Raw genomic sequence first — 288,358 nt, 5'->3', positions numbered from 1 at the left:
GTGAATGATGAATAGAAGGCAAGCTGGGAATTTTCTAGGGCCTCTCATCTCGTCCTCAAGTCCCTGGCTTTAGACTTCAACTCATGTCTGATGGTGGCTGATGATTGCAGTGGCTGCTGTTTTTGCTTTTATTGTTAAGCAAATGTATACTTTTCTTTCTAGCATGTGTTTTGTTTTGTTATATCAAATCCTTCAAATAATGCTGAGTATGAATGACCAGACACCTATTGAGACAAGAAGGAATTTGAATTGTAGACAATTACGCAAAATCAAAAGAATGAAAATGGCTATTTACAGAAGAAAACACAGATACCAAAAATGAAATGTTGAATAAAGAGTGGAAAGTCAACAACTAGGACATGCCACCCTTTGATTTGGAGAAAAGTGCTCTTGTAATTCCTGTCAGTTGCCAATGGGCATAGGTGTTTTTTCTTGGTTTCAAGCCTTCTTTTCTGAGTAGGCTGTACTCAGATAACCTAGCTCATCAGATATAAGTTAAATCGAACATCTACCTCCCTCTCTACCTTTCGCCATCTACCTCTACCCCTTCACCTGATGGGGAAAGGAGCAAAGTAAGGAATAGAGGCTATAGCACTCGCTCTTCAAGGCCAAGCACTGCGCTGTAGAGATTCGTGGGAGGAGGGCTGTTCTCACACCACCAATCTCAGAGGTGTGTGTTATCAGCCCCATCTGCTCAGGGCAACAAGAATTCTGCCTGTGGGACTTTGGGCAGGTCACATAGCAGCATGGACCAGAGAGTGAGTCTGAGATTTCAGGATGCCCCAGGGGAGGGCTGGAGGGCTTTTCTGATGGGACTGACTAGGCATCATCATGGCATTTGTCTAGAGTGGCTAAGTTTTCTTAGGCCAGACCACAGGGGCACAAATACGCAACCAGTCCTTTCAAAAACCCAGTTTCACTCCTAATTCAACAAAATTAAACTCACTGCATTTTTAAAAATTTAATTTAATTACTTTTTTCATTGAGATATAATTGACTTATTATATTAGATTCAGGCATACAACATAATGATTTGATATTTGTATACATTGCAAAATGATCGCCACTGCACTTTAACAAACTTGAGGTATCTCTGATATCTTTTTTGGTATACTAAATAAAGCCTATAGACTCAAATTCAGAAGATAGTCTGTTGGCCAAAGGGAAAAATCCACATTGCCAGGTAGCATTTGCTTGTAGTTCTGAGGCTCCACAAGAGATTTTTTTTCCTTCTTAAGATGACTACCAATACAAAGTGTGTATACATGTGTGTCTTGTGTGCACTTGAGCACACACGTGCCTGTGTGCACACACATGTGCGGAGTCTCTTTGCCTTGTGCAGCAACATTCTGATTGTTCTAAGGTTGAATGGGCTGCCCTATGGCTTTCCCATTTTCCCACCTGTCTTAAGGGTATGTGAAGTTCATCTCCAGGAGGAGGTCGTCCTGCTGAGAGTCTCCCTTTGGTGTTAGTGCTGCAGGGGCAGCAGGCTCAGGCAGGCACCTAATCCACTTTGTCAAGCCTTCTGCTGTACTCCAACTGGGCAAACACTGCAGGGCTCTTTTCCTCTTCAGTGTCAACAGAGATTTGATCTGCAGGGACAATTTGATGGCTACTTCTTGGCCCCTGCATGATTACCTTTATACCAATAATCTGTTGATATGGGGACTTTGAGAACTTTTGTAGGCTCTTGCAAGCAGCCCTGGCTTTCATGGGCGTTCAATATGTGTTGAATGAACCAATGGATTAGTCTTGTCAGAAGTCCTTTTCTGGACTTGCTTGGGGGACCTCAGATTAGGTTGCTTTCTGTATATGGTAGGACTACATAGAATAGCTGGAAAGAGAAGCCTAGAAGACTACCTCATGCTTGACAGAGGACTAAGCCTGAGGCAGTGTCCTCTCTAGGATGGTGGCCTGGCAAAATGGTTTTTTATTAGGCAAAGTGAATAGGCTGTTATGGGGATCGCTGAGGAAATAAACTCATGCTGGTTCTCTCATGGTAGGTCATTTTTTTTGTTACTATTTGAATATCAGTTGGGGTTCAACAGAAATCATTCTAGATACTTTAAGAAGAAAAGGATTTAATACAGGAAACCAGGTGCTTACAAAATCATTAGAAGGATTGGACAAGCAGGTTCTAGGCTGGGCCTCCAGGAAAGACTCTAAAGCGTGGAAGAAGTGACCCACTGGGGGACACAGTCAGGAAGGTAGAGAAGTAAGAGGTTACCACATTTAACCTTGAGTTAAAAAAAACACGCCATGTAGCTGTAATCCTGGGATCAGGAAGTCACCTGCTCTTTAGATGTGGTAAACAGAACTCTGCTGCAGAAAAATCCCATGTCTCGAGAACCAGTAGGAACTGCCCAAAGTTGCAGGAAGACAGGGTCTACCTGACTTCTGCCTTCAAATCTCCTGTTAGGGCATCCGACTGAATTTGTCCCCAGATCTATAGCAGCAAGGGTGTCTGGGAAATGTAGTTTTTCGATTTCAAGCTTCTTCGGTTCAGGAAGGCGCACTAGAAGGAGGCTGGAATGGATACTGAGTGATGACTGTCTAGAATTCAACACATATCCGCCTGTGAGCTGGCCCCCTCAGCCTGGCAGCAGCTTGAGCTTCCCTAATGAGGTGAGAAGGTGTGAGCTCGCTGGGATGTTCCTAGGTACGTGTGCCTGAACTGGTTGTACCAGGGCAGCTTCCTTCAGGCAACCTGAACGGCTGGGACAGCAGCGAGGAGGAGGGTCGAGGCAATGACTGCCGGAACTTAGCAGCTTCCAGCTGGGTAAGAGGCCACTGACAAACCCCTTAAGGGTTGTGGGTGGTTTCAGTGACTTCTGGCACTGTTCTTGGTATCGGAAGTCCCCATCTCGTAATGTTCTTTCTGGTAGCGGCTTTGAGGGAGAAGCATGGACAAGCAGTTCAGAGAAGGGTATTTGCTGACTAGCTTTTCTGCAGAAGTTGGTGATTCCAGTCATCGTGTAGGCTTTTTCATAAGAGTTTGGGCAGAGGAGAATGGGGAGTGGGTACGGCTGGGACCTGCAGTTCCCTCGGTGGTGCTGGTGGCTTCAGGACCAGCCTCCATACAATAAGTGAGTGAGCGGTGGTGGGTGGCCTGTGGGTGGTTAGTGGAGGCTAGTGGTCCTGAGGAGCCCACTCAAAGAAGGTGAGTGTTTGTGGACTGGCTTCTCCCAGCATCATGAAGTTCCCCTCTGGCTAAGTCTTGGCCCTGGCCATGGGGCAGGAGGCCATGAAATCACACTGAGAGGGTCACTTCCTAGCTGGACCAGGGGTAGCTCTCTTCATGCAAGATCATGTCAGTGCCTAATTTAAAATCTCCCATGGCTTCCCATTTGCATGAGGTAAAAGTCCAGCTCCTTACACAGCCACCAAGGCTCTGTGTGATCTGGGCCCTGCCAACGTCTGACTTCAACTCCTTTTACTCTTCCTTGCTCGCCATGTCCTAGCCATACTCACCTTCTCCCTGTTCCTTCCATGCGCCAACTTGTGCTTACCTCAGAGCCTGCGCCCTCACCATTTGCTGTGCCCAGAGTACTCTTCCCTCAGGTCTTTGCTTGGTTAACATCCTCTCATCAACTGAGTCCCAGTGTCACCTCCTCAGAGGTTAGAGTATCTAGCTATTCCCTTCACAAGAAATGGGTGAGTCCTACGTGAGGAAAGTCACAGCATTTTAGTGGGAGATATAGTAGAAGATTTAAAAGAGATACACCATGTTTGTGGGTAGAAAGATGAAATATTGCAAGGGATATTAGGCTTCCCCAAATTAATTTGCCCAAATTAATTTCCCACTCCCAATCAAAATACCAGTGGCATGACAAAATGATTCTAAAGCTGATAGTGAAGAATAAACAAGCAATAATAGTTGATAAATTAAGAAAGGAATAAATTAAAAGTGACTTGTCCTTTGAGCTAATAAAACATATAGCTACTAAAACTGAAAAAGTTTGGTATTTGCAAAAGAAGTGACGGGACAGTGGACAAGATTAGAGAGCCCTAAAACCCATCCGTACATAAATAGGGGTTTAATGTAGGATAAAGAAAAAATCCCAAATCAGTGGGAAAGAGATTATGAAACAAAAATATTGGAGTCTCACTCATAGGTATATGGGCAAGAGAATTAAAAACATATGTCCACCCGGAAACTTGTACATGAAAGTTTATAGCAGCATTATTCATAATAGTCAAAAAGTAGAAAGAACCCAAATGTCCATCAACTGATGAATGGGTAAAATGTGGTATATTGATACAATGGAATATTACTCCGCCAAAAAAGATATGAAGTACTGATATATCCTACAACATGGATGAATCTTGAAAACATTATGCTAAGTGAAAGAAGCCAGACACAGAAGCCACATATTGTATGATTCCATTAATATGAAATGTCCAGAATAGACAGAAAGTAGCTTAGTGGTTGCCAGGTGCTGGAGGGATGGTGGAATGGTGAGTGATTCTTAATAGGCATAGGGTTTCATTTTGGGGTGACGAAAATAATTTGGAACCAGATAGTTGTGATGGTTGCACAACTTTGTAAATATACTAAAAACTACTGAATTGTACACTTTAAAATGGTGAATATTATGTTATGTGAATTATATCTCAATAAAAAAAGTATTGGAGAAATTGGTATGCAGATAATATCAAGTTAGATCCATACCTCAAAATAAATCCTAGATCAACTAAATCATTACACGAAATATACCTGAATACTTAACTGCTCTAAGGATTATGAAGTTTCTACACGTAAAAGTAAAAGGTGAAACCTCAAAGGAAAGTATCAGTAAATTTCACTACATGAAAAACTTTTGTATCTCAAAACGCATCATAAAATCAAAAAGTAATAATCTGGAATGATATTTTTCATAAATACGGCAGTAATAAGATTAATAGTAATCTCAATAATAGTTATAAGAGAAATTCTAAGACCCTAGCAGAAAAAAAAAAAAAAAAACCAACACAGGCAATTCATAAAGAAAGAACTATGAATCACCAATAACAGTGAAAAGTGAGAGGTAAATTTAAACCATGAGGTGCTCTTTTCTTCTCCCAGATTAATGGTGCCTCCGTTTCACAGATACAGCGATATTTTTTTCAACCACAGCATTGGAAGCAAAATGTGAGTCAAAATTTACAACTAAGTTGTGAAACAGGAGATCAACCTGCGTGGATGCCTTGTGGATATGCACCATGCTGTTTATTTTTTAAAAATTCCAATATGCCTGTTTGTTACCTTTTAGATTTAATTATTAAAATTTAACTTGATAGAAACTTGAGTTTTATTTTTTAAAACTCTAATGTATTATTAGTTTTTCGTAAAATTTAATATATATTAACAAGGGTTTAACATAATTTAATTGATTATAATAATTATATATTTTTTTCTCACAAAATCAGCAGAAAATATCACCTATAAGAAATGTTAAAACTTGACAGTGCTCTCAACATTATTAGGATTCCTATGTTTTTTTCTTTCTTGTTTATGTTGGCAATAGGCTGTCTATACTAGACTTTTCTGTTCTTTTTTTTTTTTGATGAAGAAGATTGGCCCTGAGCTAACATCTATGCCAATCTTCCTTTATTTTGTATATGGGTTGTTGCCACAGGGTGGCTTGATGAGTGGTGTAGGTCCGCGCCTGGGATCTGAACCTGTGACTCCCAGGCCACTGAAGTGAGGCATGCTGAACTTAACCACCATGCCCCTGGGCTGGTCCCTAGACAGATTTCTTTTTTCAATTATTTTATTGAGGTCATAATGGTTTATTAGACATATTGTGTGTGTGTGTGTGTGTGTCTGAGCTAACATCTGTTGCCAATCCTTCTCTTTTTGCTGAGGAAGATTGGCCCTGGCTAACATCCATGCCCATCTTCCTCTACTTTATACGGGATGCCGCCACAGCATGGCTTGACAAGTGGTGCGTTGGTCCGTGCCTGGGATCCGAACCTGCGAACCCTGGGCCACTGAAGCAGAGCATGCTAACTTAACCACTACACCACTGGGCTGGCCCCTAGACATATTTTTAACAGAGACAATAAAGAGGCAGTCCAACAAAAGTCTCCTTTCCCCAGCCATCTTCAGGCTCATAGAAGTGGAGGAGTAATGTTGGAATTAGTAATGTAGAATTACAAGCTAATAAAGATGAGCTGCACTGCGCCCTCCCCACTCCTCTCTCTTTGTTAGATTTGCCTCCATTCATGTCTGCTGTGACTCAGACAAGCTCACCTCACACCGAGGAAAATTTGGGGATAGTTCTATACTGTCTTAAAAGTGACTCGGGAAAATACAATTCCTTTCATTACATAGGGGACATTAAATTATGCATAAACATTTTATTATTTGCTTTGAACATTGTCTCACCATGAATGGTCTGCGTTTTATTGTAAAAGCAACTATTCTCTGCTACAAACAAACTTCCAGAATGTGGCCTAACCTGCCTAAATCTGAGAAAGTAATTCCAGAAGATGTGTAAACATGGCGGATGTGGACTTCAGCACAAAGTTTGGGAAAAGCAAGGAGCAGCCTTTTGTCTTCTACTTGTCCTTGCTGTCTAGCTAAGGCTGCATCAGGATAATAAGACTGTTCCATCAGAAAACTGCACTAATTAGTTGCAATTTCTCAATATCTTTGGACTGCTTCTGAAAACTAATTACTGGGAACCAGAGAGTGTAAGAGAATACACACCCTGCGGATATGTAGTTAACACACACACCTCTCACAGGTGCTGGTGGGATAGGCTACTTAATTTCCCCAAAGAGGATGCACTGGGTTTTCCCCTCCCCATCTTTTAAGTTTTTCTTTTTTAACAGCTTTGTTAATTTAGGTTAAGTGGTTTGGTTGTCACGGAAACCAGTATTCCTCTCAGGCTGATTATGTCAAAGGCATCATTAATCTGTTTTCTCAACTGCCTCTTCCTCATCCATCTAATTGCAGCCCCCCTCCTTTGGATGACATCATTTTGGACATTTTTAGGACACCATATGTGAGATTCAGCACAATTTATTTTCTAGTCAAATTCCATATCACTATGTTAATTGTCGTATTCCCACCTCAAGGGAGGAAGATGGCTCCGCTACGTGGGAGACATAACACCTCCAAAGGTGGGGTTGAAAGCCACTTAATTTAATACACCTCAGGTGCAATTTTGCATCCCAAATAAAGGAGGCTTTGAATGCCTTGCCTCTCCCTCCTTTTCATCTCCTTGGTTCTCTTTTTAGGATACTAACTAACTGTTTTTGATGCTGCTTGGAACCATGATCTTTTGAAGAGTAAAGAAACTGTACTGTTGGGTTAGGGAAGAGGGAGATGACTCGGGTAACAGCATGGCCACCATCCAGTTGAGATGGCCTTGAACCTGGTGAGAGAATATGGAGCCCACTATATTGTCGGCTCCTCTCAGAAAATGCTCTGGGTGCAAATGCTGTGTCGTTTGTGTCCTTCTGCTGTGGTGTCCGTTTTGATACAAACCTGCCCAACAGGGCAAATACAGTGGGACAGTGGCCATTTGCCCCCTATAGCTCTGGTCCATGGAAAAGTTCTCACCTGACGTCTTCTGTTCCACCTTGGTCAGTGGGCAAGATTTTTCCTACACAACTCCATCTCTACACAAGGTATCAAGATTCTATGCCCATTATTAGGATCAGCATATGAGCATTGAGGACGTTTGGCTGTGGGTGGGGCGCAGGTCAGTGGGGTACCACTTGAGGACAGTTCAGCTCATGGTCCACCCGCTCTGCTGCCTGGTCCTGTTGATGGAAGGATTTTGAGAATTTTTGGCCTCACCACCTTCCTCTTGAGAAAGCCCAATCTCATCTTTTCCTTATTTTGCTACTATATTTATGGAGTGGTGCCAAAAAGCTGGGAAATAATGTTTATTTACATTTTATATGCAGTCACATCACTTATACATAAATCATGTATTAGAATATTTTTTCCTTCTTATTTCTTAACAGCAGACACAAATTATATTCCTAACACTTTTTGTGATATCTATTTGATCCCAAAGACCCACATCCTTTTCTCATCTCTATTCCTTAGGCAGAATTCATTGTTTCTTCCTCTGCTACCTGGTATTTTTCATCCAAACATTTATTATAGCATGCATACCCTTTTTTTTTTTTTTTTTTTACCCAGAAATAATGTTTAATCCGGGCACCCCATTTCCCAGTCAAGTTGACATATGAAATTAACCATAGTAAATATCCTTAATTATAAAGAGCATGCATACCCTTTAATTGTAGTTAATTTGAAAGTATGTGTCTTCAAAACATGAGTTATTTGAATCACATTTTTGATCTTTATGCCCAGCAGAGTGCCTGACGCATATTATTTAGTCAAATTATTTGGATAAATAAATGTTGACTTAAGACCAATTTTTATTTATAGCTACATCAGTTTACAATAGGAAAAGATGCCCATTGGTCTTGATGATCAACAACAGTGGTAAACTGATTAGATTTGATGTGTAAACTCTCTAAGAAGCCTTTCTATTTTAGGCCAAAGGAATGAAGCAATGTGTAAGAAAACTGCACAAAGCCAGTTGGTGGCTGTCTTAGTCCTTTGGACAGCTATAACAGAATATCATAAACAAGAGAAATTCATTTCTCACAATTCTGGAGGCTGGGAAGTCAAGGATCAAGGTGCTGGCAAGTTTTGTGTATGGTGACTGCCTGCTTCCTGGTTCACAGATGGTGTCTTCTTGCTGTGTCCTCATGTGGCAGAAGGGGCAAGAGAGCTCTCTGGGGTCTCTTTGATAAGGGCACTAATCCTATTCATGAGAGCTCCACTCTCGTGACCTAAGCATCTCCCAATGGTCTCACCTCCAAATACCATTACACTGGGAGTTAGGTTTCAGCACATGAATTTTTGGGAAGACACAAAACATTCTTTCTGTAGAGGTGGCTAAGATTTATGCTTCTGCAAGTCTAAGTTAAGCAGATTTGGTGACACCAGATTGGATATGGGCCTTGAGAGAGGACCTAGAATGACCCCTAGCTTTCTGGCTTAGGTTCCTGGGAGGATTTGGCAGTACAGAGGAGTGCAGGTTTGTCTGGGTGGGACGGGGAAGATGGCTGAGCGGGCTTGAACGTTTTCTGTTTGACTCTAAACAATCACTGGTGCAGAATGAATTGGACCTTTCTGAGTAAGAGACAAAGGAAGCCTTAGGTTATATTTTTCTCAGATGGCTGAGTCTTTAATGCAAGTATGTGGAAGCAACGTGTCCAAATCTCATAGTTCCAAACAAGAAGGCTTCTCTATCTGGGCTGTTGAGCACTGGAGAGAAATAAGGAAAATAGGCAACAAGAGGACCTAGGAATTAGTGCAGTATGAGAAGCAATTCAGATTTGTAAGAAAGACTTGATATTTTAATTAAGAGAAATCGAGACTCTTTTTGTGCCTAGGAAATCACTCAAATTATCCTGTGACATTTTTAAAAATGAAAGAACAATTAGGCCCAAAGAAGGGCAGAAACCAAGGGTAGTCACCTCTGTCCACTTCCTTCTCCATCCATTTCTCTATCTTTCCTTCATGCTTTGTGGCCTCTCTTGAGTGTTGATTCCATTCTTCTCCCTCCTGGCCAGCACTGTCTGTGTCTTCACAGACTCTGATTCCTCAAAACTTTATCAAGTACAGGGCCCACTTCGGCTACCCCTCTACCTCATGGGATACTTCCACCTTCAACTCTCCAGATAAATGACATTACTTTTTATTCTCCTAGTTCCAGGATTCTCAGGAGAGAATGCTTATTGTCCATTTCATTTTTAAAGTTGTGGTGCAGGGCGTATGGGCAGGGTTACCTGGCTACCAGGCATGTATCAGGTGTTTAGGTGGAGGGTGCCGCAGAGCAGACCGTGGGAAACAAATCTCACGTAAAACATCACTTGGAGACATGCTGTCCCCCTTGCAGTAAAAATAATTGGTTATTTCCCTAGCTACTTCCCTTGTAGAAGCAAAGACTTATATCACAAGAGTTCTTTTGTCATAATTTTTAATATAGTGAGCAACATAAGCTGTGAGCAGAGGTTGTTAAATCTTAACATTTCTGGGGTCGTTTTCCAGAACTCATGTAATACCTTTATGTTGTCACCAAATATTTATTGCTTAAAATCAAGGCCTTATTTCCTGCGGTAAGGAGTTGCACTAGGACTTAGAAGCCACTAGATGTCACTATTGCAGATAGCATCCTCAATTCCCCAGCTTGTGTCTGATATTGTCCCTGCAAATATTTTAGTAACAGTTAACCGGCTCCAAGAAGTCATCTAGACTGTCCCTCCTGCCGGGAAGCCACAGTGAACAGGTGAGTTGGTGGTTTGCCTTTAATGATCTTCAGATAAAGAACAATGTTTATAAAAGCACCCATCTCTGGGATCCACTTGCAGGATAGTCAACAAAACAAGTTTGCCCCCACGCTCCTTAAACGCTGAACGTTTATGAATCTGAGAGTCTAATGCCATATAGCCGTGGTCTCTGCCTGCCACTCAATCTTTGTGTGCTTTTGTCTTCTTCAAGATTAAATCATTTTAGTAAATGTTATACTATACATTCAAAATAGCATAATCCCTAATAGTGAGAAATATTAGGACTACATCACAGTGATGGCAGAGGTTTGTTGTGTATTTAGATGACTTCCCTTGGCCAAGAAGGCTAAAGCCAAGAGGCTGAGGACTCAGGGAAAAGGCTACTCTTCAGGCCACTGGTCAGCTGCTCCTGCAGGAATACCACCTCTCTGATGGCTTAATCTCAACCCTGAGATTCTTGTGTTAATGTGGAAGGTGGCTGTTAATTGTTTGTGCTTTCACATATATAGTCCCACCATATATTCATTCTTACGTTGTCTTTTCATTTTTCTGTTTTCTTCCTCTTCTCCTGCATCCTCCTCCTCTTTTCCCTAGCCTTAATTATCCTTTCATCTTTGCCCATAGTTCCCAGTGGATCCAAAGGCATTTCTTAGCTCCCTCAGTAGCAGTTGGTGCTTGAGAAGTTACGATTCTGAAACCTGGTTTCTTGTCTCTTCTCCTCTACTCCTAATGTTCTAGACCACAAACAGAAGAGTCCCAGCTCCTAAAAATGGATGGTCAGCTAGGAAAGTGGAACCTAAAGAATTCCACTGGAGACATAGGTGGAGAGCCATGTCTGACCTAGGTCAGTATTTCCCAAAGTGGATTCAGTAGAACATTAGTCCTCAAGATGTATCATGAAAAAGCAGGGCTATGCACAATGAATTTGAGAAATGCCACAGCCTATATCCTCTTTTGGGAGGTTTACAATGTACAGAGGGTGGTAAATATTCCAATAGGTATTCCAGCAAAGAAACTAATTTACCTTTTCCTAGCCCAGCATAACCCACTCTAATTTGGCCACAGAACCCATTTTATGCCATTGCTGATTATGCACACCTCCTACTGGTGACTGTAGAGCTGGTGTTCTGCAGATTGTACTTTGGGGACTATTCTCATTGCAGGAAGGTTTTATAAACCCACTCTTAGCAAGGAAGTAGAACTGGATGCCTCTTCTAGAACAGGCTACGTCTTGGATTTTTGTATTCTGAGATATCATAATACTTAAAGCCAATAGAATGATATAGAGAGGGGGCCGGCCCTGTGGCTTAGCGGTTAAGTGCGCGCGCTCCGCTACTGGTGACCCCGGTTCGGATCTCGCCTGGGCGAGCACCGACGCACCGCTTGTCCGGCCATGCTGAGGCCGCGTCCCACATGCAGCAACTAGAAGGATGTGCAACTATGACATACAGCTATCTACTGGGGCTTTGGGGGAAAAAAAGGAGGAGGATTGGCAATAGATGTTAGCGCAGAGCCGGTCTTCCTCAGCAAAAAGAGGAGGATAGCCTGGATGTTAGCTCAGGGCTGATCTTCCTCACCAAAAAAAAACCAAATATATAGAGGGGGTATTACTTTTCTATGATGTCATTTACATTACGAAAAATAAATACTGAATTATTGACAAAATTGTAAGACTTTCTTCTCTTTGGATTAGTTTTCACTGCTTGAATTAGTTATAGCTCTAGATCATTTACTTTACTATTTAATTTAATATTATTTAAAATAAATATTTAATATTTATTTAATATTTGTTGAGTGCCCACTTTATGCCCAGTACTGTCTTGAAAATGAAAAGACAAATAGGGCATAGTTGTTGTTCCAAAGAAAATCTAGGGTGAATCTTATAGTCTCATACTACGTAACTCTATACTCTACTAGTTCTGGTATTTGGTAAATGGGATGTTACTTATGACATGCTTACCACTGTGCCTAGGATAGGGTAAGCCTGAAGTAAATAATGGAAGGCATTATTAGCTATTTAGTGAAATGCTTTAAGTTGAAGAGAACACTATAGATAATTTAGACCCTTCAAACTTCTTTTCCTTGTTGATTAAGAAAACTAAAAACAAACCTCAAATAGGTGACTTCCAATCTCGTGGTCAAAGTTCCCTCTAGAATGTGCAACACTGTACCCTTGAGCTATAGGATGCAGCCCTTCACACCCCGCCCCTGCATCTGCCCTAAACTCAGGCAATGGGGATCACTATGGTCACTTCATTTGCCAGGCATCAAGGCTAAGTGGACGTTTGTTTTTATTGTCAGGGATGTGGACAGCGGAGCGCCCCAAGCAGCTCACAGACTTTCCCTCACTCTGTCACCTGGGCCCACCACCTCTCACAGGTAATCAGTGCTATTTTCTCAGGTTTTGCCTGAGTTCAATATCCAGATTATGCCATTTCACAAACATACTGCCCTTTTGCATTCACAGTGGATATGGGGTTCCCCTCACTTGAACTTATACGGATATTAAAGATAATATCACCTCCTTGCCTCTCTTGTGTCTGTGCCCTCAAGTCTCAGATGCAGAAGAGTGAGGGAGTGAGGGTCGTCAAAGACCATCTCTAGGGGCCTGTGCCAAGGCTCGCACAGTAGTCACTCTGGTAATGAACCACAGCACACACCTGGCAGCTATGGCTCAGGAGTCCTGGTCTTCCCAGGGGATAGCCCTCCATCTTAGGCTTGTTGGAACCAAAGGCAATCATTATTTCCTTGCTACTATTAGGTCAAAAGTCAGCGAAAGCCTGATAAATGCTATGGAATTGACCTATTCATGTTGCCCCTTGAAATGTCGTGAGTAACTCCTTAGAAACAGTCTCTTCTTGGAGAAGAAATTTTTGTAGGATGTCGGCAACTTCTTCGTAGATGGATCTGTGATTCTAAAAAGGCATATTCCCACTCAGGATAAAAGCCAACTTCAATGTCAGTTAAAGTTTAGCTCATGCATAGAATGAACAAATTCTAAACAGAATTTAGGAAAAGTCCTTTTCAAAGCTTCTCCTTGATTTGTGGACCTTATAAATATGACCCTTGGAAGATAGCATGTAGGATTATGGGATTTATTTTGTGTGTTTGCCATGAGGATGAAATAGAGTTTTGGAATTATAGAGGCCAGACGCAAAGGGAAATTAAATAAGCTTTGTGGATGAAAAGAAATTTTTAAAAAGTGCCCTGTAAGACGTATCAGGTAATAAAGCACTGGGGCCAGATGGATACACAGCTGTATTGCACAGAACATTCAGTCATAAATTACTTCCAATTTTAGGAGAGGTTTATAAACATGCTGCAGGAACCAAAGAAACTTCTCCTTGTTCCAATTTCATTGGCAAGAAAGAAGAAATGTATAGGCTATAAACTCATTTTATTCCTTAACTCTAACCCAGAAGCCATGACTGTTAGATTTATAAAGCTATTAAGCAGTATATTTGCCTTGATCAAGTGGATTTATTCTATGGAAAATTTCTGGAAAGTAATATTTACTATCTAATTAATATTACAAATATAGTACAAGATAACTGAAAAATAGATATGGCTGAGGCCTTTACCTAATGAATGGAAGAGCTGAAAAAAAGCACTCGTCTCAAAGAAATAGTCATTGAAAGTTTTTGTAGAAATTTCAAGACTAGTCTGAATCCAGGCAGAATAAATATGACTTCCTCGTTTTTAGGAATATATCCTTGGAATAATCATGGCTATATTAAACTATTTAGTATCACACGTGTTTCTTTCTTTCTTTATTTTATTTATTTATTTTTTTTGTGAGGAAGATCAGCCCTGAGCTAACATCCATGCCAATCCTCCTCTTTTTGCTGAGGAAGACCGGCTCTGAGCTAACATCTATTGGCAATCCTCCTCCTCCTTTTTCCCCAGAGCCCCAGTAGATAGCTGTATGTCATAGTTGCACATCCTTCTAGTTGCTGTATGTGGGACACAGCCTCAGCATGGCCGGAGAAGTGGTGCGTTGGTGTGTGTCCGGGATCTGAACCCGGGCTGCCAGTAGCGGAGCGCGCGCACTTAACCACTAAGCCACGGGCCGGCCCTCACACGTGTTTCTTAAAGTGTGGTTTGAAATAGCAAAAAATTGGGAAAAACCTTTATGTCCAACACCAAGTTCAATAAATTATGGTATGTTCATTCAATGGATATAATGCAGTTATTGCAAATAATATAGAATATTTAATACCAGAAAGATGGCCATCATATTTTAAGTGCTAAAAATGGGCTCCAAAGCGGTCTTTATGGTATAATTCACTTTTTGTAAAGTAATAGAAAAATGTGTGTTTGTGTATCTGCAGTGTCCACCAGGGGGTCTTGTTAGGTCAATTAAACACTGACACTCAAGACTATCAGAGGACACATTTGGCCCAGGCTGCTGTGGAGAGTGTCAGACAGAAACCACAGCTCGTTGCAGGGCAGCATCAGGCATTCCTCTTCAGTGGGAGTCCCTGCAGCATTTCAGCTCCGGTGCAAGGACAGAGAAACACAACGAGCAGGACAAGAGTCTGCCATGGCTTGGAAGCCTCATACCTCACAGTAGCTAAATATTTCTTACTACAGCTGGATACGCTTCCAGGGTTTCCAAAGGACATTCCCATCATAAGCATCACCACACTCAGGGAAACCCACAACTACCTTCTCTGATCAGGTATTTAGAGCTCATTTATAGTCTCTCCCAATCCAGATGCAATTTACCAACCCGGGGTCATCTTAATCATTAAGCAACATTGCTGAGTGCTATAGACTGAATATTGGTGTTCCCCCACCCCCCAAATTCATATGTTGAAATCCTAGCCCACAAGGTAATAGTATTAGGAGTTGGGGCCTTTTTTAAATGTTTTACTAGTTATGGTTGTTTTCGCTGGGGAGAAGGTTTGCAGAGCTCCTCACACTGCCATTCCAGAAATTTATTCCCTCTTCTTGTTTATAATTTATATGTGTCTCAAGGACCATTAGCCTGCAGTCATTTTGTTAATACTCTGCCTTTATTACAAAGACAGAAAAGATATACAACAATCTATTAATGGTAATCTCTGGATGAGGAATTATGTTGATTTAAATATTCTTATTTTGCTTACCTGTATTTTTTGCCTCAAACATTTTTTTTTGAAACAAGAAAAAAAGCTTTTAATACAAGAAGCAAATAAAAAGCTGGGAAGGAAAGAGATAGCACTAGGCCTGCAATCCATTCTCTCTCTTTTACTGAGAGTCTTGCTGGGAAGAAATATGACACGATCAAATCTCCTTATAAACATGTTAATGACAGATCTCTTGGCAAACACACTAACGGCATTCACTGATGGAAGAGTCCTTAATTGTGGAATATTTTTAGCATAGCAGGATGTACCTGGTCTGTCTAGAACTGATCATAGCAAACAGACCTGGAATCTGTGGATTTATGGGGCATGGCTCCCTGGGAAAAGTCACATAAGCTATTGTTGGGGGAGGTCATTGAGAGGACATGACCACTGGTTGACCCTTCAACCAGATTGGGGCAAGTGGGAAATCAAAGCCTCCTTACCTCCTCCCCATCCTTGGAATGTACATTCCGCCCAACGTTCCCACAGCCGGAGCCGTTTCAAGGATGCAGCCTCGAGAGAGTAAGGTATTGTTGAGACTGCCTGGACTATATACATGACTGAAGCCCATTAAGGCCTCTACATAAACTTTAAAACTTTTGGCAGGTGGGTGCAAAGATCTACTTGTCTTGCGGCCACCCAAGACAAGCCTCATATGTAAGTTCCCCCGCTTTTTAAACCTGCCACCCACCGATGTGGGGTGATCTGCCTCTTTCTTGGGTCTCTTTCTGCCCTTGGTGCATGGGAGGCCAGTTTGCAAACCAACAGCTATGTAACTATAGGAATATAAAAGGAGATGTTTTATGACAGAACTAACTTTCTCTTGTGAAAGTGATTATTGCATATGTTAAATATTGCTGAATGGTGCAGGGAGGGACCTGGGAAGCCGGGTTGAAGGCCCTGGACCTCTCCCTGACTGTTCCATAAAGCCTAATACAGGGTGCAATCTCTGATTCTGGCGAGTCTGATTTGAGAATCCAATCCTTTATATTGTTTCAGGGTCAAAATAAGAAAAAGAGCTACTTTCTTAGAAGCCCTTGTGAGTTGAAACACTTTACTGAAATGGTGTTAGAAATCACTGAACTCTTTTCTGGTAACTAGTAAGTAGTTAAATTCAGGAGCAGCAGGGAGATGAAGCTGTGTCTACTCACTGCCTACACTGCTATTTATAACATAAATTCAGTATATTTTATCAAACACTTGGGCAATGCAGCTTTGGGTTCCCCTCCCCCTGAAATCCAATTTGCCCTAAGTCAATTTGGCAATTCACTGAAATAGTTTTCTGGGAATTGATTTTTAGTGAATTGGACTGCTTCCAGGCAATACAATTAAAAAATAAAAATATTTACCCCAGTTCCTCTGGCATTTCCACAGTGCCTGAGTATAAAGAGGAATTATTGAGAGCTGTGGGAAGTAAATAAGCTTTTCCTCAACTATGAGAAGTTTCATGTTTTTGTTCAGTTATACGCATTTTTTTTTTGCTCCCTGTAGAAAAAGTTTTTCCTCTTCACGTTAAACTTATACACCCATCGAAGAAAATATGAAAAATAGAGAAAAAATTAAAAACAGAAAACCAGCCAGTTTTTATACATTTTCAATACATTTTCCTCCAATCTTTTCTTTGTATGCATAGATTTTTCTCACATTTGTAAATCATTCTGAACAGAGTTAAAACGTTTTAATACCCCAGACTTCATTTTACGTGTACCATGTTCTAGTCATTGTGCTAAGCACTTTCTGTGTGTTTTATCATTTAATTCCCACTACGTTTCCCATTTTCTCAGGAGCAAACTGAGACTAAGAATTAAAGCGACTTGTCCAGAGAAATAGAGCTGTTAAAAGGTGGAACCAGGTCTGAGGTCTCCAAACCCTGTGCTCCTGCCTGCCCCCTTGTGGCAGCACTGCTTCTAAAGGACAGTGTACTGCATCAATCAAATGCTGTTTCCTCAGTAAGAATCTCCTTCCACACCTCCCTCCATCCTCAGAGGTGCTCAGTTATCCCTAGTTAGGCTCTCACAGCCTTGAATGTAGAGTTCTCATCACTTTTATACTAGCATTTGTGTAGTTATTTAATTAATGTCTTCCTGCTCTGCAAGACGGTAAGAACCACGAGGGAAGGGCCCATAGCTGTCTTTGTTCGCAAACTGCTAATGCCAGGAACATAGCTAGGGCTTAGTTAATATATTTAGAACAAATGAATGAAGTGGAAATGTGGGAGGATTGCTTTTATGGGGGCAGAGAAAGAGGAGCATGTGGGGGGAGAATTGGGGCTTCAGTGTCTTGGGGGCAGGGTTGGGCTCTAGTATTGGCGGATCTTGGGGGTAGGAGCCACAGGTGCTGTAGCTCCTGGTGCTGGTGGAGGATGGTGGCCCAGGATGGTGTTAGGATCACTGTTTTATCTGTCAGATCGTTATGTCAATCTTTAGTCTGAATATTTTCCTTTGAGACAATTTCCAAAGAGTCAAGAGGTTTTCCATCTGTGCAGTGATTTCTCTCTGAGCTGTTCCCCTAATCCACTGGTTCTTTTAAAAATTTTTGTTATTTATTTGCTTATTTTTAATTTTCCCCTGCTTTATTGAGGTATAACTGACTAACAACAGTGTGTAAATTTAAGTTGTACAATGTGATGATTTGACCTATGTATATATTGTGAAATGATTACCACAGTGTTCTTAATTGCGAGTCATTTACCGAGGCCTTGGTGAACCTACAGGGGTTTCTTTTTGCCTTTGGGGATAAGTCGTAATGCATTAACCCAAGGCCCTCAGTATCGAATCTTGTTTCCTGTAGGCTCCCACTGCCAACACTCTTCCACAGCCAGTCTCCTCTGCTGGCTGGCCCCTGTCCTTATCCTGGCTTTTTTCACCTCTGTGTCTATCTCCAAACTCCTCCTTCCACTTTACATAGTCCCCTCACCCCTTTGCTAAACCTAACGACCCCTTAAGGCCCAGTGAGTATCAGCTCCACACCAGGCCTTCCAGCCTGACCCCTCCCGTACCCATAGTGGTGTCCTACCAAGTCAGTGCCATACCCCCTTCTTGCCTTCTTTTGGCATAGAAATCTCACCCCATCACAGGATTATCAACTACCTTTTCCTATTCCCCCCTTGTTTTTCCCCGCTTGAAGCCGGCTGTAGTGCTGCATGTTCTTCAGTAGGTGGCAACCTTCACAAACAGAATTCAGGCAATTTTGCTGCTTTGCTCAACAGGATAGTGTCCCTAATGAGAGGCACAGATGCCCCGAGCAGCTACCTCAGCTGATCTTGCTCACTAATTAGAAACATTTGCTTCCTTGGAGTTGCAAAAATGTTCCCACTATTATTCTATTTTGTGAGGGGAAATAATCTGAGTTGTTATTTAAGTGGTTCCATTTTCCAGCCCTCGTGTGCTTAGAAGATCAGAAGATAGCAAAACAAAGCTCTTCTTTATTATTTTTTTTCCGAAGAATGAGGGAGAAATCAGGATTCTTTTTTCAGTTTTGGTACGGAATTTTTCTTTTCACAAGATGATGATAATGTTAAAATTTTGTATAGGGATCTTTATCATTGAAAACTATGGGAAGGAGAGAATGTTTTGAAAAACACAAGGATAGACTGCTAATTAAAAAAAAAGACATTAAAAAACGGGTTCAGAATTCTTTCTCTCTTTAATAAGAATATTTGAGTGCTGATTGCTTTACGAAATGGAGAAGTTGGTACATAATATTTGGTACCTGGACTTTTCTGGAATAATAACACAGACATTGCACTTACTTAAGACCACTCTTTCTCTGAGTTTATACCTCAATTCTTTGTTGCTACCCACTACAGCATCTTACTTGGAAAATAAATGCACTTCCTTTTCTTGTGTCCCTCCAGACTTTGGTTCACCAGTGTAAATTTACTTCCCATGGGATGTTTCCCTTGGATCATCCAATCCCTAACGTCACTTTCCCCTTAAACTATCTTCACTTATGTGTACAAAACAAATGTAGTATAAGGAAACGAGACTGAATTTTAGCAAGCAAATTGAAATGTGTACTTCTAAACATCCATTGTGCTCTTCAAAGAAACCACTGTGGAAAGCCATGTATTTATTTTAATGATGATTTGGTGACTTAAAACATTTAAAACTCCTCTTTTGGTCTTATTTCAGAGACTATTGTAATGGGATAAAGTCTGTTCTGAGGCCGTTCCGTGGATCCTTAGTTCTTAGTCCTGAGTTCTGTGCACACCCCTTGCATTCTTGTGCTTTTCAGATGGTATTTATCTCATGAGGATTGCATCACTGTAGGAGTAACAAGCGCACTAATATCCCTTCTCTAATTTCTCAGGACTCGTCTCTAGTATTCTCTTATTTGCACCTGCCATATAGAAGACTTTACTCCTGAGAGTATTGGTGTCTGACCTGAAAAATGAGTAATTCCGGTGGTCTCTACACCAGTAGGGTGTGGAGTAGCTGTTCTCCAATTTCTGTTGGGCTCACCCATCTCTGAGGTCAGACATCTGCAGGACTGGAAACATATTTTCTAACTTACATAAGAATATAATATCTTGTCATCCCTGTAATCTCTCCCCATTTTTAATTTTATCATCTTTTATAATGGCCTGTAACATTTTAGTGGAGAGTTTTTGACTAAAATATAATTTATCATATAGTTTTTAGGTTAATCCAATCTTTTCACAATTTTCCATATCCTGAAACTATTTTAGTCACTCTCAACACCTCTTATGTTAATTAAACTTCATCTATACCTATTGCTTAAAGCAGATCAATTCAATTAAATCAACTGTTTGAACATCAGTTTGTAAGGAATGGCATCACCTCACAGAAATATATCCTTTGCAAATACATTCACTCATTAATCAATAATTGATTAACAGATTCATTCATTCATACAACCACCATTGATTGAGGATATACTTAGGGCAGCCATTTGTTTACTACGTTAGTGATAATAACAGGAAACAAGACATATGATCTGACTCAGTCTCAGGGGAGCTTATTGTCTAGTAGGTTTTGCCACTTTGTAAGGGAATCACAAGAAAAATACTGTTCAGGGATCACTCACTGAAACACCCAGTGAAAGTGTCAGCTACTTTCACTGATGGAATTTCATTTAATCCTCACAACAATTTTTCAGGTTGGGCATCACTAGGGTAATTTCTATTCTATTCCAATTTCAAAGATGGGGGAGTTGGGATTTGAACCCAGAGGTGCAGCCTACCTGGCCACCCCGTTGTGGACATGACTGTCTTGGCCTCAAAGTTTGGTTGCCTCCACCAGACTGAGTTCCCTTTCACTAACAATCCTGCCATTTTTTAGCTTAGACTTTATGATAACAAAAATATAAATGGAGACTAGTAGCAATAGTCAGTCCTTATGTAGTAATTAATCTGTGCCAGGCACTGTTCTAAGTGTGATACATTTATTTACTCATTTAATCTTCACAAAACCCTATGAAGGAGTTATCATTCTCATTCTCATTTTATGGATGAAGAAACAGAAGCACAGAGATGTCAAGTAGGTGGCTGAGCTGGGATTTGAACCCAGGTAGACTGAGTGCCAGGGCCTGTGGCGTGAATCACAATGTCATACTGTCACCCAAGAGTTGAACCCACATTATGTAAACAACCATGTAACAGCGACCTCCTTCCACAATACTTAACCAGATACGGCTAAACAATGCACGTCCATGTGTCCACATATGTGTGTGTACCCTCAGAGCAGCTGCACACAATGTACAGGTTCATTAGGATTGCCCTGGAGTCCTTCACCAGTACCTCTGCACGGGCACCCGGCCAGAAGAGACTGACATGGGGGCTCAGGGCCACGGCCATACCTAAGTCACTGGGTCTCTTCATGGTGAACAGGCCTTGATAATGCCTATCTCAAAATGTTCTTTCTTTGAAACTGTGGGAGGATGGGTTTTAGAAGCCTCCTTGGTTTTAGGTTAAAAAAAAAAAAAGAAATGTGTAGAAGTCTCCCATTTTATTTAGAAATAGCTCCATCTGTGTCTACAAGCTTACCACTATTTTCTCTCTAGCCAGGGTTTGCTGGAGACTTCGTTTGGCTCACATGCTGGGTTCGCCATTTAATTCTTTAATCCCCACTGCCTCTGGGTTACACAAGCAACTCTGAACATAATTTGATTTTTTAAAAATGTGCATTATTTTGAAACGAAGTGTTTTTTTAAAGTCAAAGTTTATTTTATGGACTATTGGATGGCAGACCCTCAAGCCTGGGGGAGCGCTGTTGCAACAACGAAGATGCGTTTATGAAGATGTAGCTATATAGCAATAACATATGCAGCCTTAGCATTAAGAAGTCTCCAACGCAGCTAGTTCCTTTTAAAGCAATTTTGTGGTAGGGTTAATTGCTTTTGTAGTCAGTTTTGGCATTATCACAATTTGTTGTTCCAAGTCATGCTACGGACTAGAGCATTCTGTGCCTTTTGCTCAGCTCACACAATGCAATTTACACTTCATTGTTCTAGTTAAGATGAAAGTGGATATTCAATTAAAAAGTTGTGCAACAACCAGAAAAAGAAGGGAGGGAGAGAAGAGCAGCAAATGCTGGGTAAATGAAGCCAGAAGACAATGGTTAAAAAAAATTCCCTCCCGAGAACACACTGTGGGGTGTGTGTGTGTGTGTGTGTGTGTGTGTGTGTGTGCTGTGTTTGAATGGTTAAAACAAAAAGTCAATTAATATTAGCATTCTGTCAGAGGAACTCTTTCCTTGAACTTGCTCCTTAGTTCCAGCCAGTACAGATTTTTATCTATGACGAACCCTATACCTGAAGGGTTCTTGACCCCAGGACTTGCTGAGGGTGACGAGCACATTTGTTGAGAATGTTTACACCTACACTGTGGAAGAGAACCATAAACACATTTCCACACGGTAAAAACTCGATGTGCAAAAAATTCAAAACATTATATGGTTTTTTTTTTTTTGGTGAGGGAGATTGGCCCTGAGCTAACATCTGTGCCCATCTTCCTCTATTTTGTATATGGGATGCTGCCACAGCATGGCTTGATGAGCGGTGTGTAGGTCCACGCCCAGGATCTGAACCTACAAACCCCGGGCCACTGAAGCGGAGCAAGCGAACTTAACCACTATGCCACCAGGCCAGCCCCCATTATATGGTTTTATGACTTTCCAATTTCCTTTTCACAAAGGGATTGATAAAAAACTCTGAGCCAGTGTCTCTAGAAAGTGGTCTCTCTTCTGCCACGTCTGTGTTCCTTTTTCTGTGGCTGTCCTCGTTCTGCTGGTCCCACACTGCTCTAGGTGACTGAGGGATGTCACTGTCTTGAGCCCTTATTACTATTTGGGGGAAATTCTCTTTATTTATATCTATGCTCGCTCGAACCCCTTTATTTAGTTTTACTAGTTTTTACTTTAGCATTAATTATTGTATCAAAGTAATACATGTACATGTCTAAACATAATGAAATAAGACTAAAAGCTTATAAAGGAAAATGACAGTCCCCTGACCCTTTCCTGCCACTGCCTCTCCCAGCCCTCCCTGAAAGTGATTAGATTAAACTCTTTTAGCTGTTTCTTTTAGTATTTGTTGTAATATTTCTAACTAATATGCGTATACTGGTATTTTCTATTTTTTCCCTATTTTAGACATTATTCTTTTATTGTGGATGAAGCTTTAGCCCGCTTTCTTTCTCCTCCTGTCCCCACTACTTGCTCTGCTCCTACCCCTCCCTCAAAATCTAGTTATATCCAAATTTCTGGTTAAATCAGCACTCAGCATTTACATTATTATGACCATGTGAGTTGCTCACTGCGGAAGTAATGTTTGATGATTGCATTTCCTTTGTTGTATAACTTTTTCCTCTTGATGTTAACAATTGCCTTATTTTTTCATTTGCTTAGTTTTCTATGTATGCATTGATAATTTGTTTTCCAAATGCTCCAACAGATTTGTCAAACATCTGTCAACAATTTTTTTAAACACTCAAACCAATTTTACAAAAAAAATCTTTGGGTTCCATCTCCTCTCTCCCCTCCCCCCCATCTGTCCCAGACCTCTAGCCCCTCCCCCAACCCGGAGAATTTGCTCTGTGGGCCGGCAGCACAGGAGTCACTGTGGGCCTTCTCTGGTCTTGGACCGCTGTTTCCTGGATCTCTTGCCTATCCCATTGCTTCATTTTCTGAAGCACAGCTTGCTTGAGAAGCATGTTTTTTGAGTTCTTGGACAGCAGGAAAATATCTTTATTCTACCTTGATTTGTTGATAGTGTGGCTTGGTATATAATTCTGCTCCCATCTGCCAGGATTTTGAAGGCCTTGTTTACTTTCTCTGATAATCTAGTTTTTTTTTCTTTTCTCTAGCTTTATTGAGGTATAATTGACAAATAAAATTGTAGATATTTAAAATGTACAATGTAATGACTTGATATTTGTATACATCGTGAATGGTTTCCCCCATTGAGTTAACACATCCGTCACCTCACATATGTACATATTTTTTTTTTTTTTTTGGTGAGAAAATTTCTGCACTCTTAGCAAGATCATCTAGTTTTGTTGTTAAGAAATCAGATGCCATTCCAATTCCTATTTTCTTTGGGAGTGAATTATTATTATTATTAATTAGTATTATTGCTAAATCTGTGCAATCCCTTAGAATTTTCTGTTTATCTTTAGTATTCTAAAATTTCATGGTAATATGCTTTTATGTGGGTCTTTTATAATGCATTTTATGTGTAATTGTGGGGTTTTTTTTCAGTTTGAAGACCCATGTCCTTCAGTTTTGGAAAATTCTTGGAGTTTATTTCTTTAGCAATTTCTCTTTTTCTCTTTTCTCTGTTCTCTCTGTCTGAAACTTCTGTTAATTGGATCATGGGTCTCAATTTTAATTTTGGATTAGAATTAGGAGTCAATCCTGATTTTTTTATTGGTATAGAAATACTACCATCCTTGGCTTTTTCATTCTACTCTTCTAAACTTCATATCGAATTTTTAAAATTTCAGCCAAGATATTTTCAAAGAGCTCTTTTTTTTGATTTTTGATTTTTAATACTATTTTTTTCATTCTTGTTTCATAGATACAACATCTACCTTTAACCTTAGGATATTAAGGATAGTTTTATATTGATCTTATAATCTGTTTCTGTGTTTATTCAATCATTTGTTCAGCAAATGACTTTTGAATGCCTACTAAGTGTCTGGTATTATTTTATGCTTAGAGATACAGTGTTGCCTAAAACATTGTCCCTTCTCTCATGGAATGTACATCCAAGATTTTTCTGTCCTGAGCCATTTACTGAGAATGAGAATGGTGTGGGGATTTGGAGGAGCAGGATTGGGAGTTCATTGTAGAACGTTATATTAGTTTCCTATTGTTGCTATAACATATTACCACAAACTTGGTTTAAAACAACACACATTTATTTTCTTGTAGTTCTGGAGGTCAGAAGTCTGAAATTAGTTTTACTGGGCTGAAATCAAGGTGTGGACAAGGCTGAGTACACTCCCTCCAGAGGCTCTAAGGGAGTATCTGTTTCTTTGACTTTTCCAGTTTCTAGAACAGCATTCCTTGCATTCTTTGGCTGTGGTCCTTTCCTCCATCTTCAAAGTCAGCAGCCTTGCATCTTACTTTAGTCACCATTAGTCAACATGTCATTGCTCTCTTCTTTTGTAGTCAAATCTCCCTCTACTTCTCTCTTCGAAGGACATATGTGATTACGTTTAGGGCCAATTTGGATAATCCAGGATAATCTCCCCACCACAAGATCCTTAACATCTGCATAGTTCCTTTCGCCATACAAGGTAACATTTACTGGTGCTAGAAATCAGGACCTGGATATCTTTGCAGGCCGTCAGCCTACCACAGGTGTTTTGTGTTTGCGATACCTCTAAGACATCCAAGGAGAATGTCAAGTGGTAGCTGGTTTGTGAGTCTGGAGTTCAAGAAAAGGTCTGGGATAAAGATACAGCTTTGGAAATCATCAGTTTATATGTAATACTTAAAGCCAAGGGCTGAATGGGATCCCCTAGCAAATGAGTATAGAGAAAGTAGAGAGGATTACTAAACATGGGGAAATTCCAAGTAGATATGGGAAAGATGAAAAGAAACCAGTAAAATAGACTAATGAGGTAGAGCTAGTGAGGTAGGAGGCAAATCAAGAAAGAAAGAAGGGTGTCTCCAAGCATGTCAAGAAGAAGGAAGTGAGAAACTGTATAAAATTGATAAGCTAGGAAATTTGAAGTCATTAGTGCTCTAACAGCAGCTGTGTTGGTGGTGTGGTACGGTCATAAGGCTGACTTGAAATAGGCTGTTAAGAATGGGAGGAGAGGGGCCGGCCCCGTGGCTTGGCGGTTAAGTGCGCGCGCTCCGCTGCTGGCGGCCCGGGGTTCGGATCCTGGGCGCGCACCGATGCACCGCTTCTCTGGCTATGCTGAGGCCGCGTCCCACATACAGCAACTAGAAGCATGTGCAGCTATGACATACAACTATCTACTGGGGCTTTAAGGGGAAAAAAATAAATAAATAAAATCTTAAAAAAAAAAAAAAAAGAATGGGAGGAGAGGAAATAGAGTTAGCAAGTATAGACAACTCGTTCTGAGAGTGTAGTTGTAAAGGAGCAGAGAATCAGAGCAGTAGTTGGAGGAGGAGGGGGTATCAAGAGATTTTTTTAAAAAATCAACTTTACTAAGGTATAATTTCCATGCAACGTAAGGTACCTATTGTGAAATGTACAATTTGATGAGTTTTGACAAATGTATATACCTGGGTAAGCACCAGTACAGGTCAGATTTATAAAATTTCTCCTCCCCCAAAATTTCTTCATTCTCCTTTGCTGTCAATCTGCACCCCATGCCAGGCAACCATAGATTTTCTTCGTTACTGTGGATTAGTTTTACTTGTTCTAGAATTTCATATAAATGGAATCAGACACTACGTAGTCTTTTATGTTTAGCTTTTGTTCAGCGGAACGTTTTCGAGATTCATCCATGTTGTATTTATCCCTATTTCTTTTCATTGCTGAGTAGTATATAAATATGCCACCTTTGTTTATCCATTTGTCTACGGTCATTTGGGTAATTGAGGCATTCTGGCTTGGAGCTGTTATGAACAGAGCTGTAATAAAATCCACATACAAGTTTTTGGATAGATGTATGTTTTTATTTATTTTGAGGAAATGCTTAGGAGAGCAATAGCTGGATTCTGTGGTAAGTGTATGGTTAACTTTAAAATGTGTATGGTTAACCGCCAACGGGTTGTGCCAATTTACAAGCCCAGCAGCAATGTAGGAGAGTTCAGTTGCCATTCCTTGTCTGGTTCCTTGTCGGCACTGAGTATTGTTACTTTTAAAAATTTTAGCCACTGTAGTGGTATCTCATTGAAATCTTAATTTGCAATTCCCTAATGAATAATGACAAAGTATTTTTATGTGCTTATTTGTCATTTGTGTATCTTCCTTTGTGAATTGTCTATTAAAGCATTTTGCTAATTTTAAAAAGTTGGGTTATCTTATTATTGAGGAGTAAGAGTTCTTTTCTGGATACAAGTCATTTGTATATTTTTTCCCAAATTGTGGCTGACTATTTCATTTTTTAATGTCATTCAAAAAGAGAAAATTAGAAAAATTTTACTTAAAATATCCTATGAATTTCTTTTCTTTTAAGGTTGATTTCTTTTTATGTTTTGTGTAAGAAAAATCTTTTTTTTTTTGTGAGGAAGATCAGCCCTGAGCTAACATCTGATGCCAATCCTCCTCTTTTTGTTGAGGAAGATTGGCCCTGAGCTAACATCTCTGCCCATCTTCCTGTACTTTATATGGGACGCTGCCACAGCATGGCTCGGCAAGCAGTGCATTGGTGTGTGCCCGGGATCAGAACCGGTGAACCCCGGGCCGCCGCAGCGGAGCGCACGCACTTAATTACTTGTGCCATCGGCCGGCCCCCTGTGTAAGAAAAATCTTTACCTACTTCAAAGTGGTGAGAATTTTTTCTACGTTTTCTTCTAGAAAGTTTGTGGTTTTAGCTTCTATAAGTTAATTTTGTGCATAGTATGAGATTAATTTTGTCCACATGAATATTCTATTGTTTCAGCACTGTTAGTTGATAAGACTGTTCTTTCCTCAGAGAATAACCTTGTCATGTTTGTCAAAAATCAACTGACCATGTATATTTGAGTCTGTTTCTGGTTCACTGTTCTGTACGTCTATCCTATGCGAACATTGCTGAAGCTTACCGTAGGTCTTGAAGTCATAGTGTAAGGCTACCAACTTAGCTCAAATGTTTAGGGATCCTTGTCTATATTCTCATTAAAACAATAATCACTTAAAAGCCAATTGGAAGCTAGTGGGGGAGTATGTGGGCTTTGGGCTGTGATCTGACTTTTTCATTGAGAGACTCCCTAATACCAGTACCTGTAGAGAATTTTCCCCTCACAAGCTGTTCAATTTCTTCAGACAAGAATATGTTACTATCTTTCCTGGAGGGCATATGGTTCCCAGCAGCAAGGTAAGGAGTTACTGTGAAGGCTTTCCTTAACCCCCTAGTTTGAGGTCCATGCTTTTTAGGCCAGCCCCCTACTACCTGATACTTTTGAGTCTCTCTGGACCATTTCTTCAAGAGACTAAATTTCCAGTCTTCTAAGTGATGGGAGGAAGGCCAGTGGCCTGGCTACAAGGAATTGAGAAAAGGGAAAAGGCCCTTAGTGTTAGATCACTCCCTACTTCGTACACAGATTTTCCTTCCTGGGTCCATCCCGCTTTCTGGTTCCTGGTGTGTCCACTCCTGAGTGTGTTGTTGGTGCTGCAGGTGATTTGACACTGTTTTTAAAATTATTTTTCTCTTTTAGATACTGGATTCCTCCCATTGCTAGAGTTAATACTCCCCTGTCTGCTTTCCATCTTTGAAAATCCGTTGAGATTCCTCATTGGCAGTTGTTTCCTCCCCTTTTTTCTTTGTCCTTGTGCCATTGCGCATTTTTAAATCCTTCAATTTATTTTAGTGGCATTTCAACAGGTGGTAGAAAATTGCAGTTCTTCATTCCACTCTGTTATGCCAGATGTACCCTCTTAAAGTCCTTTAAATAATAACTATTTCATGAATGCTATTCCTAAGGAGGTTTGCTATGAGAAGTATGTTTTGTAAAATGTCACTGACCACCTGTTACGTGAGAAGGACTCATTTTTCTACTTGTTGATTGTTATAGTCCTGCTCTCCAACCTGTGCATTCTGGGCTGGGTACCTTCAGGGCCCTGCCTCTGGGTTCTGTGTTCTTTGTTCTTCCAGTGTGGCACCAATGGAATTGCATGGTGATAACAGATGTTGCACAAGTGATTTCTATTTCTTTTGATGTAAAGACTACTTCTTAGCTAGAAATGACTGTCCCAAAAATATGGACTTGAGCAGTTCTGAAGGATTTTTCCTACTTTCGTGTAGCCTATGTATGAATATTCAAAATTTTAAACAATGTGTGAAACTGTCACGTTGACTGGGAGCCCTTGTTCCTTTAATGTCTAATAAGTTTACTTGAATGCCTCGAAAGCTTAGCTTATAGAAATCCATCCTCAGCAAGATTTCTGCAAATTCACAGGGAACTCACATTCTGATGGTGTTCTGTGACAACTGCACTCGTGTTTTTCTTTGGCATATACTGCCGCAGCCTATATAAGAAATGCAGACCTCTTCAAATTCCAAAAAACTACCCTCACATAAAACATCTGTAAGCAGAGTTAAATTTAGTTTAGGGAACTCACTTGAATAGAGTTACTTGAGTAGAATTTGAATTAGACTGAGTTTGAGCTGATTCAAGTACTGAATTTGTTACTGAGCCAGGTTCATTTTTACCCATTGCCCAGAAAGCCAATCACCGAGATGACAAGATTGCAGCAGAGAGCGGGTTTTAATCATAAGGCAGCCAAGTTAGGAAGCGAGAGAACCAGTCTCAAATCCACCTCCCCCAAAATGGGGATATTTATGGGGTGGTTTGAGATGTGGAGATAGATGATTGGAGGTGAGGAGAGGTGAGGTAATTGATGATCTGCGCAAACATAGCCAAACTTCGTGCCTCTTCGTAGGACGCATGTTCACAAAATTGTGGCATTAACATGACCTGAGGGTGGAGTTTTTAGCCCCATGACATCAAAGGGTCACTTATAAGGCATCTGCAAGTGCCTAGTTGATGAGTTGGTGGTCTCAACTGGCCTGAACTGGAAAAGGGGATCCTAATTCTTGAAAAACAGCTCAAACACCCATTATCATGGTGACCCAGGCACCAGGGAGATGTTATCTATAGGAACCTAGTGGGAGTCAGCATATTGGCTGAGCAGCACAGTTAACAATGGGTGGTGAACAACTAACAGCTATAATCAGTAATTGCAAAAAAGAAAAAAAACTTTAGTTACTATTTACCTAATCATCAATGGCTAGCTGTTTACCGGCTTCAAATCGAGAAGGGTTTTAACTGAGTGGAGATTGGGTTGAGAAGAATTTGATTTGAGTAGAGGTAGATTTGGGTAGAGATTGAGTTGAATAGAGGTTGAGTTGAGAAGCGGTCGAGTTGTTTAGAAATTGAGTTTCATAAAGTTCCTGTTCTGCAGAGAATGAATTGAGTAGTTGTGTAAAAGATTTGGGTGACATATGGAGTAGGGTTCACATTTCACATAGTGGAATATACAAACTAAAAGTTCACAATAAATTCCCCTAAATCCTTTATGCCCCCTCCTTTTGGGGTCATCTTTGGCTCTTTCCAGGGGAAAAGGAGGAAAAGGCTTTATCACAAGGTATTCTCCTTGCTTGGCTCTTTTTTCCCATCTTTCTCTCCTCCCCTCTCCCACTCATTCTAAAACAACAAAGAAATTCCTTTCTTTGTTCCCCTCAGAGCAGTTTCATGCTCCTCTCTGATAGCCAGATCCTTACTGTCTCAGCTTACACTCCAAGTGCTCATCAAAGTGTTTCTTAGAGACTATTCCATTCTTAGGAAGGTACGGTAAAACTGCTAAAATAATATTTTTTTCCTACCTTGTCACCTTTAATTTAACTAATAATAAATTAGAAAACGTTCTTCTCTCTCTTCTTTTTTGGAGTACATTGAATAGAATGCTAGGCGTATATTTGTGAATATTGACATGGAGAACAAACAGGAAAACTCAATGTTTGCTCATAGGAAAACCCTAAGATGTACTTATACATCAGCCCATACATTGGTATAGCACTCTGTGGTTCCAATACACAAATTGGTCAAAATGGCAATGGTAGTTTATTTAAATGGGCATGTGTCAAATTGACTATGATGGAAAGACGCTGCTATACTCTACAGTCTCAACATCACCCACCTAAATCTCTACATACAGATTTATGAAGTTACGAAATTCCATTTGGTGAGCATGCAAGTAGCCAAAATTACAGTTCCCACGTCAGATCTGAAATTTCAAAGCAAATTGAGACAACAGGCACTGAAATGATGGCTAGGTGCTCAGTGCTGTGCTGGATGGAAAAGATGCATGAGTCGTAATTCTTTCCTTCAGGGAAGTGGAGAATCTGATTAGTGGAATAAGACATAAATAAAACGAATTTTTAGATAATATGAAAGAGCATAAATTTAAGGATAATATTGTGGAGTAAAGCTCTATGTTATGGAATTTTGGAGAAGGAAAGGTTGCTATGGTTTAGTTCAACTGAAAACTTGTGCGAGGGGCCTGGAACTTCAAGTGCACCCAAGCAAGAGGGGTTGGGCATATCAAGTGAGAGGAAGGGTTTGGACAAAGCTAGAGTTACGGGAATGGGTTGAATGAGGGTAAGCGATAGTAAGGAGATGAGACCCATGGTAAGGAGTATTTCTTGGGGAGTATTAACAATTGAGGTCCGTTAGGTAAGGTGGGCATTGATTGGGTTCTAGGCTGAAGAGACTGGACTTTGTCTCACAGAGAAGAAGATGCCACCCGGATATGACCGTAACTGAAGAACAAAGAATGATGGCATTGTTTAACTGTGAATATATTTCATGGTGTTGTAGAGGTCTTCATTTGATTTCACAATGCTTACAGTTCTTCCTCAGCAGAAAGAGGGAGAGCAATGTTTTACTTTCTCAGTGAGAACAATGTGAAGGGAAAAAAAAATTTTAAGAACTTCAAATTAATTTGTGTTGTATAATGTGGATTAAAATAAAAATTGCTGTTGACTCGGTAACATTTTTGCCTGCCTGTGTCTGCTGAATTGCTGGTCCACCTTGAAGTGAAATCTGTTTAAAAACTTACTTTCTCTTCAAGAGGAGCAGGCTTATGAAGCTTTTTACATGAGGTTCATGAAGTCCCAGCGATGGTGCTGGTGCCATCAAAGACCACCATCAGTTATTCCATCCGAGTGAGGAAGCCTCTTCTGCTCACTGTATTCTTTTGTGTATACGCAAATATTTCTATAACAAAAATTTTTTTTAAAGGATTGACATGTATCTACAATTGAGTTTCAGTCTTTTCAGAGAAGTCTGGCAGACTGAGGGGGCTAGAGATAGTCTGAGGAACCAGATTACAGGGGGGAATAGCCTATTTTGACCTTCAGATGGACTGTTTTGACCTTCAGAGGCTCTCAGAGTTCTTATGTTTGGAGAACTCATCCCATATCATTCTAACAAATGAAAATGCACCCATGTTCTATGATAAATGTCCTTAATATGGAAATATTATTTGAGTTGATGTAATACTACATGCGATAAACATTTTAGTTGAATATTTATTCATTTTAATTTTGCAGGGTTTTAAAAAACATTATGGAATAAATAAATACTTTTTTTGGTCTGTGTTAGGTCTCAGCATTTTCACAGGCTATTGATTGAACAGTTGGAAGGCCGTGGGCACTGTGTCTCAAGTGCCCAGTGGATTAAAAAAAACCCTGGAGAGAGGGCCCCTGAGAGAGAGTTTCTTGTGGAAGAAGAAGGGGACTATTGTCCCAATTCAGACTCTGAAAGTGGGCTTGAGGGTTCTTGGGCAGCACTGAACTTGCCCATCTCAACTCTGCTACTCTGAATTCCCATGGGCACCCCAGGGAGAAATGACAGCTGTGTGTGTGTTACCCTAAAAACCCGTTTCACCCATCCGACCCTTTAGCCTGCTCCCACCATCAGTCCCAGTCCACTACCTGAGTTACACATGGTGGAGGGGAGCCTGCCTTTCTCTTCTCGCTTCTTAAGAGACGGTCCAGCTGCTTCCATGCAGCCGAGATGCAGAGCCTGTGCTGGGCAAAACCGCAGGGATCTGGGCCTGGACGGAGGGGCTGCTCCCAATGCTGTGGTACAGCTGCTGAGTCAGAGGTATCACGGGGGAATGAGTGTGCTTAGATTTAGCAAGGAGAAAGGCAAGTGGTAGGCGGAACTGACTTGTGAGCACATGTGAGATGCTGTCTGGAGAATTGCAGAAATAATTTGGAGGAACTTTGCAAGGGGTTGGATTCCTGCCCGTGTGGTATGAATAGGCTGGTTGCTGCTGACACTGAGGTATTAATATTAATATAATATATCCATAGGCTGGTGAGGTTAGGGCACCTACAGGTTTTTCCACCAGCCTGCTTTCCTGCCTTCTTCCCTTCTAGCATGTAGTGCTCATTCATTCATCAACCATGCTTCAAATTAGATGGTAGATACATAGATGAATAGTCCATGTGCCTTACTTGTAAGTTATTTCTGCATTCATTGAGGGAGATCTCAACGTTGAGGGAGATCTCTGCATTCGTTGAGGGAGATCTCAACGAGGAGATCGTATGTGAGACTGTGCATTGGGAGCCCTGGCAAAGTAGCTCCTAACACTGCCTGGGCAGGGGAGTGGTAGCCAAGGACAGCTTCCAAGAGAAATTTTGAGTTGAGTCTTAAGGGAAGGAGATGAGTTCAACAGGCTCGTGGGTGGTGCATCATACCCAGGAGCACAGCTTCATCTCAACAGCAGCTGCAGTAACAAGCATGTCTTGAAAGTTTAGTAGGCGCCTGGCATTTTCCTAAACACTTTCCAGACGTTATCTCATTTAATCTATCAGAATCCACAGACTAGAAGGTGCTCTGCAAGTAAATGTAGAATGGAATTGTATTTAGGTATTTGCTCTATTTTTGGACCCTTTTACATGGCTTAACTGAGGCAATACCTTTTCTGTTACCTGCCTGTAACGCGGCATTTCACACCTCTTGACACTGGCATACTTACATGTCTGTGTTCTATCAATTACCATCTTGCCCACCCTTTCGGCAATTCACCACGCTCTCTCGGCACATCCCCTGGATAATGGAATTTTTCAAGTATGTGTCTTTTCCCTCCAGTAAGACTGCAGGCTCTTTTCTTTGTTCTTCATGACCCCAACCCAGAGTCACACCAGGGTATGTAGGTTGTTTTTCTTTTTAAGACTTGTTACCAGTTTTCCAAATTTTGTCTGAAAACTGTGGAGCAAAGGAGTATGATTTTTTTTAAGGCACAGAACAAAAACTTCGCCTGTCTTACACAGCAGCCATGTGGTGTACATCAAGTGCCCAGTTTACAAACTCTAATATAGAACATATTTGAAAAGACTCCCAGCTAATCCACACTGAGAATATCTATGCGCTTTTGGGGGGATTTTGGCATGGGCGTTTCTTTTCCGGAACAGGTGGTGAAGCTAAATTTGTTTGGTGTGCTTGACATACTTGGAGCCTGGTATTAAAAGACTTCAGTGCCTGCAATAAACAGTTCTTCCCTTCTTTGTTTACAGGGAATTGGGACTTTCTCTGGGTGTTAGATTTCTGTTTCTGCCTGCAGCCAGGCTGGAAACCACTCTCAGCCGACATTCTTCCGCACGGACAAATCGCTGGCCTGATTTGGTTTGGAAGCCTCGTTGCTTGGCTGTGAGATGTGGCCCCTAGTTCTGACATTTGGGTCAGAACTGATTTTAGGATGGCTTCAGGTCCACAGAAACAGAAGAAATCCATACAGTTTCTCCAAAATCCTCACATTTATGTTATGGTGCTTCTTCACTGTGTTTTGGTGTCACAAGGCTGGGGGGAGGGGATAAGGGTGCTGGCAGGGACATAGATATAAAAACATGGGAAGAGTGCCCAATTGCTGGATTTGAACATCTTTCAAGTCTGAAAGCAGATTATTCAGTTTTTGTTTGTTTGTTTAGCGGCTAAATCAAATGACTGTCCCTGCATCAGCTTGGTGATGGAAAGTGAGGCTTTCCTGCTGAGGAGGAGGGTTGCTTACATGGGTCCTTGAAGTGAGTCAGACCTGATTCTTTCAAAGTGTAGATTTCAGATTGATTACGCTCCAGTGTCAGGCTCCAGGGTGCTCCTGGGAATTGGGCTTCAGAAACGCCTTTGGTGAGCAGGGTGAGGGGTGACCACAACCAAAGAACCTTGGTGTTGTCACAGGGGACTCCGGCTGGGAAGTGTCACTGACGTGGTATTATCTCCATAGTTGTTTACAGTGGTTGCTTCCCACAGCAAACCTGAATCCTGCCCTCATCAGCAACTGTCGGAATTGTGCTTGCATAGTCGGGGTTTGTGGACCGCCCCTCCGTCCTTCCTGCTGTTTATTGGTGTTTTCCTTCAAGATCGAGAGGCCTGAGTTGTCCCCGTGAGGTGGCACAGGCTTGTTTCAGGCATTGAAGAGCTGAAATTAGTTTGCATTTGGCACCTTCTCTGGATGCCAGCTTGACCTCCTTCTGGTATCCTTTCTCCTTTTGGTTCTTTCAGCCAGTACTGAATCGTCAGTAAGAAACTGAGCTTTAGATTCACACAGATTTGGGTACAAATAGACTCTGTTATTTATCGGTGATGTGACCTGGATAACGAATTAGTTATAATACAGATTCAGCTGTTGTAGCAAAGGACAAAGTAAAGTGGCTTCAATAGGATAGAAGCTTCTATGCTCTCACACAGAGTACATGCTTTAGGGTTGATGTGACAACTTCATGGTATCTAATTTCTTGTTGTTCTACCATCTTTGACATACAGCTTGTATTTCATGGTCCAAGGCGGTTGCTCCAGCTCCCACTGCCAGATCTACATCCCAGCAGGTGGAAAGCGAAGAAGAGAAGGCAGAGGGGCACATCCCCTTAAGGGAAAAACCTAAGAGTCACACATGTCGCTTTAATTCACAGTTCATTGCCCAGAACTTAATTGCATCGCTGTTATGGCCTGCATGTTTGTATCCCCCCAAAATTCATAGCCCTAACTCCAGATGTGATGGCATTAGGAGGTGGTGCCTTTGGGAGTTAAGTAGGTTTAGATGAGGTTCTGAAGGTGTGTCCCCATGATGGAATCAGTGCCCTTATAAGAAGAGACCAGAGAGCTTGCCCTCTCTCTCCACTCTGTGAGGATACAACAAGAAGACAGCCATCAGCAAGCTAAGAAGAGGGCTTTCACCAGGAACAGAATCTGTGAGCACCTTGATCTTGGGCTTCCCAGACTCCAAAGCCATGACAAATAAATTTCTGTTGTTTAAGTCACCCAGTCTGTGGTATTTTGTTATAGCAACCTGAGCTGACTAAGACAATGGCCATACAAAGAAGATGGAAAATGTTGTCTTTAGCCAGGTAGCTATGTGCCCGGCTAAAACTCAGGTGTTTATTACTAAGACAAGAAGAGAATAATGGACGTTAGGGCACAACTGTCCTCTTCCACAGACGAATTATTTACAGTTTCTGTGTCTCATTTCCCTCATCTGGAAAATGAGATTGATCTCATAGCATTATGAGACTTAAATGAGCTAAGGTTTATAAAGCTTTTAATATGGTGTCTGGGACAAAATAACTATTCAACTAATGAGGAATAAAAGGAAACATGAAGGTTTACTTTGATCCTTGCCTTTTGTTAGGGTAGTTTTTATTAAACATTTCGTTTTGGCTTATATGTTTATTTTAAAGCTTTATCCCAGGGAGAAGAATCAAGGTATTACAACGTCAAAGTGATGACTTCGCCTTTTGCATCACTTTAGAGCTTTATCTGGTAGCATGAAGAGTTAAGCTTGAGGTGTTTGTGAAGGATGTTGGGGACCTTGCATCCTTATGAGTCTTTGTCATTTCTCCCTCTGTCCTATCAAGACTTGCCTCATTTGTAGCCTTCGTTAGAAATGCCGTAATTGGAACTCTAGTTTCTGGAAATGAGAAGAGGGATTGATTACTTATGAATCTCAGAGTCAGAAAATGGATATTGTAGAAGCTAGAGCTTCTAAGAAGGAAGGAAGCAGCTTCTGGAACCCCCTGAAGGGTACTGTGGCCTCCAGCAACCTTTGATGGACACTGACAGTTGGTATCTGCTAAAGCTGGAAGTCTCATACTTCTGAGTTGCTCTGATTTTCAGAGCAAACTGATTAGTTGAATCTGAGACCTTGATGTGAAATCTGTGCCTATTTCCTAAGAGTTTTTATCATTTCAGTTGGTTATAAGTTGCCATCCATTCTCATTACACAAGTTTTGCACTTAACAACTAAATATTTATTCTCATTGTACTGCCTTAAGTCAGAGCTAGACTGCAACACATATAGGTTACTAACTGTTGCCTGGATCTGTGGTCTAAGGAAACAAGAGCACACCAGTGAGACCACACAGGGAGGAGGCAGCCTCTACAGACTTGCCCATGTGAGGAGGGGCAGTGGAGGGTCAAGGAAGTTCTCCCCAACCCCTGAAAGGTATGGAAGCTGATGGCCTTCAAGGCTGCCATGCAGCTGGTGGCCAATTGTGATCCTGCTCTACTGAATTATCTAAACCATATGCTGTGATATAATTTGGTGAATTGTGATAGACATTCTTAAAAATTGAATTGGAATAAAAAACACCAGAGTGCATCACAGGTAGTAAGAGAAGTATGCAATATTTATTTTAATTATATATTTCTATATATGTATGTATGTGCTGAGTCATGATGTAAATGTTTTTATTATTGTGGGCCATGGTCAAAAAAGGTTTGAAAGCTACTGCTCGAGTGTAAGATGTGCCAGTGTTGTCACTGTAGAGCTGTTTTTCTGTGGTTTGTTTTTATTTTGCCTGATCTTGATAAGACTATGGTGATGGGGAGGTAGGCATTTCTGGGTTTTGTAATCTACATCTCCCTCCTTCACAACGTGGTCTGAAATCATCGTAATGACTAGATAGCACAATCAGCTCCATTCCACAAATAATTGTTGAGCATGAAGTGTGTATGGTCACTGTGCTAGGTGGTGTGGTAGGTACCTAAACCCTTTGCTGTCCTCCAGAGATTCATAAACTGGTAGTGGTGGCAACAGATAAAGGAATACACAAATAATTCAACCACGAGACTGACCGTAATGGAGAGTATAATTAACTTTGATCCAATCATCATGAATTAACTTTCAAATTTTAATTTAGATGATTAAAATTTTAATTTAGATACTAAAAATGTTCTTATTGCCAAGATATCAATTTTTTCAATCAAATACTCTTTCAATTTTAGGAGTTTTGAAATTCCATTTGGGCAAAGGTTTGGTAAGAAGAGTGTTCATGCATTGCTGATGGGATTGTAAGTTGGTACCAGCTTTTTGGAAAGCAATTCATGGACGATAATTGGCTTAAAAATACAGTCTTTACAATAATTCCACTTCTAGGTATCTATCCTTTAAAATATCAGATCAACGTGCAAAGATGTTCATTGCAGCTTCATTTTTTAGAGTAAAAAATTAAAAACAACTAATGATTCATAGGAGGAATCTATATAAGGGGATATTACATATTGTTAAAGTCACATTTTCAAAAAATAGGTAAAGACATCGGAAAGTGTTTACGTGAATTATTAAATGAAAAAATCTGGGTCAAATACTGAATAGACAGCATGATCACAATTCTGAAAAAAACCCCTATTTATGCATCCGAAAAAACTAAAAGGAAGCCCATCAATATGTTAAGTATTTAATCTCTAAATTGAAGGATTTGGGTGATTTTTTTATCTTCCTCAAAAGTTTAATGTATTTTCTACAATATGCAATTTTTTGTTTATAATCATAAACAACAGACACTATTTTATAAAAACTATAAAAAATTACATTAATGCTTACATGCTAAGTTGAGTGCATTATTTTTAGAAGAGCCTTTCAAGGACTATAACGACATCTTGTTGGATTTAGTTTGTAGTCCTAATATTTACCTCCTTCCTTCACTTTGCCAGTGGGGGAGAGATTTGCTATGGCAACAGATATGATTAGAACAGTTGTTAATTTCCTTTTCTAAATTTAATTTTTAAGAACAATAGAGGATGAAATGTTTTCCAACTAGTTGACCCCATCGGTATATCCATTTACATATTCTGGGATCTATTGGATTTAGCTTGCTGGATTAGGGTTAACCTGAAGACCTTCACACTGTCACGGGACAAAACAAGCACTTGGACTGAATTATAGATGTATTTAATTCACCCGTGTTATTCTTAGTTGCCTTCTACCCAGGGCAATTTTGACCCAAGAGAGCCTTTGAAAGAAGAATCTGTATTTTTTTTGGTAAACTCTCTAAAGATAGAAAATAATATGGCAAGTGACTATTGAGTACTTGTTTAGTGTTGTGACCTAACAGTTCAATGTAATTTATTTGCATTATCTCATTTAATTCTAACAATAACCCCCTTATGTAGTTCCTATTATTACCCTCATTTTGTATACAAGGCACCTGATATCTGAAGAGGTTAAGTAACTTGTCTAGAGTCATATCAATAGTAGGTGGCAGAGCTGGGCCCAGGCCCACGGGAGGCCAGAGTCCAAGCTCTTAGACTCTATGCTAGTCAATATTCCTGTGTGTTCCCTCTTATGCCCATTGAGACCCACTGTGACATTTGCGTATGGGCTGGGTAATCATTTTTAAGAATTCCAATGTCAGAAGAGACTTTCCATCATGAGACTATTGCTATAATGACTAAATTATTCTGAATTGATTAGGAATGCCAGATGCCTTCAGGTTCATTCTATTAAAATTAGCTTTGCATATTTCTTCCTACACTCAGTGAAACTCGTGTTTTAATCTCTTCACAAATCCAGAAAGAAAAAAAAGCAAAATCATTTTATTGCCAGTAAAAGTCTTCTAGGTTTAGTCAAAGCAAGTTATAATTTCTGATGCTCCTTGGCTCATTAGTTCTTCCAGATGGTGCGTGTAAACGTGGCAGGAGCTGCAAATTGTGTGAAGGCCGAAATGTAAATTAAGAAATAAGTATTCATTATAATTTGTATGACAAATGGGAAAGCTATAAAGCGAAACAGTGCATTGCTCAATCAATTTCATCCCATTACTTTTGGGATCCCCCAGAGACTATTTTTGGAAATGGACTTCCCTGATTTTGTCAAGGTCAATTGTCATTACAATGTTTAGACGAGTCCTCAGTCTAACTCAGATATGTTTGGGGCATGATAGGTGTATTCTTTCTTTCTTGCTCTTGATGATGTACGGCTGATTTCAATTCTTCAAGAAGAGGGAGAGGGAGAGAGGAAAATGTTACCTTACAATTTTGAGGGTTATTTAAGAAGGAATAGAAGGCTGGTTGCAAGTGTTCCTGTGCCATAGTGGATGCTATGGTGCCCTGCCCAGATTCCCCACTCTCTAGGACAGAGGTATTCATTCCACGACACTACTGGGAGTATTGATGGCTGGTGACTCTCATCTGAGGCCCTGAGAAGATCTTCCTGGCTCAAGGCCACATGTCTGCTGAGCAGTCCACATCTATTGACTGGTCCATATGGGAGTATATGGGCCCAGGTTCTCCATCTCACTCTCCACCCCATCCTTAACTCAGGACAAATATGAACGGCCACCCCAGCTCCAGAGCGCCTCATAGAGTTGGCTAAGGCCTTTGTTGCTACTGAATCACAGGTCTACGTTCTGCTCAATTTTTAATAATAATTTAGCCCCCTAACATATAAAGCAACAACATGAGGCGGTAGAAAGGGCACCAGACCAGGAATTAGGAGACCCAGGGTCTAATACAAGCTTTGCCACTATTAAGCTCTAAGATTTTGGGCAAGTATTGTCTTCTGTCTTCCTTATTTTTCTTGTTTCAAGTGTAAAGCTTGGCCAGGATCAGCAATTCTTACCCATGAATTTCCACCACTGACTCTCTTTGACTCTCTGAAATTACATGCAAAGTCTATGCCTTTTTCTGGCAAGAGGGGTCATAACTTCCACCAGGTTCTCAAAGGGCTCCACAGAAGTTTAAGAACCAAACCACTAGGTGATTATCAAGTCATCCCTGACTCCAGCTAAAAACCAAATGCCTCTATGAATACTACAATAATTAAGATGAAAAGTATTGAGTGTTAATATTTCTGCATAGAATCTATAGTGAGGAGGCATCTTTACTAACTCTGGCTCCTAAAATGTAGGGGTAAGAAGATAGAAAAGAAATTTCAATCGAGGAGGAGTGGGAGAAGCTACAGAAATAGGCAGTTTTTCTAGCAACTCACAGGAGGAATTTCTAGAGAAAGCTGCAAAGAACTCTGGTTCATTTGGGAAGTGGGGAGTCTGAGGGGGGATCTGCTTCAGCAATCTGAGGGTATCTGGCTGCATATCACAAATTATAACTGTGCCAAGAGCAAGCTGACCTCTACTAGGGGAGGTTTGAAGAGTACCCGTTTACTTGGCAGCATATTGGAGAGAATGAATGTTTTCTACAAAAAAGTATCTACTAATTATTAGGGAAATGCAAATCAAAACTACAATGAGATATAACTTCACACCTGTCAGAATGGCTATTATTAAAAAGACAAGAAATAACAAGTGTTGGAGAGGATGTGGAGAAAAGAGAACATTTATACACTGCTGGTGGGAATGTAAACTGGTGCAGCCCCTATGGAAAACAGTATGGAGGTTCCTCAAAAAATTAAGAATGGAACTACCATATGATCCAGCTATTCCATTTCTGGGTATTTATCCAAAGAACATGAAAACACTAATTTGAAAAGATGTATGCACCCCTATGTTCATTGCAGCATTATTCACAATAGCCAAGACACAGAAACAACCTAAGTGCCCATCAACGAGTGTATGGATAAAGAAGATATGGTGTGTATACACACACACACACACACACACACACATATACATACATAAATACATACACACACATATATACATATATACACACACACATATACACACACACACACACACAATGGAATACTACTCAGCCATAAAAAGATGAAATTTTGCCATTTGCAAAAACATGGATGGACCTTGAGGGTATTATGCTAAGTGAAGTAAGTCAGACAGAGAAAGCCAAATTCCATGTGATTTCACTCACATGTGGAAGATGAAAAACAACAACAAATAAACACAAAGACACAAAGAATAGATTGGTGTTTACCAGAGGGGAAGGGGGGGAGGGCAAAAGTCATAAAAGGGCACATGTGTACAGTGATGGATGGTAATTAGATTCTGGGTGGTGAACACAATGTCAAAGTATAATGAGGTACACGTGAAGTTTGTATGTTATAAACCAATGCTACCTCAATTAAAAAAAAAAAGTAGTATCTAAGGGGGTAAAGTTTGTTCTACAAAAGGGAAAATGTCAAAGTAAGCATGAGAATATAGCATAGATGGGAGAGTTTCCTATCTTCGGAATTGTTAAGCCAAGGTGGAGAAATCACTGAGATATGGAGGGACTCCTCCCCTAGAAGGAAGGTTGAACTCAGCCGTCTTACAATGGTCTGGGTTGGGTTTTTTTTTTTTTTTTTTTTTTTTTTTTTTTTTTAAAGATTTTGTTTATTTTATTTTTCCCCCCAAAGCCCCAGTGGATAGTTGTGTGTCGTAGCTGCACATCCTTCTAGTTGCTGTATGTGGGACTCGGCCTCAGGATGAACGGAGAAGTGGTGCCTCGATGCGCACCCGGGATCCGAACCCGGGCCACCAGCATCGCAGCGCGCGCACTTAACCACCAAGCCACAGGGCCGGCCCTGGGTTGGGTTTTTATGAACTGGTGAAGGATTCTGATTCATGATCATTGTGTGTGGAAGCTAAAATCAATAAAAGAGCTGCAACATTTAGAAAGCCATGCAATGATGAAAAAAAAGATAATGAAACCAATCAAGAAATAATATCCAATTTCCTCAGATGGAAATATCTGTCTGCATGACACAAACCTGATGGATCCAGCTAAAACTCAGAGTTTCTTTGTTTGTTGGTTTTTTGTAATACATCAATACACTGTGAGCAAATTTTCAGTTTATGAGAGATTACTGTTCACATCCAGAAGGTGGCTGACAATATCTTACTGAATAACAGAGGATGCGTGGGGCAAAATAGACGAGAAGAATAACTTCTCTTGGATTTTCCTACATAAATCACATTGAACGCTCTGCGCCGATGATTGAGCACCGTGATGGAGATGTCTGGCCTTATGTTGAAGAAACGTTTCCTGCCAATGTGCACCATGTTGCAGTTTCATTATTCCCGTCAGCCTCAGGGTGACTTCTTCACTTATCTGGAACAATACAGTAAGGCGATTGAGCTTGTAGGAACTTGTTATTTAAAACTGGAGATGTGGTGTCGGCCCCGTGGCTTAGCAGTTAAGTGCGCGCGCTCCACTACTGGCGGCCCGGGTTCGGATCCCGGGCGTGCACCGAGGCACTACTTTTCCGGTCATGCTGAGGCCGTGTCCCACATACAGCAACTAGAAGGATGTGCAACTATGACATACAACTATCTACTGGGGCTTTGGGGGAAAAAAAAAGGAGGAGGATTGGCAATAGATGTTAGCTCAGAGCTGGTCTTCCTCAGCAAAAAGAGGAGGATTAGCACGGATGTTAGCTCAGGGCTGATCTTCCTCACAAAAAAAAACACAAAAAACTGGAGATGTGGTTTTCGGGGCCCCATGACTGATGTTATCTTCTTGGTGCATGGTCTTAGCTCTCTTGGGGGGTCTCTCTAAGTCATTGTATTGGACTTTCTATTTGTCAATCAAGCATAATTGCTTGTGTTTCACTGAAAAAGACTTCTTTGAACACCTCAAAAATTTAAATAGCCTATTCTCATATCAAGCAGGTCTTTTTATTTTTATAAGTTTCCAAAACTGCTCTCAATTTTCTGTTAGTAAATTCATCTAAGGACAGGCATGAATGGTCTTCTCCTTCATGTTTTTGAAGTGAGATCTACAAGAATGCCTAGATACACACAATTTATTTTTACTGAACTTGATTCTTTTATCCTTGGCCATTACTTTACAGTAGCTTAAGATAAAACTATTTTTTGAAAAGTATTCATTGGGGCTGGCCTGGTGGTGTAGTGGTTAAGTTCACATGCTTCACTTCAGTGGCCCGGGTTTTATAGGTTTGAATCCTGGGCCCAGACCTACACACCTCTCATCAAGCCATGCTGTGGTGGCATCCCACATACAAAATAGGGGAAGATGGGCACAGATGTTAGCTCAGGGCTAATCTTCCTCAGCAAAAAGAGGAGGATTGGCAAGGGATGTTAGCTCAGAGCTAGTCTTCCTCACACACGCACAAAAGTATTCAACAATATAAAAATTTTTCTCTAAATCGTGAAATCATTATTAATATCTTATTGATAGTATATAATGATATGATCTTGCTGGCAGATTTGGAAAAAAGTTTCTTACTGAAAAATTCGTTAGCTCACTTCCCATTTCACTAGTCTTTTTTTTGCAGGATACCTCAAAATGCATCCAGCAATACTGGAATAGAAAATAACTGGGAAACTGCCTACAGAACCAAAAACACCAATAATATATCTATTATAACTCAAGTTATCTTTTCCACTTACCATGAATACCAGCGTCTATGGAGACATGTTCTTTATATGTATTGACTCATTAAATCCTCACAACTTCCTTATGAGGTGTTATCTCCATTTTATATACAGTAAGCATAAGTAAGTATTTGCATAAATCCATCACTTCTTGTTTCCTTCACCATTAATCACCCCCCGAACACCACGGTGAGGCAGTTCCCTCTCTCTCATCACCTCCTCACCATACCCACTGCCTAGCTCAGGCCTTCATTATTTCACTCTTGGATTACTGTAGGAGCCTCTGAAATGGTATGCCATTCTCCACCTTGAAGCTAGCTTGATTTTTTTAAATAAAAATACAATATTGCTTCTGTATTAGTCAGGTATTTTTGTTGGCAAGTGAGTGAAACCCAACTCAAAGTGTATTAAACAAATTAGAGAGTTTATTGGCCCACATCACTGGGAAATCCAAGAGATGTGTCTGATTAAAGGCCCAGCTTGACATAGAGTTTCATATATACCCATTGCTGGGTATGTTGATCACTGGCAGCACAGGACTCAGACTCTACTAGTTGCACAACCCAGAAAAAAGAGAACATCTTCCCTCATGGTTTTGGCAGAAAGGTCCCAAGGAGGGTCACATGTCTATCTGTGAATCAGTCGCTGATGCTCCAGTCATGGGGGATTCTCTTTGGGCAGACCTGGGTTATACATCCACCCCCTGGGCTTGGAGGACAGAGTCAGCCCCACCCAAACCCCATGAATGGGTCTGGTTATGAGCTGAAGAGGGGAAGGGAGCCTTGGCAGTCAAATACCACAGATATACATGACGTTCCATGTTTAAAGTCTTGCAACAGCTCCCAAATGTCTTTGGATAATTGCCAAACTTCTTAGCATGCTGTATATGCCTTGCCTACCTGTACAGTTTTATTTCTGCCTCTCTTTTCTTTGACTGACAACTTGTCTAAGGTTCAATTTAAACAGCATGTCACAACTTCCTGCTAGCCTGTCAAATCGGGTTAGGGATTTCTTGTCTGTGATTCCATAGCACCCTAAACCTCTGGTATCCTAGCCCTGAACATACTTTTTTGTGAAATAAGTGTTTATCCACCCTGAAATTACTAGAGAATCCCCTGCTTGAGAGCTTAAAATATACCCATGCCCTTTCCCTACCCTAGCTCAAGCCCATTAGAATCTTTGGGTGGGGAACGGGGGGAGTGCCTATCTATCTATCTATCTATCTATCTATCTATCTATCTATCTATCTATCTATCATCTATCATCTTTTCTTAAGCTTCCCAGGTGACTCTGAGATACAACTAGGCTTGAGAACTGGGTTGCATCATTAACGTTCCATCCAGATCTAAAGTTCTATGATTCTAACCCAAGATTTGGCAGGAGGATAACCTTCTCTTCTTTACCTCTCTCCTCTCCTCTTTTCTCTAGTCCTCCTCTCTCCTATTTCTGGCTATTGCATTTAGAGATGTCAAAGCCATATTCCTATTAAAAATAAATACAAAATATTTTCTCTTTTATTTTATTTGCCCTTAGGTGCTTTGAAACTATCTCAGCGACACTGAGATTATATGAGTTATTCAAGAATGAGTTATTTTGTCTGTTGCCTCCTTATACTAGCTCATCCTAGTCTTTCCTAGTATGGGGCCCAGCTCTGGAGCTGTGCCTGTGGGCTCTTGATAATCACGTCTCGACAGCTCGGCCAGTCAGCCTTGCAGTGAACAGAGTCATTTGAGGCGCTTCCTGTAATGTTTCAAACTGTTGTGTTGTTGACATTCAGTGCATGTGTTTGTCATTGACACACAGACTCCCATTCCAGCTGGAAATCCTTGCCTTTCATGTAGAAGCTGTTTAAAGGAAATGTTCCTACTTATCTCAAAGCCAGAGAGAGTGGACGGGAGGGAGGAGTTTGTTTGCCCACATCTTCAAACGCGCTGCATTTTGGGGATGCCAACAGGGCTGTTTTAATTTGCTCCCCACAAAGGCAGACTTCTGCTTTTCCTGAGATCCTGACGGAAGAGTGTTTGTCTTTAATGTCATGAGACGAGATAGTGCAGCTGTGTTTATTGTGGGAGTTACCTGTAATTTATGTTGTAACTTAAACATTTAAGAATATTAGCTGTTTCCTTTCATTTAAAGACCTGAATTCTTTCTTTCTTTCTTTTTTTTTTTAAAGCTCAACTCCTACAAATTTTTTAAGTACCGGGAAGACTGTTGGAAAATCAGGACTTCCGTTCTCTGGTACAGAGTTGGAATTATTGAAATGGCAGCATTTCAGAATGTGAACATATACTTAATTTCAATTCAGAAAAGCATAAGCAAATGAGGAAAGACTAACCAAGCTTGGTAACCAAGCTAAACGAGGGCAGGACATTTCTTAAGAGGTTCCTGAGATCCAAGCTGATCGTATCATGTGCCTCCCTTCTCACTTACTATTCTGTTCCCTTACTGTTTTGTTATAGCTCAGATCATGCTAAATTCTATTATCCTGAAAAATTGACTTCCAAGGACATTGGGGAAAATGAGCTGGGTCAAAAACCATTCAGATTTTGAGATTGGGAATAGGGGTGCAGTGGTAGTAATTGCGGACTAATCAAATCTAATGGAACCCCAAGGTTTTGTTATACAAGCACCAACAGATAGATTTCTCCTCTCGCCCGGCCAATTGAATGTGGTTTGTTCTCATCTTGGAACTTGAGAAGAAAAATCTATTTGCCCTTCCTTTGCTAAAGGAAATCAGAGTTCTTTGTTCACATTTATCTTGAAGATCTTTTCTCTAAAAACTAATCTTCCATTGAAAAATTTACTAGAATCTCCAAAGAAAATTAAAACACATCTCATTTATTCATCAATTCGGCAAACACTCATTGAGTATCTGCTATATGGAGATGGTGGAAGTGACAGAAAGACGAGACTGGGTGGTACAACTACACAAACACATTTAATAAGTTATGATAAGTGCTTTAGTACGTCAATGGACAAAATTGCTACTGGTCACAGATATCAAAAAAGATATAAAATACTTTGATGAGATCTAAATTTAATCTATGATATTTTCTTATTCTATGAATCTTGGGGCCCTTTGACAAAGTCAAAGAGGTTAATCTGGCCTGACTCATTTCTGTGGGCCTATGTTGTCTCATAGTGATCTATTTTCCTTACTAAATTTTTCCAAATTCTGAGTAGCAATCAATTCTAGAATTTTCCTGGGTGTTGATTGTCAATTTCACTGGTTTGTACTTTTCAAAATCTCTACCTGAACATTGTTTGATCATTATGCTTCTCCAACTTTCATCTACAGATAGCACCATCCACAGGGGATGGAGAATCAGTATTGCTATTTTATAACCACGCCATCAGTAATATGGGGGCTCACAGCCCTACGTTAGCCTGGTCAGTCAACATGACCGTTGAGTTTCTGAGCTTGCACAGAAGTGCACCTTGTCCACATCCTCCTCACCAAAAAGTTCCAGAATTGGTTGACAAGTTTCCCTTGGCCACTTAAAAGCACCCACCTAACTGCCTTCCTAGGTTCTAAGTTCGGTCTGAATTTGTTCCAAAGTTATTATAAAGACCTCTTTGTACTGTTAAACAACTTCTTGATAAGTCTAAAATTATTTCAAAACAAAAAGTTAAAAGATAATATAACTTATTCAACTAATCACTGATTGTTGGACATTTAGATTGTTCCTAAATTTTCTTTTTTTGGGTAACTTTGCAGTGAATATCTTTGCCATAAATTTTTGTGTATATCCTTGTCTATTTCCTTATAATACATTCCTAGAAGTACAAATGTTAGGTCAAAATATATGCATATTTTTTGGTGTATATTATCATACCGTTCTGTAAGTTTCCCTAAACACTACTACTGGCTGTTGTAATTTTAAAAATAGTTTTCAATTTGATAGAGAACAATGGTATTTTATTGTTTTAATTTGCATTGCTTCTACTACTGAGGAGAAGGGCAATCTTTTTATGTTTATTACCCATTTGTACTTTTTTTTTGGTGTGTAAATTACCTGCTCGTGACTTGCACACATTTTACTTTTGGGAATGTTCCCATTTATCTTAGTGATTTGTATCAGGGCTTAAGTATAGTTCCAACTCTTGTCCTTATGTTGAGATTCTCTCTCAGTTGACAACTTTGGAGATTTTATGTTTAATTTGTTGGGAGAGTGTGAAAGTTTTGTGTGTTTTTTTCAAACAATACACATCTTTTCTCCAGGAGTTGGAAGAATAACAATATATGAGCAGCAGCATCCACATAATATCCAAAATTGACTTTCTCCACTGGTATCAAACTTTATCCTTTGATTTAGCTCAAGCACTCCAACTCTTTCAGGTCAGAAGGTGAGTTTCTGGTCAATACTGGTCTCTTGGGGAGGGGTTAGAGTATGAAAATGAAACATTTAATCCATGTTCTAACAGCTCATGTCTCCATTTGTGCAAAATCCAATGCAAGACTCTTCTCTCTCGCCAAGTCTTCCTTTCTCTCATCGTGGTTTTCTGGGAATTCAAATAAGACCTGCCATCTCGCTTCCCACCAGTCCTCCTCATGCATGAACACCTCCTATGGGTCAGGCTTCTCTTTTTCCCCACATCTTTTCTCTAACAACCTGTGTTATTGCTTCCATCTTCGCTTAGCTTGGTCAGAAAAGTTCCCTCCGTTCCCAACCCAACTTATTCACTTGGAAAGTTCCTACTCGTTCTTAGGACTTAAGTTAAAGGCTCACCCGTAAGCATGAAGAGAGGTGATCTGACCGTGATGGGAGCACACGGATTCTTTAGATACGGTCCTGGTAAGTTTAAGTTCTCATAGAAACAGAAGTGTGACTTACGGCTCACAATTTATGCAGCTGATTTTGTTACTTCTGACATTTCTATCATATTATAGTTACAATTTATTTTTTACTCTGAAGAGTTGGACGACACATCTCCTGATCCCTGGGGACTCATACTCCCATCCTCTTCAGGGTGAAGCCTTCTCTTGCTTCCTGGGCAGGTTCCCAGTCTCTACTGGGCTTTACTATCATATTGTGCACATGTCTCTCTTAAAACATTCCCTTGCTGTCTTGACAGCTTTCCCTTTACCCTTGTTTGTTTGCCTTCTATACTGTAAGCTCTGTCAGAGTTGGCTCCATGTCTTATTCATTTTTGTTTTCTTCATCCCAAATGGTGCCTGATATATAGAATGTGCTTGACAAAAGTTTAGCTTTGTTAGTCCTCTCTCTATAGATGCTATTATATTTGTAGCATGCAACAACTCAGAAATGTGAATTTTACTTTGTATCCAATAGTTCTGTTAATCACACAATACATATATATTATAGGAAAAGCAAATACTCTTAAAAAAAAGAAGAAAAGGAAAGTCGTCCAACATTATACTTCCTAGAGATTACCACTGTTAATATTTGGGCATATATTCTTCCAGAATTTCAAGATGATGATGACAATGATGATGATGAAGAAGAAGAAGAATATTTATTGAGTACTCACTTTGCACCAGGCATTGTGCTAAACACTTTACATGGATTTTCTCTCAATCCACTTGTTAATGCTATATGATAGGTCAACTATTGTTTTCTCCATTTCAGAATGGAACACACTGAGGCTTAGGAAGGTTAAATAATTTGCTCATGATCATATGACTGAAAAGTAGCTTAGCCTGGATTTGAACCCACACAGTGTGATCCCAAGCACACACGAGACAAACAGCATGTTGACCAAAGCGCACATCTCCAGAGCCAAACTTCCTAGGTTTAAATCCCAGTTCCTTCACTAACAAGCTGTGTGACTTTAGGCAAGCTAATTAATCTCTCTGTGCCTCAATCCCCATTCCTCATCCATAAAATGGGGTTAATAACGATATTAACCCCAAACTCTATACAGAGTTGTAATGAAGATAAAATGAAATAATTTATGTGAAGTACTTAGAACAGGGCCTGCCTATAGTAAAATCCCAGTAATTGTTATCTCATATTACTGTATATATATATTAAAAAAAATTATCACTCTGTAATCCTCTTTGTAACCTGTGTTCTTCAGTTACTATACTGTGAACATCATTTTAGTTAATAAATATACTTGTACCACATCATTTATAGGACCATACAGTATTACACTCTTTGAATACACCATAATTTACATGACCAATTTCTTGTTTCTCTAGGATGTGAGCTTCATGAGATGGGGACTGTTCCAAGTACTGTGATTTTTCCGTGCCTAGAACAAGGCTAGCACAAGGTAGGTGCTCAATCAATATTTGTCAAATAAATCAATATTATTGAAGTTATTTCCAATTTTTCACTATTAATCATATTTTTAAAAAATTCTTTTACTTCTAAGAGGTTGTGAAGTTTTAAAATTTCCCTGTGCAGTAATATGTAACCTTCTAGTCATTGCTTAAGAACCAAAATGTAATTCCTGCATCGATGTAAAAACACCTTGTATCTAAGGATACAGCTTAGTCCAAGAGAAAAAACACTGCAGCTAAAGTAAAGATGCATGGTTATATTTAAAATAATAACCTTAAAATGTCTCTTTCATGAAATTGTTTTCAAAGAGTGTTTTACCATGTGGGTAAGTTTTACAAAAATTGCTCAGATTAACTCCAAGGACAATGACATGCATAACACTTTGATTACACATATGAAATTCATTTAGTCAAAAGAGACTTTGACTAGGAAAAATGCAACTTTGTAAGAAAAAAAAATTCCCATTACTATAATGATAGAGTAGTTCCCCAAGCTCTAATCACATGCATGTTTAGAAGAAAGCGTTTTATATTCTCTGTAACGGCAACATCTGGTGACTTTCTATTTCAAAACAACTTCACTCTGCCTTCAAAATTCCATTTTGTGTTATACAAATCTGTAAAGTTGCCTACAGATACTTAAGGAACTTGGGAAATTTTCAGCGTAACTTGAAAAATGTGCTACTATTACTCAATCCCTTGAGCTAGGGTGGAAAATAGTAACGAATGGAAAGCCAAGATGAATGAGGCTAGTAGAGCCACTTCACCGTATTGTTACGATGTAGTAAACACCTCGGAGAATTTCTTCAAGGAGGTGTTGAGACTGACCAACAGAACTTCTTGACTAGAAGGAAGATAAATAGACTATGACTAGCTTGAGGAACAGATGTAGCAAAGGATTGCTCCAGAGAAAGAGGAAATCTAGAGTCCAGTCAAGGATCTACTTTTTCAGTTGAGAATGCTTCACGATTATATTATGCTTCTAGATAGATTTAATTTAATTTAATTTTTTGGCATTACATGGTAAACCATGTAGTCCAGTCTGCCTTCTCAGATAGGATTAAAGTCGCTTCTGACTTGAGGGTCAATTTGTCTTTTTTTTGTGAGGAAGATCAGTCCTGTGCTAACATCCCCCAATCCTCCTCTTTTTTTGATGAGGAAGACTGGCCCTGGGCTAACATCCATGCCCATCTTCCTCCACTTTATATGGGATGCTGCCACAGCATGGCTTGACAAGCGATGCGTCAGTGTGCACCGGGGATCCGAACCGGTGAACCCTGGACTGCCGCAGTGGAGCGCGCACACTTAACCGCTTGCGCCACCGGGCCGGCCCCCTGTCTTTTATTTTGATTTCGTTCAGTGTAAAAGTCCCTGGCCACCTGCGAAGAGTCTTGAACAAAAATTTTTCCAAATAGCTACTGTAGTTACATCCTTTGGAGCCAAGTCTCTGAAAACTTAATAAGAGATGTTGGAGACCTGTGAACAATGGTCAAGCATTTAACTAGGCTTTGTAAAAGGAAATAATCCATTGATAGTGGGCCTCAAGTCCACTCATAACCTAACTGAATAGCAGAGTGTGACATAAAAATAATCTTACTAGGGTTTCCTTTCCTTTATGTTTTCCTCTTTTTATTTGTTTGCTTCTCAGTTTTTCTCCTGTTTGCTCCTTCTGATTCTTTCTCTTTTCTCCTCTTCCCCCACATTTAAATGCATTTCTCCTTTTTTTCCTATATTCTCTTTACTCCCTCCTCCTCACCACTGTCCCCCTTTGCCTCTCTATTTCTCTTTTCTACCCACCCCCTCCCCCCACCAATTTTTTAACTGCCCGTGGAGCTGAAGTATTATTTTGATGGTAGTTGTTAAATAGAATTTTATTATTTGTAATTTTAAAAATAGCTTGAGGAGAATGTTTATTTTTCCAAGGAAAAACGTGTGCTTCACTTTTTCTGATCTTGGTTTTATTACCTAATATAAAGCACGTGAATAGATTCTGGCACGGAAAAAGCTCTACATTAAATCTTAGTGCTTAGTATTCCCTTGATTCAATTTTTCCCTTTGAACCAGTCACCCTTGAAAGAAAAGAGATTTTTTATGTTTTCCTTAAACAACCCAAGATGCGCTGTTACTGTTGCCCCTATAGGCACTCGAAAGATGGAGCCTCCACTATTTTCCCAGCTTCCTGGTTCAGTGGATCATTATCAAACAAACGAAGTTTGATTACCCAAACTTTCTTTCCATGGAACTAAGTTCATATTCTTTTGTTTGAGCCTTAGTAGAAAGAACAAATGGACAATGACCTCCTCGTGGTAACAGTTCAAGTCTAGAAAATGACTCTTAGGACACCTTTGGACCTTAAAGTGTAGTTCATGGGCAGAGCATGGGTTCTGGAGCCTGACACTCAGGTCCATGGGCAAAGCCTTTGTACTCTCTCAGCCTCCGTTTCCTCATCTACCAGGAAACATTCAGAGGACTGTTGTGATAGTAAGTGAATCCAAGCTGACGGAGCACTTAGCATAGTGCCTGTGTGTGGTGAGATCCTGATAGATGGCAGCATAAACCCCTACAGCCCCACTATAGGGGATTCTTCTCGTGGGAATGCTCTGATTCTCCCTTCCACCTCTACATGACCCATAAATAGTGAATGTCATCTGGAAATATTAAGATCAGAGAGACTGAAGAGCATTAGATATTGAGAGAAAGGGAGAAATAGAAAGAGAGAGCAAATCAACTTATGTACCTTGTGCCCTTGGGCACAGAGACAACCTCTTTGGTGGCTGAGTGACTAAACTTGGGAGCCTCCCAAGATGGAGCTAGGAGAAATAGTGGGCCTATCGTTTGCTGAAGTAACTTTTTTCAAAAATATTGCGTAAGAGGACCTGCCCCTGGAGTTGCCCCTCCTTCGCCCCCCACAGGCATTGCACAAGTATCTGGTTGCTGGGGGAGCCAAGCAGATGTGATAAACCATCCCTTTTTCAAGTGTAGGGGTTACACGAGACAATGTCGTGTGTGATTGTGCGTGTGTTTGTCAAAAGCTAATAGAATTAAACCCTTCTCTTAGCAATACTTGAAATGCCCTAAAGCTTTAAAAATCTCAGTTACTATTTCTTGATACTTTCTCTAAATTAACCTAAAAATGCTGGGACCAAAACTAATGCAGTCAGGTAATGTTTCCTTGGAAATTTATGTCGGTTACGCTCTGAAGGTTTCAGTAGTTCTTAATTGCAGGTCGGTGTTCACCGCTGTGCTGCCTGCCGTCAGCTGTGAGCTGAGTTGCCAACAATTTAATAGTAACGTCACTAATAGTTAAAGTGGTCAAGCTTGCAAATGGTTTACTTTATAACCAAATAGATGAGAGTGACTTCAAATTTTACTCTTGAATGACATCACTTTTACTTGCTTTCATTGGGCTTTCCTGGGTGAAGAAAAAGAGGGTGGCCTTATGGCTGGTGGGTGGGAGTTTTCCCTGACCCAAGATGTGAGCATCATCGGTCATGGCTGTTGCAAACAGTTGTATAAAGATAAACTTGGCAGAAAATGGGATGCGTTGGGCCACTATTGATTCTGAGGTAGAACCATAATGCTTTAATAATTCTATGTTTTGTTTACTGAAATTCATCTTTCTTGGGAGTGCCTATGGATGCAGTGCCTTGATAAGTGACAGAACTGAGAAAACGGATCTTTTGGGGAAATCTGTATATGGTGTAGTGTAAGATGTTTCTAGTGCTGTGGAGAGAACAAGGAGAGAGATGGAAGTTAGACACCAAAAGGGGAGCAGGTTAAAACTGTAAGCAGCTAGTCTTTAAGGAAGCCAAGAGAAGGAAGAATGGCCACCTTTCCTCCTGGGTGGTCATAAAAGAGAGTCTGTGAGATAATAACACTTGTTTTTCAGAGTCTGAAATGGTATAAGAACTTCTAAGTTTGGGGATTCTTCTCAGCTATAGACCTCAAAGATGCAATGAGCTAGGCTATGTGAAGGGTCAGAGTCCAGTCACTGGAGTTTGCTTTTCCCCACAGTTTCAGGAGAGAAAGGAGGGTTAGGTAAGAGAATAGAAGAGTGAGAGGAAATAATGGGAAAGACAGTCTTTCATAGGTATCCTGTACTCCTACACATCTTGCTGAGTGTGCCAAGAATGCAAGGCCAATGTCGCTTTATACCTGGGCCATTTCTCAGGACTGTGTTTGCAGTGAACAACCTGGAGGGATGAAGTAATATTTCTCTCTGGGACAAAGAGCAATCTTGCTTATTGCTTCCAATGAAATGGTGAGTTCCCCAAGCTCAGTGTCTCTCTCCTATAGTGCCACCCACTGTGTGCAGGCATCCATCCAGGCCTCTGTGTTACCTCTGTGGGACTTGGAGGGCAAGTGGAAGTGATGCAAACACACTAATGCTCATAGTGCTGGCTATGCCACGAGTGAAATCCTTTGTCTTGAACCCAGAGATCTCATGTCTTCTGCCACCATCCATGAAACAGCGATAGGCTAACTTATTAGTTTGTTAATACGTTGAAATCAAATCTCAGACCTAATAGGAAAGGAATAGAAAAGTTTATGGAAATGTTTTGAAAGAACTTGAGTCTTCAGCTTTTTCTCTGTACTTCATGAAGTTGCTCATGCATCCTTAAAAATCATTAATAAACTCTGAGGTTCTTGGCAATGCCGTAGAATTCTTGGACTCCGTAAATTTGACCTCTAAAGTCACTGAACTTCCTGAATTCTTCCCTAGGCACATGAAAGACACCATGAGAGCATGATGCAGTGTATTTGATACCAGACTCCTGGGGTCTTGGAGAGGTCATACAGCCGTTCTTGTCTTCAGGCTGTAGTTAAATCAGTCCAGTTTTCAAACATCCCCAGAGAGTGAATAAGTTTAGCCACATTCCCTCAGGAGTCCATTGTGACATTTCACCTTTTCCCTCTTAGGGCATTTCTCTGCTTTATAATTTAAACAGAATAAAAAAGAGAATAAAATGGCTTATTATTTAAAATTTTTCCTTTGGTGGCCTTCCCTGGGTATTTAGAAAACTGGTCATACCCTGAGAGAAAAAAAAAAATCTTGAAGTTCACTGTCACTGCTTTTTCTCAAGGTTGAATGCTGTTCCAATTTTCTTTAAAAATCTTTTGCTGTGAATCTTATTCCTATAATCATTCTTTGCTGGTTTCCTTAGGGAAAATAGGAAAAGAGTTCCATTTGTACTGTCTCAAGGTCTTCTTTCCACAGTGCTAACCCTTATGTACATTTTCTTTCTGCCAGAGACTTCCATGAGTACCATCTTCTAGGGATTGTATTAAGTGGATTCCTCAATGAGGTGGTTAGAATGATTAAGTTCTAAGACTACTTCCAACGTAAGGTTTATGAGTATATATTACTCGGGGATCATGTTTCCCTGGTTTACATACACCTGTGTAGAGTATCATCACCCTGTCTACTCCACCCTACACTGCTCTAGATAGCATGAACAATTTGTCATGATTTATCTAACAGAGCATGTGCTTCCAACGATGTACCCCATTAAGAGACACCACCATTTCCATAAGCTTCCCATATAGAAATGCCTTGTCTTGCGCTTCAATTTTTAGTAGACTTATTACTATTGATATTAACTGTTATCTTGCAATTAAGAAAAATCAATCTTTATTTATTTATTTAATTTTTATTTTTTGGTGAGGAAGATTTGCCCTGAGCTAACACCTGTTGCCAATCTTACTCTTTTTTTGCTTGAGGAAATTAGCCCTGAGCTAACATCTGAGCCAATCCTCCTCCATTTTATATGTGGGTAGCTGCTTCAGCATGGCTGATGTGTGGTGTAGGTCTACACCTGGGATCCAAACCCACGAATCTGGGTGGCTGAAGCAGAGCGTGCTGAACTTAACCACTAGCCCAAGGGGCGGGCCCCAATCAATCTTTATTTTAAAGGTCAAAATGGCGTACATACATATAGTCTCCCATGTATTAACTTTTCACCATAGTCTGATAGAGAAATACTGAAACTCTATTCTTTTTTCCCCCTTTCCCTTGAATTTTTGAAGCTGTGCAGCCAAAAGCAGGTCATGGTTTTCCTTCCTGACTTCCTTAGCCATTCACTTATCAGTTAACAAATGTTTATTCGAGACTTAGCTTGTGTAAGTAGCTGAGATTGAGTTATCTGATTGAGTATAGTAACTGAGCACGTAGCTAATTGCCATAAATTCCTTTTTTTTCTTTTAATTCCTTAGTGATCCTTCTCTGGTATAGGATTTCCTGGGTTAGGGTGGAGTTAATGTGAATAAGGGAAATTGCACAAAGGTGGCCCTTGAGAAGGCCCTGAGAGAAGACTATTAAAACTCTGTTTTATTAGGTACTTAAAAATAAAGTTTCTTTTTTTTCCCTATAAATTTTATTTCTGCTCTTGGAAGCATTACTTTGGCTGTTACTGTAATCAACAATTTTAAGTGTTGCAGCTATCAATCCACTGAACATTATAACATTATATTCTGCCTGTGAATCATATTGAGCCAAACGTTAATAGCTTAAATGGAGTCAGAAAAATGATACTGAGGAATGGCTTTTATTGATATGAAAAGATATTTACCAGTGATGATTTTCATTTTCTTCCTTTGGCTCATATCCACTTTCTAATTTTTCTATTGTTAATACCTATAAAACTGATGTGGGATCTATTGCTTAGAGTTATGGTTTTTAGCTGTTAAAGGGGGCCAATAAAACACAATAGGATCTATTGTGATCGTGTTATATTTTGAAAAACTCAGTATCATTGAAGTTAATATTGGACTATATGAACAAAACCACTATTTAGAATTTGAGGAGTAATAAATACCTGATCCTTTTTGTTTTATCGTATGAATGTATTTGTGCTTTGAAGATCTGTCTTTGATATTTTTATGTGGCCTCCAAAACAGCTTCCAGTACTTCTGCTCATTGGCGTAGCTCTTTTGGGGTCCTGGAACACTTAAGGGCCCATGGAGACTGTTTGGCCGTCATAATCTTAGAAGCTTCCCCTAATTTGAACATCTTACATAATCATGAGATAGTTCTGAACACTAGGAAATTAGCTTTGGTACAATGCTACCAGCTAAATTACAGACTTTATTTGGATGTCACCAGTCATTGCCTGACTAATGCCCTTTTTCTCTTCCAGAATACGACATTGCCTTTAGTCATCATGTCTTCCTAGTCTTCTCCGATCTATGAGAGTTTTTTGGTTTTTCCTGTCTTTCATGACCTTGACGTTTTTGAATAGTACTGATCAGGTATTTTGTAGCATGCCCGTCAGTTTGGGTTTGTCTGGTGTTTTCTCATGATTAGGTTGGAGGTAGGGATTTTGGGAAAGATACCACAGAGGTGAAGTACTCTTCCCATCACATTATGTCAGAGGATAGATGATATCACCATGACTTTTTACTGTTGATGTTAACTATGATCATTGTGTTAAGGTGGTGTCTTCCAGGTTGCTCCACTGTGAAGTCATTCTACTACCCTTCTGTACTCTATTCTTTAGAAGTAAGTCACTAAGTGCAGCCTATTCTCAAGGGGCACTTGAGGAAAGATTCTCAAAGAATTTATGAACATATGTTAAAACCATAACAGTGATTAATAAATATTTTGGATGAGATACTTTGAGGCTATGTAAATATCTCATTTCCCTATAAGATTTTTCTCATAATTTTGGCATTCATCAGTGAGTCTTGCCTGCAAAAATTATTACTGTGGTGTTCTAAGGTGATTTACTATATCCTTCATTCCTACGTTCATTACTTGGGATTCTTCTGCAAGGAAGAGCTGTCCTTTCTCCCTAATTTATTTATTTATTCAGTCATTCATGTATATCAGTATGGGCTCATAGATATCTATTTTATTCTTTGGGTTTCTAGCTGAAACTTCTTATTAACTTATCAGTCAGATATAAGTAACTTCTGGAGTCCCATTTATGCCTCCCAGTGCCTGTCTTTCCCTGATTTCACATTACTTGTTTGCCCTGTGATCTCAATTGTCAGACATGTTCAAGAAAAGTTGCGAATTTGCCATTCAGCTTTTTTCTTGTTGTAAGGGTATGTGAGGGAGGCTTTTTCCAGCTCTCTACATCTCTAAGCTGAAACCAGAAGTCTATATCATGTATTTTAATATAATATGTAATATATTTCAATGTACTATAATTCAAGATAATATAATAAACAAACCAACTATAAAAATATATTTTGGGCTTAAGTAGAGGAGACTTTAAAATGAACTAGGTATGAGGTGATATTAAGGAATTATTTTTAATTTTGTTAGGTGTGGTAATGATATTATGGTATTGTAAGATAACGTCCTTTGTTTTTAGGGTGGCTTGAGGAAGTACTTATGGATAAAATATCATGATCTTTTTGTCTTATTTTGTTTTGTTTTCACAGGGGTCTTTCAATGTGGCTATTTGATCATGGATTCCTAAAGATTTAAATTGAAAGGCAGTTCACCCAAGTCTGCTTGGTATAATTGAAAAACGTCGGGCCTAGTTTACTTCAGGACTTTGCCTGAATTGAGCCAATGATAGAAAGAATTGTGACTGTTCCTTCAGTCTTTAGACTGAGTCACTTTATAAACCCAGAGCCCTTTGAAAAGGAGGCAGGTACACTTGAGGAAGAAACTTTCAATAATATCACAAATACATATGGGGACTACTTCTCTTAACCTTCCCCAAAGGGACCTGCAGACCTTTGCCATGGTCACAGCACACTGAGAATAGGCACGCACCTCAAACTTCTTGGAATTATTGAATTATTGAACACTGATTTTGAAATAACCCCAGTACCTGGGGAGTACAATGGTACTCCTATTGTAGTGGGAGTTTGTGGGGCCCAAACTTAAGAGATAAATGGATTTTTAACGAGTCCATCTCTCGGTGGACTCAGTGGAACCCTGAGTATATCTCATGGTTAAGTTTCTAGTTTCTGTGTGGTGGTTTAAATAGCTATCCTCAGCCAATAGTGGAATCCTTACTTTGGCTTCCAGACTCTTACAATAAAGGCTATTGTGGTCTAACAGACCAAAGGAAGCACGTGGTATTTCACTTCCCCACCAAAATAATAGATCAAAAGCAATACTACATCTCTTGAGGAACCACGGTTATTAGAACCACCACCAAAGATGTGAAAGAGGCAGATGGTCTTACCACATCCCCATTTTAAATCTCCCGTTTGGCCAATGCTGAAGACAGAAGGATTTTAGAGATTAACAGTAAATTTTCTTAATCTTAATTAGGAGGTGACTTCAACTGTAGCTGCTATTCTAAATATAGTTTCCTTACCTGAAACAAATTGATTCTGTCTCGGTCACTGGATTTAACAATTGAACTGGCACGTCTCCCCATATTCCATTGGTAGAAAATCTCAGGAATCATTTGCTTTCACCTGGAAGGAATAGCAGTAAACTTTTGCTAAATTGCCTCAAGTGATGCCAACTTCATAACTTTATGCAACTCTATAGTGGCATTGGGACCTTTGCTATTCTCACTCTTCAACAGGACATTATACTGGTCCACTACATTAATGACATCATGCTGGTAAGACCTGAGGAGCAGGAAGTAGTGGGCACCCTAGATGCTTCGGTAAGACACTTATGTGCCAGTAATGAGAAACTTGTGTGTCAAAGGGTGGGAAAAAAAGTCCTAAAAAATACAAGGCATCCTTGGGGGTCAGCCCAGTGGCATGGTGGTTAAGTTTGCGTGCTCTGCTTCAGTGGCCTGGGGTTCACGGGTTCAGATCCCGGGTGCAGACCTACACACCACTCATCAAGCCATGCTGTGGTGGCATCCCATATACAAAATAGAGGAAGAGTGGCACAGATGTTAGCTCAGGGACAATCTTCCTCAAGCAAAAAGAGGAAGATTGGTGATGGATGTTAGCTCAGGGACAATTTTCCTCACCAAAAAAAGAAAAAAAAAAATACAAGGTATTCTTGTTTATACTTTATTTTTTATTTATTTATTTATTTTTGTGAGGAAGATCAGCCCTGTGCTAACATCTGCCAATCCTCCTCTTTTTTTTTTTGCTGAGGAAGACTGGCCCTGGGCTAACATCTGTGCCCATCTTCCTCCACTTTATATGGGATGCCGCCACAGCATGGCTTGCCAAGCGATGCCTCAGTGCATGCCTGGGATCCGAGCTGGCGAACCCTGGGCCGCCACAGCAGAGTGCGCGCACTTAACCGCTTGCGCCACCGGGCCAGCCCCTCTTGTTTATACTTTAAATCCTCTTGGTCTCATTGGCCACTGCTAGAATAAGATGACCAGATGTGTGTGGGCTTTGACCAGCTTCATGCAGGTACAACATGACAGCAACTCACTGTGGGCCTGTCACATGCTTCTTGCTCCCCGCCGTGGAGACTTATTGACACTGCAGCCTGGGACACCTGCAGGAACCCCTTGGCATTCATGCACATGTGATCTGTTAGGATGAGGGAGTTATTGCCCCATAGAAATGTGACCTAGGATTGGGGTAGTAGGACACTCCCGTCTAGGACTTTGACTCTTGAAGGCATGATACAGAGATGCAGGGACAGCCAGCGATTATTTACGTGGTAGTGGAGGTAAGAGTCTGGCGGTGTAACGATGAGTATCCAGTGCTGGTGTACCCAGTGGCAGAGTCCAAAACAGCTCCTGTGGAATGATCTTGGCTGTATCTCAATTGGCTACTTCCCTCGGATCCTGCCTATTTTTCAGCTTTGTTTTTCAGTCTTCACATTGGTTCTGTGAAGCTATCTGATAGCTTTCCTGTAAATAACTTTTCTGCTGAAGTAGTTTCTACTGTTGCAACCATGAACCCTGACTCTGTAAAATGAGAGTGTTAGACTAAATGACCTCTGCATGATTACCTCATCTTTTCTCCACTCTATTATTATGTTGCTTCCATTTCATCAATGTGTGTGTGCTTTTTTGAAGTTTTTTTTTCTTTAAGAAATAAAAGCAATGCTTTTTAGGCTTAAGTTTTTAGCTTTTGTTGGGGTTGTCTTTTGAGAAGATGAGTGTGGAGAGCAGGGAATTGAGTGAATATCAATATTATACTTAACTCTATTTTAATTGGTTGTTTTGAATTAATTTTATTAATTAAAATCCAACTGGGTGATTTAGTATAAAATTGATGATGTGGCTTTCTATCTCTTTATGTTGGGTTAGGTTAGTTCTAGGTGTCAGTGATCACAAAGGCAGAATGTAAAAATTTCCACATATGAGCAAGAAAACAATAAGGTTTTGTTGTTAGTATTGTGTTATTGTTATATATAAGTATTGTGTTATTGTTATATACTGTTAACTCAGTTGAACTCACGGTAACTGGAGGATCTTATGTTTCCTGGTCTTTTTCATACTTAAAGATAGTATGAAGGATCTGGTATGGACCTAAATTGCTCTGGTTAAAACAGGAGAGAGATACAGAGAGGCCCAGAGCAAAGATCCATGAGCCACGTGCTACAGCTTGAGGAGATGATGTGAAGTCTACCTGGGGAAAGGTATAAAGAGAGGTGACACTTTGGATGGTGGCTAAGGAGAAATTTTGGAGAAATGGAGGAGCTGTGTAATGGGGATTTTTGGAGAGAAATACTTTATGTGTGCTATAAACTATTTCTACCTTCCTTGAGAAATCATAAAATCCATATTCCTTACTGAAGCCTGTGGGGTGGATCGTCTCTTTATTGTAGAGGAGATGAAGGGCAGGGTGAAAACAGAGACAAGATGTAAAGGCAGTCAAGGCTTGGACTATAGAGATCATTTTTGTAATATTCCCTAAATGTCGTTTTCCACTGTCCTTGACTGGGGCTCAGTTGAACTGTAACAGGATTCATGCACAAAGGCTCTTTGCTTACGTTAGATCTATCTTTCACATAGATTTGGCCCATTTCCACCAAGCGAGAACTAGCCTTTCCTGAAGACCTACTATGCACTAGTCACTAAGCCGGCTGCATACCAAGGTGGGGGAGCATGCAGTGGGAGTTGCCTGCCCCAGGGGGAGCAGTATTTAATTACTGAGTTTGTTTTGAATTGTCCGTGAATTGTGAACACAAAAAGCAGGACAACGTTTAGTCAGTTTTATTATTGTTTAAAATTCTCTACAGATAACGCACCCCCTTTTTACCTGCCCCCGGGCTTTCGTCTCCTCTCAGTAGCCCCCTCGGTATGCCACTGCTCTAAGCTTTAATATTGTCTGTTTTATTACTTAGAATAACCCTACAAGGTGTTCTCACCCCCGTATTATAGATGATCCTCACTCAAGGACGCAGCTAGACAGGCACAGAGTCAAGATTTCAACCCAGCACCTCAGGTGTGCAAACCTGTTCTGCCCTGCCTCCTCAAGGCAGCCCGAGAAACAGATCAGGCCCCTATGCAGATTTTCTTCTATTGTAGGATTTGTAAGATTTCTGCTGCTCTCTCTTCAGCTTCTACCCTCATGGAGTCTGGTAGAGTCCCACTTGGGGCAATGGACAAGAACCCATTCTGTCCCGGGTGATGAAAACACTTTGGTTATCTCTGGTCTATAAAGCTCTTATGATGTCAGCTTTGATTGTGAAAAGATCTAAAAGCAGTGACTATATGCAGAAATAGAAGTATAATGATGTACACCTGAAATTTATACAATGTTATAAACCAATGTTACTGCAATAAACAAAAAATTAAAAACAAAAAAAAAAAAAAAGAAAAGGCAATGGAAAGTATGACCACTGCAAAGGACTGCACTTAATCTTTGTGCAAGAGATCAAATCAAGTCATGTCCAACACATAAGCACTGTGGTTACTAATTTGAAAATGGGTTCTTTGAAATATTCTCATTTTATTTTTAACATGGTTAGTATCTTTTAAGTATATCATAGATGTCTATTTCAATTAGGGACTGCAAAACTCATTTTTTCAAATTTAGAGTTCATTAAAAAAAACCAGTAAACTCTGAAATGCTTTTATCTTGTATTTTATATCAAATTTGTTTGATAAAATCTGAAATCCAAGCTTAAAAAATAAAATAAAATAAAAATAAAAGCAGTGACTAAACTCAGACCTACAGGCCAGTACAGCTGTCCTACTTCCCTAATGCATTTGGCTCGTCCTCAAGAAATAAACATAAATAGCATTGTAGCTTGTTTGTGATTTAAGGCAAGTCTCTTGCATGAAAAAGTTTATTTTTTAAAAAGTAGCTTAAAGCAATCCAACTATCATGATGAGGTTCAAAACTAATTTATTCTTGGTTACAATGTGCCCTTTTAATATGCCCAAAGTGAAAGTTTGGATGTGTGAGAGCAGTAAATTAAGAGTTCAAAGCAGTTGAGAATGCTTGCTCTGAACCGAATTAAACGTTAAGCAGCAATAGAAAAATCTTTCTTAACTGCTTCTGAATTGTAACCTTCTTTTCCTTATTTTCCCTATTTTTAGCCCCCAGTCTTCAATTCTGAATAGTTATTTTTAAGATACACTTACCAAAGGTAGGTTAATTCCTCTTTGCTGTTTTCATGGTAAAGGGTTTCTCTTGCTTATAAATTAAAACTAAAACTGTTTTTGACTCAAGTCTAAACAAGACAAACATATGGATTAGTTTTGTTTTGAAATAAACATGGCTTTAAGGCTCGTCCGTAGTAGTGGTTGCACAGGGAGAGGGAGAGAAAAATACATTTCGGGCTTTTCTAACGTCAAAACACTTAGAAAAATTTTTAGGTCAGTCTTAACCCCAGCAGCACGGCTGTCCTCATTCTTTGAACAGTCCTGCCATTCAGCCAGAATCCTACAGCTCCTGTGAGTGGGGAGCCGGTGAAAACTTTCCTGCGTGTTTTCCATTTACCTCCCACCCCCTGACCCTCCATATTTTAGGAGGGAAGTTGACTATAGATCTATCAACCTCTTAATCTAAATTTTTTACAGATGGAATTATGCTGCTGCCCTTAGTTTCGTTTTTGCCAAGTGCTTCCATAGACCACCTGCCTCAAGATGACCCGGGGTGCGTGTTAGAAATGCAGAGTCCCAGGTTCTGTGCCATTCCTGATGAATCCACATCTTCACGGGTAGAGCTCAGTGATCTGCATTTTAACAAGCTTCCCAAGCACACCAAAGTGCGAGATCCACTGTTCTAATCTCTTAGTATTAGCTAAAGGTTTAGCATGTTGCGTTGTTGGGTTATAATCCCCCGGAGCTGTATTTAGATAATGATAATTTTAGCACTACTTAAGGTTTCAATTCCACTAGTATTTATTGATCTCCTACAGGCTTTTTCATGTACGTTATTTCACATAGTAATAAATTATCCAGTGAAGTGAGCATTTTATCCCACAATTAGGATGAAGAAACTGAGGCTCCAGATATTAAGTGCCTTGCTCACCCAAGTTTACCCAACTAGTTAATGGTGGAACTAGGATTTGGGTCAGTTTCTGACTCCATAGCCCAACATCTTATATTTCTACCACAGCTGTTCTTTTGCTGAATTACATGTGTTTGTTGAGCTTCTACTGTGGGCCAAGCACTGTTCTAAATGCTGGAGATGGAGTGACAGGAGACAAGACTCCTTGCTCCCCTAAACCACCTTCTAATGGGAGAAGACAGACAATAAATAGTTCAAATGCACATAAGTACCCTGATAAAAGAAAATGCAATAAATGAACATTCTAATTCTGAAGAAATGACATTTTTTTTTTTAAGATTTTATTTATTTATTTTTTCCCCCCCAAAGCCCCAGTAGATAGTTGTATGTCATAGCTGCACATCCTTCTAGTTGCTGTATGTGGGACATGGCCTCAGCATGGCCGGAGAAGCGGTGCGTCAGTGCGCGCCCGGGATCTGAACCCGGGCCGCCAGCAGCGGAGCGCGCGCACTTAACCGCTAAGCCACGGGGCCTGCCCAGAAATGACGTTCTTATAGTCTTTACTTTCACATAAAACTAAATAAGACATTATTAATCTTAAGGGCTAATAAAGTCCTTAGTTATTATATCTAGCAGATGATGTGAGAATTGTCCATTAATAAGGATTGTAAACAAGGCAATATATAATCTGGAAATTCCCTTCCATCTCATAAAGAATCCTAGGTGTGATCAACTGGTCAGATTGGAAAGAATTTTCAAGCTGTTTAAGCACTTAACCATGTGACACATCAGGCAAACATTCTTCACCTATCACCCTGAGCATCTCAGCCCCCAGATAAATGGAAACAGTTTTGAAAAAGAACAGAAGTAACAATCTTCACTCTTGGCTTAGGTCATGGGGCCACGTGGGCCTAATGCTCCTTGTATTTTCAAACAAGCTTCAACAAATGCCTTTCTGGCGCTCACCAAAGAGCACTTTTATTTATTTAATTGCACTTGATCATGGTTCTGCTCCTCTTGAAAGCAAAATTAAGATGAGTAACTAGTGTGAAAGAGAGGCTAAGGCTTCCAGATTCCCCCATGTCTTTCCTTGAATCCGGTGAGGTTACCCAAAAACAATGCACTTCATTTTCCTTTACCTGGTTCCCCGCTGAAGTAGCTTCTTTGAGCTTCACTTCTCTAGGCTTTTGAAGGAGTCAAGGAAAGAATAATCACATGAGGACTCTTTCTGCATCCTCTCAAAGTGGCTTGTGAGACATTGCTTCTTTTGTTTTTCTGAGCTGTTCTGAGGATCAATGTGAAGAGTTATCCGAAGTTAACGCTTGGAGCAGTTTTGTTCTGACCAGCTCTGCCTGGAATGTCTTTCTCTCTGTGAATGCCTGGCTAACCTCTGTTCATTCAGCTCAGATGTGACTACTTCCAGAAAGTCTCCTCTTACTCCCTGTCCCCCTTCTAAGGAGCTAATCATTCCACCTCCGCTACCGAAGCTCTGCATCTTGAACATAGCTTCTGTGCTGAGTTGTTCATTCCGTTTCCTTGTCGTCTACTTCTGCATTGCCCCGAGTTATCATGAGGATGATAATCATGACTCAGCTATCTCTGAGACCTCAGCGTTTATCACAGTGGGAGCCACATATAATGTTTTTGGAATTCAATTCAAAGTGGTGTAAGTTTGAAATTAGGAATAGGAGTAAAGTGTATAGGACTAAGGCTTAAATACTGAAAAGAAGTTGTTCTAATAACTGAAAGTCACTAGGAAGATATAGAATCTGTCCCAGATGTCACTAAGTGATCTACTCAGTGGGAAAGGGGGCCCAACACAATCCGGGGCATCTACTGAAAGAAATTAATTCCTTTCCTATTTATACTGCTGGAAGGTTGAAACTCCTCAATAAACTGGTTGCAACTGGGATGGGTGTAAGGACTGTCTTTGCAATTGTATCCAGCATCCATCCCCCTTCTTCTGGCAACAGCTCCCTGATTTTGCTTTGGAGAATTATCTCTCTCCTGTCATATACCCCTTGTGGGATTGTCAGTTAAGGCACCAGATCTCTATTTGCCAAAAGGGGGCATGTGATGCGAGTAAGACCAGTCTCTTGTGGGAAATTTAATCTCGAGAAGAGCGACCCAAACCTGAAAATGTTGGAGCTCACTCATGTGTGAGTCCCACCCTGAAGAGGCTGCCCCTTAGTTTCTGTTCCAGATCCTGAGCAGCATTTGTTCCTGTCTCCACTGAAGCCTGATTCATTCATTCATTAGTTTGATAAATACTTGTATATTATTAGAGGTCCTGGGGATTTTGTGTTAAACAAGACAGATAAGTCCCCACTGTCATGGGGCTGACATTTGTGGTGGAGTTACCGCATATGCTTCTAATAAATCCCTTTTCTGCTTGTGTTAGCCAAGCTGGTTTCTGTTGCTTGCAACCACAACCCCAGCTGATCCACCAACCATGTCCACCCTCTTACCTTCCTGACCTGATCCAGTCCATGCTCATCTCACCACACTGGCAGACACATCCTACAGCCCACTTATACCAAATTGCAGCAGAGCCTTGGCATTTGCTGATCGTTTTCAGATTTGACTATTCGACAAGGACACAAAGGACTCCAAGTCACAGGTACAACTCAAGGTACTTCTCATACCTTTGTACATGCTGTTCTTTCATATTAGAATGCTCTTTCCTTTCTACCATTGCCTACGCAGCAAAATTCCATCCTTTAAGATTCCGTTCAAACAACACTGTTGTCTCCAACCTCTGCCTCACAAATTTATTCTGTGCCAGAGGCAAGAGCATGGGCTTTGGGGTCTGATTCATTCACTAGTTCTGTGTCCTTGGGCAGGGTACTTAAATTCTTTGAGCCTCAGTTTTCTCGTGTAAAATGGGGATAACAATACCAGCCTCACTGGGCGTTACAATGATGGAATGAGATGATATATGTAAATGCCTAGCTCAATGCTTGATGCAGAGGCACTGTTTAAAATATCTTAGTTCCCTTTTGTATCAATTTAGGTCCCAGCAAGGAACAGATGACACACTGAAATTAGGATAATTTACAAAGTTGGGCAGAATATAAGAGAACTACAAGGAGCGGTGCAGTAATCTGAGGCTAATATCAGTGGAAGAAGAGCTCATACCAGGCCTGAAGGGACAAGGGGAAGGAGAGGTTACATAGCAGAGTCTTGTAGAGAATGTGGCCTTGAAAGGACCAATGACCTATAGTGGAGGGACATAGCTAAGTGACCTTGCAGAAAGGGAAATGGGAATAAATACTGTCACTCATTCTCCTGCCATCTCCTTGCAGTGTTCCCAACAGGAAGCCGGAGGGCCAGGAGCCTGTTGATAAAGCCCATACAGGTCAGCTTCCCATGCTATAGAGCAGGGAGAGAAGATGGGAAAGGAGATTGGGAGAAGTGGACCAAAGATATCCTGTACCTTTCCTTTATGTAGAGAAATTAATCATTTAATTTCTCTATACTCACATACAAAACTATGAAATGTAGTTTAGCTAACCTCATCTTCCTTATGAACATCCACTCCATCCTTTCAGGTAGAACCATACAAAATTGCTATTTTGTAGGCCAAAAAGTGTTGAATATTGATATTTTTCATGGTCAACCCAACAGTAAACTCAGCCTGATATTAATTTAAACAGTCTTTTTACTCCTGGGTCTATAAGCTCCTACTGACACCCCAGCCAAAACCCTCTTTTTTCCTACACTATGTTGAATATTATGCATAGCTGAAGGCTAAGTTCATCTCTGGACCATGGCCCCCAATACAATGCTTAAATAAGATGAGCATCCAGCTCCAATGTTCTGGATGTTTCTGATGTCACCTCATCTTTGAGGTAGCTGGTAGAAGAGGAAGAGATACCTGGAGCTTAACCTTCTAGCTTTCCCTTAGTTTCCCTCTATATTATATCTAGTCCTTGATCTAGGAAGGGCAAATGTTTTTGTGCCTCTCCTCTCCGACCAGCTAGAACTTTGCCTCTGTCATTTCCTCTTCCTTCCCAGCCTCATGGCTTATTTAGCCTTTATGATAGAGGGGGATCAGGAAGGAAAACTAGCTTCTCCATAAAGGAACAAAATTAGGAGGCAGTTAAAAATATTTGCTATATGTGTCTCTGGTTATGTGGCAGAAGCCCCTCGAATAGATAGCATATTGAGTCATATCATTAAATTTTCACCTTAATGAGAACAAATGAACAAAATTCCTTTCTTTGAGCTGATTTTGATAGAAGGAGGGGAAAAGAAATCTTGAAGTCAAAAGTATCTATAAGCAGGAAAAGCGAAATAAGAGGTTAGGGAGATAAACTTCACCCACTTCCTATTGAAGATACTGAATGAGCCTGACCCTACTGGTAAAATTCTTGTTTTCCCTCTTAGATCCAGACATAGTTGTGGACCAGCCTTATTCATTTATTTATTTACGACAGTGCTCCATCCTGAGCTGTTTCAGGATCTGATCATGTCTTATTTTCTGGTATTTTGAGCTAAGTCAGGACTTTTTTTTCATTCCCTAACATTTCAGTGATAAGAACACTTTATTCTCCTGACACTGGTTTTTACAGACATTTCCATTCTGTGCACTGCCTGGTCTGGCTTTTGTCTAGAAAAGACAGTCCACTCAAGCCCTTGCCAAACATGAGATAACAATGGATGACTTTCTTTATGCCCTTGGGGGGGTAGCATTTTGAGAAGAACTCATGGGGGAGGTATGATGTGTGTGTGTACATGAGGTCTTTGGTTTCTCCATTCTTTAATCTCACTTTAATACTTTAGTTGGGGAGTAAATGTGGGAATTTCCTGGTTTATCCACAGGAAGGATGAGAAGGCTGGGTAAGTAGAGTCTTCATGTGTTAGGAATAAATGAAGTCCCAATAGCTCTTCATGGAATTAGTGGTAGGTTATTTTTCCTGATAGAGATATAAACTTTTCCTAATAGGGAAGTGATTCCACTATTGATGCAAATAAAAGTGTAGATAGAAGTCTGGCCTCCAATGGAATTCTGCTTTACTCCAATGGGTAAAAGCCATTATTCTCTGGGAGTGAAAAGGAATAATGAATTGCTTTGAAAAATGGTCATGGCCATTGCTTGGTAGATGAGAAAGGCGTGGTCTTTGGGTTCAGACCTGGGTTCCAATCCTGGCTCCATTACATGCTAGCTGAATGACTTTGGACAAGTTACTCACCTCCTCTGAGCTTCAGTTTCTTCATGAGTACCAAGGCAAAAATAGTACATACCTCACAGAGTTGTAAAAAAGGGGCTAGTTATAGAGCCTAGTCCCTAGAAGGGATTCAGTGAACCCCCTTTCTACTGTGGATGTTGCTTTTCTTTGCAAAGAAAGAAAGCTAACATCCAGAAAATTAGTACAGACAACCTCACAAGAGCTGATTTTCTCTTAATAATCATCACAATAAATGGCAGGTGACTATTTTCTTAGAGCACGGAGCTTCGGTCCATGAACTCCCCTCCGGAAGACTCTTAAAGTGCTCTCTCCAAAAATTTGGTGTGTCATATCTCACAGAAGCTAGTTTTAGTAAAATGCTAAAAGTTTCAGCTCACACTAAGAGAGAAGAAGACTGGGCATGTGCATAAAAATGGCATCTTAGTTCAGGCTGCTATAACAAAGTACCATAGATTGGGTGGCTTGTAAACAACAGAAATTCACTTCTCATGGTTTTGGAGGCTGGAAGTCTGAGATCAGGGTGTCAGCATGGTTGGGTTCTGTTGAGACTTCTCTTCTGGTTTCAGACTGCCCTTTTCTGTTGTATCTTCACATGGTGGAAAGAGAGTGAGAGAGCTCCCTGGGGTTCCTTTTATAAGACCACTAATCCTGTTCGTGCCGGCTCTCCCCTGATGACCTCATTACCTCCCAAAGGCCCCACCTCCTAGTACCATCACGTTGGGGGTTAGGATTACAACAGATGAATTTTGGGGAACACAAACATTCAGCCCACAACAACTGGTAATTTCTTAACAAATTTGTCCAAATACTGTAGTTTCTTCTTGGAAAGGAAACCACGAATAACAGAACATCTACTATATGCTAGATATTTTCATATACATACTCTCTCTCTAATCCACATGAAATACCTATGAGAGTTATTTTTAAACTTTTGCCTGTGACCCTTAGCAAGAAAGACATTTTAATTATGTATACACATACATACATAAAATGTATATATATATATATATAAAACATGAAATTATACATTTATATATAAAATTAAAGCAAAATTTCAGGAAACAATATTTACCCATATGACGTAAAACGCACCCTTGATATTTTCTATTCTATACCATTTCATTTTGTTAAAATGTTGATTGTAACTCAAACTGATATTATGACATGCTAATGTGTAGCAGCTTGCATTTTGAAAAACTCTGCCCTTCATTCTAGGTACTAATATCTACATTTTGTTTTTTATGGCAGAAACGGACACTCCAAGAGCGTGTGAGATGTGCCCAAGGCCACATAGCCAGGAAGTGTCAGAGTATGGATTTGAATCTAGAGTTTTGATTCTGAAGTCGTGTTGATTACACTACACTGTGCTGCCTTTTGAGGAAGTTTCCTCTCTTCTTTTTTTTTTTGTGTGTATCTGTCTCCCAAACACTCTTAGCTGTTCAGAGGCTGTGAAACCACTTGTTAAGCCAATGCTGGAAGCAATTAAAATAATTCCACTAGACATGAAAGGCACAGCCTCTAGACCTCTTCTCGCTGAGTGCACTCTACATGCAGAAAACTTGGTCTCTTTATTCAGTTTAAAAATATTTTATTTCTTTTCCAAAGGGAGGCACAAGTTGCTGCTTGAAACTGAGGAGAAAAATACCTGCTTGGTGTTTGCTTTTCCATTTTTCCTAGAGAAATTTCCATTTGGCCTAGAGAATGAACAAAAGGAAGGTACCAAAGTAAAAGAGGGCCATGTTGCACCCCTGGATTCATTTTGACGATTTTTTAGTAACACATTAAAGCAAACCAGAGAATGCGACACACTCACATTTTATAGTCTATCATGTTTTTTCAGTGACTTGTTACTTTCTGGAATTCTTAAAGATAATAAGCTTTGCAAATCCAATGCAAAAAATAGCTAGTGTGTTTATTTAAAAAAATCTTTTATTCGAAGAGTCTGGAAAGACTGTTACATGGCCTTGCCCCTACTTGCAGTTAGATGGAGGGATTTACCTTATCTGTGAGATTTTTCACTAAAGAGCTCCAAAAGTCTGACAAGCCAAAGCTGCCAATGCCTCACAGACAGCAACTGCTTCGACAACTCAGTTATATGTCCATCCCAGAGCTAAGCCTGGTTAAGTCAGGCATATATTTTGACATTCTAGTTCTAAGCCTTCTAATTTGAATTGCCAGAATGTATAAGTGATTACTGCAAAATACTCTAGTTTGTTTAAAAAAGAAATGAAATGAAGAAAGATATTGCAGGCTTTGCTATAACTCAATGACTATTAAGGATTGGACTAATGCCCAGAAGACCAGAAAAGTCTCCATTATGACAAGTCATTCATTCAATCAATCAATATGTATCAAGTATTTACTATGTGCTGGACACTATGGCAGGCTGTTTACCCTATTCTCAAGGAGTGTACTCATTGCAAAATTAATTTCTTTATACCTCTTTTTTTCCAGAAAGCATTTTGAGTGATTGGGAGCTTCCTCTGAGCCAAGTTTCTGGTTTTGAGACTTGACACAATGGCATCTCCTGAAGGTCACTGGAGGCAGAGCTGGGGTACGACAGAAGTGGAGTTGAGCAGTCTCATGTTATCTTGTTTAACGGTAGTTTTTGGGGTGTGGAAATGTGTACTTAGTTCCCTCCATGCATGAGGCTGAGAACAGGGACTATTGAAATTCACTTTGCTCTGTAGAGTAAGAGCCCTTTTCTTAGACTTTTAGAGTTCAGAGAGGTTTTAGGACTGTGGTTATAAACTAAAGGGATCCTAATTACGTATAACCTTTTGGGTCTATGTGTGTGCGTGTTTTCATTCATTCATTTATTTATCGTTTATTTTTATTTATTTTTTGGTAAGGAAGATTGGCCCTGAGCTAACATCTGTGCCAGTCTTCCTCTATTTCGTATGTGGGACGCCACATGGCTTGATGAGTGGCATGTAGGTCCACGCCCTGGATCTGAACCCCAGGCTGCCGAAGCAGAGCGTGTGAACCTAACCAGTAAACCACTGGCCCAGCCCCTCTTTATTTAAAAAAAAAAGATAAACAAAACTAAAAACCAAGACAAAACATCCCTACCCTCAAGGAACATCATTTACTTTTGACATATAGTGCCTAACCCAGGGGCCATGTTCCTTGGGAAAACTAATTGTTTCATAGGCTTCTTTACAGACTCTTGGTTTCTCTGGAATGATGGATTCCAGAAAGCCATGGGCTACGTGTAAAAGAGCCCAATAGGGCTTTTTAAAGGTCCACCGGACTAACCATTGTGTTGCAATTGAGTTTTAGGGCCAGGATCAAGAGCTCTTCCTTCAAATAAAATTTTGTTGAGCATCTGCTTTGTCTGAAAGAAACACTACAAGGACGCAGCCCCTGGAACACAATAGAAGCCCAATAAATGTATTTTGAAAAAATGGGCGGATGATTAATTCTTGGTCCCAGTCTCAATGCAGCTTAAAATCTAATGTTGTAAACAGACACTGATTTTCAGTGAATCACTTATTCAACAAATACTTGTTAAGTGTCTACTATTGACAAGCATTTTCTTGGGTTCTAGGCAACAAGATTATGGTAACAATGGGAGAAGATTGTCTTTGGGACCATTAACCAACCTTGAAATTGTAAGTTGAAATCTAGTGTCATAGTAATGATAGTAATAGATAACTATTGTTCAGTGCTTACTATGTATCAGCTACCATGCTACGTGTTTTACATAATTGTCTTATTTAATCCCCGTGACACCCCTGGGTGGTACTATTATGCTATTTTAGTTGTTATCTCTTTTTATAGTTGAGGAAACTGAGGCTTAGAGAGGGGAAGTAACTTGCCCAAAGTCATAAAGCAAGGAAGCAGTCCAGCCAGGATTTTAACCTTAGTGGGACTCTTTCATTTCTATTAGCTTTTTAACATAAAAGTTAACACTAACTCTTTGCAATTAAAAGTTAGCCTAATAGTTTTTTAGTGGAATTATTCTGTAGGTGAGGGAGCAACATTTAGTTGATGTTTGATTCTGTTCGGGCTTATTAACAATATAGGATTCCACTTCAGGCCAATACCCGCATTTAGTGACCTTAGGTAATGCTGTGTATGTTTTATTAACGACTGCTCTTTAGTTAAACCTTATGAGTCTGTGTAAATCTCATCATAAAATGCCACTGAGACTTGTTTTAAAATATTCCTTGTTTTTTCAAGTACTTAAAAGGCTTTTCCTGCCAAATCTAAGGTTTTAATTAAAAGTGCAGTGCCCTGGAAAGGAGGAATGCTCTCCCCAGCCCTGCTCAGACCCACTGTTCACCCTCTGGTTGGAGGAGAGGGAGGCTGTGCAGCTGTAAGGAGAGTGAAACGGTGGTCAGAGAGAAATGGTCTTTGTTTCCTTCATTTTCTACTCATCCGATCCTCAGGCACCCACGCCGGATGCTCTGGTGGCTACAGAGCGCTGTTGGATGTTGATGTTTACACAGATCAGGAAAGGCTGATGGAAGGAGGCTGGTCCAACAACTGTGGGGAGAGTATTTGTGACTTTCAGTAGTCCTTCTTCTTGAGAAACAGAAGGAGTGGTTTAATAATACTATTATCCTCTATGCTGGGCTGATAATTATTTCCTTGGGTTAAACTATCTGAAACCTTTTACTGTGCTTAATCTGTCTTTCCCTATCAAAGGTCAAAAAAATAGAAAGGTCCCACTGAGTTTTAATTTGGGATTGGTCAGAGTGGCACAGGTTCCTCTGGCTCCTTGTCTCCATCTTCTCTCTCTTCCTCTTGTAGTGCTTCTCTCAGTCCCTTTCCACCATTCAGTTAGAACAAACCCTTTGATGCCAAAATGTCTGGTCTGTATAAGTAACTAACTCATGCAGCTGTTATGAAGATGAAATGAAATAAAATAGTCAGTGAAAAGCTTGGTAAGAGCTTTGCAAGTGGCAGTGGCAGGACTGATTTCATGGGTGTATGACCTTGCATTTGCACAGGGAGCTGTGCTTAGAAGGGCCCCACACTTGGCTTAACACTCTGTTGTCACTGTCTTGAAATTCTTAATAATTTTTGAACAAGGATACCCACATTTTCCTTTGTGCTGGGTCCCACACATCCTGCAGCCGGTCCTGCTTGGCTGTAAAGAGGCAAGACCACGATTTCTCTAGTGCTGTCCTCCAATGCAATTATCATTGTTGACAGCAGCATGATGCTTAATATCCTAAAGATTTACCTTTGTGAACGTATGGTCGGCCACCAAACTTCGTCTCCCTCTGTTGCAACTGCAAGAGAGCTAAAAACATAGTTGCCATGTGGTACATGTAAGACATAGCTGGTTTTCACATACCACAAAGAAATCTGAGCTCCTGTAAAATCAAAGGATCAGCATTATTAGGGGATTTACAGCATTTTCAAAAAGCGTGCCCGCAGCCTCACCTGATTCTCTGATTCCCAGGGCAAAGGAAGTTCTGGAGAGAAGCAGTGAGGTCCTCTGCTCTCACATTATAAAAAGAACTCTCATGGAGTATCATCTTCGTTGAATCCGTGAATCCATATGTCCCACAAATATCTCTTGGGTGCCTTTGAAGTGCAAGGCACTCTCTTACCCACTGCAATTCCAGCTGCGAACATGACAGGCCTGGCCCCTGCCCTCTGAGAGCTCCCAGTCAGATGTTACAGGGGTGCCGTGATGAAGAGGTACTGAGTGCTGTAGGCATACATAAGGGAGCCTAAAGCAGGCGGGGAGCAAGGAAGCTTCTGGAGGAGGTAACTTCTAAGTTGATACCTAAAGGATGAAAGGACAAGAGGAATGTGATCCCTTTAGAGCTGATTTTAGTGATAGTTGGCCTGGGGTAAAAAGACCTCGCATAGAGCTACACTGAGGATGGCTTTCAGGCCAGGTTGACCTGAGTCTGAGTATCCTTGCTGTTGCTCACTAGCTGTGTGACTTCAGAAAAGCTACTTTTCTTCTCTGAGTCTCTATTTTTCCATCTGTGAAATGGGGATAAATATAGTACCTATTTCACCTGGCTGTGGTAAAGATTAAGGGGTTAGTTTCCCCGAAATCTAGCACAGTGTTTGGCAAAGGGTAAATGTCAAATAAAGATTGGCTATATTATTTCAAGTCATATGAGCTGTTTTCCAAGCATAGCAGCTGGTATTTTGATGATTAAGACACGACATTCTGAAGCAATAGTGCAGAGATTGGTTTCTTATACAACGCTTACAGTTTGGCCACATATTCACTGCTTTTTAGTGCCTTCACCATATCCGAGCAGCGTTTCTTACCGCAAGAAAGGAAGTTTTCCTTTTGTCAATGAGAGGGTCAATGAAGCCATGAGACCTGCTGTCATGGCGGAGCCAGAGTTCTGAATCCTGTCCATTGTGTTCTGCTGAGTTGCAAAGAGGAAATGATGTGGGCAGTCTCCGAGGATTAAAACCACGGATCCTTATTAATATGGATATTCAAGATGTTGAAGTCATAGCCTTGAGGAAGGAACCGGGAACCCTTCTAACCCCTTTGAAAAGCATTGGTTATATGCAATTTATTTGTGGTTATAGCAGATAGCATCTAGAGGATGCTGAAAACATAAACCTCAGTACTCACGCCTGTCACCCGGTCTAATTACTGCCATCTGTCCTCATTTCACTGAGTTCCCTGTGACAGGGTCATACCTGCTCCACGATGGCCCAACCAGTTCAGCCTGAGCAACAGCAAAAACCATGACTGTTGTTTGTGGCACTCTGCCTAACAGTCTGCTTGTCAGAGAGATGATTTCCTCCCGGAAACAGGATGCAGGGCTGTTTGGTTTTTCTGGCTTAAGGTTTAAAAAAATTCTGAACATGGTGCCAGAGGCCTTTGGCTCTGATTTGGATTGTCTACCCTGCAGAATTCGTTCTGAAAGAGATCGGTTTCTTGAAGCCCTTTAGTCTTCCTAGCCATAGCTTTCTCTGCTTATTACTCATCATTGGTAAATAATGAAAACCTATGTCCAAAGCACTCTAGAGAAAGGAGGCTCTGCCATCAAGGAGTTACAGTCTGGTTGCAGAGATGGGGCAAGCTCACATGAAAGCTAGATTTGTGTATCTGTGCCTGATATGTGGGAAATTAAATCTCTCAGGTAATAAATGGAGGATGGAATTCATGCTTGGGCTTTGATCAACATATGGAATTCTAAGATATCAATGGTCTAGAATCCAAGGGTGTAATGGAGAAGCCTGATTCACCATCTTGCTCAGTAAAACTGATTGATTTAACAACGATGATGGTGATGACAATAACATCCGGGTTATCTGCTATTTATCCAGTGCACAACTCAGATATTATACAAATAATCTTCCCAACAACACATATACTGTTATTTTCTTTTCACAGATGATGAAACCATCTCAGAGAGATTGAGTAATTTACCCAAGGCCACACAGCAAAAAAGTGGCAGAGCCAAGGTTGGAACTCATGTCTCCTAGTCAGTGATTCACGAAATTTGCCTCTTCCTCTCTGTGTGATGTTGCACAAGTTGCAAACACCTTGGATACTGCATTTTTTTTCTGTAAGAGGGGTTAAAAAGATAATTGGCTTATAGTAAGGATTAAAAGTATTAATACATCTACAAGGGCTTGGAAAACTGTGGAGTGAGATCAAAATATAACATAATATTAAAAGGAAACTTACAGATAATTTTCCAAACTCATTTTGGGCTGTTTTACACCAAAGCAGGCCTGGGCTCCCTGTATTAGAATGTGTTGGTGACACTGCTCTTCACATGTTCAGCAACTTTTGTTACATTTGCCACCAGATGACTGGGTCGTTCATTTGAGAAACATTTACTGAGCTTGTTTGTGTGTCTAGCAAAATGCTGGGTGCTAGCTATATGACAGGGAATGTGCAGTCACGACTCCTGCCTTCATGGAGCTTGTAGCTCCCTGGGGGAGATTAGAATTAAATACATAAACATAGAAAAAAATATATATATAATTGAAACTTTCGATGAGTGCTCTAAGAGGAAAAAATGCCATTATGAGAGAAAACCAAGAAGGTAGGCATAATTAAATTGGACGAGGAAGTGACTTTTGTGTAAGTGATTTGTAAGCTGAATCTTGAAGGATGAGGGAGTTACTTGGGTGCGGAGCAGGCAGAAGAACACTCCAGGTATAAGAAAGCAAATTTTAAGGCTCAGAGTAAAGAAATAGTAACAGTAATTGTAATTATAAAAGCTAATATTTAGTGAACTCTTATTATGAGCCAGCTACTATATCAGTATTATCTCATTTTATCCTCAAACACCCTCTGGGGTTTAGATGCTATTTTTGTTCCTATTCTTCAAATGAGAAAACTGAGGCTAGAGAAATTAAGTGACTTATCCAAGGTCACATAGTGCGTAAGTGCTGGAATGGGGGTTCAAATTCAGCCAGGATGATTAAAAAACCCACATTTCTAAACCACGATCTTGGTTCAGTTGAATAACTAAAAGTCAGTCAGTCCATCTGTTAGGGTTCAGTTGCAAACAGCAGAAACCACCTTAGCTAGTTTAACGAAGGAGCGATTCATCAGGTATTCAGTGGTTTATAGAATCACTGAAGGAGCTGGAAGGGAGGCCCTCGGGCTTAGAGCCTAGGCAGAGCTTCCAGAGACAACCTCCTGCTCCCAGAACCGTGTTGTTTCTTCTGTGGCTGGGAAAACTGCTGCTGCTGCGAGAAACCACCACATCTGGAAGCCAATGACTGCAGAAGCACGTTGATTCTGGCCCAGTCTGCACCTGTGAAATGATGCCTCATCTTCTGCCTCAACCTATCTTAACTGAGGCCCAAAATCAAGTCTCACACAAATGCTTGTGATTGGCAGAATTAAATCACGTGCTGGTCCCTAGCTGCAAGGAGCATCCGAGAAATGTTCTTATCTTTCCTGCCATGCAGTGCAGGGAGGCGTTCTAGATGGGTGTAGGCAGTCAGTCCATAGGCTTCAACTCACCCAGCGAGCCTGGAGTACAGGGAGTGATGGGGAGGGTAGAGAAGTAGATAGGACCGGGTCATGAAGGCCTTTTTTATATAGAATACTGTGGGAGGCAGGGGACCAGCATAGTCAGATATTTTTAAAAGATCAGCCTGGCTAATGTGTGGAAAATGGATTTGGAGGAGACAGGAATGGATCTGGTCTTCCTGGAAGACCATTTATGGGTTACAAGATGGAAAGAATTTGATTTTAAATATGTTTAAGTGTTGTGTTAAATATTGAATCAATATGATATGGTGTTGAGTTAGATGTGGGGAGATGGGAAAGAAAGGTGTCAAAGATGACTCAGGTTTCAGGCTTGAGAAACTGGGGGTGGGGATTGGGGAGCATTTACTGACAGAAAAGGCTGGGGAGCAACTTGGTTGGGTAAGTGTTGGGGGAAGAATTGGAGAATCAAGAGTTCTGTTTTGTAGATCTTAAGTTTGCAATATCTCTTAAACATACTAGTGGAAATGTTAAATGGGTAGTTGTAGATAACTCTGGAGTCCAGAGGATCAGGCCTAGAGATAGAAATTTAGGAGTCATCAGCATATTTATTTAAAATTGTGAGAGTAGATGGAATCACCTATGTGCAGAGTATAGTATAAGAAGAGATGGGGCATAGGGCTGAGCCCGTCACCAATTAGAGTTTGGGTGGAGGAGGTGGAACCAGCAAAGAAGAGTGAGAATGAAGCAGAGATGTAGGAGGAAAAACAGAAGAGAGCGCAAGAAGTGAAGGGGTGCTTCATGAAGGAGAGTGTGGTTTTTTAAGAAGATAATCATTCATTGGTCTTGACAGCATGGAGGGTTTTGGTGACTTCTGGTGATTTGGAGAGGGCTGAATAGTGAATGGGAGGTGAGGAAGTGCAGAAAAGGTTTGCAGGCGACATTTCTGAGAGCCTCAGCTGAGAAGGAGAACAGCTGATGAGGCTGTGTGCTTAGAGGACAGTGAGGTCAAGCGGGTTGTTTTGAATGTGTTTTGAACTGGCTGATACTAAAGCATGTTGAATGCTGATGGCAATGATCTGATAGAAAGGAAGGAGGAGGATTCTGCTGGATGGGGAGCAGCGAACTGAAGGAATGAAGTACCTGAGAGGAAGGGAGGAGATGGGATCCTGGCGCGCAATGTGAAGTACAACAGTTAGGGATGAACAGAGGGAGCCACAGCCACAGACAGGCTGGGGATTTGGTGGTGAAAGGATGTTGGCAGACTTGTCTGTCGGCTTCTGTTTTCCCACTGAAGCATGAGGAAGGCTGGGGTATCAGTAACCTGAGGAGAGTATCCTGGTCCATCTGTCTGAAGAGTGAGAGCTTGAGCCTGGTTCAGTCCAAATGGCTCCCTACGTCTTCTCAGCCAGGATAATACACGGCTCTCTGTTTAATGTTTGGGTAACTAATAGACAATTCTGGTGCCTGGCCCAGATAAAAGGATTTCCATTCCGACATGAGTTATCTTTTCTATCTCTAGAAACCAAAATCACCTAGCAAAACCCAAACAATCATTTCCTTGCTATAATAAAGGAATTCAAGTTTCTCTTCATCAGGCACATCAGTACACGTGTAACATGTCCATTTGCTGTGGACATTGAGTACTCCTATTTGGATGGGAGAAATAGGAATAAACAGAACAACACAATACAGAATGCGATGAGAAGTCCTGGAACGGGAGGGAGTAAATGTAGGGCATCTAGACAACAAGGAGGAAACCCGACTCATTTGTTCACAGGCATATCTTTGGCCCCCAGTTTCTATGTTCTTTCCAAAATCTCTAGCTGCATTATTCCTAACTTCCTTCTTCTTTTCTGGTAGGGAAACTCCTTCTCTGAGAGTGGTGGAGATACTCAGTAATGAGAAATATTAGAATATTAGGAGCAGAAGGAGAGCATTACAGAGGATCTCCTGGCAGTGCGCCTAATAGATGGCATGATATGTCTCGAAGAGGAGGATAAAAAATCACCTCCCCTGAGATAATTAAAACAAAATGGAGCAAGTAGCTAGACTACTCAGGGTGGAGGCACCTTATCCTGACCCCAGGCACAAAGTCCAAATGACTGTTTCCAATCGGAAGTTTCCAAGATGCTGTGATTTAGCGCCTGTTAAAAGGCCCATGTGAGTCATGATTGAATATAAAATGGGACACATGGTTGGCTTTATGATCCATCTGAAGCCCCTATAAAGGCCAAATGTTTTGGAGGATGTTTTAAGTTCTGGCAAAGGTCATAAGGCTTTAATACGCAGGAAGCTCAGGCAAACTTTATTAACATATCAGTTCTTACTCTATTCCCTGAACTAGAAGAAACCGTGGGACAAAGAATCAGAGGAGCCCAGGTAATTATATTTCATTTATCTTTTCCATTCTCTCTTCGATTTATTAGTCTTAGAAACTGCTTCTGCTATTAGGTTAGCAGTTGGCATGTTCACTTAGCAATTGATGGAAGAAAGACATCTCACCTAATGCCCTCTTACACTGGATGGTTTCATATTTTTTCCTCTCTTATCTCCCCCACAACATTTGGCATCAACTCCTTTGCTCCTTTTCAGAAGACTTGTCATTGTTTTGATTTTAGAAAACATTCTTAATTATTTTTTTTAGTCTTTTCTTCCTTCTGTCTCTTTCTCTAATTATTGTTGTCAGACTTCTCTCTGGGTTTCCTATTTCTGCATTTTCCCCCTTTACAATTCATTTTGAATATGTTTCCTTTGAGCTGAAATCCCCAGAAGCGTGAGTAGAGGAAGAAGATTACTTTCTTACTCTTCTTTACAAGGCCACTACTTTGTCCTTCGTTTAACTTGTTGTAATAGGTCCAACTTATTTCAAATACCCTGAATATTTCTCTGAAGAGTATATCAGCCACCTTTTGCCATCAATGGATTTTTTCCTTTAACACAAAGAACCGCTTTGATTATTAAGGTGTTATCTGTGCAGATATTCCTTTTTTTGAGCCAAAGAATATTCTGGAATCCTCCTAGAAGTTAATCAGGACTTTAACTTGTGACAGTGCACCTTGTAGAGTCTCCATGGGGAGGGGATTCCCTTTCTCAAGGTACCCCCTCCCCATCACCGCTACTCCAGCAGGGAGAATTCATGGTTGAGTTCAGAGTTTGTTTCAAGACAGATGCACCTGGAGGGGTACATACCTTGTTTCCAGACTTTTTCGTGTCCATCCCAGGGATCCTCATCAGCAATATCCCCCAAACCCTTCCCCACTAAAAGCACGCCCAGCTCTGTGTCCATTGGAAAGTTACTAGGTTTTCTAACATGCAAAAAGCCACTGTTGTACAAAAATGTTCTTTTCCTTAATCCTTTCAGAGACGGGTGGTCTTCTGGCAGATGGGAGGAGGGGCAAGGTGACCCAGGCCATAGGACAATTTTCATGTTTCTATCTTTGAACCCAGTTCCCTTCTAGTGTCTGGAGAGTGGCTGAGTGCTCCTTGAAGATCTATGGAGATTTCCTTGCCAAGCTGTGAATAATATGTTCCCCTTCTACTCCGAGTGTGCTCTGCCTTCCCTTTGGCCTCCTCCTGTCCCTGCCTGCTAAACGACAGATGGGGCCAGGAGTTCTACATTCCCTGCTGCTCCAGAACTTGTCACATAGAGAGAGGACAGGTGAGGTGGCAATCAGCTATACCTTTTCATTAAGGCTGAGCTAAGAATTGGGGAGCAGTGCCCATCTCCCCAGCCTCCGTCAGGAATGGAAGGGGTTCTTGGAGGCAGGTGGAAGCTATTCTCTACCAAAAGACTCAGAGTCACTGGGATTTCTCCTTACCCTTCCGAACTCAGGGCCTCACAACCTCCAAACTTCCGGCTCCATTTTTAGGGGATGTGAGGTTTCATGGAGGCTGAGTGGGTAATTCTTGGCCTTTTGATGCCTGTGTCACCCCACCCACTCCACTCCATAGCTGTGTAACATTCAAGACAAGGAGGGAGCAGGGGAGGGGCTGATTGTTCCAGGTCCTGGGACTTGGTCCTTCCTGAATTTTTTCATTGCTTATACCTCTGAATGTTTGTAAAGTAGGGTGTTTGTGCATGTGTGTATGTTTTTATAATAGCAGTATTATAATTACAAATTTTTTAAATGGGATATCTTCATAGGCACAATGAAGGAACCTAGGATGGTGGTGGGTGTACAATGCCACTGTCAAACTCCCTCCCTAAACATGGTCACCTTCGAGAAGCCAAAGCCAGCTCTCAATAAGGGCTGAAGCAGAACCCTTGTTTCTTCTTAGCCCGAGTTCCTGGAATTCCCTAAACTTTCCCCAAAACACATCACAGAATACTCCACTCTCCATTTAGAAGAAACAAATAGATTTGGGAATAAATATTGCTGGTTAGGAGAGACAGAGACCATCCTCTTCAGAGGATGTGGTAACATGAGAACTACTTCATTTTCTCTAATTGCATTTCTTTGAGAGAAATTTTGTTGGAGGTGGGCGATGGAGGAGAATTTTCTGGCTGACCGGAGGAAACACATCGCCAGAGACAGAGCCTGGGGCTCTGGTGAGCATGGTCTGATGGCCTGGGCATCTGTGGTCCAGATTGTCAAAGCCTGGCTGGGGACGTAGGCTCCTGGGGAGCATGGAAGAGGGACACCTCTAACACAGTTGGTCATGCTGGAATTGCATAGTTCTTTTGGGTTTTCTGCTTCTGTCTGTGACCTGCATATTAATGCTTAGAGCATGCAGACTCTTGGGTCCTGCTTGAAGGCTGTAGGATGTGGCCCTCAGCCCTACCTTCGCTTAGTCAAGGAAGGAGCTCTGACGTTACAGGAATTTGTATATTTGGCTCTACCGGGTCCTCCGGTTCACTCAAAGAGGAGCTCTCTTTGCTTTCATTAGCTCCATGTACAGGTGCTGCCCTCTTCCTTAGGGTCTAGTCAGTGATGGACTTGTTCTTTGTAAGCTTCAATATTCCCTTTGCCCACAGAGGCAACTCTAATATCAGTGGGCCTGGGCTCTGCACAGAGATGGCCACTGTTTAGGCTTTGAGCTATAGATCTTCCTGTCCTTCCCTCTTTTCCTGCAACAAATGCCTCCTGCTGTTTTAAAATTTACTCCTTGATGGAACCTCTGGCAGGACCTGGGCATCAGTTTGTGCTTCCTTCCTACATGCCTCTCCTTGAAGGGCTCTGCTTTCTGAGGACTGGAACTGACATGCTCCAGGAACTGACATCCTTAGCCATGGTGGCCCTGGAACCTCATGGAAAGGAGAGATGAAAGTTAACCCTGTTCGAGCTGGGGGTTAAATAACAGAACCTTACCTTTCAAAGCTCCCACTTTGTTCTTCCTGCTTCTGTACTGTTGCTGAAGGACAAGAAAAATGAGAGCCTGGGACCAATTGTTAACTCTCCTCTTTCTAAGCAAGTAGAAGACATCCATTATTAAATGAATCATGTGACATTCTTTGATGAATTATATGACTTTCTACATTAATTTAACTGTGATCCGATTCTTTCCATGCTATTCATTGTTAAAGTGGATAAAAATATTTTCTACTGATCCTTCCTGGAAAACTCAAATAAAGAAGGGTTTTCTGCATGTGGTCCTCATTGATATTTCAGACAGTGGTCCTCTACTGAGGAAGGACACAGAATCTCAGATCTTCAGGAACATCTATGTTCTATTCTATGGGATTTTGCTCCCTTTGCACAGATGGAGTAGTACCTGATCAAAGACTTTCAGGGGCTCAACATTGCTCACAGATCAGCCCTAAGAAAATGGGGAGGCTTGGCCTAGAGATACGTGAGATGGGAAGATGGCTGATGAACAATGTTGAGGACCTGTTCACTTCTGTGTCTTGAATTCTCCATGGCCAGTCCATGGCCTCTGAATCGTGGTGTTTGGGGTTACTCTGGAGCCCTCTACCACACCCAGGTAGATGGTCTGTGAGCTTTTAAAAGAAGCCCTGGTGCCCCTTCTCCCTCTTGCCCTCTCCAAGCTGTTCTCCTACACTAGATGTTCTAATCTTTCCTTAGAGTTTCCATTCCTGATGTTTCTCTGTTTCAATAATTGATTTAGAAAAATGAGAAGAAGGAAAAAGAAAAAGCAAGAGTCAATCTCTTCTGTGAACTGGACCTAGGATTTCCTTACCTAATTGGTATCACGGTCTTTTTACAATATTGGATTCCACTGAATGCAGTAATAAGACAGAAAGAAGACCCCAAACCCACACAAATAAAGGATGGAACCAAAGCCCCAGGACTCACTAAAAGGCAGAAGAAACTAGCCAACATTCTCCATCATCTGATGCACACTACTGTCTCAGGCGATGGGCACAGAGAATGCATGCTCCAGTCTAAGGTTTCAGGCCCCCATCTGAGGGTTATGGGACAGTCACAAAGGGCTCTTGAGTGCAGATGAGGGGACAAAAAGAGGAAGGTGAACCCATGCCCCCTGTCCCACCATCCAACCTAGCAGATCCCACTACCAGCTCATGGCCACTAGATCTCTCCACCCTCCCCTGGTCCTTCCTATTTTCCTCAGTATATTATATATATGTATACACTGTAGTGTAATTTTCTCTTTATCCCACCTATCACTCAGATATTAGCTGGTTTCCCTTTACTCCTTAGAGATACTGGCTTGGACCCCCCTACTTCCACAGCCTTTGGAGGTCTGAAGATCTCCCAGGAATTTTTACTAATTCCCAGGGACTAGTTTTTTAAAACCTTTTTTTTTGGAAGCATAATACAGGTATGATCTAATCATGTGTAGAATTTACAGTATATTTTATTTGGAAATAGATCCTACCATTAAATTTGGAAGGGTCTTGTATCCATCTTAATAATGGCTCTCATTAATTTTCCAATTTCTTAAGTTTTTTTCTTCTTACTATAATAGCCAACATCTCCAACACTCCTCACCTCTCCAGACTTTTCCATTCTCTGCATTTCTTTATTTAGAAAGATAAAATATTTTCTTCCAAGATAGTAAACTTCTAGAAGATTTAGATAGTATTGTCACATTTCCCTGGGTTGGGGATAAAAGTAAATATTTGCAGGTTGTGAAAAGAACTAAGAATGAATTGCTTTGTGCAGATGGAGAAATGTCAAGGATACATTAAATTCTTTCTGGAAGAAGGTGGACATGCATATGTACATACATAAATACATATTGAGTGAAGAAGTGGGGATTTCTGGCAAGTCTACATTTTCTTTTCCATATGTTTTCTAACTCAGTTAGTTCATAGGCTTTGTTTTGTAGTGAAAAGTATCCACTCAGATTCCATCAAATGCTAACAGTTCTGAGTGCCTCCAAACTCCAATTACTACATGAAATTGTATGGGATGGGAAAGGCTCTGGATATCTCTCATCCAGGTGTTCAGTTGGTGTACCTTAGTTAAGTTTTTGTTTTAGATGGTACCCTTTCTCATTGAATGACGTAACAATTAGGAGAGTATAGGCTCCTAGAATCAATGAAACCCTACGTCCTGAAGAGAACTATGAGCCAAGATCACATCCATCATCATGGGCAAGGTCTTTGATACTGTCTGTGTAATCCCTTCTGTGTAATTATGTACATGGTTTGAGTTTATGATATATGGAGATCAAATTACAATCTTTGGCTGCATGCTTAATAGAGTTTTTGTTGTCTCCATCAGAAAGAAATTTTAAAGTTTATGACTCAAGGATGACATATTTCATAAATTCCACTAGTGATTCTTTCAATTTGTTTGTGTGCAGAACTGGCTTTAACTGAATGAGCAGGTTATTTTTACTCCTCTTTATTTGTATTTGTTGAAATAGGCAATTGTTACTAACTTAACTACAAGAGGAATCATTTCATTTGTATTGCAGGAATAATATTTACTGGTTCCTAGTTTTATTACAGCATGTTTTCCAGTAAAAATTATTAAAACGTATAGAGAATTCTTGCCAGTCCTATCTCAATAAATAGAAAATAACTGTTATGATTATCTTTAATCTAGGGATCTCTTAGTTTATGGGGCAATTTTGGAGGCTGCAGTACCATACTCTCTATCACACCAGAAGCTCTCTAGCAAATCAGAGGGGTTGTAATAGACTTGTGATGTGGAAAAGAGTTTGTGCAAAATTGTGTGAGAGAATAACACATAGTGCAGGTAAAACCTCAGAAAGTCTGCAAGGCTCTGATGAACTCACAAAATTGTGTTCGCTTTTTTAGGGGTTTTTCTACTGATGGCATTAAAAAAAAAAAGAAAAGAAACATGCAAACAAAACAAACAAAGCAACAAAATAACCCCCCAAAAACCCAAAACTAATAAAAGGAAAATCATCCCACACATCCTCAACTCCAAAGGAGATGGAGCACTCCTTGGCTTGCGGCCACATAATGCCAGTCTCTGCCTCTGTAGTCACATTGCCTGCTCCTCTTCTGTGTCTAATCTTTCTTTGCCTCCCTCTTATAAGAGCATTTGTGATTGCTTTTAGGACCCACCTGGATAATTCAGATAATCTCGCTATTCCAAAATTCTTAGTTTAATCACACTTGCAAAGTCCCTGCTCCCATCTAAGGTAACGTCCATGGGTTCCAGGAATTAAGACCTAGATATCTTTGTGGGCCACTCTTCAGTGTACCACATCCCTCTATCCTTGTTCTCTTTCTTGAATGCCAGCTAGTTGGATGGACTCTCTACTTTTCTTATCTTCTCTCTCCTATTTTCCTCATCTGTCTTTGTGTTCTACCTTCTACATTTCTTCTTCTCAATTGTATTTTCTAGACCTTCTTTTGAAATTTTAATTCTCCTGTCATATATTTAATTTCCAAACATGACTTCTTGCTTTCTTAATACTCTTTAAAATATAACATTTTGTTATTATTTTATGGGTGTAATATTTCCTCAAATGTCTTGTGCTTCTTGGCTATCAATTTCATCCATATTTATGAGTGTCTTCTTTTGTTCAATGAAATGTTTTCAAAATTCATCCATGTTGTTGTGTATATCAGTTTGGAAGTTTGTTATTTTTAATAGCTGAGTAGTATTGCCTGGTGTGGATGTCCCACAATGTGTTTGTCATTTTTTCTGCTAATGGACATTTGTGTTGTTTCTACTTTGGGGCTATTATGAATAGAATTACTATGGTTGCTATGAATATTCTTGTACAAGTCTTTTTTTAAACACAGGCACTCAGTTCTCTTGGGAGTATATCTAAGAGTGGAATTGCTGTATTATAAAGTAAGTGTGGTTGGTGAAGTTGATAAATGTCAACAAAATAGTGCAATCACAATACTGAATGGGAGTGAAAATGTGCCAAGACCTGACTTGGGTAAATCTTTGAATCTCTCTGAACCCTGGTTTCATCACCTCTAAAATAAAAATAATACTTACCGTGAAGAGTTGCTGTGAAGATTAGAATATGTAAAGAGTATAATGTACCTGGCATAGGATCTGGGGCATTGTAGGATATTCGCTAAATGAGAGCTATGATTATGGTGGTGGTGGTGATGGTGATGATGATGATGATGATGATGATGTTGATAGTGGTGGTGATGATGAAGAAGAGGATAAGGGTAATATTATCTCTTTGTGTACTGATGGGTAGACTTGTTGAGTTAAAATATACAGCTGACCTCTTTTTCTTATCCTTGAAAGAAAGTCTGACAGCTTTCAACATGTTCCCTCTTGTACATTGGCTAGACCAGGATTCCAGCATCCCACCCCCGAGATTCTGATTTAATTTTCTGAAGATGGGGCCCAGGCATCTGTTTGCTTTAAACCTTCCTCTGGTGGCGTTAATCTGCTGTGAGGCTGAGAACCACTGCTTAGCTAAAGCTCACCTCCTTAGACTTGGCCATTCTTCAGTCCTCTGAGGTAGCAGATTGGTTGCATTACTTTTGCGTTCTTCTCTGTGCTGAAAACTTCACCCTAGTCATGTCTGAGAGCCTGAAACAGTCTCTGAGATTTATGTCCTATTGATGAGCTTCCTCTCCTCCTTTCCTCTTATTTCCCTTATGGATCCCAACCCATTGATTTTAGAGGGTATACTGAGTGTTCCGATTTGCTGCTTGGTTTCAATATGCAGTCTCAGTCTTCTCAGATGTCACCTTATCAATATTTTCTTCTTATTTCTCCCTCTGTTTTTACTGTTTCACTTAAAATAAACACAAATATGGCAAACTCCTACAGCCCCTGGCAGCTGGCAGCCTACACGCTTGGCTGCTCCCACCTTCGAGGTGCAGATGATACTGGCAGACTGTTGAAAGTTGTTGTGACTTAAGGAGCAGCTGGTTTTTCTTTTCTTTCTTTCTTTCTTTCTTTTTTTTCCCAAAAAAACCTTTAGTTCATTTTCTGTCTTAATTATCAAAGTAATATAGGTTTACTGCGGCAGAAAATTTGGAGAGTTAAGTCTAAAGATCCAAAAACAACAACCAAAATTTTTTGTGCAATTTTTCTCCTTGTATAGTCAGTATCCAATTTCAGCTCCAGCAAGGCCTGGTTATGACCCTGACTTACTCTTTCCTGAGTCTGTTGCCTCATAGGTTAAAGAGGGATGATAACAAAAAGCTGATAGAAAAATGGGCAAAAGACATAAAGGATAACTCACCAAAAAAAGATAAAAATGGCCACTAAACATATGAAAATATATTCAATTTCACTCATAAGAAAAATGTAAATTAATGGGAAAAATTTTAAAGCTTGACAGCACACTTTGTCAGTGAGGCGGGGGAAAAACAGGCACTCTCATGCATTGCTAATGAAAGTGCCAAATGGCACACCCTTATGGAGGGGAATTTGGCAAAACCTGGACAGACTACATATATATTTACATTTTGATCCAGTAATCTCACTGCAAGGAATTTACTCTGAAGATGTATCTCAACAATGTGAAAATATATATACAAAAGATTACTCATTACAGTATTCATAATTGCAAAATATTGGGAATAATCTAAACCTCCAAATACAGGAAATTTTTATTGAATAAACTATGGAACATTCATATCAAGAAGAACTATGCAACCATAAGAAAGAAGGAAAAATAGCTCCATAAACTGAAATAAAGTAATTTTCTGTGAAAAAAGCAAAGGACAAAGGAATGTATGGTTAGGGTTCTTCAGAGAAACAGAACCAATAGAATTTGTATATAATATAAAGATTTGTATATTTATTACAAGGAGTTTATTTATTATAAGGAACTGGCTCATGTGATTATGAAGGCTGGCAAGTCCCCAGATCTGCAGGGTGAGTCAGCAAGCTGGAGATCCAGGAGAGCTGATGGAGTAGTTCCAGGCTGAGTCTGAAGGCTTGAGAACTAGGAGAGCTGATGATGTAGTTCTAGTCCAAAGGCCAGCAGGCTCGAGACCCAGGAAGAGCCAATGTTTCAGTCCAAATCCAAAGTCAGGAAGAAGCTGATGTCCCAGTTTGAAGGCCATCAGGCAGGTATAATTCTCCATACTGGGGGAGGGTTAGCATTTTTGTCTTACTCAGGTCTTCAACTAATTGAATGTGGCACACTCACACTATGGAGGGCAATCTGCTTTACTCAGTCTACTGATTTAAATGTTAATCTCATCTAAAAACACCCCCACAGAAACACTCAGAATAATGTTTAACCAAATATGTGGGCACCCTGTGGCCCAGTCAAGTTGACATGTAAAATTAACCATCATAGGACCTATGAAAAAAAGAAAATAAATAATGATAGCAATGGATTATAACTTACCGAATAAAATAGGAACTGTGAGTCCATAGTGACAATAATAAAGAAGCAAATAAGTAAGTCAGTAAGTAAAAGAAAAAGGAAATCTCTTCCCTAAAGGAGAAAGCCAGGAATGATAGAGGAGCTCACCATTCTATGACCCTTATCGTAATAGCTGATTCAGACAAACATCTGTAAATATTACAAGAGTAGGTGAAAGTTTGTTGAAGTGATGCATATATACACACTCTCAAAGAATCCAAAAAAAAAGGAAAGGTAACTTTACAGTAGAGAAACCTGGCTGACGCTACCTGATGGCCTCAGTCATATTGAGCATCACTAATAATGTGATAAACAGACATCCTGTACCTCCTGATGTGATGCACTGAGAAGGACACAATATCACATATATTGTGTTCTTGCCAAAAATGAAGACAAACACAAACTGAGGAGAATTCTACAAAATGCATGGCCCATACACTTAAAAAGTGTCAATATCATGAAAAACAAAAGCTGAGGAACTGTTTCAGATTAAAGGAGACTAAAGTGACATAACATCTGAATGCAACGAGTGATCCTGATTAGATCTTGGATCTGGAAAAAATTGCTATGCAGGACATTACTGAGACCACATAGTGTTTAAATTTTATTGTGTAAGTGTGACATTTCCTGATTTGATCATTATGCTGTGGTTATATAACAGAATGCCCTTGTTCTACAGAAACACATAGTGAAGTATTTAGGAGTAAAGGGGTGTGATGGATGAAACTTAACCAGGTAGTTCAGAAAATGTACGTGTGTGTGTGGAGAGAGAGACAGAGAGACAGAAAGAGAAAGATAAAGCAAATATGGCAAAACGTTAACTGGTAAATCCAAGTAAAGGGTATAGAAGAATTCTTGGTAGTATTCTTGCAAGTCTTGTATAAATGAAAAGTTATTTCAAAATAGCTTTTAAATTTAAAATAAAGAAACAATAAGAGCAGTTATAGTATTGTTGTAAGAACTAAATTAAATAATCCGTAAAAAGATTTTAGCACAAGGCCTGGCCTAGAGGGAAAAATTCAATTAATAGTTAGATATTATTAAACCAATATGAATATAATATCACCATATTAATATTTGATTAGTATATCAATTGATAATGACTATCAATGTATTAATATCAACATAGACGTCAAAAGATTTGATATCAATAATATATTATTTGATCAATATATTTACTATATTGATAATAACACTGATACATTAATATTACTAATATCAATAGTATTATGAATATACTTATACTGTTGCAGTAAATAATTTTATTAAAATAATAATATTACATAATTATTATACTGTGGCTTGCTTTTTTCACTTAAATTATATAAGTAATTTGATTTTTTTTTTCATAGGCTATCTATTTTCCCCCTATGTATTTATTTATTAAATCATTTATTTATATCAGTATGGACTCATGGTTATTAATTTTTTTTTATTGATGTTTTAATGGTTTCTAACATTGTGAAATTTTGGGTTGTACATTTTTGTTTGTCCATCACCACATATATGACTCCCTTCACCCCTTGTGCCCACCCCCCACCCCCACTGCCCTGGTAACCTCAGTCCAGTTTTCTCTGTCCATGTGTTGGTTTATATTCCACATATGAGTGAGATCATACAGTGTTTGTCTTTCTCTTTCTGGCTTATTTCACTTAACATAATATGCTCCAGGCCCATCCATGTTGTTGCAAATGGGACGATTTTGTCTTTTTTTATGGCTGAGTAGTATTCCATTGTATATATATACCACATTTTCTTAATCCAATCGTCAGTCGAGGGACACTTAGGTTGCTTCCACTTCTTGGCTATGGTGAATAATGCTGCAATGAACATAGGGGTGCATAAGCCTCTTTGGATTGTTGATTTCAGGTGCGTTGGATAGATTCCCAGTAGTGGGATGGCTGGATCATAGGACATCTCTATTTTTAATTCTTTGAGGAATCTCCATACCGTTTTCCATAGAGGCTGCACCAATTTGCATTCCCACCAGCTGTGTATGAGGGTTCCTGTTTCTCCACACCCTCTCCAACATTTGTTGTTTTTTGTCTTGGTGATTATAGCCATTCTAACAGGCGTGAGGTGGTATCTTAGTGTTGTTTTGATTTGCATTTCCCTGATGATTAGTGATGTTGAGCATCTTTTCATGTGCCTATTGGCCATCTGTATATCTTCCTTGGAGAAGTGTCTGTTCATTTCCTCTGCCCATTTTTTGATCGGGTTGTTTGTTTTTTTGTTGTTCAATTGTGTGAGTTCTTTATATATTATGGAGATCAACCCATTGTCAGATGTATGTTTTGCAAATATTCTCTCCCAGCTGGTTGGTTGTTTGTTCATCTTGATTCTGGTTTCATTTGTCTTATAAAAGCTCTTTAATCTGATAAAGTCCCACTTGTTTATTTTTTCTTTAGTTTCCCTAGTCTGGGTAGGCATGTCATCCGAAAAGATTCCTTTAAAACCAATGTCAAATAGTGTGTTGCCCATATTTTCTTCTATGAGTTTTATAGTTTCAGGTCTCACTTTCAGGTCTTTGATCCATTTTGAGTTAATTTTTGTGAATGGCGATAGCACATGGTCCACTTTCATTCTTTTGCATGTGGCTGTCCAGTTTTCCCAACACCATTTGTTGAAGAGACTTTCCTTTCTCCATTGCATGTTCTTAGCACCTTTGTCGAAAATTAGCTGTCCGTATATGTGTGGTTTTATTTCTGGGCTTTCAATTCTGTTCCATTGATCTGTGTGTCTGTTTTTGTACCAGTACCATGCTGTTTTGATTACTATTGCTTTGTAGTATGTTTTGAAGTCAGGAATTGTGATGCCTCCTGCTTTGTTCTTTTTCTTTAGGATTTCTTTAGCTATTCGGGGTCTTTTGTTGCCCCATATAAATTTTAGTATTCTTTTTTCTATTTCTGTGAAGAATGTCATTGGGATTCTGCTTGGGATTGCATTGAATCTGTAGATTGCTTTAGGTAATATAGACATTTTAACTATGTTTATTCTTCCAATCCACGTGCATGGGATATCTTTCCATTTCTTTATGTCATCATGGATTTCCCTCAATAATGTCTTGTAGTTCTCATTGTATAGGTCCTTCACCTCCTTGGTAAGATTTATTCCTAGGTATTTTATTCTTTTTGATGCAATTGTAAATGGTATTATCTTTTTGAGCTCTCTTTCTGTTAGTTCATTATTAGCATATAGAAATGCAACTGATTTTTGTAGATTGATTTTGTACCCTGCAACTTTGCTGTAGTTGTTGATTGTTTCTAATAGTTTTCCAACAGATTCTTTTGGGTTTTCTATATATACAATCATGTCATCTGCAAATAGTGAGAGTTCCACTTCTTCGTTACCTATTTGGATTCCTTTTATTCCTTTTTCTTGCCTAATTGCTCTGGCCAAAACCTCCAGTACTATGTTGAACAGGAGTGGTGAGAGTGGGCAGCCCTGCCTCGTTCCTGTTCTCAGAGGAATGGCTTTCAGTCTTTCCCCGTTGAGTATGATGTTAGCTGTGGGTTTGTCATATATGGCCTTTATTATGTTGAGGTACTTTCCTTCTATTCCCATTGTATTGAGAGTTTTTATCATAAATGGGTGTTGTATCTTGTCAAATGCCTTCTCTGCGTCTATTGAGATGATCATGTGGTTTTTATTCTTTGTTTTGTTGATGTGATGTATCACGTTGATTGATTTGCGGATGTTGAACCATCCCTGCATCTCTGGTATAAATCCCACTTGATCATGGTGTATGATCTTTTTAATGTATTGTTGTATTCGGTTTGCCAATATTTCGTTGAGGATTTTTGCATCAATGTTCATCAGCGATATTGGCCTGTAATTTTCTTTCTTTGTATTGTCTTTGTCTGGTTTTGGTATCAGGGTGATGTTGGCCTCATAGAATGATTTAGGAAGTGTTCCATCTTCCTCTATTTTTGGAATAGTTTGAGGAGGATGGGTATTAAATCTTCTTTGAATGTTTGGTAAAATTCACTGGAGAAGCCATCTGGTCCTGGACTTTTATTTTTTGGGAGGTTTTTGATTACTATTTCAATCTCTTTACTTGTTATTGGTCTATTCAGATTCTCCATTTCTTCTTGGTTCAATTTTGGGAGGTTGTATAAGTCTAAGAATTTATCCATTTCTTCTAGATTGTCCAATTTGTTGGCATATAATTTCTCATAGTATTCTCTTATAATCCTCTGTATTTCCATGGTATCCGTTGTAATTTCTCCTCTTTCATTTCTAATTTTATTTACTTGAGGCTTTTTAATGTGTGATATTTTATTGTTTGTATATATGACAGTTTAAAAATTTTTCTAATTTTGATCATTTATGTTGTTTCTATTTTCCTTTTTCTATTTTTTTATAAATAACATCTTGTTTATAAATTTTTAAAATAATTTATAAAAATTATAAATTTCTGTCCCTTTTCCTGATTGTATAGGACAGGGTCCTTGTAGAGATATTGCAAATCAAAGGGACATTTTAAAAACTCTTTCATTAGCTGCCAGTGGCTTTCCAGAAAGATTTCCCCCATTTTCTCTTGCATTTGCAGGATATGAGTGTGTCTGTTTTATCTCTCCTCACCAACATTGCATATTACCAATTATTTTACTCTTTAGAAGGAACTGATCTTCAGGAATTAAATTGTTTCTGAGTGGTAGAATTTTGTTAGTTTTTAAAACTTTCTACTTTATACTTTTGTCTGTTGCTTGACATTTTCCTAAGAAGAAGTACAAAGAAAAACAATGAAATAATTCTTAAAAAAAAAAGAAAAGATGAACTTAGTTGCCCAAAGTAATAAAGTAACCAATGTATGTTGTGTGGTTTCCGTATCCACAAGGAAAATCATGCTGTCACCCAGGAAAATTAGTTTCATCGGGCGACTAGACCTGAGGTAGATTTCCCATGGGTACTGGTTTTTGGCATCAGATAGACTTGGGTTCAAGTCCTGATTCTTTCATTTGACTAGCTTCTGACCTTGGGCAAGTTATTGGATCTTTCTAAGCCTTTGTTTCCTACCGGAAAATGAGAATAAAAGAGCCTTCCTCATGGCGTTGTTGGGAGGTTTAAATGAGGTGACGTGGGAAAAGTGCTTGGTAACTTACGAAGTGCTTTATAAATATTAGTTTAAAAAAATTCATTATGCAATTAACAACATTTTCAGCTACCATCTTATAATAAATAAAATAGTGGGTGTTGGATGCTTATACACAGTGTCCCTTAATCTAAGTCAGGAGGAGAATATTGCCAAAGTGCAACCCACAAGAGTAGGTTATCTGGGAGGTTATCCTAGAATTAGGATCCATGACTCCACTGACTGTAGCTTAATAATGAACTGGACCAAAGGTCTGCGTGCCAGATGACTGCTTCCTAAATACTTGATTACATTCCTACACTTGCCCTGGAGACTACCAAAAAACAGCTTCCTGCTAATTAGATGCTGAGCTAAGACTTTTAGATAGAAGAATCTTTATTTGGTTTGATTCTGAAAGTAACGAAACCAACAGTTTTGTTTGTATATAAAAATTCTGTAAAATGGTGTTTAGATTACTTAGGAATCAGCCATTTTTGAAAAGATGTGGCCATCTCAAGTTTCTTTAAATCAGTTTGCCTTCAGGGTAGATTGGAAAGATTTGTATTATATCCCACCACCAAAAGACCTCTTAACAGGGTGACTGTCTACTTTTCAGTGGCTGTAAAGAAAATACATTTCCCCCAGCTCTTGGTTATCATTGTAAAACGAGATCATTAGTTGTAAAAGTGCTGTTAATTTAAGGTTTAAAGGAATGGATGTTGAAAAATTAAGTTTTTTTTTTTCTATTTATCTCTCCAGGAAACAGTCATCATAAAATTCATTCTGCTGCCTCTTGATCGTTAACAGATGCTCCTACACCCCACAAAACAGAACCCAAGAAGCCTTAGCCTATGGGGCAGAATCTGACATAAATGTCTGAAGATATTTACTTGGCCAAGATTTACGTCACACATTGAAATTAAGTCTAATCTTAAATGAAATAATTCATTTAATTAATATTTTTCGTACTCATAAATAATTTGAAAGCATATGTTACAAAATTTCTAACATAGAGTGGTAAGACAATGTGCCAAAAATATGTATTAATGCATAGAAATAGAAATAGAGCTTGATTTGAAGAAAGAAGAAATTTCAACCCTCTTTGCCTCTTCTAAATTCCCATTTTAATCTGTGGATTAGAGGGCCATTAATTTACATTGAGAACAAAGAAGTTATCACTTCTTTTTAATGTCGAGATAAACGCAGTGATGCCTGAAAATACCAAGGTGAAGGGTCTTTCTTTGCAGGACTCTATGGAAAGAGATGGGGAATTTCATGAGCTGCTCTAGGGAAATTGCCTCCCCCGCTCTCTAACTGTCCAGGAGCGCTTTATAGTGGCAGTATTTTGGGGAGTGTGCAAAAGCACCGAAGGTCAGATTTTTCAAAGCTTGCTTTATCTTCAAATTCTCTGATGATGCAATGGCCCAACCTGTGGCTGTGCTGGTTCACATTTTTTTTTTTATAATTTTATTTATTTATTTATTTTTTCCCCCAAAGCCTCAGTACATAGTTGTATGTCATAGCTGCACATCCTTCTAGTTGCTGTATGTGGGACGCGGCCTCAGCATGGCCAGAGAAGTGGTGCGTAGGTGCACGCCCGGGCTCCGAACCCGGGCCGCCAGCAGCGGAGGGCGCGCACTTAACCGCTAAGCCACGGGGCCGGTTCACATTTTGAGAAAGGAAATTTATGATTATTTTTGGTAAAGCTAAATTGCTGCTGCAATGTGGTGACTTGCTTGGGAGAAAGTACAACTTGGTGTTGATTTTCCATTCTCTTGAAACTTAAGGGCACTTCAGTTAGAGATTGGGGAATTTCTCCCCTTCCACTCTCTTGTTTTGTTCTTGGCAAGTATAGTGTCTCATCATTCTGTTGTAAAAACAACTCCAAAGCACCCAAATTTGGCAAATTTGTGATCTTCCATTTTAATCATGATGGGGATGGCTTGGGATCCTCCAGTCAAATTTAACAAGGTGGTTTCAAGAGAAAAAGTCTTACCTCACTCTCCATTCCAGCCCTCAAACCCTGCTCCTTCTGCCTAATTCCACGTAGTTTTAATTAGAACAAAATGACTAATACTGCCTGAGTTTTTTCAAATATAAAAGTCGAAAATTCACACTTCAAATGTTTGACATTTGTTTGGAGGAGTGAAAAAAGCTCCCTGTTAGACCAAGGCATTAACATATTTTCAAAGTGATTGATTACTCATTAATAAATATTAAAATTCTTTAATATTGAGAAATATTTGAAGCCTTCCTAACAACCATGCTATTTACCTATGTTAAAGATGCTCTTGGCTCTGATTACCTGGGTCAATCAGTTCAATTTATTGGTATTCTTGTGAATATGGAGATAACAGAACTTGTCTTCATGATTTGAATCTCTCATTTAGGTACTCCCAAATTAAAACTAAGATCCTTGTCTGATTAAAACCAGACCACTTTACTCAGCAAAGAGAATTTAAATTTTGCGTTTATATGCCATTTTTAATTGATTCCTTAAATTAGAAGTTGGCATGCCATTAATCTCAAGTAGAAACAGAAGTGTCAGGCATCACTTAATCATCAGTTTAAGAAATTAATCAAATTGTAGGGGAAAACCCATCAAATTATGCAGAGCCTGAGAGAAAAAAAATAAAATTATCAGTAAATCACAAAACGATCATTCAACATCTTATCTTAGTAAATGATTGCAAAATCTGTCTTTCTTTTTTTAATTTAAAAACTCATTTGGTTCTTATAAGGTGTTTAACTGCTATCAGTTTGCTGTGTTAAAGACAGCTTCCATTCTTTTTACAGAATACATAAGTTTAACATCTTAGTGCTGTCTCAGAAGATGTATTTGCTTCTAACTTAAATTAGACCATGACGTTTTTACCTTGAAGGGTAAAGATATTTCCAGAAAATTAACTTCTCTAAAGATACATTCAGGTTTGGAGAAAGTAGGTTTTAGAGAAAAGGTGATTTGACTTTTTTGAAGGAAAAACATGTCAGGAGAATAACAATAATTAAGAACCATGGAGTTATAAAATATTCAGACTCAAAGTTTATTTAGAGGATATTTAGGTACAATTCCTTCATCCTGCTACATGGGAAGCACACTAGAGAGGGAGTCACAAAGAACTGCATTCCCGTCCCAGTCCAAATGGTTGGACTTGTGGCTATGGATCAATCATGTAACTTCTCTAGGTCAATTTCCTCATCTGCAAAATTGGAGGGGTAATACCTTTTCTGTGTACCTCAGAGTTGTGTGGATTATATGAAATCATGAATGTAAATACGGAATCATGAACTATGGCACTATTTGTAGAGACAGAAAAAATATATACCCAATATTCTCTGAGGAGAAAGTATAAGCCCTATATTGTTTAACTTAATCCTTGGTTTCCGTAAGCCCTATTTTCTTTGATTCAGTCTTGGCTAATATAACAATGGCTAAAGCCAGACTGTCATCCAGGACTTGTTACATAAGGAGACTGAGAGTGTTCACAAGACATTTGCTTAGATCAGTAGTTCTCAAACTTTTCGGTCTCAAGGTGGTTTTACATTCTTACAAAATTATTGAGGACCCTAAAGAGCTTTTATTTATTTGAGTTATATCTATCTATATTTAGTGTATTAGAAATTAAAACCGAGAACTATTAAAATATTTATTTAATTTATTTCAAAGGAACAACAATAAATTTATTACATGTTAACATAAACATTTTGGTGAAAAATAACTATAATTTTGAAAACAAAAAATAACTGAAAAAGTGGTGGTGTTTTACATTTTTGAAAATCTCTTTAATGTCTGACTTAATGGGAAACAGCTGGATTTTCACATCTGCTTCTGCATTCAATCTCTTACAGTATCATACATCATGTAGTCTCTGGAAAAACTACGTTCTATACTCATGAGAGAATGTGAATGAACAAGGAAAAGAATAACAATATTATTATAAAAATAATTTTGACCTCATGGAACCCCTGAAACATCTTGGAGACCACCAATTATTCCTGACTACTTTGAGGACTGCTGGCTTAGAAGATACTAAAAACATACATTGCAACCTGTGTTGTGATGAGGGTACATCCTATCAGAACGATACCTGAATCTGGTTTAGAAATTGTAGAAATCTCTTTGGGCTGTTGTTTAAAGACCTGATGGGTTAAAGATAATCTCCTATAAACTTAACAATTATTCTTTTTGTAAAATTGAGATATAATTCAGGTATAACATTATATAAGTTTAAGGTGTACAACGTGTTGATTTGATACACTTACATGTTGCAAAATGATCACTACTGTAGTGTTAGCTAACGTTTAACAATTATTCTTATAGCTAAACATACTAATTTGTTTTCAGGGGAACTGAGTTTTCTGTACTTCACTTGTATATAAAGGGATTAAAAATATCTTTTTATAGTCATAAAAGTGTCCTCTGACATTTCTCTACTGGCTTGTTTGTAAATTTGGTGACTAGATTACAAATTTATTTCTTTAAACAATTTAAGGGAAACAATTTACTTTGACAGAAATATAAGATGGTATTATTATTGCAGGTGAGACCAAGAAAGGTAAAAGATTTGCCTCAAGTCACACAGCTGCCTGATGGGAAAACTGCAGATAGAATCCAATCTTCTGACTTCTTGTTTAGTGCTTTTACCACAACTCATTCTTAACTCGATTGGAACACTTTTAGTAGAAGCAAGGAAATGTCCCCACCTTCAGACTAGTCAGACTCCTTGTTATATGCTCCCATAGTGACCTGCACTTCCCCTTCATAATACTCATCATGTTCTAATTTCTAGCTCAATGTCCACCGCCCACCAGATGGTAAGATTCATGAATTCAGGCAGAGTTCATATCTACCTGATTACATTGCTATATTTCTGATATGTAGCAGATGCTAAACAAATATTTATTGAGTGAATGGCATTGTAATGAATTCACAGAATTAGAGTCAGGCTAGGTTTGACTGGCCTTGGAAGTTAATGCTGTTATTTAAAATCCTGCTTCAAAATTCTGTAGCTAACATATATTCTACTTTACGACATAGCAATTTCAGACTTGAAGTATATTCAAGAGAAATTTGTACAAACGTCCACCTAGAGACATGTACAAGAATGTTCATTGTGACTTTATTCATAATTTCCCCAAACTGGAAACAACCCAAATGTCTATCAACAGACAAATAGGTAAATAAATTGTTGAATATTCATGCAATAGTATATTACACAGTAATAAAAAAAGAAAAGAGAAACCATTGGTATACAAAAACCATAGATGAATCTCACAGAACTTATGTTGAGTAAAAGAAGCCAGACACAAGGTAATATATACCATATGATTCCATATACACAAAGTTCAAGAACAGGCAAAACTCATCTGTAGAATAGTGATCATGTCTGAGTGGGGGAGGAGGGTGTTGACTGGGCAGGGAAATGAGGGAAACTCTTGGGTTCGACAATGTTCTATGTCTTGATCTGAGTGATAGTTACATGAGTGTATATGAGTGTGTAAATTAATCGAGCTCTGCACTTTAGAATAACATGCTTTGTGTGCTTTATTATATATGTATTATACCTCAAAATATGTTTTAAAAAATATCCTAAAGCTAGTACTTTGTCTACAAAACATTCTGAATCTGCAATGTGGAGGAAAATTTACTATACTCAATTTTTCAAAAGTGTCCTATTTTCTACATAAATGATACAATTAACTAATATTGATAGCCAACATTTACAGCACATTTCTTATGCTGTACTCACCATATGGGTGCTTTACCTACATTAGTGAATCTAATGACATTTGGTCATCACTTCAGAGGCTACAGAGGACTCCTTGAGTGAATTCTTCCATTCAAAATTCATGTCATCTCCTGGAGGTGTTTAAAGAGATAATCCCCATTTTATACCTCAGGTAACTGAGGTTCTGAACAATGAGGATACTTCTCCAAGGTCACACAACTTGTAAATCCCAAAGCTTTCCTGTTATCCATGACTCCATGCATGGCTCGGCTACTCTTGGTCTTTTATAGATTTATTATATCACGCTAATCTGGTGAATTCAAAATATCAACCTTCTTACAGTTTCTTCAATTGTAAACAAATGACATTTTATGTTTAAGATAGCCTTAAATGTGAGAGCCAATAGCAGGAGTGTTGTTGGATCTGGGCCATGCAGTGTACAGCCCATTTTCCAGCAAGTTGGAGCAATAGGGACCCCTCGACACCCTGAAGACTCCTTGAAACCACTCTGGATGGAAATGCTAAGATTGGCAGGGTGCTCCTGCTTGTCCTATCACAGGGGAATTAGAAGTCATGGAATATATTGCAAAGGCACAAGCTACATAATATGGAACTCTGGCTTGGAATGAAAGGACTTGAATTCATGTTTCAATTCCACCATTAGTTCTGGGAACTTGGACACCTCTCTGGGTTTTGAATTTCTCTTCTATAAAATGAAGACCCACAGCTAGTTCATCTCTGTTATCCCTTTAAACTCTGAATACATTCTGTGACTACAAGCCTCAGAGGCAGCCTCTTGCTACAGAAGTACAGCTAAAAGTCATTGGTTCTTCTATCTGCAAGATGGACAGAACAATGTCAAAATTACAGTGTTTATAATGATCAAACATATTAACGTCTATGAAATAGCTTTGGAATGAGAAAAGACTCCAAAACATTGTATTATGTATATTATTTACAATATTCAATTAGAGTAATGCTTATCTGAGGTCAGCCACATTGGAGTAGGTTAGACAATTCACATCCTTCTTCTCTTCATATACTAAGTTAAAAGCGATGCCCATTGGATGCTACAATTTATGCATTTAAAACCCTAAGTAAGGGCCACTATAAGAACCCAGGGTTATAAGACACTTGATATTTCTATTAATGATGGTGAAGAGTCAATTCTAGAGAGGTCATCACTATTTAAGAAGACAAAAACACTTGACAAATATCTCCTTGGTTCTCAGGTGACTTTGCAGAATTTGAGCAAGATAACAGATGAATGGAAAAGCATGGACAGGATAGGTAATAGATTCCCACTCCATTTACTATGGCAATGGGCATTTGTTTTGCTGAAATATTGCTGGTCAGATGTTTCATGAAAAAAGTGCCTTGCAGAATAAATTTTGGTTTTGAGTTTCTTCTGGGATGGAGTTTCTGGGATCCTTTCAGGTCTTTTTGATCCCTGATAATATAATTGTGACAGATCTAGGTGCCATTTGTAACATTTGGAGATGATAAAGTATTCAGAGTATATTTTAGGTCTAAACAACTGCTGATGATGTATAATTAAATTTCCCACTAGATCCAAGGCCAAGAATTCTAAAGATATACATTCCCATTCCTCTGAAATAAATGATAAAAATGATCCCCTTTTTCGTCATCCATAATTGGAAACTGTAGTGTTAGCACATGTCCCAGGCATCCAGTGCTCCCATCAACAACACTTATACTGAAATGCTCTGGAGGGGCCAAAATAAGGAAAACAGAAGGCATCAGGAAATTCTCCATCATTTTTCAGTGACAGCATTTGTCAGAGGAGGAAATTATATGATAGGAAAATACTGACCTGGATACCTTTATCATTGACTGTTGAAACCCATGGGAACAAGATAAAACTACTCTGAAGACAGTGGAGTTGATAAGTGTGCTGCAAGAAACACAGTAGGGTGCACTGTTGGAGATTTAGGTTGAGTGTGAGCATGAGAGCACATTTATCAGGACTGAGAGAGAAGTGCAAACAGCTCTGCTGGATTATCAAAGAAGCATACACAAAGGCGGTTGATGGCAACCATACATATTGAATATTTGTAGTATGCCATCAGAGATTGGAGGGAACTACTGAGGACCTACTGTTTCGTACTGAAATCACAACAATAAGCCAAAGAAACATAGACCCCTTTGGTTTAGAGAGATCTATCGAATGCAAATTTAATGGTTTGCTTAAACCCTGCAGTGGCTCTGCAATACCTGTAGGACAGAGACGAAGCTCCTTGGCAAGAAATGAAAGACTCTCCAAACTCTAGGCCTTGCTTGCCTCTCTCACTTCATCTCCCATTACCCTCTACCTTATACTTTAAGCTTCAGTGATACCCAACTTATAGTTTTCTACTTGTAGCAAACTGCTCTCATCGCCATGCTTTTGGTCTTGCAGAGACTTCTTGTTAAAATGACCTCTCTTTCTGTATCTGCCCCTTCTGATTCATCCTTTTGGAATCAGCCCTGTCATTTAGATCCTCTGAGAAGGCTTCTCTGAATATTCTTCTTCCACATCTTGGTTCAGTGCACATCCTTGATTATAGTATTTTGTATATGTACTATCATTTTACCTGCCATCTTATAATTATTATTATTGTTTTAACATTTCTAGTCCCTTTTTTAGATTCAAAGCTTCTTGAGTGTGGGGACTATATTTTGGGGGGACAATTCTCCATGAGTGTCTTGTGTTTCTGCATGTCTCTTGAACAAAGGCACTGACTGCCTTTATTCTATACTACCCTTTCAAGGATGTTTGAGCGAGCAGCCTTGGAAGATAGATATAGTGTCTCCCTCCAAAGCAGAGGGCAGGTTTGTTTACTGTTCAGTATAATAAAGATAATGTCTTCTTCCAGGACAAAGGGCAGGCAACCTTACTTCCCATAACAAAATATTCAGGTTCCCTAAACTCAAGGTTCCTCTTTTATAATGCACACCACTGCAGATGCGGGTACCATCTGACCCTCTTTACATTGCCTTGTGGGAGCTGAGTTTCAGGGAAGTGGTGCAAATGCTCATGCACTGGCTACAGCTATTGTTGTAATAAACTGTCCTTTGTCTCAGATCCACAAGTCTTGTGTCGTCTATGAGCATCTGTGAAATTGTGGCAGGCTAACTTGTTAGCTTGCAAGTAGGATAAAATCCCAGACTCTTCATAGTTCTTTACATGTATTCATTATTACACTTCCAGCACCAAGATAGTGCCCAGCATATGGTAAGTGCTTAATAAATGTCAAATGAATTGATTTCATGCTAGAGAATAAAAGCAAAAAAGTAGCACAAGGTGATCAGTCCACTCAGACCACATCTTTGTAACTGCATCTCTGCTTTCTGCTTAGCCATCTCCAAACTACCTGCAGTGGATTTCCAGCATAACTCCTAGAATCCATTGGTTTCCTAACTACATTTTTGTTGAAGCCAGGAGAGAGAGCTCGGAGGCTTCTGTGACATTGTTTTGGAGCATGAACCTCGATCATCATTGTCATCAATGTCATTTCTTACCTACTTACTGGGGCAAGATGCAGTGACAAGTTTCATATAAGTGAAGCTAAATAATCTATATAACTCCTTTGAATTATTGGGCTTAAAAATAGACAGCATCAAAAGCGTTGTGTATTAAACAGGCTCTGCAAACCACAGTATTGCACAGTGTAGGGATTCGACTAAGGAAGACCTAGACTAAATATTTGCAATAACGTGTGAACAAGGCTTGATACGTGTAATTTATGTCTGAAAAGCTGAATGGCTTTCTGAAATTGTGTATTCTTACCTAATTCCCACAACGTAGTGGAAAATTTAGTCAAGAATTTAGAAGGTGAAAGAAGATGGATAGGGTCAAGTGCTCATAGCTAAGGAACGAGAGGAAGGGTCTATAGACTCTGTACAGCTACCTTGAAAATTTTTGTCTCTCGTTTGAAGCCAAGTCCATTCTGTACACTTGAATATCATATTTTTGCTCTTGAATGTTATAAGCTTTAAAGTTGCCACTTTATGGACACAAGATTTTGAGGAGTGCATTTGATCTTATTTCAGAGAAGATCCCCAAAAGGTTCCAAGACGTGGGGAAATGTCTCCTATTTTTAAAAATATTTAATTTTAGAAAAAGTTTAAATAAGTGCTACTAGTCCCGAGATCCAGAAGTACTAAGAGATCATTTGAAACTTTGAACAAAGGAAACTTTAGGAAAAACAACTTATCATTTCCTTTCCTCTATCTCAAACAGATTTGGTTGGGTGACTTGATTGTAAGGAAGTTGGGAACCTATAACTGTACTTATAAATAAAGACATGAGGTTTTTTAAAAAACAGCAATATAGAATGGTCATTGCATGACTGGTCATTCTTCAAATTATGCCAGATTCTTTGTGACTTCAGGCTTGTAGAATAAGAGTTCCCAGTGGCATTTAAAAAAAAAAATCTGTGAATATTTATATCCTTTTTTAAAAAACCATCTTAACCATTTTTAAATATACAGTTCAGTAGTGTTAAGTGTATTCACGTTGTTGTGAAGCAGATCTCCAGAACTTTTTCATCTTGCAAATCTGAATGTCTATACTCATTAAACAGCAACTCCTCTTTCCCCTCTTCCCCCAGCCCCTGGTAACCACCATTCTACTTTCTGTTTCTATGAATTTGACTACTTTAAATACCTCATACAAAAGGAATCATACAGTATTTGTCTTTTTGAGATTGGCTTGTTTCACTTAGCATAACGTCCTCAAGTTTCACTCATGTTGCAGTATGTGACAGGATTTCCTTCCTTTTTAAGGATGAATAATATTCCATTGTATGGATATACGACATTTTGTTTATCCATTCATCCATTGATGAACATTTTGGTTGTTTCCACCTCTTGGAAACTGTGAATAGTGCTGATATGAATACAGTCATGCAACGCTTAATGACAAGGATACGTTCTGAGAAATGTGTCGTTAGGCAATTTAATCGTTGTGCAAACATCACAGAGTATACTTACACAAACCTAGATGGTATAGCCTACTACACACCTAGGCCATATAGTACTAATCTTATGGGACCACAGTCATACATGCGGTCCATCATTGATCGAAATGTCATTATGCGGCACATGACTGTGTGTGCAATATCTCTTTGAGACTCTGCTTTCAATTCTTTTGAATATATACCTAGAGTGGGATTGCTGGATCATATGTTAATTCTATGTTTAATTTTTCCGAGGAATTTCCATACTATTTTTTATAGTGGTTTCACCATTTTACAATCCCACCAACAGTACATAAGAGTTCCAGTTTCTCTATGTGGAATTCTTAAAAACAGTCTTTCCTCCTTGAGAGATTCTCTGGGGATTGGACCAGAAGTACCATGGATTTTTTTTTTTTTTTTTTTTACTTTTTACTTTGACTTATAAAAAATTACTAGGTTCGCAGCAAAACTGAGTGGAAGGTACAGAGATTTCCCTTATACTCACTAACTCTACACAGACATGGCCTCCCCCATTACCAATATCCCCCACCAGATTGGTACATTTGTTACAACTGATGAACTATATTGCCACATCAGTATAACCAGAGTCTAATAGTCTATGTTAAGGTTCACTCTTGGTGTTGTACATTCTATGGGTTTGGACAAATTTAAAAAGACATGTATCTACCATTAAAGTACCATACAGAGTAGTTCCATTGCCCTAAAAATTCTCTGTGCTCCACCTATTCATCCTTCCCTCCCCTCAACCCCTGATCTTTTTACTGTCTCCGTAGTTTTGTCATTCCCAGAATGTCATATAGTTGGAATCGTACAATATGTAACCTTTTCAGAATGGCTTCTTTCACTTAGTGATGTGCACTTAAATTTCTTCCATTTCTTTTCACGGTTTGATAGCTCATTTCTTTTTTAAGCCCTAGAGATCTAATGCACAGTATAGTGATTGTAGACATATTGTATTATAATCATCAAACTCACTTAGAGACTTGCTAAGGAAGTCCAACCACTAAAGAGAAAGGGTAATTATCTAACGTGGGAGAGGTGCTAATTAACACTACAATGGCAATCGTATTACAACATATAAATATATCAAATTAGCATGGTGTACACCTTAAATTTACACAATGTTATATGTCAAATGTATTTCAATAAAAATGGAAAAAAACCCTGCAATGGCTCCCTGTTGCCTCAAAGATTAAACTAGACGTCTCTCACAGTGCCTGACTATCCCGCCCAGCTGCTGTCCCATCCCTCTTCCCCTGCTCCCATCTGGAAAATCTTTCCCTACTCCCTGTTGTCCTGATGTGTCAACATCCATAACCCCTACTCCTTCCCCAGTTGCCCAGGGTTTGTCTGCTAAAACTAATATGGAAGATTAGTTTTCCTTCCTTCTGGATTGCAAGCCATAGCAATGCAGGCCTGAGCTGCTGGTGCTCTTCTTTACCACGAGAAAGCCTGTACATACCAGGAGAAAATAAGGTTAATAAGCAAAGCGAAGCAGAGATAGGGCTTGTCAATAGAGGTAGAGAGATAACTGATGCAATGGTTTGAGCTCCTAGATCCACTCAAGGTATTACAATTGTTGTCAGGATTAAATGAGCTAATAAATGTATGTCAGTAAAAATGTACATAAGGGGGTACATGTTCAATAACTGTAACTATCTTTAATCACATCTCAATATATTTCTATACATTCTTATCTTATTTCTCCAACTGCATTGTAAGGTTTTTTTTTTTTTTTTTAATAATTTTATTTATTTATTTTTTCCCCCAAAGCCCCAGTAGATAGTTGTGTCATAGTTGCACAGCCTTCTAGTTGCTGTATGTGGGACGTGGCCTCAGCATGGCCGGAGAAGCGGTGCATCGGTGCACACCCGGGATCCAAACCTGGGCCGCCAGCAGCGGAGCGCGCACACTTAACCACTAAGCCACGGGGTCGGCCCTGCATTGTGAGGTTTTTGAGAGCAGGCATCAGGTCTTACTTGTTTCTGTGCCTCCCGTGATTAGCACAGAGCCTAGCTTAGACTAAGGTTCAATAACCGTTGTTGAAGAGAATTTAATAGATCAGCACATTTTAGTTCTTGCAAGACACATTCAGTGAGTGACTTCAGCCTCATCTTTCTAAAGAAATCTGGGATTTTGTTAGTCGATTTATGCCATTTACTCCTAAGATGTGAAACGCATCTTTTGTCTGTGGGTTTGTTTTGTTATTTTCAGAGTATTCTGACTTGGGTTAAGCTGCCATGATTTTTTTTTAATGTAACAAATGTTTTTACTTTGAATTTTTTGTGATGCGAAATGCGTCATCTTTTGAGAGAGCTGGAGTTAGGAGATTTTTCCAGAGTCAGTAAGTGAAGACTCTCGACTCCTTGTGTTATGCTTGGAAAGAGAAAATTGTTCCTGGTGCTAAGCTTTGAAAGACCAAATCATCACCAAATCTCACCAAGATAGTTGAAATGTAAAACATCTTAAAATTAAATTGTTTATGTTGCCTTTAGTGCATTTTCCTCTTTCCTGTAAGAGATGGAGATAAAAAGGATTTCTGATGACTTTTCCCGTTTTTAATGTGTGTGCGGAAGTTCTAATGTCTGTTTACTTTAATACTAGCATTTGAAGCTGTGTTCAAGTTAATTATTAATGAGAAAAATGCATTGCCTGTTTGATTTTCAATTGTGAGGGCACAGTGGAATGGAATGAGTCAGTTTATTCCAATTTCCTGCCTGAATTTACTGGACAAATGTGGAAATAATAATAATGTGATGAGTAGAATTTTTAGTTTGAATTTCCATTCCCACAAGCAATGGCCTTGAATATGGAGGATGGGAAACAATTGCTCAAACAGATTCAGTGAAGCACATGGTTTGCATATGATTTGAGTATCAACCCTCATAAAATGAAAAGACCTGAATCTTTCATTCTTCCAAATCTCTAGCTAGACCATTGGCTCCAAACATAAAACAAAGTGCTGGGAGGAGTTCTTTGTTGTTGACAGCTATATTGCTTGGTGTATGCATATACATGTGTGGAAAAGTCTGTCCCTTCAATGTCTCTCGTCAGGAGCACCCTCTTCCAGCACCCTAGTTCAGAAGATTTCTTTAAGGTGTTTTACAGAGAGACTTGTATCTTTTACAAATGAAAGGTTTATTTTCTTCTTTTCCAATCCTCATGCCTCATTTTTTTTTCTTGACATTGTATTGGCTGGGATCTCCTATCCAGGGATCTCCTATCCCACGATGCCCGGCCTCTGAAACAGAGCACCAAACTTAACCACTAAACCATCAGGCTGACCCATACTTGTTTGCTTTTAAGTTCATCTATTTAGCGTGTGGGTATGTATGTCCCTTCCACTCCTGGACTGGTAGTCTTCTTGTCACAGCATTGCTTCCCATAGCCACTGGGTTTTACAGACTCGGTGGAAAACCATCTTCACACTGCAGTGCATAAGACCTCTGTGCTTGGTGCCATCAGCAGCATTTAATAGGCAGACTTCTCATTCCTTTATATGAGTTGTTGGTGAAGGTGTTTGCTCTGCTTCTCAGAGAATGCCATGTTCTACAACAATTCAACAAAAATAATACAGGTTTACAATCCAAAAAGGTAAGCCCATCTCCAACACATGACATTTTATATTTTTCCTATCACTCCAACCCTAAGGTTAGGGATAGAGTGATTTCTTTAAAATGCATTTTGTTCCAGCACTAAGTTCAGCAGCACATGCTTTTAGGGGAAGAATTCTTTGTTGTTTCTTCGGCTTGTTCTTTTTAAATACCCTGACTTTGCATATCAACTTGTCCAAAGAGTACTTTATTAAAGTTGATAATTGTATTATTTCAATAGCACCTCTCCATATGTGGAAGATAAAAGAGAAAGAGTGACTTATTTGTATAAGCAAGTGCTTCAGATATCAAGACTTTTTGGCTAACCTAATCCTAACTCTGCCTATTCTAGAATATGTTCAGCAGAAGTTAGACCAAGTGTTCTGTATACAAACTTTACAAAAATTACATTTCCTGTAGACATTTTGAAATACACTGCCATCTAAATTTGTTTGTTATTTTTTGTTTAGAATGCTGAAGGTATTTTTTTCCCATAGAAGTGATGTAAAACATTTATTTCTGTTTCTGGACTAATCTATAAACTTTATTTAGCCCAGATTTTAGGAGAAGCACATCAATGCATCAATGCAACTACCTACTATCATTCCTCTATCAAATGGATTTTCTATCTCGACTGACAGCATCTAGAATCATCTTCATTTCTTTGCAGGTGAGATATTCATAAGGTGAACAATTTTTAAATTCAGTCTGAGAACAAAATTGTCTATCATATTGTGTTTCCTATCATCAAGTCTTTATTTCTTGCCTTTTCAAGATTTGTACGTGAATCATACTGTCACTATATTTTGTTCACTAATAACTGTGTTTAGTAAATAATATCTGTTTACTTGTAAAGAGCTTAGTGGTTCCTCAAAAGTTTCATTCATTTATTATTAGAGCAAATGGAATCAATCAAGAGCTTCTTGAAGCTTTTAAATTTCTGGTGACTTTGAGTAAGTGTATAAAGCATGTTGTAAAATAAAATAATTATTTTCCTCTCTTCTTTTGCATTCTTTTTCCTTTCCTCCTCACATAATTTTCTTCCCTTTCTTTTCCATTTTTCTCTCATCCCCTTGGTGCTTCCAAGTAAAGGGGTACAGTGTGGTGACCTTGTTAGGGGAAACCACACTCTAGGTTGAATTGGATTTATAGTGCTCTGTACTTTTGGCTAAGGTTTAGAACAGGCAGACTTGTCTCAATATAAACATTTCCTCCAAAGTGAGATAATACTCCAACTTCTCTATATATGGTCAATCTAAAAGTTGGGCCAGATGGCATATCATTATTATTTTTTTCTGGTGAAGATGAAAAATAGGAAAGCATTTTACTATACAGTTGTTAATGAACAAGACTTTCACCCACCCCTAGAATCCTGACAAGTTTAACTAAAAGAGGCTCTGTTGCGAGGACTTTTCTTGACCTGTGATACATGTTTTCAGTGGGGGTCATGAACTATATGCAAATGAGATGAGATTAGTGGGAGTTTTACAAAGAACCAGACGTGTGAAGAGCCTTATAAACTGAAGAAGTAAGGTGGTACTTAAAAACAGCACCCTAGAATCTCCTATCTTTTCCTTTAAATGCTGTGACAAAAGTTAAAAGGGGCCAGTTCCCCTTCCTCCTCCCTTCTGAATGCTGGGCATCTCATCTGAATTTAAATTAAAACCTTTCAGGATGGAAATTTGTTTGAAGAAAAGAGGTTCAGGAAAAAAGTATGTTTGAAGTTTAAGGGTTCAGGAAAAAACTGTGTGAGTATGTATGTGGATGAGTGTGAGCGTGTGCGTGTGTACCTATGTGTTTGTGGTATGTGTGAGTGTGCATGCACATGGGTGTGAGAGCGTGTACGTGTGTGCCTTGTCTGTGTGTGTGTGCGGGCACACACACAAGGGTGCCTGTGTTTGTAACATGTGTGTGCCTGTGTGTGGTGTGTTTGGGTGACTGTATCTGAGTGTGTGTGCCTATGAGCTGCAGGCAGGAGAGGCAGCTTTGGCTCAGCCAGTGGCAGAGCAGTTAGAACACAACTAATAGTGAGAAAGGAGGCTGGGGAGAGACTGGGAAGAGAAGCAACCGATCTTATTAACAAAAGCTCACTTTTGTCCCTGTGGACCCAACCAGAAGAGGGGACTGGACGAGCTGTGGCTCTCTGCCAGGGGGTCGGGCTCCCTGCACACAGTTGCAGGCATCCTTCATCATGCCTTGCTGAGAAGCAGTCCTGAGGCTTGGCAATCGTGAAGTTTTCAAAGCTACAGCAGCCTTCGAGAAGACCAGCCAAGACAGTGGAGTGTATGTGAACTTCAATTCTACATTTTCTTGTTGGGAGGGTTAATGGATTTTTAGTACAAAGAAAGCTAAAACTCAGCTGACCTGAAAGACTGGAATTTCAGCTCTCTTTCCTTCCCTGGGTTGTTTTTCCTCCCCCTTCCTCTCAAAGCCCTTTAAACCAGAGATTACCGGGTCAGTGACTCCTATCCCGCCCGCCTGAGCCAAGGGTTTCTTGCTTTTTGGCTCGGAAAGGAAAACCACTACCTGTAAGTATCTACTTTATATACTTCCTCTCATCTTGACTGTGAATGTCCTCTTAGCAGAACGCCCCAGGGGTTATTTGCATGGTAGCGTTAACTCCAAGTAAGGATGCACGAGTTATGTAGAGTCTGCTTGCAAAAGTTTAATTCTCATGTAAACTCAGAAGGTGGCAACTTGCAGTGTTAAAAAACCATATGCCAAAAAGAGAGTCTCTTTATTGTGTAACAAATTTATAACTCTCTTCTGAATCCATCCCCAACGGCACTCACCAATGAAATAACCATTTTTAAATTTTGTAATTTCTCCCCCCCAAATCAGAATGTTTCTTCTCAGCTAAATGAAATGGCACAGGGAAAAGATGCAAAAATTAACAAAACAGAGAATGTCCTCATGGTATAAAGATATAGAAATTTGGATGAGATGATTTTTGGATACCCTTGCTTTAGTTTAGTTATATGTGGATATATATTTTTAAAAGCGTGGTTTCTATTTTTCTGGGGATGAGAGAGTGCCAGAGAGGCAAAAAAATCATATTGTTCTGAAGTTTTTGACTGATTTTTAAGCTCTTTCTGCTCACTACTTAGATTTGGTGCAGAGACTGGTGCTGTAGTAAATAGTTTTTTTAGTTTTCATCTGGATCACAGAAATAATTTTCAAGGCATTTAATTTTCGTTTCTGCTTTTTTTTTTTTTTTTGCTATTGTGCTCTGTCTTGTTGCGTGGTGTGAATTACAAAGCTTAAAAAGAGCATTTCCGGGGGCTGGCTGGAGTTTATGGCCTGGGAATCTTGCTGGAGAGATTAACCTCTTCAGGGCTGCTTTGCACACCAGACCCAGTGATCAAATGCTTTTCAGGTTTCTGGAAAACGAGTCCTGCCATTCTTGGCTCTAATTAAAGCTTAAAGAGTTGCTTCTTAGTCCCCTGTCAGCATAACTCTAGGAAAACGTTAACTACCTTTGCTCTTTGTCTCCCATAAAGATTCTCAAATCTCAGTGGGCATAAGAACCACTTGGGTGCTTGATGAAAGGCAGGTGCCTAGGCCACACCCCCAAAGGATTTTAGACCTGGGGTGGGGCCAGGAATTTACCCAGGTGATTCTGATACAGGTAAGATCACACTAGGATAAGCACTGCTCTACATTGTCCTTGACAATTAAATTCTCCTCATGTACTTGGTTAATATTAAACCTCGTATCTAAATGGTAAACTTGAGTTTGAGCCGATGTTGAACATAAGTTATGTGCAACGTGGTTTTGCATGCTTGGCCGACAAGCAAAGGCTTTTACCAGCTCTCCCACCAACCTCATCTTTTTTTTTCCTTGCTCTGCTTTCCATCTCTGCCTTTCCATTCCCATGAGCGAGAAAGGGAGTTGGGCTAAGGTATCTGCACGCCATGTTTCCCTGCCTCCGTGCGTGGGGCTGTATGGTCTGACCTGCCTCCCCATGGCCAAGCAATGTTTGTCTTGGAAATTGTAACCTAGGGCTGTTCTTAATTCTTTATCAGCCTCCTGGGGATGCTCTGCTTCTAGGGATGGACGAGGCTGAGTTGGGCTGAATTGAGCTGGATTATTTCTTGGGACTGCTCAGACGCAGTCTAACTCCTAGAAACTGAGAGTAGATTGGACCAACCCACAGGGGTTGGGAGAAGCAGGAAGTGATTCCTCCACCATGTTGAGGTCCTCATTTGACGACATATGAAAGTAAGAACTCAGCCTCCATCCCCGTCCCCAATGACATTTTATGGCGTTGTGTGTTTACAGCAAAAAGAAAATAGGATGTGGTCATCAGCACCCCTTCCTTTTTTCCCCTCTCTTCATTACAAATATTTGCAGGTGCCTGCTACATGCCAGGCTCCATGCTAGTTTCCAAGGACTGCAAAAAAATCAATGTGTGTAGTATGGACAGAGACCTTGTCCTCATGATGTTTCAAATCTTAGCTGTTGCTAATCAATCTTGGATGAGCCACCTAATTTCTCTAACCTTCACTTCCTCCATCAATAAAATGAAAGGGTTGAATTCAATGAATTTTAGTACCCTTCCAGCTCTGATATTCTCACATTGGTGATATGGCTCAGTCTTCTAAACACAGAGATGGGGGAATGGGAGCTTTTTAGTATTTGCTCTGAGAATAGGTCCAAAGATTCGACTTACTGCTTTTCTTAAAATTTTTCAAAAATGTCTTTTAAATTTTCTTTCTCCCACAAAGAACCAAGACTACCCGTATAGTGAGTTAGACAAATGCCACCTTTTTAGACCACACAGTCATTCCTCACAATGGGAGACCCTGTAACTCTCCAGAAAGGCTGTTTTCCTGGGCCAGGTTACATAGGACGATAGCCTCTTATCCCGTCTGAATCTGGTGTTGCTACCCCTTTGGAGAGCTGGGTGGTCTGCACAGGGCTTGCTGGCTTCCATACTTGCACAGCTTGCAACCTGACCTTTCATTCAAGTGATTTAATAGCTTTTGTGCTACCAGGAGAGAGGCTCAAACAGAGACCTTTGATGGGCTGGGAAAAAAAACAACTCCTTAATGAAATCTTGCATTTTCTCTGTCCTCTAGTGACTGGGGAAATATTTCAAAGTGTTCTAAAACTTGACCATCAAGATAAGAAAATATAGCTGTGATCTATGTGCTTTTCTGACAAACGAGCTCTAGCTGTCTGAAGATATTATGTTTGGGTAGGAAACTACTCACTGGAGGACAGAGTACAGGGATCTTGCAAAGTTAGGATATTTTTGACAGAATGTTCTTGGCTTCTTGTTGGTAAGTTTAAAGGAGATGGCAAAATAGTCTTTGGTTTCACTCTTACCCTTCTCTATTTATGAGGTTGATGATATGATGTCAAAAATGCTCCTTTTGTGCATTATCCTGCTGCTAAGATTGGATGGCACTCTTTACTCTCAACTTTATCCTTGAAACTTTCCTATCTGGCTTCCTTAGTGACAAGCGGGCAGATAACACTCCAGGACTCGCTAAGCTGCAAGTTCTCCCATCGGTGAGTTTCCACCTCCCTGGGGCCCCATCTCTGCATTCTATCAAGTGTTATCAGCTGCTCAGTACTTACAAATGTTTCATGAATTCTTCTCTTAAAATAAATGAACAAGGACTTTGTCTCTTGAGGTCACACTCAATGACATGGTATTTTTATTCCAAGATCTACATTTCTTGTTAGCACAACAATTCTTCATTTTGTAAATTATAAGCCAAAACCATTGTGGAGTTAAGAAAACTTCAGAAAGGATCAAAATTCCCAGATGAGGATTCATCCAAAGGATTTAAAAGTTGTTGGGTATTTCTTGTCAAATCCCTGTCATAGCCCAGAATTTTTTTTCCTGTAAAAGTGATTTTTCTCCTTGGAAAGACAACATGGCAACAACACAACAGCAATACTTTAATTTTGTTTTATATAAATCTTCCCCTTTGTTATAACATGTAGGATAATTCTATTTTATCCAATAAGCATTAGTGGTTGTTTTGAAACAGAAAGGTAGTATTGATAGGAGATCCCAAGTATTAAATCAGAGTGGTGTAGTAGAAAAAAGGAACGGCCTTTGAATAAATTTCAGCCAAGTTCTAATCCTGGGCTGCAGTGTTCTTTGGTTCTGTAATGTTGGCCAAGTGACTTGTCCAGATTCCTCCAGAGTAAAATGAGGGTATGGCTACACACCTCACCAGGTGTTTATAAGGGCTCAAAGATATTTTGAAAGCACCTAGCATGGTGCATGACCTAGGATAAGTGCTTGATAAGTATTTCTTCTTTGGGAGAGGGCTAACACAGGTGTGAAGGCTGGAAAGAATAATATGTGTCAAGCCACTCAATTTATAGGTGAAAAGAAAAGAGAAATGGAAATAAAGCTTTCTTCCAGATCTCATTGACTGGGCAGAATAGATCTCAACCTACTACTTGCCCAGCATTTAACTCTCGTCAGCAGCCTGATCTACTCCCAGACTGAATAGAGGCATGAAACAGATCCAAGAGCTCACAGACTACCAAAGTGATGCGTTGGAGAGAGCAAAGGTGATGTGAAAATCACTCTGTCCTCATTTCTTCCTGACCCTTCAGAATTGGATTTTTATAGCTGTTTCAGATAAATATATAAGGAGAAGAATTGTTTCATTTTTCTTGGGATTTTGCTCCATTGTAGCAAGTGGCCCAGCCTCAGCGGGAAACGTGTGTTTGAGAATTTTAAACTCTGGGATTGCGCCACGGTCAGCCTATGAACTATCACCAAGTGGAAAGATGTAGACATTCAAACATGCCACTCTCTCTCCCTCTCTCTGTTTTTCTCTCTCTTCCACGTTAGGTCCAATATCTGCAGTGGGGTGAGTCAGTCACTCAACTGATATTTATTGAGCTTCCCTGTGCCAGGCCCAATGACTAGGGCTGGAGATACTTGAGTGAGCAGAACAATCATGGTTGTCATCTTCAAGAAGCTTACATCCTAGGGAAAAAAGCAGACATTTCTTAAACAACTGCAAATAAACAATTAAAGGACTGTAGTTGTGTAACATGTGGTAAGGGGTATTGCGAGATTCTATGCAAGCAGATAACACTAATCTGGGTGGTTGAGACCTGAAGGATGGGTAAAATTTAGCCAGGCAAATGGGGTGGTTAGTGGAAATAGGGAAAGGCATTCATGGCAGATAGAACAGCATGAACAAAACATGTAAAGGCCTGGAGTGGGCAGTGCAGTGAATTTAAGGAAGGGAAGAAGACCTGTGTGACCAGCTTGTCAGTGGCAAGGAGGAGAGTGGCAGGGTGCAATTATGCAGGGAAATCCAGTCTCACAGTTAAAAGGGACCCAAGAAAGCGCCTAATCCACACTCCCTCCCTGAGACAAGGACTCTGTCCCGTGTCTGTACCTCAGCCCTTGCCATTGTGGGACAACTTTGAAGGAGATTTCTTTCTAAAAGTAAGTTGAGATTCCACCGCTCTTCCCTGGTTCTGCACCCTGGAACCACAGAGTAAAGTCACTCCTCCTTCAAATATTTGAAGACAGACTATGTTTTTCATAAACTGCTGCCAAAGTAGGTCTGCTCTTTCCCATACATATGTAATTGATTTTTGGGAATGTAGAGTTTGACATTTGTGCTTGTTGAAAGCGAACTTACTGGCTTCAGTCTATCACTCCAGCCTCCAATTATCAAGGTCGTGGATCTTGATTGTGTCCTCAGCGATAGCTGTTAACCTTCCTGGATTTGTGCTGTCAACTGGCTACACTTATCTTCTACCTTTGTTCAGGAATTTGGAAAACTGTTTAACCAGAGTAAGCCAAAAATGGAGCTATGAGCACAACTCAAGATGTTTCTTTTAAGAGAAATGGTGTCCTTAGCCTCTTTTTTTCCTCTTTTTAAGGAGGAAACTAGACACATCTCTATAGCCCAGACTCATAGAGATGTCTAAGTTTAAATGGGAAGAGCTCACAGATGTCAATGTGTGTTGGAATTCTTGTTTTAACAAAAATGCTAAAGGCACAGTTCAACTGTACTTGCTGATTTCATTTATTGATACATGTGTTGAATGCATATCACATGCAACAGACAGTTTCGTCCTCCTGCCTTCAAAACGCATGGGTAAATAGCTACACCATCAGGTAGGGTGTGATAAATGCCCTGTGATGGGTTTAAATAAAATGTGAGTCTTCTGCAATGGCAGGAAGGACATCTTTCCAAACTGAATGATCAGGCCTTAGGACATCTAGGAGGAGGCATTTTGTGAAGCACTAATATGTGAGAAGGATTTTAATAAGGATGGGAGCAAAGACATTCCAGGCAGGGGGCAGACATGAGCAGGGGCATAGTGTCCAGCAGGTCATTGTGAATGTGTAACTGGAGGTTACAGGAGAGGGTAGGGCTGTAGTTTTGGGATGCATAAGTCTAGAGGTGATAGCCAAAGGCCATGGGAGTGGATATATAGTGAGAAGTCAGTTGAGGTCAAATTTTTAAGAAATGCCACATTTTCAATGGTGCAATGTGACCAAGAGACAAGAAAAAAGAGAGTAGAAGAGAAGGAAGAGTGATAGAAAAAGAGGCATTGGTGAGGTAGAAAGAGAATCAGTATATTGAGTCACATAAACCAGAGGAGAAGCAGTTATCCAGAAAGTGTGGGTAGAGGGCCTTGTTGGGTCCTACAGAGATCAGAAAGGATTGTCAGAGAAAAGTTCAATTTGATGTATCAATTAGTAGGTCACTGGCCACCTTTGAGACAGCTATTTCAGTGGAGTGGTGGCAGTCAAAATCAAGTTGTCCTTTTAGGGAATACACAGGTTGTGGGGATTAGGTAGAGACCACTTTTCAAGGACATGGGATAATTGGTCAAGATGAGGCATATGATGGGGAAGGGAAAAAGAAAATGTTTGATGAGTAGTAGTAGTAGTAAAAACACTAACATTTATTGAACACCCACTATGTGCTAGATGCTGACACATATTTCTTCATTTGATTCTCACAACACAACTACGGGTTGGTAATTTAACCCCTCTTTTCCGGTGAGAAAACTGAGACTTAGAGAACTTAATCTGACTAAGATGACATCACCAGTAAGCACAGAATCAGCATCCAGATCTAAAGTCAGTGTGTCCCCAAGTCTCACTGGTACAGCAGCTTTCCTGATTCAGGCTTGGCTTCTCCCATAGGGAGGGCAGCCGGACTGCTGATTTAAGTCAATTTATCCAAGTGATAATAAAAACAAAAAGCAAACAAGGATGGGGATCAAAAGGCAAATGCACCTGAAGAACTGATTTCTATCAGGTATGGGACAAATATCTCAAACTCAATTCTAAAATATAAAATACCCCCTTTTAACATGAAGTCATGTCATTGAGCCTACAGGAAGTGGTCGTGGTATAATGACCCACTGTGCCACAGCAATCAGGGCGTCAGCAGTTCATTTCAAATTACAAACACAAGGACCTTTTCTCTCCTTTTATTCCCCTTACTTTCTTCATCTTTTCTTTTAATATTTTCTTAGTCTTAAGAAAATCAGACTTCTGCTAACCACATGTCATGGCTCAGTAACTTTGGTCTCCTCACTGGCTTTGACCTCTGCTACTAAGATCCACTGACTTTCACACAATAGATCTGAATGAAATGCCACGGCATTTTATCAAAATGATTTTGCTCAAATATTGGAAAATAGTTGGTGCCTTAAGCCCTTAGAATTCTTGGAACAACAGAAAAATAGCTGCTGCTGGAGGTACTGATTGGTGATTAAAAGGTCAATACCTGAGAGTGATTTTTCAGTAGGAAAAATTCAGCAGGAATTGACTGGCCATTAGACTATATTAAATAGCTACCCAAAGAATTTAACATGGATTTTTATATCCTCTTCATATCTCATTTACCATGTGAGTTAATTTGCTAGGGTTGCTGTAACAAAGTACCACAGACTGGGTGGCTTAAACAACAGAAATTTAATTTCTCACAATTCTAGAGGCTAGAAGTCCAAGATCAAGGGGTCAGTAGGGTTGATTCCTTCTGAGGCCTGTCTCCTTGGCTTGTAGATGGTTATCTTCTCCATGTGTCTGCGCATAGTCTTCTCTCTGTACCTGTCTGTCCTAATTTCCTCTTTTTATAAGGACGTCAATCATATTGGATTAAGGCCAGCCCTAATGACCTCACCTTTTTAAAGACTCTACCTTTAAATACAGTCACATTCTGAGATATAGGGGGTTAGAACTTCAACATATGAATTTTGGGGAAACAGATAACCCCCAACACCAGCCCATAACACCTTACCACCATGTCAAGAGCTCTGCTTGGTGTTAGTTAGCTGATCTCCCAAATTCTGAAGACATTACTACAGCAAAAGGAAATAGAATAAAACCTGTAGCTTCATAAATCCACATTTAAAAATCAGTTTATGATACACTCTGGATTTAGAGTGTGGCTTCAGGATGAGGTGACAGGGAAACTTCTTCAGGCAGGACTAGCTTTACACTTTTAAAAATCCCAGATGGAAACCATTTTATTTCTCTCATTTGGCCATAAATCCTGTGTGGTGCTGATTTGACTATTCGGGTTAGAAGGTAGCAGTGTGCCATGTGTAGCATTTTGCATTACAGATGCTACGTGGCCTCACCCACTGATTGTTGCTGAATTGCTTTATTGGTTTTTATTTGCTCCCCAATAAAGAGACATTTCTTGGTCTGTAGTTTTGTAAGTTACTTTGGTGCTAGGCCCCTTGTAGTCCGTGAAAATCACAGGCTACAGGATTCATTGGTAGGAGGACTCTGGGGTCCTCGTATATCCCTTCCCCACTGTAGTGTTTGCCTACATTACGAACGGCAAGTGAGGACAACCGTGTGAGCTAAGGCAGACACGAAGACACGGTCAGAAATCACAGGCACAGCAGGCTTGCTGTCACGGGCAGCCCAGTGCTTACATGTACCACGTCTGAATCTTTAGCTCTGTGGCCAGAGAGATCTGAAATTAGGACTGTAAGACCCAAGACTTAAGACTTCAGACTTTTAAGACCTAGACATTTCAGACTTTTTAAGACTATGACTTAAGACTTAAAGAAAATAACATGGTAAGGAGCACACGTGCCCATGATGTGAGGGCAGCTGAATTTCTCTATTAATTAAAAACGACAGCAACAAAAGCTATCTTTACAACAATCTTGTGAAGTCAATATTATGAATCCCCACTGTACCGATGATAAAAGCAGGGCTGAGAAAGTTAAAGTAACGTACTTATATCGTAGGCTAAGGTTCTTTCTAAACACTAATGTGTTCAAAAAGTGAACAGTTTAGTCAAAGTGCTCATCCTTAGTTCAAAGGCTTAACTGAGGTCTGTCTACAAAGGATATGTGAGCTAAAGAGTACAACATAAATGTCGTGCATTATTATCTGGCTTTCTCTTTATATAAAAAGAAATAAATAGTTTTATTTAAAAAAGGAATTGACACTTTTTTTCCTGCAAAACGTTGATCTTTGTTTTTCGTTATTGAGTAGAAAATTGTTTATCCCAAGCAGAAGGCTGGAGATAGTGAGATGGGTTCCAATGGAGAAGATGGAGGTTCACGACCATGTTAAGAAGTGTTGTAAGAGATTGAGATAATAGCCACTGTTTCATTGAAGAATTGACAAGAAGTAATTGGTACATTAGGAACACAAAGGGGAATTAGACTTTGGAGTCTAATTATTAATTTACAGACCAGGAGGTTTGAATGGTTCTGCTCTGCAGCAGATTAAGCAGATAGCCTCACATCTCCTTCTAATCTGATCAATAATTTCTTTGCAAGTAACGATTTTAGGGAGATCTATTACTTCCTGCCTAAATCCAAACAACCATTTCTATTACATCTATATCAAACTATGAAAAAAAAAAGCATGGAAATATATTAGCCTTGTAAATAATAAAATTGATTGCTACAATATATGTATTTAACATTGTCTTTAAAGATTCACAGCAAGGGAAAAGTTAGAATGCAATAAAAACTGATGGTACCACAAAATTTTACTAGTTAAACTTTATGTTAATTTCTTTTGTTTTAGACTTTGTTTGCTTCCTAACAGTTTTGCTAATACAGGAAGCCGCTGCCTTGTGTCTGTACATCTCACACGTGTGACTGGCTTCCTAGGAATGGCTCTCCCAGCTAGGCTGTCAGGAAAGGTTCCTTCCTTTCCTCTCTGTCTGGGGCCATCGTATTTCTTCCCCATCCCTCCCCCAATCACCTCCAAACTGGATCTTGCTTCTAGCCTCTTTCTGATGCTAGTCTTATAGGCAGCATCCCCAGCCCTAGCCCACCACCTCACGCTACCCTGCTGGTTTCCTGACATGCCAAAGAACCTAACTTCAGTCTTGGGACACTAAAGCTCCTTTTACTTCTTCTTATGCTTAAAGGAGAAGGAAATAAAGTGCAGTTGTTTACAGCAGTGATTCTCAATCCTGGCTGCTCACTAAAATCACCTAGAAAGCTTTTGAATTCAGATGTATAGGTCCCACCCAGACAAATTAAATCAGAAACTCTGGGAGAGGGGCTTGAGTGATCGTGATATGAAGCCAGAGATGGGACCTGCGAGTTTAGGGGTGACATTAGAGAAAACTCCTTCACCTCGGTGTGTTTCGCATTGTCATCAATAATGCAGACCATCATTAGCCCCCACGAGGACTGTTTGCTTCCTTCCAAGGCAGTGGAGTAGGGCTAAAGCCATGAGAGTGAACTCTCTTTTGTAGCCAGTACTTTTCCTCAGGCTGTGGGAAATATCGGGGTCAACCACCACGTTGCATGACTCCGGGAGGCACTGTCTACTTTGTGGTCTGTGAAAACAGCACCCCTGGCACCCCTGGAGCATGGTCACAACACACACGGTGCCCTGGAATTTGATGTGCTGAACTGAGTGAAAACGAGTAAAGGAATCTCTACAACCTTTGGCCAACACTTCACAGGACAGATATGTGAGTGTGGTTTTCCACAGAAATATCTTCCACCATGATGAGTTTATGCAGTGTCCAGGTATGTCACAGTTTGAACTGCATTTGTCAGCTAGTCTGGGTACTGTGCCTATGGTAAATATGTTCTTACTTCTAGACAAACAATTTTGCAAACCAACTTTTTGACTATTTGTGTTTTGGAGACTACGAAAGTATTTTAGCCAAGACCACTTGTGTGCTCCATATTTTTCTCTCTTTTAAAACATTTCCCTGACTTATTGGTGTTTACAATTGTTATACGATGCCATTCTTATACATTGCTGTATTCTCCTGCACAGATTTATTCAACAGTAAGTCATCTAATCAGACTTCGGATACTTTATTTGCAGCCTGTGATATTTATGGAGATTTTGTTTTTGAACCAGTACTTGAAGCATTTTTAATCCCACTGCCAGAGAGCACCCTCCCATGCTCTCATCTCCGTAGCCCACTCCAAATTCTGCCAAAGTAAACAGATCCAGTTTTGCTCTTCTTAATGCAATTAAGCTCAGTGGGCCACAAAGGCACGAGGGACTTGTGCATGGTGCTGGGTGTGAATTCACATGTGGGACCTCAATGTGGGAGAATGTCCTGTGGGCCAGTGAGACCTGATGGCACTTGAGTGGCACTTGCGCAGCTGGGGATATGCAGATCCTCAGAAACGACAGAGCTATACAGCCTGGCTAAAATCACGCTTAGTCCCCTGTTGCCTGTTCTTGTGATCAGCAAGAAGTTGCTGTGGTTTGCCTTGTTTCTTTTTTGTTGCTGATGGCCCTGCACTGCTCTATAGAAAATTTTCTAGCTCTGTCTGAGTGTTACTGAAGAGTCAACTCAACCTAAGTCATGGAGTGTGTCAAAAGATGGCTCAACTAATAACTTTTTTGTTTTTTGGTGAGGAGATCAGCCCTGTGCTAACATCTGCCAATTCTCCTCTTTTTTTGCTGAGGAAGACTGGCCCTGGGCTAACATCCGTGCCCATCTTCCTCTACTTTATATGGGATGCCGCCACAGCATGGCTTGCCAAGCAGTGCATTGGTGCATGGCCGGGATCAGAACCAGCGAACCCTGGGCTGCCACAGCAGAGCGCGCGCACCCAACCACTTGCACCACCAGCCAGGCCCCCTAATAACTTTTTTTAAATTAATAAACTTTGGTTTTTGAGCAGATTTAGGTTGATAGAAAAATTGAACAGAAAGTACAGAGAGTTCTCACATACACCCCCTCCCCTCCGGTTTCCCTAGTAATTAACATCTTGTATTAGGTTGGTATATTTGTTATAACTGCTGAGCCAATTGTGATTATCCAAAACCCATAGTTCACGTTAGGGTTCACTCTTGGTGTTGTACATTCTATGGGTTTTGACAGATGTTTAATGACATGTATCACCATTACAGTGGTAATTTTTTCAATATGTTTTAGAAAAAACTTTCTTTGATTGGCCTGGGGTAGAAAGGAGAAGGAGGGGCACTGACTTTGGTTGAGCCTTGCTGTGTGTGTGCATGCTGGGGACTTGGATTGAGCCATAATACATTTACATACGTTATCACATTAACTATTTTAATGACCCCAAAAGGTATCAATTATTGTACAGATGAGGAAACAGAGCCCAGGGGAGACTAAGGACCTTGTTCAAGGAAATGGTGGGACCAGGAGAGGCACACAGTCTGGTGGATCTGATTTACAGTCTGACTTTGGTGCTTATCACTACTGCATTTTCTTTCACTTCAGCTCCAACCGTACATGAGAGCATTAAGCCCTCTCTCCTTCTTCTCTCTTTTTTTTAAGTATTGTTGTATCAGAAAACTATCTGCAAAGTTATTTGTAAAAAAAAAGAAAAGTGGTGCATAAGTCACAGCTGAGTGTCAAAATTGTGCTAAGGTCGTCAGCAGGGAGAGAACTCTCATTAGAGTTCTGTTAAGTATAATTATTTGTTGGTTTTAAGAATTGCAGTGTTTTTCTTTACTGCATCTCAGTACAGGATACTGTGGTTTACTTTCCACACTCTGCTTGTGTTAATGAATAAAGCAGCAGGCCCAACCAGCTATTTAGGCTTTGGCAAATCACTTAGCCTCTTTGGACCCCTATGTCCTCATCTTGACCACTGTGTGCTGGAGAGTAGAGCACGGTTCAGGAACCTGGGCTCTCAGGTGTGTCTGCTGGGGTTGGAATTCCAGCTCCACCATTTATTAGCATTTGCCTCGGACAAATTACTTATCTCTTTACTTAGAATCAGAATTTTTAGAATAGAATCTACTCCATAGGCCATTGTGAAGATTAAATGAGTTAAAACAGTGCTAGAAGCAAAGTAAGTACATAAAATATGATGATGATGATGATGATATGTAAAAATGGAGGAGATGCTCCTTCCAACTCTAGAATTCTGTGATTTTTGATATACTGTGACTTGGACTCGAACAACATTGCACCTTTTGTCATTTATCACCAAGTTTCTAAAGTCATCAAAAGCATTTTTATTACAGCAGATCTTTTAGCAAGAATATTTGTGATAGTTGGTCTCTCTTCTGCACCAGACGTCTATGAGTTTGAATTTTATCATTAGCAAGTAAATCATTTTATCATTAGCATGCAAGTAAAAAGGTCAAGTTATCATAGTACAGCTTAAGGAGCAATGCTGGGTAGTTTTCTGAATGTTTGAGCAATCCTTTTCACAATGAAATATTTCGTCCTGAATAGTAGAAGTTCTTTAAGTGTATACTACTGAGTTTGATGAACTCATTAGAGCATTTTGCTCATATGCTATCATAGCAATACCATTTTGTACTGTAAAGTACTTGATTATAAAAGTCTCTCCCACAAGATCTCAATCTCTCAAAGATAGAGGTTATATTTTAGTTAACTTTTATGTATCCAATGCCTTCTACTGTTTCACAGAAAAATTCTGCTTCTGATGTAACATCTACCTGTTGATTCTTTGACTATGCCACATTATTTCTCTCCATCTTTGAACGTATCATTTTCACCTTTCTAAATGCTATTTGTTCTTTCAAATTTAACTCTCTTCCCTTCAAGGAGGCCTCCCCTAAACCAAATCTGAGTCAAATGCTGCCCTCCTATTTATTCCTATAACACACAATGCATTCCACCATTATAGCACTTACCACTCTTTTTGAATTGTTACTTTATATTTTGTCTTTCTGCATTAGACTATAAACTCTCTAAGAGCAGGAATTTTTTTTTGTCTTTCTAATCCTAGCACTTAGTACAGCCCTTGTCACAAAGTGGGTACTCAACAATCACTTGTACAATGAATGAACAAATGAATTTGTCATATCCAAACAGAGAACCAGGATGTCTTCAAAAAATGAGATTGTTCTCGGAAGATGAACTCCTGAGCATGAGTTAATGTAAATTTAAACAGGATCTCACTTTTCGACAATTTGGTGTTTCGTTGTGAATTTAAAGATCCAGAATTCACTCAAGAAGAGGAAAGCCAGTTTCAATCAGGGTGACTCTGGTTGGGAAGGTCCTAGGTGTGAGTTGTGTACATACCCATGGTTAGTCCCAGGTGAAGAACGGGTATAGTCAACCATAGTGAATGTGAGTGAGTGTTTTTCATCCTGTTTAAGTTATTCAATTAAAGCAAGCTGTTGTGAAAATTTATATGACACAACCTTCTGGCTAAAAGCAAAATGAAAGTAAATTATGGTGACTTCCTAATCTTCAAGGAAATGCCTTTGATAGTTTAAGATGTGTTAATAGTCATTAAAAACAGAACTGTAATGGAAACTTCTCCCTCTGTAATCAGTTTTCTCTACCTTTGAAGGTAGTTTTAGTAGAAGATATCTGTAGAGAAAGGCCAGATATCTGGTTTCCAAAGAGTAGCCTGGAGTCTGGATTTCTGGTATAGCTTCATTAAGTATGGGTTTATCAAGTATGACCAGAAATTTTATAGATACCATGTGTCCATCCTATATTTCAATCATTTGAATTCCCTAACCTGGTGTCTCTTGAATGATTTCTCAAAGAAACTGTTTTTTTAATGGAAAAAAAAGGTTTTTTATAAGTTTTCAAACTTTGGGCTTGAAAGTTTCCTTTCTGCAGGACTTCTTAGAGCCTTTAATATGCTTATATTACATTGTGAATATTTAAAAGGAGATTTTTGCATTCTATGCTTCAAATGTATTTGGATATAGAAGACTTTTTGGAAAACTTTGAACATCTCCAATATGCACATTTTAACAAGCACAATTTGCAAAATGTGGCCTTTATCAGCAGGAGAGACACTGAACTGTTGAAAAATCTAAGAAAGGAAACCTCCTAACGAGTTTGTGTGGTAGTCAAAGATCCATCGTTGCATCCTTGGTCTTGGCAGCATAGCCTGAGGGAGGGCTTTCTCTCCATAGTTCTGTGAGTCTGTCAGTGCTTCCTGAGATCTGGGAAAGAAGTACTGAAAGGGATATTTCTGGACTAAGCATCTATGATTTAAGTCAGCTGCCTGGGATGGTGGTCATCGCACTGGTCTGGATGACAGGAGAAGTAAGGTCCCAATCCAGGCTTGATTTCCAGATAACTATGTGATCTTCGTGTTAAAAAAATGATTAAAGAAGACAATTTAGGTGAAACAAGTAAACTTTATTTAACACTTCATGAAGTGGACAATCTCCTTTTGGAGAACTACAAAATGGGGCAGAAGGCAAGAAGCTTTTACAGGAAAAAGAATAAAGAACAAGGAAGAGACAAATAGAAAATATCTGATGGCTGGGGCCACATAGTCAACCTTGTCTGGAGCAAGAAGGCCCAGAATTGGCTTGGCGTTTGGGGATTGGCTGACTGAATATACTGCATTTCTGGTCAAGCGGAGTATTTACAGGGACAGGAAAGTTATCTAAGTTTTGCTTTGCTGACGTGGCGTCCTGGGCAGGAGCGGCTCCATCTTGGGCCTAGAACGTTATTTCAACATTACTAAAGTCACTTTACTGACATGGGACTTCCTTTCTTCTGTAAAATGAAGGGGCTGCTAGAAGAGAAAATACAAATGGTTAATGGACATTAAAAATAAATAAATAAAAAGCTAAATCTCCAGTAAACAAAGGAATGCAAATTAAAATAGTGACAGGGCACAACATTTCACTTGGGAAGTGAGTAAAGATTAAAGGGGATGATACTGAGTGTCAGCAGTGAACAAGGCTGGTAAAGGTGTAAGTTAGTAGCATTTTTCCAGAAAGCATGCATATTAAGAGCCTCACAATAAGTTTCTACCCTCCACTTCCAGAAAACTATCAAGAGGAAAGAACTAGAAAAATAAACTAATTTATAATTAAGGATTTTTCATCACAATCTATTGACATAGTAACTACTCAATGTAAAAACAGAATGACTATCGAGATCATAGTATATCCATGTAGTAGACAGAGTGCACAGATGAAAATGAAGATCACAAGGAACGTTTAACAACATGGAAAATGCTTAGAATAGAAGGTTGTGTTAGCTGAAAAGAATGGCACACAACTCTTTTTGTAGTATGGTTCTAATTAAGTTTAAAAACTGTATATATGTACGCGTACGTAGGAAAGCCTAAGGGTGATTTCTTTGGGTATTGGGAAAGTGTATTTTTACCTTTTCTTTATGTTTTTGTATTTTTATCTTTTAATGAGCATACATTTCTTTTATACACATAAAAGGAAGTTAGAAAAAACAAATCAATTGATAAATAAAATGAAGGATATGGACTAGTTGATTTCTAAAATTTCTCCTAAACCATACGTTCTATGATGTAGATTACATTTTAGAAAAAATTGCCGAGTGGGGGAAGCAGAATGTTATAAACAAAATCAACACACATTTTATTGATTTAATAGACTCGAATATTGAAGTGGTCTGTTTGCCTCGAGGCCTTTAAACTGTGCTTGTGGTGTAAGGAGTTGGGATGTTAAGATGCTGGTAGACAGGGTATCTGCGTTAATTCTATGCTCTTAAAGTAACAGCTATTTCCTTGGAAGAATATGGTCTCCAGTGAAACTTTAACTCCTGCAACAGTCATCAGTTGCTGTCTGGAACCATAAAGGAAGTTGTTAAGAGTTTGCACACTGCGTGTGCAAACACACCCCAGGGGTAGTGAAGCAATTGCAGAGTACAAGATTTTGTTATAATGGGAAGCAGTATAACAGAGTGGTTAAGTGCAAACCAGGTTACAATCACAAGGACACAGACTCTGGAATCAAACTGATGACCCTGGGAAAGTCACTTAATCTCTTTGTGCCTCATTTTCCAAAGTAAAATTACTATCTACCTCTTAAAACCACTGTAGGAATTAAAGAAGATAATATATGTAAAGTACTTTAAACAATGCCTAGCCCATAGTAAACACTTAATAAATGTTAGTTTTTATTATGATTATTATGTCACTTCCTTAGCTCACTGTTTATCTATAAAATCAGAATAATTCAAAACTGCTTTATATGTTTGTTGTGAGAAGTAAATGAAGACATGCATATAAAGAATATAGCCCAATGCTTGTGTATAGTAAGTAAAAAGTACTACTAATGAAAAATTGAGAAAAGGAAGATACTAAAAATTGTTTGTTAAAGAAAAATAATCTTAGAAGTCACAAGTGATTTTTTTCTTCTCCACAATTCTATTCTCCCTGTCTGAGAGAAGTCACTCTGGAAATCCTGTGTTGGGCAAGATCGCCAAGGATTTTCCACCCTTGTGGGGTCATTGAACAATTAAAGATTCATAAGAGGTTACAAGCATCTTGAAAGAGAAGAACCTGGTTTATGGCCGTGTCTCCCAGTGCTGCTTTTGTAGTATGGCTCGGGCATTCTCAACTGGAGGGAATGGAAGCAGGTTGTCAGGATACAGCAGGGAAGAGCACTTCACCAGGACGCCAGAGGCCTCCTTCTCCCAGGCCCTGCAGGTTCCCGCTATGACCTTGGGCAAGTCTCAGAATGTTGACATCTCGCTGCCTGTAATGAGGAGCGATTAGACTTCTCTCTCTCTCTCAGGCACGTGGTGAGGTCAGAGGAGGCAGTGGATCTGAAGTCCTTGGTAAAGTCTATCTAAGTCTAATTTCCTCAACTAAAACACAAAAAAGAGAACCATTTTCTCTGAGTTTAGACAGCTAGTTTTTCCCTGTGGATACAGTTCTCCTGATTTCCTATTCATTGCTCCTCGGTGAATCAATTTACGTTACATATGATTGGAATTCAATCCAGTCGTCCTATGGATAATGGTATTCAGTTACAAATTTATGATTGAAACGTTTACACTGGATTTATATGAATAACTTTGGAAATTCGTTTGGGTGAAAATTATGAGGATGTAAAAAATCCATCAGAAAAATTTTTATGATGGCTTCAAAAGTTCAGTTTGACTGGCATTTTAAAGATTTTAATGTGGAGTAAAAGTCAGACAATCTCACTGGCATTCTTTTTTTTTTTTTTTTTAAAGATTTTATTTATTTATTTCCCCCCCCCCCCCCAAAGCTCTGGTAGATAGTTGTATGTCATAGCTGCACATCCTTCCAGTTGCTGTATGTGGGACGCGGCCCCAGCATGGCTGGAGGAGTGGTGCGTGCCCAGGATCCGAACCCCGGGCTGCCAGCAGCAGAGTGCGTGCACTTAACCGCTAAGCCACGGGGCCGGCCCTCACTGGCATTCTTCACCATTCTAGCAAAGGACATCAAAATCCTTGTTTGGGTGGGTGGAAATGGGTCCATCCTGAGTTGGCTATTTTTTGCTTAAAACGCCACTTCTCTATTAGTTTATTTTCTTTCTTAAAGACTTTAGGGTGCTTGTGAGATCTAAAGCTGCGAGTCAGGAGCTAGGAGCCTCAGGCACAGGGAAGACGAAAGGTTCCATTGTCTACACCATCTTCAGTTGATTAATAATAACTACGTGGAACACTGAAAGAAGAGCTTGCAGGCCACATAGGAGTTCTGCAAACAGCAAAGCAAGCAAACAAAAGCTATGATTGATCATCAATATCTTGATATCTGTGCTGGGCACAGGGGGAGGAAGGCACTTTCCCTGTGTTGTGTAGCTAGGATTGCAAAATTCCAAAGAGAAACGATAGTAAATATGATTCTCATCAGGCACGTCATTACCCTTGACCATCGAGAGTTTCCATTACAGAGAAAGCCTAGGAGTACAGCTGGGATCCATTTTTTTCTCGTTGTGCACAGATTATCTCAGATAAGTGAGAGGAGTATCATGTTTATATCAACATGAAAAATACATTCTCCTACGGTTAAACCAAATGTGTAATCACAAGATAAATACTAGCTCACATTTCCCCTCCCCCAGATAAAATGTTACTAAATTATTTTCTTCTGTTAAGGAAAATTACCAAGAAAGAAAGTTTGGTTGAAGAAACCTTTTTTGAATTTGTATAAGGAAGAACTCAAAGCAGAGTGCTTTTCCACTTTTCAGAACAACTTTTCACCCATTTTTATTGGCTTGTGCAGATATACTTAGAATACATGATTTCCACGTGAAGAAAAAAGGCAATGGTGGGAAAACGGTCTGTAAGAGCAGAACTGATTTGCAGCCGTGACAGGAGGATTTTGAAATGCTGGAAGCAGCTGAATCACTCAAGCAAGCAGAGACAGGATTTGTTTCTGTTGCAGAATCAAATTAAGTCTGATGTGGCTAAAGGCCAGTTTACAAGCTCCCTTGAGGAATCAAGCCAAGTGCCCTTTCTACTTCCACTGTCAAATGCCCCCACTGATTCTGCTGACCCCGCGGGTGCCCATATCAGCAATCAGAGGAAGCTGTGGACAGATGGATTCTGAAGATCTGACTTGGCCCTAAGCTGGCACCAAGAAAATGGAGTTCTCAAGATGTGCTAGGCTTCCCATTAGTATTGTCAAGTAAATTTTGGCTGTCTCTGGACATCATAATCTTGTATCAGCGACAAGACAGTTACCACCATTTTAGTTTGGGGGGAGATACAAGACCCACCATTGTCTGTGAAATCTTCTTTAATTTAGAGTCCTGATTTCCTTTGCTGTTGTTCTGTGTTTTGTTTATTTGTTTGTTTGTTTACCCTTTCACTCTCTGTCTGTTCATCCGAGTCCTTTTCTCTTTCCCTTCCCGTGCCACCTTCTTCAAGCAAAAAATCAAAGCAATATTTTCCATGGAATGTCCACATACTTGGTGTTTCCCAATACCAAGAGAAAAATACAAGAGCAAAATTAGAATGTAAATAAAACATAAATATAGCATACTCTTTTGATCTTTATTGAGCCTAATTTTATAAACTTCATCCAGGCCCAGTTGATGGAAGGATAGGTTTTGTTTGATTTTGAATTTGGAAATCGTTCTGCTTACACTCTTCTTTTCCTCCTAGTTGTGTTGCTTCAGGTTGTTTCTGAAATATTAGAACTCAGTTTTTACTACTACATCCTGTCTTAAGACAATGAGGAAGAAAAAGATCAAATTAGAATGTAAATAAAACATACATGATTTGGCTTTTACTGAACCTAATTCTGCTGCCTTCACCAAGGCACCAGCCTTGCTATTCTATTTTTCTCAAGACAAGCTTTAGTCTCTGATTCCTTTGAAATATTTTGTAATAATAATGTTATATTTGTATGGGGCTTTATAATGAAGAAAATATTTCCATATGGATTATTTCATTTCTTCTTACAGGGAAACTGGAAGAGGGAGGATGGATGGCCCCATTTTTGAGGGAGGAAACTGATATTCATAAGAATCAATCCAGATCTTCAGAATTCAATCTACTCTTTTTTTCACACCATTGTGGCACAGAGAGCCACAGAAATAGATTTACTTTTCTTTCTCTCTTGTCTCTTCCTGGTAGATGAACATTAGGATCTTGGTCTTTGCCCTTATCTCCTAATTAAGGACTTATCATGATCTAATTAGAGAATGAGCTATGGCCCCATATGCTGTTAGGTAAGAAGTTACAATATTTAGCTGATTAGTGACTAAATTAATAGAAAAACTTGAAGAATAAGGTGATTGTTAAAGGTATAAAGTTCAGTCATGAGTAGCAAAATAACCCCCCGAAACAGTGGGTTAAACAAGAAAGTTTACTTTCTCTGCCATGTAACATTCTGGCAGAATGGGCTGGTACGGTGACTCTGCTTTGCATATGGCCCAGAGACCTGGTTTCCTTCGAACTCAGAGCTCTGTCAGCCTATGGCGTGGCCATGATCCTTATGTGCAAGGCAATATCCTCAATCCGGGCAACAGGGTGGAGGGAATCATAAAGATAAATCTATGAATAAAAAAGATTAAAATTCTCACTTTTATGAGGGAGATGGTAATGAACTACGTAAATAAGCAAATGTATTATACTACACGGTTATAAGTGCTAAGGTTAAAGACAAAGCAGAAAAGGATGCTGGGGATGAAAGTATTATAATCTGAATGGGGTAGTTAGGGTGGACACACTGCAAATGTGACATTTAATGGATAACTTGACAGGGGTGAGGTGGAAAGAGGGATATCTGGTGGACGAATGTCTGTGCCAGAGGGAACAGCAGGTGGGAAGGTTCGGGATGGGGGTGAGAAGGGGAAGATTGATCTTGATTTGTTTGAGGCAAAGCAAAGATGCTAGTATAGTTGGAACAGAGTGAGCAAAGGGAAGACAAACAGGAGATGAGATGAGAGAGGGAAGGGGAAACAGATTACATATAGGCCATCATCAGGGCTTCAGCGTTTAAGATGAGAAGCGATTGGTGGTTTTGGGCACAGAAGTGACATGATATAAGTAACAATTAATAGGAACCTCAGCTGCCATGCTGAGAAATGCCTATAGGGGAGGCAAGAGGAGAAGCAGGGTGATCAAATAGGATGCTATTGCTGTCATTCTGCAGGGTTGGTGGCGGCTTGGCCCAGAGTGATAACAATGGAAGTAGTGAGTAGTAGTTGGATTCTGGATATGTTTTAAAGGAAGAGAGCATTAAATTTATATTACTGTGTAAACAAATTTACTACAAACTTAGTGCCTTAAAACAACACAAATCTATTATCTCACAGTTTTCACTGGTCAGGGGTCCAGACATGGCTTTCCTAGGTTCTCTGCTTGAGATTGTCTTCAGACTGCAATCAAGGTGTTGACTGGGGTCCATTCTTATCTGGAGGCTTGATTTAGGAAAAATCTTCTCCCAAGCTCATTCAAGTTGTTGGCAGAATTCTTTTCCTTGTGACAGTAGAACTCATGGAGGCTTGCTTCTTCAAGTTCTTCAGGAGAGCCTCTAGCTCCAGTCTGCTAAGAGAGTCTGTTATCTATATAATGTAATGTAATCATGGGAATGACATCCATCACCTTTGCCTTAGTCTGTTGGTTGAAAGTGTCACAAGTTCTGCTGTCACTCAAGGGGAGGGAACTTCTGGATACTAGGAGGCTGGAATTATTGGAGGTCACCCTAAGGTCTGTCTGCCACAACGAACAAAGGATTTTTTTTGTTGTTTATCTAGATGTAGAAGGTGAGACAAAGAAGAGAACAACTGAAAAGTTGGAGTTGCCATTAACTGAGATATGGAAGACTGAGGGAGGAAAGACCAAGAGCTCAATTTTGGCTACACAAAGTACGAGATGCCTGTTACGTATCCACGTAGAGACGTCAAATAGACAGTTGCATTTACGATCTAGAGTTAAGGGAGGAGGTTAGAGATATACATTTGGGACTCATTACATATAAGCTGTGTTTAAAGCCAAGGAATGAGATCACTAGGGAGTGAGGGTAGAAAAAAAACAGGTCCAAGGACTGGGCCCTAGGTTCCCCAACATTAAAAAGTCAGGGGGTCTAGGAAGAAGCAGCAAAGGAGAAGTGAGATAAGAGGAATATGTGAGAGTGTAAAGTCCTGGAAATGTCAAAATTGACTATAGTGGAGCAATTTTAAATGCAGTCGGAGCTGCCTTTCCAGAGAAACTGCTTTGCTGTCTTGAACCTTGGGCTGGGCCAAACCTTCGAACTGGGCCAAAGAGGCAATTGTTTTACAAGCAATTGTTTGAGAAGTCAGCAGGAGAATGGACATCCTGATCACAAAGACCGAGGATTGTGAAATTCCTGAAGACAGAATCAATAGTCAATCAATGTTTAGCCAAGACTAGCTTCTGCCTCCAACTCCAATTAACATTCTTTGTAATACAACCTCCCTTCTTTACCTTTAAAAGCCCCTGCCTTTTACTCCCTAGTGGGATGCTCTTGGAGTTTCTACCTGAATCTCTGCTCCCTGAATTGCAATTCTTTGATCCCAAATAAACACTTTGACTCAAACTGCTTTCTGTTTCTGAAGGTTGACAGAAACAAGGTTTGATTTTGTAGTGAAAGTTTAACAACCAGATTTGCATTTTTCACCAAATAAGCCAAACTAATTTATCCCGAGTGTGGGCAACGTGGTCAGTGGGAGCATGTGAACTGTTTTATCTGGGGACAGACACCATAAAAGAGCAGGCCACTCTGTAAATCATACACCCTCTCCGGTGTCAGGTGACATATGTCATGCAATACCTCAAAAGCGAAAGGTTTCCAACAGTGATAAGAGAGTGAGTCTTCCCTTAATGAGTTAGATGTGGATAAGAGAGGCATTTTTGTTCACACCCTTCTGACAAACGTCTATTTCAGTATCCACAGACAGAAATCATTAAAATGTATGGCCCTTCTAAGGGCATAATAAATCACCATGGGTTCACCTAATCACATCTTAACTTAAGGACATATTTCAGTACATTTTACTTTGGATAAAATCATTTCTGCTCTTATAGAACACAAAAATAATAATAAAATTCTAAGTGGTTAAAATAGAAACAAAGACTCCATTTGTGCAAATTCAGTACATTATAATGTAATTAGTATTGTAGATAATGTAAATATGCATGTACATCCACTGTGTAGTTAGCCATATATATTGAAGCTACGTTACTAGATTCCTAGTCCCTGTTACACATAAACAAAAACCCATATGTTCACTTAGAAAAAAATATATTTCTCAAATTTCCACTCAAGTGTTTCTTAGGTATCTTCATTCCCCAGCAAAGTCAGAATTGTGCCCATGTGACAAATTATTAAGCCTATTTCTTATTTGGGTCGCATTGATTTAGAATTAATCATGTTTTGAAACAGCGTGCAAAAAATTCTATCAGCTCTCTTACACAAATTAGAGTATAGTCCTCATTTATCAAATGAGGAAACAGAAACAAAGAGATCAAGAACTTTCTCTGAACGCAGAGGACCAAACGCTGCGCTTGGGCCGTGAGGCTGGCTGGCTTCTGTTGGACCACACAGCTGACATCCGATTGGGGCATGCTGAGTCTGGAAGCAGGAGTTACTAGCAGGGTAATGAAATGGCTGCACTGCCTTTCAGATGGGCCTGGAGGTCAAGTTAGTTTATTTGTTTTTAATTTAGCTAAATTATAGGGTGGTTGAAAGATTCCTTTGTCGGTAGGGATCTTTTGAATAGCCACACAAACCTTTTGGTTTCTCTCTCTCCTTTTCCTCCAACCCTTTCTCCCATTTGCAGGATTAAAAAAGCACTTGGGAGGCACGTTAATCTTGCTGGCGTTGTCAGGAGCGATCAGTGAATTTTATTAAAAGCCCCGGGATTGCCTGAAAGGCCTCCTTGTCTGAGTTTGAAATGAAAGGGACATGTTAAGATCTTGGGGCACATTATTGGGACCCTTTGTCCTGTCCCTTGGACTATGAGCTGACACCCCCCGAGGAAGCACAGAAGCCCTCCTTTGTTGAAGGGATTTCACCGCTGGACGCTGGACGGAAGGAGTTGGCCCTTGTCAGCATGAGCTCTCTGAGTTGGGGTGGGCTGAATGCCCTGCTGCTGCTGGTCCTCCAAGGCTGGGCAAGCCCCACCTTCATCAGCATCAACCGTGGAGTCAGGGTGATGAAGGGCAGCTCTGCCTTCCTGTCTGGAGATGACCTGAAGTTTGCCATTCCCATAGAGAATGATGCTTGCAAAGTTGAAGTGGTGATGAATGAGCCAATAACCCAGAGAGTTGGGAAACTCACTCCACAGGTAGGTCACTCTCGAGATATTCTATTTAGTAGTGTGTATGAATGTGAGTGTATGAATGTGAGAGAGGGAAAGAAGGAAAGAGAGAGGAAAAAAAACAAGTGTAAAAGGTCTCCCTTCAAGCTACCGAAGGTAAGTATTGTAAGACATTTAAATTTGAAATAGTGGAGTTAGCAGGTATAATATTGCACTGTTTTTCTATACAGTGTTTGTTTGTTTTTTTAAATTGAGGTATAATTGACATATAACATTATATTAGTTTCAGGTGTACAATGTAATGGTTCAATTTTGAATGTTCTTGGCTGACTTTGGATTACAACCTTGAAGTCAACAGGATTTACTCTTATTTATGCTAACACCTTTGGAGGAAGACAGGTTCAAACTAATACAGATGTATGTGTTTTTTATTAATAAAGCACCAAATCAACAAGTCTTTCTAATTTGTCCTTTTTTTTTTTTTTTTGGTGAGGAAGATTGGCCCTCAGCTAACATCTGTGCCCATCTTCCTCTATTTTGTATGTGGGACGCCTGCCACAGCATGGCTTGATAAGCAGTGCGTAGGTCCACACCCGGGATCTGAACCCGCGAACCCCAGGCTGCCAAAGTGGAGTGTGCGAACTTCACCACCACACCACCAGATTGGCCCCTATCCTCTTTTACTGAAGAGACCTTTTGTAAATCTTACTAGCTGCTTGATCTTAGAGAGTAGGTAATTACTCAGGGGAAGGCAGAATGTAAGAGAACTACACACTTCTCATTTTAGGCACCTCACCACTCTATGAGAGAGAAGAGAGAGAGAACAAAACAGGGACAGCCTTCCAAGGGTTGGAGTAGGCAGTCCCTTGTGTGGTGTGATATGGTCAGTCTTTATGGGATTATTCCTGCCCCAAATTATCTCACCTATTGCTAGTTAGTGTGCCTTTGGATAAGATATCAGGATTTCAAGATTTTTAGGACACATTTATGACTGCAGAATAGCAAAAGTAAAACATGAAGACATTTTCGTCTGTTAACATTACTTGGACATTCTCTTGAGTAAGGGGAGAGACATGGAAAAGGGATGTGAAGATACTTTACTTAAATATTCACTGTTCTTCAAAAATGTCTGCATAAAACGTTTTTCCTTTCATCAAAACCTTGGAGACCTTATCATTTAAAGGTATCCTATGATCGATCCTTTTGTAGGGTGAAGAGTTACCCTCTAAATCATTGAGTTTTAAAGTCTGTATCATCATCTATTGTATTTACTTGAAGTAGGCGTATATTTCCATACACAATGGAAAATGGCTTCTGGTTTTATTACTTGTTTCTACTGTGGGTTAACTTTCCTCCCAATGCAAACAATTTTGAGAATATTCAACACTGGAAACTGCTGCTGCTTCTGGAAAAATGCACCATTCCCATTTGTTGAACTGTGAACATTAATCTTCTTTTCCTTTTGGCTAAAGAAACATATTCCATGAGGTTATTCAAAAGCGGTACTAGATGTTGTGGAAACGGACTAAAGAGACTTAGATAGATGCTAGTTCAAACTGAAATCTCTGGACTTTCCATTTACCACACTTAAAGCTATAGTCTAATTCCTGAACACATCAGAATTCTATGGCGGGCTCTCACTCTGGGAGTATTCCTGATGTGCTAGTAACCAAATATCTTCCCCCGGTTTCCCATGAGATTTTCTTTTGTCAGTCAAAGAGCTTAAGATGGGCATCTAAAAGATGTTAGTATACAGTAATGGCCCCAGGTCCTAAGACATTGTATTCTCGAGTGTTGCGTAATTGCAACATCTTCCCACTTTCTCCCAACATAACTTACACTCTGAAAATGTGTTTGATTGGCACCTGTCAGTCAAGGAAAAGGAAGAGACCTGGGATAGCTCATACCTGGAGCCCAGATGCGATGAGTAGGTGACGTGAATAAGCTCAGCTGCAGGCAACAGAGAGCCAACTACAGGGACTGGGGTCAAAAGTAAACCCTTAGGGTTTTGGGGAGCAGCAACATAGGACCCTAATCCTAGAGGACTGGGGTCCCTGATAAAGCAGGGACCCAGGGCTGTACAGATATATGTGGGTCTCTTATAAAGACTGATGAACTGATAATTTGGTATCCCTTCCAATCTATCTATCTATCTATCTATCTATCTATCTATCTATCTATCTATCTATCTTTTTTTTTTTTTTGTGAGGAAGATTAGCCCTGAGCTAACATCTGTTGCCAATCCTCCTCTTTTTGCTGAGGAAGATCGGCCCTGGGCTAACATCTGTGCGCATCTTCCTCTACTTTATATGGGACGCCGCCACAGCATGGTTTGACAAGCGATGCGTCAGTGCATGCCCAGGATCTGAACCTGCGAACCCCAGGCCACCCAAGTGGAGCACGCCACTTAACTGCTATGCCACCAGGTCGGCCCCCACAACCAATACATTTTTAAAAAATTGTTCAACATTTATTTAGAAATGAGGCTGAATATTTTATGGGGGAAGAAGAAGAGAAGAAAAATTCCTCCTGGTAGCATACTGGAGCCACCTATGGTCCAGCTGTAATTTAGCTCTGGCCCCAAGCATGCATACCCCACTGAGCAAAACAAAAGCCTGTTATTCACCAGATTCTTCTTCCCTAGAAAGAAATTTGGGGAGGATGTGCTATTACTTAAGCCATCCCCTGAGGGGTAGCCTCTCTCCATCCCAAACAGCCTATGACTTCTGAACATATATAGCACTTTTTCAGAGAGTAATGGAGTTGTCTCTACTATATATTTTCAGTGATGTTTCATGGTCCTCACCATTTGGCCCGCTCTGAGGCACTGGAGAGCAATAACGAATCTAAGTAACTAAAACTAGGTAAAGAACTTATTTGATCACAAAGATCAAGGGTTGGAATAGATCTCCAAGTCACTGGCTTCTCAAGTTTTCTCTGATTTTAAGGCAAAAATCCAATTTTTAAATGTTTAACGCTGTAACAAGGTACAGGCTCTACATCATGAACTCCATAGTGACGGTGTGTGAATACCTCAAGAGTATTTCTTAGAACTCTTTCTCTGCTTTTAAGGCAAAAATCCAGATAGAAAGACAATATGGAACAGAAACAACAACATGCCTGGCTGAGTAAGGAAAGTCTGGACTGGTAGGGAAGGGAGTGGGGCTCTGAATATCTCCACTGGTCCCCTAGAGTGCTACTGTTCATAAAAAAAACGAGTCCTGAATGTTCACTGTATGTATTTCCAGAGGCAAATCTGACATCTCAAATGGATTTATATCACCTAAAGAAGATATGTGATTTATATCTTCTAAAATTTATTCTGTGGAAAAGGAGTCCATTAAAATGTAGAGTTTCATCACTTTTTTGTCAAATATGAGAAATTTTTATCATGAAGAAATCTCTATTTCCGGAAAACTTTGTTTCTCAAACTGCCAGGTGACCTTCCTATTTTTTTATTACGATAATTTCAACAAAACTGAAATACCCAAGTAAAGTCTGCTTTTCGGGGCAAGTGCACTTCTTTTTAATCCAGGCAGATTCAGCCCTCCCCAGGGATTTCTTTCTTATGGAATTTTTGAAATTAAGCATAACCAAGCACACACACACACACACACACACACACACACACAAAGCCTAAACATTATACTTTAATAGAGCTTACTAGTAAGTTGAAAGCAAGGCTTATGTGAACCCATTTCTAGCGAGACGACTGTATTAATGACATCCTGCTGTGTAATGAACAGTTTGATTTGATTTGCACAGAAAATGTTTTGTTTAACATCTGTTCAATTAGTGTTTTCATTTCATTACTGAAGTTTGTCTTAGGACCAACAGGTTCATTTTCCTATCGAGTATTTGGAAAGGGATTTCACTTGGTGCGCACCAGTACCTCCTGTTTAGATAACCCTCTTGCTATAGTCAATTAGATAAGGTTGATGGCAAGATGTTTTCCTCATGTTTTAGGACAAGGCTTCCTCACACACAGCCCTTCTCACACCTGTCACAAAGCAAGAAATTTTCTGGGTGGAAAAGCACCCCAGTTTAGCACTGATCTTGCTCTTTTGAGCAGGAAATACAGTGGTAAGAAAATATCTCTAGTTTGAACCAGTTTACTGTCATTAAAGTGAGTAATGAGTTAGGAATGTGTGACAATTTAATTATAAATTGTAATTGAAAAGCAGTTGAAGTGGAAAAAAACAAAGCTAGACAGTAATTAGAAAAGGATTTAGCTCTCCTTTGTTTTAGCTAGTAAATTTATGGGCAATTATGGTTGTCGCCTTTTATAAAAGGAAAGCATATTACGAAACATAAAACAGATGTTTCTTTCAACAAAACAGATTGTCTCTTTATTACCATGAGTATTTGTCAATGATATGGGAAGGTCTTCCTTTTATCTCCCTCCTTGTTGTCAATTAAAAAGAGGAACCAATGATGTCTGTGGGAAAAGAAGATCATTTGTATTAGTGAGAGAGTCTTCTCAGAGAGAATTATGCTGTCTGTGAACATTTGAGGCTGTACAGACTAAACACCAGGAACTCAACAGTGACAATGTGTGAATACCTCAAGGGTATTGCTTAGAACTCTACCAAGTTAGATTGGGCAGAATGAGGATCATAGTGCAGTTGGAAGAGAAAATTCCTCTTTTAAAAACTAGGGTTCACAAAATATAACAGTTAGCAATTTCCTTAATAGTTCTGAATGAGGTGATATGATTGATTATAATTTTATTTGAGTAGAGGAAATTGCCTTTAGATTGCTATTTGTCTCATCAACCATTTCTGCTATTATGCAACTAATAAAAGCAGTCTTTCACAAGTCTATGAGAAATGACTGTGAGTCATGTTTGGCTCTGAGCAACCACAATTGTGTCCATAGTCAGTGGCTTCATTTTTGAACATAAAAACACTATTTGGAAAAGAAAGAAATAAAAGGAGGAGAAAAGATATATACAGAACTAATTCAGTGTGCTTATGTGTGGGGTAATGCAGGCCTTTTCATGCATACACACAGGTAGACCTCTCTAACTCAGTTGCTATGAATCCCTGAAGGGTGTGGGTAAATAACATTTTGAAAAATGGAACCATATTTTAAAGGCACTATAGACTGTAAAAAGATAATTATGTAGAGAAATAATCACTCCTTAATATATCTGCTGATCTGCTTGGATTTTCATGATTTCGATATTCTCAAAATAAGACACAGCTGTATAAGCAGGATGGTGAGTGAGCATGGGGGTGGGTAGAGGTGGTGATGGTTAAAACACACACACACACACACATGCACACACACACACAACACTAACCGACCATAATTTCTCCAGGTGGTACTTAGCTGCTGGAAAAATGAAATCTTGTACCAATTTTCTCACGGATATTTATCCATTTCTTCATGTGAACTAGGTCTTTGACTGCCATTTCCTTCCCAATGAAGTAAAGTATGTTCACAATGGTTGCCCAATTCTCAATGAAGACACAGTGAAGCTTAGACTTTACAGGTAAGCAGCACAGGAGCATTGCTCATCTTTGCCAGGTAATCCTTTTGTGTACTTCTTAGGGATTTTTCTGTGGCTAGGTATCATCATGACTGGAGTTACCGGATTTCAAAGAAGAAAGTAAGAAACTGGAGATCTGAGTGGGTGAGGCAAGAATTATAGTCAACTTTCAATTATTTTTATTTGTATCATCTTCCTGGGGGATTTTCTGTGGCAAATGATTAGCCCTATCCTCTTTCCCTGTACAGTTCTTTTACAGGTATCTCTGGTGATCCAGGCCCCCACTTATGATGGGAAATGGAAATTACAAACTACAAATGCTTAATGAGAATTAAGAGGAAAATACATTCCAAAACTCAGTGCAATTCTTCTTTTTGATTATCAGCTGCTTAGATATAAGAAGTGCAATATCTTCTGTTTTTAAACATATTAAATAATAAAAATGTTTTAAAAATCAATTATAAAGTTAAACATAGAGTGGCCATATGACCTAGCAGTTCCACACCTAGGTGTATACACAAGAGAAATAAAAACCTGTGTTTACACAAAAACTTGTACACAAGTGTTTATTGCAGCATTATTCCTAATAGCCAAAAAGTGGAAACAATCCAACTGATGAATGTATAAACAAAATGTGGTATAGCCATACAATGGAATATTATTCAGCCGTAAAAATGAATGAAGTACTGTTACATGCTACACATGGATGAACCTTGAAACCATTATGCTAAGTGAAAGAAGCCAGACCCAAAAGGTCATGTATTGTATGATATTATTTATATGAGATACCTGGAAAGGCAAATCCATACAGACAGAAAGTATATAGTGGTTGCCTGGGGCTGGGGGAGGGTTAATGGGGAGTACTGCTATGGTTATGGATTTCTTTTGGGGATGATGAAAATGTTCTGGAATTAAAGAGTCATGATGGTTTCACAACCGTGTGAATATACTAAAAACCACTGAGTTGTATGCTTTAAAATGGTGAATTTTATGGAATGTAAATTGTATCTCAATAAAAAGTTAATTTAAAAATTAAGCTTATGGTGTGGATATTTCTCACTTCACAGAAACAACTGAGAATTCAGTGTGGGTGGAATAGGTCTTTAGATAGTTTTTCACTTGGTTTTTATTGCTTTTATGAATATTTGGCTAAAATACCTCAGTGTGAATTTACCTTAAGTACCAGACTAATACAAAAGAGTTTTGTAGAAGACATTAGAAGAGAGAATCATTCTATAAACGCTTATGATCACCTACGATAGGTCAGGCCCTGTGCTGGGCACAGGAAACACAAGGATGAGGATACATGGACTCTTGGTGCTCATTGGCTTGATGCAAAAGACGGGTAGATAATTGTGATGCTGAATGACAAGTGCCAAAAGAGAGGCATGAACAAAATTCTGTGCTTAGAAAATGAGATGGCGCCCAAAGATTCCTTAGGAACCTATGCCATCAGCTTATAGGGCTATTTGATCTTTCTAAGACTTTAAAGTTGAAAAAACAAACTAACTTCAAAGAGCTTGCTTGGAAGGGCTGGAAAAGCTGATGAATTCTGGCTGCTTCCATTTCTTCCTTGAGTTTCTAAGAGCCAGAGAATGTGGATGAGCATGTATGAAGGGCAAAGTTAGAGGAGCTGTCATTCTTCTTTGTCTTGAGGACATTTAAAATAGAATATTCAGAGGAGTTGGAAGCAGAAAATCAGGGAGCACATTTATTCCTCTCTTACCTCTTCTTCAGCCCCTTTGGCAAGCTACTTGACCACTCTATGCCTGTTTCCTCATCTGTAAAATGGGATTAACAATGCCTACCCTAGGTTCTTATGAAGATTGAATGAAATGCTCTTTGCAAAGAGTTTAGCTTATGCCTAGATCATAATAAAAGCTCATCAATTAGGAGCTGCATTATTTTTTTTTAAAGAAATGTACCTTTATTTATTTATTTTTGGTGAGGAAGATTGTTCCTGAGCTAACATCTGTTGCCAATCTTCCCCTTTTTGCTTGAGGAAGATTGGCTCTGAGCTAACATCTGTGCCAATCTTCCTCTAGTTTTTTGTATGTGGGTCACCACCACATCATGGCTTGAGGAGTGGTGTAGGTCCACACCCAGGATCTGAACCTGCAAATCCTGGGCTGCCAAAGCAGAACATGCCAAACTTAACCACTATGCCACTGGGCCAGCCCCAGGACGTGCATTATTGATGCACACCCATCACTCATTAATTTCCTCCCTTCAAAAAAGACTGACAACCCACCTCTATTATTCTATGCAAATATCTTGAGGACATAGTTGCTAAGATAATGGAGGAAATGGGAGTAACAATCACCACAATGAGCTGGGCACCCAAACTAGACTGTAAGTGACACTCATGTAGTGGCATTTCTGAAGAGCAAAAAGGCCTTGATGCTTCAGAAACTCTTCACCCCTTCACTCCTGAATTAAAAGTCAATCCATAAATTATACAAGCTTGATAGTCTTAAATTACATATGTGCTAGAAGTGACACTCTGAGCTTATAGCAGTCATTAAATATCAGTATCGATGATGGATTTGAGAGATGGTGTTGAAAGAAAGGTCATTGGAGAGGGAAGTGGCAGAAAAAGGAGTTGACATCAAGGTAAGGAGAAGAAGAGAAAAGAACAGAGAGGTTGGGAGTAGAGTATAAAACAAAATCCAAATTCTACCTAACATACAAATTTTGTGAAGACCAATCTCTAAGCTTTAAGACAAGTAAGTACACAGGTATCAGAAGTACCTGAGCACCATAAATATTACTTTTGCTCTGTTTCTCCACAGATTTACTGAGACAGACACCTTCATGGAAACCTTTATCCTGCGGGTCTATCTCCAGGAACCAGACTGTAACATCATCCGTCTGAGTAACAATGTGCTGGAGGTGTCTGAATTCTATGGCCTGTCCCGAGCCATTGATAAGAACCTGCTCAGCTTTGATTATGATAGGACGGCTAGCCTGGAATGCACAGTCAGGCTGGACCCTGTGGGAACTCGGCTGCCAGCCCACGGCCAGATGGTTCTGGTGGAGCCTCGGCCAGGAGAACCTCGTGGAGATCAGCCACGCAGTTTTCTCCCTGAGTCTCGTATGATGTGTTTTAATAATTATCTGGATGTTACTAAACTGACAAAAATATCTGTAAATGGTCATCTTCCACTATGACAAAGAGTTAATATATTTTGTAGCTGGTTGAAAAATGTAGGTTAGTGGTTGAGATTATGGACTTTGTTATCGGAAAGACCTGGGTTTGAAAATTGCCTCTCAGTTTATTTCCTGCATGGTTTTAGGCAAGTTACTTAACCTGTCTAAGCCTTTGTGAAATGGGCAAGGATAGTGGCTGCTCCACAGGGTTGTTTAAGGATAGGAGTAAATGACACACACATGCACAAAGTGCTTCACGCAGTGTCTGGCTCATAGCAAGTGCTCAATAATTGTCAGCTGTTATTATTAATAGTAGCAATGGCAGTGGTGGTAAAAGTAGTTGGTGTATTTATTAAGTATTATTAGATTATAAACAGGTTTGAGGTAGAGCTGGTGGGTAGTAGCCATGGTTTAAATCAGGGATTGTTGATGTATAATGTTCCTTCTGTTATTTGTTTAATCAACGTATTCTGGGCACCTTCTATATGCATAATAGTGTTCTCGGCGCTATGGGAAGACCAAGAAATATAGGGGATAATCATAGTCGTAATAATACCTTGAATTTGGACAGCAATTTATAGCTAAAGACATGCTTGCACATTAGTCATCTTATTTAGACCTGATGAGACAACTGGTCAACTGTTCTTTTCAGTAAAGGACATTACAGGCTTTCAGAATAATGACAACCCACTCACTGAGTGATTGGAGGGTACACATGAGTATTCTTGGGACAGTGAGAGGGAATAAGTATCCATGGGAGGGAGGATTGGTTTTTTAATTTCACAATCCTTAATGTTCAAGTGACTATCTTAATTCAACGCTGTACATTCTAGAACTGGGAACAGAACTGAAGTGTCCAGGTAGAAGCTGTACCATGGGACTGAAGAAAATAGGAAGTCTCAAAGTGAGCTGTGAGGAGTTCCTGCTGATGGGGCTTCGATATCAACATATGGACCCCCCTTCTCCCAACATCGATTATATCTCCATCCAACTGGACCTCATAGATAGCAGGAGTAGGATCGTATACAAGGTAGAGTTTGGGGTTATGTGTCTGTCCCCAGCTGATCCGCAGCAAGAGGGCCAGTTGCATGGGGGTGCTCATTCTGGTTCCCGTGCCAGGAGAGCTCTTGTGCTATTGTGGCTGGAACAGCCTAGTGACTCATTGGAACTACAGGCTTGTTTGTTCTGCCAGTAAGTGCTTAAAACAGTAGCTTGTATATATAATATCAGTATATAATTTCCCTTCTCTGACTATCTTCTGACTCTACCATCACCAAGACAACTTAAGACTGGGGCCAGTTACTTGCTAATCTTCTTTCCCCTTTCCCTTTAATATTCCTCATCTTGTCTTTTGATCTGTTCCACCTTCTTTTTGATGCTTCATTTTTCCCTTCTTTATTAGAACCTTTTTTCACCTGTTACAGGAATCAGAGGGTCCACACACCCACTCTGCAAGCCCACTTTTATGATTATAGTAGACTAAATCATTTCACTCTTCCAGCCTTTGAGATGGAGGACTGGGTCTTCAAGGAGGAAGGCCTTCAAAGGCCTCCTCCATCTTCCAACCTCTTTTAAATTCTCCTGCCCTTTCCTCCTCTTGATCTCTTCATATTGAAGTGATGACAGAAAGAGGAATCAATTTATATGAAATATTTAACATGCCACTCTTCTGATACGTGTACTCTATAATTTGTTTATTTGGGTAGCTGGGGCAAATGTGTACCTGCTGAAACAGCTCAGATTTTGTGCTGATAAAAGATGATCCAAGATTACATTTGTGAAAGACCTCCATCATTCACAACCTGACTTCTCACTAGAATTTCTCCTTTGAGACCCAAATACTCCAAGGAATTGATGAGACAAGGAATGATAAGGAAATGATAAAACATGATCATAGAATTTTAGAATTGAGATTTGGAAAAATTTTGAGGTAGTCTCATCAAATTGCCAAGGTAAGTCTCTTGGAGAGCTTCTAAAGGATAGTTTTGAGTCTAACAGAAGAGTATGACTGAAGTCATACTGAAGAGCATGAACGCTGGGCCCAGATTGCCTAGGTTGAAATGTCTGCTTAACTAGGTGTGTGACTTTGGACTTGCCTTATTTTTTAAATCTTAAAATAAGGATAATAGTACCTACTTCTTAGAGTAATTGAGAGGATTAAATGAGATAATACTTACAAAGCATTTGGCACGAAGCTTGGAATATAGTAAGCACTACACATATTTTGCTGGTTAAAAAAGCCACTTAACATAACTATTCTCTACATGCCTCAATAAAACAATGTCTATAGCAAATGAAAAAAAAAAAAAAAAAAAGCCACCCAGTAAGAAACCGATCATCAGCTAGGTTTGGAAATAATTGGTTTAGCCCAAGTCCTTTATTTTACGGTGGTGACCAGAAAAATTGCATACCTTGTTCATACGTACTACACGGCTGTTTTTTTTTTTTCACTTTTTTAAAAAAATTTTTTTGTTTATTGCAGTAACATTGGTTTATAACATTGTATAAATTTCAGGTGTACATCATTATACTTCTATTTCTGCATAGATTACATCGTGTTCACCACCCAAATACTAGTTACAACCCATCACCACACACATGTGCCGAATTATCCCTTTCACCCTCCTCCCTCCCCCCTTCCCCTCTGGTAACCACCAATCCAATCTCTGTCCCTATGTGTTTGTTTATTGTTGTTATTATCTACTACTTAATGAAGGAAATCATGCAGTATTTGACCTTCTCCCTCTGACTTATTTCACTTTGCATTATACCCTCTATGTCCATCCATGATGTCACAAATGGCTGGATTTCATCATTTCTTATGGCTGAGTAGTATTCCATTGTGTATATATACCACAGCTTCTTTATCCATTCGTCCCTTGATGGGCACTTAGGGTGCTTCCAAGTCTTGGCTATTGTGAATAACGCTGCAATGAACACATGGGTGCATGTACCTTTACAAATTGGTGTTTTCAAGTTCTTTGGATAAATACCCAGCAGTGGGATGGCTGGATCATATGGTAGTTCTATCCTTGATTTTTTGAGGAATCTCCATACTGTTTTCCATAGTGGCTGCACCAGTTTGCACTCCCACCAGCAGTGTATGAGAGTTCCCTTCTCTCCACATCCTCTCCAACACTTGTTGTTTCCTGTCTTGTTAATTATAGCCATTCTGACGGGCGTCAGGTGATATCTCATTGTAGTTTTGATTTGCATTTCCCTGATAGTTAATGATTTTGAACATCTTTTCATGTGTCTGTTGGCCATCTGTATATCTTCTTTGGAGAAATGTCTGTTCAGGTCCTTTGCCCAATTTTTAATTGGGTTGGTAGTTTTTTTGTTGTTGAGATGCATGAGTTCTTCATATATTTTGGAGATTAAGCCCTTATCAGATGTATGGTTTGCAAATATCTTCTCCCAATTGTTAGGTTGTCTTTTCGTTTTGTTGATGGTTTCCTTTGCTGTGCAGAAGCTTTTTAGTTTGATGTAGTCCCATTTGTTTATTTTTTCTATTGTTTCTCTTGCCGGGTCAGACGTGGTGTTTGAGAAGATGTTGCTAAGACTGATGTCGAAGAGCGTACTGCCTATGTTTTCTTCTAGAAGTTTCACAGTTTCAGGTCTTACATTCAAGTCTTTAATCCATTTGGAGTTAATTTTTGTGTATGGTGTAAGGTAAGGGTCTACTTTCATTTTTTTGCATATGGCTATCCAGTTTTCCCAACACCATTTGTTGAAGAGACTTTCTTTTCCCCATTGTATGTTCTTGGCTCCTTTGTCAAAGATTAGCTGTCCATAGATGTGTGGGTTTATTTCTGGGCTTTCGATTCTATTCCATTGATCTGTGTGTCTGTTTTTGTGCCAGTACCATGCTGTTTTGGTTACTATAGCTTTGTAGTATATATATTTTTTTTTTAATTTTTTGTTTATTGCAGTAACATTGGTTTATAACATTGTAAAACTTTCAGGTGTACATCATTGTACTTCCATTTCTGCATGGACTACATCATGTTCACCACCAAAATACTAATTACAACCCATCACCACACACATGTACCGAATTATCCCTTTCACCCTCCTCCCTCCCCCCTTCCCCTCTGGTAACCACCAATCCAATCTCTGTCCCTATGTGTTTGTTTATTGTTGTTATTATCTACTACTTAATGAAGGAAATCATATGGTATTTGACCTTCTCCCTCTGACTTATTTCACTTTGCATTATACCCTCAATGTCCATCCATGTTGTCCCAAATGGCTGGATTTCGTCGTTTCTTATGGCTGAGTAGTATTCCATTGTGTATATATACCACAGCTTCTTTATCCATTCGTATGGGATTGTACTCTTAATTTCTCTTTCTGCTACTTCGTTGTTAGTGTATAGAAATGCAACTGATTTTTGTATGTTGATTTTGTATCCTGCAACTTTACCATATTTGCTTATTACTTCTAAAACTTTTTTGGTGGATTCCTTAGGGTTTTCTATATATAAAATCATGTCATCTGCAAATAGTGAGAGTTTCACTTCTTCCTTTCCAGTTTGGATCCCTTTTATTTCTTTTTCTTGCCTGATTGCTCTGGCTAGGACTTCCAGTACTATGTTAAATAGGAGTGGTGACAGTGGGCATCCTTATCTGGTTCCTGTTCTTAGAGGGATAGGTTTCAGTTTTTCACCATTGAGGATGATATTAGCTGTGGGTTTCTCATATATGGCCTTTATTATGTTGTGGTACTTTCCTTCTATATCCATTTTATTCAGAGTTTTTATCATAAATGGATGCCGTATCTTGTCAAATGCTTTCTCTGCATCTATTGAGATGATCATGTGATTTTTATTCTTCATTTTATTAATGTGGTGTATTACGTTGATTGATTTCCAAATGTTGAGTCATCCCTGCATACCTAGAATAAATCCCACTTGATTTTGGTGTATAATTTTTTTAATGTATTGTTGTATGCGATTTGTTAGTATTTTGTTGAGGATTTTTGCATCGCTGTTCCTCAGTGATATTGGCCTGTAATTTTCTTTTTTTGTGTTGTCCTTGTCAGGTTTTGGTATCAGGGTAATGTCGGCTTTGTAGAATGAGTTAGGGAGCTTCCTCCCCTCCTCAATTTTTTGGAAGAATTTCAGAAGGACAGGTATTAAGTCTTCTTTGAATGTTTGGTAGAATTCATGAGGGAAGCCGTCTGGTCCTGGACTTTCATTTTTGGGGAGGTTTTTGATTATTGTTTTGATCTCCTTACTGGTGATTGGTCTATTCAAATTCTCTACTTCTTCTTGATCCAGTTTTGGAAGATTGTATGATTCTAAGAATTTATCCATTTCTTCCAGATGGTCAAATTTGTTGACATATAGCTTTTCATAGTATTCTCTTATAATCTTTTGTATTTCTGAGGTGTCTGTTGTAATTTCTCCTCTTTCATTTCTGGTTTTACTTATTTGAGCCTTTTCTCTTTTTTTCTTGGTGAGTCTAGCTAAAGGTCTGTCAATTTTGTTTATCTTTTCAAAGAACCAGTTCTTGGTTTTATTAATTTTTTCTATTGTTTTTTTAGTCTCTATTTCATTTATTTCTGCTCTTTTATTATTTCCCTTCTTCTACTGATTTTGGGCTTTGTTTGTCCTTCTTTTCCCAGTTCCTTTAGGTGCATTGTTAGATTGTTTATTTGAGATTTTTCTTGTTTGTTGAGATAGGCCTGTATTGCTATAAACTTCCCTCTTAGAACCGCTTTTGCTGTATCCCATAAATTCTGGCATGTTGTATTTTCATTTTCATTTGTCTCCAGGTTTTTTTGTGTGTGTGTGAGGAAGATCAGCTCTGAGCTAACATCTGTGCTAATCCTCATCTTTTTGCTGAGGAAGACCGGCTCTGAGCTAACATCTATTGCCAATCCTCCTCCTTTTTTTCTTTCCCCAAAGCCCCAGTAGATAGTTATATGTCATAGTTGCACGTCCTTCTAGTTGCTGTATGTGGGACGTGGCCTCAGCATGGCCGGAGAAGTGGTGCATTGGTGCACGCCCGGGATCCAAACCCGGGCCTCCAGTAGCGGAGCACGCGCACTTAACCGCTAAGCCACGGGGCCGGCCCTTTCTCCAGGTATTTTTTGATTTCTCCTTTGATTTCTTCGTTGACCCAATCGATGTTCAGTAGCATTTTGTTTAATCTCCAAATATTTGTGGCTTTTCTGGTTTTCTTCCTATAGTGGATTTCTAGTTTCATATGACTGTTGTCAGAAAAGATACTTGGTATTATTTCAATATTCTTAAATTTATGTTGACTTGTTTTGTGGCCTAATATGTGATTTATCCTGGAGAATGTTCCATGTGCATTTGAAAAGAACGTGTATTCTTTGGTTTTGGATGGAATGCTCTGTATATATCTACTAGGTCCATCTGTTCTAGTGTGTCATATAAGGCCAATGTTTCCTTATTGATCTTCTGTTTGGATGATCTATCCATTGGTGTAAGTGGAATGTTAAAGTCCCCTACTATTATTGTGTTACTGTCTATTTCTCTTTTTATGTCTATTAATAATTGCTTTATATATTTAGGTGCTCCTACGTTGGGTGCATAGATATTTACAAGTGTTATATCCTCTTGTTGGATTGTTCCTTTGATCGTTATGTAATGCCTTTCTTTGTCTCTTTTTACAGTTTTTGTTTTAAAGTCTATTTTGTCTGATATGAGTGTGGCTACCCCAGCTTTCTTTTCATTGCCATTTGCGTGGAGTATCTTTTTCCATCCCTTCACTTTCAGTTTGTGAGTGTCTTTAGGTCTGAAGTGTGTCTCTTGTATGCAGCATATATATGGGTCTTGTTTTTTTATCCAATCAGCCATCCTATGCCTTTTAATTGGGGGATTTAGTCCATTGACGTTTAAAGTAGCTATTGATAAGTATGTATCTACTGCCATTTTTAAACTTTTTTTTTCTCAGTGATTTAGTGGTCCTCTATACAGAATTGATGGTCTCTTTAGTTTGACCTCTGTCTGAAAGCTCTACTCTTTAACTCCCTTCCTCCCTCATTTTATGTTTTTGATATCATATCTAACCTCTTTTTTGTGCAATTGTATCCATTACCCTCTTATCGTGGAAATAGAAAATTTTTCCTATTTGTGGTCATCTCTTTTCCCCTTAAATCAGTCCCTTTAACATTTCTTGTAGCACTGGTTTCTTGGTGACAAACTCCTTTAATTTTTGCTTGTCTGGGAAACTTTTTATCTCTCCTTCCATTTTATATGATAACCTTGCCAGGTAGAGTATTCTTGGCTGTAAGCTTTTTCCTTTTAGCACTTTAAATATATCATGCCACTCTCTTCTAGCCTGTAAGGTTTCTGCTGAGAAGTCAGCTGATAGCCTTATGGGGTTTCCTTTGTATGTAACTTGTCTTTCTCTTGTGGCTTTTAGGATTCTCTCTTTATCTTTTATTCTGGACATTTTGATTATGATGTGTCTTGGTGTGGGCCTCTTTGGGTTTATCTTGTTTGGGGCTCTCTGTGATTTCTGTACCTGGATGTCTGTTTCCTTCCTTAGGTTTGGGAAGTTTTCATCTGTTATTTCTTCAAATAGATTCTCTGCCCCTTTGTCTCACTCTTCTCCTTCCGGGATACCTATAACATGGATGTTAGTGCGCTTGATGTTGTCCCAGAGGTCCCTTAGACTGTCCTCACTCTTTTTAATTCTTTTTTCTTTTACCTGTTCCACTTGGGTAATTTCTTCTAGTCTTTCATCCAGCTCACAGATCCGTTCTTCTGTATCCTCTACTCTGCTTTTGAGTCCCTCTAATGAATTTTTCATTTCCAGTATTGTATTCTTCATTTCTGATTGGTTCTTTTTTATATCTTCCATTTCTTTGTTGACATTCTCACTGAGTTCATCTATTCTTCTCCACACATCAGTGAGCATCCTTAACACTCTTTGTTTGAACTCTCTGTTGGATAGGTTGCTCATTTCTGTTTCACTTAGTTTCTTTTCTGGGGTTTTGTCCTGTTCCCTTACTTGGAATGTATTCCTTTGCCTTCTCATTTTGCCTCTTTCCCTGTGATTGTGTCTGTGTATTAGATAGATCAGCTACGTCTCCTGCTCTTGGATAGGTGACCTTATATAAGTGATGCCTTAGGAGGTCTGCAGTGTGCTTCCTCAGTTCTCAATGTTCCAGGGGTGACCCCTATGTGGGCTATGTGTGTCTTTCTGTTGTGGCGTGTTTGCTCTCCCTATAGGTGCCCAGGGAGGCTGAGTTATGCTCCTGGCCAGCTGTTGTAATGCTCAGCTGCCTGTAGTTGTTGTGGGCCCTTCAGTCTCTTTGTCGGGTGTGGCAAGCTCCAGCATAGTTGGCTGCAAGTTCTAATAGCACATTTGTGTTGCAGTATATCTTTCAAGTGAGTAGGCCCCCAGTGTGGCAGGTTGTTAGGCTCAGGGGCTTACAATTGCTATAAGCCTCCAGCCTTTAGGTCTCTTGTCAGTTCTCTGAGGATTGCAGCTGGGTGGGGCTGGCCTCAGGCACGGGAGCACCCAATTGTTTCAGGCTTTGGAAGGTGGGGCAAACCCCCTATGTGGGTCTTTGAGAAGCACAAGTCTTCTGCAGCTGTCAAGCCCCACCGCCCACAGGTCCACACACACAGTCAACACAGTCCTGCCCCGTGTGTGCGCCCCAACCTCCTGAAGCAGACCCAGTCTCTCCACGGCAGGAGCCCCACACACTCCACCACTGCCCCACACTCTCCACCCACTCCTTGTGCACACCCTGCCCCACCAAAGTGGGCTCAGTTGCCAGGCTGCAGAGAATCCAGTCACTAATCTATGCGGGCCCACAAGTTGCCTGAGGGCTTGTTGTTGAGTGGGGCCAGTCTCTAGGGTGGGCTGCCTGCCCTGGCTGAGCTGGATTAAATCAGTGCTCTAGTGGATGGGGCAGACCCTGGGCTAGCAGGCCCCAGGGAGAACTCCAGTGGTGTCTGTGTCAGCATGCCCACACCAGGCCACAACAACGGCCAACACCAATGTCCCAGTCCCTGGAGAGGTCTCACCTCTCACTGAGATGCACTCAGAGCCTATCAGGTGAGTCTCTTTTCCCCAAAGCACTGTGCACCTTTCTTTCTGGTGATTTTAGGTTGCTTTCTGAAACAGGTGAGTTTGCGCATGGGTCCTGTAAGAGCCAGTTTTAATTTCTTTGTGAAGCAGCTTTTCTGGGGGTGCTCTCCAATGTTTTAGTAGCAGGCAAAGTCAGATATTATGCCACTTGTCTCGATTGTGCTGGGTCCACGAAATGCCCACTGTAGGGGCGCTCCCGGCTCAGGGCCCCGCTCCTCCAGCGAGGGTGCGGACCTTGGGCTGCTCCCGGGCGGCTATGAAGCTGGCAGCTTGTGAAGGCGGCATTTTTCCTCTCTAGAAGGGAGTCTCTGCCTCTTCCACCTCGATTAGGGTTGTCTTTTGTTGCGGGAGTTCCTCTTATCCAGTTTTTGGTTCTCTCTCAGGGGTAATTTTTTCCACGAGTAGTTGTAAATTGGCTGTGTCCGTGGGAGGAGGTGAGTTCAGAGTGTGCTTATCCCGCCATCTTGACTTCTCTATCTACATGGCTGTTTTATGACAGAGCCAAGACTAACCTCTAGGTCTCCTAACCACTAGTAGATGTCTTCTGTTTGTTTTGACACAGAACTCCTTTCATTTTTAATGATTGCTTATCTCCATGAAAAAAAAATTAGACTCATTTTTCTTCCTGACTGATTTTTTTTTCTTTTTCCTCTCTATATTGAGTTAGGCTTTATTTGTTTATATTCTTAGATCAGTTTGATTGGGAGTTTATCTCTTTAATGACCTTTTTGTTTTGTTAATTAACCTATTCCATAGCCAATTTGGCATGTTATAAACAGATTTTTTTATGAATACAAAAGTAATATGCTCATGGCAGAGAATATTTTTAAAAAACACAGAAAGCAAAATAAGAAGAAAACAAAGTTAGCTGCATTTCTACCATTTTTACACACACACACACACACACAGTGGGGAGACATGCACACCAGAATTGGTTTTGTTTTGTGGAATTAGTTTTATACTATATTTGAAGTTCTGAATCTTGTTCTTTTATTATTTCTATGCTTGTACAGTCCATCTTCATCAAGCAAATAAATGACTGTTTACCCATAATTTCTTCTAGGTGTTTAAAGGTTTTCTTGTTTACAGTTGCCTTTTTAATCCACCTGAAATAAATTTTATCATATTGTGAAACACAGGAACTGTTATTTCCAAGTAGCCAAAATTTTCAACACGATTTGTTGAGAAATTTACCTGTTTCCCGTTGATTTTCAATGATTCTTCTACTGTATAGAAAGATATTATGTATACTGTTTCAAGGCCTGCTCTTTTGTTCCTTAGATTTGCCTACTTATTCCTGTGCCAGTACCGTATTATTCTAAACATAAAAGATCTGTAATACACTTTAATATTTTACAGGCAAGTTCTTCCTCATCACTCCTCTTCAAAATTTTCTTGTTCCTTCTCACCTATTCTTAGTTCTAGATGAATAACTGAATCATCTGTGTTAGTTAAAAATAAAAATCCCCTAAGTATTTTTATCAGTGTTGGACTAAAACTATAAATTATTTTGGAAATTACTGGAATACTAGAACATTGACCATATTGAGTCTTCTCATCCGGAAACGAGTTATCTCCCTTCATCCAGGCAAACGTTCTTTGATATGTTTCTGTCAAGTTTGCAGTCTTCTTCATGTAAGTTGAGCACACTTATTAAGTCCAGTTCTAGGCAGTTCGTTTTTATGAAATCATTGTGAATAGACTCTTTTCCTTCCATTGTATCTTCTCATTGGTTACTGATGATAAATAGGAAAGCTATTTTTTGGTATAATTTTCTTTTATCTGGCTTCTTTCTTGAATTCAATTATTCTAAAAATTTTTCAATTCTTTGGGCTTTTAAAGACTATAATTATATCTTTCACTAATGATGATAATTTTGTTCTTTCTTTTTCAGTAATTATTCTTTTTATTTTTGCTTTATTCCCCATTGGTTTGGCCAGAATAATATTAAATATAATGATGCTTATAAGAATCCTTGTCTTGTATATTTTATCAATATCAACTGCCCATACTGTCCTTTCTAATGCTTCTTGCCTTGAATTCATCTTTCTTTGAAATTATAGTCACTTCTGCTTTTTTCCTTACATGAAAACTTTGGATCATCCTGTTACTTTTAATCTTTTATATGATTTTATTTTATTTTATTTTTTTTTGAGGAAGATTGGCCCTGAGCTAATATCTGTTACCAATCTTCCTCTTTTTTTATTTTTTCCTTTTTCCTCCCTATAGTCCCCAGTACATAGTTATATATCCTAGTTGTAGGTCCTTCTAATTCTTCTATGTTGGACGCCAGCTCAGCTTGGCTTGATGAGCGGTGATTAGGTCCAAGCCCAGGATCCAAACCGGTGAAACCCAGGCTGCAAAGCAGAACGCATGAACCTAACTGCTGCACCACCGGGCCAGCCCCTGATTTTATTTTAAATGCCTCTCTTATAAGGCAGATGTAATTGGATATTTAATTTTAGAATATTTGTCTTTAACAAGGGAATATAAGCAATATTTTTGTAATGGATATGTGTGGTTTTTTTCTATCATCTTGTTTTATGCTTTCTTGCAAATTAAAAAAATTTGTCTTGCAATACAGGTTATACTTTCTTTGCCTTTTTTTTTGCTTATTTGAAAGTCCTTCATCCCTCTGTATGTTTTACTAGGATTTAGTTCTAAATTTAACAAAATTCTTTAACTTATATTTTTAATATTTAAATCAAGAAGTGAAATAGAGTCCCTTGGCTCCTTCCTTTATATGATGAGGATTGATCCTGTTCGTCCTTTCTCCTGGAAATTGCCCACTGCCCAGGCTTTGTTTATGTAATCTGCAATTTCAGTTCTAGCATATGATTGTTATACCTTATTATTTCTTACATCATCTAACTTTTATTTCGAGTAAGCTCTTTTGACATTTGTGTCCATTTTGTTAACATGTTAAAAAAACATTTATTTAGGCTTAACTCCAGGCTTAATTGGTCTTATTGTTCAGCATCTTGAGTTTTCAAATTACGAATTTTCAATTAATTTCTTTTACTGGCATGTGAAGAATAGATACGTACTCTAAACCCTGGCATGTCTCAGCACATTGTTCATTTGTCTTCATAAACCATGCAGTGGGAGAGGGGAGGGACTGGTTGTCGTCTTCTCTGTTTCCCTCTTGCGCTTCTCTCTTCTTCTGAGCTTTGCTGGCTAGTTTCTGAACTTCCAGTCAGGGGGTGGGTGGTTTGTGGGGAGTGTTGGAGAGAGAGGTCTTATTTGAACGGGTATTGGTTGAATATGACTTCATGCTCTCTGAGTCTGGCGGATGTTTCAAGCTGCTTCTTTGTCTTGCGGGTAATTTCAGGGTTCCTCTGGAGATCCCGCATCACAGAGGCCTCTCACCCATAGATCTCTCGTGTTGGGATGTTGTGTTTCTATCCGGAGTGGTCACTTGCAATTCCTCCCACAGCTCCTAGTATATGGTTTGCACCTCTAGCTTCTTGCTGCTGGGATTGTTTGGCTTTTCACAGATGTACCCTAAAGGTTGAGGTCCAGGATGATCCCAGACCAACACTCTGTCCCACTTGGCCCATATCTGGGAGCACTCCTATGTTCCTTCCTGCCACAAACAGGGACTAGAGGCTGATCCCAGCACAGCTACCATGACTCTTCTGCCTCTGGCCACTTAGCTTCCTTGGGTGTGAGCCCTGCATCAGCCCTCTGTGTGCTCCACTTGGAAAAGACACATTTTAAGGCTGGTCTCAGGGAAACTTCTCTCCCGATACCTGAGACGAGGGGTGTAGCATTGCCCCACCTTTCCTCTTTATAGGGTGTGTCGTGTTGGAGGTCAAGAAAGTGACTCAACACCACCCCGCACTCTCTCCAAGTAAATCTCTGACCTCTCTCAACCTTTTTATATTCTTATAGTGGGCAAGAGTATTCTAGAGTCTGGAACTGGTTCCAGACAATTTACTTTGTAAATTCTTCCTACAGTATTTGTCTCACATTCACTTTGAAATCTGATATGTCTTTTATTGGAACTTCAGTTGAGACTGAGCCAAGAAGAATCCTATTTTTAACATTCTGTTGTATATAGATTACAACTCCTAGTCCAATATCCAGTGTTCAGCAATATTGAACTAATGTGACTTGGATCATTAAGCTGGTTCTCTTGACAATGGGATACATCAAATCCTATGATAACCAGCATCTCCTGCTATGAGGTTCTTCCTGCCCACAGCACTTTTCGAGACCTCAGACCCCATGGTGCAGTTTCATGGTTTCTCTGGAGATCCCCATCACGGGAGCCTCTTCTCTGTAGCTCTTTCACTTGAGGAAAGAGCCTGAGTGGTCACTCGTAATTTCAATTACCTACTCGTCACTTGGAGACCCAGGATCTTAACTAACTAGACAACTGGGAAACCATTCTTCCATTGCATGAGTTCCAAGTTATAAAGACATTCTCCTTAATCCTGCCCTTGCCTCCTTTAAAACCACAAGAAGGAGTGGGCAGGGTGGCCAGAGGAGGTGAGTGGTGTGTGCCAGACACTGCTAAGTGCTTTACTTGGGCTATCTCATTTAATCCTCAACACTTGGAGGTCTAGTATTTCCATTTTACAGATGAAGTAAAATAAGATTTAGGAGTTAAATAACTTGTCTACAGTCACACAAATCATAAGTGCTGGAGATAGAATCAAAAGCACAGTTCCTTCTGATGCCAAAATTGGTGCCGCTTCTCAACCCTGGCTACATATTAGAGTCACCAGAGAGCTTTAAAAATACCAGTTTTCTGGTCCCCTCCTTGGAATAATTAAATTAGAACCTCCGAGGTGGAGCTTGGGCAACAGTATGTGTCAAAAACTCTCCAAATGATTCTAATGTGCAGCCAGGTTTCAGATCACTGCTGGATACACCCTCTAGGCCGTGGCTTACTATTAACCCTGCATGTTATAGCTTCATTCATATTGTTTTCTTCTTTATATTTTCTTTCTCCTTCAAAGTCAGAGAGTGCGTGGTTGCCCGTCTACATCAGAGCTGGCATTCCTAATCAGATTCCAAGAGCTGCATTCATGGCCATGTTTATTCTGGAAGTGGATCAGTTCATCCTGACCTCTTTGACGACCTCGGTTCTGGACTGTGAAGAGGATGAGACCCCCAAGCCCTTGCTGGTGTTCAACATTACGAAAGCCCCGCTCCAGGGCTATGTGACTCACCTGTGGGATCACACCAGACCAGTCTCTTCATTCACCTGGAAAGATCTAAGTGACATGCAGATTGCCTATCAGCCACCAAACAGCAGCCATTCTGAGAGGAGACATTATGAGGTAAGAAGAAAGAGAGACAAAGCTTCTAGTCTATTCCGTATTCAGTTATTTCAGAGGCCACTTCCCCTAGCTTTCAAGTTAGTTGGTACATTCATTGCCTCAGGAGAGAATCAGTCACTGTAAATCAGGATGCAAACTACAGTGCCTAGGGGAGCCAGGCAGGTGATGCCAATGAGCAAACCCGCCCTGAGGGAGACCGTGAGGAACTGAAGATCTGGTGCCATAGAAAGCAGCCGTTAACTCAGCTCCCAGCTGATTGTTGGCATGTGGAATACAGACCCACCCAGTGTCACTATAGCTCTCGTTTGTCAAGAGGAGTTGGAAATCTATACTTCTTTTGTGAAAATATTTCAATTTTTAAATATAGAAAACATACTAAAAATTTTAAAACATATTGTGCCAACTACAAAACATATCTGAGGGCCACACTTGGCCCAGGGTTCACCAGTTTGAGAACTCTGGTGCCCTCGACAGCCTTCCTGCATTACATAGACCACTGGAGTTAGAGATGACTTTCTTTACCCTTCTTTCCTTAATAAATTCTTTTATTCTTTTTTGTTTGGGAGGCTTTTTTACTGGGATCCTTAATTTTAATTAGTAACATTGATTCAGGATAAGAGATTCCATAATCTCATTGGATGACTAATTTCACTATCAAACACTTTCCACCAGGAAAGTCCTTTTTCTATCGAATTGAAATCGCTTCTGCTGCAGTTTTAGCCTCTTTCTTCTTGTTTTGTATTTGATGGGAGTGGAGAACAGCTGGTTACAGACTTGCACATAATAACCCTTCACAAAGTTACAGACCTACCAGCAAGCTGATTCAAATAGGATGGAAAATTTAAATGAGCAGATTGATACAGACTTGATTTCAGGTTTATTAAGGAAAATGAGTATCCCTGGGGTTACCAAATTGTCCTACATCCAATTTAGGCCATTTCAGCATTTAGCCTCAAGGGCAGACAAAAGACTTCAGACAATAAATGCAATGCTTTGCCCTTTGCTTTTATTTTCCTCGTGTCATAATAGTAAGTGGCAGCTGTTTTTTTCTTTCCTGCCCTCGCCTCTCATTCCTTCCGTATTATGAAGTAATTTCTCATTAGATGTCTGGTTTTACCTCGAGTTCACAAAAAAGGCACGGCGGGTCTGCTGCTTCCTATGTGTATTTTCTGGCATCGTATAATGTAATCTTAAGGCAGAACCTGTCCAAATGTGTGATATATTTGTTAGAAGGTAACTCTCAGTTTTCTCATTGGAGATTATGCGCTTTTCAGATTATGTGGGCTGGAAGCCCTGGGCCTCTACAGAACTTTCTTCATTCAGCCACCTGGGGTGGGACTGCTGAGAGCAGAGCAACGGCAGTGCTCCTAAAGCTGGCTGACCCTTCCCTGGGCTGTAGCACTAAGGCGGTCCGTTCTTTCGGGCATGAAAATTCACACTCATTTTATTAGGTACGACATTTATTTGAGAAGAAAGTTCTTTAGTGAGAGCATAACATACAACTTTGTATGGCTCAACCTAATAAATATGTACCTTACACCCCCGAAAAGACTTCCCCTGCCTCAGTATAGTTACATTTTTGGTCTGTTCCTTTGGCCACCTTGAATCTGTTTCTTTTGTTGTGTAGTATTTGCTGATATGTTGTTGTCTGATAATTTCTCTTATCCTCTCAAATGGAGCACACATTCTTCAAAAGTAGGCAGTGTGCCTTCCATGTCTGTGTTATAGCTCAGCCTTCTCTCAGCGCCTGGTGCAATACATACACAGCACATCATAAGGTTCAAAACTTACCTTATAGCCCCACTTATTAGTTATGAATTTCATGGGAGCAAATAAAATCTGGATATTTAAAAATATGTCTAGTGGGATAGATGCCTCTAGATCAGGGTCTCTTAATAGCAGCACCATTGGTGTTTTGGACTGGATAATTCCTTGTTGTGGGGGCTGTCCTGTGTGTGGTAGGATGTTAGCAGCATCCCTGGCCTCTATCTACTAGACACCAGTAGCACCCCTCCACACACATACCCATTTGTGTGGCCAGAAATGTCTCCAGACATTCCCATATGTCCCCTGGGGGGACAAAATCACCCCCAGTTGAAAACCACTACTCTAGACCCCATATGTGTGAGAGAGGCTCAAGTGGTCTGATGCTGGACTGACATAGTCTCCCGAGCAAATGCTCAGACACTCCCCCAGCATATTAGCTTATTTCAGGTTAAGAAATTCTTTTATGGAGGGGAAAATTTAAAAATACTGATCAACTAAGGAACAAGATCTAGAGCCTGAAAAAGTGAGATCAGGTTGTCAAAAATTAGATCAGGCAGCAGCAGAAACCTGAATCCATTTTGCCATCATCTGTAGTCCATACCCCAGAAATAATGGTATTTTATACTATGAATTGTCAATGTGTGGTTCACATGCAACTGTTTGTTTACAGGTGGAGTTGGAGGCATATGACTTCTTCTTTGAAAAGAGTGCACCTATTACAGTCCACATCTCCATCAGAACAGCAGATACAAATGCCCCGCGTGTGTCCTGGAACACAGGTGAAGCTCATTGTAGGGTGTCAAGCAACGTAGCCCTGAAGGGAAGATGAGAGAGTATATGGGTCAGGAGAGAAAGGTAGTTTCATTCCCGTTTCACACATGAGGTAACTGATAGCCAGGCACATTAAGGGGATCAGATAGTTGGTTTTTTGTTTTGTTTTGTTTTTCCTACTGACAGGGTGAGAAATTTAAATCTAGGATTCTTGTGTCCTGAAGCCAAGTTCTTTCCTCTGCAGGAGCTAAGCCAAAAGGACACCTTTCAACTGAATGAGGCAAAAAAGTGACTATTTGTGATATTGAGCTATAGTTGGACTGAGAGTAAAGGTCTCCACCTCAAATTATCAGAGGAATTGAAGGAAGGTAGAGACTGTAATCCATTGTCTTGTTTTTAAGTCAAAGTTGTGTGGAAACTGCAGTACATAAACAAGAGCTTAAACTGCTTTATTTGTTTTAAATGAAGGCTTTGCTCTGCCTCTGATTCCTGAGTGGACTGATCATGCAATGTACATATTTAGATCAGATATAAATGTTGAATGTAAATGAAGATATTTTCCTTTCCCACTAATCCCATCAATAGCATTCAAAACATACTTATAAGCAGTGGTGATAGTTTCTGTTAAGGGGAAAATATCTGATTTAAATCCTCAAGTAGCAGCTTACATGAGTTGTCTTGTGTGTGTGTGTGTGTTTGCACACGGGTACACACATGCACATGTATGTGTTTGTATGTATGTGAGTTTCAGTAGAGGTGGAGAACATAGGTTGAATAGACTTGATATATAATTCTGGCTCTATGTCTCATTCTACCACTGTTAGTGGGGTAATGAGAGAAAAGAAGGAATTGGTAACATAAGTTTAGTAATAATCACTTATTAAGTAGATTATCATTTAAGCATAGAGACTTAATAGTCTGTATGTATATATGTGATTTGTGAAACCCAGACTTGTGAAGAGAGCTCCAAATCTGGTTTTGGTAACTTTGAACATCAGAATCCTTTTTAAAATGAATTTTTACTTATTATGAACTTAATATATGTTCATTGTTGAAAACTTGGAGAGCACAATAAATAAAATAAGTAGTAATGAATAAATGAGTGAAATACTAACGAATAAATAAAATCATTCATTACTCCACCATGAAGACACAAGCACTGTTAATAATTTGCTACATAAATTTCTAGTCTTCTTGCTTGCTTTTCTGCATCCCATGATGCCTTGTCCGTGCTGTGCTGTACACTCTTGGCTTCAAAACCCTTATTACCAGTCACAGAGATTCTTTATATGTGCTTGTTCTCCCTCCCTCCCTTCTTCCTTCCTTCTTTCCTTTTTTTTTTTTTTTTTAATATACTATATGTCTTAGCCCAGGTGCCCTAGCAAACAGCTTCTGAGGCAGATCATATGCACTAACCCTAAACTGAAAACAAGAATAAGAGCAAAAGGGAAGTGAGGGAGGGAGAGGAGGAAGCAAATAAAAAGGTGGTATGACTGAGCTGGTCACAGCTTTACAAGAAAATAAAGCTGATTGCTTGATAGTGCTGCTGTCTCCAGGAGGAGATGGAACAACCGTGTGTTGGAAGACTCAGAGGTGAAGTCAGGAAAGAGTGAACGATCTACCTGTCAGCTCCTTCCCATCTCCTGTCTCACCTCGGTCAGTTTGCCTCGCTGGATGTTAACTCCTCACGTGTCCAGGTTGTGTTACCTGGCACCTCTTAGCAGCCACTACACAGACTCCCTGGCTCCCATGGTATAGGACCTGGCCATAGTCACGAAGGAAGTCATGCCAAAACCTGGCCCTTGCTCAAGAAGGCAGTTGAGGTAACCAGCCACATCAGAAGATGAGGCAACGGTGGCAGCCAGGGCTTTAGAATTGTGGTGACTAAAGGGAACCCTCGTGGGGCTGCTGCAGCTAGAAAGCAGACAAATGGTCACAGCCAGGGAGGTGGGTGGCTGGGTGGATTTGAGGAGGAGCATTAACCGGGTCCACCTGTACCCTGTCTTTACATTTTATCAACTTGTTTCTTTAAAAAGCTCTGCTCCCTTTCAAGATTCTCTGCACTCTGTTGGCTCCCAGCTCTACTGGGTAATGGGAATGGTTGATGATGCTGCAGCTCCCTGTCTCTCACTGGAGTGTTCTGGCCAGAATCTGTATTTTTCTTGCTCTGAGCAGCTCTCTCTCCCCAGATTTCCTCCAGCATGCTGGATCCGAGGAGAAGGCTTTATTTTAATTCCTTTAGTTACAAAAGTCCCTTCCTTATTAGAGTCTAGACTAAAATACAGCCCTCATTGCAAAGTGTCATGTGCTTCACGTCTAACACCATCAAACACTCCCCTAGCACAGTAGCTCTGTATTTGCATATTTAGCCATTTTATATTCTCTCTCCTGTGGGCTACTAATGCTTTCATAAATTACATGTAAAAGTACTTCTGACTCTTTTCCCCACTTAAAATACCTGAATGTAGCCTTTGAATAACTCCTTGTGGACATTTTTGAACTGGAGACCACCGTGAACCTAACATCTGTTCTTTCCTTTAGTATTTACTTTCTGGCACCATCATGCCTCTAAAGGATGTATCATAAGGAACCAGTTGTCATATTGGAGTTCACAGTACTACAAGTAAAAATATTACTGAAAATAAAAGCTAAATTCCAGTTTCTTGAAAAGCTTTTGAAGATACAATTTTCAGCTAGTTTTGTGAGTGAAAATTCATTAATCTTGTCTTAAAGTAGGCGTGTTGGCATGTCATAGATCCTTCCAGGATGCTTTTCTGTTTTCTCTTGTAGGTCTGAATCTCCTGGAGGGGCAGTCTCGGGCCATCACTTGGGAACAGTTTCAGATTGTTGACAATGATGACCTTCGTGCTGTCCGTCTAGTCACTGTGGATGGCCTGCAGCATGGCCGGCTTACACTAAGAGGTGAATGATCAACATTTGTAACCCAGAAAGGAACCCAAGAAGTATTTTCTCCAAAAGCAAATCATATTTCACAGGATATACATAGCATTTCTTGGGCTATCTCTAAATGAATTGTCATATCCTGAAATTCTAGAGATCTTGAAACCATCGGCTTTTGTATTAGGTGCTCACATCAGTGGATGACCATTTAAGAGTGGTACCATGTGCTTGGCTCATTATTCAAAGCTCAGATGCCATATAGGTCTCCTTCTAAATGTACTTCTTCACTGATTATCTTATCCCAGTTGGAAGACAAAATATTTCCCTCTCATTTCTCTGCTTCTGAGAAATGTATTGAAAAACAGAAAAACTTATGTTTTTTAATACTTTAGTAATAATTTTGTTATCATGTTATTAGTAGCAGCTACCACAGTTTAAAAGAAATGAATTTATACTTATAATTATAAGGATGGTAGTTAACAAAGTAATAGCCCTAATAAAAATAATATTTGTACTTTATGGTAATACAGTCCATTCCTTGTAATGAGCCTAGAGGTTTTAATTCAATTATCTTCTTGATTTGCCTAAATATAAAGCAGAAAGAGAGCTCTTATTTATCATCATTTGTGATTATGGAATTCTGGAATCAAAAATAAAATGGTAAGTTTGTCATAAATTTGCTTACCTAATCCAAGGACAGTGGAAAGTTAGCTTAAGCCTGGGTGTATCAGTTAGGGTGAGTGTTCAGCTGCATATAAGGGAAACCCAACTACAGTGGCTTAAGAATTCATTATTTTTGTCGTGTAACCAGTTGCCTAGAGGTAAGCATTCCATATCCATGATGCCAGCAGCTCTTTGATGGCGCCTACACCTGTAGGCTTCAAGTCTGCATTCGAAGAAACAAGAAAGAGAAGGGATAGTGAAAAAAACTATGCCACCTGAGCTACTCTCTTTAACCACTTTTCCCAGGAATCTGATATAACAACTTCATTTATGTCTCCTACCAACTCACATGCTACTCCAAAGTACAACAGAGTCTGGGGACCTGTTCTGGTTTTTGTTTTTTTTTTTTTTGGTGAGGAAAATTGGCCTTGAGCTAACATCTGTTGCCAATCCTCCTCTTTTTGCTGAGGAAGATTAGCCCTGAGCTAACATCTGTGGCAATGTTCCTCTATTTTTTTTTTGTATGTGGGCTGCCACCACAGCATGGCTTGACAAGTGATGTGTAGGTCTGTGCCAGGGATCTGAACCCGTGAACCCTGGGCTGCCGAAGCGAAGTGTACAAACTTAACCAGGCAGGTCCCCTGGAAACCTGTTTTTTTTAAATGGTCACTTTGCCATGCCAAATGGAACTAAGATTCTGGTATTGAGGAAGAAGCAGAAAGTGGTGATTGGGAAAGTAACTTGTAGTGTCCATTATACTAGTGTTTAATCATTATTCCAGTGAGGTCATTAATACAACCATATGATGTGGGGTGAGTAATGGGGCACCTTCCATCAAGAATTATAATAGTTTATGCAGAGTGAAGCAATGTTTATTAATACTGTAGAAATGAAGTGGAGAGTTGTAGCCCATCAGACAGTGATGTTCTGGGCTCAGAGGAAGTAGAAAATAGTAGGAACATTTATTAAGCATTTACTTTGTGCTAGATATGGTGCAAAGCATTCTACACACATTATCTTATACCAACTTCATGAAGTGAGATACTATGATTATTCCCAGTTTTTAAATGGGGGACCTGAGGCTTAGAGAAGTTGGCATGTCTAAGGTCTAGAAAGTGGTAGAGCTGGGATTTGAACTCAGACCATTTGATACTAGGGCTCTAGCTCTTTGCCTATAAGCTAGTGATTCTCAATCTTCAGCATGCTTTAGATTCTTCTGGAGGGCTTGATAAAACACTGATTGCTGGGCACCACCTCGAGAATTTCTGATTCAGTAGGTCTGGAGTAGGGCTCAAGAACTTGCATTTCTACAACTTCCCAGATGGTGCTGATGCTGCTGGGTCGAGACTGCTCCTCTAAGCAGTGCTGCCGTGTAGGATGATAACAACGAGTTGAAGAATAATTAACATTTATTGTAGGCGTACTGTTATTTAAGTTCTCTCATACTTACTAGGGAATATGAGGTAGATATTGTTGTCCTTGTTTTATAGATGAGTCTCAAGTAAATTAAATACCTTGCCCAAGTCCACAAAGCTAATAAGTATTACAGCGGGTATTCAAAACCAGATCTGTGGAGTTTCAGAGCCTACTAAACAATCTATTGTTTTTCCGGGCAAGAGAAGTATTGGCTGCATCACTTTCCTTAACGCCCTCTCCTCTAGTGCTGCTTTCACTGCAGCTGCTGCCTCTGCACCCACTGGTTCGATCAACTGCATCTCTGCTCTCTCCATCAGGGGAGAAAGGTTTTCTCTTCACCGTGGCTGACCTGCAGGCTGGGGTTGTTCGCTACCATCATGATGACAGCGACTCCACCAAAGACTTTGTGGTCTTCAGGATATTCGATGGCCATCACAGCATCCGCCATAAATTTCCCATCAACATCTTGCCCAAAGACGATAGTCCCCCGTTCCTCATAACCAATGTTGTGATTGAACTGGAGGAGGGGCAGACCATACTGATCCAGGGTTCCCTGCTGAGAGCTTCAGATGTGGACTCCAGTGATGACTACATCTTCTTTAATATCACGAAACCCCCGCAGGCTGGAGAGATCATGAAGAAGCCAGGGCCAGGACTGATAGGTAATTCTGGGCAGTTAAGATAGTTTGTGTTAGAATTTATGTGAAGGCAGACATCCAGTTTATGAGGTAAGATACTATTATTCTTCCCATTTTATGGATGGGAAGCCTGGGACTTAGAGAAGTTAAATTGATCTATCCAAGATTGTGCATCTAGAAAGTTCCAGAACTAGGCCTCAAGGTAACCATTACACTATGAAAACTTAAGTCTGCCAAGCAAGGTGATAGAACAAATAAGTCTGAAGGAAGATGTTTGGCCTATTCTAGATTATTGATAAAGTAATTTCATGCATAACATTCATTTACATTTTGTTAGAATAATTTCATAACTACTTCTTAAAATAGTCAAGAGTGACAAAATAGGGATCAAGTACTTAGTGTTACTTAAGACTACATGTCTTAAAAATATTTTTCTAATGCTAATTTTTCTACGTATTTTTAGACAGGTGTAGCAACTTTAATTTTTCTCCTTTATTATTTATAAACTGTGATAAAAGCATTTAATGAAGATTCCTTGAGCACATACAACATACTAGGCAGAGAAGACTTTTGGAGATAAGTCTAATATCTTAACACCCCAACACCTGGCAGATTGTTACAAAAGTATGTGGTGTTTTGTGGACCCGATAGGCTACCCTGTCCCTGGCTTCCTGCAGAGGGATCTATTTAATGGCATCATTTACTATCGTCACTTTGGTGGAGAAATCTTTGAAGATTCTTTTGAATTTGTCCTGTGGGACAGCCATGAACCTCCAAATCTCTCAGTGCCGCAGGTAAGAGGCTATCTCTGAACCCTTTCCCAAAGTCTTGTCCACAGATATCAGTTCTGGGAGGTGTTCTTAGAAACCACGTGAAAACAGGTTTCAAGGTTCAAAGTTTAAGAAGCAATGGATTAAGCAAAATTAAGTCAGTTTCTTTCTTTGCAACATGACTTCTCTACCCTTTACTTTTCTAAAGAGTTTTGTAAATTTCCACGTATGCAGTATTCCCAAAGTTATTTAACCATGGGACCCTTTTACACACAAACACCTCACGGAGTTTTCTGGCCTCATTACACTCAAGAAAACACCAACATTTTATGTGTAATGGTTAAAATATAGGCTCTGGAATTAGACTGCCTATGTTTCTCTCCTGTCCTTGACACTAGGTAACTGATTGACCCATGCCTCAGTTTCCTCATCTGTAAAATAGGTAGTAGTACAACTTCCATATAGAGCGATTGTGAAGGTAAGTGAGATAAATACATGTAAAGTACTGAGAACTTTCTGGCACATGGTAAGGACTCAATAAATAAATTAGCTATTATTTATTGTTGCTTTTGAAAAACTAAGAGTTTTATTACCACTCAAGGATATCATTTAGATATATAGAATGCAGAAATGGGTTTAAGGAGGCATTCTCATATAGAAATTACAGAAAATGGAATTAGTATAGAGTCTGGACAACTATAAAAGGGCAGACTCCTTGCAAAGAGAAGGTGGTTGGTGGTAGGGGTAGAAAAAAGACAGCAGAAAATGTGATCACCAACTATATATAGTTCTTTTTGCTAGGCATTTTATACCTATTATCTTGGAAGGTGGCATATATAGGGATCGAACCACTTCTAGAATGATTACTTAATGCACGTGTCCCTATTGGTTTTGAGAATGTCTTGAGACATATGAGAATATCTTCTCATAATGTCGCGGTCACTTACATTAGCCAGTACATAGATGGTCGAGCTATTCACCTGTTTGCTAAGATGAAGGTGACAAAAGGGAGTGATCAGGACAAATGTCAGAGAGCCCATGAACTGAAGGAAGTAGGTAATCTCTGTTAAGAGGGAAGGGAGAACGAATGAGAAAACTCTCAATTCATCTGCCTAACGAACAACAAATCAACTCCTTTACAAACAACAGCCCCCTCTTTTTATTTAATGTATTATATGCCATTTCTAGATTACATTTTTGCTTGAGACCTTAGTTGATTTGATAATCCAAAATGGCAACTATTAATAGGATTTATTTCTAAATCTTCTGTTGTATCTATTCAAACTAAGCTAGGTTTCTGACTAGAATACCATATCACTTTTAGCAGGCTACATGCCTTTTTAAAAATAGAAAGCGCAGAGCTTCTATTGTATATTGTATATTTTACAGATTGTATTTTTATTTATATCACATTTATAGATCAAATATAGATGTCAGATCCCTCTATAATACGGACCACAGTAATGAAAACTTTACTGGACAGAATTATGTCTAAATTTTGGCAAATAAATCAGACTAAACTCTGTAGATCCATTTATAAATTCATAAATTTATCCCTTATGATGGATAAGTTTCTAAAGAAGTCGTAATCATGTTTTTCTCTGCTTTAATCTTCTTAATCTACATCTTCGTGTACCACCTATTCTTTGGCTCCTAAATGTTCTCCAGCTCAGCCTTGTGTACCTACCTCTCTACCCGACATCTCTACATATATGTCTTACCGGCATTTTAAACTCACCATGTCCATAAGACATTTAGTATATTTCCCCCCAAACTTGCACAAAACCGCTGTAACTAGAATCTCTGAAGTCATCCCTAACCCCTTTCTCTCTCTAATATCTGTGTAACCAGTCATTCAGCAAGTCTTACTAAATCTATTTGATAAATTTCTCTCATCTATCTCTACTTCCCACCCCACTGCCATTGCTTTAGTTCCAATCTTCATCTTTTCAGGACTAGATTTTCCTCAGAATCCCTCACATGGTCTCTTAAGAATCAAAGTGATCAGCCACATCCTTGTAATTGAGGAAAATTGAAATCCATTGATACAGTAGCAGTATGCTTAGTAGAATTCGTCTAGCATCCATTTTTTCCAAGTCTCTCACTTCTGATTTGTGGCAGCTTTAGCTTCGTTCTTCTCTGGACTATGGACCTCCTCTCGGCTATAACATCACCTGCTCCAGGAATCCTTCTTTGATGTCCCCATCCCACAACTCCCCAGACTGGGTCAGCTAGTTCTTTTATAGGATCCAATATCAAATCACTATAATTTGAGGCCATTATTTGTTTGATTGGATCAACTGTAAGCTCGCTGATGGCAGGAATCCTGAATTATTCATCTCTGTGTCTTCAGATCTTGGTTACTGACTCAGACTAGAACCTCAAGAACTGTTTGTTGGTCCCAAAATTGAAACTAGGAGGAAATAAGAAGACTGAAATATTTGATAGGAGCTAGGGAGGGAGTGATTGGGAAGATAATTAGTGTAAAGCTTTATTCTTCAGAGTTTCCAGGAATTAGTGTGTGCCTAAGAACCAAACAAGTATTTTGTGTGTGTGTGTGTGTGTGTGCTGGTAAGCATTTTTATGTTGTAAAACCCTGATATCATCATTAAAACTCCAACTTTTAAGGGATTTAAATAATTATCTAGTCTATTTGATGATCACATCTTTAATTTGGACAAGTATCTAGTCATGTCCTACCAATGAAAATGTATTTAAAATATTCAACAAAATCTGTAGCTTTCAACTATTCAATTGAAAGTCCAGATAAGATGGTTACTTATGGGAGCTTTGTGATCAGAAGGTTCCTTGGTCACTGAAGATTAAACTCAGGCCCAGGATTGTTTGGGCCATACTGCTAAAACACTTTTTATGGTAGAGGCAGAAACCAAGCATCTCCTCAGGTGAGAAACAATATAATTAAAGCAGGAAGTCACATAAGCAGGGACATCCCTTACCTCCTCTCATCCTTCCGAACTGGCTACTCCTACTAAGAGATCTCCTTATACGTCAACAAGGTGTCTACATGTCAGCAAGAAACCGCCTCCTTCTTTCTATCTCAGTTGTCATGACTGTCATCAAATAAAGCCTCACCCATCCAATTTGCTTTTGAAAGATATTTCCTTCTTTACTCGTGTCCACAGAGGACTTTATGGACATTAAGTCTTAAGAGATCTTAAACCAGGAGAAAGTAATATTAGAATTAAAATGGGAGTGCAAAATAAGGATAGAAGAGAGAAGCAGAAAGAGGACTAAGAAACAGAGGAAGAAAGGAAGCAGATGCCACCAAGGCCTGTGGGTGAAGTGGAAGGGAGCGATGAAATGTGACCAGGTGAGAGAGTGGACGCCCAGAGGTGGGCATTTATCAGAGTCAGACAAGAAAGTGAAGTGGGCAAAACCAACTCTGGAAGTAGTTCCTGGGGCTGAGAAATAGCCCTGGATAATCTCAAAGGAAAGCGCAAGATAAAGAATCAGGCAGGAATCAAAGTTCAGGGTAGAGAAAGGATCAAGAATTCAGGTGTATAAGACAGTCAGATACAGGTCGACAGGGTATCTTATTGTGAGCCTGATTCTGAGAGTCAATGTCAGGCTTTGTCATTTGGTATACTGATTTATCACTTTATATTCTGATGCCCTACAAATCTGTCTGTGAGTGCTTGTGGCCATAAGTAGGCTGGAGGGATGGAGGGGAAGCCAGCAAGCAAGAGCCCAGAGATTGGTCTGGGCACTAGTTTTCCGCTGTCTGGGAATGAGTGTTCCGTAATGTCTTCGTTACTACCGAATTTCACCACAATGAGAACACTTTATTTCTCTATGGCGTTTGTTAAAATAGGATTTTTCTCACCCACAGACACACACACAATAATTGTTTAAACATGCATAAATGTGTAAAGACACATCAACTTAGGTGATCATGAAGCATGTTGAAAAATGTGCCCACCAAGAATTACTACAGGAGTATAAAAAAGCATGCTTGTACGTTCTTTTTACACAAAGAACACACTGGAGAATAAATTAGCATGGAAAATGGTCTCTTTGAAGGCACAATAACTATTGTTTCCTTATTAAATCCAGTTTTTCAATTAAGCAGAGCCTTGATGATCCACACTATAGCTGTGATGTCCCATAGAGAATTTCTGAACTTTGGAGATTAGCAAAAAACTATAATTGGAAAAAAAAATTGTGGCAGACTTCAGGAAATGGGAGAAATGACTGTCATTGTGTTCCTTTATTTTGATAACTGGCTTTGGTTTTTAATTATTGAAATGCTTCATAATGGAGTAGTAAATATGCCATGTGCTTTTGTGAAAGTCATAAAGGATGGAAACAGGGAATTAATTTATTGATCACCTACTGCCAGGTACTCACTGTGCTATTAGCTATCTCATTTGATCTGGACAACACTTTACCATAATGGCCATCGTTTTTATTCCCAATGTACAGAGAGAAAAACTGAGCCCCAAAGGGGTTAAATGATTTGCCCCAGGGAGCACAGCTTATAAGTGGCTGAGCTGATGTTCCAATCTTTTCTATATCATAGCAAAAGCTTAACCATGTTTTATTTTTTGCTTTGTATGTTAATTTAAAAACGAATCTCTTCATTTTCAAGTTGGATGTTGTGAACACCATGATTGTAGACAAATTGGCATTGCCGATCTGTGCTTCAGTGACAGTATTAAAATAATTAAAAGCAGAGTAAGAATACGTTCGTGCATCAGGCTGTGCAAAGACTCACAATGCCAAGCAAACGTACCATTTCAAGAGAGAGTTAATAATTGCTTTTTTGTTACCAATCGTGGATTATTGTAAAAAAAAAAATGTGATGATAAAAGCTATTTGGCAAAGCCTCCTTACCCTCTTGCATGATTCAAACCTGTAAATACGGTTTTAAAAATTCTTAAAATCACAAAGAAGGCATGTTGATTCACTCATTTAGCAAACACTGATGAAGGGCCTCCTACCTACAAAATACTATACCAGAAGTTGTGAAGCTACAGAGAAGAACATAATATTTATTGAACACCTACTGTGTGCCAGACATTTTATCTACATAGTGATATTTGATCCTCATAACAACTGTGTGAGGTTGTTGGTATTATGGTTAACGTACAAATAAGAAAATTGACACTCAAAAAAGTTGAGTGACTTGCTCAAGATCAATAGCTACTAAGTGATATACGCAAGGCTTTAACTGTTCACTGTAAATTCCATGTGGTTTGCACTATACTATGATCCTCTTCTTGTGGAACTTTCAGTCTAGGAGAGACTGACATGTAAACTACTAGCTAATAATACAAGACAATGTGAATGGATAAGCAAAATTCAGGAACAATTAATTCCAACTGAGAAATTCAGGCAAGTTTCAAGAATAGACTTTAAGGGTAAGAAAGACTCAGGTTGCTGGAGAAAGCATTCCAGGTTGAAGAAACAACAGGATCCAAAGCATAGAGGCATGCTTAAGGACTAGGACCAGGTCTGTGGTGTGCAACTGCAGTGCTGGATTAATGTTGAAAGGTAGTAAGAAATGAAAAGTTGGAAAATAGTGTGTCTAAACTGTGGAGGGTCTTGGATGCCATGCTAAGGCGTTCGAATAATTCCATCTCTCCTAGGTGGTTAAGTTTCTTGAGGAGGTGAATAACCTGACTTGCCTTGTATTTTTTTTTAAAGATAACACTAGAGGTGTAAAAAGTCTAGATTAGCTGTTGGAGTTAGGGCTAACAGAAAGCTGTTGCAATAGTGTAAGGAAGAAATACTGAGAGCTGGTGCTAGGCCAGTAACAGTGGGAACGACGGCTGGGGTGGAAGTGGGGTGTGGTCAATGTATAGGAAATTTTGTAAGTAGGAACTTTGGGACTTGGTGATGTGCTATATGTGAGTGGAGAAGGAAGAACTGAAAGTTATGTCAAGGTTTCTAGGATCAATGACTGAGTAGAGGGAAGTTGGGAAAGCACAGGTGGACAGGAGATGTAGAAATAAAATCAGGAATATATTTTGTGTTTTATATGCCAATTCCATGGCCCTCATGACTTCATTAACTATAATTGTGGTAATTACATTCTTAAGATATAATATAAAATGGGTGGAGAATGTTCCGTTTTTTTGGCTCACGTTCTTAATAGCTCCTGAATCATTTTAATGGAAGTATATTAGAAATAATAGTTTTAGAAAATCATTGTAACTGTGATGAGGTGATGGTGGGGTGTTTTCTTTGGTGTCTTTTTGGTATTTCAAATTAATGGTACAGATAATTTCTTTCCAGGTGGTGACAATCCATATCACCCCAGTGGCTGACCAGGTTCCAAAAGAGGCTCCTGGAGTTTCTCGGCATTTGGTTGTCAAGGAAACTGAGGTGGCCTACTTAACTAAGAAACACCTACATTTCATAGATATGGAATCATATGACAGGGAGCTGCTCTACACAATAACGACTCCTCCATTTTTCTCCTTCAGCCACAGGTATTTCTATGAAAGTCATCACCCAGGCTATTCATTGAGGGTCGTGTTCTAGGATTGAGTCGAAAGTGTCAATATCTAGTATTGTGGTTTAGTTGCTTTGTGGGTCAATTCAGCATTTACTCTAATCTCAGATTTATCTCATCCCTCCCTTCAAAACCTGCAGCTTGTAGTGTCTTCAGCTTAGGTGGGCTTAAAACAGTCTTTAATTCCCTTTTCTAAATAGAATGCTTTTTTTTTCATTTCAGTAAAATTTATTGAGTCTTCATAACATTATTTTTAGGTATGAAATGGTCACATTCTATGATCTCAATCCAGAAAATTGGCATGAATATATCTCAGGCTCATGTCATGTACATGGTAGTGAGGAAACATTTTTAGGATGAGAATAATGATTTCCGTTCATGATGTCAAAGCAGAAAATTCTTTACATACTTTTTGCAGTCACGACGAGAATGGCATTGATGATACTGGGCTTAAGTCTAGAACTCCCAACATAGAGAGAGAAAATAGAGATGGAACATTTGATTTCTTCCTCCGATGAGCTCTTATAACTTTGGAAAATTTGGTTGTGGGCTATTTGGCTTAATTTTTCTTACCTGGAAAATTATCTGATGTGTTCTCCTGTATTTCTCTGTAGAAACTTGGATGCTGGGAAATTATTCATGGTAGACAGCATACCGAAGCTAACCAAAAATCCTGCAACCCCGGAGCTGAGGTCATTCACTCAGGTATGGTGCTATGCTGAAATGGCGACCAACATGATGGAGGCATCCTCTGAGCAGGTGTGGCACTCCTATTGTTGTACTTGAGACTATTGGCCTTTGACATCTGTCACAAGCATCAAATACTTGATGTCTATATTCTTTCTGCTTCCACATTTCCATTAATCATGTGACATCTGTTTGAAAATGCTTGATCAAGCTAGACATGATTTCAAAATCTTATAATTCAAACACAGCCTTTTGCATTGTTTTGCCAGCAGCAGGGCTCTGATTTAGGGACCTGGTGCATTTGTTTTTATTCCACCAAATTCAGTTCATCCCGTATTCCACTGTATTAGTTTCCTGGGGCTGCCATAGCAAAGTACCACAAACTGGGTGGCTTAAAACAAAAGAGATTTATTGTTTCACAGTTCTGGAAGCTAGAAGCCTGAAATCAAGGTGTCAGCAGGGCCACACTCCTCCGAAACCCTGTAGGGAAATCCTTCCTTGCTTCTTCCTGCTTCTAGTGGTTTGTTGGCAATCTGACATTCCTTGGCTTGTCAAGGCATCACTGCAGTCTCTGCCTCTGTCATCCCATGGCAATCTTCTCCTTGTGTGTCTCTCTGGTTTTATTATAAGGATACAAATTATGTTGGATTGAGGGCCCACCCTACTCCAGTATGACTTCACCTTAACTTAACTAATTACATCTGTAACAACCTCCTATTCCCAAATAAGGTCACATTTCGAGGTACTTGGGGTTAGGACTTCAACCTGTCGTTTTTGGGGAGGGACACAGTTCAACCCATAACATCTACTACCTTCCAAAATCCTTTATCCACCCTTTCCCTACTCCTGTGAACTCTACTCCAAAGACCCCACGAGGGTCACAATGATGGTGATGCTTAGGCAGCAGCCACCCCTGTGGTTTAGGACTAATTACGCCTAATCTCACTGTAGTTAGAGGTTGTAAATGAGTATGTCAACCCCATGTGCTAAGTACTATTATTTTATTCATTTTATAGATAAGGAAACAGAGGCCTAGCAGGTTTAAGTAGCTTGACCATAGCTACTTCATGGTGGAGCTGGATTGAAATTCAAGTTTCCTTTCTTTTACAGAGTTGGCTGGCTTCAAGAACTTGACATATTTACTTAATTTCTTTGTTCTTTTCCCTCCTGGTTTTAGAAAATGTAATTTATAAAATAGAGCTTTTTGGAATTTTCAGATTGATGATGGTGGCATTTACAATGTTCAATATCATTTAAGACGATGGTTCTCTTAGGCCTAGATCTCTAAAAATCTCTGATCCTCGCAGATCGGCACCCACGTGTCCATCTTGATTTGTTTTGCAGCATGCTGTGAACTATATGAAAGTGGCCTACATGCCACCCATGCAAGATATAGGCCCCCATCTACGACATGTCCAGTTTGCATTTTCCATCAGTAACCAACATGGCGGCACTTTGCATGGGATCTGCTTTAACATCACGATTCTTCCAGTGGACAATCAAGTTCCTGAGGTCAGTATAATGTTGGATATGAAGGATGAAAAGGAGGGAGGACCCAAGGAAAGAAAGGAAAGACTTTAAGACTTACTGGAAATGTTAACTTTTCTTTAGGTTATTTAAAAAACTTTTTTATTTTCCAGCTAGTGTAACAAAAAAGTGTGGGGAGGGAAGTCCTTCACCTCTCAGGGAATTTTCTAAAAGGTGAGGTTTTCCAGTTGCTGAGTTTGGCATTATTTCAAAGCTTTATCAAAATCTCTTTCATTTCCTGTTCTTTCTGCTGAGTTTCACGTGCTGATCAGGGGAAAGGGATTAAATTGTGGGTCTCTTAGCAACCAGAAGGACTTATTTGCTCTCACCACAGGTCAACTATGCTGCTCTGTAATCTAAAGAAGCTCTTCAATTTTCCAAATGAATTAAGATGGGCCCTTCCATCCTAGCCTATCCCATTCCCCAGTGTTTATACAAGCTTTAAAGCACTTGAGTCTCTCATTAAAGCTCAACTACAAAGGCAATACCACCTGTGCACCTTATCTGCAAGGTTGGGGTTCATATTGAGAGTTTGTTCCATACCTGCCCCTCCCCATCGGAGTGCTAGACTTAATTAGTGTGGCTATTCCTGGGCTCATTTTTTCCCTCAAAAGTGGAAAGACAAAGTAGGATTACCCATTTATTAGGAACCAGAAGGGACTAGAACCTACACATGTTTCATCTGTAAGGAAGAGGTCACCTTCTCAGGTACCTACCTGGAATATAGACAGGAAAGCACTGATGTTCCCTTTCCTGCTCACTCCTCATCATCTCTACACCTGCCCAAGGTTGAGACAGAGGTCTCATCCTGAGGGACCAAGGGACTTACCCTACCCACAGAACTTTTCTGATGGGTCTAAACGATATCTTTAAATAGTGAGTTGCCGACACTTAAACATCAGGAGGTTTCATGTAAAGTCTGGGTTTTTGGCTTCTCTTGAAAATCTGGACGCCCTGGCAACACTGAGTCCACTTTCCCTCAGCGGCAGTCGGAGAGGGCACACTCTCCAGTCACCAAAGTCCCCCCCAACTCACCACACGTGTACATCGCTGGCCTGACCCCTCAGGCTTCTGAGGTTGTAATTTCTGGTAGAAGATGCACCAGAGAGCTCACACAAAGGAATCTAAACTATATTTTTTGACTCCTTCAATCAGATCACATTCCATGTGGAGAAAATTAATCAAATGCCTGTTAATTTGATTATATATTATTCAGACCCTCCTTTTCTATGTATGAGATACAGGACCAGAGAAAGCCCAGCATCTAAAGAACTAAAGCTTTCTCTGGAACAATCATGGAGAAATAGTCTTTTATGCAAAGCAGTCCAAGCCTCTTGCTAGAGAAGGATGATCCGTGGAAAAAACTAAAAGGGGTGAAGAGTTACCTCCATCATTTGAAAATAGATACAACAGTCCTGGGGACTTGGGCCTCAAGTGGCATAGTGGTTTCTGTCTTTTTTCTACAGTGTATGGGTCAAATGAAATGGTACCTTAGAGAACTGAGAATATTAGAAATAAAATTAAATGAGTAGCTTCAGTGAAATCAGCCACAGAAGTGATTCCCTGGTGTGAAATACCTACAGATATCAGGGTTGAGTGATAACCACAAGGGGATCTTGACACCATGCTAACCTGAAGTCCCAGGAAGCTAAGCACTGGGTTTGGGCAGAAAAGCTAATGATTAACAAGTAGGGGCAAATTAGCCTTGTGCTTTGATTTTTTGAAAGTTACCCTAAAATACCTATATATTTAAAAATCATCTAATGTAGCAAAGTATATTCCTTGAAACATTAGCATCTTGGGATATTAATTGGCACAGCTCAGGAAAAAATGAGGCTGGCAGACATGGACCTTGTTTCAAAGATAATCCTCCTCTTTGAATAAGGGCTCGGTTTCTTTCTTTCTCCTACAAACATTAAAAATGTAGCAAAATGAGAGTAAGGCACCTGGGAAGGATGGGGGTGAGGGCGGTTTTGTGGCGAGAAAGCTCTTGTTTTTATGTTTTTCTTTGCTGGTGGAGGTAGTTTATTAAAGAATAGAAGGCAACTGTCTCAGGAGTGTCAGTTTCATAATTTCCTCCATCCCGGGGGCTGCCCTTGGGACATCCATGGATGCCCCAGGCAGCTGCGACCTGGTGGGCATGAGGCTAGAGCGGGGCTCTGAGTGGAGGTGGTGACTTTTCCTTGCTCACTTCCCTTTCCTCTGCCCATTCCTTGTCCCCTGCTCTTTACCAGCTCTTTCCTCAGGGAAAGTTCTTTCTGGGAGCAGCAGCTGCTCTGAGGAGAGTAGCTTCTTCCTTGCAGAATACTGTGTCTTCCCATTGGCAGGTGCTCACTCCAGGCCACCTGTGAGGGGCCCTCAGAGCCCATCGCTTGGTATCTGCTTGCTTTACCTTCTGTCTAGTAAAACAAATTTGGGGAAATGATAAGGTAAACAAAGTCAACAGGTTTTTCTACTTAAGGACCTCAGAGTGTTGAATATACTTATGTGCCTTAAAAATCTCCCAGGTGAAGATACTGTATGTAACAGTTTTCTAGGCTTATTTGACCATGGAACACTTCTTGCCAGCTCCCAATGTGGCAATAAAAATATCCCAAGCCCTTCAACTTGTATTTTACTTACAAATGAACTATTAGTCGGTTGAGTATTGAGTTTTTCTATTATAGAAAATTATCTTCATGGCTTAATATTTAAGTCTGTTTGAATAAATCTATTTCTTATGGAATCTGCAGTTTTCGGTCTTCAATTTCCCTCCTCTACTTCCATCTCTAAAATACTCACTACAGCTGTTGCTGAAGATCTCCAATCAATGTCTCAAGTCTTTAGGAATTTTTAGAGTGAAAAAAGAGATGGATTCCTTTCCCTAGGGGAATTTGATATAGATTTTGTTCGTTTTGTAGGTTAGGGTGTATATGTGTCGAGCCATGGCGGGTATGGACCTGATGATGAAAGTGATTATTTTCTCAATTTACGCTACAGATAGTAATCAGTTTGATTACTGCTTCTACTATACAGCCTCTGAGAGAAATGAGATGTAGTTACTTTCAGGTTTATAGATATACTTGCTTCTTGGTCTACACCAATGCTTAGAATCAGAAACATTTAGGAAAAATATTTTTCAGCCAAGATGTCTTATGAAGTTATCCCCTTTACCGCATTTTTGAAAAATTAATTGACATGTGAAGATGACACTGGAAGTTTTATGTTCATTTAATGAGCTCTGTCTTCAGGGCTACCTCAGGGAACAAGGCTTTGAATGTTTCCTTCCTTATTTCTAGGTATTTACCAACCCTCTGAGAGTGGCTGAGGGAGGCCAGTGTGTCATCAGCACAGAGCACGTCCTGGTTTCTGATATGGATACCCAGCTGGACAGCATCTGCCTCTCCCTGCAGAGACTGCCTCCACATGGAAGTGTGGAGCTGAACGGATTTCCTCTAAACGCAGGGGGCAGATTTTCTTGGGGAGACCTCCATACCTTCAAAGTTAGGTTAGGCCATTTCCTGGCTTTTTTCCTTTACATGCTTTGGCTCCTATCTGGATCAGTTGTGAGGCAGAGTAGGAGAAAGAAGTTCATCCAGTTCTTTCAGGAGTACCGATGTGCCACTTAATACTGTCAAGGGTCAGTTGAAAACTAGAGATGACATATTCTTCCAGACATTTTCTTTCCCTCTGGCTTGCTGTGCCGGTGGGAATGCCTTTATGAATATTTGAACAACAAAAGGTAATTGCCATGTATATTGAATTTGCTGCAACTGCACATATCACCAGAGGTAGAAGTCACACTAGATGAATATAGGCTGAAATAATCTGTAAGGCTAATCTACATTAGTCTTGGACTTATAGGCTTTAAGGAAAGCCAACTTCATGACCCTGGAAACTCTGGGATAGAATTCAGCTGACTGGTGTCTTTAGTGTAAGCTTTTATTCCATTCTCTTGGGGTGGGGATTTCCAGGCCAAACAGTAGGTGGGGTAGGTGGGGTATGGAGTACTACTTGGCTCTCTGACAGTCAGGGATAGAGCAATCCCTGACTCATGGTCCCACGGTAGTTTTCCTCACCATAAGATCTTACATTTCTTTTGCCTAATGCAGTTCTATAAGAAACTTTTCTGTAAAACCTAGTAAAGCAACTTCTCTGGAAAACAGTGCAAGCTACTCAAAAGCAATGGTCTGGTAGACAGACATACTGGTTAATTTCTTACTTACAAGTTTCAGTTATAAATGGGAATTTTGGCTCTTTTGATAAAGTATAGTAGAAGATATTAGGCATCAAATGCTTAGTTCCACACTTGACTAGGAAGTTGACTGGGAACTAAGCTTTGTGCACAGGGAGATCAGTTTAATCCGACGGTTTAGTTACATTGCTGATCCACAGTCTCTAATATCTTGACCACTTTTCACTACTCACTCCTATTCTCATTAAAATTTCCGTTTTTCTCCCAAGATCTCAGCTTTCAGCTACATGTTATAGAGAGAGCTCTGTTTAGATAATTCTTACTAAGGAGTGAATGATGGATAGAAAAAAAAGCACCAATATTTGTTAGCACATATAGTTCAAGCATTCTGCTAGAGACTTGCAATTTCGTTTTTTCATTTAATCTTCACAGCAATCAAGCCTGACAAGGTAGATGGTTCGATTCTCATATTATAGTTGAAGAAACTAAGGGCAAACTCAGCTAGTATGTGGGGGAGTCAGGTTTTTTTTTTTTTTTTTTTGAGGAAGATCAGCCCTGAGCTAACATCCATGCCAATCCTCCATCTTTTTGCTGAGGAAGACTGGCCCTGAGCTAACATCCGTGCCTATTTTCCTCCACTTTGTGTGGGATGCCGCCACAGCATGGCCTGACAAGCAGTGCATTGGTGCTCACCTGGGATCTGAACCCGGGCCGCCAGCAGCTGAGCGCGCGCACTTAACCGCTACAACACAGGGCCAGCCCCGGGAGTCAGATTTTGAAAGAATTTCTTTTTCTACTTGACTCCAAGCCTTGTCTTTGGATGTGTAATCTTAGACCCACTTGGCCCTTCTCGGGGTACTAGCACGGCAAGAGAATATTAGCACATTGCCACATATCAATCTATTTTTGATAAAAAAATATCAAGGAGCATGACAAAATAAAGCATAGGAGGCAGTGTGTGGGAGGGATACTAGAGGCGGGAGGTAGACTTTCTCCACCATTGAAATGGAATTCCAACCTGAGTCTCTAGCCAAGTCGATGAGACTACTTCTGAGTAAAATACCTTTTAGCCCTGGAATTTTTTTCATATGTAAATATTATACATGTTCAAAATACTATACTATTTTTAATGCAACTTTTAGTTTCAATTCCTAGAACTATTTTCATTCTTGAGTGTCTTGAACAGATCATTGATAAGCTAAAAATTTGGCTCAATTCAACTCAACAACTATTTAGAACTCACTAGGTATCATTGCAGTGGGCTGGAGAGTAAATGGAGAGTCTAGAATTAGACAATTCCTTCAAGAAATTTCACTGAGAATTAAAGGAAAATAGAACCAAGGCTAGACCAAGAAAAAATCTTTTTAAGTCTGGGAGAAATTCGAGAATCTTTATAGATTGAGAGGAAGAGAGCTAGTAAATAGAAAAGGAAAAATGGCAGGAGAGAGGCAATAAATAATTCATAGATCAAAGTTTTAGAGAAGAGCTGAAGAGCTTCAGAGTACAAGCAGAAAGATTAGCCTTGAAAGTAGGGGAGGAGGAAGAATCATCAAAATGGTTTTACCTGTCTACAGTTCATTCAGCCTCAGTGTCCCCCTGGCCCTGGCCAGTGTTTTCTGTGAGTAGCAGAGCTATACCAACCGGTTCCCATTGTCACAGTGGCAACCTGAAGGGCTGCTTTTTGATTTGGAGACAAATTATGAACTCATATAACACATTTTTCCACGGTGGAGTCATTTTACATTCAGGGATACTTAAGTAGTTAAATATGTGACTTCATGATTGTGCTGGGTTTTTTTGTTGTTGTTGTTATTTATTTATTTATTGAACACATGGCCAAAGGCATGGAAAAGCTCTTGTGTCATGCATCTCAACATACTCTCACAGTGGCCTGGAGAGATTAGTGACAAATACTGTCCCCACAGGTATCAGCATGATGGATCTGAGGTACTTCAGGATGACATCCACTTGGAGGTCACAGATGGCATGAATTCAGCAGAATTTGTTCTACACGTTGAGGTGGGTAGCAAGTTTACTTCCTGGTTCACATAGAAATAAAGCCTCTGGTTTGGAAGCCTCTTAGAGTCTCTGGTAGAACTTGAAACACATGGGCTCTAAAGCAAGAGGATGCCTGCTTACATCTGTGAATGTCTCAGGACAGGCAATAGAGAGCAAAGTTATATTGGAGAAATGGGCATGCTGTTTTCTCTCTCCAATCCAAGATAGAATGACTCTAACCTCAAGCCCAGATACTTACTTTAAAGAGCAATTGGTTCATGTATAAGTTATTTCTAATATTTTTGAGCTGTAACACTCAGAAATATTAATTTAGCAGCTGGGCAGGTTAGGCTGGCATCACTAGGGTTTTCCTTGTTGTGTGGAGGAAGCCATGTCTGTATGTGCATGGTGCCCCTTTGTGAAGTCCTGTACCATATACCCCTGGCCTGAGGTATGTTTGAGGTGATTATTTTTCTTCTTTTGACAAATGAAGAAACATCTGCACATAAAGGTTGAGTACATGCCCAAGGCCTGATGGGAACCTCGAGTTTCTCTGTTGAGTGACCACTCAAGTCCATAAGCATAACTTGTAGGATTTGTAGGTACTTATAGTTAGTGACAAAGGCAGGTCTACAGAAAGACTTATCATGTTCTCAGAAGAGCCACTATTATTCTCACTGTACCAAATTCTATTTCTGTTGGAATTTTGTCAGATTTTTGTGATATGAAATTGTTATTAGTGGTAATAATAATATGTTTGTAAGATATTTTACAATTAATAATTAACTAAGAATGATCACACTCATCTAGTGTTTTTAGACAGGAAAGGAATTATCCCCGTTTCATAGCTAAGGAAGCTTAAGCCCAAGAATGTTCAATGACTTGCTCAAAGTCATTAACTTGACTGTGTAGACCTAGGCTGGCATCTCCACTCTCTGGTACCTCTGGTTGTCTCTAGCCGGTATTCTTTCCCCCTCACTACTGCCATAGTTGTAAATTACCAGGTTATTATAAGTATCATGCTTGCTAACATTTCCTGAAAACACATCTGTGCCAGTCACAATGCAGAGACCCTTCCTTCTGTTTTCCCACTTAATCCTCATGATGGCTTTTGAGGTCTAGACGAAGAGCAGTGTGTTATTTCAGCTTCTAAAGGGAAAATTTTCTTTATTGACAGATTTTTACATACAGTAGTCTCCCCTTATCCACAGTTTAATTTTTGGCGGTTTCAGTTACCCACAGTCAACTGATGTCCAAAAATATTAAATGGAAAATTCCAGAAATAAACAACTGTTAAGTTTTAAATTGCACGCTGGACAGAGTAGCATGACAAAAATCTCATGCCATCCCACTAGGGATGTGAATCATCTCTTTGTCCGGTGTATCCATGCTGTGTACACTACCCACATGTCAGTCACTTAGTAGTTGTCTGGGTTATCAGATTGACTGTCCTGGTATCACAAATAACCCTTATTTTACTTCATGATGGCCCCAAAGTGCAAGAGTAGTGATGCTGGCAATTCGGATACACCAAAGAGAAGCCGTCAAGTGCTTCTTTTAAGTGAAAAGGTGAAAGATCTCAATTTAATAAGGAAAGAAAAAAATTGTATGCTGAAGTTGCTAAGACCTACAGGAAGAACAAATCTTCTGTCTGTGAAATTGTGAAGAAGGAAAAAGAAATTCATGCTAGTTTTGCTGTCACACCACAAATATGTATGTATAGGAAAAAACATAGCATATATAGGGTTTGGTATTATCCGCTGTTTCAGGCATCCACTGGGGGTCTTGGAACATATGCCCCATGGACGAGGGAGGACTTCTGTATAGAGAGAGATTTTCTAAGTTCCCTTTCTTCCTGAAGAGCAAATTTCAGGGCAAAAAGTACCCAACCATATCTTCCATCCATGACCATCTTATCGATGACAATAAGCAGTACATTTGAGAAAAACAATCGTTTATCGTTACTTTTTAGACAAAAGCCCATGACCTTTGAAAGCCAATCAGAGGTGCAGGCAATTTTGGACAATTATGTGTGCTTTTCTTTATCCAAGAGAATTGTTTTTAATTCTGTTGCTTTTGAGTTTTATTATACATTTGAATGCTGAGGCTCTTTTGTGAACTGCTGCAAAATGGTCATTCGGAGTTTATTGGTGAGGTTCCTCAGAGAAAATCAAGAACAGGAAGAAAGAAGGTCTTTAATGAATCCATTCAGAAGACTTGAAGAATGATATTGCTGCCTAATAAGCCAATAGGAAACAGAATAGAGGATTGTATACCTTTGTTTATACCCTTGATTAAATAACTAAGCCTGGGTTTTCATCACCCCATCCCTTTACCCATTAAAGGCAAGTGTCAACATAATTTCATGCATATTTGTTGTAGAGTTGTTATCCTATTTAACAACAAGCAGAGTAATCAGGGCATATATGCATAGTTAGATTCATTCATTCATTTATTCCATAAATATTTAATAAATGTCTTCTATATGCCAGGTCTTAGGTTAGATGCTTGGGGTATGATGATGAACAAGATAAAAATGTCCTTGTACTGGGGCCGGCCTGGTGGCGTACTGGTTAAGTTCACGCGCTCCGCTGTGGTGGCCCAGGGTTTGCAGGTTCAGATCCCGGGCATGGACCTACTCATCACTTATCAAGCCATGCTGTGGTGGCGTCCCATATAAAGTAGAGGAAGATAAGCACAGATGTTAGCCCAGGGCCAATCTTCCTCAGCAAAAAAGAGGAGGATTGGCAACAGATGTTAGCTCAGGGCTAATCTTCCTCACACACACAAAAAATGTCCCTGTACTTTTAGAGCTTCAGGGAAGGCATGAAAACAGGCATGAAACAGATTATCACTAAAATAATTATTTAAAATATGGATGTTCTACAAATAAACAGGTGCTAAAAGAGAGTAAACAATAGAAGTCCCTAAATGAGCCTGAGTTGCCAAGGATTTTCCTGAGGATTCCACATGTAACTGAAAGGAGGAGGTAGCCAAGCAAAGAGCTGAGGGGCAGAGCATAACAGGCAAGGGAGCAGGGAGACGATGCAAAGATGGTGCAAAGACCTGAGATGTGAGGAAAGCAGTCTTGGGGTGAAAATGGGGAGGGGTCACAAAGACACCCCATCACATGAGGTGAGACCGAAGACATCCTAGGAGAAGTGCTGGGAAGCCATTAAAGTTTCCTGTAGACAGTGACTTGATGAAAGCCACATTTTTTATTTTATTTTATTGATGTCATAATAGTTTATAACATTGTGAAATTTCAGTTGTGCATTATTATTTGTCAGTCACCATATAAGTGTTCCCCTTTACGCCTATGCCCACCCTCCAACTCCCTTCCCCTTAGGTAACCACTGATCAGTTCTCTTTGTCCATGTGTTAGTTTATCTTACACATATGAGTGAAATCATATGGTGTTTGTCTTTCTCTGTCTGGCTTATTTCACTTAACATAATACCCTCCAGGTCCATCCATGTTGTTGCAAATGGGATGATTTTGTCTTTTTTTATGGCTGAGTAGTATTCAGTTGTACATATGTACCACATCTTCTTCATCCATTCATTGGTTGATAGGCACTTATGTTGCTTCCACATCTTGGCTATTGTGAATAATGCTGCAATGAACATAGGGGTGCATAAGTGTCTTCAAATTGTTGATTTCAAGGTCTTTGGGTAAAAACCCAGTAGTGGGATAGCTCCTGATCATATGGTATTTCTGTTTTTAATTTTTTGAGAAATCTCCATACTGTTTTCCGTAATGGCTGCACCAGTGAAAGCCACATTTTTAAAAGATTACTTTGGCTGACTCGTGGGGGAAGGAAATTTAGGGTTGAGAGTGTTCACAGGCCAGACTTGATAAATGAACTTGCAGCACACACACCAGGTCAGGGCTGTGAACTCAGAGGGGGAATGTCCTTCATTCCTATTTAGAAGACACGTTTTTTCAAATTTCTATCTCTTTGTAAATTCAGAGAGCCAGTGTGATCCCGTGTTGCTTTTCCTTCCTTTCTTGGAGATTTATTTTCATGATAGTGAGAGAAAAATGTTTTACCAAGTTGAAAACTGGCACTGATTTAATGGTTATGGACTTGCAGATTGAACTTAAAATGTTTTGAAATGCAGCTGTGGCTTATTGTAAGTCCAGAGAAACTTCCTGGGTGGCAGGAAGTTGAGGGTGGAGGAGAGCTTTCTAATCACCAAATGATTTGAAATATAAATGACTTTGATGTGGTAAATGTAAATGCATCCGACCGCAAGGACCAGATTTCCTCTAGAATATGTGTACATTTAATGAAGGAGGATAGTGGCTTTGGTGAAGAATGCTTCATATTACATTTATATTTTGTCTGTTTCAAAACAAACGAGAGCTTTGAGTCCCAAATCATAACCGTACTTTCCCATTCCTAACTAAAATGTCTCTCGTGTGGGTCATTTCTTACAAGATGGTTCATACGGGGAAAGTTAAAAGATACAGACTGCTTGGCCAAATTCCATGGCTATTGTTTCATGTGTCTGGAAGATCGAAAATGCTAGTCATTCCGACTATGAGCTATGGGTTACCAGTTGAGCAGTCTGTCATGGCTTTCTTTTTCTTGAAAACATGCATTTTTTTTCCTGCTTAGATATTCCCCATAAATGATGAGCCACCAATCCTAAAGGCTGACCTCATCCCCATGATGCATTGCTCAGAGGGCAACGAGGTGGTCATCACCCCTGAATACATTTTTGCTACCGATGTGGACAGTGATGACTTGAAACTGATGTTTGTGGTTGCTCGAGAACCTCAGCATGGGGCGGTGAGGAAAGCTGGAGTCTCGGTGGATCGGTTCTCTCAGGGAGACGTTATCTCGGGGGCTGTGACCTACAAACACACAGGTAAGTGCTAGCCTTGTGGCTAGTCTGGGTGAGGGGATGCAAGCCACACGACAGAGTCTTACCTCCACTCCTCGCTGTGGGTTCCGATAATCTAACCGTCTTAATGTTTGCCTCCATTAAAAAAGAAGCCACAGCAGCAGCAGTATCCTGTATCCCATTTTTTAAGTATGGTCACCATATTTAGAAGTATGATCTCAGTAATGTAATGAATTTCAAGGAGTGGACAAAGAGCAGGTGTTATTTCTACTTAGTTCCTGATGCTTCCACATAAGCCCTCAGTGCACCCTGGGGTTGTCCTCATGACTTTGGGTCAATTTGAAGAGGACTTTATTTGACCATCGCAGCTTCTAGATTCATAAATCATAACAGAAATGCCTGTAGTGAGCCCCCTAAGATAGTTATATTATTAATTTAAAAAGTTTACTCATCACCACTAGCTCCTGAGAAGGAACTGGTCTGCTTTTTGAGTTCCTGAAAAGCAAAGATGATGTCTTATGCTTTGGGTAACTTGCCCACAGCGCACGATAGTGGTGGACACAGATTAGCAATACAGTAAATGCTTGTCTATTAGTATCATGCTTACCTTTCTGGCATCACATTATACTGTTACCTAGGTGGCATTTGTTCCCCATGTGAAATGTTAAAATAAAGAAAATATTAAAGCAACATCTGATATCTGCAAGGCACAGTACTAGCCACTGTGGGCTCTAAAGGAGTATAATCCAGATCCTGCTGTGAAGGACTTTTGATTTAAATGGGTAGACAAAACCCATTCCCGTGCAGACATGATGGTGTGAAACATCCACACATCATCACCCCTCCCACATCTTCTGAATTCTGGGTTGGGGGCACTTCCTCAGTAATAACACCATATGCCTCCTCCACCTAACTTTTGTCTTACTCGGTTACAATTTCCTGTTTACTCATCCATATGCCTCCCTAATCTGTAAATTCCATGTGGGAAGTACGATTGGGTATGTTAAGCTAGGTGAGTGGTACAGAAAATAAGAGCTATCAGAATTGAAATCACTTTCTTATTTCAAGAGACATAGAGAGAGAAATACAAGCAGTGAGTGGGAAAGGAACTCAAGGAGCAGAGATTGAGATAGCTAAGGATTAATTCGGAAATGGGAGAAAACATTTTGAAATAATATTTTTCATATGTACTTTGGAAATAATGATTTATTAGGATACCAGTTGTTTCATGGCCAGTTAATTAGTATGGGACATTTCAATCACTTCGCCAGATATTTTTTTTCTTTAAATGGTACCTCCTTATCTTCTTATCTGCATTTAGTCTTAGGAAAACATTCATTGGTTATTTCCTTGCCCTGGGGAGCATAGTCCATGTATTTGATGTCTCTCAATAGTTCACAACTCTGTGCTTCTTTTGGTTTCTCCAATGATCTCAAATAGACCAGCAGAAGAGGGATCCAAACACCAATGATTGTTGTTTTTTTACATAACTTGAACATCTTTGGCAGGCTCACGCAGCATAGAGAAATTAGGAGTGAGATGAATCTGTCTTCTCTTTGAGTGCCTTATTCCAGGTGCAAAACAACAAGCACACATATTTATAAATCGCTTCTGGTGTGATGGCCATGGAAGGGAGTGTTAACTAATTTTTTTTTCAGAAGACCTGGTAGTACATTGGGGCAAATTATTTCAGATAGATGTATTTTTGTTATATTATTAAACTAGAAGAAAAACTGTATTCAAAGGATGTTTTGATATTTGAATATTATGTTTTCTTGTAATGTTCACTCAGTTACTCAATTGGTAGCTACTTAGCACTGTCCTAGGATTAGTATAAAGAACCACAGTAGAACTGTAGGATCTAAAGTTTCAGTGAGTTATGTATAAATCATGTCCTTAGACTATATTCCATTTCAAGGTGCAGCATTCTTTCATCCATGTTGTAGCCTTTTTCATGGCTTAATGTTCGCCTACTTTTCTAGCTCTTTCTATAAATGTACCCTATACTTCCATTATATTGAAATTATAGTTACTGAAGGTATTATGTTTACCTCTTTTCTTTCAAGCTGTCCTTTCTTCCTGGAATGAGTTTTTCATTTCTCTTTCTGACTCCCTTTCCCTGCAGGTCCTCTCTCCCACCTCCCAGTTCTCTGCCTAGTAAACCATTCATCCTTTAATGCTTAGTACAAGCCCAGCTAAGCTTCTGGAAAGACTTCCCTGACTTTCCCTGGTGTGTGTGCCCTGCCTCCACACCATTGTCAGCCAACACTCTCATCTTCCTTCACTCTCAGCACCTTGTACATAATTGGGATGAGATATATGAATTTTCCATTTCATAGATTAAAAAATGGCTTAATAGTGGCAATTTTGAATGGTTCCGCTTAAAACATACACGTATCTGTGATATTCTAACCATATTGCATTTCTTTTTCTACTATTAGACTACATCAGCACCTGACACGTAGTAGGTCCTTTGACATCTGACATTCTTTTGAAATATCTTTTGACATCTTCAAAATGTCTGCCTTTTTCTCTGCTGGAGCACCCAGAACACTAATTGTCACATAGTAGGCATTAAATATATATTTATCAAGTGAGTGATGAATAAATATGCTTTAAGCCAATTTGTTTTTTATATATATGAATAGATGAGAGGGCTCTTTTTTTTTTTAGTTTTCCTAAAGTTGAAGGCTGATTGTTTAATTTTAATTCTCTCAACTTCAACTCTATTTTTCCTTATAATCCAGTTTTCTCATCCTCTAAACATTTGGTTGCTTAATAATATCATCTCTAGATTTTCCTTGTCTTTTTTTCAACGGGGAGAATAATGTCAAGCACAGTACTCTGTAGATTTGACGAACGCGTCTTGTGAAAGAGGCGACATCCCTGATCTTTTGTGTCCTGGTGTCATCAAAACTTCAAACATAATTGCTTCCCTCTTGGCACTTTCAAAGTGATGCATGAGAATTACCAAAAGTACATCTGCAGAACTTTTCTGTCCTCGGATAGTGAGCACTCCTACCTCTGTGCTGTTAGTAACCTAGGAACAGATTGTCCTGTTCACTGATGAACTATCTAATCTTCCTTCTTCCTCTCACTGCCTAAGTTGGAGCCATTTTGAAACCCATAGGTATAAGCCCCAAGGAGTAGAAAGAAAATGAAAATAAACGCCACTTCTTTTCCAGGTGCTGTTGCTATTTTGTTAACATCTTGGCTATTATATAATGAGAAAAATATTGAAACAAATGACAAAAATGTGGATTCTCTTTGTATTTCACCTATGCAGCTTCTTCTATCTCTCATAACTACTATGTGGTTGATGGTTGTTGATTTAAGGTGGTTAATGCAAATGGGCAGACAATTACCAAAGGGACAAGCGTGACTTCTGCTCTCCCTGAGGTTGGTCCTGACACTAAGCAATTATGAGAGGGGAAGGAAACTGTCACTAGTCTAGTTTCGTGTCTCTCCCTTGTTCATTTGTGAACTGTCAGACCCTTGTTAGCCCTGTTTTGCCCCTCCATATGGTGATGGCTGGCTGGCAGGGATTTCACCGGAGGCAACAGATGGGCAAGCATTTTTTGCATTAGTTTCATGACTCTATTTCATTTCATAGTGATAAAATTGAGTTTTACACTTTAGCCACATAAATTCCTTTCTTTGCCATTCTATGCTTGTAGAAGAGGTGTGAGTAGATTTCATCTTGTTATTCTATAGTTTTAAAAAGTCGTGTTTCAGCTATAGCTGTGTCTTCCAGGTGGTGAGATTGGCTTGGTGCCTTGTTTTGACACCATTACGTTGGTGGTTTCGGATGGAGAAGCTGGCCCTTTTGTGGATGGCTGTTGCAACAATGGATCTCAACCATCTGTTCCTCTTCATGAGTCCTTTCCAGTGTATGATCTCAACATCACAGTACATCCAGTGGACAACCAACCACCTTCGATTGCAATAGGTGACAATGCTTTTTCTGTTAAAGTCCTATTATCTCATCTAGTGTCATTCTCATGGTTCATTGAAATAGTGCACTTTACTTGTAGTCAAAATAGAAAATCATCATACAGAATTGCCTCCAATAATAGCCTCAACACAAATTTGTGGAAAATCCCAAATCTAAGAATTTACTTGTTTCAAAATTTGGGTAATTCTGTATGGAGAGAGAATGCAACTGTGTACATGAGAGTGTATGTGTACGTGTGTGTGTTGGGATGAAGATAATGTTGGAATCCTCAAATTTTCTGGTTTTATTTCATGTGGTAAAATATTATTTGCCTGTTGGAGAGAGAGTAATTTATTTTATCCATAATAATTTCTATTAGAACAGAATGAGGGTACCAGAGAGACCATTTATATACATTTAACCTTATTTGCTTTTTAGAAAGTCATCTCTTCATAGGCATTATGTATATGTTCTGTCTCTCAGAAAAAAAATACAAGCATATGTATGAATGTTTTTGTAATTTGCAAACTATCTCCCAAGCAATGTTCTGGAAAGGAAGCATTATCCCTGCAGAATAATTAAGCACCAAGGCATGAAAAAAATGTTCGTTATGAGCAATTCATAATAGCTTGCAGGCAATTAACACTCTGACAAACAGAGGTAACAACTGATCTTGAAGGGTACATAAACTACATTTAGTGGCTTATCATTAAAACAGTTTGGCAATTCTTATTTTCGTTTGTCACTTCTATAGAGACGCAAGGGAAATCAGAGTTCCTTGAGAATGACTAAAGTGCTGTACTGGAGCATTAAGTATTTCTGCTGTCTTTCCATTATTGTGTGACTTGCGAGAAAAAAATGTAATTCCATAAGTCAAATTAAATTCCATCCATTACCCCTGAATATTTTCACTGGAAGGAGAATTATGCCAAAGGAAATGAACATCTCCCATGGAAGTATATTTGCGTATGGGAGGCTTCTCTGAACTGGAATTTCAATCACTCCCTTTGTCCTCACTATTCTGATTAGAGGATTGCACGCTAAATCATAATTGTGTTATAATTTGTATGCAGGTACCATGTTTGTTGTAGACGAAGGCTTCTCAGCAGCCCTTACCATTAACCATTTGTCAGCCACTGACCCGGACACTGCGGCAGACGACTTGGAATTTGTTTTGGTTTCTCCTCCCCAGTTTGGCTACCTTGAAAACACACTCCCTTCTGTGGGTTTTGAAAAAAGCAATATGGGCATAAGCATAGGTAAGTCACAGTTTCATGACCAGCAATAACTTGCCTGTGCTTATGGATCTGATTGGCCAGATCATGCTTAATAACTGGGTAAGGACTTCAAAAATGTTCAAAACACCATATACATTTGAGGAATTATTATTATTATAGCCGATATTTTTGAATATTATTGTTTTTCATTTGAATTTTTTATTTTGAAATTCCCCATGTATGTGAGTTTACTTCAAAATAAATGAAAATTTCACTTACAAAAATACTAATTATGAAAATGAATAATTTCTGGGGATATAATGTACAGCATGGTGACTGTATTGTATTGTATATCTGAAAGTTGCTTTGAGAGTAGAGCTTCAATGTTCTCACCATAACAACAAAATGCTAATTATGTGAGGTGAAGGATGTGTTAACTCACCTTATTGTGGTAAACATTTCACAATATTTGCATGTCTCAAATTATCACATTGTACACCTTAAACTTACACAATGTTGTATGTCAATTATATCTCAATAAACCTGGTGGGGAACAAGATTAATTGCATTAACGGTTATGCAATTTCTCCTGTGACTTAATGCATAACATAGAGCATTTTTCTCTTTTGTTTTAAGGCAATGTCAAAATACCAAAACAGCAGGTCAGTTAATTCCACTCAATCCAATCTGTTGCTTGATATATGTGTCAAGTTGGCAGATGATTGATTGACTCTTGTTTTGCCTTTATATGAAAGAGATAGTCTCTTTCTTATTTAAGCATGGTAGGAACTGCTCGTACAGAAGAAGTGGTTTTAATCAGAAGAAGGTCTCACTGACATTCATTCCAAGTATATGAAGTATAACACATCCTGGTTAGTGGTTATTGCCCTTCTGTTCTCCATGCAAATTTTAATCCTTCGTTATGATTTATGGATATTTGTTTTTATGTTGAGAGTCATTATAGCAGCCCCCAATAGCTGATTCTTAGGTTAACTGCAATGATCCCTTATTTGCTTTACTGAGAAATAGGCTATGGGGTTAAGGATTAAGGACCAGTAGCTTGGAAAAAAATGCTTTTCTTATTTACCTGCTCCATCTTGGTGTGCTCTAGCTTCGTTTCAGTGGAAAGACATGAAGGCTTTGCACATTAACTATGTGCAGTCCAGGCATCTGAGGATAGAACCAACTGCTGACCAGTTCATGGTGTACGTCACAGACGGGAAGCAACGCTCCTTGGAGAAACCATTTTACGTTATAATCAACCCCACAAATGATGAAGCTCCTGACTTTGTAGTGCAGAATATTACTGTAAGAAAGATATCAAAATTTTCATTTCTTTCTTATTTTTTTTGATTTTTATTTTCACCTAGTCCAGTTCACCTAGTGCATTGGTCCAGGTGCACTTAACACATTAAGCTGATGAGGAGTGGGGAAGGCGGTAACCTATGTCACGTAATGCAATCACTTGAAAATATTAACCTAATAATGATGATGGTAATGATAATAATAATTGCCAACATATAGCAAATGCATGGATGCAATTATAGTTGCATATATAAGTAGGATGAGTACTTACTAGGCTGTAGTTACTATTCCAAGCCCTTTATATATATTCATGTTGAATCCTCACAATAGGCTTTTAGGGTGATAGTATTATTATTGCCACTTAGTAACTGAAAAAGTGAGGCATAAAGAGGTTAACTTAGTGGCGTAAGATCACAGAGCTTAGAAGTAAATGGCGCGTAGGGAGTGGCTTATAGGGGATTTTCACCCAGGCAGTCTAATTCCCGAGCATGCCCTCCTAACCAATGCTATAATTGCGAGGACTCTTAATTCACAAATTATAAGCATCTTTTTTATATAGCTATTTATAAAGATATAGAAATGAAAAAAGATACAGTTGGGACCATTCTTTTTATGCAGTTTTAAAAATGTTTTTATATAATAACATTTGTAAGTTTTATTTAAAAATTTAGATATATAGTTAAAATGGCCCATAATATCACCCCTCAGATAATACCTGTCTTTAAAAATATATATATATGTGGTTAAACAAGTTAGAATGTTAAGAAACATACACAATGAAATGTGAAATTCTCCCTCTTCAACAGCCCCTATCTGTAGTCACTCCCCATCAATTGAGTTTTTAGTAATTCCACAAAAATAATTCGAGCACATGCCAATGATGTGTATGTGTATGTGTGACTTTTCTGTATGTTTTTACTTACAAATCAGGGATCATATTATACTCACTACTCTCTACTTTATTTTTTTTTGGTGAGGAAGATTGGCCCTGAGCTAACATCTATTGCCAGTCTTCCTCTTCTTGCTGAGGAAGATTGGCTCTGAGCTAACATCCATGCCCATCCTCCTCCCTTTTGCATGAGGGACGCCCCAACAGCATGACTTGATGAGCAGTGTGTTGGTCCATGCCTGGGATTCGAATTCGCGGACCTTGGGCTGCCGAAGCGGAGCACGTGAACTCAACCACTATGCCACCAGGCTGGCCCCTCTACTTTACTTGTTTTAAAAACTTAATTATGCATACTGGAAATCTTTTCATATCAGCATATAATTATTTTTAAACAATTCTATTTTTTATATATGATTATTTGATGGATTATTTATTAAATGGATGAGCACAGATTTTGGAGTAAGAGGGATGTGGGTGTTGCTATTTAAGAGTTGTAGGGTCTTGGGTAAGTTATTTCTCTTTATGCTTCTGTTTCCTCATCTGCAAAATGTGTATAAGATCTTCCTTCAGGGGTACCGTGATGATCAAGATGGGCAGGCACATGGTAGACACTTAATAACTAGGTGCCATTTGTATTATTTTTGTTGTGTGTCATCTTTTTTCTGACATTGACCAAAGCAAACATTATCTATTTTGAAACCATTATCTTGCCTTATTTTTCACTAAAAGTCATCAAACTCTTAATGCAAAAGTCTTCATTTGATTTGAATTTTCTACTGAATCTTAAAGGTATGTGGGAGCCACTTCAAAATGAGATGAAGAGCCGGCTCCTGCCTTTCTTCTTCTGTTGTCACACGAGTTTCTCTGGAGAGCAGTTCAGTAATTGTGAGAGAGAAAAAAATCTACAAATGATTCCTTCTATACCTACTTCTATTGCCTTCTATCTATCTAGAGTTGGGGTTTCTGCAATAATTAGGCCACTGGGAAATTGTCCCTTGTTCTTCTCTGAAAGTAATTATGCTTTTTTCCTGTGTGTTCCTTAGAGAAGCTGTTGAAGAATAGCAAATATGGAGCCCCATGTGTTATTGACAGAGTTGATTTTAAGCTTTGAGTGATTTTTTATTTTATTTTTTGAGGAAGATTGGTCCTGTGCTAACATCTGTTGCCAATCTTCCTCTTTTTCTTTTTTCTCCCCAAAGCCCCAATACATAGTTGTATATCATAGTTGTAGAGTTGTAGCTCTTCTATGTGGGACACCACATCAGCATGGCTTGATGAGCGGTGAGTAGGTCCAAACCCAGGATCCGAACCAGCGTACCCTGGGCCGCCGAAGTGGAATGTGCAAACTTGACCACTACGCCACCGGGCTGGCCCCTCAAGTGATTTTTTAAAAGAGTCATATTTATTTTGCTTTCTTGTGAAAAAAAATGTGTTTATTTTGTAGATAGACTTCCATCAAGTTGTGCTGCAACTTGAAAAAAATTTGAGGTTTTAGTTTAAGTTATTATAATCCATTTGAAACCTGTCTACTTGTGAGTTTCTGCATTTTGTGTATATTGAGCTAAATTTTTTATTTATAATCTCAATAAACAATTAAATGTGCCAAAAAGAATACCACATTTTTTCAATAAAATTTCTCAGTCATTTTGTGAATTAATTTACCATGTTATAAATGAGAAATGTTGCCATACAGTGAGTCCAGGAGTCCCAAGCTCTCTGAAGAAGGATAATTAAAACATATTTTAGGTTGCTCTATTAAAATTCTTGGAGAACAAGGCAAGTTACCGTCAAAGATGATTTCATAATTGTATCATTGTGCATTAAATTATGATGCCATCTTAGTCCTTAATAAGTAGGGTCAGATAAAAGAAAACCAGCATCATTTTAGTCCGAGTATCATATGTGGCAAGTGATTCTTGTTTATGACAGTTCATTGAAGAGTGGTTGCAGGAAGGTTCTCTCAATAAGAGAGACTGAAGAAAAAGGGCGTTTTCATAAATCTAAACCCTAGGTATCCTTCAAGGCTAAAATGCCCACTGAGCCATGAAGACATTCTTGGTCTTCTCCACCCTTTGACACTTCTTCTTCATCCATATTTAGTAATGCTAGACATTTTCTTCCTTGCACTATAATAACTGATGGACAGGCCTTCCCAATTCCATCTAATTTTGATTTTTTAGAAAATTTGTATTCCCCACAGCATGTAGGACAATGACATTGCAGATTCCTAGTAAGTACGTGTGAAATTTATATTCTCTTATTATTTACATCTTACTATATTTCAAAATAAGGAACAGAAATATTTCTTTGTTCTCTTTATCCTCACTATGAGAAAAAGAATATCAAGACAGCTAAGTTCCATGTCAAGTTCTAAATGACTAGATCCTACATGAAATGAAAATCATTCAGTTCTCTTTGTGCTTAAAGGATTATGAAACCTGAAGTGGGGGGTGGTGGTGGGGGAAGATAGTTCAGCAAAATTAGAAGTGTGAGGACTGGGGAGAGATAAGGGACCCAGAATTACAATATACACTATGATACATCCAGAAGCATCCTTCTCAATTGTTGGTTGCAATTGAAATACAGAAGTTTCTGCTGCAATGACAAAAATTAAAAACACTAAATACCTCCAGTGTGTATAGCAGATATTTGTGCCATTTCTAAAACAGAAATATAAGAATTGTGACAGCAATGAGAACCAGGGAGTTAAAATAATAGATTGGGATCCGAAGGTGAAGGGTCTAGACTCAGGTTTACAGCTGAACTTCTCTGTGACTTCCAGAAAGCAAGCATCCTGTTGGTTGCTTATATATGTATAAAATCATATATATATAATCATATGTCCTTTGTCCTTCATGGAAATGAATAAAGTGCCTTGAAATCTTCAGAAAAACTGTGAAGGAGATTAATAGATGTCTTTTCGTCTAAGTTCATGGTAAACCAACAATTTCTTTTTAGGACTCATTACACACAAATCTCATAGAAAATTAGAAACAGGATGTCTTGAAATTATTTCTTTTGAGCAGTTTGCCAAAAGAAAGACAAGTTTTATTCTGCACGCCGCTGACTTTTTGGACGTGTTTTTGTTTAGGTGTGTGAGGGTCAGATGCAAGAGCTGGATTCTTCCGTCGTCAATGCTGTTGACCTGGACATTCCCAAGGACCCCTTGCTGTTCAGCGTTACTCATGAACCGCGGCATGGCCTCCTCATCAGTGGGATGTTTAGCAAAGACTTTCCTCAGTATAAGCAGCCCGCCAACCCTGACCAGAAGTATGAACCTGTTCACAACTTTTCCATGGAACTTGTCCAGAATGGTACATCATGTTCCTCTTCTATTTGTTGTTGCTGATTTAATAATTTAACCCAGAAAAGATAATAGTAAATCACAGAAATAGGAAGTGAAGAAATAGCATTCATCTACTTTATTCTTTTATCCCTCAAGGGTTTTCTCTGGGCTCTGGGTTAATGCAGGGCATGAAGCCCCAGCTAGAGATAGTGGGTAATTGAAAAGGAAATAATATATTTTCATTTACTTTTAGGGTATCAATAAAAATAGTATTTGTGATTTTTGGTATTTTAGCTCAGGCTTTTAATGTCATAATAAAAAATTCCTTTTTAAAACTATTGAAATCCAGAAACTAAATTGGAAGAGATTTGTCTGCCAAAATTGCCACATTTGGGACAAATATAGAACCACATATAATAACTCATTATTCTCTAAGGAGATAAATTGCTCTTTAAGGAAATGACACATTGGAATAGAGGCCTGAATTATTTTTTAATTACTCTTTTAAAAAAATCGATCTTATCCCATTTTCTACATATAAAAAATACTTTTAAAAATTTGAGAAAAGCATGTGGTTCTAGAATCTAGAATCACTGCCTACTATCACTCTCCTTCCTGTCTTTACATACTCTATTTCCCCAGCTTGGAGAGGTCCTTTCTTCTCCTACTCTAAGCTAGCCAATACTGTGCCTTCAGAGCCAGTTTACTGTTGACCTCCCCAATGGACCCCACCAGACCTCCAACTCATTGCTTCTCTGTGCTTGTTTCATCTTAGCACTCAACATTTTTCCTTCTGTCTTTTAATTATTCCTTTCCCCAACTAGAGCGTAAGCTCTCTGCCCCAAAGGTTATTTTGCAATAGTTACACAATGTCGTCTCACATTTGAATTTGAAAAGCTAATTCATATATTTCTGTTTTTATCACTTGCAAAGAAATAAATTCTGGAACTTAAATGATATTACCAAATCAGTAACCAAGTGTAGCAAATAATAGAATATATTACTACAAATGTTTTTTTCAAATATAAGTCAAAGGAAAAAAGAATAGTAATTCAAATTTTACTCTCAAAAAGGTCAGAGTTTTAAAAATAACATTCATTGGTTATTATTTAAACAACTAATATATACATATTGTGTAAAGTTTGGACTATATAGTCATTTTGAAGAAAAAATTATAATTGTTCATGTAAATTAATATTTTAGTTAATATTTTAGCGACATTCTCAGAGAATAGATTTTCACCTCTATTTTATTTTTGGCCCATTTTATTTATTTATTTATTTATTTTTTTGTGAGGAATATCAGCCCTGAGCTAACATCCATGCCAATCCTCCTCTTTTTTTGCTGAGGAAGACTGGCCCTGGGCTAACATCCATGCCCATCTTCCTCCACTTTATATGGGACACCGCCACAGCATGGCTTGACAAGCAGTGCATTCGTGCACGCCTGGGATCTGAACCTGGGTGGGCAGCAGCTGAGCGTGCACACTTAACCACCATGCCATGGGGCCAGCCCCATATTTTTGGTCCATTTATAGCTATATTTTTTTAAACTTTAGCATATTCTCACACACATCCCCCCACACAAACATATAGAACTTATAAAACTGCTACGTTATTATGTAATCTGTTTTTTCTTATCAGTTATTATAAGCCTCTTACTTTTAAAATATTAATTGAAAACATGGTTTGTGATAACTAGTGTTTTGTTGTATGGATATACTGTACTGTAATTTTATACATCTATTTTTAAATATCCAGATAGCTTTTCATTTCTTTATATTACAAGTTATATATCAATAAACGTATTTTACGTATATTTATATAACAAATCTTTGGACACACCTCAGTATTTCTTTTGCATAAATTTTTATAATGAGATTACTTGGTAAAAAAAGGTGAGCATTTATAATACTTGTAGGAAACAATTGCCATAGCCACCACATACAATTTCTCTGCATCCTCACCAAAATTTGTTATTGTCTGTCTTTTTTATTATTGCCGTCCTAGTGGGTGTGAAGTAATATCTCATTGTGATTTGGTTTTCCATTTCCCTAATAATGGTGTTGAGCATCTTTTCAGGGGTTTATTGACTATTTGTATATCTTCTTTGGAAAAATGTCTAACTCAAATCCTTTGCCCGTTTTGTAATTGGGTTATTTGTCTTTTATTATTGAGTTGTAAGAGTTCTTAACATATTCTGGGTACTAGACCCTCCTTTATCAGATATTTGATTTGCAAATATTTTCTCCAGTTCTGTGGGTTGTCATTTTGCTCCCTTGGTAGTATCATTTGCAGCACAAAAGTTTTTAACTTTAGTGAAGCCCAAATTATCTATGTTTTTGTCTTGTTTTGATCACTTTTGCTTCTGATGTCTTATTTAAGAAACAATTGCCTAACCCAAAGTCATGAAGAATTACTCCTATGTTTTCTTCTAATGATTTTTCTAGTTTAGCTCTTACATTTAGGTTTATGATCCATTTTGGGTTAATTTTTATCTACAGTGTGAAGTAGAGATCCAACTTCATTCTTTTGCCTGTGGATATCCAGTTGTTCCAGCACTATTTATTGAAAAGACTACTCTTTCCCTATTGAATAGTCTTGGCACCTTTGGTGAAAATCAATTGATCATAAACGTATGGGTTCGTTTCTAGACTCTCTTCTATTGGATTAATTTACATATCTATTCTATGATGGTACCACATTGCCTTGATTATGGTAGCTTTGTAGTAAGTCTTGAAAATGGGAAATATGAGACGTCCACCTTCGTTATTCTTTTTCAAGCCTGTTTTGGCTGTTCTGGGTCTCTTGCATTTCCACATGAATATTAGGTAGGTTTTTAAAAATTAGTTTTATTTTTAAGTTTTGATTCATCTAGAATTTATTTTGGTTATTGGCTGGAGGTAAGGATCTAACTATAACTTTCCCCAAGTAATGAACTAATTTTCTGTTTCATTTCAACACCCTGACACTATGTTCTCGTACAGTTTATTAAATAATATATCCTTTCCTCACTGATTTTAACTAAGACCCTTATCAAATTACTAAAGTACTTAAATAGGAATTTTTAATGAACTAAGAGGACACTTTTACTTCATAAAACTTTAATTTCATCCTATTGCACTGATTAATGAACTCTTGCTGACACCAATGCCTTGGAAATTAAAAGAGATTATCTGTGACATGTTTTGGAATGGTTCAATCACAAGAAAGATTTACTTTCTCTCTTTTTTTCCCCTCTTCCAGGAATGAGGTTGATGTATGCACACGATGACTCAGAGAGCCTTGCTGATGGCTTTACAATCCAGTTGTCAGATGGGAAACATAAGATACTTAAAACCATTTCAGTAGAGGTCACCCCAGTTAATGATGAGAAACCAATGCTGAGCAAGTAAGCTACCTAAAAAGAGTCTCTTTCAGATTCTCTATAAAATTCTGAGCTCTGGAATACTAGATACAAATGTAGTGTGTGTCCCTTATAGAGAAACAAGCCTTAATGGTGCCTGTCTATCACAACTTATAACCCGCTCATGCACGTACAACCATTAGTGCAAATGTTAGTTTAATGTAATCTCTCCTTAACAATTCTCAAATTAGCCCTTTAATTATTTGATTTACCTCTAGAAGTTCTATTTAGGTGTAAGTAATTAAGAATGACTGAACATACAGTATGGAATGAGCAGTCTATTAGACATTTAAACACATGCACACACATGCACATGCATGCACACACACACCAAAGTGAAATTAATATATAGATTAAACTAAAGTGTGATAATATTAACTGCAGACAGTCCTCAATGTGGGTGTGGTCATACTTTTAACTAAGAGTGACTGAGGGAAATACATCAATGCCACTTCTTTCATCATCTTGGTACTTCATTGTCCACCAGTCCTCTACGATGTTCCATATAGATCAGTGCTCCCTGTCAACTGATTTTAAAATGATCATGTTTAAAATAGTTTGAGCTGATATTATTTTTGGGTTTTTTTGGTGAGGAAGATTGACCCTGGGCTAATATCTGTTGCCAATCTTCCTCTTTTTGCTTGAGGAAGATTGACCCTGAGCTAACATCTGCGCCAATCTTCCTCTATTTTGTATGTGCGATGCCACCACAGCATGGTTTTATGACCAGTGTGTAGGTCTGCACCCGGGATCCGGGCCTGTGAACCCAGGGCCGCCGAAGTGGAGGGCGTGAACTTAACCACTACCCCACCAGGCCGGCCCCCGAGCTGATATTATTAATTGCAGACTTTCTCTGTATCTCCCTCTGTAGCTGATCAGAGTTCGATCATAGGGTACAGAGTCTTCATCAATTATATTTCTATAGCTCCAACCATTTCTCTTATTATTGGCAACTGTACAGAACTGTATAAAGCTAGAACTTAGGAAGCCCAACACTTCTCTAGAGTTGGGTATAGAAAAGTGTCTGCTATTATGGGAAATACTGCTGATAGTGTTTTGGAGGATTGCATCTCAGACATCAGTTTGACTAAGAGTATTCAACAAAAATTTCTATTTCTTTCTTCCCTAACTGCAATGTATGGATGAGTATGACTTTGATTTTTAAAAATGAAAATATGAAAGATATCGCAGTGTTATGAAACCTCCTTTCTGATGACCTCACTTTATCTAAGAGGAAGGGAGACCACGAAAACTGGTGTTTGTTAAATGCTTACTGTGTGACCCACACTGTATCGGATTCTTTGACATATATTATTTCCTTAAATCCTCACTAAAATTGTGGGAAGTAGGTATTATCTTCACTGAGAAAACAGACCAGAGAGGTAAAATAACTTACACAAGACACTCATTCGACTCTATCTGATTTACTATTTCTTGCCGCGTTATTGCCATTAAACTTCCTGGGATATCTTCATCTACAGAATCACTAAATCTCCTTCAACTCTGCTTGAAAATCCCTCCTTTTTCTTTGTTTTCTTCTTTCTTTCTCTTCTGTGGAGAGGTAGTTATATTCCCCCTTCTTTCCCTTTCCTGTGTGTCCTTGGGTATATCACCTCTTGCGTCCTCCCAGAACACGCTCCATTGTTTTTTCCCTCCTGTATCTTCAGTCTCTCCCTTTTCATTCCTTCTGCTAACAAGACAAACAGGATATAGTTAGTGATTGAGAGAGCAAATTCCTGAACCAGACTTCTTTGGTTCAGCCACTTACTGGTAGTGTGACCTTGAACATGTTACTTAACCTCTCTCTACCTCCTTGTCAATTTCTTTGTAAAAGTGGATAATAATGATATTCTCTTCATAGGGATGTTGCAGGGATTAAATGAATTAAAATATGTAAAAGACTTGAAAGACTGGCTAGTACATAAGTGCTTTAAGTGTTAGTTATTATCGTCATTGCAAGCAGGCATCCTCATTCTAAAATTATGAAGATGACCCAGTCCCTCATTCATTTCACTGCCAAACTATTTGGAGAAGTAGCTTATACTTGCTTCCTCCATTTCTGCCCACTGTCTCCAACCTCCACCACTGTATTAAAGCTGCTCCCTCAAAAGTTACCCTTGGCTTTCCCACCAAATCTAATGGCTCTTCCCACCTTGCTGGACCCTATTACAGTGTTTGACACCATTTCTTTGATATTCCTTTTGGTTGCTGTAGTAGGTGCTTTTGGTTCCCTAGGTGACATCCCCTCAGCCCACCTCTGATTGTAGTTGTGGTGGAACACGCCATGCACACTGTCAGTGCCCCACTGCAAGGGCCCATAGTGCTCTATTTTTCTGCCTCAGGGCTTTCTCTGAAGCAGCAGTGGCTCATCAGCGCCTGTCCAGGCACAGCAGGAAACACCCTGACAGCAGCCTTCACCTTATGGGAGCTAGTGGCTAAGATAAATGTTCCAGCCTCCCATCCTTCAGAAGCACAATTAGAGGTATATTCTGCGTGGTTCTTCAAAGGATCCTTCAAATCCTTCAAAGTAGGATTGAGCCCCATCACAGTAAAAACACCCGTTGTTGCCTTTTCCTTCTTTCTTCTCTCATTCCTCACTCCATCTCTTCTGTTCCTAAAATCACTTCCCAAATAAATTACCTTCCCCAAAGTTCTTGCCCCAGGGTCCCTTACATACTTTCTTCTCTCGGCTTCTCTGACATTTAATTCTGACCCTTTCTTCCTACCAAACTCCTTATCTTCTTCATCATATTGGCTGCCTGTTTTGATTAATCTGCTTCTGTTAATGGCACCACTAGTCTCCATAAGCCCCCAACCGACTGACTCAATAGCCTTCTAGAACACTGGGATGAATATTCTCCAGTAAAAAGGTGGGCAGAAGTCACCTCCTACTGCCAGGGAAGATCTCAGTCCTGAGTGAGCAAGAAACTCACCAGGTAAAAGAGGTTAGAACTGAAGTGTTTGGGCTTTGGCTTCTCAGCAGAAGAGTGGAAGGCTGTTGAGAGTGATGCCAGTTGATGCTACTCAGATGTCTCATCTGAATCCCAACGAAACTTCCCAGTTTTTCTCAGGAACAAAGCTGTCAATTTGGACAGCGTTAGCCTGTGTGTGATGACCAAAACGAGAGCTAGAAACACAGGTGGAAAGAGATCCCTTCTTTACTTTGTTGAGACCAGGGAAAATGGCTATATTGGCTGTGAAAGCAGCAGGACCATAAAGGACCTACAAAACCACAGCAGCATCTATGGCAGAAGCAGCAGCTACTGGCTGTCCCAGCCCTCTCTTCAAGATGCCGGGCGCTGACCTGGCAGCTGCGGTACTTGGAGAAGAGGAATTGCTTTGAAGAGAACACTAGCTACCCAGAACATCACCAGAGAGAGGGAGAGTAATGCAGAGGGCCACAGATTACCTAAATACCACCAAACTCATGATGCTATGTCGTAAAGGGTACCAGAACACCTGTGGATGAATCATTTAATCTCTTTAAGGAAGTTTCTATCTGCAAAATTAAAATGATAATACCTGGCCCACTTACTTCATGAAGCTGTTGTATCAAATGAAATATTGGAAACAAAATCATTTTATAAAATAAATTATAACATAAAATTGTATACATGTAAACAATTAGAGGTATGTAATTACCTCATACTATATTCATTGTTGCTGACTAATTGTCTTTTAGGACTTTCATATGGAAAGTGAAATGAGAGCCTATTTCATGAGTCTGACTCATCATTTTCAGTACTTTGGATATTGAATATCATTCCCTAATTGCTGAAGATTGGGAACTGTAATAGTCATTATGAGTGTCCCCTGCTAAAGCAATATCTTCTATTTTCATATCAACCCTGACATCTTCCTTTTTATAGGAAGGCTGAAATTGCAATGAATATGGGTGAAACTCGTATTATTTCTAGTGCTGTTCTTTCAGCCATAGACGAAGACTCACCTAGGGAGAAGATTTACTATTTATTTGAAAGACTTCCCCAAAATGGGCAACTTCAGCTTAAGGTTAGTGGCCTTTTTACTTTTATTTTTCAAAATGAATGTAACAGGTGTAAATTTTCTCAATGCACAGATTTCTATAACTGAAATTATAAAATGGCTATTATTTTCCAATAGCCATATTTTATCCAGAAGTAGAAAATTTACTTTTCCTAGTTTGGGGTGAACTCATACTACAGTCTTGCACTGCATAATGACATTTCGGTCAATAAGTGACCACATATACGATGGTGGTCCCATAAGATAAGTACCATACAGCCTAGGTGTGTAGTAGGCTATACCATCTAGTTCTGTGTAAGTACCATAGTGGAGGAAGAAATTTTCCTCTACCCTTCTAGGTTCTTCTGGCTGGTCTAAGAATTAAATTGACATGAGACAGATTAACAGCAAGAAAACAAAAAAAGTTTAATAACATGTATACACAGGAGAAGTCTAGGAAAACTGAGTAACTCGCCAAAATGGCTAAAGCCCTCACCTTAAATACCATCCTCAGCTAAAGACAAAAGATGTCGGAAATGGAGAGAGTCAGGGACTTCAAGGGGAAGGAAGGCAACTCACAGGGAGGTGAAAAGGAGCAAACACTTGGAAAACAAGTGTTTTTTTGGCCACACAGAAACAGAAGACCACAGACAGGAGCCAAACAAACAGGCTTTTCTAGGTTCCTCCCTGTCTACCCTTTAGTTCATGTTATGCTAAGGTGATAGCTCACTTCCTGAGACAGGTTTTTTAATCTGAATTCTTTTAGGCAGTTAAGGGAGAGGGCACAAGAAACACTTTCTAAGTCTTTTGTGTCTGAAAAATTATCAGTCTAATATAATCCTCACGTTAAAAAGGCACATTTTGCGGCAGCAAATTTTGTTCCCCTTCAGTACACTCTATGATGTTCACAAGATGACGAAATCACCTAACAACACATCTCGCAGAATATATCCCCATCATTAAATGACTCAATTCAGGATAAATTCAATCAATATTAAGGCTCTTCACTGCTCCCTCCCTCCTGGGGTTGTACCTAGACTTGGGGGGAAGGAGTTACTGGGGTAAAGCAAGTTGTCTAGTTTTATATGAGAATCAGGCATCCTTTGAGATATGTATTTTTAAATATCTGTTTTTAAATTTTAAAAAATAGACTTTAGTTTTTAGAGCAGTTGTGGGTATCCACAAACTGCTTCTAAAGTTTGTATGGAGAGGCAAAATACCCAGAGTAGCAGACACAATATTGAAGGAGAACAAAGTGGAAGAACTGACACTACCTGACTTCAAGACTTACTCTAAGGCTACAGTAATCCAGACAGTGTGGGTTTGGTGAAAGAATAGACAAAGAGGTCAATGGAACAGAATAGAAAGCCCAGAAATAGACCCACACAAATATAGTCAACTGATCTTTGACAAAGGAGCAGAGGCAGTACAATGGAGACAAGATAGTCTTTTAACAAATGGTGCTCACCAGTCTGATTCAGACTGTGTGCATAATGCCCAAGGATTAGCCCAACACAAATTATAGATCAGTCACTTGAGAAAGTCACTTGAGTAATCCGTCAAAATGTTTGATTGGTGGATTAAAGCTAGCAACAACCACCACCAGCCATCCCCAATGTGATTACTTGACTGCATGCTTAACTTTTAATGTAATGTAGACACAGTCCCAGAAAAGCAGTGAGGATTCGTTGTGTGTGGAACAGCTTGATTGTCTTAGAATGTAGGCACCATAGAGAATCAGAGTGAAGAGCAATCACTGATTTAAATTGAGGTACAGCTGTGTCCTTATTTCATTTCAAAGAGTAATGAAGCAGAAATGCAGTGAGAGCTCACACATTTGGGTGGCATGGGAACTGAAGTGTTTTGGGTATGTGAAAATCCAGATGGGTCCACGTTCCCAGGATGGCACCACATAGTTTTCTCCAAGCCCCCTAGGGGTTCTCCAAGTCATCTAAGACCAGGGACCAGGACTCCAGGCCTCCTAGACTTTCTCAAGTGTTCTTGTTTTCTCGTTTACTTTTCTTAGTTTTCCCCACCTTGAGTGTGGCTCTCATTTTCTTCCTCTTTTGGGGCTTGCAAATGATTTTGTCAAGTCAGAGCTCACACTTAGGGGTGCAAGAGGGGGCATTAGATAGAAAAGAGAGAGAGCAAAAGATATGTTCTTCTGTATTTACTTTCTGGGAAAAGACTGCAAAGGAAAGAAGTTAAATAGAATTGCAGACTATCCAGTTTAAAACCTGAAAGAGAATCTGTTTTAAAAATTAAATTTGCAAATAGATCTTATGACAGAAACAATGAGCTTAATTATTACAATATAATTAACTTTTACCCAGTGAGCACTGGGGCAGAACATACCTCTGTACACACATCAGATGGGCCACAATATTAAAGAGGAGGAAACTTTATCAAATAGAATGACATAAAGGGAGATGGTGACACAATGAGAGGAGAGGAGGGCAAAACATTTTTGCCAGGAAGTGGGAGTCTGTGGAATAATGTATCAAGGGAAATAAAAAACAAATGATTTAAATTTCTGTTTTAGTCTCTTAAACCCGACAGGAAAAACACAAGATAATATCATACAGTAAATTTTTAAGATGCCATTTTTCTTGAGTTATGTCAAATGACTTTTACAAGCTATTCTTAGGGAAAGCTATGTATCTGGAGAGAATAACAGAATTATGAATCAGATACAGATCTATTATTATTATATTTTATAATACTCTCAGTTGTCAGCTCTCTCAGCATAAGAACCTCTTTTAACTGAAAATGACACAATTTCGGCATTGAGTTCTGTACAGAACATTATCCTTAACTAATGTTGGCTTGTGTTTAGAAGATTCTGGTAATAAATAATCTATGATATTTGCAGTTATGTTTTTTGCTGACTCAGGATATAAGTGTAGCGAGTGAGAGGGATCTTGATAATTTGCTTGGGGCTTTAGTAAGGCTGGAAAATGTATGGGGAGTAAACACATTCATTCTATTTTTATCTACTTCCGACAAGCCTAGTGACAAATCAGTTTGAAAAAATAGGTTTGATTAGTTGTGCAATGCTATGAACGAAAAAAAAAAGGAAACCCCAAATGAAACGCATTTAATTTTTAAAGAATCTATTCCAGCAGCTCGATTACCCACCTGCTCTCATTAATTGGAATATTTAATCAGCCATGATTGCTTATGATAAATACCTTGGAAGTAGCACTGCTATTGAATTGCTACATAACTTTGTCAAAAATCCTTTGATTGAAGCTAGTTTTTTCCCAGGGTCTTAAATTGTTTTAATATATTTCTTTGAAAGGAAAAAATAAGGTAAAATGGCAAAAAAAATTGAATCTGGAGTTTCCCTGAAATATCATTTATATTGGAAGTTTTCAGGTGATATGGAAAATGTCTACTAACACAGCTTGGGGGAAAAAAACAAAACACGGGCAGCTGACTAATTCTGGCACCTTTCAGATAGGGAGGGACTGGGTCCCCCTCTACCCTGGCATGAAATGCACTCAGGAGGAAGTGGATCTGAACTTGCTGAGATACACACACACCGGGGCAATGGATTCCCAGAACCAGGACAGCTTCACTTTCTACCTCTGGGATGGCGACAACAGGTCACCTGCATTTGACTGTCACATCATCATCAAGGATATGGGAAAAGGTAAAAGTATTCCTACAAAGATTTATTGGGATCAACTTTTATAACCAAAAGTGAGCTGGTGGAAGCATTCAAAGGTTTTCCCTCCCTCCCTCCCTCCCTCCCTCCCTCCTTTCCTCCTTCCCTCCTTCCCTCCTTCCTTCCTTCCTTCCTTCCTTCCTTCCTTCCTTCCTTCTTTCCTCCCTTTCTCCTTCCCTTCTTTCCTTCCATCATTTATGATTCAGTCCTTTGGCTCCTCACCTGCTTTGTCTGGGATCTGTGACGTTCACGAGAGTAGCTAATCCATTTGTTATTTTCAGTATTTCATAAAGCATATTGGAAATTCAGCCTTTCCCACCATATGGCTGCACAGGTTCCTTTAACTGTCAGGTTTTTTGCTTTATGTAAAATTTTACCAAATCTATGTGATAACTCTAGTTTTATCTTCAGGAAGTGAATTATTGCTTGAAAATGGAGTTTCAAAGGAAAAATATTTCCAATACAATAACAATCAAGGAAATAAAAACAAATGCATTTTAAAATACAAAAATAATAAAAAGGAACTTGGTTATGGAAAAGGTTGGAATTTGTTGCTCTTTTCACTTTGGAAGTGCTAATACGTACTCTTTAGGGACAAGGGAGAACACCATAAGATAATAAGCTTCTCTTGAATTAATTAAGCAGACTATTTGCATAATAGGACTCAGCAGAGTATAAATGGTGGAAGGAGGAGAGTGAAAAAAATACTAGAAAGAAACCTCAGCAAGGGAAAGTGTAAGCCCTTGATGCCCAGCTGTCACTATCCCATACTTTTGCTTAGAGCTTATGTGAGGAGAGTAAAGATCGAATCTCATTCATCTACAAAGTCCACAATCTATATATTCTCAGGACCAAGCATAATCTTAGATCCTCAGTACATGCTTGGTTAACCAACTGCCTCCTTTTCTGGCCTTGGCTGGCAGGAAGCTCAAAGCCAAATTGGCTGCTTAAGTGCAGTAAAAACGTGACTTCATGTATGTGGCAAAATTACAATTGTCCTGAATTTTTTAAAACAAATTTTAAGTTGGCTTGATTGATTTTGAGATGTTTATTTGGGGTTGTATAATAATATATTTTATTTGCTTGTTTCTTGGTTATAAAAATATTATCATATATATAAAATTTATATATATATAAATAAAAATAATATATTTATTTGCTTGTTTCTTGGTGTTTCTTGAAGATGTCTCATAAGTGATTCTCAGATAAGTTAGATGTTACCGTACACCTTTATTTCTCTCTGCAAAAGTAGGGCTCTGCTCATCATAAGTATATGCCTAGGCAAAATGTAATACAAGTAATATATCAAGGCAGACAGCTAACAGATTAGGGCAGACTATCTTCTCATAGCCTGAGCACAGTGCACTCCCTGGTGGGTAGAGGAGAGTTCTGTTCCACACAACCATCTGGGGAATCTTTCTAGCTAGAGAATCCTTTATCTCTGCAGGACTTGGAGTCACTCCAGAAGTGACATGTGGAGGATTTCATGGGCTAGGCTTGGAGGTAAGGTACCTGTCTTCTACACATCCTGGTGGCTGAATCACAGTCACATGCCACATTAAAAGGGCTGAGCAATAGACACTCTGTGGTGCGCTGAGGAAGAAAAGGAAATGAGGCTGGTCTCTGCTACAATTGACGTACAATTATTTTCTAAAAGGATTTGTGACAACTTACATCAAGTAGCTAGGTTAACCTATTAACGTTTTCAGAAGTTCCAAGTTTCTTCTCTTTGTTTCTTTTTACATTGTTGTGTTTTATATCTGTACAGTGTTGTATCCTATTTTTTCTTTTTTACTTAGAATGGTTTTCTCAGGTTGCAGTATAACTTTATAAGCATAATTTTTCATCTCTAAATAAAGCTACGCTGAATTGCTAGACTAAATCATATCCCTAATATTAAGCACTTGGACTATTTTCATTTGGGAGTTGTTATAAAGAACATTAGGCCTTCCAATTGTGCTGTGTCTTCTGATTTGCACAGTGGCTAAAATAATACAGAGATCTTTGAGAGAAGTTTAGAAGGACATCGTCTATAGTTGACCCCCATCCATGCTTTGCCGTTACAGTGCTGAAAAACGGTAGTGAGGCAAAACCCAGATACTCTCCCTCCCCTTGGACCCATCTTCTGCTCCTGGTGAAACCTCTTGTGGGTGATTTCTGTTTCCCCAGCCTTGTTCATTCTCCTTACTTCTTTGATGTATTCATCTTGACTTCCTCTGAAGCATCTGGGGCTCAGGTTTTGATTTCAAGTTAGGATGGTCATTGATTCTACATTAGACTTAAGTTGCAGAGCATTTTGAGTTAAAAGCATAGTATACCAAAAAGACCAATTTTATCACCTAAAACAGGGTTTCTCAATCTTGACACTATTGACTTTTGGGGGTGGATAATTCCTTGTTGTAGTGGACTTTCTTGTGTATTGTAGGACATTTAGCAGCACCTCGGGCCTCTACCACTAGAAGCCAGTAGCAGCCCCTAGTTATGACAACCAAAAATATCTCCAGACACCACCAAATGTCTCCTGGGGTGGGTGGGCAAAATCACCCCTCATTGAAAACCGCTAGTCTAGAATTATACTTCATTGATATTTTATTTTCATTTTTTTGTTTCTTCATGGGACTGAATATCTTTCCAAAATTTTATTGACCATCTGTATTTTTTAATTAAGAAATGGCTTGGCATTTACTTCACACATATCTCCTTTTGGGTATTTACCCTTTTCATGTTGATTTATAAGAGCTCCCTATATATTAAAGAGAGGAAGCAAAATAATACGATGTTTGAGTTTGTGCTCTTGAGTCAGATGGCTTGAGTACAAATTCCACCACCACCTTTTATTAACTGTGTGATCATAAACAAATTAGTTAGCATGTCTACCCATTATTTTCCTCATTTATGACCTGGACAATATGATAATACCCTACCTCACAGGTGTGAAGGTGTGAGAGTCCTCAGCCCTGTGCCTGGCATAAAGTAGAAGCTTTATGTTTTAGTTATGATCATTTTTTAATGAACCTCAGGCGATCCAAACTGGATTATAACCCTTAGTTTGTGAAACACTGCATCATTGGTCCTCATGTGATCCATTTCCACTTCGCTCATCCATACATTCTTTTTAAAACACATAATAAACACCTGTGCAACCACCATACAACTTGAGGACCGGAATATTAACAATAACGAACATCTACCTCTGTGCCCTTCCCAACCTCCAGAGAGAGCCACCATCCTGAATTTTGTGTTCATTTTCTTACTTTCGTTTATGGTTTTCTGGGGCTTCTTAACAAATGTTAATAAGCTATATCTGTGTTGTTGCATGTAGCTGTTGTTCATTTTGCTACTGTATAAAATTTGGTTTATGAATAGACCACAGTTTGTTTATATATTCACGTTTTGGGAAGGCATTTGGGTTGTTGCCAGTGTTTTCAATTACAAACAGTGCTGCGATGGCCATTCTGGCACATGTCTCCTGGGTGCCAGGGCACATGTTTCTCTCCAGTACACAGCTGGAGTGGAATCACTGGGTCAAGGCATATGTGAATACTCAACTCTTTACAAAATCATGCCAAATTGTGCACCGATTTATTCTCCTACCAGAATCACATGCAAGATTATCCTGATCTACATTCTCTTCAACACTTGGTATCATCATACTTTTACATTTTTGCCAATCAAAGGGCTATGAGATGGCAATTTATTGTGATCTTGATTTGTCTTTCCATGATTATTAATGAGTTGAACATCTTTTTGCATCTTTATTGGCCATATGTGTTTCCCCTTCTGTGTAATATCTGCTCATGTCTTTTGTCTAATTCTTGTATTTATCATAGTTATATAAACCTTTCTAAGCCATATTAGTTTTGATTTCTGCTTGGTTTGGCCTTTGCTTTTTACCTTTACCTTAGACGTTTCATTTTTTTTTAAATGTGATTCTTGACCACAACCTCTTCTGCCACGCAGGTGATATTGTCGTCCTTGCGAAACCACTGGTGGTGTCTCAAGGTGACAGAGGTGTCTTGACGACCACCACTCTCCTTGCTGTGGACGGAACAGACAAGCCTGAGGAACTGCTCTACGTCATCACCTCCCCACCACGACATGGCCAGGTCGAATACATCCACTATCCTGGAGTCCCCATCACAAGCTTCAGCCAAATGGACATAGCAGGACAGACAGTCTGCTACGTCCATAAGAGCAAGACAGCTGTCTCCAGCGACACATTCAGGTGAGGCCAAGGAAACTTTTCAGAATCCCTTCCCTGGGTTAATGCTCAGAAAGACAAAAGGAGGGGAAACGTGGGTCCTTTTCCAGCTCTGGTATAGCTATGATCTTCTTCTACTGCCTAGCTGTACGAAAGGTGAAGGCACACAATTAAAATGACAGCAGCAAGGCAAGAAATTAGGGCTTGTTGTTTTAAAATAAACACATAAGCAGATCTAAATGCAAGCTGTTCCATGAGGAGGTGTGTGAAGACCTAAGGATCCTAGCTAAAGAGAGACACAGAAAAGTAATTTACCTCTTTTTTTGAGTAGGTTTTTCTATCTGAGGAAAAGGTATTTACTAGTAAACATTTGGCATAAGCAGACACTGCCTTTTGATACAATGTGTTCCAGTAACTATATCATAAATCATGTTGTCATAAAGTGGATCATGTTTCCCCATAGAAACAATGTTATAATTGGGGCTGTGCACCTGTTCAAAGATTCTGTATCAAATAAATCATTGGAATGAATAACAATCTGGTGAAAAGGCAAAGATACAACATTAATGAAAGTCTACATTCATTTAAAATATTGAAATCTGTTTCCAGTCACATAAAGCAGGGGAAACTCTAGAGACTCTATCATCTAGCAGTTCTCAAAGCTGGCTGAACTCAAGGTCCTTGAGAGGAATACAGATTCCTGGAGCTGGGATGAGAACCAGGAAATACTGACTAGCCTTTGGGGGAACCATGGTACACACTCGACTCTGAGTTTTACTAATTAAGAAGGAGGCCTTGAGAGCACTGGTCATCTGCCATACACTCAGGGCTTCTGGATAGTCTTCACCATGTCAGAATACAACCTTCAAAAAAGCACTATAAAATAACATAAATGTAGCATGTTCCTGTATTATTCAGTGAGTGCCCATAAACTATCAAGTGTATCGATACACTCATGTTCAAACGCCACTCTCTATCATACATTTTATTTCAATATGTCTGCTATAGTATGTCTAAATTCAATATGTCTGCTATGATAAGCACTGTTTAAAAGTCAGTAAAGATGATTTCGCTTGCCTTTTTAGCATTTAGAATGATGATTTGGGAAGATGGTTTGAATTGAACTTTTAAACAAACAAAAAAATCAGGGGTCGTTTGAACTAATATCTCCTTTTTTCGGTTGACAAGTGTCCTTAACAAGCAGATAATCATTTGATTATCATTTGGTTGATCAATATCTTAATGACCAATTCAGTGCTTGAGTGTTGCTAGGCGTTAACCAAAACATGAGATGTGGGGATTCCTTGTCATGGTGGTTCTTTGGCTAGAGAAGTGGGAAAGTGTAGTTGGTGAGGCACAGGCTTGGGGTCACTTACAGCCTCCATTACTCGCTACTCTGTGGCCTTTGTCATGTCACACATCCTCCTGTGCTTCTGTGTCCTCTTCTGGGAAAAGGAAGGATGCTCACAGTACCTGCCTCACAGGTTGTTGGGAGGTTTAAATGAGCTTATGCACGTAAAGTACTTAAAACAATATGTAGCACATAAGAAGAATGAAATAAGTATTAGCTGCCATTATTATTACTACTATAACGTTATTATTGCTGTTATCATTATTTATTATATTCTTTCTTTGGCCCCACTTTTCCCTCTGGTCTTTACACCACCAAGCATAATCTTGAAGGAGGAAAAAAATCACAAAGAAGAACAAAGATTGTTCTTTTTTTCCCATTCACTAACAGAGGCTGGGTGCTTCTTGGCTTAATCCATGTATATGAGATTCTAGGCTTTTAATTTTATACCCATTTCTAGGCCTTCTTCCTGCTGTCTATCCCCACTTCCCCCAGTCAATGCCTGCAGGAGAGTCTGCTGAAGACATTAATGACTGTATTGGAGAAACGAGCGACTCTGCTGGCCAATGACTGAACAATGAAGCCAATGAGTGAGCATTTTGTAAAGATGTTCAGAAATGAAGCTCAGGTATCAATCAGATGGTAGAGATGAGCTGAGAATAAAAAACAACATCTCTGTACATGAGGACTGGTCATACTATAAAAGTTTCCTAATTCGTATCCATAAAGAGTCATACTAGATGGCATTTTAGAAATTACTTATCCTAGAAATTTTCAAATCTCTAGATTCTCAGGAGAGTTACTTGGGAGATTTATAAAAATACGAATTCTTGGGCCTCGCCCCAGAGAGGCGACTTTGCTAAGTCCAGTCTTGGGCCCAGGTTCTCTATTTTTAAAACCTTTCCAGGTGATTCTGATGCAGTCAGGACTAGCAATCATTGGCCTGGTCCAGTCCATTGTTCCAAGTATGTTGTAAGGAGCTTTGAGGATTTACAGGAACCCTATTGGGGCCTTTTAGAGACAGAAAATGGGGTCCTCGCCCCAATTTACTCATAGAGCTTTGTTTCATTTTGGTTTTTGAGGGTTTGTTTTTTGGTTTGTTTTATGCACTGGGCTTCTGGGCAAGGTTTTCTTTTAGCACAGAGCCTGTGGCTCTATTTTCTGAAGTGAGTGATTTGTACCAACGGTGATACAAAGATGCAACATGATGTCAGCTGATGGAGGAAGAGAGCCATAAATGACAGGGAGTCAGGACTGAGAAACTGCTCCCTTTTGGTTCTCTCAATCCTTCTGATTGTTTCAAGAAGGAAGTCTCAGACTGGCGCTAATATGTCCTTAACAGCTCTTCAGTATTAACTGTTTTCCCTTTCTAACAAGGAGAGTACAGACCTCAGGTTCCAGGCCATTGGGTGACAATATCTAGCTAGAATGAAAAACATCTTTTTCTAGTATTTATTTTTGTAGTATTTATGGTGATGAAGTTTTTGGTAGTTAAAAATTTCAGCTTTTAGTAGTTAAAAGGCTTCCTTTTAAATACATTTATTTAAGTAAGAGAGCAGGTTGCTATAAAGCAAAATAGTAAGTAATAAGAGTTCAGTTAGTACAGACTATGGCAGAACTTAGGAACGCAGTGTTCAAATGACTCAAGACTAGGAAACAGGTCGACAGGGAGAAAATAAACAAACAACAGAGGTTGAAAAGTATTGATTTAGTCCTGTCCCTTCATTTACATGTAGAAAAACTAGTATTGCTTGAACACCTGCAATGCATCAGAGAGTGTGCTAGACCTTTTTCTTGTATACCATTTCCCTTAAGCCTTACACCACCACCTTGAGAGAGATGGTTTGTTCCCATTTTATGCATGAGAAAACCAAGATTCCAAGAGGTGAAGAAAGTCGCCTAAACTGACATAACTGAATCAGAGCTGAATTTGGGCTGAGATCTCATTCAGGAGAGTTCTTTCCATTATACCTCATTGTACCAAAAATTTGTGGAGAATAGGCACTTGTGTGAAGGAACCTCCTCAGTGTGTCATTCTGATGTTTGGCCAGCAGTGTTACATATTTATAATGGAAGAGCCCAGCATCTGCCCAAAACCTCGTTTAATCTTGTAATTTCGCTAGCCCAATCATGGACTGCTGTGTTGTTTGTCAAGTGGCGCTATACCAAAGCTGAAAGCCTGTTTTAATGAAAGTGTGATCACGGTGCTTTTTAAAAAGTAAATATATGTAACCAATCTAATCACCTAAATTTATGTTGCTTGCTGTTAAATCTGGCAAGGAATTTGGCTGGGTAGAGGAGATAAATTCCATGGCAGAGGATTTTTCCCCCTTCTCTTTTTAATGTAAGATATGGCAGCATTAATTAAACGGGGGAGTTTAATGGTCAGATTTTACCTTCTGCAAAAATATTTTGTGAATCATAAATTTCTCCTGCATTGTTTGGTGCTGCTGGCCTGGAAGAAAGATTTGGCAGCACATTCTAGGACAGATGACACCAAGTGATTAGCAAGCTGACTTCAGCTGCTGGCAGCCGGGTACTAAAAGAACATGCTAATGCCCTCCATTTTGACATGCCGGCTGGACTTTTTTTTTTTTTTTCCTGAGGAACTGGCTCTATTTATGATTCCATTTTTATCTTTTAAATGCCATGACAGATGGCAGATTCTTCAGCCAATTCTATTGCCAGGAAATGCAGAAAGCTTGAAAGCACCATGGTAATGGTGAAATCAGACCAGGCAAGCACCCCAGACAAATCTGAGAGTCATCCCCCACATTTCCTGAGAACAGTGGTCCTCTTGGCTCTGTCTCTTCTCAGGGGGGCGTAATAAAGGAAATTAAACAAAATGGACCCACAGAAGGGGCTGCTGCCACCAGCTTCTTAACCTTGGAATGGATGCCATCAGAGCAATGGCACTGTTACTTTAAAACCTGAGAATGTATTTGGAGGGCTTCTTTGTGGGGGAGGGGGAGCATTTGGAAGATCATCTGGTCAACCTTTGCAGATATGAACTGCACTGACCTTGGTGCACTTGTTCTGCTAGGCTTATTTTGACAGGGAAGCCAACCATGACCATGCACCCTCTCTCTCTCTCTGACAATGTTTCTCCGCCTGTGAGTAGTCTGCATTGTTGCTTGTGAAAGTGGAATGATGTGTTTGATCCAGTCATGTATAGAAATTGCATCCTTTTCACCACTGGCCTATTAGCTTTTGGTCAGTGCAGACAGCTGCTTCGGCGTCCCAGCTGGGAACACTGGCCTCAGTAAACATATTTCTTGCTCTTATATGGTCCCTGGCCTGCTCGCCCTCATTCCCATCTGTCTGATGGCAGGCTGCCCATTTCCAACGTGGTCAGATCGCCATCATCAGGCAGGGAGGGGTTCAAGATGGACAGCCTGGATCATAAGGCAACTTCAGTGCCCTCACAGAGGTCACGCATGCGTATCAATGCGGCCGTCCTGAGACTGAGCTTGGAGGACCCCGTGAGGCATTTTCGGAATTCAGTCTCCAGAGAGGAAGTGGGAATCAGATGCGCAAGATGGTCGCCACTGATTGAGCCCCTGTCAGTCACCGGAGCTCCCACTTCACCTCCTTGCTCCTGATACCCGTCTCTCCCTTCTTTCCGCTTCCTTCTCCGCTGATATTTGACATGCCTTCAATGAGGCATGATGTCTTTAATTCCACAATTAATGCTAATACTAAAAATACATGTTCTTTGGCTTAAACTTGTGCTAAACTATAAATGGCTGGTTTAAAACTCTCCACAAGAGCACATTTTGATTTAGCGATCTGGGAGGGAATAGACAGAAACTCTATTTGTGAAAGAGGGTAAAATGGGACACGTGAAACGTGTTTCTGGAGGGATTAAGTAAAAAATGGAGAAATCGGAGGCACTGAGGGAACGCCTAGACTTCCCCTTGTTTTATCGTGGGTCAGATGATAGGCACCACAGAGGAAACAAGAAAAAGAACAGGAAAACAATGGAATAAAGGCACAATTCCATGAAAAGCTTTCCCTGAGAAATAGAGCATGATTTTTATACCTAAAAATGCATATCACTTGACCTTTGAAATTGTCAAGGTGACTAACAAAAGTTGAAGAACACATACATATGTTTCTGTGTGTGCTTCTTTTTTCTTTTAAAAAATAAATAATTTTGCAAATACTTCATGATCTAACAGTGAAATTGCCCTATTGCTTAGAATATATTTATCAAAATTTCAGCTATACAAAAGGAAAACTGATTGTTTTGTTTTAAGGAAACTGTATAATTTTTATCAATCTACAATTCTAAAGTTAATTCAACATCCTTATTCAAACTGTAAAAATAATGCTGTAGGAAAAAACCAGATTATATTCTTTACAAATTGAGGTGCATGAAATGTCAAAAATTTGCTTTGTTTGTAGTATTTCACTTAGCACTTTTAACTTTTTGGACATAGAGTCCTTTTACTATGCATCACATCATATTTTCCTAGTACACAGTCTTGTCAACTAGGTAATTAGAAAGCTCAAAAATTGTAGCCTAGCCTTCAAAGCAAAATCTGTACTTAGCCAAATTCATCTCCCTTTACTTTGGTCCAGCTGCTCTTCTCCCAGAGTCCTTTGCCTCAGGCAGGCTGGTCTTCTCATTGTGCTCACACACCCCAGTTTCAGATTTCATGTTCAAAAGCAAAGCATCAATCTTCAAACCCTGAAGGACAAGATGTATTTTGCAAATAAAGAACTTGTCAGTCAAATTTGTCAGGTTAGTAAAATAAATATAAACCCCATATCTTCTTTAGTTCAAAAAAAGAACCTCCAAAGAAAATTGTCGTATAATTTAATGTTATATTCCATTAAAACATTTCTAGAGATTTTTACATCCATGGAATATAAGAGTGTATCCATCTTCCATGAATATTTCAAGCAACTACGGTACATGGAGAAAAACTAATAGACACAATGCCATGATTATTTTGAAGTTCCTTTCTTTGGTCTACAGGGAATTTGTCAATTCCATTTGATAGTAGTGATTTATTAACTTTTTGGAGTTTTCATAGTGCATTTTGTTTGCTTAATTTCATGATACACTCAACTCTCTTTGGAATAAAAATTACACATTGAAATGTTCTAAAAGTCATTTAAATTAGTTTTACTTTGAGATTGGTGGTGGTGGGTGGAATGTGATTTAGTGATCAGTATAATCAGAAGCACATTATGATGTCACAAACCCAAGATTGAGAGAGAGATTTTGCTTACCTTGAATTTGTATCATTTCAGCTTTCTCTTTATGGTTCTGCAGTGGTGTGCAGGGACCACCCCTCTTTCCTAGTGGATTGCTAAGCCAGCATTTACTTAAAAAAAACTGCAAGAGCAGAAGGTGTGGGGTCAAAAGATCTGGCTTCTAGTCCAGCTCTGTCTCCTAGCTGCTCTACGATCTCCCACCACGTTTCCAAACCTTTTTGCTATAATTTTCTTTAAGGCAGGGAAGTAATCCTTGTCTAGTGTAACTCCTACATATCTTGTAAGGGGCAATGTAGAAGCACAAGGAAAATGTAAGTGATTAGAGCATCACATGATATTTTAGAGTTAGATGATACTTAGTGATCATCTGGCCCACCTTTCACTTTACAGAAGAGTGATAATGAGCCCCAGAAAGGGGAGATGAGTTAGGCACCATTACAAGGCTCAGTATTGTGACCTGCCTTTAGGAAATTTATCATGAAAATACATGAATAAAGTAAATTAGCCAAATTCAGCCCCTGGGTTGGCCCCCAATTATCAGTCTTCAAGGTTTAGCTTATCAAGTGCCCACCAAAAAAATACAATTGCAAAATTATAAATATATAAATTGAGTATACTCTTCAAACTCACATCGTGGATCTAATTTGATGTGAAATTCCGAGTTAGGGCGAGAAATTACACTAAGCACTGACAAACCTGAGAATATCCTGGCAGAATTCGCCTGCTCCGTCACATGAGTCTACCATCAATGTGGTTGAGAAAGTACTTTTGGGGGTAGAATGGTCAATTTGTGTGTTACCTGGTGACTGGTTTAACACACAGAATTGTGTTCTCCTGAAAGATCTGCCCTTGAGTTTTCGTTTGAGTCTCAACACGACATGTCCTTTAGTAAAGGTGTGTCTTGTTATCATTTCATTCCAGTAGATGGTGACACAAGAACCCATGCTGAAGGCTGCCTTGCCTCTCTTTGCCAGATTCACAGTCAGCAATGGACTGCAGACCAAGCCCGGGGTGTTTGAGATCACACTGGAGGCTGTGGACAGAGCCTTACCCGTGGTGACCAGGAACAAGGGGCTGAGACTGGCCGAAGGGGCCACAGGCCTGCTTTCCCCTGACCTCCTTCAGCTGACCGACCCTGACACTCCGGTGCAGAACCTCACCTTCCTTTTGGCCCAGCTCCCACAACATGGCCAGCTCTACCTGCGGGGGACAGTGCTGCTTCGACACAGTTTCACTCAGCAGGATGTGGACAGCAGGAATGTCGCCTATCAGCACTTGGGAGGGGACTCTCAGACTGACTGCTTTACGTTTGTGGCCACAGATGGGACAAACCAAGGCTTCGTTGTGGATGGGAGAGTGTGGCAAGAACCTGTCTCATTCACTATCCAGGCAAGTATGCCAAACACACAGTTCATTGCCAGAGGCGTGCAGAAGACGACAAGAACCATTTCCTTATTTCTTTCCTTCTTTCACTCAGATATGTACTGTGCTCTGTCTATAGCATGTCAGGCGCGAAGCAAGGCACCCAGCGTGTTAATATGAACAAAATGGATGTGGTCCCTGCATACGGGCTAATGACTGACTGTAAAAGTCAGTGGTAGTACAGAAGGGAACAAGACCGTGGGCCCTGCAGTCAGACACACCCGGCAACTTCTGCTTTGCCATATATTAGCTGTGTGACGTTAAGATAATTCTTTAATCTGATTCTACTTTTCCTTCTTTGAAAATCATGCCTTACAGCACTGTGGTGAGAATTAAATAAGATTAGGTATTCAAGACACTAGCATAATATACCTGAAGTATATTAGCTAGTCAATATCTGATAACTATAATAACATATCTAACTATACTCTATTATAATATCTAACTATACTGGTATTATGATGATGCTTATTGGTCCATGTCATCTATTGGCATTTTGATGATTTTCAATTAAACATGTGAAAACTTACAAGGCAGCAGCAATATTATACATGTAATAATGATGAGGAAAATAATTGTAGCAGCTACAATTTTTGGAGTGTTAACTGTAGTTCAGACCCACTTTACATAAATCTCATTTAAGTCTCATGAAAATCCTATGACGTAAGTTTTACTATCTCCATTTTATAGATGTTCAGAAGGTCAGAAGTTAAATAATTTGTTCAAATGCACATAAAGACCTCAAGTCTTTCTGATCCCAAATTCTACGTCCTTTCTATGGCACCACACTGCCACATTTGTGTTGACTATTATGATGATTCTTGGAGGGCAAAATGTGTTTTTCTTTTTTTAGTCAAAACACATCAAGTACGCTCTGGCTCTCAAAGTCTGGAATCCACTCTCCTTGGATATAATTCACCCTGTTCTACACACTTCCACCAACAGCAGAAAAGATATAAATCTGTCTCTTATTTCAAGATATGTTCTGATTATGTAAAATAATCATAATTTTCCCCTGCTCTTTAGTCTCTGTATTAGTCACAGTTCTCCAGAGAAGTAGAACCAATAGGATTTATTTAAATATATGTATACAGTCATGCACCACTTAACAATGGGTATATGTTCTGAGAAATGTGTCGTTAGATGATTTTGTCATTGTATGAACATCGTAGAGTGTACTTACACAAACCTAGATGGTATAGCCTACTACACGCCTAGGCTATATATACTAAATTCACGGGACTACCATTGTATAGGTGGTCCATTGTTGACTGAAATGTGGTTATGCGGCACATGACTATATATATATATATAGAGAGAGAGGTTTATTTTACAGGAATTGGCTCATGCAATGGTGGGGTCTGACAAGTCCAAAATCCGCATAGGAGGCCAGCAGCCTATAAATTCCAGCAGGAGTTGACGTTACAGTCTTGAGTCCAATGACAGTCTGGAGGCAGAATTCCTTCCTCTTCAAGGGACCTCAGTCTTTTCTCTTAAGGCCTTCAACTAATTAGATGAAGCCCATCCACATTATGGAGGATAACCAACTTTACTCAAAGTCTACTGATTTAAATGTTAATCACGTCTAAAAAATGCCTTCACAGCAACATCTAGCCGGACGTTTGACCAAACAACTGGGCATCGCAACCCAGCTAAAGGTGACATATAAAATTAACCATCACAGTCTCTGTCTAAGGCGGGATCTGAGTAGAAATGTGGGGAGTCATGATAACATCAAGTGGGTACCAGATGAATCTTTGACACTAGGGAGGTCCAGAAAATGTAATGCAACTAAGATGCACTGGGAGAAGAGAGAAGGTATTGATATCATTGGTACAGTAGGTAAGAAGTAACTGGTACATAGTAAAAATTATTGTGTTATTTTTTTATTATATGTTGCAATTTTTATTAGTCCCCTCCCACTCTTCAGTCTATTAATATCTTTTCCTGACTCCTGACTCCCCCTTCTAGGTAGAGAAATGTCACTGTGCTGTCCAACCAGGGACAATTTTATGGGTCTCTTTGGTTGCAGATTTGTAGGAGATATCAACTCTAAGTACGGGCATAAGAGTTCCTTCCTATACTCCAGAGTAGAGAAGGAAAAGGGGGTAGAGGTTAGAGAAAGTATCAGAACTTCAATCAGGTCTCTCTCAACACAAATCCTCAACTTAGAGAGCATGGTTATTGTAAGAGAGTTATCTTTTGGAAGTTGTAGAATTTACTGATAGGAAAATGTGGAATACCTGTTGTCAAAGTTCACAAGGTTTTCTTTGCCAAAAAAAAAGAAAATCATTGTGTGTAAAAACGTTACAGAGCCAGCGCTGATGGCCTAGTGGTTAAAGTTTGGTATGCTCCACTTTGGCGGCCCAGATTCAGTTCCCAGTTGTGGAACCACACCCCCCTACCGTCAGTAGCCATGCTGTGGTGGTGGCTCACATAGAAGAACCAGACGAACTTACAACTGTACACAACTATGCACTGGGGCTTTGGGGAGAAAAAAAGAAGAAAAAGAGGGGAAGATTGGCAATGGATGTTAGCTTAAGGAGAATCTTTCCCTGCAAAAAAAATAACCTTGCAAAGAAAGCCTCAAACTTTCTCCTGTAATTCCCCCAAACTCCCTGGTCTCTCTGAGCAGAGAGGCCAGCAGTTCAGGAAAGATGGCCCCTTTAGTCTCTTGCCTTCAGGAGCTTTTTCTGGCAAGACAATACGATGACCACCACTGAGTGATGAACTGGTCCAATATAAGTCTCCCAAGCATGAGTGTACTGCTCCTATGGCCTCAACCTGGGTAACCAACGGCAAAGCTACTAGATGGAACAAGCCAAAACACAGGTGCATTTTACTGATACCAGAAGGCACTAATCCAACATTCATTCTGTAGGAAATCATGTCTGTCTGACCAAGATACTGCAATCTTGCTACAATGATTCCTGTAATCTTCCTTAAAAGGAGACCAGGCTGCAAGTAAGGGAGAAAGGACCAGCATCACAGCTTTCTGGTTTAGGCGTGTCTGAGATGATTTTCAGTAAATCCAACACAAGTTATCTTAAAGACATAGCCTTCTTTTTCAAAACAGTTGTCTTGTACTCCAATATTTTAAAATGCTTCTGGTATACTGAGTCAGAACAATTGCTTTTTTTTTTTTTAATTTTTTAATTTTTTTATTATTTTTTGCGAGGAAGATCAGCCCTGAGCTAACATCCATGCTAATCCTCCTCTTTTTTGCTGAGGAAGATCGGCTCTGAGCTAGCATCTATTGCCAATCCTCTTCCTTTTCTCCCCCCAAAGCCCTGGTAGATAGTTGTATGACATAGTTGCACATCCTTCTAGTTGCTGTATGTGGGACGTGCCCTCAGCATGGCTGGAGAAGCGGTGCGTCAGTGCATGCCCGGGATCCAAACCCAGGCCGCCAGTAGCGGAGCGTGCGCACTTAACCGCTAAGCCACAGGGCTGACCCAGAAGAATTGCTTTTGAGGAAACTAGAAGTTTAATAAAACTAGGATACATTTTAGCACAAGTATGACCAAAGACACAACAGGGAACCATATAACCAAAGTTTAAATATTAACATTTTTTTAAAACAAATGATGGCAGCAGGCATTTATTCCTTTTATAACACTTTTGTTTTTAAGGAAAATATAGCATTAAAAAAAAACACCCACCTACATTCAGCTATTTATCAACTTTGAGGCTTTCTTACATGGCTTGGAGTATTTTTATTTTTCCTCTCCTGCCGTTCACCATCCCTCCTGCTGGCCACCATGATTAGCCACTCAAAGATAACCGTCATTGGCGGCTTCCTTCCATTCTTTTATTCTGCACAATAAAAAACTGGGATGATATTGTATGTACTACTATGTAGATTGCCTGTCTCTACTCTTCATTATGTTATGAAAATTTCCTCGTGTCATTAAATCTTCCTTGAAAACATAATTTTTTTTTCTTTTTACTGAGGAAGATTAGCCCTGAGTTAACATCTGTGGCAGTCTTCCTCTATTTTGTATGTGGATGACCGTCACGGCATGGCTGGTGAGTGTTGTAGGTCTGCATCCGGGATCCAAACCCACGACCCTGAGCTGCTGAAGTGGAGTGCGCCAAACTTAACCACTAGGCCATGGGGCCAGCCCCAATAGCATAATTTCTAAAGGCTGCATAGCACTCAGTCTCAGGTAGAGAGGGTTTATAAATCCCCTGTTGGACTTTTATGTTTTATGGAATTTTTTGTTAATTGCTGTTACAAATTATATTTTAGTGAACATCCATATATGCATGTTTGTGTACACATCTAATTATTTATGTAGGATATACTCAAAAAAGTGAAAGTTTTGGATCAAAGTATACACACATTTTTAATATACATATTTGGCAATTTTCTCTCCAGAAAATTCTCACTAATTTGCACTCCTAGCAGCAAAATATAAAAATGTCTGTTTCTCCAAACATTAATCAACATGATTTATGATTATGTTTGTTAATACAAAAGAACCTTGCCAACTTGAGAGGAAAAAAATTTGGTTGTTAGAAAATTCCATACAGAAATACACAAAGGAGTAATGGTAATTTTTCCCCACCCTAAGACAAATGAACAGATTTGTGTGGATACTCCCAGAATTTTGTCTACGTCTATATGAACATATATATGTATGTGTTTTGAGCAAAAATGGTAGTATAGTAGCATCCTAGTCTGCAACTTGCTGTTTGTTTTTTTTTTTTTACCAGTTAACACTAAGTTGTGGAAATTTTTCATTATCAATTCATCCTACTTATTCTTTTTAATAGCTGCATTGTAGTTTATTATATCATCATGTACAAAAAATACACATGGTCCTTTCATTGACATTAATTCTTTGCTAGGGTGGACTAAGATTTACAATAGGATCATTTTTGGGTAAATGAAGTTAAGAATTGAGTGTTAGGAGGGAGAGGAATGAAGGTGGTGTTCTGGTACCTGTTTTTAGCATCAGTGGTGAATTGTGCTAATCCATCCAACTGCTCCATCCCTACCCTACAACGGTCGATTGCAGGAGGGACCTGAATGAGGCCCTTGGTAGTGTTTCAACCTGTACTCCTCTTCCCACTCATGAATAATTGACTACCCACCATCTTTACAAAATGAGTTCACCTGGCTAGTTACCTGATTCTCATCCTCAATGAAACAAATTCACAAATACCTGTAAAGAATCACCTTTCACTTTTTTCTTGCCAAGGTATTTTTATTTTTCTCCAACATTTTTGCCATTTGAACAAAGACGTGCTTAAAAAATGTTCTATGTATTTGCAAACCCTTACAAGTCTGTTTCTGTAAATCATCAAACACCGGAAAAATGGGGAAATCCTTCTGTGAGGCTAACCCTAAGTTTGCAATACAATTCTTGGGTCAGTTTTAATGTATTCGTTCAACAAATATTCCTTGAGCTTCGTATGGTTCAGGCACTGTGCCAGGTGCAGGGGGGAATAGACGGGGGGAAAAAGATATGATGTCCGCCCCCAGGGAGCTATGTCCTAATGGGGGAGTCAGACAATGGACAAATAAAGCTGGGTCAAGGTTACAATGGCAAGTTGGCCTCTGTTCCAGGCACTATGATATTTGTTGAGGATATTGTGAACAAGACAGTCCGTAGCAGAAATTGACAAATGAGGAAGATAAGGAATCTGAAATTCTGGAGACTTTGTTCTTGTTGAACCATTAAGACCGAATGTGACGTGGGGACGAGAAGCCTTTGTATAACGTTGTATGTAATTATTGATGATCCAGGTGAACCAGTGGGACAAAACAGCCCCCCACATCACACGCTTGCATTCCCCTTCTCAAGTGGGGCTCCTGAAGAATGGCTGCTATGGGATTTACATCACTTCCCGAGTGTTGAAGGCATCAGATCCTGACACCGATGATGATCAGATCATCTTTAAGATTTTACGAGGCCCCCAACACGGACATCTGGAGAACGCAGCAACAGGTACCGCCTTCCTTAATCCTTGTAATTGCTCATTTCAAAATATCCAGTGGCTGGCAATGCTAGAGAGTAATTTAATTAAGTGCAGGCCCATTTGGTAAACACTCCCCAGGGCTTCCTGATAGATGCGGTTTATAAATCAATATCGGTGCTAAAGAGGATATGCCGCTGAGCTCTCCTAAATTCATCACGAGTGGGAGAACCAAATACTGATACACAGCTGCCTATTGTTCACAGCATTCTTCTTCAACAGCCAGATTGTGATATATTCAGAGGAACACACAGTGTCAGGACCAAATTCATATTTGTAACTCGTTTATTTTCTATCATGAATTCTAAATGATGAGAGTTCATTTAAAAATTGTTTTTATTTTCTGTTGTATTGGTTTTTCTGAATTGTATACTATTTCTACTTTATGAAGACAATGATCAAACTATATTACTAACCAGGATGGCACAGAATTACAGATTTTATTACTGTATCTTCCTACTCTTTCTTCCTCTATTTTCACATTTTCTTTAAAGCACAAGATTTCTGAGACAAAGTAATTTTAAAGCCTAATTTAAGTTTATTAAATTTGAGTTTTAAGATACTTGCAATAATGTTAATTTCTTTAAAAACTACACTTTGGCTGTTTTTAAAGCTGTGTTTAAAATAAAATAGCCATATGATTTTCTCGGCTCTTTTTTAATATTTTATTTGATTTCTCATGAAATTCATTGATTTCTTTTCTGTAGGTGAATTTATCCATGAGAAGTTTAGCCAAAAGGACTTAAACAGTAAGACCATTCTTTACATCATAAACCCATCTTTGGAAGTAAATTCAGATATCATGGAATTTCAAATCATGGACCCCACAGGGAACTCAGCTGCTCCTCAAATGTAAATTATTTTGCGTATTTAATTCTCTTGCATATCATGTCCAGAATATACCTGATTAGGAAAGTGAAGTGTTCTTTTTCAAACAGGATCTAAGAGGATAAACTGACAGACTATTTTAGAAGCTCATGGAATTTACTTTGGAGAGGGATTTTTCTATTACTGCCTAATGATGGGAAAGCCAGTAGCTTTACAGATTACAGAAACGTTAAAAAGTTCAGGTGTATAGTGTTGGGTCTTTGATTTTGTGCATGTAAATGCATAGACTTTGACACACAGAGAGGCTTTTTTTTTTTTAATAATTTTACTCATTTATTTTTCCCCCAAAGCCCCAGTGGATGGTTGTATGTCATAGCTGCACATCCTTCTAGTTGCTGTATTTGGGACGCAGCCCCAGCATGGCCAGAGAAGCAGTGCGTGGGTGCACGCCCGGGATCTGAACCCGGGCCGCCAGCAGCGGAGCGCACGCAGTTAACCGCTAAGCCACGACCAGCCTGAGGGGCTTCTGTCTTGACGATTCACTAGCATCCAGGCCTGAGCTTGCAGGCTCGTGTACAAATCCTGCAGCAAGAGGCCACTCTAGGACTGTTAGTAACCATCATCTTCTAAAATACCTAGAGCCAGGAAGAAGGAGGTAGTCAGGAAGGGTTAGCAAAACATCTTCTCTTTCCCTCACAGAAAACAAAGGAAACAAAATGATTACTGGTGACTGCCTTTGTAAGTTAATAAGCCTATCATAGGTAAGATGAAAAACATGTAAGGAGGAAAATAGACTTGGGGAGGTATTAAGTGACGCTTAGAAGTTTTGTAAAGTGTATGTACCCTCAGAATAACAAGATTAACACAATTAACAGACCGTAGTAATTTCACTCACTGGGTCCCTATTCTAGACTTTTATTGAATGTAGACCTTGAATAATTTACTGGCTATCAGATGATCACAGAAAGGTTAATCATAGTTGTGCTGTGCTCCTTGTGCTGTGTTTTTTCTTTGCTTTTAAATTTGATACCTTTGCTTTTAAATTTGATACCTTTCCCAGTCAACTCAAAGAAAAGTTGTACATTTATCCTAGTTTTTGTATTCACCATATCCTAGTCAAACTATACACCATAAGTGAGTACAGCCCCTTTATGGGCCTTTTATGACAGAATAATGGACAAAGGAAGAAAAGAAAACTGAGAAATCCTCCACTGCACTCTTCATTCTTGCTTTTTCTTTCCAATCCTGAATTGTAATCCCAACACTTGCCAGCAGAGGTCTCTGTAGTCATTGTTAGAAAAACTGGCATCCTTCTCTTAACAAAACACCTTCCGGGGGCCCACCTCCACTGCTCTGAGAAAGTGTTATACCTGGCCCAGATTTATTACCTCCACAGATTTTTATTGAGTGGCTACTATATGCCAAGTTCAGAGTACTAGAAGCTAGGAAGAAGGTGTGAGCAAGGGAGACCTGGCCACTGACATTAAAATATAACCATGAGATTATAAAACTAAAACGGATGACCACTACTCATGAAACTCCTGTTGCCTAAGAGAAATGATTCTTTAAAATTACGGTATTTATAGAAAACACATTAACTCCTTGCAATTTCAGATAAACATCTTTTAATTTTCAAGAAAATGTAAAAAAAAAAAAATCCTGCTCCAAAAATATTAATAAATTGATTTTACTTGCTTTTTAATAGTTCGACTAAAAAACACAAGACTATTGATCAGACTTGCTACTGGCCCAATGCTGACCGCTAGTTCTCCGTATGTGAACACAGCCTAGCTGATAGAGAATTTTTTTTCTCAGCAATGGCACTAGATTGATTTTGTTTCATTTACATGCCCTTTTCATTCCTCGTTATTACCAAGGACATTGCTTTTGAACATGATTTATGTTTTTAAATAATCCTCACATTCATAGGAGAATCATAGAAGAATTTATAACCTTCCTTGAGGCTATTTTAAATAGGCTCCTGCTTGTGTTGGTTATCAATTTTCATGAACCTGTGCTGAAGATGTTTCTAATACAGCTTGAAATGATTGGAACTGATGGAACAAAATGATGCAAAATATGCCTACCAAGGGTTAGTCCAAAAATAATTTTTATTTGATTCTGACATGTATTATTTTCTTCAGAGCCGGCAGAGGGAGGTAGAAATTACTCAGCATTTATCTTCATAATTTTTAAATGGTATAGTTGTCCCCAGCCTCATTTGTAAGTAGATGTTTTTGGAACAAGAAGCACATTTTTTCAGTAAGAAACGATGTTATGAATAACATAGCCTTCCCAAGACAGCCAGCAAGAACTTAGTTATATATTCTATATAAATCACAGGCATGTGAATATAATTGTTTTCTGCTCTTTTTCATTGCTCTTCATCTAATCATCACAACTATCTATGAGTTAGGTACCATCCTAATCCAGAATTTACAGATGAGGAAACTGAGGTGCAGACATAGGAAGTGACTTTTCCAAGCTCCTGCAGCTAATTAGTGAAGGAGCTAGGATTCAGGCCCATGGTTTTCCTACTGCACTAAGGAACTTCTTGCCCACTGTTAACAACTGTGCTAAAACTGGCCTAAAGGGAAAGAAGCAGCAGACTTATCTCCCTACTTTCCCTCCAGATATTGGCCACCGAGGCAGCAAGAATGGAGAAATACTTACTCTTCAAAGACCATAAGTTTTAGTTGTTTTTTTGAAATGTAAATTACAGGTATTAATATTAGTGTGCACCCCATGTCTAACACACTGAGAATTATGATACAGATAGTAAACAATAAACCACTAGGTTTAGAGCCAAAGAACAGGGTTTGAGCCTTGGCTTTGCCATTGACCTAGGAGATGGTTCAAGCCTTAGTTATCTTATCTGTCAAATGGGGGCAGGACCAAGATTTGTTTAGAGAAACAAATGAGGTAAAATATACAAAAGCGTCTTGTATATTTAAAGTCCTTAACAAATGTAACTCGTGGTAGTGATTACTATTGTCGTTCAGTCACGTGGGTACAAAGAGTGACTGTTTGAAGAAGTATTCCGGAGACATTCGGTGGCCAGCTAAAGCCCATCTCTAATTAGAAATTGATTCTGGGATGATTCACAAAGTGAACCATCAATATGCTTGTCAATCAATAAGCTAAATGCTGTGTAACTTTGTGTTCTTGTTTGGCTTAGACAGAGTTCATAGATTAATGTATTAATAATATTATTAGTATTCCGCATATTTGAAGGAGTGGAAACCTTCTGTAATAAAGCTACAGGGAGTGTTGGGTGCAATCTGGAGCAGAAAGGAGGCTCTTCCAAAGAACAAGAAAGACCCGTGTTCACTGGGAATGTCCCAGAATCCTGATTGCTAGTAAGTGTTTGCTACGGCAGCTCTCTATAGAATGTCAACCTTGAAGGGTCAATAGATATTCCATTAGAAAAGGGGTTGGGAAATCTTGATTTAATCAAGTTATTGCTAGCCAGCCAGCTCGCAAGCTGTTTAGCTGCGTCACGTCCCCGAATCATGGAGACGCTTGTATGGATGGGGAATCTCTGAGAGAGGGACATAGTGTGCAGCGTATCTCAACCTAATTTGACTATTGAACAACCACCACCTCGCCCCAGGATAGCTCATGGAACAAGTTGTTCATGGAATGCATTTGGGACATGTGTTACTGTAGATGGAAATTATTTTATAACACTGAAATCCATGGAAATTTGCATAAAGATTTAGATTTGGCTAAGTGCCTACATTTCAGTGTGCTAGGTGCTTTTATACATGTTCATATATGTTGTCTAATTTAATCTGCAAAATAGAATCCTCTGAGGGTGATAAGGAAATCAGGCTCAAAGCAATTAAGTAATTGACCAGAAGTCACTAAGTGAATGAGTGGCAGAGCCCAAAATGAACCCTGACCTCCCAACCTCAAAGTGAGTGCTCATCTGATTGGCTCCTGCCTCAGCATGACTCACTCACAAGCTCATCTCTGTTTCTCCGGTCCAGCTTGAATCTCAGGATGATCTGCAGAAATCCCAAAGTCACACAGGACCCACATCATTCATCAAAAACACCTTTGCAGACCGCAGAATGTAGCCAACTTCTGACCAAGGCAGTTTCTTAACACATCTTCTATGTTGACCTCTTTCTGGTACCCGCTGAAAAAAAAAGTGAACTTCAAAAGAAACGTTGACCGGGGCTGGAGTTCTTCATAACTCAGTGGCTGTGTTTCCAGCTGTTGCATGATTCCAAGCTCTCTGATTCTTCTCCGCCCCCCGCTACCCTCATTCTAGCCATTGTATTATTCATTCTTGGCCTTAAAAGAGAAGAGACAAAAGAAATCAAAGAGAACAGGAATTTCTAACAAGCGAACTTTGCAATGTTTTAGCAACTTTTATGAAACACCTTGTAGGGGAAGAGGTTGAATCTGTTGGCTAGGTAAAGCTTTCCCGTTACCTGCAAGCCAGAAGTTAAAAGTATTTGTCTCCAGACTAGGTCTCAGAAAGGTCAGAGGAAGGAAGGGGAAATAGCACTTATTAAGCACCCACTGTGTACAGGTGCTTTGTACATATTAATCAATTTTAATTTTCATCATTTGACGTGAGTATGATTCTCCTCATTTTAAAGGTAATGAAAACTGAGGCCCAGAGAGACTAACTGACCATAATCACACACTAATAAGTGGTTGCAAGATGTGTCTGACTTCAAAGCACTTGTTTTGGGGACTCACTCTGCTGCCTCCTGGCTCAACACTGTTTCCCCATTATCATGAGAGAAAGACAAAATGAAAACACAGGTGTTCATAGCATTAGATTATGGAGCTTAATAGCATCCTCTTTGAATTGATAAGCCTTAAATTGAATACTTGGAAAAATATTTTTTTAACATTTCAATTTTCTTAAGTCATATGCTACTTGATTATAAATGATCTAGTTATAAGAATAATTTTGTCATAATTTTAGCTCCTATAAAAACTTTTGCTGAGAAGCTCAAAATACTTAATGAGTATTCATTAAGGTTCATTTAACCCTTTGAAGTACAGACTCACCATTATTACACTTTGGGAAGTGAGGGAACGGAGGCCTACAGAGGCTAAGCACCTTTGTCACACACTCTTGTTAACCTAGTTAATGTCCCAAATCCCCAACTGGAGTTTTAATCCCAAGTGTTTCTTTCAGGTCATTGTTCCTTCATATAAATGAATCAAGTAGCCACAAAATAAAATATCAAAAAGTATATATTTTTGACTCTACCTCAACACTATTGACATTTGGGGCCAGATAATCCTTTGTCATGGGGCAGGGCTGGGGGATGGGTGGGGTGGATGTCCCGTGCCTTGCAGGATGCAGCATCCCTGGCCTCTACTCACTAGATGCCGGTATCACCCACCTCCCAATTGTGACAATCAAAGCTGTCTCTAGACATAGCCAAATGTTGAGAACCATGCAAGTGCCTTAGAAAATAGTATATATGTATGGTACATATGTGTGTTAAGAAGTCATGCTTTATGGTAGAATGTTCTTTTATCAATGCCGTCTTTCTCTCTACTCTAGTCGAATAATAGCCAAAGAATCCAGGGCTAGAAAGTCAAGGCTAGAAAGAACATGTAAGGATCATCTAGCCTAGCATTTTTTCAAATTTTATGTAATTCAAATTGTGTGTGTGTAATTTCAAATTGTGTAAATTCATATAATGTTAATAGGACTGGGGAGAAAAAAAGTTTCGGTGGCCAGCTTAGCTTGGGAAACAGTGGGCTAAACAAGATTCAGTCAGTCATTTAACAAATATTTATTGAGCACTTACCATGTCCTATCACTCTACAAGAGACTTGGGAAGACATCAGGGAACCAAAGACCCCTGCTTACTCGGAGCATACATAGTATCTAAGTAAATTAAACAGTATATGATCCGTGATACATACTTTGGAATATGAAAAAGTTGGTCAGGATAAGGGAGATCACAGATGCTGGACTTTGGGGATGGATTGCAACTTTAAATTGGGTGTTTAAACTGCTTTTCCTGTGCCTGACCTGGAGTTAGTGAATGGCAGAGGGACTAGAAACATCATGACTTCTAATCCAGTTTAATTTCCACTACTCCGTCCTACGTCTTCCACTCACATGGTGGTTGTTGGAAACCACAATTTAGTTTTCACATTAAATCAAATATTCTATAGCAGTGAGTACCCCCAAAATCACCTAAGGAAGTGTTTCTCAACTGGGGATGAGTTTCCCCCCAAGGGACATTTGGAAATGTCTGGAAACAGTGTTTTTTGTTTTTCCTGTTTTGTTTTGTTTTGTTTTGTTTTGTGAGGAAGATCAGCCCTGAGCTAACATCCATGCCAATCCTCCTCTTTTTGCTGAGGAATACTGGCCCTGAGCTAACATCCGTGCTGATCTTCCTCCACTTGATGCAGGATGCTGCCACAGCATGGCCTGACAAATGGTGCGACGGTGCGCGCCTGGGATCCGAACCTGGGCCGCCAGCAGTGGAGTGCACGCACTTAACCGTCACGCCATGGGGCCGGCCCTGGAAATAGTTTTGATTGTCATAACTGGAGGGCAGTGGTGCAACTGCATCTGGTGGGTCGAGACCAGGGATGCTGCTAAACATCGTATAATGCACAGGACAGCCTCCCACAGCAAAGAATTATCTGGTCTCAAATGTCGACAGTGTCAATGTTCAGAAACCTGACTTAGGGGTTTAAGGAGTTCTCACCTCCTGCCAAATGACTTGAAACGATTGCCATATGAGTTTTGCACAGTGTCCGTAAACTTCATTTCTGACCTTGAATAAGCTGTACTCAACGGTAATAAGAGAAAGGAGGGATCATTAAAATGTGAAGAGTTGAACCAACCCTTGTCTACATGACACCTACACATCCAGAACGTTCCAAATTTCTCTCATGGGCTCCTGCATCTGGTTATCTACATGATGCCAAGCATACAGCTGTGTGGCTTCTTGCAGGGAGAATTCCCAAATGATTGACTACATCTCTTACTTTTCTTCCAGGTGTTTGTATAGAGTTTAAGCAACCACAGTCTCAGTGTAGAAAGATGTTCTCAAATACGATACTGCAAAAAACAAAAAACACATTCAAAACATGCGTTGCAAATATCCTGTAGGTATGGAAGTGCTTTGCAATTTGAATATTTTTCTGGAGATCATATAGCCTGGCTTAAATTTCATGGCTTTTCAATAGATCTTTATTATTTGTAGTGAATAGTTTTAAGAAAATAAAATAGAACGTTGTGTAATGACAACCTTAACCTCTAAGCATTATGGAGCATTCTAATGGTGTATCAGGGAAATGCATGCACTTTCCCAAACACCAAGACCCTTTATGCTTTGAAGCTGAACAGCACTCTGCATGGTCCCCTTATGGATCTAGATAGGCAATCAGATTGCATTTAGCTTTAGGCTGTGAGGTCACCTGGATCTGCGGAGTGACATTGATGAATTTTTGCTTGTCAGGGTCAGCATTTGCAATGGATGGATTCTCGGAAGACTGGACATTGAAACTCATTTGAACCTCACTGAGACTAAGCTGAAATCCATCCATATTTATCTATTTCACTCATTCCCACCACTCTTCTTTCCTTCTTGTTTCTTCTTTCTGTCTTTTCCCCTAACCCCTCTTGCTGTTTTTTCTTTTCCTTTCTCATTTAGCTGGATCCTTCAGGAATTTTTTGCAACATGTTATTTCTATTGGCATTTATAATGTCCTCGTTGCTTGTTATCTTGTGATTCTTTAAGCATAGTCTTTTATTTCTTTATTTCTTGATCTGTTTCATGCCAAATTTGAATTCAGTTCCATCAAAGACCCATGAGGGTCCCGGTATTATTTAACATAAGGATCTTGTTTTCATGTCAAATTTTTATGAAGCCCAGCATGCCTGTAACAATAAATTTCATATCTATTGATTGAATAAAGATCTATGTTCATATAGATTCATGAACCTCTGCAATAATTCCATGTTCCCACACTACCGTTGTCCCACTGATCCACGGTCCTTAGAGTAGGAGACAGTGCTATTGAGTTTATTTTGCTAGTGAACTTAATCTATAGGATGTAACTGTGACACATGATTGGTGCAAGAACAAAAAGTGGTTATTAGAGGATAAACTTATTCTCTAATATGAGTGGTCCCAGGAAAGTCTGGAGAGCCCTGTGAAATTTGTGAACTCCATGCTCCACATGGTGGCACCCAGAATTTCTGGTTCTGCAAGGAAAAAAAATTGTAAAAAATAATTTAAGAATCTAGAAGAAAGAGCCTGAATCCAATTGGAAGTTTGGGAATATAGGCAACCACTGAGGGTTTTGTAAATGTAGAGTGAAAGGGAAATGAGTAAAACAGAAGCAATGGAAGTGTGTTAAATGATCATAGTGAAGATGGCTTGTATCTTTTATATTGCTGAAGGTTACAAGGGGTAAAAGAGATTAGAATACATTTGGAGAAAAATGTTTAGGTGAAACATCTCAAGTTTTCTCACCTCAAAAAGGGAAATATTTCAGGGTAAAGATAAAATTGTATTCCTTTCCTTGAGCTCAAACAGCAAGAGTCATGAGGAACTTCAATTGGGAAGAAGAATGGTCCAGGAGGAATGGAACATTTGACTTCAGATTGATGCTGGGAATTTCATCTCTGCTCTCTATTAGCTTTGCCATAGCTTTTTGCCTTTGAGCTAGTTATTTAACTTCTCTTAGGCTCGTTTTCTTTTCTAAAAGAAGAAAGAAAAAGTTCCTCTCCATATTATGAGAATTAAAGAAGACAGTTTCCATCAAATATTGGGCTCACTAAATATATTGTGGGAAAAAGACCACCCTGTGTTTATCAGGGTTACTCAGTTGTATAGCTGCATCCAAGCTACATAACAGACAGCCCTTTTATATGCACAGAAGAAGGAACAGATAGTGGTTATAAAACACATGTACATTTTAATTCCTAGGCACATCCTCAAAGATACCTTGTTATTAAACTGAACCCAAGTTCAGAGAAGATCTGTGTCTGGAACAGTTCTTGTTGCACTGATGAAGAAAGCCAAAGGATCAGAGAGAAAATTTCATATCAATGTCCTTTCCAAAATAAATATCTCCTTGAACTTCACAACTGCCGGTTCTTTTCCCTTCAGAACACTCAAGTTCGAGTGCCTTTTTTGTCATTAATAACTGTGGGACCTCTGACAGTCTTTTAACCTTTGTTTCTGCACTTGTAAAATGGAATTCTAATACTGGCTCTGTCGACCTCACAGGCTTGCTGTAAGCATCAAATGAGATAATGTTAGTAAAAGTTCTTTCTGAACTAAAATGTACCAAACAAGTGTAAGGAATTTTTAGCATTGGTCAATGAACCACCTCTGTCACCATGGTGTGGACCAGTGGTTCAGTCTCTTACCCAGCAAAGAATCCCTACAGGCATTTACTCTGCATTTCTTATGATCTTCTCTTTTCTTTTCCTTTCACGCACAGTTTGGAACTGAAGTGGTCTCATATTGCATGGTCACAGACTGAATATGAGATCTGTGAGAATGTGGGCATGTTGCCCTTAGAAATTACGAGAAGGGGATATTCCATGGACTCAGCCTTTGTGAGTGTGAAGGTAATATCTCTATAATGTAAGTTGTCAAGCTAAAACTTAGGTTGCTGGTTGGTGCCTTTGATTATTTGCTTAGAAAAAATCAGGGTAACCAAGGAAATTTCAAACTGCAGGAGTGTCACACTATTCTAGAGATTCTAAGTACAAAATCTCCTTGTCCCTCTATCCTTTATCCAGCTTCATTGGCTCCTAGATATGATATTTCTAATCTATTTTTAGTTTTTAAATCTGGTCATTGAGTCTTGAAGTTTGATTTCCCAGGGAATTATATCCTACCTAGTGAACTTAGGCCAAACTCTGCTTTGGAAAGAAAAGTTGTATGCAAAGCATTCTGTGAGATACCCAGAGCAAATTTCAGTCCCCAAATGATCCACCAGGATCATTCCTGTGGTCTCAGTGGATGAGGAAAATCAGATGACAAACCTACGTTAAGAGTTGCCCAAGTCATGCGAAATTAAGAGTGCATATATCAATCCAGGCACCCTGAAATACAAGGAATATTCAGGAATCACTTCTGGATCAGTCAACTTGCTATTCCTTTCCGTTGGCATGGACCATGGAGCATAACCTATGGCTTCTAGAATTGAAAGAATTTTTAGGAGTCACTATCACAGTAGTACTTCGAGAGAATGAGAGCGTGAAAAGCTTTTACATACTAATAATGATGGTGAATGAGCCTGAAAGACTCCCCACCTCAGTCTACTAAAAAAGGCACTGATATTAGTTTCTGGAAATAATGGCATCTCAGTTAAGTCTCAATTACAATAATAAATTCAAATCACCCTCAGAGCCTTGTGCACCTAAATTCTAACATATCCAGACTCAGTATTGATCTTTCTAGTGGGCATAGGCTCTTTTCCCTAGATCTGTGGGTGCTTTATTGTTATTAAAACATCAGACAACGTGGTATGCTCTGTAATTTTCCAGCAGATTGTTTATGGAAAAAGAAAGAATCTGCCTGGATGGTTTTCCAATAATCATCTGGTCCCCCATAGAAAGCACCATATGCTCAAGTCTGGCATTTTGGGCCACACTACCACTCACCTTGCCAGGTAGAAAGAACATACGTGGTGTGACATGGAACCCTTTGTCTACTTAAGCTGAATGCACACTGTGAACCTGCCAGCTGAGTGTGCAGGGCTTCATCAAACAGCCCTAAGTCCTTCAGGGACGACTCTACCCACAGCATACCCTGCCGCTTCATTCCAGAACTTATTGGCTGCTTGACTGGGAGCAGGAAAAAGAGAGTACTTTCATGCGTGTTGTTTGCCCTGGTTTGAATCATGCGCCTTCACCAGATTGATTTCTCCAACCACCTTGCCTCAGATTATTCCTTTTCTGTAAACTCATAAGATTCTGTAAACTCAGTGGTGGTAAATCCCAGGTAATTGCATGTGCAAGAGCCATGCGGGGAATGTAACTTCCAGCATATGGTGGATTCAGGTGTACAATGGGCTTCCTTTTCACAATGAAAGGCTGTTCAGGAGGAGCCTTGGCATTGTAGACAAAGAGCAAACGGAAGCTTAGGAAGTAACACCCTTCTTCAGCAACATGTCTCCACAGCAGACCCATTAGCAGATGTTAGGGCCTTTGATTAAAAAGGGACATAATGTCTGAGGCTATAGAAATAGGAACTTTTAAGTTTTTAATTGTGCACTTCATTCCTTCGTATGAAGGTGATGAAATATACTAACCCACTTTCCTGACCATCTGAAATGTAAAAAAACGTGCAAAGTACCCACTGCCTATTGTGCTTACACGGGGTTCTCACTCCATGACCTCTTTTTCAAACCAGCCAAGGACACTATTCTTAACATATATTTAGGCTTCTCCTGGGGAAAGTTAAGGCCATGACTTCACAGCCCTTAAATCGCCTCTGGTTTTTAGCCCTGGGGGTGGGGATCTGAGGATCAGTCAATAGTCTCTTTAGACTAGAGCGATTCTTCCATTCTTCCTTCCTTCCTTCCTTCTTTCCTTCCTTCCTTCCTTCCTTCCTGCCTTTCGTTTTTTACAACTTACTTGATGGAGCCCCTAAAGCCCCTGGTTCTGGGTGTGGATTGCCTTTGTGGGGCTGTTCACCAGGTCTGTAATTCCCACAAAGCTCTCCTTCATTTCTGTGAGGAGGGATGGTTTCATCCAGACAGGAAAATGGGCCAGACTTGTTTTAGTTCATCTAGTCTAAAGGCTTTCAGTGCCATGGAGCTCACAGGATACCTCAAAGCTGGCTGACAGATCATCTCACAGGTTGTCAGGAGGACCTGCTGTTGCCTCTCCTCCCCCTCCTCCCCCTCCTCCCTCTCTCTTTCTTCTGAGGCACCATTTTAAAACTAGGTTGGGGTAGAGGGAAGGCAATGAAATAAATGATACTTGTAACAAAGAGAAAAATATTGTTTAAAATTCATGTTACTTTCTCCAATAACTGAATCATTTATAAAGGAGAAGCAAAAGAAAAAAAGTTTTATGTTTACTTCTTTTGATACTAGTCTAGAAAAAAGTTAACTTTAAGGCAGATCTGTGTAGCCTGGATCTAAAATGATTTGTTATAATAAAAAAACTACTTTATGTTAAAAACAGATTTAAGAGCATGAGTTTAGTCTGGTATGAGACTAGACTAGATGTTTCTCTATCATAGAACATTTATTTTTATTAAAAAAAGACATTTTTTTCCCTTAAGGTCAACCAAGTGTCAGCTACAGTTGGAAAAGATTTCACCCTGAGTCCATCTAAACTGATTCAGTTTGACCCAGGTACGTTTTGTGTCTACAGTTTGTTTCATGTCTTGTAAGAAAGTCTGGAGATTGTGGAGAAGCCAGAATATAATGCAACTTTAGCCAACTAGAAACTCCTCAGGGAACTGTATCACCCCCCTCCAAGACAGATCAGTTTGGACTTGAGGTTTTGCCCCTCATATTTTATTACAAGTGAATATTTATTTAAAAAGAGAAGAAAGATCATAACAAATAACAAATATCAAAGCAAACATCCAAAAAATCCAGAAAAAAATAATGCCGTTTAAAAAAGTATTTAAGGGCCTGACACAAAGCTGAAACAATTTAATTGCCTCATATTTTGATGGCAAATTTCAGAATGTTATATTCATCTGGATTCCTAAAGGGCATTTTTTTTTTTTTTTGTGAGGAAGGTCAGCCCTGAGCTAACATCCACGCCAATCCTCCTCTTTTCGCTGAGGAAGACTGGCCCTGAGCTAACATCTATTGCCAATCTTCCTCCTTTTTTTCCCCCCTTTTTCTCCCCAAAGCCTCCGTAGATAGTTGTATGTCATAGTTGCACATCCTGCTAGTTGCTGTATGTGGGACGCCGCCTCAGCATGGCTGGACAAGCAGTGCGTTGGTGCGCGCCCGGGATCCAAACCCAGGCCGCCAATAGTGGAGTGCGTGCACTTAACCGCTAAGCCATGGGGCCAGCCCCTCTAAAGGGCATTTCTAAATAATCTGTCTTGGAATAGGTTTATATGAGGAGATTCCAGGGGAAATTATGATTTAATTAGCACATATTTTGTTTAAATCTGTGGAATAATTTTGTTAGGTACAAAAGGGAATATTAAAGTGTGATGCCTGCTCTCAAGGATGTTCAATTGTGTGGGAAATAAGAGACACGAAAACTCACTACTAGTATATTGGGACTCAAAGGATGAGCCATTGCTTTTGCTAAGGAAAATCCTAGAACACTTGCCAGGAGAAGTGGTATTCTGAGCAGGTAGAAAAAGAAGAAGGGGCCTTCAGGCTGAAAGACCAACACAGTTTTGGGGAACTGAGACTAAAGCACCAAGGCTAAGCCATGCCTTCTTTTCCTGGCTTCTGTAGATGGGGGCAAGTAGCTCTGCCTCACTGCACTGCATGGTTTTCTCTTTCCCTCTGGTCTGGGGTGGACCTGGATCACCTGTCCAGGGGCAAATAGAAAAGGCCTTGAGAAGCAGCCAGGGCTTTGGCTTTGTGCTCTCCTACAGAGGAGGTGTTCTGCGCTCTGAGAACGCTCCACCAAGTCAAAACTCTTGCCATGGTCTGCCACTGACACATGATGTTTCAGCAGAGGCAAAACAAAAAGTCCTAAATACCATCGCTACTCCAGAATCGACAATCTTAATATTAAACAGAGAAAAGAAATGCCTTTCTGCAGTTCACCACAAGTAGTATGATGTGTGGTAACTATTAGTTTGCTAGGGCTGCCCTGACGAAGTATCACAAACTGGGTAGCTTAAAAACAGAAGTTTCTTTTCTCACAGTTCTGGAGGCTAGAAGTTCAAGATCAAGGTGTTGGCAAGGTTGATTCCTCCTGAGGGCTGTGAAAGAGAATCTGTTCCAGGCCTCTCTACCATGCCCTGGTGGTTTGCTGGAATCTCTGGTGTTCCTTGGCTTCTGCCATATCACCTGATCTCCACCTTCATCTCTACAAGGTGTTCTCCCTGTGTGTGCATCTGTGTCCAAACTTCCCCTTTTTATAAGGACACCAATTAAGGGCCCGCTCTGCTCTAGCGTGACTTCATCTTTAATTACATCTGTAATGACCTTATTTCCAAATAAGGTCACATTCTAAGGTACTGGGAGCTGGGACTTCAACATATGGATTTTTGAGCAACACAATTCAAGCTACAACAATGAGCCTTACATTTGACATGCAACAACCCAGATATTGTTATTGGCCTCCTTCCTGTGATATTTAAGTTTCTGACTTGCATAAGTTTGCTCCTCAGGCTGACCACAGTTTGTGAGAACCATTCCCATTGTGTGTTTGATATCTACCCTCAGGTTGCTGCAGGCTCATGTGTTCTGGTCAACCCCAAGATGAAAGGATTTGATGCATTTGCCCTATGCTCCTTTTGTACTTCATGTTAAGGCTGTTCCAACCTTTCCACTTTTGGAGAGCGAAGAGTCTTTGTCAGATGTCATCTTTATTATTTGAGGTCTGTTTGTCACAAGATCAGGAGTGATTTTGGCTTTCAGTAGATTTTTGAGCCGCCCACCAGGTGCTCTGTTTGGACTGATAGGAACCAGAATGTATCTCAATGGAGGAGTCTCTGAAATCCAGCTCTTGGAGATTCCACTGGATAAGATAAATGCTCATTTGTCTAGGGAGTTTACATGCTGTTTTGAGTAGATACTGATGACTTCTGGGGGCTCCAAATAGTCATGATTTTAGAGATTATTTAGACATTTTAAGAAAAAAAATAAACATATCCTATAAATTAAAAAGAAACAACACTTGACTGTTCATTGTTTTGGAACTTATTAGCCAGAAATAGTTTCATAAGCTGAAATCTTACTTTAGAGAATTTTAAAGTTCCCCATGTCCACAGGTCCTGTAAATGTTTATTTACTTCCATATTGTTTACCTTGCCTCTTTTGGGTCTGGTGTCCCCAATCCCATCCCTTCCCCTTTTGCCCTTTAAAAACAGCAGCTTCCACGATTGGCGAAGAAATAGAGTGAGAAATCAAAGACGGTGGGGTGTTATAAGGTTTGAGAACTCTTGGGAGGGAGCTGGAGAGAAACTGAGTGGCTTTCCAGTCTAGTGAGCTATGCTCAAGTAAACTTGCCTGCAGCCTTTGCACCAAACTGAAAACTAATCTTGAGTACTTTGCATTCAGCTATTGTGACTAATCTTGAGTTGAAGTGTAAATATTCTTAAGAAAATGATTGTTTTCCTTTAAAATATGTGTTCTTGAAAGGTTTGCTGCATTCTTAATTGAGACTTCATTATTCCTAAGAGTCAAAATGTTTTCCAAAGGAACAGATCTCTAATGTGGCACTTACTAAAAAACATTGAGAAAATGTCTTTCAACAGTAAAATAGCTTTGCAGGAAAATATCCAGGAACTGACCTACTCTGTAAAGTGGGGTATGTCTGCATAAAATGACACCTTCTCTCTCCTCTTCAGCACCTTTTTTTTAATGGGAACAGGGGGTCAGTTCAAGCCTTCTGAAATTGCTTATAATCTCAGTGATTTAACAAATACTTTGCACCTTGAAAGTGGGAGAGGAAGGAAAAAGAAAAACCAAGAAAGTTCTTACTTCCAATCTTATTAACCTTAAAAAGTTGGTCCTATGTGCACACCTGGTAAAGCATAGAAGCAAAGTGGAGGGGCCGGCCCCGTGGCTTAGCAGTTAAGTGCGCACGCTCCGATGCTGGCGGCCAGGGTTCGGATCCCGGGCGCGCACTGAGGCACTGCTTCTCCGGCCGTGCTGAGGCCGCGTGCCACATACAGCAACTAGAAGGATGTGCAGCTATGACATACAACTATCTACTGGGGCTTTGGGGGGAAAAAATAAATAAAGTAAAATTATAAAAAAAAAAAAAAGTTGAAATGCAGGCGAACAAATCAGAAGCACTTAAATGAAACTTGGAATAGATTTTCTCTAATCATCTGGTTCTACTCCATAAGGTCTGACAAAAACTTTAAGGTTTTTTTGTGGGGAGGAAGGGGTACTATAATTTTTTAAAAAATGATTCTTAAACTAAGAGAGCAATTGGTTGGGGCTTGGAAATATTTTTTTGTATTGGATTTTTATTTGAATAATGCTTAACTTTATGGGCTTTGAGAGTCAAAACAGTTCTCCGAATATTAAAAATCTGAGTATTCATATGTTTCCTTCATTTTTCAGCCTCTTATCTCTTCTTGCCAGTTTTATCACACCAGCTGCCTATGTGGTCTCCCAACTTCTAGCCTCTCTGCCTATCTGCCTGCACCCCTCAATCTTCCCACATAACACTCTCAGTTTCATTTTTCTAAGACATCCGTTTTCAAAAGCCTTCCCTGTTGCCTATGGTTTAAAGTCTGAATCTGGCCACCTAGTATCCAGGGCTTTCCGCAGTCTTGCTACAAACTGCTAGTGCATCCTTATCACCTTCTACTCACTGACGTGACCTCTCTATTCCAGCCAGCTAGTCTGTTCAGACTTCCTTGGTCAAGACCTCTGCTTCACTATCTTTCTGCCTTTGCTCACGTGGTGGTTTTTCCCATTTCCTCCCTCCAAATCTTTCCAGCTCTGGAGCCAACATACATATAGTATTCACCATCTATTCTGTATCTTTTGGCAGCTAATCATACATAGCCTTGAATAATTGACTTCTGGTATTGACATCTTGTCTCTTCAAGGAGGTTTTAAATTCCTTTATATCAGGGCTTGTTTGTGTTACACCCATGGTATTCTCCACAGCATCATAAAGCAAAGGTAAGTACATAATAGATACAGAATATATATTTTGATGGATTGATTCATCCATCCATGAGATGGGAATTATATACTATTTTGTATTAGATGCTTCAACTTCTCTATTTGCAAAGACTACAAAAGTAATTGATTTGAGAACTCAATTAATACTGAAAGCTTAACAAATTAGCCTATTTTTAAAAAAATAAGATTATTTCAAATACACTTAATTTTTTCCCTCTAAGTACAACCACAAGTAGGATAAGTGAACAGTTTCATCTTTCCATTGGATTCTGTTGGGAATCATGCGAGTTTGATTAGATCATGAAATCTATATGTGACATACTTTCAAGATGGAGGCCATCATAGAGATGGCACAACCGAGAGGCATAAATCTTTAGAAAAGAATCTGCAAGGAGAAAAGAATCCAGATTTTCAGAAGAGAAGACTAGAAAAAAAATAAACTGAACTTCTTTTATAGAGAGTTTTACAGGAACAAAATCACTCAAATAGCCAATGAGTAAATGAGAAAGAGTCAAGTTTTGAAAACTTTGCCCTAGAAGGTTCAATTATAAGTTGATCATCTTTTTTCCCCTTCAACTTGAGCCTTCTTTCTCCACTAAACAGTACTTTCTTTTCTTCCTGCCACCGTTTTCTCTTCTAAATAAACTCAGGGAAGTGTCCTGTAATCTACATCATGGAAACTGGTCAGTATTAGACAATCTCAGAAGTTTCTTCCAGCTTTAATATTTTGTGTTTCTGGGGTTGCTCTGCCTACCATCTTAGCGGTGACAGGATGGCTGGGGATATGTAACATCAAAACGGCTTTTTGGGGACGGCCTGGTGGCGTAGTGGTTGGGTTCACGTGCTCCGCTTCTGTGGCCCAGGATTTGCGGGTTTGGATCCCGGGTGTGGACCTATGCACCGCTTATCAAGCCGTGCTGTGGAGGCGTCCCACATATAAAGTAGAGCTGGATGGGCACGGATGTTAGCCCAGGGCCAATCTTCCTCAGTTAAAAGAGGATTGGCAACAGATGTTAGCTCAGGGCTAATCTTCCTCACCAAAAACAAAACAAAACAAAACAAAACAAAAACTGTTTTGTTAAGTTTACCAAGTTACTGTGAACCAAGCTTGATTGTAACTCCATGAACAGAGGCAGACGGAAAGAGAAAACAAATTGGCTCAATCTATTTCTAGAACCCCCAGCCCATAAATTCTCTCTAGGAGGATATCAAACTGCTGAGTATTACATCATCAGAAAAAGCATTTTCAGCCTAGAAGGATCTCAGGAAGCCGATGGATGCAGCTGTCTTTAGAAATCAATCATGTCAAGGGTTCCAGGAATAGCATGAAGTACCATCCAATAATCACTTTTAACTGTCTACATCAACCTCTTAAGGTTTTTGAAACTTAAGGTTTTAAGATTGCAGTACTTGTTTATTCTTAAGAAGTGAAGGGGCAGGTTGGGAAAAAATTAAGTCTTGGATCTCAGCTACTAACCATTTTTTTGTTCATCCCTTCCTTGCAAAATGCAGCTTACTTTTTTGTTACAGTGTTTGCGTTTAAAAGGATTCGTCATTGTCCAGGAGCAAATGTGGTCTTTTAATATTATTTGGGAGAACAGCACGACATCAGTGGGTTGGTAGCAGTACAATAGCTCACTCGGGCTACTGCAGTCTGGCTGTAGACATGTTAATTAATATATTTCTCTGACACCTAGGTGATTGAAATGGCAATTAAAGAGTAATTAAAATGTTTACTTCTTGTAGGAATGTCAACTAAGATGTGGAATATAGCAATTACCTATGACGGATTAGAGGAAGATGATGAGGTCTTTGAAGTAATTCTGAACTCCCCTGTGAATGCGGTTCTTGGCACAAAGACAAAAACTGCAGTGAAAATTTTGGACTCAAAAGGAGGTATTCTTTTGATCCTCATCTTGAAATCAGGAGCGGTCCTGGCACTGTAGCTGCTTGCTTTCAACAGCCAACGTGTTTGATAACGCCTTCAAATCAAAATGCTTAATTTCTTCTCAAGAAAGCAGCTTCCATGATGATGTAGGGCCTTTATCCTGGTTTCTGCTTCATGTGGCTTTCCTCCTGCTAAGAACTATCGTTTGAGAAAAGCAACAAGTCATTGCCGTAGTTTTTTTTTCCTGCCCGTTTGTTGTTCTCACCAAGGGGGAAACAACGTTGGTGAGACTCTATCGACAATTATTTTCCCCTGGAGTTTGTAGGGCTATAATTACCTTCCTCTGTTAAAGAGAGCTCTTAATGCCTAAAATCTGAGCCCCCACTGTAGTGTGACCACGAAATTTTTAATAGAGGAAAGAATTGGAGAAAAATAGATGTGAAAGATGCAGCTGGCTTGGGGATTCAGGACCAGCTGGAGAATATTAATGAATAACCTTGGGTTGCAGAGCCAAATAGGTCCTGGATAGTATATGCTCAAGAACAACCTGTGAACTAAAGAAAGATTAACCAAAGTCCTTGGTGCTCTGATTTTTTTTTCTGCCAAACACCCTCTACTTCTCTGTCTAGCATTTGACAAGTGTCTAGTGACCATGCTCGGTCTTACACCCCTGTTTTTACACCTGTCATGTCCTACGGTTCATGTGTTTTCCTTACCTGAAATCTATTATCTCCTCTTCTCTTTCTCATCCTATAATAAAAATAAACATTATTCTCTTTCCTTTATAATACATTTCTACAACATCTCTCTCTACCACCTTTCTTCACCAAATTCATTTCTTTTTCAGTAGAATTTTCTGGTCACATGAAGTACGTAAAATACACGAAGTACACACTTTACACATGAAGTATAAAATATCCAGACAAAGGTTTTGGGTATAGATTTTTTTCGTACTAATTGGCAATGTTTCCAATAGAAGTAGCTCTATTAGGATTGACTGGATCTTTGTTCTATAACAGTTGAATGCTAATTTTTATAACTGTTACTTGATTTCACCGACATCTTAAAAAAATTCCAGGTTCTACCTCTTGGCGACTGGGGAAAGGATGAACACCTTGAAGTGTTTGTGGAATGATACTTGATCAGTGAATAAACCTGACACATGGAAGAGAGTACTATAACACGAAGGGAAGTGAGGCTGTTTCCCAAGTAGATGGTGTGATTATAAAATCATGACCATGATTTTCACTTGTGGTTTGTGAAATCAATTTCATGACTCCATAATCACCCTGTAGATGTGCAGAAGGGTACAGCTTTCCTGGATGGAAACTGATGAAGAGTAAAGGAGTTTCTGGCAAATGGTAAAAAGGCAACATCTGGTGGGAAAACCATCCATCTAAGTTTAATGACAAGCTGCTCCAGGGGCTGTGTCGATGTGATCACTTATCTGTTTGCGTAAAATGAACTGACCTGCCATCTTGCATGCCTCCAGGACGGTGCCATCCTTCATATTCCTTCAACCCAAACAAGCACAGTGAATGGGAGAAGGGCAGTTCGCACCTGCTGTCCCTGGGGTCTTCCTCCCCGCCTACTTCTGGTTCCTCTCATCTGGAAAGAAGACCCTTGCCATTTTCCAAGCAGCTAACAGTCACCAGAGGAGACACCCTGCGGGGCATTGATTCTACAGATCCTTCTGGAATGAAGCTTAGGACCCGAGGGAATGGCAAAACAGTAAGGATGGGGACCGTCTGGAATTTGGTGTGTGGATGGAATACATATTAAAAGAATCAAAAGATATTAATAAGTATTCTGGATCACTGAAGAGGCTGTTTTGATTCTCATAGTGAGTGAGGGCCTTGGTTCCTTGCACAATCATGCAGTGCCTTTTGTATACGAATATCATAATGCTGCCCCACTTCATTAATTGTATTAAGTGAAGTGATAGATATACCGACTCCTCTATATGATTTCTACTTTGGTTCCTTAATGAGATCTTACTGGAAGAGTTTTAAACTATTGCTAATTATTAGTCACACCAATTTTGTTCATATTTTGTTCTCTGTTGATTTCAGGTCCATCCATTCTTTATTTATAGAAATGGAACAGACATCATCTATCACGTAAGCATAGTCTGAGAGCGTTGCTAAATATCTTGTATTTATGGATGCAAAATATTTAGTGAAACTATTTTTTATCTTTTATATTTACATATTTCTCTTAAAACCTTGTTTTGATATTTGTTTTAGAGGATTGGGTAATCAGAACATAAACCTTTTTATTTTTTTGCTTTGATTCAATTTTTGAATTGCTCATGTTTACAACAAACGTTTTTGTTTGCTCTCTTGGTGTTGGTTTTTTCTTTATTGCTGTTTGTTGATTTCCTTAAGTACCATGGAATGGTGTCCCTGAAAGTGGAGGATGACAGTTCCCCAACTTACAAAAGGAAGGCCAAAGTATCCGTTATTAGTCAGCCGCCACAGACAGGCAAAGTGGCAGAACTGCCACAAGCAGATAAGGTGGAATCCACAACTAGCTCACACTCCCCCAGACAGGTATGAAAATCTTTTTACTTCCTATTCACCTTACCACAAGCTGTTTGCTGGGCCACAAAGCAGCCTTGAAGCTTGGGGATAGTTTACTCAACACAAATACCACGCAACAAATGAAGACCTAAAGGAGGTAAGGGTGTGATCAACTTACATGAAGTCAAATCTAAATTGCCTTTCCTTCCCATAGGACCAGTTGCCCTCATTTCCCAAGAACTGCACACTAGAGTTAGAGGGACTCTTCCACTTCGAGGAAAGCCTCCAAAAGCTGTATAAGTGCAATGGAGTCGCCTGGAAAGCATGGAGCCCTCAAACCAAGGTGGGACCCAGGCTGAGCAGCCAAGTACCTTTACTTGCTGTATGCCCTATGATAAGCTAGTAGAGAGGGAACAATCTGGCAAGTCAGGCTACGTCTGCCTGCCCTTGTTACATGTTGAAGGCAAAGAGGAAAAAATGGCCCAAGTGCTGTTTTAAAAATGACAAAATACACTAGTTATATCAATACAATTTAAGAAGATGTTTACTTATTTTGTTTAATTATCATAATGTCAAAGGTGTAAAATTGAAACGTTGCCAACTTTGGTAGTGTTTTCTGTAAGAAGTCATAGCATTTCTCAAGACGGAAAATCAGGATTAGGGCTGACCTCCTCTCTGGTGACAAAACTACTCTATTCATCTTAGGGGACTCATAGGACTCTTTTTGGTGAGAACAGACTCTAGATTGTAAAGACCATTCCACTGTGAACACAGACAACTATTTTTCAGGAGGTGGAATACAAATCCTGCCCAGCTGGGTGGCACCATCACTCAGGCTACTGCCACTCCTTGATCACAGAGCCGAAAGTCACCTGGAACACAGCTGCCCGAGCTTGCAGGGAACAGTAAGAAACCTTGTTTCACATTTGGTTGATATTTTCTTTTCTACTGTTTTTCTATTTTCTCATGGAACTGTAGGGTTCCTTCATTCATTCAAGTGTTGTGTCTAAAAGCTACCTGGCTTTGTTTTAGGGGCCTTGGGGAGTTCTGTAGTTCAGAATGGATTTGAGACTGACCTTGATAATGTATTTTGACTTAGCTCTTTTATGTAAAACTGTACCATTGCCACAATTCAATTTTTTAGCTTCTCTACCTCAATCTTTTGGAGAAAATCAGAAGGAGCTTTTCTGAGTCAGCAGCATTACAGGTTCTATCAATTTTTTATTATTAAATAGGAATTCCTGCCCACTGATTTGAAAATATGTAGCAATGAAAGGTCTTGTAGCATCAGACCTATGACAATGTAAGAGGCATTGATGGTTATGAAACCAGACAAGTTGGACAAAGGGTCATTGGGTAATGGAGCACTCAATGAAGGATGACTTGTGGTCAAATAATGACAACAAATTTTATCTAGTCCAGAAGGACTTTAAAAATGCATATATAACTATCCTTGACCCTCCTTTGTGCCTACCTGGATATTATCCAAAACAGTGCAATTAGACTAATATGTCCCATGGCTGGAAATTGAGACTAGAGAAGTCCCTGGTGAATATCAGTCAGATCTTGCAGTTCATCAAATTTAAAGTTATGCTCGTCTAACAACACTATTAAGAAAATGAAAGGGCAAATCACATTTGGGAAAAGCTAATCTCCAATCCTACGTCTGATAAAGGTCTCAAATCCAGAAAATACAAATGATCTGACAAATCAATAACAAAAAGACAACCTGATAAAAAATAGCAAACAACTTGGAGACTTCACAAGAAAAGACGTATAACTGGTGAATAAGTTTATGAAAAGGTACTCACCATCATTAGACTTCACGTCCACTAGAATAGTAAAATCACAAAGACTGACAAGACCTAATGTTGTAGAGCAAGTGGAATTGTCATGTATTGCTGGTGGAGGTGTAAAATGGTATAACTACATTGAAGAACTGTCTGGCAGTTTCTTATAAAGTTCCATACATCTACGCAGTGACCTAGCAATTCTACTCCTAGGTATTTACCCAACAGAAATGAAAATAAATGTTAAAAAAAGACATTCACAAAAATTTCATAGCAACCTTTTTCATAGTAACAATAGTTTGGGTCATTTGTCTTTTCTTATTGATTAATAGGGGTTCTTTTTATTTTCTCCATCAACAAGGGAATAGATAAATTTTCTTTTTTGAAGAAACCTACTACTGAAACCTCCAACAATGTAGATAAATCTCACAAACATTATGTAGAAAGAAAGCAACCCAACATAAAAGGATACATATTGTATGATTTTATTTATATTAATAGCAAAAACTAATCTATTAGTTGGTGTTAGAAATAAAAAAACAATCTCTGACAAGGATCAAGGGGTGACTAGAAAATAGCATGAGGTGAGGTTCTAGAGTGGTGGAACTGTTCTATGTCTTGCTCCGTGTGGTTGTTACCTGGATATATACAATTGTCAAAATTCATCAGATTGAATACCTAAAAAATTATGCATTTTATTGTATGTAAATTAAACTTAGACTTTTAAAAAGCTAATAAAATCTTTTAAAAGTATATTTAAAAACTGGGCAAATCAACCACACTTTTCTTCACTGATGTATTTCATGTTCCAAGTATAAGTAAAGGTACCATTGAGGTTAGTCAGTGGCTTTCAGGTTTTTGTTGATGAGTTGATGATAGAAGATAAGTTAAAATATTTTTTGAAGTCTTATAAAATAGCATTGTTTAAATACATATACTCCCATAATGCTGTATGTTAAAGAACAATTAAGACATTCTTCCACCAAAATAACGAGATGTCCTACTTTTATTTAAAATTTGTCTTGATGCATTGAAATCTCAGGTGGGAATAGTGGTATAGGTCTTTTTTCCTCCTTGAGGAAAGAGCTTTGATGTGGAATCAAAAGCTCTCTGAACTACAAGGAGAAGATTGCAACATGCTACAAAGGAGAAGATAAGGTTTCTCTACTGAAAAAAGTGAGGGCAAAAGCAGAAGTGTAGTTATATTCTAGCCAAGGTTATCAAGATAAAATCATTGCTGGGATTTGTTGGTGAAATGTAGATGAACAGAGCAACAGAACACCCAAACCTCGAGTTTTGGAAGCAGCCTTATTGTTCATCTTCCAGTGCTTTGCCAATGACAGTGCAAGTAACTCTGCTGGCCTATAACGAAGTTTCACTTGGTCGTTAATGTTATGAGAAAAATAAGGGCAACGTGTATTGAGTGATATCATTCCATCCATTCATTAATGTTGGTGTAGGGTCACCAAGTGTCTTTTCTTAGAAGGACTGTTCTTTATTCTGAGATTATGGTCTTCTAGCTTTTTGGTGTCAAAATCATTTCTTAGGAAATAATAGCAACTTTTAGTAGTATTATTGATGTCTTCATGTTGACAATCAGTCCCCCAATATCTTATTTTATTTTATTTTATTGATCCATCTAATTGCAGCTGGGTTTTAATGGTGGGTACAAAGAGTGGTAAGACTAGTTATAAAGGGGTTCTTCATATATCTGTTAATACCACACAGTTCACTCATTCTGATAATAAACTTAAAGCCCAAATTAATTTAAAAGCCTAGTTAATTCCTTATGCATTTGACCTAAGATTTTATCTGCAACTTGGTTGGAAGCACCTTCACGCCATGACCCTTTTACACTAGCCTGACCTAGTTCTACATGGCTCCTTGTCAATAATGCCTTACTTTTACCTTACACTTTATAATTTACAGAATGCTTTCACATATGTTAGCTTATTTGATCCTGCCATCACTTCTGTGAGGAAGCAGATACTATTATCTACATTTTACAGATAAAACAAAGAGATTTGGGGAAGCATAATCACTTGCCCCTGGTCATACAGGCAAGTAAATGGAAGAGATAGGATTTAATTTTCCATTATATTCTCCAAAATAGCTCCATAAGTATAGGGGATGTCTCATCTCATGTGTATTGACAAGTACACCTGTTTTAACTTTGTGTTGGGCTAACCTAAAGTAGGTTTTCAAAATTATGTGTTAACAATCTTTTATCTTTCATGGCAAAGACATATTAAGATTTAGATTAAATTATAGATTCTAAGTTTCCTTTGGATGGAATCAAACTAATCTTTCAGGGCCAACCTAAGGTGCAATCAAGTTCCAAGTTTATAGATTCATTCATTCAACAAATATTTATTGAGCGCTTATTGTACTGGAAATGTCTAGACCAGACCACACTTTTAAGTGTTATTCCCCAGTATTGGCCACACAACCCAATGACTAAATCATTCCTCATTCACCAATGAGCTTCAGAAAAATAGACACCATAGCTGTCCAGATCCAGCTGTCCGCTACGGCAAGTCTTTAAACCCTACGTTTTGCTTCAGTAAGGTTATCATACAATCCTGATAATTCCTTCCCATATCCCTTTCCCACAAAGCCCTAACAAGAATGTGCAAGTTGCTGAATTTAAATTGCAGAATTTAGCTTTCATTGAGTTGATGTCTTACTATAGGTCCAAATTAAAAAGGTAAATATTATATGTTGGAGGCAATATTTATTCATTGCATATATAAGAACATAAATGGTATTTAGAAATAGTATAAATAGAAAAATACTTTGTTCTGGACTATTATAAAATCTATTATAATAGTGATAAAATTTTCCATCTCACCTGTTATTTCAAGGGGATTAGTGATCATATCTAAAAGATCGAACGTGATAAGCAGGTTCAGACTTATTTGTTCATATTATTTTGAAGTTATTTTGATTAACTCTGGTCTTGGGGAATTGTTTTAAGCTGTAGAACCATGACTTCTTTTTAGATGTAAAACTGAAAAAGCTTTCAGAACAAGAGCTAGTTTTTAGGGACAACTTGAGTTTTTCCATCATAGTTTAGAAAGTGACTATGTATCAGTAATATAAACTCTTTCAAATTACACATTATCTGTTTACCACAATGGTCCAGAAATGAAAACATCTATCAAATACCATTTCTGATGGTATTCCAGGGTGTGTAAGAGCGGTAAAGAAAATATATATGGTGTAAGATTTAAAAAATATCATAAAATGCTTCTAATTTTAAAATTTTAATTGGAAGAAGGGATGTGAACATTTGATCTGATTGCATTTATGTGATACTTCAATATGCAACTTATTTCAAAAGGACAGCAAGAATCATTACCCCAAGAACAGTTAATACTAGTTACAGGCATTTCAGAAAATGTCTAGCAGCAGATTAAAAGCAAACTAAAAGCAAAATCAAAGATCTCCATATTCCTTTGGATCAGTCATTCCAAGAGCAGTATTTTTGAGTGGTGAGGCTACCTACTCAGTATAAGTTTTCTCTGCATCCCATGCCCTCTCCTACCATTCCCTGTGTTTTCATTCGTCCTATGGCCCCTCTGCCTCTTCACCCCTTAGTTTTCGGCTTCGTTTTGTCCTCTTCTTCTCCAGCTCCTTTGGCTTGAAAAATGGATATTCCTCTGGGGATTATCAATTCCGTCTGTGATGTACAATTCATAGTTGCAATATTTTATAACCTGGATATTTACCTTCTCATGAAGTGTTTTAGGAGATGGTTTTAGATTCTATAATTAGAATTAACATGCACGTAGTGTGTTTTTGATTTGGTCTCAGGGACCATTATTTGATTCTGGGCTATGTTTCCTCTGGCTCCCTTGCTACCTGAAGTTCCTTGACAGAGGGTCCTTTACAGCACCCACATTTCAAGAAGAACAGCAAATTTTACTTTATCCCTTGTCCCTAATCAGATTGCTCAACTCAATCTTTATCTCCAATCTCTTTTCCTCTCCCTTGGTGTTTTATTATTTTTTTAACCTAGAGGAGCTAGACTTGTAGATTAGGTATTTCTTGAATTTACATGTTGTAATCTCATCTGCTCATTTCCTTAGGCAGTCATTGTACATTTGGTAATTCTATTATTATAGATCATTATCTATGAAACCATTCTGTTTTCCCACAGGAGTGTCTGGAGCCCCTGCTGGCCTATCCTTAAAGGGTTACTCTGAAATATATCTATACTTAATTAAAAAGTTTCAAAGAAGTAGATGTTTATTTCTGTAACTAGAAAAATCAAGTTTTCTGTTTTTAATACCACACTTTGAATGCCTTCAAATTTCTGAGCTGTCAAAAGATTCATATTTGTATGTGTGTGTGTCTCTATATTTTATTTTTATATCTATATCTATTTATATTTATATCTATATAGATATAAAAATAAATACACACACTGTATTTTATTTGTATATGGACATAAAAGAAAAGAAATGGTATTTTTGTAAAATAATCAACTGCCTACAAATACCTAAGTATTTCTTTTGTAAATAGCTATGGTCTAACATTTTACCTATCCTAAACACAGCTCTTTTCCCATCTTGCTCTTTTTGGACTTTTTGCTTCTCGGAGAGTCAAACATGAAATAAAGCTTGTACTTGACCAGCTAAAATGGATTTTACAAAGTCTGTTCTAAAGATAGTTTCAAGAATCTTAAAGCAGGAGGAGATGTTCAATATCCTTGAATAAAACCCGTTACTTTCTGATGATGAAGTTGAGGCTGTCAAGTTGTACTGTAGGGGAATTAGGGGCAGAGCAGGAAGAGGAACCCAGGTCTCCCACGCTCTGTCCATACACCATAGTTACTGGGGCAGCCCCTCAAGCCCTCCCTCAGCCTACATTTAACACACATTTGATATTCTGTGTTCTAAGCCCCCAGCACATTAGAATTACCATATTGGATAGGAGCAGGAGGGGAGAAGATGAGCTATCATATCTGCTGTAACTGTCAGACAGGAGCTGACAGTAAATAATGAGGTCAAAGCCAAGTCACAAACCCAAATCCAGGTGCCCGAGGCCATTCAGAGAAGAGGTAAAGAGACTTTCGTGTCTTAGAAGGCCTGGAAGTTGCCACTGCATTATAGAACAGTCAAGTACTGTATTAGCAGGAAAAATCATTAAGAAATGGATAAATTATGTTCACCATATGTGATCTGGAAAAGCAGAGAAATGGATCTGAAGTTTGAAAAGACATAGGCAAAATGAATAAAATTCAATTCAACAGTTGTCTAAATTTATGCAAATATTACTAATTTTGTTTCCTACTTTTTTTAATATCAGTGGATATTAACCAGGCCAGAAGATCACAGTGACTTCCTTTGTTTCTTGTTTGAAACTTTCTGTGTTAAAAAAGGAAGAAGCAAAGAAAAAAATAATTACCTCTTTATTTTTTAAAGCATTTTTAAAGAGCTTTTAATGAGCATTGCTGGGGAATTAGAGAAAATCAAACATTGTTTATGGGAATAATTCAGCTAGCTGTAAAAATAATTCATAAAGAATTCTATTTTGGAGGAAAATATTTATATATGTTTGTAAGAACAAGTGCTTCAACTTCTACACAACATACGAAGGTTTGACAGTGAGGCCATGCTCTTTTCACTGAGTATGATGAAAGGGTCACAATTATTGGGGTATTGGACCCAACATACCAAGCTCAAAATGTAGGCCTCAAGTAACTTTATCTGAATAGTTTGGGTTACCTTTCTGATCAAATTATCTGGATAATTGCCAAGTTAATGCTGTTTAGAAATAAACTTCCTATGATAAGAGTAATATTTTGGTGTTAAGTAATTAATCTCTACAAGTAGGCAGTTGCTGACTTTCCAAAAGATGTTTAAAACCTATTGAATTTGTGCTTTAATGCCCAGATATTATAATAAAATATCACTTTCTTTGCTGTCACCTACCCCTCACCTGCATTAAAGTTAAAAACTAGAGTATTAAGATCTTGGAAAGTTCTTTCCACATATCTACCTTTTTCTGTTTTAAACTGATTTTGATTTGCATTATGCATTTCATATCAGCAGAAATGTTAAACTCCTTATCACTGATGCTCTCATTTCTGTTTGTTTGCATGTAGTCACCTGGGCACCCTTGTAACTGTCCTCTCCAGGCAGCATATGCGATGGCTCTGGAGCCTCAGTGGAAGAAAGTCCTTTTGGATAGGCAAGTATCTGTGTTGCCCTGAGGAGGGAGGCAAGAACATGAAGAGAGTGTCTTCCTCCCATGGGCCAAATGATTGTGGTTTACAATAACAAGCAACGGTTAGAGGGTAGACAGTCCATTTTTTAAAACTCATCTTAAAACTTTTGACACAATACTTTCATTTTGAGACATCTATCTCAAAGAAATCATAAGAGATGTGGTCAGATTTATAAGTAAGAGAATTCAACAAATGGTATTTCTAACAGTAAAAAATTAGAAGTAGCTGTAAATAGAGGATGGTTAAATAAATTATAGTATAGCTATATGAAGCTATATGAAATATATAGCTATATTTAATGCTTTGTAAGGCATTAAATATTAAAGGCATGGCAAAATGCCTTGTTTATTAATTCATTCAATAAATATATGTTAGATGCATATTATATATAAAATAGGCAATGTATTGGCATTTGTGGCAAGGTGCTAAGTAAAAAAGCAAAGTCCACAGCCATATGAATCATGAAATAATTTAGAATAAAAAATTTATATACATGTGATATATATAACACATATATATACATGTACATTTATATAGAAAGAAATATGCCAAAGAATTAGAAATATTTTATCTCCAGTGAGAATTATAGGTGATCTTAATTTTATCGCTTGTTTTCTGAAGTTGTTATATTTTCTACAATTTTAACAATAATACAAGTCTTTTCAAGCCACTTTAGAAGTAGAATTCTCAGGGCACGTCAAAGTCAATGTTGTCACCATCTCTCCTTAAAGGTATTGTGTTTCAAGGGACTATAATAAACCCACTCTTGGCTTTCCAAATCTCTGTAATACTCAATGAGTCTCTGAATTTTGACATTATCTGCGAGTATTAAGTTAAGGCTGGAGGATCAGTTTTCTCTACTTCCGCAATGACTGATTTCAAAGCTCTATCTCCACAAGGTTCGATTTCATGGCATAGCATCACCTGCTCAATAATTCAAGGAATCCATCCAGAAGGAGACAGTTTATTTTTAACCAAAAGTACTTCATTTTATTCTGCTCAAAAATCTTGACTAAGACTTAGTGGAGAGAAGGGAACATGCTATGAAACTAAGACTGTTTTCACAGTCAAATTTGGTTTGTGAGATGTCAGGTCACGCTATTGCAAAGATTCTTTTCTCATTTTATTCTTATTTCTATTATGAAAGAGAGTGAGGGAGAGGAATACTTCTTTAAGAAAAATTACAAGAGCTTTACAACATTAAAGTATAATTTGCAAAAATTGCCAGTGGGAGTAGAGAGACAAGTTGAAAAGCGCTGTTTATTGGGATTGTAGCAGATTGAAAAAAATTTTAAGCTCCAGACTAAAAATAATACATAGTAAGTTACTTTCAAATATGAAAACCAAGACATTTAAATAATGAAGAATAGACAAGAGCATATCTGTCTCCCTGTGATAGGAGTTCTGCCTGCTGGATAATATGAATAATAACAGCTGCTGTTTATTAAACACTTAAATATGCATGAGCTTTACATGGATTATTTTATTTAATTCTCATAACAGCCCTAGATATACTATTTTTATGCCCATTTCTTAGATGAAGAAACTAAGACTCAGCATGGTTAAGAAACCTGCCCCCAAATGCTCAATTAGCAAGTGGTGGAGCTAGGGTTTGAGTTCGGATCTGCCTGACCCCAATGCCTTATGCTCTTGAGTGTGTCTTATAGGATTCCCGGTTCCTAATCTGGGTTTGAGAACCTAGGCCTATATTTGCATGTGATCGCTGAGTTTAGAACAATAGCTTGATATGATATCCAAGTGTAAATGTGATAAAATCGTCTGATGTATTGTTTTGGTTCACATTAGGTTTGAATGACAGAGTGCATGCTGGCCGCTGGGAGTGGATCAGCGGTGAACCTGTCACCTTCACCAACTGGAGAAGAAGACCCCCTCAACATTCAAAGTCTGGAAAGAACTGTGTTTTGGTTCAAAGACAAGGGAAATGGCAAACAAAGGACTGTAGGAAGGGCAAACCTCACAATTATGTGTGCTCCAGGAAACTCTAAATGTAGCTAGCCTTACAGATGCCCACTCGAGATTTCTCACCTATTTATTTACAGGATTTGTGCATATTGCTCAACAGAAAACAAGGTGTCGTAACTGACTTGGTACATTTTTTTTTATCATAGTGTATGAGTGATTTTATCTGGTAAAAGGGAGCATAGATGAATAGTTCCAGGAAGATTGATAAATGAATATTTCTAATGGGAAGACATACAATTCTTGCATCTCGATACCTTTCAAAATAAGTGCCTGAAATATTGTAAGGTGGAAGATTTGCCTATTCCAGAAGATGCCCACCCGGACTCCACTCCAAATCTCAGTCAGCACTGATTTCATGGTCCTTGGATTTTTTTGTCTCAAAACCTCAAACACGTCCATTCGGAAATCTTGAGCGTCTACCACTTCAGTCTGAAGCTAACCCTACCAGCTCATTAAATCAAGGCTGAACTGCAAAGGGTTGCCTTGTCCCTTTGGAACCCTTTTAAATGTGAAGCCTGAGATAAGAGGCTGTGGATAAAAAGGAGAATTCTCTGTGGTGAAAAGGAAGGCTTTAGAGGGAAGAACCCTGCAGAAGGAAGCTCATCCGTAAATCTCTAGTGCAGGTAAGGATTCAGGGGCTGCCTGTACTTCAGAGGTCTACCCATCACTACTCATGAGACAGATTTCCTTTTTCCCATAAGAATGTTAGCATTGTATGATTCCAAAGCTAATGATTGGGTTGCCCTGGCCTTACAGTCGTGAGAAATTTGAAGTAACGTGAGCCTCTCTCTTCATTTGTGCTTATAGTACTGACTAGCATTTCTCAAGGACATTTGGAATTACGAGTATATATGAATGATGGTTAATGTATGGAAGAAAAATACTGCTTCCTCAGGAGTGTCCCAAGGAACTATGCTGAAGAACAAAGAAAAATAATACTGAAAATAGCCACTGAAAGCCTGTATTCTCAGAATGGATTTTGATACAATTTTGAGTCCTTAAATCTTTAATATTTGTGTACTTGCCCTGTTAACTTGATTCTCTAATGTAAAGGTACCTGATTAATTTATAATGTCAGCTGAGTGAAACATTTTTGGAGCAGTAAAGTATGTTTGCAGCCTTACAAGAACTCCCTTCTGAAATCAAGGTTTCATTACAGGAAATGAGAAATTTATTTCTGAAACGTTTACTCAGAATTTTCCTCTTTTCTTCTGAAAAGAGGAATCACTGGAAAATATGGTTGTGCCACATGTGACTTGCTATATGAACACCAGTGTAACTTCAGAATCAAAATGGCGCTACCAGTACACCAAAGCTTTGGTGCAAGTTTTATCATCATAATATCTCGAGTGAAACTACAAAAGACTGAAGAAATTCAAAAACATGGCAAGCTTGTTTATTTCTGCTCACTTATCAAGATTTTGATTAATAGAAATATTTACAAAGAGAGGTTGGGGTAAGATTTAGCCTCTACTTCTTACTTAAATTTACACATCATTGTGGAGTCAGGAGGATCCTAACCTTAGATGTCACAAGTAGGCTCTGGACTGGTACGATGTACAGGTCTCCTGTATGACACAAGCAGTCTCTGATGTTAAATCAAAAGATGCAAAACCCATCGTCTGTAGCAGCGCCAATCCCTTCTGATTTGCTGGCTCTGCAGTGTGGAAATGTGGAATGCCGGATAAAGAAGAGTTGTTTACCTAAGAGGTTGCATCCTAGGTGGGAAAGTATAAGTTCAAGGAATGAGGAATTCGAGGGTCCCTCCTATCTACTGGGATTCTAGAACTGTATTAACTATTTAAAACTGGAAATCCAGAACCATGGCAACTAGAACCCAGTCAGCATGGTAGATTTTATTATAGATTTCTGCAATGACAAGGGTATTTAAGTGTAATGGCAAATGGTAGCACAAAGAGAGAATGTTTTGACTTTTATAGCAACTAGAAATACTAGAAGATTTAAAAATATTCCTGATCATGAAAGCATTCATCAAGTGGTAAAATCCAAGTAATTGAAAGAAGATGCAAATAAAAATGCAGGCAAGTTTGGATGCTGGCCAGTGTTTATCAAGACCTTCATTTCTTTCTCATGATTGGGCTTTGACTCGGGGGAAAAGAAGTAAATGATTGGCGTGGTTCTCTCGACCTTCTGTCATCCTTCAGGTTCTAGTCAGAGTGGGAAGGAAGGAAATGGAGTCATGGGTAGAATGGGAATGGGAGATTATAGGAGATGGAAGGAGAGCGGAGGGAAGAGTTGAGAAGGAAGAGTTGGGGACTTATGGTAGCTGAGAGGGAGAGGAGCAGAAAGGAGGACCTGAATGCCACCTGGCTCTTCTCCCCAGACTTGAATACCGACTCAGGAAAAGTCCCACTTTATCCAAGGGCATCAACCCAGCTAAATAGTGTGTAGTTTTTCAGAATCTTCTGATGTTCGATCTTTAACAAATATACATCATATATTTGCTAGAAATAAACTTAAAAAACATTTAATAATAATTTCAGCTCCTTCCAAGGAGTGGTGAAAATGAACCAGGTGACATTTATTTACATTTCTGTTTTTGCTAATTTTTAATACAGCCGTAAAGAATATGCACATATTTTCATTAACACTATGGTTCTGTGTAATTTAAACCATAAACTGGTGCTGATTAATTTCTGCAACAAAGCAGCATATTAAATGTACTGTATCTAGTGTTGTATGAAAATTAATAAAATAAACTTATTTCTAGTTCTAAGGTTCTGTTCTTTTGGTTTTTAACATCTTATATTTTTCCTGGGAACACATGGGTTTTGGGTTTTAATGGTTCTACCATTGTAAGAAGGGATGGAGAAGAAAACTCAACATGTCTTTTTTATCTTTACAGTTTAGATCAGCCTTTAGTTACATGGCTTTTATCCATCCACCCACCGACCCATCCATCCATCCATACACCATTCATTCAACAAATATTGAATATGGAGTGCCAACCCTGCACCTGACAATGTTCCAGATCTGGAGATATTGTAGTGAATGAGATAGGAGAATAAAAGTATAAATGCATAGTGCATATATGCCAATTTCATGTAGGTTTTTTTTAAGCGTGGAGCTTTTTATGGGGGAAGAAGTCACAGTGGAAATCATTCACTACATTGTCCCTTTTCAGAATTGGAGGAAAACACACACTGATGCAAACAGTTCAGGCTGTCTTTTGTTGTATTTCTCTCCTGATTAAGAAACTGGTGTTAACTTCCTGAGTTTATAATCAGGTCAAAGTGTTATTGATAGCAGCTGTCCCAGATTTCCTGTCTCCAAATCAAGTTAGGAACTAAAGTTTTCAAATCTAGCTAATTGATTTTGCAACTCATTTTTTTTTTGAAAAGACAAGCAGTATGTATCTCTGTGTCTTTGAGATTCCTGGAGTAACAGGAATAAAAAAGAGACCTTTGATATCATCTCATCTAATATCTTTATGGTACAGCAGAAGACACCAAACTCCTCAGAAGTTAAAGTGGGGAGAAATCAGCACTGGAACTAAGGTCTTCCAAATTGTAGGCTGAATCTCCTCTAATTATTCCACATATCTGTTACCGCTCTGAGCAAAGGGTTTTATTATATTCAAGTAAAATGTCTGAATGATGAGTATGATAAAATCCACCATATACTTGCAAATATTATTGTAAGTGAAAGAAGACGGGCACACAAGGCCACATATTGAATGATTCCGTTTATATGAAATGTCCAGAATAGGCAAATCTGTAAAGACAGAAAGTAGATTAGTGGTTGCCAGGGGGTAGGGAGAAGGGGAAATTGGGACTAATTACTAATAGGTACAGGGTTTCTTTTTGAGGGGATAAAAATGTTCTGGAATTAGATTGTAATGATGGTTGCACAACATAGTAAATATACTAAAAACCACTGAAGTGTATACTTTTAAATGGTGAATTTATGTTATAGGAAGTACACCTCAACAAAAAAAATGCTATTAAAAATCACCATATAAAAATTTATTTTAGAAAGCTATAAATGAGTTGATGTATTTGCTGTGTGTTTGTCTGACTCATCCAAGATACTTTTTGCAGTCTTTGCCCCATGTCTCACCCAGGCTTTTGTTTATTTGTTTAAATAATTCGTTAAGGGAAAGAGAATGCTGATTGGATATATTTTTAAATTTATGGTACTGTTTTATTGGTCTTTCTCCTCTTTCTCCCCATCAATCTCGGGAGAACTGTTACCTATGGCAGAATGTGTCTGGATGTCTGTAATGTCCAGAATGCCATGATTTTCTTAAAGTTAATTTTACAAGTCTTTAGAACAGGGTTGTGCAGGAAATGAATATACTATCCTCATAAGTTACACATGTAACTGTTCATTTTGAACAGTTTTTATAGGTCTTATATTCTGCTAGGCAATAAAGTTTAGTTTATCTTAAGACAGAAAGGAACAAAAATCAACCAACACTTCCATTAAAAGCCTTATGGTAACCCCACAATACTTTTTCCAAGCAATGAAGTATGAGTTCGCCTTTTGCTTCTTTCCCCATCTATATTTTTGCTTCCCAAAGGCAGTAAATCCCAACTTACCCTACAGAAGAAAAATGGAAAAAGATACACCATCCTAAAACTAGTCAAAAGAAAGCTGGAGTGGCTATATTAATATCTGAGTAGATTTTAGAGCATAGAATATTACCAAGGATAAAAAAGGTTATTTTATAGTTTGAGGAGGTCAATACATCAAGAGGACATAATAATCCTAAACATTTGTGCATCTAATAACAAGGTTTAAAAATACATAAAGCAAAAACTGATAGAACTGCAGGGAGAAATAGACAAATCTGTAATTACAGTCAGAAATATTAATACTACCCCTTCTCAATAATTGATAGAACAAGTAGGCAGAAAATCAGTAAGGATATAGAAGTGTGGACATTGTTAACCGAATTAACCGAACTGACTTTTTTTTTTTTTTTTTTGTGAGGAGATCAGCCCTGTGCTAACATCTGCCAATCCTCCTCTTTTTTTGCTGAGGAAGACGGCCCTGGGCTAACATCTGTGCCCATCTTCCTCCACTTTATATGGGACGCCGCCACAGCATGGCCCGCCAAGCAGGGCGTCGGTGCGCGCCCAGGATCCGAACCAGCGAACCCCGGGCCGCCGCAGCGGAGCGCGCGCACTTAACCGCTTGCGCCACCGGGCCGGCCCCTGAATTGACTTTTATAGAACACTCCACCCAACAGCAGCAGAATATACGTACATTCCTTGCAAGTGTACATGGAGCATTTACCATGGCAGACTATATTCTGGGACATAAAATGAGTCTTGATAAATTTAAAAGGATTTAATTCATACAAAATATGTTCTCTGGACACAAGGGAATTAAATTAGAAATCAATCACAGAAATACCTCTGGAAAATCCCCAATTGTTTGGAAACTAAATTATAGACTTCTTTAACTCATGGGCTAAAGAAGATATCAAAGGGGAACTTAGAAAGTACAGTGAACTAAATAAAAATGAAAACACAACATATCAAAGTTTGTGGGATGCCATTCAAGCAGTACTTAGGGAAATTTTTTTTTCTTTCTTTCTTTTTTGTTGGTGAGGAAGATTAGCCCTGAGCTAACATCTGATGCCAATCCTCCTCTTTTTGCTGAGGAAGATTGGCCCTGGCCTAACATCCGTGCCCATCTTCCTCTACTTTATCTGGGACGCTGCCACAGCATGGCTTGACAAGCGGTGCGTCGGTGCACGCCCGGGATCCGAACCTGCGAACCCTGGGCTGCTGAAGCAGAGTGTGCACACTTAACCACTGCACCACCAGGCCAGCCCCCTTAGGGAAATTTTTTTTTTTTTTAAAGATTTTTTTATTTATTTATTTTTTCCCCCCAAAGCCCCAGTAGATAGTTGTATGCCATAGCTGCACATCCTTCTAGTTGCTGTATGTGGGACTCGGCCTCAGGATGGACAGAGAAGTGGTGCCTCGGTGCGCGCCCAGGATCCGAACCCGGGCCACCAGCATCGGAGCGCGCTCGCTTAACCACCAAGCCACGGGGCCGGCCCCTTAGGGAAATTTTTATAGCATTAAATGCCTATATTAGAAAGAAAGAAAGGTCATCACTTCAGCTTAAGTTCAGGTCAATTTAAGAAACTAGAAAAAAAAAAAAAAGAAAGCAGAGATAAGGAAATAAAAAATATCAGAGCAGAAATCAAGGAAATAGAAAACAATAGAGAAAATCAATGAAACCAAAAGCTGGTTCTTTGAGAAGGTCAATAAAATTGGTAAATCTCTAACCAGACTAATCAGGAAAAAATGAGAAAGGACACAGATTACCAATATCAGGAATGAGAAGTGATATCACGTGACATCACTATAGATTCTAAAGCTGCTAGAATAATAAGGGAATATCATAAACAACTTGTGTCAATACATAAATGAAACAAAAATTCCTTGAAAGACACAAACTATCAAAGCTCAATCAAAAAAAAAAATAGATAACTTGAAGAAACCCTCTATTACAGAAACTGAATTTGTAGTTTAAAACTTGCTCACAAAGAAAATTCCAGGCTCAGATATCTTCACTATTGAATTCTAGAAATATTTAAGGAAGAAATTGTACCAATTCCGCAAAACTTGTCCAGAAAATTGCAGAGAAAGGAATACTTTCTAATTCATTGTATGAGGCCAGTATTACTCCGATACCAAACCATACAAAAATATAAGAAAACTACAGACCAATATCCCTCGTGAATATAGATGGAAAAATTCTAAACAAAATTTCACCAATTCAAATCCAACAATATATAGGAAAGGATAATATATCTTGACCAAGACACTGTCAAGTGAATGACAAGCCACACATTGGTAAAAAATATTTACTCTGTGTATATATGATAAAGGACTTGTATCCAGACTACATATGTATATATATAAAAACTCAAAAATCAATAATAAGAATTTTTTAGATAAGCAGAAGATTTAAACAGATACTTCACCAAACAAGATATATGGATGGCAGATAAGTACATGAAAATATGTCAACATATTAATCATTAGTCCTTAGGGAATTGTCAATTAAAGCCACAATGAGATATTATTATACACCTATTAGAATGGCTAAAATTGAAAAGAATGACCACACCAAGTGTTACAAGGATGTGAAGGATCTGGAACTCTCATACACTGCTGGTGGAAATATAAAATAGTCCAACTACTTTGGAAAAACTTTGGTGACTTCTTAAAAAGTTCAACATATACCTACTATATGATCCAACCATTCCACTTGTAGGTATTTACCTAAGAGAAAGGAATGCATATTTCCATTCAGAGACTTATACATGAATGTTCATAACAGCTTTATTTGTAACAGCCAAACTATAAACAACCAAATGTCCATTATCATGTGAATGGATAAACAAATTATAGTATATCCTTACAGTGAAATGCCATTCAGGAATAAAAACCAATGAGATATTGCTACTACAACATAGATTCTCAAAACAATTATGCTGAGTGAAAGAAGCCTGACAAACATAGTGTATATGTACTCTATCTATGGAAAATTCTAGGAAGTACAAACTAATCTATAGTGACAGAAAGCAAATCAGGTGTTACCTGGGAATGGGAGAGAAAGGAAAGGGCAGAGGAAGGGATTGCAAAGAGACACAAGGAAACTTTTGGGAGTGATGGATATGTTCACTATCTTGATTGTAGTAATAGTTTCACAGATATATATATATGTCTAAATCTATCAAATTGCACACTTTAAATACATGTTGTGTATTGTATGTTGATTATACTTCAGTAAAGCTGTTTATAGAAAGAGAAACAATAGAATAATTTCTACAACACGATGGAAAATTTTCAAAGGATAATGAAAACTCTACACATGAAGATATCTTTATTTCAGGGGCAATAAAAAATTGGAGCAAATTCATATGATTTAAATATCTAATGGCAGAAAAACGCTTAATGGAATATTATATTGCCTCCATTAAAATGATAATTCTATCACATAATGTTAATTTAAAACAGCAGAATATAAAATAATGTATGCACCATTTTAATAGCTACATTGCAATAGGCAAACTGACAGGGGAGAAAAATATGGAGTGGGTTTATGTCTCAATTCCACCACCTACTAGCTCTGCATCCTAAATTCCCTAAATTTAGGTTTCTCATCTATAAAGTGGAGATAAAAATAACTTCCTGGAAAAATTGTTGTGAAAATTCAATGTGAAACTATAAAGAATATGCCTTGGACATAGTAGGCACTCAATAAAAGATACCTTTTTAAAATCTGTAAAGTGTGTGTGTGTGTGTGTGTGTGTGTGTGTGTGTGTGTGTGTGAGAGAGATGCAAAGTTCTTGGAAGAAGGCAACAATTTCAAATGGTGCTTTTCCTCACCAGGAAGCAGAGAAGGAAGAACTGGGGGTGGGAGAGTTGGGGTTTTAAAGTTCTATATTACAAGTGAGAACTTTCTCGCATGTTAGAACATTTGTGTTGAACATGGACAAGTTTCCAGTTTTGTGAGAAATCCAGATGACCAAGGGAGCCTTTTTTAAAACCCTAATATGCCTTGCTTTCAGGCGTGATCTATGATACACAAATCTCATTGTAGAGAGAAACAAGTTAGGGGATAGTTTTTCACGTGACAGAAAGGATTTGTTTGCTCAAGGATTGTTTGTTGCTAAGGACTTGGGTGAGAGTTATTTTCTAAGAATGGCTCCTCCATGGAGCCACATTTTCAAAATTTCCTTTTGCATTCAGTATTTAAGGAACACACTTGTTGCAAATATTGAGGATTTTTCATGCCCCCAAGTGAACACATCGAAACTTAAATTGTGCTAAATGGAGAGAAAGGTGGTTCAGGGTGTATGGAGTCAGGAAGGAATCAGGCCAGAAACTAAAGGACAGAAAAGACTCGCAGGGATTGGCTCCTAGTAAATCACCTTCTTGTCTACAGATTTCCTACACTTCAGAATCCTTAGGTCATTTTAGTGACTAGCTTCAAATAACAGGCTTCTTAGAGTTTCAAATTTGGACTAGGAGTTGAAATTTAGCAAATGTAACTAAGGCCTGCCCAGCTTTATAGCAAACTTGGGCCCAGGGTCAGATGCACAACAGAAGGCAAGCTTGATTGGAAAGTTCTGCTTTGCTTTTGCATTTTATTGTCATGATTTTTCACAGTTTGTCTTGTGCCACTTTGTTACCTAATTCCCACACCTCAGAGGGAAAAAAGTGTAATATTTTAATGTTTATGTTACAGATACTTAACATTATGTTTCTGCATAGGTGTTGCCAAGAGAGTCAAGCCAACCTTTATTTATAGAGGGTAGAAAATATAAATCTGTCTAAAATCTTTCATGAAATGATGGTCTTAATATTTCCAGAGTTGCTTTTGGTGCCTACACTTGGAGAGCCTTAGAGAAGGGTTGTCGATACAAGGTGTCATTGTTTTAGGTTTCCTATCCAGGACTTGCTTCTTTCCCTAACTTCCCTCTCTTTTGGCAACTTCTCCTTGCATTCTGTCCTACATTTGGCCCTGAGTCAGTTGAAAGCTTTGCAAGTTGATTTTCCAATCCCATCTGAGTTTTAGCTTAGCCGTGGAACTGTTTTCCATGTGTTTTTAATCATTTGTCCATGTGTTATGAGCTTATAGAGACAATATGGTTCCCCCAAGCTGCCTGCATTGTATAAGCAGAAACTGGCAAGGTGGCCAGTGGGAGAATGGTTTTCAGACAGATGTCCCCTACACTCATTTCTGTTGGTGATACACCACCCCCATCTTCCAAGTGGAGGAAAACAATTTACAAGCTGCATAAAGTTACCTAACACACATAGAGTCCTCTGGCGTGAGTTACCTTTTCTAGGAGTATAATTATCCTCCAGGAGAGACTTGCCTGGGAACTGTGGCTAGTAAGACAATGTTCAAAGACCTACTATGAGACTGGGCCAGGCTGGGAAATAAAGAAATGTTTATTCTGAGTCTTCCTAGATCCAGTGGAAATTTGATGTTAAAATAGGGTCTAAACACAGAGAATTAAGGGTAAGTTCTCCAGGACAAAGAGATACCTCTTAGAAAATAAAGTACAATAAGGACCTGTGTCAGAAGTTTCTGTCCACACTTTTACTGGATTTGGTATGCTAAAACAAATATTCATTAACCTCCTAAGGGCAGAGCTAGGAGCCAGGAATGGGAAAGAAACAGAAAGATGCATTAAACGAAATCCCTGTTCTCAAAGTTGTTGACAGTGCAGTCTCCAGCAAACACAGACCCTGTCTCCGAGGAGCCTTCTCTCCCTGGTTGGGAAGACAGACGTGCATCTAAATGAAGCCAAGCCTGAGGAATCACTAAATGGCGGAATAAAGAAGGGACCTGGCTGGTGTTGCTCCAGCATAAATAAATAAATTTATTTTATTTATAAAATAAATCCTGGTGTTATGGGTAAGATGGCTTCCTTGTAAAAATCCTCTACTATCTAGGAAGCTGGCTCGATGGCAGGTCGGCTCTTATAGCTTAAGACTTTAGGATTCTCATAGCTCTTTTGCCCACTCTGACCTTCCTTTCTTTCTCCATTTTATTTAGGACTAAATTCATAAGAAATGAGTAAAATGCTGCAGAATTCCAATAGCTACAAGAAGCCATGGGCAATTGATCCTGGGAAGAAAGGTTTATAGGCGTGCTGGAGCAAAAAGCTAGACTTCAGTGGGTTGATATGTCAGTGGATGTCAGAAAGTGGAGAATGGGTTTGGATAATTCTTCCCAAAATTTGCCTATGAAGGCAAAAGACAACACCGACGTGCAGAACCTGAAAACTTCTAAGAAATCGAGACATTTTTAAATGATGCAAAACAAGCAAACGTTATATAAATGCTGATGGGAGGCAGCCAGTGGAGTTTGACAATATGGGGCGGGGGGAACTATTAGATAAAGTAGACTGGAAAGGTTGGAATTCCAAGAGCAGATTGGAAAGGAGGAATGAATTGCTACGGTTAGATGGTCAAATGGGAGGAAACTCTTCCATTTGGGAGGAAACTCTCCCATTTGACGGCTTTGATCTTTCTCTGTGGAAGGAGAGGTGAGGTCATTTGTTGAAAATGATGAAAGAGGCAGAGCAAAGGTTTGAGATTATTAGAGAAGATTTTCAAATAATCTATATGGAAAATGAAGAGAGGGTTGACTAGAGTAATAAAAAAGTTTGCTGGGCAGAATGGAGGGTTCTGTTAAGATGGGAGATAGTTAATTTATATAGAATCAATTTTTACCATTTTATCATTGTCTCTGCATTCCATAGCCCAGGCGTGGCCCCTGGAAGGTGAACAGCGGGGTGTTTCCAGGGTTGGAATTTTACTAAATGGGTGCAAGAGAAGGAAAAAGGAGCAAGGGAGTTGGGAATATTGCAAAAGTTTGGAGTGATGGGCCATGAATCCGAGCTGGATAGGCAATGAAGTGAAGACCAGAGAACTCATAAATATTCATTCATCCATTCATTTATTTTTAAACCAATATTTTTGAGCATCTACTACATGAAAGGAACTGTTCTAGGGCCTGAGCTGGTGACTAAGAAAGACATAGCCCCCTGGACTTTAAAATCTAAAGTGGAGACAGATATTAGACAAAAGTTGACACAAATAATTCTTTAACTACAATTGTGGTAGTGCTATTACAAAGATAAAGCAGAAAACAGATGCTGTGGGAACAACTGAGTGAGAGAACTCATATAACAGCATGTTATCATGAGAGAGCAGAATGTAAAATTCACAGTTTAGAGGCAGAGCAATTCCTGGTAATAACAGGAGTCAGAATATGTTGGGGACGGGGAGGCCAGTTGGAGTGGAGGTCATCAGATTTCTGCCAGGGTTTTGAATGGGACATCACGTAATACTGATGGCATGTTATTTGTCAGACTCATCCATGTGGACACTGAAGTCACCCAGGGTGATGGTAGGATTAGGAGTGGGGAAAAAAGGCAACGAGCCAGATGAGGAAGGCAGGGCAGCCGGTATTGTCCCTGGCAAGGGACATGAAGTTAAATACCCGAGATCATGTAGCTTATGAGCTGTAAGGCAGACCCAGGAATCAGATAAAGTTTTTCTGGCTTCAAGTCCAGAGTTACTTCCACTTACATTACTCTCGCTGGGAGCACCATCCTGCAGAATAAAAAATGATCAAGGTAAATTTTAAGGATGGAGAAGAAGGAGTGTGACAGAACTTTAGCACCAGTGAAGGCATCCTGGACTGGCTACAAATTGAGGCTGTGGGCAGTGGGGGATGGATGGATGGTGGGATGGTGGGGCACACTGTGAATTCGCCTCAGCTGCCTTGGCCTACTTCTCAGATTTGCAGGAGCCCCCTCTGCAGTCTTGGTAAACAGTTCATTAGTCACATTTAGGTATCGTCCATGACTTCTGCACAGTAATAGACAAATGCCCAGGTGCAAAAACTAAAATGCTTCTCCATAGTGTGGGAGCATTTTGGACAGAGAACAATAAGATCACTGACACTGCGAACAGAACAGAATAATCTGATCTTAAAAGGTAGCTCAGGGTTCAGCGCCCGAAAGTGGAAATGGGGAATTTTTGTGGCCTGCTATACCATTTAATCTTTGTCCTTTTCTATTGGCTACACATTTTGTTCTCTTTGGGGCATGTATTAGTCTGCTGGGGCTTCCATAAAAAAGTACCACAGACTGGGTGGCTTAAACAACAGATATTTATTTTCTCATAGTTCTGGAGGCTGGAAGTCCAAGATCAAGGTGTCAGTAAGCTTGTTTCCTTCTGAAGGCTCTCTCCTTGGCTTGTACACTGCCGTCTTCTCCTTATGTCTTCACATGCTGTTGTCTCTGTGTGTGTCTTTGTCTTAATCTCCTTTTCTTATGAGGACCACCAGTCATATTGGATTAGTGCCCACCTTAATGGCCTCATTTTAACTTAATTACCTCTTTAAAGCTCTATCTTCAGGTAATGTCACATTCTGAGGTATTGGAGGTTGACTTCAACATATGAATTTTGAGGGACACAACTCAGCCCATAACAGGTGACAATTTAAAAAGGTTGAATATAAATAAGTTGGTAACAGTGATTGCCTCCATGGCAGGACAGGAAACCTGGGAGCTCAGAGGAAGATTTACCTTTCATTACACAATTTTTTGTATTACTTGAATTTTATTATTACATATATTTATTACCTAATCAAAAATAAAAGAAAATTATCACACGTCTATTGCACTTTCTTGCATTCAACAAATATTTGTTGAATAAAAATTAGCAGAAAAATAATGTGGCAGTCCACTGTGCCTTTGAGATTTGGATCTACCTGAAAGTCTCTGATTAGTACAGGAATGGTGCCTGCCTAGGTTTTCCTGTGTAACTTATTTTGAATAAATCAGACTCTCCCTATAGACTGCAAACTCCACTAGGCCTGGACCCTCACCATTTTATCCCCAGGACCTAGCCCAGAGTTGGCACTCAAATATATGTTGTATGAGTGAATGCATCAATGAGTCAATAAGTGAGCAGCTTTGGGGAATGAGGCCCGTCCTGTTGTGTTCTTTCCATAGAAAGTGGCAGGGAGGGGAGTGCAGTGGAGGTAGAGTTATATATTTTGAATAATTTACTAAACTAAATCATGATAAAAGGTTTAAGGGAAACTTCTTACCCTGATTTGCCCTCTTCCTTGTCCTTTGGAAAAGAAGAGAAAGATTCTGCCTTCTTTTATGTTCTTTTTTAGTAATCTAAACTCCCATGACACTATTGCTGTTCTATATTTTGAAGAGAGAGGTAGTTATGAGGCCACGGCATGCACCCTAAAGAGGTCTCTTCCACAAATTCATCAACTCAAATTCCCTTTTCCCTCTCTCAGTTTAACTCTAATGCCCACCTCCTATCCCAACACTGCCTCTCATCTTTGTTGATTTAGGTCTGGGGTTTTCAGGAAAGATCTTAGCCTCTCTGTTTCCCTTCAGAGAGCACTAGACTGCATTTTAGCTCCCTTCTGAGAGTCGTAAGAGGAACAGAAAATGTAGCTGTTACTGTCCTCTCCTGGGCACATTGGGAGCTCCACTTGGTCCTGAAGACGTCTTAGTGCCTAAGAAGTCAACTTGAAATCAGAGAGTTCAGATCATGCTGAGCATGAGTTGTAAATTGGAAAGAATTACGAGATTGGCCGCTCTCGCTCTCACACATGCCTGAGGTTGTCCCAGGAAGTGGATTTAGCAGGCTTGGGCTCATGTAAGCTCAGGCCTGCCTTTCACTGTGGCATTTGGTACTAAGGACACTAACAATTTGTGGTGCTCTCTCTACACAACAGCTTCCTGCTGTGTGTGGAGGCCCCCTCCACACCTACCTCCATTTGGCTTCATCCAAATTGAGAGGGAACTAGATGCCTGTATCACTGAAGACGCAAGAGGTAGCATACTTTTTCTGAAAGCTACAAAATGTCTATGTTCTTAAAAGCAAACTATAGTGTGTCACATACACAGCTTTAGAATTGATGGAAGGACACAGTGGTGAAAGGTGAGTGTCATCTGCCCTTAGCTGTGAAAGACAGGGGTTGAAGACAGACTTAGGAGAACTGTGAAGACACAGTTCTCATCACAGTAGGCTTTATTTTGCTAGATTTATCCTTCAAGATATTTGCACATTTCCTCAAGAGGAATGACAGAACAGCAAAAGGAAATTCTCCATGAGTAGTTTTCAAATGACATTTATAAACAGCAAAATTAAGATCAGAAGAAGGGGAGTTTAGGACTAAAGAAAAGTTAAAAATGGATAACTGACATCCTTACAGCTAACATAATAAAGTTACAAAATGTATGATCCTACCTGACTGTACAAACTTCTTGAGGGCAGGAACCAAGATTTTATCATTTTCTATCATCTTCTCGATCTAACATGATGCTTGGCCCACAAAGTGAGTCTTCTACAAATTTTAATTCAACAGAAATTCTTTGAATTGTATCCTATGTTCAGAGCCAAGTAACCCGAGACCCCAGATGGGATCTCTGGGATAGTCTTCAGTTGGGGGAAATGCTAGATACTGCGATGGATGGCAATGGAACTTTAGGAGCTGAAACATAGAGTTTAAAGGGAATCAGTAAATATATCAGAGTTGGCTTCTACACCATGTTTATAATCAGGGGGCAGGGTGGTCAGCTCTGGAAAGCCTAAGCATTGGATGGCTGAGGGGAGTTAAGAAATTCAAATAGCAGGCAATTTAAAAAAACTCTTTAAAAGAAATGGCAAATACTAATGCTCATTTAGTATGGATCAACTCTACCTTAATTAACATCAGCACAGGTTCTATGAATATTTGCTACAAGTAAAATATATCTCTTCTGACAGAATTCTGGAAAAATGGTGCATTTCTTAATAGTTTATTATTGTACATAAAGGGACTTACTTGAGGCTTTATCTCATCGAAATCAGGCATGACTATTAAAAAAGAACACAAGTTTCTGGGAAAATGATTCTAATGGGTCACTTCTTGGAAAGAAAGCTTAATCAGTACTGAAAAAAAAGGGGACATGTTCCAGGATTATGTATGTTACTGAAAGCAAGGAATAGAATGATTAAATTAAAAGGGGAGAAGTATAAGCAAGTATTGGGTCGATTTCCAACAGAAATACTGTTCAAATGGTGTGGAGGGTCGACTGGGTTTCAGTTTTGTGGATGTGTTTCTTTCTCATACCCTTGCCTGATTTATGACATTTTTGAATGATAGTCACCTAACAAGTTTTTCTTTGATCCTCAAGACTCATGTTTGTCTCCATCTTTATTTAACTGGGTCGTCAATTACTGTAGCGTAAGAAAGATGATGTGGATTCTCTAAGGTAAAGAATTGACCAGCCAGCTTCATGCCCAGAGCAATCAAACCTGATTCTTAGAATCCACGTTCTCAAGTCTGGCTCTTTGTTTAGAGAAAGAAAAAAATGTCAGTAGAGTGGCTTGAGGGAGACAGATCCCCATCCTCACTGAAGACTGATGAGCTGTCTATTACCTAGGATCCTGTTGAGAAATTTGTGAACAATTGAAAGAGTTTATCTGATGACTGACCAATTGTGAAATTTAGCATTGAATATTTGATTCATAAGGTGAAAGGATTAACTTGGGAATTGTGAGTTTCCATGTGTGGAAAAGGAGGATGTATTCCCTTTACTCTCTTACCACACAAAAATCAACAACCCCAACCTCATGTAACTAAGTGAGAGGGAGAGTCCTCTGCTCAACGAAGTTAACATCCTTCTATTCCTTCCTTTCCCTTCCTCACAATTTTGATATACTTCTTTGGCTGCTCCTGTGTGTGTGTGTGTGTGTGTGTGTGTGTGTGTGTGTGTGTGTGAAGAGCCTAAAGGCCTGGGCTTTTGCTAAACGTATGCCTCTAATTTTATCTGACATACCTCTCTCATAAAAACATGTCCTGTCTATTCTATCCCGGCACAAAGCAGATGCAGCACAAATGCTAGCTGACTCTGGTCTTCTTCTAAGAGCAGTGATGGGAAATCTGGGCAAAGAATGTGTTGTTTTCGCTAATACTGCTCTGTCAATTTCAGACGATAAAGTGTCAGCTAATTACCCCCTGGGTCCCAGGCTTTCACTGGGGCCTTCTAAAATACACAAAACCAAAGTGAAGGCAGGACACCATTAGCACTACATAATCCAAGCAAACAATAAATGTGTTTACTCTGCCTGACTACTGACTGCCTGCCTTCCCACCCCACAAGGCAGGTATCTATATATAGGATCTCCTTGTTCACAGGCCTGCAGAGAGGGAGCCTCTCCTTTGCGCATTGCCATCCGTGAATCTCCAAGAAACTTGGGCCCCTGATAGCATGCATCTCCTCCTACTTCAGCTGCTGGTGCTCCTCCCTCTAGGGAAGGCTGCAAGGCACAGAGGTGGCCGCCAGAGTCAGAGTTCTGTTTCTCTTGCGCTCCTACACAGGAATCGCAGAGAGCTCCTCGTGGGCAACCACGAGGAAGCAGAGGAGAAGCCAGATCTGTTTGTGGCAGTGCCACACCTGATAGGTGCCAGCACTGCAGGGGAAGGCCAGAGGCAGAGAGAGAAGATGCTGTCCAGGTTTGGCAGATTCTGGAAGAAGCCTGAGAGAGAAGTGCACCCACCCCAGGACTTGGTCAGTGAGCACTTCCCACCAGGGACCCAGGCCCTTACTCAGCCAAAGGATGGGATGCAGATGAAGAAATCTCCTCTTCGGGAAGAAGCCAAGAAATTCTGGCACCACTTCATGTTCAGAATGAGTCCAGCTTCTCAGGGGGTCATCTTGCCCATCAAAAGCCATGAAGTGCATCAGGAGACCTGTAGGACAGTGCCCTTCGGCCAGGTATCTGTTCTTGGGGGAGAGGGGATTAGAGTTTGCAGGAAGGAGGTTGACAGCTGGGACAGGTGAAGAATAGGGGAAGAGGCTGCCAGGAGCCTGAGTCTCGAGGAACTCTCAGATTTGTCCTTGGGCGTTCATCATAGGATTTGGCAAAGTATGATCATACTCCAAATTTCCTTCTAACCTTTCCATTGTTTCTCAGTATTCTGGAAATGCTGCAAGAATGGTATGATGGTACTGCCAATATTAGTAATCATTCATATTGATGACACAAAGCTTTGTTTTATGGGGTTTTATTTATTTATTTTATGTTGGGGGTGGTCTATCCAGACAGATAACTGTACCCTTAGGAAACTAGGAATTTAGAGCAATCACCAGAACTTCTCTCTAGCTACGCCTCCACACTCTATTACGACGTGGATGAGTAGGTCGACTCCATCTGTAGATAAGTTGGAATAATTGGACCCCTCCTCAAACACTTCCACACACATGTATGATGGTGTTAATCCCTGTATTTCACACCTGAACTACTTCATGGGTCTATAAATATGTAGAGGTTGTCAGGCAGAAGTTGCCATATCATTTCTAGTATTACCATAGCAAAAAAGATTTTATTTAACTTATTTTCTCCTAAGCTTTTGAAAAATAATCTTGATGTGCAATCACATTCTCTCCTTAGAAACACTTATCTCCTAATTCATGTTGTGTTGGCTGGTTTGTGGTTATCATGATTGATTCCACACTGTTAAGAAGAAGGGGCATTCTAGATCTACTTCCTCCAGTCAGTCCTGGCAACCCCCACACTCCAAATGTTAAATTAAAATTGAGAAATTGCATCAGGTCCTTAAACGTGAAGATACTGAACCAAAAGAAACATAGGGTAGAGTAAAATTTTACAGTCCAATAATGCTACCCAATTAAGCAGGCAGTGTTACAAGGTAATTGACTGTGCAGGGCAGTTAAGTATTCTGCCTGAAAAGGCAAGGTTATGTAGCAGTAAGTCAAATATCAAATAATAATGACTGCTTTGTTGGCCATGTGCAATTAGAAAATTGCTCCTAATAATCATGCAGTCAAATTTCCCTTGAAACTCTTATTGTGAATTCTATTGCTAATTAAATTAAATTTAAGGTGTTTGACTCATTTTGAAGGGCACATAAAGCTAGATGTATGGGGTTTTGGGAAAGGCAAGGGTAATGTAATGCATGATGATTTGCAGGCAGATGTGTTGCAACTTTGTTCCATGCAACTTCCTAGATTTGAATGTACTATAGGCCCTGAAAAAGAGGGTAGAATTAAACTCATGATGTTCTGATCTAGTCTCTGAGCAATTGAAAAATATGTATTGAGAATCTATTATGCACGATGCACGGCGAGGAGTAAAAAGATAGGGGATATTACTTATATAAGACGGCAGCCATTAGACTTTTTTCATCTGGTGATATCCAGTTAAATTGACAAAATTTCTTAGTTTGGCATTGAAATGTAGAGTAAAATATTTTCATATTAACTTAGGGGCTTCCTAGAGGCTACTGTATTAATTTACTCAGTAAAAGAAATTTAGTTGAAGTGGCTCTATGCCCTTATAGATACCATCCAAATATTGTAAAATATCCAAAATTGGAAAGTTTTTGAAATTTTTTTTTTTTTTGAGGATATCAGCCCTGTGCTAACATCTGCCAATCCTCCTCTTTTTTTTTGCTGAGGAAGAATGGCCCTGGGCTAACATCTGTGCCCATCTTCCTCCACTTTATACGGGACGCCACCACAGAGTGGCTTGCCAAGCAGTGTGTCGGTGCGCGCCCGGGATCGGAACCAGCGAACCCCTGGCCGCCGCAGCGGAGCGCCCGCACTTAACCGCTTGCGCCACCGGGCCAGTCCCAGTTTTTCAAATTTTAGTCTAAAATTACCCTTAGACTTACAGTCTATAGTTTTTGCACCATACGTGTTAATGGAATGACTTAAGATAGCTTAATGGAGATGTGTTTGTCTTTCAGACTGTCACCCACGAACACTGTGAGAAAGTAGTTGTACAGAACAACCTTTGCTTTGGGAAATGCGGGTCTGTTCGTTCTCCTGGAGCTGCGCAGCACCCCCACACCTTCTGCTTCCACTGCTCGCCTGCCAAGTTCACCACAATGCACTTGCAGCTGAACTGTACTGGCCTTGCCCCTGTGGTCAAGGTGGTGATGCTGGTGGAGGAGTGCCAGTGCAAGGTGAAGACAGAGCATGAGCATGGACACCTCTTACAGGCAGGCTCCCAGGCAGAATTTCATGCCCAGGATCCCTTTATCCCAGGATTTTCAACTTAAAAAGCTATCCCACTATTACCTTTGAAAAGCAAAACCACAATAGCAAAGTTGCTGATTATTCAGTCTGGAAATATTTAGTGGGTCTGTAATATTTTAAGGGAAAGGTGGTTTAAAAAGTAGTAAGATAGAACAGTTTAGAGGAAATTGTATTCATCTGGTTATTGGTACACATTTGGGATCTAGCCTTGGCTCTGCCACTAACTGGCCAGAGGATGCTAACAAGTTAACAAGTAGAAAAGCTTGCTCCACCTCGAATTTTTCTTCTGTATATGAGGGATGTGAACTAAATGCTTGCTAAAGTCCTTTGCACTACTATAATGTTCCATGATCTATTGTCTCCAAGTTTTGGTAAAAGTCTTCTATCTGAAGAAGGAAAAGAAATAAACTAGACCATAAAAATGGGCTTTTTTAATAGCTTGTCAAAGCACCAGAAAAAAAGGAGGGGGGCATATTTTTAGAAAGGATTACTTATAGTTGTAGCTGCCTTTGCATCTCAGACAGTGTTTTATTTGACTTCTATCAGATGATTAATGAGTTTCATAGATGTAAGGAGTAAGTTGTTTGGTTACCTCCTTATTTTTGATACTCCTCAAATAAAGTTCTTAATGTTTGGTCTCTGGCTTTGAGGAAGGAATGTTGGTGTTACTTTTAGTGGTTTACATAGGGACCAAGAACAATTATGGGGAAGGAAAAACACATGACCAGTACCAGGTTAGAAGGTCGATCCAGAGATGCTAACGAAAGTGACCAAGGAATTCCAGTAGATGTCAAATTAAACAAAATGCAAATGATTTAAAATTGAAACAATTTACAGCGAAATCCTTTATCCACAGGCATTTTGGATTAGGTAGCAAGTAAGGGTTCTGTGTCTGGAGGACTGTTTTTTACTACTGTATAAACACTTGGTACTACAAATTGTATTCTGCAAACGCCACAATTGCAAGTTCTGAAAATATTCTGAATGCTTTAAGGTATTAAATTGTAGTGTATGAAACATTCTGGGAAATGTCATGGCATTCAATTGTCTTATATTTGTTCTTTATTTGTTTTGTCTGTCTCATAACTGAGGGCACTATCTGGAGGTTACCGAGCTAGAAGGATTTCTGAGATGGCTTCAGAGGCTAATGACAATGGCCCAAGTGTTTCTTCTGACAGTTCAGACAGCTTTCTGTCAAGAACCTTCAATCACTGTCTTTCAGTGATTACGTTTCTCCTGTCTGTATTTATTTGTATGCATATATTGTGCAAAGTGGCTTTTGCTAGCCATATTTCTTTTTCTATAATCATTCTTTAAAAATTCATCTTTAAAAATTATTTTAACTATTTGGATCCCTTTTCTTTGAGTATAGACAAAGAAAGCATTTCCCAGAATAATGATTACTTTTTCAAAAAGACATCAATATATTTTGTTCTATTCCTCTTTAATCACACCTTCTAAACTGGTGTTCCAAAGAAGTGAATGCACTTATATTTAGTGTATATTCTACAACACATCAATGTGATAGAATAAGTGCTACACATATACACACGTGGCATTTACATCAGAATATATTATACCCTTTGGTTGTCAAAGACAACCTAATTGGCCAAAATATGGTCATAAGGATAAAACTGTTAGGTATTAATGATATCCCAGCTGGTCAATATATTTTGGTGCCAAAAGCTATTGAGCAGCTGTCTAGTTTGCAATTGCCTATCCCTGATTATATAAACCTATCTCTGCCAATTGGACTATCCTTATCCTCCTTACACACTTGCAAATCCTTTTTATCTATCCTGCAAATAGACTCACAAGCCCAAGCCCCAAACAAACATCAGTTTTATTCAAACTCAGGTCTGCCCTTCCCTCATATGTGAATTCAAGATGAGACAGCTGATAGTGGTATCAGCTTACATTCATAGTGTAATAGCATGAACCTCACGAAATTGCCCATATTCACCCATTTTTACTTGCAAAAAAAGAAATGTCCAATGGTTCAATATAATACATGGGAGCATAAGAAACTGAGAGGAAACACACAAATATCCCATATCTATTGAGTGCCAGATACTGTGCTGGTCTTTTACGTAAATTATACAATTTATGTAACACATAAATACATAAGCTACACAATCGCCTCAAAAATCATATGAGGTGGGTAAATACCCTATTTTATAGACGAGGAAAATAAACCTTAAAAGATTTAAACAATTTGCCGAATGTCATTTGGAGCGTATTTTCTACCTGTATTAGAATGTCTGCTCATTCATTGTCCATCCATTTTAGATGTAACTCTTCTAGGGCTCTCGCCTATAGGCTTCAAAGCTAGTTTCTTTTTACCTCTTGTCAAGCTCTCAGATCGATGTTATGTCTTGAAAGAGAAATCATCCCCAGGTCAGGTTCTCAGCCAAGCATTGCCCTGACTGGAGAGGTGGTCACAGCAGCCCCCTCATCAGCCTTGGTCTCATTTTCCTCCTGTATAAAATAAGACTAATAATAATTACGTCAAGATTATTGTGATGATCAAGTGTAGGATAATAGCACATCAGAGAGCTTTAGATCCTGTAAAACTACGAGGGGTTAATTCACTCTTCTCCATTCAGAATTTCCTTTTTTTTCTTTAATTTATTTTGAGAAATTTAAAAGACAGAAAAGTGAAAAGAATAATAAAACAAACACTCAAATTCTTACCATTAAAACATTTAACATTTTGTCATTTTGTGCTTCTTGTCTATTTTTTTAAAAGAAATAAACCATTTCACTATAAGTCTACTGTAACCACCACTCTAAGTCCCATGCCCCAAGCCCCTAACCCCTCAATACCCACCCTACCCCCGAAGATGCTTGTTTATACTTCCAGTACCCTTTTATATTTTTGCAAAGGTATATACACATCCATAAATAATATATAGTGTTATTTTTGTATACATGTTCCTTTATTCAGCAGGTATATATTTGTCCACCAGCTATGTGCAAGATACAGCTCCAGGTGCTGTGAATATGACAAGCAGACAAGTCAGACAAGATCCTGGATCCTGGAGAGCTTACATTCTAGTTGGTGGAGACAAGCAATTTGAAAATCAATCAATTCATCAATCAATCAACTGAAAAGGAGAAGTATCAGATGAATATAAGTCGTATGCAAAGAATTAATAGAGAAGAGTGCTAGAGACTAGTTACCCTAGATTGAGTAGTTTCCGAAAGAGTGACATTAAAGCTGTGAGTTTTTAATTACATGCATGATATGCGATATGAATTGTTTTACAGTTATTTTTTTCTCCACACAGGATTCTGGCTTGTTTTTACAACAGTTTTTAGAGGACTTTTTTCTGTATATTTTATCTTTCTTCTAGAAATTTGTCATTAAGTATTCCTACAGAGAATGATTAACTTAGCTTTGATAACTTATTTTTTCAGTGTACATAGTCTCTTTAACCTGTCAATTTAATTCCTAATTAAGAATGCCATGTATTCTCTGAATTTTTACAGAGAATTTATTCTATGCAAGACACTGTGCTGAGAACTCTGGGATAATGAAAGATAAATAAAACACATTTCCCACCACCCTGGAGCTTATAATATAGTAGAAGAGTTAATATATGCACATTATAAAGCAATAATAATAGTAACAATAATAAGAGCTACCAATTATTGAGCCCTTACTATGTGTTCAAATGCTTTATAGTCCTCATGTCCTTGAAACAGACATTTTATACCCATTTTTTGTGGCAATGAGAGTGAATGAATGAACTCAGAGGGGTTCATTCATTCAGTCCACAAATATTTATGATTGTCTGTGTTGAGCCTGGTCACTGTGCTGGGTACAAAGAATATAAATCAATGAATACATGATTATCTAAATATAATTCCTGATGTTAAGAAGCTTACAGTCCAGGAACAAGTAACTAAATGCATTTGCTTCTGTAAAACTAGAACAATGATCCCAACTCCAAATTCAAACACCACTTTCCCTTCCTCAACCCCCAGACAGACAAGGTCAGGTTCACCTCTTACATGGTTTCATGGCTCTGTATGCCTTCACTTCAGCACTCATCTCAGCTTACAATTACACCTTTATTTGTGTCATCGTTAGTCAAATCTTAAGCTCCATGAGAGCAGGGATCACATTGGGTTTCTTTCCCTGTTGTCATCAATGCCTAGGAAAGTGCCCAGCATGCAGTAGGTACTCAAGAACCACTTTTTGTCTGCATAAAGGAAATGATATCAATAGATATCATGTGCCAAGCACTTCATGTACATCATCTCGTTTAACCCTCATGAAACCCAATGAGGTAGGGAGTACTGTGTTATTTTATAGGTAAGGATGCTGAGGCTTACGTAAATTAAATAATCTTCCCAAAGTATCACTGCTAAGGAGCAGCAGAGGCTGAATGATTCCAAAGTCCCAGATCTTTCATACAATGCCACATTGCATCAAGACAGCAAAGACAGAAATATATAAAAATAAACATATATATTTATAGACACACATATATACCTATAGATATGCATATATATACATATACACATGCATATATATACATATACAATCAGAGTTAAACACTTGAGTCATTCACTAGTCTCCTCCTTCTCTGAATCCCAGAGACCATTATTCATGCCTGTCTTAAGGCACTTGTATCAGTGAGGATGCTTTCAACTCAAGTACCAGAAAACACAACTCAGAATATATTAAATTATAAAGGGATATATTATTTCACTATCAAGTAGTCTGGAAGGCAACTAGTTTCCTTGTTGGTCAAGTCATTTCTACCCTTCCATCAAGGACTTGGGTTCCTTCCATCTTTCTGATCGGTCACTTTCAGTGGGTCCTCTGCGAGCTAAAACTCACCCTCAGTCACAATATGGCTGCTGCAGTTCCAAACATCATGAGTCACGGTTCACACACTGATGTCTGTAGTAGCACAAAAGTATTCTCTCACACTTGTGTACCTTTTAAAGAGCTGACTAAAATCAGTTCCATTGAGGATAATTAAACAATGGAAAAAAATCTTTGCTCTGACAGCAAGAAGTAAAGAGAAAATGGCTGTTGAGTAGGCAAGCAACAGTCTCTGCCACAGTTGTTGTTACTTCTTAATTTATGTTATCATTATTTGTTTACCTATCTTATCTTTCTTTCTAGATTGTAAAGTCCTTAACACCAAGTCCTTTATATTATACATCTTTGTTACTCCTCTGTTTCTAATATAATATTTTATGCTTTATATATTATTTTAATATATTATTAAATACACAAATATATTATTTTATATATTATAATATTTATATTTTAATATGTATATATTCGCATACATATAAACATACACATATACATAAAATGTATAATTTTAATGTTTTATAAGAGATAACTGCTCAATGCATGTAAGCTAAATGAATGAAATTTGGGAGCTGCTCTTGGAAGGATAGGTAGTATTTATAGTGTGGGGAGTTGTGAATGGCAGCCAACAGGTTTTAAGAGCACATTTGGTAGGCAATAGGGGGTTTTTGAAGGTTTTTTTCACAGATTGGGATAGCTTCAGAGGAGCTCACGAGCCCCTTGAAATGTGTGCAAATACCGTGGGTATGGGCAAACTGCAGGGGAGAAAGGCCAGAACTTTCCTGAGCTTCTCAAAGATTTCCATGAGCCAAAAATCTTATCAATGGGCATGATAAATTGGATGGAGAGAAAGGTGGAGGCCAGAAGAGCTGGAAGAAATCTTGGAAATCACTTGCATAAACCTCTTCTGACTAGAACACAGTCAAGTCAGGTTTCCATTTTAGGAACAGAGCATGAATTCTAAATACACGAGTGGGTCTTCACATTGTTTAATATAATGATCACATTCAGGAGCTTGCAGTGGTGAAATGGGTGAGTAATAATACCCTGAGTGAAGGAATGGACTTTCCTGTAATACTAGTTTTCCTGAGCGGGGCCCCACTTATCCACCCACACTTCTGGGAGAGAGCTCAGATTTTCATTTTATTGCCTGCCTCCCTCTTATTCTGTTTTGTTCCTTCTCCTTTCCTCCAAAAGAAACAATCACCAGTGACCTACCTGTGGTTGGGGACTTGGGTTAATGTTTTTCAAGGAAATTATCACAACTTCCTCCTGTCTACCAGCTAAGGAAAACACCTCTCTTTATGTCCAATATCCAAAGAACAAGAATTTCCAGTAAGCACTTTTTTATAAGTCACAATTCCATAACTAAAAGGAAACCTGTGTCCTGCCCAAACCTCAGGCAAGAAATAGATGAAAACAATGAATAGACAGGTTTCTCATCTTTGTTGTTAGTGCACTGAGTCAATTTCAACTCCTGGCACCCCTGTGTCCAGCAGAGCAGAACCCTGCCCATCTGTTTGCATCATCCTCTCACCTTGCAGCGCTGTATCAGACAATCCTCTGCTGCTATTCATAGGGTTGTCATGGCCAATTTTTTTTGCAAGTGGGTGGCCAGGTCCTTCTTCCTAGTCTGGCTTGTCTGGAAGCTCCACTGAAACCTGTCCATGATGGGTGACCCTGCTGGTATTTGAGATACTGGTGGCATAGCTTTCAGCATCACAGCAACACACAGCCCCCACAGCATGACAACTGACAGACGCGTGGTATGGTTCCCTGACAGGGAAAGGAACCTGGGCCACGGTCATGAGAGCACTGAATCTTAACCACTAGACCACCAGTCTATTGGCTAGTTCACATTTTACATCAGCTCAGATAGACACTAAAAGGATGCCCCCATCAGGAAAAATGGGATCCGTGGGATTTAATAGTGTCCTTGAACATAAAAAAAAGCAATATACTGGAGTTTTTCAGGACCATGAGAACACAGTATGAACCTATAATTGAAGGGGCTCCCAAATGTGCAGATATCACAAAAAGAGACTTTATGTCCCTCTTCTCCTGATTATTTACAAAGAAGAGTATAAGTCCCGGCATAGCTCTAAGGAAAATTGCAAAGCAGGTGGAATTTTCTTTGGGTCTTCTTTTCCTTTCTGCCTATGATCTCACTCTCGAGCTCCCTTCCCTCTCACACCTTCATGTCAGGATATTCAAATAATCTACAATTGCCCAGATTGTAGATTCATCTCTCTAGCCCATCAATGTATTCATCCAGCTAACATCTATGCTGAACCTATTAAGCGTCAGGCACTGTTCTGACTAACTGGGGTACCAAGGTGGTTACGACGGGGTCCTGCTTTGAGGAGACAGAATTTACCTGGCTGGAGAGTCTGGGTTTCATTCTACAGATGACTGCTTCTTAACTTTGGCTGTGTATTAGAATTACTTATAAGTTTTTAAAATATAGAAATTCTATTCCAATGGGTGCAGATAGGGGTTAGGGACAGCCGGCAATAGTCAATATATTTTTAAATCTCCACAAATAATTTCACCACCGGGCCAGATAATGAGGAAGTGGGAGTCACTAAAGAATTCTAATCACAGGAATTCTAAACACTTGCTCAGATTTCTTCTAGAATGAGAACATCATGTTGTTCTCCCGGCCCTCCTTGAACCTCCTATTGTTCTCCACTGAAACTCTAAGTTCTTCAAATTTCATTTCTGTGCGATTCACGAATGACTTTACTCCTGCCCAGTTAACAACATTGCATTTTTTGCCCAGAGAAAATAGAGGTGTTTAATTGAGTTGATTTTTCTCCCCCAAATAAGTTGCTGTTTTTATCACACACATATTGCACTTATTCCTCCGTTAACATTTGGCACTGTAATTCAATAACTCTCAAATATTAGTGTGCCTAAAACTTACTTCAGGTGCTCATGAGCAGTGCTGTCTTGGTTGCACGTCCAAGGAGTCTGATTCACTGGGTTAGGTGTATGCCCAGGAATCTGCATTTTCCACTTTTTCGTTATGAAGATTTTCAAACATACAAAAAAATCGAAAAAAATAGTACCAAGAATACCTCTATAGTCTCCACCTTAATTCAATAATTGTTGACATTTGGCCATATTTGCTTTATCTCTCAGTTTGTATGAATGTGTACGTATGTGTATTCACTGCATATTTTTTTTATCATTGAACCATTTGAAAGTAAATTGCAGATATCATGGCATTTCACCCTTAATACTCCAGCATGCATCTCCCAAGAATGAGGATATTCTCCTACATAATGAGGATAATGATTGTTGATGATAATATCATCATCACCTCTAGGAAAATTAACAATATTTCCAAAATATAATCTAGTCATTTGCATTCTAACCGACATTTTTTGGATCTAGTTCTTTCTGTCAAGTATAGAGGTGGAAATTTCAGACATTATGGTGCCTAATGGAGGAGATCCTTGGGGAGAAAGCAGGACTTACGAGACAACCCAAATAAGTCTCAAGTTAGCTCTGGGCAGATTTCACAGATCAGGACAGACAAATGTCCCATCTTGCCACAATGTCCATTCCACTTGACACAAAGCCCAAGAGAAGCCAGACAGGTCATACAGCTCCTAGGATGCACTCCCACACACTGGTTTTAACTCTAAGAAAGGTGAAATGTTCTTTCCTACCCTGAGAAACATCAG

The 288,358-nt window shown here is 39.3% G+C and overlaps 2 protein-coding genes across 7 annotated transcripts; both read left to right on the top strand.

The window, feature by feature from the left end:
* The first annotated feature begins 111,902 nt into the window (after positions 1-111,902).
* FREM1 (FRAS1 related extracellular matrix 1) lies at positions 111,903-262,957 on the top strand. 6 transcript variants are annotated; one of them, XM_087444605.1, is made up of 39 exons: positions 111,903-112,336; positions 115,271-115,325; positions 134,155-134,265; positions 136,201-136,707; positions 142,083-142,177; positions 144,967-145,268; positions 146,158-146,354; positions 159,369-159,692; positions 162,130-162,238; positions 165,021-165,152; positions 167,528-167,872; positions 168,500-168,642; positions 174,877-175,073; positions 175,711-175,801; positions 177,128-177,295; positions 180,589-180,797; positions 183,410-183,503; positions 188,107-188,359; positions 192,090-192,284; positions 193,343-193,528; positions 194,598-194,794; positions 198,772-198,994; positions 202,212-202,356; positions 206,241-206,382; positions 209,815-210,010; positions 213,986-214,250; positions 221,778-222,192; positions 227,981-228,182; positions 228,918-229,062; positions 238,495-238,624; positions 241,296-241,368; positions 247,558-247,707; positions 249,192-249,430; positions 249,772-249,819; positions 250,087-250,251; positions 250,436-250,564; positions 251,011-251,126; positions 258,124-258,209; positions 260,053-262,957. In XM_087444605.1, the coding sequence occupies exons 4-39, from the start codon at positions 136,474-136,476 to the stop codon at positions 260,250-260,252; spliced, it is 6,540 nt and encodes a 2,179-aa protein (XP_087300731.1). In that variant the 5' UTR covers positions 111,903-112,336; positions 115,271-115,325; positions 134,155-134,265; positions 136,201-136,473; the 3' UTR covers positions 260,253-262,957. The 6 variants fall into 6 exon arrangements, with proteins under 6 accessions (XP_087300731.1, XP_087300732.1, XP_087300733.1 ...); XM_087444606.1 differs by lacking the exon at positions 115,271-115,325; XM_087444607.1 differs by lacking the exon at positions 134,155-134,265.
* Positions 262,958-276,989: 14,032 nt separating this feature from the next.
* Positions 276,990-280,850, top strand: CER1 (cerberus 1, DAN family BMP antagonist). The gene is made up of 2 exons (XM_004436790.3): positions 276,990-277,543; positions 279,538-280,850. The coding sequence occupies exons 1-2, from the start codon at positions 277,037-277,039 to the stop codon at positions 279,850-279,852; spliced, it is 822 nt and encodes a 273-aa protein (XP_004436847.1). The 5' UTR covers positions 276,990-277,036; the 3' UTR covers positions 279,853-280,850.
* Positions 280,851-288,358: the final 7,508 nt, after the last annotated feature.

The sequence above is a fragment of the Ceratotherium simum genome, chromosome 20, assembly GCF_057802395.1.
Source record: "Ceratotherium simum simum isolate JZ-2026a chromosome 20, ASM5780239v1, whole genome shotgun sequence".
NCBI lineage: Eukaryota > Metazoa > Chordata > Mammalia > Perissodactyla > Rhinocerotidae > Ceratotherium > Ceratotherium simum.
Note: the sequence above shows the minus strand (reverse complement) of the source record. Positions and strands in the feature narration are given on the sequence as shown.

Bases quoted from the DNA above. Each gene is read 5' to 3' on its own strand.
- FREM1 (XM_004436789.3), top strand. From the start codon at position 136,474: ATGAGCTCTCTGAGTTGGGGTGGGCTGAATGCCCTGCTGCTGCTGGTC. The intron at 177,296-180,588 runs GTCAGTATAATG...CCTTATTTCTAG, and splicing joins TGGACAATCAAGTTCCTGAG to GTATTTACCAACCCTCTGAG. The intron at 258,210-260,052 runs GCAAGTATCTGT...GGTTCACATTAG, and splicing joins AAGAAAGTCCTTTTGGATAG to GTTTGAATGACAGAGTGCAT.
- CER1 (XM_004436790.3), top strand. From the start codon at position 277,037: ATGCATCTCCTCCTACTTCAGCTGCTGGTGCTCCTCCCTCTAGGGAAG. The intron at 277,544-279,537 runs GTATCTGTTCTT...TTTGTCTTTCAG, and splicing joins GGACAGTGCCCTTCGGCCAG to ACTGTCACCCACGAACACTG.